The 235,881-nt window shown below is 34.9% G+C and overlaps 40 protein-coding genes, 1 long non-coding RNA gene, 1 other non-coding gene and 2 pseudogenes across 69 annotated transcripts; 21 read left to right on the top strand and 23 right to left on the bottom strand.

Annotated features, from left to right (window-relative positions):
• Positions 1-3,792: 3,792 nt before the first annotated feature.
• On the bottom strand, positions 3,793-8,163 carry LOC8282111 (uncharacterized protein At2g24330). Of its 2 annotated transcripts, none has more exons than XM_015724654.3 (6): positions 7,815-8,163; positions 7,222-7,543; positions 6,478-6,622; positions 5,902-6,011; positions 4,511-4,934; positions 3,793-4,309 (listed from the first exon to the last, which is right to left on the bottom strand). In XM_015724654.3, the coding sequence occupies exons 2-6, from the start codon at positions 7,468-7,470 to the stop codon at positions 4,041-4,043; spliced, it is 1,197 nt and encodes a 398-aa protein (XP_015580140.1). In that variant the 5' UTR covers positions 7,471-7,543; positions 7,815-8,163; the 3' UTR covers positions 3,793-4,040. The 2 variants fall into 2 exon arrangements, with proteins under 2 accessions (XP_015580140.1, XP_002528011.1); XM_002527965.4 differs by having other exon boundaries at positions 7,222-7,502; positions 7,815-8,162.
• Positions 8,164-12,564: 4,401 nt separating this feature from the next.
• Positions 12,565-24,918, top strand: LOC8282110 (protein arginine N-methyltransferase 1.5). Its single transcript, XM_002527964.4, has 23 exons — positions 12,565-12,987; positions 13,622-13,742; positions 15,720-15,829; positions 16,337-16,426; positions 16,527-16,592; positions 16,946-17,025; positions 17,118-17,193; positions 17,298-17,384; positions 17,751-17,835; positions 17,967-18,058; positions 18,205-18,240; positions 18,425-18,493; positions 19,519-19,581; positions 19,732-19,785; positions 19,857-19,931; positions 20,156-20,248; positions 20,373-20,476; positions 22,633-22,681; positions 22,762-22,848; positions 23,096-23,201; positions 23,665-23,752; positions 24,033-24,126; positions 24,314-24,918. Exons 1-23 carry the CDS (start codon positions 12,847-12,849, stop codon positions 24,395-24,397), a joined length of 1,950 nt encoding a protein of 649 aa, XP_002528010.3. The 5' UTR covers positions 12,565-12,846; the 3' UTR covers positions 24,398-24,918.
• Positions 24,919-25,426: 508 nt separating this feature from the next.
• LOC8282109 lies at positions 25,427-28,203 on the bottom strand. Its single transcript, XM_025158935.2, is given in 5 exon segments — positions 25,427-25,855; positions 26,322-26,863; positions 26,865-26,966; positions 27,431-27,648; positions 27,760-28,203. Coding segments are annotated over 4 exon segments (603 nt in total). The 5' UTR covers positions 27,850-28,203; the 3' UTR covers positions 25,427-25,855; positions 26,322-26,670.
• Positions 28,204-28,410: 207 nt separating this feature from the next.
• LOC8282107 (glucan endo-1,3-beta-glucosidase 5) lies at positions 28,411-31,853 on the top strand. Of its 2 annotated transcripts, XM_015724651.3 has the most exons (3): positions 28,411-29,090; positions 30,516-30,777; positions 30,934-31,853. In XM_015724651.3, the coding sequence occupies exons 1-3, from the start codon at positions 28,741-28,743 to the stop codon at positions 31,636-31,638; spliced, it is 1,317 nt and encodes a 438-aa protein (XP_015580137.2). In that variant the 5' UTR covers positions 28,411-28,740; the 3' UTR covers positions 31,639-31,853. The 2 variants fall into 2 exon arrangements, with proteins under 2 accessions (XP_015580137.2, XP_002528007.2); XM_002527961.4 differs by having other exon boundaries at positions 28,412-29,090; positions 30,516-31,853.
• A 4,758-nt stretch (positions 31,854-36,611) lies between these two features.
• On the top strand, positions 36,612-46,881 carry LOC8282106 (DDB1- and CUL4-associated factor homolog 1). Of its 3 annotated transcripts, none has more exons than XM_048372271.1 (14): positions 36,612-37,083; positions 38,071-38,152; positions 38,274-38,390; positions 38,493-38,668; positions 38,798-39,599; positions 39,731-39,828; positions 39,926-40,340; positions 40,442-41,044; positions 41,127-41,309; positions 41,428-41,964; positions 42,286-42,396; positions 43,865-43,983; positions 44,092-45,688; positions 46,084-46,881. In XM_048372271.1, exons 1-14 carry the CDS (start codon positions 36,833-36,835, stop codon positions 46,798-46,800), a joined length of 5,808 nt encoding a protein of 1,935 aa, XP_048228228.1. In that variant the 5' UTR covers positions 36,612-36,832; the 3' UTR covers positions 46,801-46,881. The 3 variants fall into 3 exon arrangements, with proteins under 3 accessions (XP_048228228.1, XP_048228227.1, XP_048228226.1); XM_048372270.1 differs by having other exon boundaries at positions 39,920-40,340; XM_048372269.1 differs by having other exon boundaries at positions 39,914-40,340.
• A 2,324-nt stretch (positions 46,882-49,205) lies between these two features.
• On the bottom strand, positions 49,206-55,542 carry LOC8282104 (RNA-binding protein 208). 3 transcript variants are annotated; one of them, XM_048371928.1, is made up of 13 exons: positions 55,391-55,542; positions 55,050-55,166; positions 54,911-54,972; positions 54,722-54,824; positions 54,547-54,623; positions 54,158-54,219; positions 53,958-54,045; positions 53,562-53,637; positions 52,403-52,433; positions 52,180-52,299; positions 51,480-51,565; positions 50,620-50,793; positions 49,206-49,756 (listed from the first exon to the last, which is right to left on the bottom strand). In XM_048371928.1, exons 2-13 carry the CDS (start codon positions 55,107-55,109, stop codon positions 49,442-49,444), a joined length of 1,254 nt encoding a protein of 417 aa, XP_048227885.1. In that variant the 5' UTR covers positions 55,110-55,166; positions 55,391-55,542; the 3' UTR covers positions 49,206-49,441. The 3 variants fall into 3 exon arrangements, with proteins under 3 accessions (XP_048227885.1, XP_048227886.1, XP_048227887.1); XM_048371929.1 differs by having other exon boundaries at positions 55,380-55,496; XM_048371930.1 differs by having other exon boundaries at positions 55,050-55,207; positions 55,391-55,484.
• Positions 55,543-59,118: 3,576 nt separating this feature from the next.
• Positions 59,119-71,959, bottom strand: LOC8282105 (DNA topoisomerase 1). 3 transcript variants are annotated; one of them, XM_048372058.1, is made up of 22 exons: positions 71,735-71,959; positions 71,203-71,640; positions 70,681-71,090; positions 69,769-70,408; positions 69,017-69,103; positions 68,531-68,577; positions 67,894-68,003; positions 67,672-67,772; positions 66,951-67,043; positions 66,762-66,845; positions 66,508-66,591; positions 64,931-64,999; positions 64,240-64,299; positions 63,906-63,977; positions 62,539-62,646; positions 62,377-62,453; positions 61,792-61,875; positions 60,948-61,056; positions 60,772-60,861; positions 60,354-60,419; positions 60,174-60,269; positions 59,119-59,640 (listed from the first exon to the last, which is right to left on the bottom strand). In XM_048372058.1, the coding sequence occupies exons 1-22, from the start codon at positions 71,807-71,809 to the stop codon at positions 59,518-59,520; spliced, it is 3,123 nt and encodes a 1,040-aa protein (XP_048228015.1). In that variant the 5' UTR covers positions 71,810-71,959; the 3' UTR covers positions 59,119-59,517. The 3 variants fall into 3 exon arrangements, with proteins under 3 accessions (XP_048228015.1, XP_048228016.1, XP_048228017.1); XM_048372059.1 differs by lacking the exons at positions 71,203-71,640; positions 71,735-71,959 and having other exon boundaries at positions 69,769-70,403; positions 70,681-71,048; XM_048372060.1 differs by lacking the exons at positions 71,203-71,640; positions 71,735-71,959 and having other exon boundaries at positions 69,769-70,382; positions 70,681-71,048.
• Positions 71,960-72,064: 105 nt separating this feature from the next.
• LOC8282103 (calcium homeostasis endoplasmic reticulum protein) lies at positions 72,065-75,823 on the top strand. The gene is made up of 4 exons (XM_002527958.4): positions 72,065-72,219; positions 72,524-73,505; positions 74,464-74,744; positions 74,915-75,823. The coding sequence occupies exons 2-4, from the start codon at positions 72,529-72,531 to the stop codon at positions 75,670-75,672; spliced, it is 2,016 nt and encodes a 671-aa protein (XP_002528004.2). The 5' UTR covers positions 72,065-72,219; positions 72,524-72,528; the 3' UTR covers positions 75,673-75,823.
• A 759-nt stretch (positions 75,824-76,582) lies between these two features.
• LOC8282102 (beta-amyrin 28-monooxygenase) lies at positions 76,583-79,823 on the top strand. Of its 2 annotated transcripts, none has more exons than XM_002527956.4 (3): positions 76,583-79,033; positions 79,128-79,315; positions 79,409-79,823. In XM_002527956.4, exons 1-3 carry the CDS (start codon positions 78,106-78,108, stop codon positions 79,706-79,708), a joined length of 1,416 nt encoding a protein of 471 aa, XP_002528002.1. In that variant the 5' UTR covers positions 76,583-78,105; the 3' UTR covers positions 79,709-79,823. The 2 variants fall into 2 exon arrangements, with proteins under 2 accessions (XP_002528002.1, XP_048228018.1); XM_048372061.1 differs by having other exon boundaries at positions 79,438-79,635.
• A 125-nt stretch (positions 79,824-79,948) lies between these two features.
• Positions 79,949-84,475, bottom strand: LOC8282101 (serine/threonine-protein kinase STY13). Of its 2 annotated transcripts, none has more exons than XM_002527955.4 (3): positions 84,333-84,469; positions 82,734-83,752; positions 79,949-80,625 (listed from the first exon to the last, which is right to left on the bottom strand). In XM_002527955.4, the coding sequence occupies exons 2-3, from the start codon at positions 83,648-83,650 to the stop codon at positions 80,286-80,288; spliced, it is 1,257 nt and encodes a 418-aa protein (XP_002528001.1). In that variant the 5' UTR covers positions 83,651-83,752; positions 84,333-84,469; the 3' UTR covers positions 79,949-80,285. The 2 variants fall into 2 exon arrangements, with proteins under 2 accessions (XP_002528001.1, XP_048228019.1); XM_048372062.1 differs by lacking the exon at positions 79,949-80,625 and adding an exon at positions 82,126-82,368 and having other exon boundaries at positions 84,333-84,475.
• Positions 84,476-84,805: 330 nt separating this feature from the next.
• Positions 84,806-89,968, bottom strand: LOC107261966 (annotated as a pseudogene).
• A 1,496-nt stretch (positions 89,969-91,464) lies between these two features.
• On the bottom strand, positions 91,465-96,516 carry LOC8282100 (serine/threonine-protein kinase STY13). 2 transcript variants are annotated; one of them, XM_015724662.3, is made up of 4 exons: positions 96,339-96,516; positions 95,802-95,895; positions 94,074-95,088; positions 91,465-92,131 (listed from the first exon to the last, which is right to left on the bottom strand). In XM_015724662.3, exons 3-4 carry the CDS (start codon positions 94,988-94,990, stop codon positions 91,792-91,794), a joined length of 1,257 nt encoding a protein of 418 aa, XP_015580148.1. In that variant the 5' UTR covers positions 94,991-95,088; positions 95,802-95,895; positions 96,339-96,516; the 3' UTR covers positions 91,465-91,791. The 2 variants fall into 2 exon arrangements, with proteins under 2 accessions (XP_015580148.1, XP_002528000.1); XM_002527954.4 differs by having other exon boundaries at positions 94,074-94,982.
• An 885-nt stretch (positions 96,517-97,401) lies between these two features.
• On the bottom strand, positions 97,402-99,938 carry LOC107261965 (probable nucleoredoxin 3). The gene is given in 4 exon segments (XM_025158931.2): positions 97,402-98,090; positions 98,093-98,158; positions 99,536-99,757; positions 99,917-99,938. Coding segments are annotated over 4 exon segments (594 nt in total). The 3' UTR covers positions 97,402-97,806.
• A 2,025-nt stretch (positions 99,939-101,963) lies between these two features.
• LOC8282099 (pollen receptor-like kinase 1) lies at positions 101,964-104,544 on the bottom strand. Its single transcript, XM_002527953.4, has 3 exons — positions 103,648-104,544; positions 102,791-103,354; positions 101,964-102,702 (listed from the first exon to the last, which is right to left on the bottom strand). The coding sequence occupies exons 1-3, from the start codon at positions 104,300-104,302 to the stop codon at positions 102,032-102,034; spliced, it is 1,890 nt and encodes a 629-aa protein (XP_002527999.3). The 5' UTR covers positions 104,303-104,544; the 3' UTR covers positions 101,964-102,031.
• Positions 104,545-105,224: 680 nt separating this feature from the next.
• Positions 105,225-107,060, top strand: LOC8282113. Its single transcript, XM_002527952.4, has 3 exons — positions 105,225-106,308; positions 106,450-106,702; positions 106,781-107,060. The coding sequence occupies exons 1-3, from the start codon at positions 105,388-105,390 to the stop codon at positions 106,915-106,917; spliced, it is 1,311 nt and encodes a 436-aa protein (XP_002527998.1). The 5' UTR covers positions 105,225-105,387; the 3' UTR covers positions 106,918-107,060.
• A 147-nt stretch (positions 107,061-107,207) lies between these two features.
• On the top strand, positions 107,208-107,280 carry TRNAR-ACG. The gene has a single exon. It is a non-coding gene; the product is annotated as a tRNA-Arg (tRNA).
• A 62-nt stretch (positions 107,281-107,342) lies between these two features.
• LOC8282097 (trihelix transcription factor ASR3) lies at positions 107,343-109,949 on the bottom strand. Its single transcript, XM_002527951.4, has 3 exons — positions 109,529-109,949; positions 108,777-109,341; positions 107,343-108,202 (listed from the first exon to the last, which is right to left on the bottom strand). The coding sequence occupies exons 2-3, from the start codon at positions 109,315-109,317 to the stop codon at positions 107,484-107,486; spliced, it is 1,260 nt and encodes a 419-aa protein (XP_002527997.2). The 5' UTR covers positions 109,318-109,341; positions 109,529-109,949; the 3' UTR covers positions 107,343-107,483.
• Positions 109,950-111,678: 1,729 nt separating this feature from the next.
• On the top strand, positions 111,679-114,397 carry LOC8282096 (gamma-glutamylcyclotransferase 2-1). Of its 2 annotated transcripts, none has more exons than XM_015724640.3 (9): positions 111,679-111,897; positions 112,325-112,439; positions 112,566-112,642; positions 112,833-112,889; positions 113,176-113,232; positions 113,367-113,407; positions 113,502-113,573; positions 113,681-113,760; positions 113,899-114,397. In XM_015724640.3, the coding sequence occupies exons 2-9, from the start codon at positions 112,331-112,333 to the stop codon at positions 114,075-114,077; spliced, it is 672 nt and encodes a 223-aa protein (XP_015580126.1). In that variant the 5' UTR covers positions 111,679-111,897; positions 112,325-112,330; the 3' UTR covers positions 114,078-114,397. The 2 variants fall into 2 exon arrangements, with proteins under 2 accessions (XP_015580126.1, XP_002527996.1); XM_002527950.4 differs by having other exon boundaries at positions 111,681-111,897; positions 112,314-112,439.
• A 1,456-nt stretch (positions 114,398-115,853) lies between these two features.
• LOC8282095 (proteasome subunit beta type-6) lies at positions 115,854-119,164 on the top strand. The gene is made up of 8 exons (XM_002527949.4): positions 115,854-116,124; positions 116,286-116,362; positions 116,440-116,495; positions 117,005-117,077; positions 117,269-117,380; positions 118,053-118,126; positions 118,551-118,625; positions 118,725-119,164. The coding sequence occupies exons 1-8, from the start codon at positions 116,028-116,030 to the stop codon at positions 118,854-118,856; spliced, it is 696 nt and encodes a 231-aa protein (XP_002527995.1). The 5' UTR covers positions 115,854-116,027; the 3' UTR covers positions 118,857-119,164.
• A 374-nt stretch (positions 119,165-119,538) lies between these two features.
• LOC8282094 (AIG2-like protein D) lies at positions 119,539-120,766 on the top strand. The gene is made up of 5 exons (XM_002527948.4): positions 119,539-119,867; positions 119,977-120,055; positions 120,139-120,231; positions 120,316-120,411; positions 120,519-120,766. The coding sequence occupies exons 1-5, from the start codon at positions 119,749-119,751 to the stop codon at positions 120,666-120,668; spliced, it is 537 nt and encodes a 178-aa protein (XP_002527994.2). The 5' UTR covers positions 119,539-119,748; the 3' UTR covers positions 120,669-120,766.
• LOC8282093 (L-arabinokinase-like) lies at positions 120,767-130,948 on the bottom strand. Its single transcript, XM_048371723.1, has 29 exons — positions 130,528-130,948; positions 130,134-130,241; positions 129,977-130,045; positions 129,797-129,880; positions 129,612-129,688; positions 129,182-129,248; positions 128,566-128,623; positions 128,379-128,446; positions 128,231-128,293; positions 128,003-128,056; positions 127,797-127,899; positions 127,611-127,720; positions 127,376-127,495; positions 127,215-127,271; positions 126,219-126,391; positions 125,970-126,138; positions 125,618-125,701; positions 125,293-125,418; positions 124,854-124,984; positions 124,695-124,776; positions 124,054-124,141; positions 123,435-123,478; positions 123,232-123,327; positions 123,060-123,136; positions 122,255-122,455; positions 121,792-121,957; positions 121,576-121,647; positions 121,246-121,449; positions 120,767-121,090 (listed from the first exon to the last, which is right to left on the bottom strand). The coding sequence occupies exons 1-29, from the start codon at positions 130,627-130,629 to the stop codon at positions 120,977-120,979; spliced, it is 2,967 nt and encodes a 988-aa protein (XP_048227680.1). The 5' UTR covers positions 130,630-130,948; the 3' UTR covers positions 120,767-120,976.
• Positions 130,949-131,649: 701 nt separating this feature from the next.
• On the bottom strand, positions 131,650-133,502 carry LOC125369437. 2 transcript variants are annotated; one of them, XM_048371725.1, is made up of 3 exons: positions 133,182-133,502; positions 132,695-132,929; positions 131,650-132,274 (listed from the first exon to the last, which is right to left on the bottom strand). In XM_048371725.1, the coding sequence occupies exons 1-3, from the start codon at positions 133,245-133,247 to the stop codon at positions 131,931-131,933; spliced, it is 645 nt and encodes a 214-aa protein (XP_048227682.1). In that variant the 5' UTR covers positions 133,248-133,502; the 3' UTR covers positions 131,650-131,930. The 2 variants fall into 2 exon arrangements, with proteins under 2 accessions (XP_048227682.1, XP_048227681.1); XM_048371724.1 differs by having other exon boundaries at positions 132,695-132,947; positions 133,182-133,497.
• A 72-nt stretch (positions 133,503-133,574) lies between these two features.
• Positions 133,575-136,931, top strand: LOC8282091 (putative RNA methyltransferase At5g10620). 2 transcript variants are annotated; one of them, XM_015724669.3, is made up of 9 exons: positions 133,575-133,710; positions 134,266-134,388; positions 134,464-134,495; positions 134,582-134,724; positions 134,839-134,905; positions 135,259-135,336; positions 135,461-135,606; positions 136,481-136,535; positions 136,637-136,931. In XM_015724669.3, exons 2-8 carry the CDS (start codon positions 134,331-134,333, stop codon positions 136,518-136,520), a joined length of 564 nt encoding a protein of 187 aa, XP_015580155.2. In that variant the 5' UTR covers positions 133,575-133,710; positions 134,266-134,330; the 3' UTR covers positions 136,521-136,535; positions 136,637-136,931. The 2 variants fall into 2 exon arrangements, with proteins under 2 accessions (XP_015580155.2, XP_015580154.2); XM_015724668.3 differs by having other exon boundaries at positions 133,576-133,710; positions 136,481-136,931.
• An 865-nt stretch (positions 136,932-137,796) lies between these two features.
• On the top strand, positions 137,797-138,681 carry LOC125369438. Its single transcript, XR_007215048.1, has 2 exons — positions 137,797-137,878; positions 138,488-138,681. It is a non-coding gene; the product is annotated as an uncharacterized LOC125369438 (long non-coding RNA).
• Positions 138,682-140,068: 1,387 nt separating this feature from the next.
• LOC8282089 (auxin-responsive protein SAUR72) lies at positions 140,069-141,118 on the bottom strand. Its single transcript, XM_015724647.3, has one exon. It carries the CDS (start codon positions 140,750-140,752, stop codon positions 140,258-140,260), a length of 495 nt encoding a protein of 164 aa, XP_015580133.2. The 5' UTR covers positions 140,753-141,118; the 3' UTR covers positions 140,069-140,257.
• A 4,275-nt stretch (positions 141,119-145,393) lies between these two features.
• LOC8282088 lies at positions 145,394-149,710 on the top strand. Of its 2 annotated transcripts, XR_007215202.1 has the most exons (3): positions 145,394-146,000; positions 146,848-147,479; positions 149,450-149,710. XR_007215202.1 is itself a non-coding variant. In XM_002527942.4 (2 exons), exons 1-2 carry the CDS (start codon positions 145,551-145,553, stop codon positions 147,382-147,384), a joined length of 987 nt encoding a protein of 328 aa, XP_002527988.2. In that variant the 5' UTR covers positions 145,394-145,550; the 3' UTR covers positions 147,385-147,582. The 2 variants fall into 2 exon arrangements, 1 of the variants encoding a protein (XP_002527988.2); XM_002527942.4 differs by lacking the exon at positions 149,450-149,710 and having other exon boundaries at positions 146,848-147,582.
• On the top strand, positions 149,055-151,731 carry LOC8282086 (basic leucine zipper 9). The gene is made up of 5 exons (XM_002527940.4): positions 149,055-149,387; positions 150,671-150,785; positions 150,865-151,054; positions 151,121-151,322; positions 151,408-151,731. The coding sequence occupies exons 1-5, from the start codon at positions 149,175-149,177 to the stop codon at positions 151,585-151,587; spliced, it is 900 nt and encodes a 299-aa protein (XP_002527986.2). The 5' UTR covers positions 149,055-149,174; the 3' UTR covers positions 151,588-151,731.
• LOC8282085 (calmodulin) lies at positions 151,663-152,831 on the bottom strand. The gene has a single exon (XM_002527939.4). It carries the CDS (start codon positions 152,312-152,314, stop codon positions 151,778-151,780), a length of 537 nt encoding a protein of 178 aa, XP_002527985.2. The 5' UTR covers positions 152,315-152,831; the 3' UTR covers positions 151,663-151,777.
• Positions 152,832-152,977: 146 nt separating this feature from the next.
• LOC8282084 lies at positions 152,978-161,679 on the bottom strand. 2 transcript variants are annotated; one of them, XM_025158929.2, is made up of 19 exons: positions 161,542-161,679; positions 159,883-159,983; positions 159,554-159,781; positions 159,148-159,234; positions 158,972-159,061; positions 158,759-158,885; positions 158,308-158,408; positions 157,568-157,736; positions 157,338-157,459; positions 156,898-157,026; positions 156,714-156,812; positions 156,566-156,623; positions 156,413-156,488; positions 156,198-156,327; positions 155,421-155,578; positions 154,833-154,905; positions 154,550-154,744; positions 154,182-154,275; positions 152,978-153,982 (listed from the first exon to the last, which is right to left on the bottom strand). In XM_025158929.2, exons 2-19 carry the CDS (start codon positions 159,955-159,957, stop codon positions 153,096-153,098), a joined length of 2,898 nt encoding a protein of 965 aa, XP_025014697.2. In that variant the 5' UTR covers positions 159,958-159,983; positions 161,542-161,679; the 3' UTR covers positions 152,978-153,095. The 2 variants fall into 2 exon arrangements, with proteins under 2 accessions (XP_025014697.2, XP_002527984.2); XM_002527938.4 differs by lacking the exon at positions 161,542-161,679 and adding an exon at positions 160,822-160,960.
• Positions 161,221-163,680, top strand: LOC8282082 (beta-amyrin 28-monooxygenase). Of its 3 annotated transcripts, none has more exons than XM_048372168.1 (5): positions 161,221-161,359; positions 161,925-162,114; positions 162,215-162,839; positions 162,992-163,179; positions 163,265-163,680. In XM_048372168.1, exons 3-5 carry the CDS (start codon positions 162,290-162,292, stop codon positions 163,571-163,573), a joined length of 1,047 nt encoding a protein of 348 aa, XP_048228125.1. In that variant the 5' UTR covers positions 161,221-161,359; positions 161,925-162,114; positions 162,215-162,289; the 3' UTR covers positions 163,574-163,680. The 3 variants fall into 3 exon arrangements, with proteins under 3 accessions (XP_048228125.1, XP_015580131.2, XP_002527982.2); XM_015724645.3 differs by having other exon boundaries at positions 161,223-161,359; positions 162,018-162,114; XM_002527936.4 differs by lacking the exon at positions 161,221-161,359 and having other exon boundaries at positions 161,894-162,839.
• Positions 163,681-168,792: 5,112 nt separating this feature from the next.
• LOC8282081 lies at positions 168,793-174,152 on the top strand. Of its 2 annotated transcripts, XR_003080328.2 has the most exons (16): positions 168,793-169,106; positions 169,717-169,844; positions 169,975-170,046; positions 170,129-170,242; positions 170,790-170,858; positions 170,957-171,013; positions 171,864-171,917; positions 172,004-172,054; positions 172,209-172,271; positions 172,578-172,742; positions 172,819-172,974; positions 173,143-173,223; positions 173,355-173,416; positions 173,533-173,653; positions 173,690-173,756; positions 173,852-174,152. XR_003080328.2 is itself a non-coding variant. In XM_002527935.4 (15 exons), the coding sequence occupies exons 1-14, from the start codon at positions 168,938-168,940 to the stop codon at positions 173,612-173,614; spliced, it is 1,323 nt and encodes a 440-aa protein (XP_002527981.2). In that variant the 5' UTR covers positions 168,794-168,937; the 3' UTR covers positions 173,615-173,625; positions 173,852-174,152. The 2 variants fall into 2 exon arrangements, 1 of the variants encoding a protein (XP_002527981.2); XM_002527935.4 differs by lacking the exon at positions 173,690-173,756 and having other exon boundaries at positions 168,794-169,106; positions 173,533-173,625.
• A 1,823-nt stretch (positions 174,153-175,975) lies between these two features.
• LOC8282080 (NAC domain-containing protein 92) lies at positions 175,976-178,856 on the bottom strand. 4 transcript variants are annotated; one of them, XM_025158938.2, is made up of 4 exons: positions 178,730-178,856; positions 178,128-178,332; positions 177,590-177,861; positions 175,976-176,823 (listed from the first exon to the last, which is right to left on the bottom strand). In XM_025158938.2, the coding sequence occupies exons 1-4, from the start codon at positions 178,730-178,732 to the stop codon at positions 176,278-176,280; spliced, it is 1,026 nt and encodes a 341-aa protein (XP_025014706.1). In that variant the 5' UTR covers positions 178,733-178,856; the 3' UTR covers positions 175,976-176,277. The 4 variants fall into 4 exon arrangements, with proteins under 4 accessions (XP_025014706.1, XP_025014707.1, XP_025014704.1 ...); XM_025158939.2 differs by having other exon boundaries at positions 178,819-178,840; XM_025158936.2 differs by lacking the exon at positions 178,730-178,856 and adding an exon at positions 178,592-178,705.
• A 4,181-nt stretch (positions 178,857-183,037) lies between these two features.
• Positions 183,038-187,656, bottom strand: LOC8282079 (RNA-binding KH domain-containing protein PEPPER). Its single transcript, XM_002527933.4, has 6 exons — positions 187,200-187,656; positions 186,430-186,688; positions 184,989-185,137; positions 184,627-184,911; positions 183,855-184,046; positions 183,038-183,367 (listed from the first exon to the last, which is right to left on the bottom strand). The coding sequence occupies exons 1-6, from the start codon at positions 187,416-187,418 to the stop codon at positions 183,170-183,172; spliced, it is 1,302 nt and encodes a 433-aa protein (XP_002527979.2). The 5' UTR covers positions 187,419-187,656; the 3' UTR covers positions 183,038-183,169.
• Positions 187,657-188,049: 393 nt separating this feature from the next.
• On the bottom strand, positions 188,050-192,079 carry LOC8282078 (pentatricopeptide repeat-containing protein At5g24830). Of its 4 annotated transcripts, none has more exons than XM_015724664.3 (7): positions 191,732-192,079; positions 191,494-191,642; positions 191,223-191,375; positions 189,450-191,007; positions 189,056-189,330; positions 188,797-188,918; positions 188,050-188,687 (listed from the first exon to the last, which is right to left on the bottom strand). In XM_015724664.3, exons 1-4 carry the CDS (start codon positions 191,738-191,740, stop codon positions 189,570-189,572), a joined length of 1,749 nt encoding a protein of 582 aa, XP_015580150.1. In that variant the 5' UTR covers positions 191,741-192,079; the 3' UTR covers positions 188,050-188,687; positions 188,797-188,918; positions 189,056-189,330; positions 189,450-189,569. The 4 variants fall into 4 exon arrangements, with proteins under 4 accessions (XP_015580150.1, XP_015580151.1, XP_015580152.1 ...); XM_015724665.3 differs by having other exon boundaries at positions 188,050-188,684; XM_015724666.3 differs by lacking the exon at positions 188,797-188,918.
• Positions 192,080-193,469: 1,390 nt separating this feature from the next.
• LOC8282077 lies at positions 193,470-196,880 on the top strand. Its single transcript, XM_002527931.4, has 7 exons — positions 193,470-193,582; positions 193,756-194,702; positions 195,208-195,268; positions 195,617-195,738; positions 196,103-196,193; positions 196,273-196,320; positions 196,607-196,880. The coding sequence occupies exons 2-7, from the start codon at positions 193,825-193,827 to the stop codon at positions 196,643-196,645; spliced, it is 1,239 nt and encodes a 412-aa protein (XP_002527977.2). The 5' UTR covers positions 193,470-193,582; positions 193,756-193,824; the 3' UTR covers positions 196,646-196,880.
• A 132-nt stretch (positions 196,881-197,012) lies between these two features.
• LOC8282076 (cryptochrome DASH, chloroplastic/mitochondrial) lies at positions 197,013-200,517 on the bottom strand. The gene is made up of 13 exons (XM_015724670.3): positions 200,051-200,517; positions 199,808-199,947; positions 199,515-199,733; positions 199,321-199,446; positions 199,174-199,248; positions 198,834-198,950; positions 198,693-198,739; positions 198,465-198,541; positions 198,232-198,307; positions 197,896-197,965; positions 197,682-197,805; positions 197,488-197,537; positions 197,013-197,407 (listed from the first exon to the last, which is right to left on the bottom strand). The coding sequence occupies exons 1-13, from the start codon at positions 200,466-200,468 to the stop codon at positions 197,189-197,191; spliced, it is 1,758 nt and encodes a 585-aa protein (XP_015580156.2). The 5' UTR covers positions 200,469-200,517; the 3' UTR covers positions 197,013-197,188.
• A 397-nt stretch (positions 200,518-200,914) lies between these two features.
• Positions 200,915-204,945, bottom strand: LOC8282075 (cryptochrome DASH, chloroplastic/mitochondrial). 2 transcript variants are annotated; one of them, XM_015724644.3, is made up of 13 exons: positions 204,317-204,945; positions 204,082-204,221; positions 203,781-203,990; positions 203,555-203,680; positions 203,355-203,429; positions 202,857-202,973; positions 202,716-202,762; positions 202,509-202,585; positions 202,306-202,381; positions 201,936-202,005; positions 201,673-201,796; positions 201,447-201,496; positions 200,915-201,332 (listed from the first exon to the last, which is right to left on the bottom strand). In XM_015724644.3, exons 1-13 carry the CDS (start codon positions 204,717-204,719, stop codon positions 201,108-201,110), a joined length of 1,740 nt encoding a protein of 579 aa, XP_015580130.2. In that variant the 5' UTR covers positions 204,720-204,945; the 3' UTR covers positions 200,915-201,107. The 2 variants fall into 2 exon arrangements, with proteins under 2 accessions (XP_015580130.2, XP_048227584.1); XM_048371627.1 differs by having other exon boundaries at positions 204,082-204,197.
• LOC8282074 lies at positions 204,914-206,477 on the top strand (annotated as a pseudogene).
• Positions 206,478-206,773: 296 nt separating this feature from the next.
• Positions 206,774-208,062, bottom strand: LOC8282073 (probable plastid-lipid-associated protein 8, chloroplastic). Its single transcript, XM_002527927.4, has 4 exons — positions 207,624-208,062; positions 207,426-207,549; positions 207,164-207,343; positions 206,774-207,067 (listed from the first exon to the last, which is right to left on the bottom strand). The coding sequence occupies exons 1-4, from the start codon at positions 208,041-208,043 to the stop codon at positions 206,877-206,879; spliced, it is 915 nt and encodes a 304-aa protein (XP_002527973.2). The 5' UTR covers positions 208,044-208,062; the 3' UTR covers positions 206,774-206,876.
• LOC8282072 (glycosyltransferase BC10) lies at positions 207,899-211,370 on the top strand. 2 transcript variants are annotated; one of them, XM_048371628.1, is made up of 11 exons: positions 207,899-208,010; positions 209,168-209,533; positions 209,636-209,734; positions 209,854-209,954; positions 210,050-210,121; positions 210,200-210,290; positions 210,431-210,511; positions 210,594-210,653; positions 210,772-210,894; positions 210,983-211,021; positions 211,105-211,370. In XM_048371628.1, exons 1-11 carry the CDS (start codon positions 207,999-208,001, stop codon positions 211,231-211,233), a joined length of 1,173 nt encoding a protein of 390 aa, XP_048227585.1. In that variant the 5' UTR covers positions 207,899-207,998; the 3' UTR covers positions 211,234-211,370. The 2 variants fall into 2 exon arrangements, with proteins under 2 accessions (XP_048227585.1, XP_002527972.3); XM_002527926.3 differs by lacking the exon at positions 207,899-208,010 and adding an exon at positions 208,726-209,005.
• A 1,043-nt stretch (positions 211,371-212,413) lies between these two features.
• On the top strand, positions 212,414-215,547 carry LOC8282071 (selenoprotein H). Its single transcript, XM_002527925.4, has 4 exons — positions 212,414-212,876; positions 213,850-213,946; positions 214,632-214,691; positions 215,209-215,547. Exons 1-4 carry the CDS (start codon positions 212,593-212,595, stop codon positions 215,287-215,289), a joined length of 522 nt encoding a protein of 173 aa, XP_002527971.1. The 5' UTR covers positions 212,414-212,592; the 3' UTR covers positions 215,290-215,547.
• Positions 215,548-216,066: 519 nt separating this feature from the next.
• LOC8282070 (fasciclin-like arabinogalactan protein 3) lies at positions 216,067-217,415 on the bottom strand. The gene has a single exon (XM_002527924.4). The coding sequence runs from the start codon at positions 217,280-217,282 to the stop codon at positions 216,335-216,337; it is 948 nt and encodes a 315-aa protein (XP_002527970.2). The 5' UTR covers positions 217,283-217,415; the 3' UTR covers positions 216,067-216,334.
• Positions 217,416-221,956: 4,541 nt separating this feature from the next.
• Positions 221,957-222,816, top strand: LOC8282069 (flowering-promoting factor 1). Its single transcript, XM_002527923.3, has one exon. The coding sequence runs from the start codon at positions 222,208-222,210 to the stop codon at positions 222,544-222,546; it is 339 nt and encodes a 112-aa protein (XP_002527969.1). The 5' UTR covers positions 221,957-222,207; the 3' UTR covers positions 222,547-222,816.
• Positions 222,817-228,407: 5,591 nt separating this feature from the next.
• LOC8282068 (transcription factor MYB1) lies at positions 228,408-229,985 on the bottom strand. Its single transcript, XM_002527922.4, has 3 exons — positions 229,504-229,985; positions 229,292-229,421; positions 228,408-229,166 (listed from the first exon to the last, which is right to left on the bottom strand). Exons 1-3 carry the CDS (start codon positions 229,634-229,636, stop codon positions 228,587-228,589), a joined length of 843 nt encoding a protein of 280 aa, XP_002527968.1. The 5' UTR covers positions 229,637-229,985; the 3' UTR covers positions 228,408-228,586.
• Between the last annotated feature and the right edge of the window lie 5,896 nt (positions 229,986-235,881).

Genomic DNA, 235,881 nt, shown 5'->3' with positions numbered 1-235,881 from the left:
GAAAAATCAAAAGTAAGGATCGTCGTATTTCCGTCATTTGAGTTATGTTCGGATCGTCGATGGGACTCAAGCGGTGGAGGCAAGTCGGCCAAGCGATCAGCGCCCTCGATAATTCTACGACTATTGATTTGGAATTCTTTGATTTAATTTATGCTTATTGATTTGTGTTGAGTATTAGATGATATTTGTGAGTCAAAATAATAGTTTGTTCGGTTTTTCTTAGTAGTCGTGATTTTGTGTGTGGTGAAGTTGGAAAATTGGTGAAGTCTTGGAGACCCGACTCCGTTATGTTAAATTGTTGGATATTTGAGTGTTTTCTAGCGGTCCTGGACCCGTTTTACGTGGGGAAATGTCTGCGGGATTTTCGGTAGAATTCTCCGAATCGGGATTCTTAGACAATCGATCCTGGGGTCAGACCTGGGATTGATCGATTGTTTGAATTTTGATAAATTATTTTCGTGATTAGATGATCATGCATTGGCTCGGCTCAACCGAGGCAGGAGGCGAGCTAGGAGGTCACCAAATCATGAGTTAAAGTCACTTAATCAATGCCCTTTATTGCTAAGTCGAATTTAATAGGCTATTTTAGAAATTTATGCTTAATATGATTATTAGTATTGCAATATAAATAATTTTACTTGATTATTAATTATTGAAATAATATAAATATTATTATTAGTAACATTATAATAATACGGATATTATTATTTTTTAAACCACGAATTACGTTGCACTCTAAATTTTAATCTTTATTTCGATATGTGTTGAATGATTTCATTAGACAATGATATTTATTAAATGTGATGATTGCGTTTTGGAAATGTGGCTTTCGTAGAACATGCCACCCGGTGGGTTACATCAGGACCGCATGCGCACCGGTAATGATCATGGACATAAGATTATTATGGATTTGTTTGCCTTGATCGAGCATTACTCTCTTGGCTGAGTTCGGTTGATTCACGGAGTTAAGGTCTCCGATCGAGCAATCTCTGGTAGCCGGCTTATTTGGAATTAAAGTGTTCGGTGGGTAAGGACCGATCGAGCTTGCTCTCTGGGCGTGACTGTTGGATTAAGAGAGCCGAAGGCTACTAGAATTTGGAGTTAGGGTTCTCACTGAGCCACTGTCCCGTAAAAATAAAAATATATTTTTATTTATTTATTTATTTTCTATTATGGTATGATGATATTATGATTTGTGTTTATGTTCAGGGTTTGATATATTGATTCGAATAACTAATATTTCGTGCAGTAGTCTTTAGATTATTTAATTTTAACTCCTCTCTCAAGGGCATTCATCATTTCACCATTTTAGATCCAGGTGTGTTAGTCTTCCCGCGACTCTTATCTAGTAACCCGACTCCTTCATCATCGGGTGGTGTATTTGATTTGGTACGTTAATATGTAAAATCTTAGATTCTCCGCAGTAATAATAGTAGATGTATCAGTTGTAATGCCTTGTAGTCTCAGGTCTAGCCTAATTCTTCTCGCAGACCGAATTAATTGTAAATTTAATGGTTACGAAATTGTAGAATTAATAGTATTAATTGAGATGAGATTTGTTTAAGTCAGTGAGTGTCAGGCTTACTACGGGATTTGGTGACCCTACGCCTACCCATTCTCTAGTGCCGGTCACAGGCCCACAGATGGGGCCGTGACACCTAAACCTTAAACCCCAAACCCTAACCCTAAACCCTAAACCCTAAACCCCTAAACCCCAAACCCTAAAACCCTAAAACTTTAAACCCTAAACCCTTTAAATCCTAAACCCTAAACCCCTAGCCCTAAGCCTTAAACCCTAAAACCTTTAAACCCTTAAACCCTAAACCCTTAAAACCTAAACCCTAAACCCAAAACCCGAAGACTACTAAACCGGAACCCCAAACCCAGGACCCAACCCCAAACCACATATCAAAACCTAACCATAAACCCCAACCCTTAAACCCCTAACCCTAAACCCCTAAACCCTAGAACCCATAACCCTAAAATCCCAAATCCCAAACCCCATAACCCTAAAATCCCAAACCCTATAACCCTAAACCCCATAACCCTAAACCCCATAACACTAAAATCCTAAATCCTAAATCCTAAACTCTATAAGAAACTCCTCAAGAAATGGAGAGCAAGGACAAATCATCTTTCTACTTAAAGGATTATGAATTTTAAAGGAGATTTTGTTTCTATTTTATGCCATATATTTCTATTTAATTGTAATGACCATTGGATTAAGTATATCAGGCTAGTTTCGTTGGTGTTTAATTTAGTCTTTTTACTTATGTATATACCTTATCATTTATTTATTCAATAAGTAATTTCTTTATCTTCATATCTTTATTAGTTTCAATTATTATTATTATTTGAACATCATATTAATTTAATAGTATTACTTGTTATGAAAGTATTTAGGTTGGATATAATAGAAAACACTATATTTATTTCAATCTATGTTGGCATAAAAAATTTTAGTTGCATAATTAGTTTGAGTGGCTAAAGAAAAAGGCACATGGCATCTCATTCATTAGATCTATGCTTAAAGTAAAATAAAGAAATTACTAAGAAATGTCTAGAATAAATACTATCATTGCATATTTATTTCATAGTTTTTTATATTTGTTTTATGAATATATTATTTTCTCAAAATACTTGCTTAGAGTGTTTAGATTTATTTTCAGCATTTTTATGTGATAGTTAGTCTTTACAACAACTGTTCTATAGTTTCTTGTGAGATCGACCTCGTGGTGAACTTATCCTTACTATCGAAATAATTTGTACACTTGTGAGTAGACATGTTCATGGGTCGGGCCTAGGGCACGAATTTTAATATCTGAGCCCAGTCCGAGCAGAATTTTTAAAAGGCAGTCCGGCTCGGCCAATTATTAAACCCTAAATAAGTCGGTATAGCGAGTCGGGTTCGAGCCCTGCGGCGGCCAGACAATTCAACACAAATATTCAAATTTAAACCCAATTTCAACCACAAATATTTAAAATTTAAACTCAATTTATTATTAATAACAATAAAATTATAAATAGAAATAATAGGTAGCTAAGTGGTATATAACACTTAATTACAAGTTGAAGGTCATAGGTTTGAGTCTAGGTATGACATTTCTTTTTTTCTAACTAAACTATACATCGGGCTAGGCTTGAGTTTTTATATAAATCCCAAGCCCGGCCCGAGAAGTACGGGCTTTTTGTGGGTTCGGGCCAGGCTTGTACATAAAAATTGTTGTCCAAATCCGGCCCGAAGAGTATGGGCCTGAGCGGGCCAGACGGATACCCAAGCCAATGAACAAGTCTACTTGTGAGTACATATTGATAGACATCAATTGAAAGATTATTCTTATAAAAAGAAGTGCTAGTAAATTTTGAATAATCTATTTATCAACTTTGTAATTCATTGATTATCTATATGGTTGTTAGTTTAATTATTGTTTTTATGGTTAAATATTAAAATCATTATCAACAATTTGTCACAAAGTCGTGAACAATTCATTTTAAACTTCTTTGAAAGAGGAGGTGGTGCTAGTGGTAGAAATGGAGGATGTTGTACTAATGATAAAATTTCCTTCTATAATTTGTTACAATGTCCTTTATATATTCTTTAGACATTAACACTTAGTAAGGTCTTTGTCCCTGGGTTGGCCTTATATGTGCTTTAGATTTTATTGAGATAAAGCGTAGGAATGCATTGTGAATGATGCTCAAAGGAAAATGAATTAAAAATAGTTGCATTGATACGGGCATGAAAAGACCCTGACTCGGGGTTCTTAGAAAAGTATAGAAAGCATAACCAGGTCAATCCGAAAAGAATTTTCACCTTATATGTGGCGTTAGCGTTTACAAAAAGAATTGTCAAAAAGAGTAAATAATTTCCACTATTACAATTGAGCCATGATCTATTTGTATATTGTAAAGTACAGAAAGAAATCACCCACCAAATCTCAAGCATTACACGAACACTCAAGCATACCTATTACAAATCCAACACATAGAAAGGCACCCGGACCTAACACACTAATGACAGGCTCACACTAGGTTATATATTAACTAGACAAATCCCCAGCTACTAGTCTTTCAGTTACTTCCCTAATCTCGGAATCAGCTGTAGCAGGGCTCTTGCTTGGGACAGTACTATCGCCCATTGGGTTGCTGGCATTGTTGACTACTACAGCATTTCCCCCGTCTTTTAAACCACCCAAAATGGGGGAATTAGAACCAGAACCTCGTTGTTCCAATTGTTTCGGCTGATTCAGGGCATGGCAGTGTGGACAGTAGTAAGTAATGTATGGAAAATCCTCCTTCCTAGCAAGCCCTGCAAAGAACAATATAAACCATAATATTCAGCAGCAACACAATGGCTAAAGTATTATGCCCACATCCACATATATGCATGCCTTGAAGATATGCACCATGAATTGATAGGATCCTTGATAAAAATTCTGCAACTTGTACATTACCTAATAGAAGGTTATATATTACTTGAAAATAGAACAATAGGCCATAGTCCACTTACCATTGTGCATTCGACAATTGCCACATATTAGTGCGTAGGATTGTGTAGGATCCTCACCCACAAGTAATGCCGCTAATCGAGCAATCCATCCCCCATCGTGCATAGTAGAAGCCTGTGGATTATGATGCTCAACAACAAGTTGATTATGCTCAGAAGTTTCAAGACCTTCGCTTTGTGGAGAACATATAATTTCTTCATTAGAATGATGTACTGGAGAACTCCCTGCACTACTGGATCTAGTTTGCACCTGCTTTCTATTTCGAAGCCCACTAGCTTGCGCATACTCAACATCATTACTCTTCCCTGTTGGAGTATTAAGCTTAGCTTCATCTCCCACATAAACTTTCAAGCCAGAGTCTGCACCCAACTTAGACGCAAGAACAGTTGCTGCAGCTGCCTTTGCAGCTGGATCAGGATCATATCTCTGTAGAAAATAGGATTAACCGAGCAAAAAACATTAATTCTCAATCATGGTCTTTACATTTAAAAAAACATGGCCCATAATGTTCAGGCCTCAAAGCACCATGCTTTCTAATATTTTGTTTTCTTTTTGGAAAAGCAAATGCGAGTTACCTTCTTCATTCACTCATGTATTATAAATAGACCAAGGACATATAGCCAATTTGGAAGGCTAAGATACAAGCTATTAGCCCAACACAGAAGGCTTTTAGTAGTGTCCTTTGCAGTCACTTCACAATCAGTATAATTTGCCTAATTTTAACAATGTTCCCACTTTTATTAGCATGGGAATACTATCATCCCAAAAATCGAAGAGCGATATTCTGCTCTCCATAACGGTTCACATTGTCCATTGGAAAACTACAATGTGTTTTTTTCTCTCAGCTGCATTATAATTTGCACCATCATTTACTTCTATTCAAATTACAGATTGATGAAATTGCATTTCTACAAAAACTTTTAGACAAAATGACCTGTGCCGTTCAAATAAATTCCCAAATTAACTGATTTAACCCTAGAATACCAGGACTTAATCTATGAAACTATATCATATTTGCCTCCACTGCATGTCAGCAACGTTCAAAAAGAAGTGTAACTCCAATTTTCCCAAAATAAAAATGAGAAAGCAATCAAAGGTTCCCAAAATAAAAATGAGAAAGCAATCAAAGGTACCATTTTACTCAGTTAAATCTCTAATTACCTATTATCAAACATTGCTCCTCCTAATCTCATACAATGTACCAAAACTATCTCAAATCACTTGCCAATTGAAAAACTAAAGAAAAATAAAATGATATCACATACAGGCAAACGCCTCAAGTATTCACCTCTGAGAGGAATCGCTCATTCTGCATGTGCACGCACAATACAATAAAAGGCCAACAGAGTTCTAAAGAAAACATAAATTACTGAACCAAACTTGCCACTGTTACCTGAATGAGTTGCTGTGTAGTATAGTAATTTGTCTTCTCTTTAAGTTCATCAATTTTGGCTTGCCGTTCAGCCCGGAGCCTTTCTAGAGTTTTCTGGTCTTTGCGATCACCTACATGACCATTATAACTAAATTGTAATAAATGCACCAAAATTCCAGCTGGGACTTTCCTATAGAGTTCAAATGATTAAATCACATTTGATGTGTCTAAGAAATCAAGATGACAGCAGGTAGATAAAAAAAGTTTTAGGTTCCCTCCCTTCAAATAAATATAATGACTGCCTGTCATTTCTATTTCAGTCCCCACTATTTGTTGGAACAAAACTTTGTTGCATATCATGGGCCTAGCACATCTAGCATATAACTTAAAAAGCTTCTTGTATTTCACAATTTTCGGGTTAAGATATTGCTGTTTGGCAATCGTTAGCTCATTACCTATGCATTTAATGATTTAAGACCCTGATCCATTAAACATGCTAGTACTGATATTTGCAAATAAGATAAGAAAATGAAGCTCTAAATGAACATTAAATAAAAAACTCTTCATAAATAAAAAAAATTATTTGGCGACACTTACACATCCTTGTAAAGCTTACAAATGCTGAATAAGCAATAGATGACAAAGCAGGCAAAAGAAACATTGGCAAAACTCGGAATGCCCTCATCTTCCAATTCAAATCCATTGATCTCGTTGTCATGATGGCATAACATACTGCAATTACCTGGCATTGAAGAACAGTGTATTAAGATGGGAAGACTGTAAGATAAGATTGCAAACAGAAATCCCATATTCCCATGAACAAGGCATAATCTCAACTTGAAAAAGTGTACTTCCCCCATGTTCATGTATGGATCTTCACGAGTGTTTTGATATAAATCTATTAGGCAGATGGTTTCAACAAATAAGTGATTTCAAAGACTCCCATAAAGAGAAGCCAGATCAATTAACTTCTAAGTCTCCAGAAGGTGGCTAAAAATTGTCTGATTAGAGCATTACTCTATGATCAGCGAGTAATACAAATGTCTGAAAAGTGGAAATTGAAACTAGTTTTACTTGGGTAAAACGGAAAGGGGGAAGAAAGAATGGTGGGGCAGAATATGAGGAACACTAAACGTAAGACATAGGAAACAAAATTAAACAAAGACAATTAAAGATTCAAGTGTACTGATATGAGTAAAGCGGAGGCCTAGCAAAGACAAGATCCAAAGCAAAGTGCAGTACACTACTGACATGAGGACAAGCAATCAAAAATAAATAAATAAACTAAACTTAATTAGAACTCTTGCAGTGGTAAAATAGAGGGAAAGGAAATAAGAAAACCTCAAAAATGACAGAGAAAATAATGAGATGCCTAGTCATCTTCCTCCAAGTAAGGGATCTCTTTTTCATTCTAGATAAAACAGCAGCTTCTTCCTTAGAAATGTTTTGCAGCCTCTTCTCAAAATCGTCACCATGAAGTCTAAAAATGCCGTTCCAGATTCGAGACATAAAACCCTTGCGCTTCTTTTTAACCACTACACTGGGCTGCTCATTCTTGTTATTCTCTGCTATGCCTTTATCCTCAGCCATTTTTATAAACTCGTCTTCTTCTTCTACTACTACTGAAGAACAGAACAGAAAAGGCAAGCCGACTGGTTTTCAACTGTACATATAGCATAAAGATTTTGTGTAGGAGAAATCTAGATTGTTAATTTATAATTTTAGATTACAATTTTTAAGCTGTTATCGGATTGATGGAAACAGGATCATCAGAATAATGAAATATTAGAACACCAAAAAAAAATCAGTAAATCATATAAAAAAATAGAAATAACAAAATAGTAGAAGAAGCGATTGAAAGGAAAATAAAACAAGATCCAATGACAAAAATGGAAACAGAAGAAGGAGAAGCTGATGAGGAGATCTAGATATACCCCCGAGAGGAGCGTCAATAAATCTAGGAAATCGGCCGGGTAGTAGCAGGAGCTCCTTTTTGCCTCTTTCGATAGAGAGATCTACTCACAATCAAATTCCGAGACTATGGAGTTGAGGAGGCGGAGGAGGAGGGAACGCGTAAACCGAGCGATGATGATTAATTCTCTGTTCTTCTTTTTATTTATTGCACGCACACGGAGGCACTCGCTCTCTCAATACAAAACTTCACTAAAACCATAACCAACCCATTTCCCCATTTTAATTTCTCATCATTCATCAGACTTGGACCCTACTCATTCCCCATTTTCACTGTTTCCTGTCCCTCAATTAATCTATCTCCGTGTACCGCGGTTAAGTTTTTCTTTTCTCTTAATTTCCATTTGTTTTAGCCCAAACGTCCAAATATGACCCTAAACTATTTCCTGCGCCCATATTGGACCATAATAAAAAAAATTCTCTCAAGTTTGAGCCTATTCTTTTGAGAGTGGTGCGATAAAAAATTTCATTTGATAAACATTAAAATTATATGATCTTCCAAAAGAAACTTTACATTGAGATGATTTTATATGAAGAACTATTCAAACAAAGTATATAGGTGTTAACTAGCCTCTGTCAATTGTTTTGTCAGGTCTTAATTAACATAATTTATTTATTAAGAGCCTTAAATCTTATAATACTCAACTTTAATATCAATAAAACACAATAAATCTATATCAAAGTTAGCTTCAAACTTTACCTCCCCATCCACATATGATAAAATAAGCTCAAATCCTTATCTTCTCCTATAAAGGTAAACCAAGTTAATTGTTTTCATGCTATAAAGATGTCAGTTGATAGTAAGATTAAGAGCAACTAAAAATTACAAAAATGTTTGAGAAAATGACAGTCAACCTCAACTAATTCTCACTAAGTATAGTAGCAAATAGTCAATTATGAGCAATGGTTATGTAATTAGTTTAAACTTTAAGCACATTTTAGTTTTATTCTCATTTGATTTTGTATGCTTTTGATATTAAGCTAAAAATTGATAGATCCATATTATATATATATATAATTAAGATATATTAGTAGTTTATTGATATGTTTTATATACATAATATGCAGGAATATATGTTTTTACCTCACTTTAATTTTATTGTTTAATTTTAGAAAATAATATCCAAAGAGGAGAATTTGAGCCAAAAATGCATAAATAGGCTTTAAATGGATTACGGCTGTAAAAAACTTAAAAATAAGACACGTGGACTACCAATAGCGTGGCCTAGCTGAATTTATCAAGGCCCATGAAAGAAAAATTAATTATTTGTGATGTAATTAATGGATAGTTGTCTTTTAAGTTGTTAATTTTGTTTACAACAATAGGAGATAACTATAGTAGATATGTTGAGAGAATGACTCTAAAGAAGAAAAAAAACTCTATAAGTATAGGTTAATTAAACAAGAGGGGGAGGCTCCTACTATTCTCTTTACATAAATTCCTACAGTTCATTGTCTTCTACATCTAGTTAGTATTTTTACATTATTTTTTCAAAAATTAAAAAATATTTTTTAAAGACGTGGACAGTGAGGATCAATCTTCTTCATTCCTTAAAGGGTCTTTGGATTTTGAGAGAGTTTTAAATTTATGTTCTTTGTATTTTATTTCTTTCTATTTAATTACAATGACCATTAGATTAAATATATTAGGCTAAGTTCCATAAGTGTTTAGTTTGACTTTTTATTTATGTATAGACTTTGTATATTATGAGTTTAATGAATGACTTCTTTATCTTCATATATGTATTAGTTTCATATATTATTATTGGTTGACCATCATATCAGTTTAATAGTAATATCTGTTATGAAAATTTTTAGGTTAAAAGTATTAGAAACATCATCTTTATTTTAATCTATATTGATATAAGAAATCTAGGTTGCATTGTTAGCTTGAGTGACTTAGGGAAAAGACATATCACCATATCATTCATTAGATTTGAACTTAAGGAAAATAAGGGGATTACCAAGTATAAGCTAGACTAAATGCTATTTTATCATATAGTTTACACTAATCATTTTGGTTACATATTTTTTTATAGTTATTTAATTTTTTTTATAAATCTTAAAATTATTTTCATAATATTGGCTTAAAATATTTAGATTTATTTTTAGTATTTTGTATGATAGTTGGTTTTTATAATATATGCTCTATAATTTCTTATGAGATTGGCCTTATGGTAAACTTGCCCGAACTATCATTTGATTCGTACACTTGTGAATATTAACTCAGATACATCAAAAACTAACAAAATAATAACGTTGTCTCTAAATTGCTTTATTTAAGCAATTAGTTATAAACAACATTTTTATTTTTAAAGTAAGTTAAGCTGATAAATATTGCGGATGGGCACTTTTGTTATTCATATAATTATCACTTTAATTTGGTTTTAAATTTATATAATTTTATTTTAAACATATACTTTGCTATGACTTATCATATGTCAAGTTGAATATTAATAGTCAAATGCAAATATTAACTCACTCCAACTTCATCCTCTCAATCTCAATTAATGCGTTTGTTTCATCCATGTTATTAAGCTCAAGCAATAGATTATGAAGCTCATATTGATTAAACTGGAGTTTATTCTCTAACAACTCAATCTTTGCATTATAGTTTCATCTAAATTCTTTTTTCTTTGTGAGAATTTTAATAAGCATTTTTCTCATCCTTCTAGTACAAGATTTATCCTTCTATTATAAGGTTTCTCCATCCTTTAGAAAAATTTACAGGCCCTTACTTAGTAAATCGAAATTTGAATATTAAGTAAGTTGAGAATGTCAAACGAAAAAATAAAAATCAAAGAATTAATATAATATAGAGTATCACAATATTCTGTGATGAATAATATAAAATTTACAACCTAAATTATTTGAATTCTAGGTTTGTAGCTCTTAGTGCTTTTAAAAATAATTTTCATTACTTATTTCTTTTGTACTTTTCTTGTCTCTTTATTTGGCTTGTTTTCTTTTTGTTGGCGTAAAAAATGGGAGAAATTTAAGCATTTTAATTGTTATGTACTTTTTTTTGAATAGTTTCAATGAATGAATAGCTTGTGGTTTCATGTTTTATGTTTTATTATTAATTCTTAAATATTTATTGCCATAAAGTATATGATTTAGGGAGAATCTCTTAATTATTTTACCTTTTTAAATAAGTTGTTTGTCATTATAAAAAGGAAGAGATTTGTTTAATTTTGAGGGTGACAAATAATTAAGAAATCTAACATATTTAATTAAAATGTTTATGTGTAAGAAAATCATTTATCTTTATAGGATAAGGCACATTCTCGCCTATGAATTATCTATTTCATAATCGTGAAACAAAGTTCTTATTCGTGAAAGTCTTACAACTCAAAAATAAAATTTACATAAGGTCTCTCGACTAACCCTCATGCCCATAAAGTCTGTCTAACTTGAAGATGTTAGAAAAACTATAAAAAAAATTTAAGACTAGTGTTCCCATCCATGAAGTTGAAAATTTATGAATATGTACAAAGCTTCATGAGCTGCATCTATAAAATTGTTGATACGATTATTTTCACATGAATTAGCATTCTAGTGTCTCTATTTCACTTAGAATTATATAAATATTATTTTTAATAGTTTTAAGGTAAGTATGAGCATTAACTTCGAGCCATCATTTATATTAATTCTCAACAACTTTAAATTATTTTTTAACTTTTTCTTATATTAAAGATTCAGGATTGGACTTGAATCTTTTAAGTGGTTGAGTAATTAATTCTTATATTCAAAGCTTAAAAAGGATTAGGTTAAATGTTTGAGTAAGGAATTGATAACTCTTGTAAATAAGACTGAAAATCTTAGATTGAGTTAACGTGTGACCTTTGAAAAAAATATTCGGTTTAGTTCTGAGCTTTGTTAAAAAAATCCAAATAGAGTTAAGTTGTAATTCTATTTAATAGTGAAATATTGAAAGGACTTAAGCAGTTTAATGATCAGTGTGATGATTGTGCTTTATTTTCTTTTATCTTGAGTTTGGTTTTCAGTTTTTGATTTTAACCAATTTTATCCCTCTTTTGGTTGCCTCTAGAATTATAAAATACATTGTTAATCTCTTGTGCTTATTTACCGTACCTGAAAGACTAATTTCTTTGTTTAGTATTTAACTAATTTTATGAATCTTTAAGTAAAACTCAAGATATGCTTGATATTGGTAATCTTTATCGTATTAAATTTTTATTACAATTTGAGAAATAAAAATATTATTAAATATCTCATAAAAACACAAACATGGCCAATCTAAACACAACAATAATAGATAGCCCAAAATAGCTTAACTCTAAGAACAAGTCATATTGTTACACCAATTGCAAGTTAGGAATTTGGTGTTCCTCTCACTATAAGTGAAGAACTTTTTATTTCATTTTATTAGATTTTCATAACATATTTAGTTAGCAAAATGTGTGAGAAAATAGAAAAATAATAAAGAAACTTTCTTTTTATTATTTTTCTGAAAATATAATAGGAGAAAACTTGAGAAAGGGTGTTTATTAGTTTTTTTTGTTAGCAAGAGTGTGGATCTTAGTACCTATTTCTATGAGAAGTTTAAGCTAATTAGTCCCACCGGTAATCATATGGAGTAATTAAGTCAAAAGGGTAAATTATCGGACTGCTTGCCGCCGAGAATAAGTTCAGGGGCCAAATTGCTAGTTAACCCCGTAGTTATAGCCTCTGAACTAGCCGAATAGGCACTTGTTTCTAGCCATTTGGGTTGGGCTGCCTGTAGATATTAGAAACTAGCAATCGGCTCATGAAAATGAAAACAAACCACCGCCAGTACTGAGCGCAAGACACTGATCATAAACCCTAAAAAAACCCTATACTACTACCGGTTTATCGAATTATATTTTATTTATTCTTTATCATAACATAAATATAAATATATATAAATATATAAGGCAGGATGTACTTACAAAGGCCCTAATACTAGCAGTAGAAGAAGAAGAAGAAGAAGAAGAAAGAAGAGCAAGGAAAATGCCTCTAGGGGAAAGGGCAGGATGGGAAAAGAGCGAATCTCGATACTGTGGAGTGGAAACCGAGTTTGACGAGAACATGCCGCAGCTTCTCTCTTTCAATCTTTCCACTGGCGGTTTCGATTTCGTTCTTGCTCCTCTGGTTGTCTTCTTAACTACATTTCGATTTCGTTCAAGTCATTAGCTACATTTCTGTTTTTGTTTCAACACTTTCTCTCTTGAACCATGTTTGTTTACATTTTATTAATAACCATTCTCAAAAAAAATTATTAAACAATATCATTTCCAATTTCTCGTTGCATTTCTTCTATGTTTTCATGGATTTGGTCTTCAAATTCTCTACTTTTTGGTTATAGAATCATTAGTTCTGTTTCAACTTTGGTGGCTAGTTAGCCATTCACATGTTAGCTTATGGCCATTATTATGTGAATGATAGTAGGCTCACCCACATAATATGTGGTGGCCTTTCATGATTACCTTTGCTGATAGGCTGCCAACGACATTTTTATATTGCTAATTGTGCTACAGCTTCTGTTTTGCGCAATTTGTACTATAGTAATTTCCTTTTGTGCCACTATGTTATCAACAGCCCTCCAGCTGTATCTTGGTGTTTTCTGCTAGGTTTTTGTGCCATAATTCCTTGCATAAAGTTTGATTACATTATGAAAAACAAATATTATTTTATATGACTTTCCATCATATCAAGATTTGAGCAAGGAACATTGCAGCATTCTTTTATATTGAAGCTGATGCGTATTTATAACTTCATGACACAGATGAATCCCACTTATAGACCGAGCTTGATGGAAAAAGATGATGGTGGTGGAATCCATGTTCTGCCATTTTCTGGGTCAGACTTAGTTTTGAGCCCCTCCCAATGGAGCAGTCATGTTGTGGGTATGAACTCTTATGGTCAGATTGGCCTTTAGCTCACATGTTTAATCGTTTCTCCTATCCGTTGAGTACGTACCAGAGTATATGATGCTTCTATTGACTAATACACAAAAGTTTGCTTTAGTGCTTACATTTGCTTCTAATTAGGTCAGTCAACATGTTATGATACGATGCCAAGATAATGTTACTTTGGTACCAAATTATTCTATTAGAAAATGAACCCATTATTCTGTTAGAAGATGAAGTTACTCTAACTGGGGAATTTTTGTTCCACAGAATTCCATTTAAGTTAGAAAAACAAGCTCTAGCACATTGCAATACAGCCTGCTATGATGTAAGGTAGTGAATGCTAGGAAATGAAGGGGCAATATGTCTCTAAGATGGGTGTTTTGGGAATGAGAAACTGAGAATGCTAAGATAGATGTGTGGGTATATAAGAAAGAATAGAATCTGAATGAGTGTATTAGGGAAAAGACAGGGATGGTTCCCATTGAGAAGGTGAGAGTTGAGAGGATGTCAATTGAGATGTGTCGGGGCATGTGAGCTGCAAAATTGTTAAAGCTTCTGTTAGAAAGGTCAAACATAGTAAGCTTGGTAGAGTGAAACAAGGAACAAGTAGATCCAAACCAACATAGAAAAAGTGGTAGAAGAAGACCTAGTGGTATCTTTTTGAAAATGTAGCCCAACATTGTTTGAAGCGAAGAAAAAGAGTTTCATATAGCCGATCCCTATTAACTTGGAATTAAAGCTTAGTTGAGTTGAGTTGAGAGTTTCATGTTGATATTATAACACTAAGTTTTCAGGGTTTCTCCTCCACGTTGCAGAAAAACAAGGACACATTTTTTTTAAGTGGTAAATGTTTGGCGGTAAATTTATACAACAAAGAGGTAAAAATAAATACACATACTCTTGAAGTGATCTTCAAGTCTGAAAAATCAGTTGTAACTTATGGATGTAGAACGACTGAGGAACTATAACAAACTGATGTAGAATCACTAAGGAACTACAACAAACACACGAATAAACTAAAGTACACAGCTAAAGAGAGGCACAAAGCTTAATATTTTTACTCATTGAAACCATAAAATAACCTCATAATAGCTATTTTACATGGGTTTAGAGAGAACCCAGAAATAATCCTCAGTATTAGGATTGAAAATTCTAGTCTAGGAAACCTCTAAACCTTAAATTACTAACCAAATACTAAATAAGATGATTGCTTCTAATGAGAATGGAATTCTTAAACAATACTAAATCCTAAACTTCCTAAATTGACAAGTACAAGAAAAACATGAATTTCATAACAAATAATTAAATCAAAATAATTCCTAAATTTGTAATTCTCTAACAGCATCACCTACATATCTCTGCCATTTTATTATGGCAGTTTGGTCTTTTTTTTTCATTTTTGAAAGTACTGTGGATTTATGATAATATGTATTAATTTTCAGCATCAGATGAACCTTTAGTATAGGTTGCCTAAGTCAGATTGATGGGCTGCTGGCCATGGTCATGTAATTTTTGTTTGCTGCTGCAGAATATCTCATTATTGTGCTGAATACCATTTAATTTGTTCGATTTAGTAGTTTGTATCTCACACATGAATGGTCATCAATTTAATGAACCTTTCTGATGGGATGCCTGAGTTAGATTGATGTATTTCTTCCATGGTCATATAACTAGTGCATTTACTGCTTTATAAGATCTCATTGTAATGCTGCATACCATTTATTGTTCAATCCAGCAGTTTATATACTGCACCTTACTGCCTTTTCATTTTATTGTGATGCGTATAAATTGAATTTATTGCGAATACTTTATGATTTGAGACAATTTGTGATTCATTCTTATGCCTGACCCCTTTATTTTCTCGCCTCTTGAGTGTTTAATCAAGTTAGATCTGCTTGCCTGTGGTCAATTTTTTAGCCATTGGTTTGCTTGGAAAGCACTTTTACCACATTGGTTATTATTGTTTTTCAGGAAAAATTAGTTCATGGATTGACTTGGACTCAGAAGATGAAACTGTTCGGATGGATTCTGAAACTACTCTGAAGCAAGAAATAGCATGGGCTAATCATCTTTCCTTACAGGTATTAATATCAGAATGAATTTACATTGGAACTTTTTGGATTGTGAAACCTGAAATTGCTCATTTGGTTAAAGCAACCTGCACAATTACTGTTTCATGTTTGCTAGAAGGGGTAAAGTAATAATGTGTTTCAATAAAGTTAAATGAGTTCCCATACAAAGTAATTTACCTTTGTGGAAGAAAAACAGGGAATGAATATATACAAAAGATAAGATGATCCCTTCTTTATTCATTATTGACCAATTCAAAACCAATGCTTTTCCAGCTTGTAAAGCTTGTCCTTCATACGAATTGAACGTGTAATAGGAACCCACTAGAATCCTCTTATTCCTACTTTTAGCCATCTAATAGAAAACTGAATTTTCAGATATCCATCTCTCCGTTATTTTTGGCCAATCTTAGTGGTTGTGATATGTTGCGGTATTATGATATATTCTCATGCTATAGGATCTTGCAGGGAAGTTGTTTAAAGAGTTAATGGTGTCAACTTTCTGATTTTCTGCTGCAGGCATGCCTTCTTCCTTGTCCTAAGGGTGCATCCTGTGCTAATTATGCAAGGTGTGTAAATCAGATTTTACAGGGGTTGAACAATATGCAGGTGCTTTTTCTAATCCAAGTATTTATTTTCTCTTTTCTTTTTGTTGGTTTAATATCAATCTTCCTCACTGTTGTCCATTTTTACTGCTTCACTATCACAGTTGTGGCTTAGGATTCCTTTGTTGAAGGCCGAAGAGGATTCTACAGATGTGAACTCTACTAATTTGGTGAGAAATTCGTATTTTCTTCTAATCTTTCATCAGTAAGAAGGATAATATAGTTGTATAAGTCAAAGCAGTAGGAAGCAAATTTAGTTCTCAAATGAAATAGAGGCTTCCCTCTATCTTCCTGTGAGATGGACATGGTACTAACCATAAATATTGGTCAATAAAGATCTCTTTGGGCATATGTGTTGCTCTAGAATGAGTAGCTTTGGGACTTGAAATCTTCAGATCACGGTAATTGGCTTTGTCTTTTCGTTGAATACCGTACAGCTTGTGGGAATTAGGATATGTGACAACTGAATTGGACATCTTTTTTGTCATATTTACCTTTTTCTGATGATTTGTTTTTGATGCAGATTGATTCCTGGGAACAATGGAATTCATTTCGCATGCTTTGTGAACACCACAGTCAGTTAGCTGTTGCACTTGATGTTTTGTGAGCAGAACTCTGATTCAAAATGTTTTTGTTGTTTAGTCAAATTGTACCTGCTAGTCTTTTAATTTTGATAATTATTGCTTGTTCTCTAGGAGTTCTTTACCATCGACGAACTCACTTGGCCTTTGGTTTGGAGAATCTGTTAGAGCAGCCATTTTAAATACTGATGTAAGCATATCCTGGGTTCAGTTGATATTCTTAATAAAATAAAGTAATTCCATCTTGCTTCTATACTTGCCTGGTTTTAAATGAACGCACTATCAATTTACTAGGCTTTTCTAACAAATGCACGGGGTTATCCTTGCCTCTCGAAGCGGCACCAGAAGCTCATTACTGGGTTCTTCAATCATTCAATACAGGTATGTGAATTCCTATCTTTGTCAATGCTATTATGCACGTAAAATTTTAGCATCTTTTGGTGTCTCTTGCACAAGTGGCTATGCATCCCAGAGGCGGTAACTTATGCTAAAAATTTAACCTAGGATACAGACTTTTTCCTGGAGAAAAAGGGCATTCCTATTTGGGAATTTTGTGCTATACTTGTCGTGTAGGCGCAACTTTCACTTTGAAACTTCCTAGGTTTCATCTTCAATACATTTCGATTTTATGTTGGATCTTCTATTATGATATATGGTACCACTAATTGTTTCAATCTTGTTTCAGTTCTAATTGTTAATTGCTGTGATGCAAATTACTAATCTAGATGCTTTGAAATATCTTGCCAGATTGTTATCTCTGGAAAATCTGTACATACTATCCCAAGGGCAAGCTCAGATTTAGCTGCCAATAATTTGGATAATAACACTGAAAGTGAGTACCTGCTAGTACTGCTGATACTTATGCTTAATCTTGGTTCTGATGTTCCATTGTGGCGTTCTATTTACTGAATGCATGTTATAGGTTCTTGCATGCTTGGGCTTAGTTCATCTTTGTGTTTGTAGCTGTGCAGAGACATCCTTTGAGGCCATACTTAGACTATGTCGGTTACCTTTTCCAAAGGATGGATCCCCTTCCTGAACAAGAGCGATTTGAGGTACTCTCTCTCTCCCTCTGTCACTCATGCGCGCCTGCTCACTCAAATGTGCACACCCAGCTTAAAGTGTTGTTTTACTTTTTTTTTTTTTTTTCCTTTTCTTTTTCCTACTATCGCCTTTTGAATCCTTTAATCTCTTATGCCAGCTTGGATACAGGGATTTTCTACAGTCTCCGTTGCAAGTAAGTTTGTGGCTTGCAATTTGTGATGAGATCTCTTGATTAAGGATTTTTCTTTTTCTTCTTTTCTGTGGTCTGTTGACAGACATCTAAAAGAAATTAAATCTTGCAATATTTCTGTCAATTTCTGCTAAATTCTCTCGCTCGTCGAATTATCAACAATCAAATTTGCTGTTGTTTCATTCAGCCACTAATGGATAATCTTGAGGCACAAACCTATGAGACATTTGAGAAAGATTCAGTGAAATACATCCAGGTATGAATATCTACAGATATAATGAAATCAGAATGGTGACTGCTGAGTTGTTTAGTAATGCATTTGACTGTGTTTTGGTTTCATATGCCTAATGACACAAGTGTGGGTGTAAATTAGTGCACTTCACAAATAACTTGTCAATGGTTTTGACAATTTTTTATTTAAAACATTAACAATGACCAATTTTAAATGAACAATCTGTTGAGCTCAGGTCAATTACTTTATATTTCTATGCTTGTCAAAATATTTTTTGTTCTCCAATTAATTGTTCAAACTGTTTATTTTCTTTCTTTTTATGATTATTAAAGTTAGTTGTCAGTAGTTATCATCTTCTAAACTCTGACAATTTGGCTATGTATATGGTTGAGATTTACTTAATGTTAATTTGCTGTCAGATTTTTGTGATGATTGGTCATGTGACTAGAATGAGTCATTTTAGAAGTGTGAATAGCACTGATATTTAGAGACTGTGAAAGGGGAAAAATGAAAGGAATAGAAAAAAGGAAGTTTTTCCACTGGAAATAGAGGCAGGATGGAAATCTTCAGCCCTCTATTTAATCCTTGTCTTCCTCTGATTTCAAAGAGATAAGAAGCCTTAAGTTTACTTGAAGCTAGAATTACTTCAATTAAAAAAAAAGGAACTTAGCTTTTGGGGTAGAATATGGCTCAGCTTCTATAGGTGAACCATAGTGAGTAAAAAGAACGAATGAACTGAGCACTTGGAAGTGAGCCAAGTATGTGCTAGGCTTTATGGGTACTGAACCAAGCCTGAATATATGAAAGCTCAGCTTCGCTTCACTTCATTTGGTTGGCTTACATAGTAATGGAGATGCCATGGGATCCATGAATATTTGCCTTTAACAAATTTTCGGCCATCTTACTTCTGTATCCTTACCATGCATATGAAACCAGTTATAATCTATGCAGGAAAATTCCTCTCTTTCTCTCTGTTGCTGTCTTTCTAGTTTAAAGAATTCCTGTTATGAATAATAATTGAGATAAGTGCTTGTATTGTATTTATCTAGTATCAAAGGGCAATCTGTAAAGCTCTGCTGGATAGGGTCCCTGATGAAGCAAGTGTTACCACTGTAAGCTACCAACCTATATTCCTTTCCAGGTCTTCTCGAGTTGCTTGTGTTTAGATTATGTTTCCATTAGTGCATCTCACATAGTGTTCCATAAATATGATGTGGTGAAATTGTTGAGCTCACTATATTTTTGTATGTAATTGTGGCAAGGTACTGATGGTAGTAGGAGCAGGACGGGGACCTCTTGTTAGGGCATCATTGCAGGTTTCTGACTAGACTTCTGCATCTCTTAACTTTTCTTTTCCTATTCAATGCTTCATTCTATTTGTCTATAGGCAGCTGAAGAAACAGGGCGGAAGGTGAAAGTCTATGCAGTGGAGAAAAATCCAAATGCAGTGGTTACACTTCATGTAAGTATTGCATTTCAGGTTGTGAGGAATAAAAATAATTTGCCCAAATGTAGGAAACGTTCTCATACTGATAGATTGAAGTATGGTGCAAATGAAAGACTTTATCAAGAAACAAACTGGCTTTTACATGATATTTTTGCACTTTAATCATTCTTTTCGTTCAAGTTCTTTTCGCTATTAAAACATTCATGAGCTCAGAGGTGCAATTGACTTTGCTGCAACAGAGTTTGGTTAAGCTGGAGGGTTGGGAAGGCATTGTTACCATAATTTCTTGTGATATGCGTTACTGGAATGCTCCTGAGAAAGCTGATATTTTGGTACTGTATATTTGTCTAGCTATTTAGTTTGATGTACTTCTGAATACCAGAAACTACCTGCTTATTGTCTTCTTTTTTTTTTTCTCCTTTTCTTTTCCTTTATTTTGGTTTTATTGGTCTTCAGATTAGTGAGTTGCTTGGTTCATTTGGCGACAATGAGCTGTCACCGGAGTGCCTTGATGGTGCCCAAAGGTTTTTGAAGCAAGATGGAATCTCAATACCATCATCGTATGTATAAACTTCTTTGTTTTCTAACTAATTTAAACTTATTCTTCCATCCCTTATGGATAACTATGGTGAATTATGTGTTGACACTTTTGGAGTATGTGCCTCTATGTGTGGAGAGGTTTGTTTCTACCATGTGCCATCTGATGACCTGTCTTTAGTGATTTCATGTGCCACCTGATGCCTGTATGAGAATAATGGAACTTTTTTCTGGTCATCCTAGAAGGCATGAGTTTCCATCTTTCCACTATTTAATCAATGGTCAGATGGTGCAGATTTGTCCTTGTGTATTCATGTTATTGGCTTAAGTGATCATTCTGTTATGGTCCTTCAACATCCACTCTTTCTGTTCTGGAACTTAGTGATTTCTGTCAAAGCCTACATTAGAAAATTATTGAGCCACCCAAGGGCATTACAAGCTGGTAAATCACGTGCTCTCTACTCCTTGGACTGGATAGTAAATAGTTATTAGAGAAAGATTGTTGCATCTGTTGCTTAACAGGAAAGGGATTATTCACTTGGGACCTAAGGTTAACGATCCTTAACCAGGAAGAGGGATGTTTGCTTAAAAAGAGGTCCTTGGCAGTTAGTATTTTTCATTTAATTGAAATGAAATTATCCTGTTTAGCAATGTTGATTCCTACTTTGGAATTTCTTCGTAGAACAACAATGACTTTTGATCTCTATCTGAAACTTTTTGCGAGAATAATTCTTCTGTCCTCTCTCTACTACTTCTACACTGATCAAGAGCACTGCTAACAGCAGCCTGAATAATATGGTATCTGTAAATCCCACATACATAAATCATTCAAAGGTCAGTCTCTTAAATGCTTAATGAATATCCAGCCCTTACTCCTTCAACTGACGTTCCAGTTGACTTTATTCCTTCAATTGATTTCCAATTCTGCCTTTTCTCTGCTCTTCAAAATTTCCAGCAACCTATCCTTTCAGCTCCATCCTATTTATAATGAACAAGTACAATACATATACGGCGAATTGATTCTAAACACCCTTTAAATCCTTAAGCCAAACGCTGTCCTAAAATCAGTTGGTTTCTTAGTTTTCCACCCATAGAAGAGCTAGCAGACAGACGGCTCAAACTGCTCCACAGCACTTGTTTGTCTCAACAGTCTTTATGCTTATATGCCCTTTTCATATAATGAGCAATTTGTGAAAAACTTTTTGCAATTTGAATGAGAATTCAGTTTGTCACTGTGAATATGTAGTGGTAGTACGGATGATTTCTTGATCAGTAGAGATCAGTAAATGGTGCCACCGATAAATGGCCTTTTATGAGCTTGATTTGACTAGTTTTTCCAATTCGGTAGTATATGGGGTTTTGCTGCTGAAATCCGCATAGGTTTATAACCTATTCTTGTGTCATCAACTGTAAGCTTGAATGTTTCTATTGATTTCTTGCAAAAATCAGTTATTATGTAAAGTAATTTCACCAAATGGTCTGATTTGGGATTCTGGATGCTAATGGTGGTCGAATGTGGGAACCGAAACCATTGAGTCAATTTATGAACTATGGTAAATAGAGTTAAAGAACTTAATATTTCAAATCAGCTATAGAGAGCATGGGAGAGTGGAGATCAGGAATAAAGACCAGCAAAGAGTTGGATCGTGAAAGACCAAAACTTAGGTTTACATCTGGATCATGACAAGTATAAGAACCACCATAATACTAAAGAAACAAGAAGAACTATCAATTTATTGAGATTTTAAAGTAGGGCTGAATTTAGAAAGATACAGGACGGGATTTCGGGGTGGCTTTTTTGAGTGGTTGTGTGTAGAATAGAAGATTTGAATTGTGTCGGTGGTGGGAGGTAAGTAAATGTAGAAATCCAGAAAATAAATTTAATCATGAACATGGCAGGAATGAGGCTTGAACTTGGAAGCCTGCCCTAAAAAACAGTTTACCACCTCATGTAACAGTTACAATACTAGAAGCTAACCAAGTTGTTTCTAAGTAAAATTTCATTTTATACCATATGTAGTAACTACCTGATATCTAAGGCAACTCTTCCGGACTTATTTTCTGATATTTGTTTATTGGTGGCTATTATATATCTTTGAGAGTTGATAATCAAAGTGGGCCCCTGGAAGATTTCTTTGGAGATCTAAATGAGTTTTAAAATGTAATGCTTCTTTTGCAGGTACACAAGTTTCATCCAGCCTGTGACAGCTTCAAAATTGTATAATGATGTGTGTCCCTTGTATTTATCATGTTGCCTTCTTTTTTCTTCTTGAAGCAGATTATTTGATGGCCTGTGGTTATGTTGCAGGTTAAATCACATAAGGATCTTGTGCACTTTGAGACTGCATATGTTGTCAAATTGCACAATGTAGCAAGGCTTGCTCCTTCTCAACCTGTAAGCCATCTGGTTTGTTAACACTGACCATGATTAGACCTAGGCTCATCAAATTAGTTAGCTTTCTCTTGCATAGCATGCTAGGTCTTAGGTATGAGCAGTCCTTGATTTTTAGGCTGTTTGTTGATGAGACCTGATATGATCATCTTCAATTAACACCTCAAATCATTTTATTATGCGTCAACCTTGATCAGACAATATTCTGGATCTGTTGGTTTTAGATTCTCATGCAACTTTCCCTGCATAGGTCTTTACATTTACTCATCCAAATTACAATACTAAGAAAAGCAATCAACGCTACAGAAAGCTGCAGTTTGAGATAGCAAATGACATTGGCTCAGCCATGGTGCATGGTATGTTGTAACAAAATATTATTCTTGTTCTCGATGAATAATACTAGTCTTTGGCTCCTTTGATTTTTTTTCGCTTTGCAACTTTGATAATAATCTCAAGTCCTCGAAGTTTTGGAAATAGTGCAAAAAAGGAATTTGCAAGAAGACCTGCTTTTTTTAAAAATTGAGGTCCAAAAAGTCATGTGCATTATAATTTGTTATTCAGGTGCTTTAGCAATGAGATAGACTATAGCATCTACTGTTCTGTTCCCTCTATAATTCAAATCTGAGCTCCTATCAATTTCCATGCTCAATAAATAAGAAACTAACTCCCAATGATTTGCTTGGTGTATCCATATATGTGATTCTTAATTGTCAGGACAAAAATGCTTATTTCCTAGTGATGGTAATCATCATTGTCAAATTTTTGGATGCTTGATTGCTACTGATGAAATTTTTTGTTCTACATTCTTTCCTATTGTAGGATTTGCTGGCTATTTTGATGCAAAGCTATACAAAGATGTACATCTTGGTATTGAACCATCAACAGCAACACCAAATATGTTCAGCTGGTATGATATTTCAACTGTGTCAGTTCTGCATGTTAATGGTTTTATGTGTTTATTGACAGCTGAGGTTATTATTTACAGGGTCATATTGGACCATTAAATTTTAGAAGCCTCTTTTATCATTTTAATAAGCACTGATTTATTCTTAGTCTGCTTGGCATGCTTTCTATCTTCCTTCATTGATTGCATGCTGCAGCCAAATTATTGTGTTGTCATAATATGATGTTCTTTCTTTAATGCCTAACGTTTCTGATTGTTCCTGTTTTGCTTTCTCTGCTCTTAGGTTTGCAATATTTTTCCCTCTAAGGACACCGATGTGCGTGCAGCCTGGTTCTCCTTTAGAAGTACATTTTTGGCGTTGTTGTGGTCCTTTAAAGGTAGGGTAAATTTAAATATGAAATACACAGTTTTTTTTATCAGATTAGAGAAGCAAGTGGAGATATCTGCCCAATCGTGCATTTTTAAGACCAGATTGATAATCGTGAATTTGATATACATGCAAGCTTTTGTGTGCATTCAAGCAGAAATAAATTATCCAAATCTAAGTGATTGGTTATGATGTAGGTCTGGTATGAGTGGTGTGTGACATCCCCCAGCTCATCAGCTGTCCACAACAGCAATGGACGATCGTATTGGGTCGGTCTGTAGTCTTTCCTCAATTCTTCGCATGTATCTGTCTTTAGCCTAACGAGTCGTTTGCAGCAACACCAAGCGTAGGGGGGAAAAAAGGTTTTAGGTGTTTGACCTGTGTCTTGAGTTGAGAGGAAGTAGAACATCGCAGACAATTATGCTGCCTTTACAGGCTTCAAGATGTGTTGGGTTCTTACAGTCGAGGTTATGTACAAGTTATGGCATTGAATTGTACCGGAAGATGAAAATGTTCAAATTGTCTTCTTAGCATCCAAATAGCATGCAGTACATAAGTTTCAGAAGAGAATTCAAAGTGGTTGTAGTCGATTGTTTGAGAATCGATCCAAATTTTGTTGCCATACAGCTTCAAAATGAAGACATGCAAAAGATATACAGCAGGTATCGGTCGCTTGAAAATTTTCAAATACCCCCCTCCCCAATTCTCTCATTCTCCCACCCATCTCCACTGCTAAATGTCTGAATCTCCATTTCTGCCTTGCGCATACAAAATTCGTATTGAATGTTTGATTTTTTTTTTTTACTTTTTTTTTTTTTAGCATTTGGTCTTATACATTTGCTTTTCACTGTTCATGTTAGATTCGTTATAAAGAAAAAGAAAGATTTTAGAGAGATCAATTTCTTAGAGAGTCCTTTGGTAATGAAAGTAGCGGATGTTAGAGAACCAACAACTACTACCAAAAAGGCAAAATCGGAAGTAGAATTGTTAATTAAGCCAGAAAGGTCAAATCTGGCAAAGGCGGAGGCTAGTTTGGGAACCAAATTGAGCTGCTCTCCAAGCTTATTGCACAATTATGGGCCTTCTGAATATTCAAGAAGCAAAATCAAGCTTTTTGTCCCAATTTATTGCTTGATCGTGGCATACTGAACATTCAAATGCCACGGGAAGATGTGAAACGAATGTTAGCATCACTCTCCCTTTTGGGATTGAGAAATATTCTTTAGCTACATATTTAATGATTTGAATCAATTTTTTAACAAGTTAAATTAATTTTATATTATTCTTCTTAATAATAAAAATAAAATATATTTAAACTAATTCAATAATAAATTTCTTCCCATATATAAAATAAAATTGTCTTGAAATGATAAATGGTAATTATTTTATTTATTTATTTATGCAACACCGGAGAATCTAAAGCCAAAGACATACACCAGGCCATCCCACTTATGCAGCGCCCTTGAGATGTGCGGATGCATCATCATATTCATCTGTTAGAACCTGACCATGCTCACCCTTGCAATCACTTTCCACCTCGTCAAAGTAGCCTTCTCGGGCATTATCGGCTGACACAAGGGAAAGTAGCCAGAAGAGTGCCGAATCAAGAGAAACAAATGCACCACCACCCAGCAGACGGGCAATTTGACTCGAGGTTACCTTGAAATTTGCGAGTCGACTGAATCTGCTCCGTGACTGTTGGCCATAACAGCAAAAATGCTGCTAATTCCCCAGTAAACCTGAGGGAGTGCACGCAAACTCATCAGGGAGGGATCGAGAAAGGTATAGATGGTTTTAAAGACCAACAAGTTGAAAAACAGCCATGGTATTTACAGCTCTTTTACTTGATCTGACCACTCAGGAAACAGGAAGAGAAAAAGAAGGTTACTGTTTTCTTTTTTCTTTTTTCTCCGGCAGCAGTCAGTATAAATTGGACCTCTTTTACTGGTATTTTGCTAATACTTGATTAGCGTGGCCCGAAACAAACCAAGTACTGATCTAGAGAAGTGTTTATGTGGGGGTTCAGGATGTTAGATTAAAATGAAAATTAAAATTTCACCTTGGCAATTATGTTATGGGGTGGGAATGATACACATTGGAATTCAAAATTAACCACAATGATTGCCGTAAACAGATAATAAACAATAATAGTAATAATAATAATAATAATAATGCGAAAGTAAAATGAGAAAAAAGTAGGCTTACAAGGAAATGCTGAAGAAGACGGAGAAAGTGGAACTTCAAAAGAGGGCAGAGTGAGGAACAGATTTGCCTTTATAAGGATAAAAGAGAGAGAGGGAGAGAGATAGCCAGCGACTGAAGATATAAAAGAAATGCAAAAGATAGATATCCCAAGACAACATTGGGATCAGAAGGATACTTGCAAACAACACCACTTTTTCCAGGAATAGGAATTCCAGCTGCAGGCTAAAAATAAAGCCAGCCCAATTAAAATAACAAAACCATCTGATTTTGATGGGATGGATTAGCGTGAATTGGAAGCAAATAGACACAGGAGAATCTAAAGCCAAAGACATACAACAGGCCATCCCACTTATGCAGCGCCCTTGAGATGTGCGGATGCATCATCATCATCATATTCATCTGTTAGAACCTGACCATGCTCACCCTTGCAATCACTTTCCACCTCGTCAAAGTAGCCTTCTCGGGCATTATCGGCTGACATAAGGGAAAGTAGCCAGAAGAGTGCCGAATCAAGAGAAACAAATGCACTACCACCCAGCAGACGGGCAATTTGACTAGAGATTACCTTGAAATTTGCGAGTCGACTGAATCTGCTCCGTGACTGTTGGCCATAACAGCAAAAATGCTGCTAATCCCCCAGTAAACCTGAGGGAGTGCACGCAAACTCATCAGGGAGGGATCGAGAAAGGTATAGATGGTTTTAAAGACCAACAAGAAGTTGAAAAACAGCCATGGTATTTACAGCTCTTTTACTTGATCTGACCACTCAGGAAACAGGAAGAGAAAAGGAAGGTTACTGTTTTCTTTTTCCTTTTTTCTCCGGCAGCAGTCAGTATAAATCGGACCTCTTTTACTGGTATTTTGCTAATACTTGATTAGCGTGGCCCGAAACAAACCAAGTACTGATCTAGAGAAGTGTTTATGTGGGGGTTCGGGATGTTAGATTAAAATGAAAATTAAGATTTCACCTTGGCAATTATGGGGTGGGAATGATACACATTGGAATTCAAAATTAACCACAATGATTGCCGTAAACAGATAATAAACAATAATAGTAATAATAATAATAATAATAATGCGAAAGTAAAATGAGAAAAAAGTAGGCTTACAAGGACATGCTGAAGAAGACGGAGAAAGTGGAACTTCAAAAGAGGGCAGAGTGAGGAACAGATTTGCCTTTATAAGGATAAAAGATAGAGAGAGAGATAGCCAGCGACTGAAGATATAAAAGAAATGCAAAAGATAGATATCCCAAGACAATAGTGGGATCAGAAGGATACTTGCAAACAACACCACTTTTTCCAGGAATAGGAATTCCAGCTGCAAGCTAAAAATAAAGCCAGCCCAATTAAAATAACAAAACCATCTGATTTTGATGGGATGGATTAGCGTGAATTGGAAGCAAATAGCTTAGCCTAATTCAACGATAGCTTCATACCCTTTTATTTTCTACGACTATCCCAAAAATAAAGGACAGTGCCCCCAGGGTGGCTACAATAAGAGACATTTGACGAACAGATACAGCCATATGACTTTTTGATGTCTGTGCCAGTTAGATCAATACATTAAGTAAAATCCATTACTGTTTGTTTGTTTTATGAAGTTGAGAAATTAGAGTGAAATTCAATAGAACAATGATTAAGGGAGAGGGGAACAGATAGGTAGTACACTTATTGAAGTAGAGATACTGTAAAGCAAAAAGCAAAGTGATGAGAGAGGAGAAGAAATGAAGAATTTAGAAAGGTTACCTTATAGGAAGAAGAAGAAGAAGAAGAAGAATCTGATAGTGAAATAAACCAAATTCTCTATCCTATTCTCTTAGAAAGAGAAGACGCAGAAAAAGTCTTTGCCCTGGTGTTTCTTCTACTAATAATTATTTTGGGGAATGGGGATGCATAAAACCGTAATTTATTCCCCAATAATTCCTTAAATATTGATATTAAAACTTTAGCCCATGACCATCTCAAGTGATTTATTGGGTCACCAAACTTTCCTACTGTATTGGCCCATTGGGTTTCAACTTATCTTCCATGCCGCCAATATCCCGAGTCGGAGCAGTTGTCAATTTCTTCGCGTCAGACGTGTAAAATACCAACTTTCTAAAAGTACAGTACAGCTCCTGACTTGTTGTCTCAGTTCTCATCATCTGCAAAGTCAGTGCTTCTCTGTTGGTTTCCGATTGCCTTTATGGTGTTTGATTATAATAGTTCCTCTTCTACTTACTATCTACTCTGTGTTTATATTTCCTTTTTCCTTCTTTTCTCTTCAATTATTGCTGGACTTCATCTTTCGTTTTGGCGTGAGCGAGAGTTCTAGCTGGATGGATTTTCTGCTTGCTTCGCTATTGTTGTAAAAGCAAACACCACCTTCTTATTTATTTCTGTCAGCAACTCTTTGCTTCCTTGCCAATTGAGAAGGTATGGCATCCATTCAAAGTTGGGGGCGTCTTGCGGGCCTTTTGTGGTTATGTATTCAAGTCTTGGCTTCAGTAAGAGTAACTGGGATTGGTGTAAACTGGGGAACACAGGCAACACACCTTTTGCCCCCTTCAACAGTGGTGAGAATGCTCAAGGACAATGGGTTTCAAAAGGTTAAGCTTTTTGATGCCCATTCTTTTACTTTGAGTGCTCTCGGTCATTCTGGGATTCAGGTCATGGTGGGCATTCCCAACGATATGCTTTATACCTTGGCTAATAATATGGAAGCAGCTGAGAATTGGGTTGCCATGAACATCTCCTCTTATATCTCCTCTGGCGGTGTAGACATCAGGTATTTCCTTTCTCCCTCTCTCTTATTATTGCCCCCTTCACAAATTAAATAAATTTTTGTTTCAAGAGACTTCCCTAATTTCATGGAAGGCTGCTACTATATAGATGTTTTATGGTGGACTAATAATTTTCAATCTTAGGTGCTCGATGTATAACTTAATTCTGAAAAAAACCTTAATTGTGGTTTGTTTATCGTCTTTCCAAGAAATACTATCAAGAGTTACAGATAAGTGAACTATAATGGCCGAGTGTGAAAGAAGAATGATAAGACTCCCCATCCGAACATAGATAACTAAGTCAACATTAGTAGAGCGGTTAGAATCATGTCGCAACCTTCAAACTTACAAGACATGGATTTTCGTTTGGGTCATATATACTAGTAGCATATAGATCTTCTCATCTTTAGCACCATATGTTCTGCTCTGAAATCCTTTGCTACTCCGACTGTCCACTTAAAACACAGTCTCAAATGTATACTCTGAATTATGATCGGTCCTTGTATTATGCATTTTGTGTTCCTTATTCTTAACCCTCTCTAGGATTTATTATTATTTTGACGAATTCTCGAAGTTTTAGTTTAAATTAATTATGCTTACTTTCATTAAAGACGCAGATTCCTTCCAGACAGTTCTGCATACTTGCACCTATACTTGGATTCTCTAGAAATGATCCTCTCCATTTTATAGGAATATTCTTACTATAATTGGAGCAACAATTTTCATATTATTTTCAGTCGAAACTTGTTGGTTCACAGATATTATCTTCCATCTAACAATCAAAAGGGAATGTAGAATTTGCTTACTAAACGCATAACTTTTCTCTTGTGACGGATGTGAATTGAACTTTATGCCAAGTTGGCAACAGGTCCTGATTGTCACATCCATGGTTCTGTCAACAAGAAGAACTTCAATTATGGAAATATAAATTAACAACAAACATAGTCAACAGCTAGGTGATAAATTGGTTGAAAACTAAAACCATATGAAAGGCTCATAGCCCATAAACCAGTTTTGAGAAAGCTTTCTTAATTGTCAAATCATGAATTTATTTATAGGGAATAGGATGAGGTTATTAGCTGTCCAATTTTTTCCGGCTTTTGAATCTTTAAAATGAAGTGTATTGTTGAAGAAATAGTACCCTATGAAGGGTTCAGTTGAAGGAATGGTAGCCTTTCTTATCCAAAATAATGTGAAAATCAAGTGCACGGTTGATGAATGAATAGCAGATAACCATGTGATATCAGATCTTTATATCATTACATTAGCAGAATGTTGATACTGGCTTGTAATAATCAAGGCACTGGTCTAATGTATCAGATAATACTTCTTTCTTTCCCACTATTAGAATACAGGAGTGCTTTGCCTTTTATACAGTCTATAATTTTAAGCATTTGACACATGGAATTCATTAAATAGTTGTTTATCAGGTATGTTGCAGTTGGAAATGAACCATTCTTATCAACATACAATGGAAGCTTTTTAGGGACAACACTTCCCGCGCTCCAAAATATCCAAGCCGCACTCGTAAAAGCAGGATTAAGCACCCAAGTGAAAGTTACTGTTCCTCTCAATGCTGATGTATACGAGAGTTCAACAAGTCTCCCATCTGGTGGGGATTTCCGATCAGACATCCATGACCTCATGCTGTCAATTGTCAAGTTCTTGAGTGACAATGGTGCTCCATTTACTGTGAATATCTATCCTTTCATAAGCCTTTATAAGGATCCGAACTTCCCTACTCCCTATGCATTTTTTGACAGCAATTCATCTACAATAAATGATGGTGGAATAATCTACAACAATGTGTTTGATGCCAATCATGATACACTTGTATATGCATTGCAGAGAAATGGATATGGAAACCTGTCCATCATTATCGGAGAAGTTGGGTGGCCTTCTGATGGAGACAAAAATGCCAACTTGAAATATGCCCAGGAGTTCAACCAAGGATTTATGAACCGTATCATTGCAGGGCAAGGGACCCCACAGAGACCTGGCCCCATGGATGCCTACTTATTTAGCCTCGTAGATGAAGATGCCAAAAGCATTCAACCAGGCAATTTTGAGCGCCACTGGGGATTATTTTACTTCGACGGACAGCCCAAGTATACACTGACGTTAGGGACACGAAGTTTGAATGGTTTGGTACCAGCAACTGGTGTACATTATCTATCTCAGCAATGGTGTGTTATGTCTCCATTGGCAAGCCTTGATGACCCAGAAGTTGCACCGAGTGTGAGTTATGCTTGTGCTAATGCAGACTGCACTGCCCTAGGATATGGGACTTCCTGTGGAAGTTTGGATGCACGTGGGAACATCTCTTATGCATTTAACAGCTACTATCAACAGAATAATCAGCTTGAGAGTGCCTGCAAGTTCCCAAATGTTTCAGTTGTCACGAATAAAGACCCATCCTCTGGAGATTGCAAATTTAGGATCATGATCCAAAGTACAGAAACAGTCCCCTCGGGAGCCGGAATTGGATTAAGGCTTCTCGCGCCGGCTCGTTGGGTAATATTGATGCTTGTTTTCCCATTTACACTCGTCTGAACTTTTGGCTTCTGTATATTGTTTCATTTATTCTCTCGATTGTTTTTTATTGGCGTGTACAGTTCCATTGAATGCAAGTATAGATCAATTATGATGTTGTACTTGTACTCAAAAGGAATTTTATTTTTTCTAAAAACAAAATAGTTGAATCACAAGAGCTGTAGTTTTCACATTTGTGTTGCTGTTTATATGAATAACTAGGAAATTTGTTTTATATAGATTTGGTGTCTTTATTTATATACTGACACATATTTATTAGTTTTAATCTGAGTATGTATTAATCATCCAACATCAAAATATAAAATAATAATAATATGTGTTATTTTTTTATTTATAATAGTATATATATAGATAATAATTTTTATAACTATAGCAGCATGTGTCACCACATTTACTGAAGACTAAATAATAAGATAAAACACTCTCACCAGAAAGATACATTCTACTTGTATCTAGTAGCGTATCCCGCATTTATAAAATATAAAAATAATAAAAAGGCATGTAGTGGAGAGGACTAACCACCCAAAATTAGTTATGGTTGGACCTGTTTCTAATAAAGTTTAAGTCCTTGTATTGATAGAAGTTATATTTGAAGTGCAAAATTGAAAATTTGAGATTAAGTTCTTTTTCAGGCTATAGATATGTAAATCATTATTTAACTAAAAGGTATTTTCAAACATATAATATCTTTTGATTTGGTTTAAATATTTATAGGTTATCTTGTAATGCTCATATTAGCTCTAAAATATTTTGACATTTGCTGCTATGAATTGTAAGATTTCTTCTTCATTAGCTAATTGTTGTTATTACGAAGTATCATCATTTACTAGCATTAAGCAATCGGATAAAATCAATTCAAAAGGTAAAAGCATTTGGATAAATTTTAGGTTTATGCTTTCACAGATTGTGTTTATGTCTCTGCTTGCAAGGAACTTTTGATGATATTGTGGATTGGACCCATGGGTGGATAGCTTTGGGACCTATGTAAAGAGAAAGTATGTAACTTCTATGGTTGAAGTGTGAAAATTATTGTGACTTACAGCTTTATCTGCAATACATCAAACATCTTAAGAAGTTCATCTCAAAACATTGGAAGGTCACATCTAGAAATGGTTATAATCCAATCAAAGATCAATAGTGATTCCCTATAAGAACATAGACTTTAGAGGAACATGTTGACTAAGTATACAATAGAAAGACAGAATTAGACAAAAAGTTAAAACAAAGAGAAAAGCCTATATTAAGCATAAAACTCAAAATCAAGATTAATAGGACAGAGAAATCAAGAAGAAGTGAGAAGCATGACGAGAAAAAGAATAGTAACACACAAGGAACAACAATAATAACTAAGCTGGTTAGCTTATTCTTTTCCATTTTTGCTAGCCTCCCACCCACAATTATTTAAGATGTGCCTCAAACTCAAGGAGCACGACACTCAAGTCTCTGCACCTTACAGCCTTAAAAGCAAGTAACTTTCACTAAAACGTGTGCCTCAAAGCAAGCATTAAGATGTAAAAAAAGGTGCACCTCAATGACGTTAGACCTAAATTTTATTCTTCATTTGTAATTAAAATTGTGCCATTAATCACAAGTCAAGCCTCTAGTATTAGACCTTATTGCTTTGAGATATTCAAAAGAAAATATAAAATAAGAATTTGTACAAGTCAAACAACATATTTTCAAAAGAGAGCTAATACTATTCTAGTTTTAAAGATAAAGAGGAGATAACATAGAGAGAATTGAAAGCAACCATGAGATATTTGAGAAATTTAATAAAAGAGAATGTGAAGAAAAGGATGACCATATTGAGCTTAATTTTGACTACTAGTAGTGTGCATGTACGTTTATCTCTAATTCATCGGGAAATTATATTATATGGATTTAGAAATACACTAATTAAGTTGATATATATTCATGTATTTTATTATGGATCTTTTAAAAATATTGATCTCTCATTTATAATTTTGTGCATATTTATTTATAAATCGTATCAGCTTTTATTGTGTAAATATAATACTCGTAATCTTTAAATTTTAATTTTCATCTATTTTGAGGGGTATTTTGATAAATAAATATTTTTAGTGTTAAATTGAGCATTTAATGAAATATTTTAATGATCGAGTAATATAAGTACCATATAAATTAATATTATTTAATAAATTATATTATATTGATTTTTGAAGAATCTTAGATATAGTTTTGAAGAATCTCACCGGAGCCGAAGCTTTCCGACCTCGATCTAGTGGCTTCCGGTGGGATTTCGATAAAGATATTTACATATCTAGACTTCACACATCTCAAGTTTCGCATAGGCGCCTCCGGATTTGAAATTTGGCACTGTTGACTATACTGGCTTTCGGACCCCGGTGTTTCTTGTACGCACAAAATTTTAGATTTTTTAACTGGGTAAAATTTATTTGGACCTTAAAAATTATCTAAAGATTATTAGAAATTAATAAATTAATTAATTAATTGTTAATTATAAATTATGAATTAATTTAATTTAATTAATTGATAGTTAATTATAAATATTATGAATTAATTAGGGTGATTAATTGTTATTCGATTTTGTCATAATTACGGTTGTGAATAATTAAATTAGATACTAGAAAATTTATTGCGGGTTAGTTATGGAATAAATATTAATGTCGAATTATCTATTATTAATTGTGATATGTGGTCTGTTGTGGAATCGGAAAATTGATGCAGTTATGGGTGACCTAACTCCTAATAAGTATGTAACGAATATTTTTTAACATATGCCTAATGTCGAGAAGGTCGTCGACGGAAGCCCAAGTCACCAATATACAATATCGCCCTAGTGGATGGCATTCCTAGTGCATTGCCTCTTTATTAATGAAAAAGAGAGCACATACCTAGACCCATAAAAGAGCATACTCACGAGAAGTGCTTGTTGACAAGCTTTCTTTAGTAAGTTTTGGACCCGTTTTACAGGGATAAATGTCTATATTTTAGGAAAGGTTCTGCCGAATTTTTGGTAGAATTTTCAAATCGGTTTAAGCAGTCTAATCTAGGAGTTAGGCCTAGGATAAATTATAAAATATTTTATTAACTTAATTATCTTAATTATTTTTGTGAATAGATAATCTGTCGGTTCAGCCAACCCCATCCGAGGTGTAGGAGCAATTAGTGGAAATTCGATAGAACTGTGAGTTAAAGTCATATAATCAATTATTTTTGTGTAATGTCTAAATTAAATGCATTGGTAATTGATTAATAATAATTATTATTTTATAAATTTTATTTTCATTATTATCGATACCATTATTAATATTATTACCATTACTATTGCTATCATATTTACTATTATTTTAATATTGTTATTACTATTACATTTGATTTTCATGTTTGATATACTCGAGGCTATTAAATTTTAATTCTTAATATGTTATTGAATAATTTATGTTTACTTATAATTATATTATTAATGATGTTATGCGTGTAACATCGGGATGAGGCGACAATAGAACATGCCACTTGATAGGTTGCACCAGGACCACGTGCGCATCAGCATTAATCAGAAACAGGTAATAAAAAGTTATTTTTGGATTTTGCCCTAGAGTATAACTCACTGAGCTGTAAAAGTTTGACTGTCGGAGGAAGGTCCCTGGTCGAGTGTTGCTCTCTGTATACTGGCTTATTAGGGAATCAAGTGTCCAGGCTGGATTTAAGGACCATGGTTGAACTTTGCTTTCTAGGTGCCAGGCCTATTGGAATAAGAGAGTTGAAAGGCTGCTAGTATTAAAGTTAAAATTCTGTTGAGGCACTTGTCCCATAAATATTTAAATTGTATTTTTTCTAAATCATGGTATGATATATGTTTTAATATAATATGTTTGCGGAGACTGTATTTGTTATATGATTATATAATTTTAACTCACTCTCGATGCTTACAGTCTCAATTTTAAATTTTTCAGGTGACAGTTAGGTTCTTTTTCGTCTTTCGCTTGACAACCCGACTTACTTCTCCTTCGGACTTATTGTAATTAATTTCTATTTTTTTATTTTAAATTAATTAAAATTCTAAATTTTTCGCAGTAATGTACCTAGCATATTATGTTTGAATTTGATCTGTAACAAGTTATGAATGTTGCTAGCATCCAATTGGAGATTTGTGAATGACATGTTGGGCTGTTTTAATAGTATAAATCTTTTACCTGTAATTAAAATAACGAGATTTCAATATTTATCAATGTCATCAAACAAACAAAATATAATTTTATTTCACTTTTATCTTACAATTAGAGCATCCGAAAAATCTTTTCCCTGAATTTTCATTAATCTAGAATGTCCGTCTAGGTGCTTTTAACCTTCATTCCTCTTAACTATACATTTGCAAAACTTTGGTTGTACTTCATAGTAGTGCTCCATTTTTTTTTTCTATGTGAACTTGTGGAGGACAATGAAGAAGAACCCATTGCTGTATTTCCACCTTTTTATCTTATAGAAATTTGTTTAATTAAAAACTTATATTTTCTCCTTTCTTAATTTTAATTTTGATTTCTAAAATTTCTTTGAAAAATTTGAACGAAGTTAGGAGAAATTAATAACTATTGCACATAAATACTATATAAATTGCGAGTGTTATGTTAGGAATTGAAAGAACATAAACAAGGTATCTTTTACACCAAAAATATAGATTATTGGCTTAAATACTGTGCCTAGAAATATTAAATATATAAATAATAAAGCCTCCCTGGAAATGTTAAAGAGGCTTATGAGCTCCTTATTCCTATTATTTATATTTAGTTATCAGTAGTTAATATTAAAAAAATTTAACACGTAAATGGAAGATTCCGGCGCGGGCCAAGTTGATAAAAACGGGTGAAAGGTGTATGTAGAAAAAGACTGGGTTAGGGTTAGAAGTGTCGGGTCGGATCCGTCTTGAAGTTTCTGCTGCGCTCCATTTAAACAGAAGGATGTATATTTTGTGGAATATATATATATATATATATATAAAGGCAAGTGCAAACACGCGAAGCCCTTTTGTTTTTCACTTGTCCAGTTTCCCCCCCAAACCGCAAGCGGAGCTCTAAGCCTAAGGGTTCCTGTGAATCAAATTGATCATTCATAAGATTGGATATATATATATACATATATATACACTTGTTTTTGTATATTCGCCTTCATTTAACAGATATAAACTAAATAAATAAATAGGTTTTACAATAAAATGGAGGCCTCCATGGACGAGTCATCAATTCAAGGACAAGCTGGCGGTGGCGGTGGCGGTGGTCCTCTGACAGTGGATACTGAATCGCAATCGCAGCACGACAGGGTACAGGAAGACGGAACCGTCAATGAAGAAGAAGAATTAATGGACAAGGCTCAGAAATTGATGGATAGGATCACTTCTTCCCCTGATAACCCTAACCCTACCGTCCTCCACGCCCTTTCCTCTCTCCTGGAAGCCCAGGAATCTCTGTAATCACTTTTTCTTTCTTTAATTAGTTCTCTACATTTTTCATTTTTCATTGTATTTCTCATGCATCCATTTCATTTCAATTACTCGCCCTTTCTCTCATGTTAGTGAGGCAGTAGTGGAGAGCCTAGAGATTTCCAATGCACATGGCGGAGTCTCCTTTCATTTTATTAATTTCATTTTGCACATTTCTCATCTCTGTGACTAACTGGAAGTGAAAAACTGCTCTCCTCTTTTTTGTTTTTTTTTTTTTTTATAAATATTTTTGCTTCGGTGGTTTTGGCTGCTATTTGTGTTATATCTTGCCCTTAACATCATTTCTGGAGTTGCATGAATCTGTCTATCCTCTAATACACTCTTATAGGACATGTTGCTTCACAAAATTGCAGCAACTTTAAATTCACTTCTTTCATGTGATGTTGATTCCACTGGCTCTACTCAATGCAAAGCAGTGGCCTTGGGTACACACGTCCTCTTTTTACATTAAGATGTATCTTTGCCCTTCATCTTATCGCTTCTGCTTTACGGTATTCAAGCACTATGAAGATCCTAGTTGATTTTTGGTTCAGTTCGTTGGTTGCTTAATTTAACCATAATTTGAATTCAAGCTGGCTGCAGTAGGCTCTATGGTTCATTCTTTCCCTTCTTAATAATAGTATGTAGGGCCTAAATCTTTCTAAAGATGTTTGTGGTAGGGAATTACTTTAAATACCTCAATTGGCTCAATTTTTTTTTCCAAATTCTTCCACTGTTTCCTACAATTTTGGGGGTGTTCATATGTGCTTCAGAGTGGATTCTTCATGCAGATTGCTATATTATGAAGGTCTCAATCTGATTACTTAAAATTTGATGATATCGAACAGTAAACAGTGCATTAGTTGCATTTGGTCGAATATGCTTTTTGTTCTGGTTGTTTAGTCTTATGGCATGCTGTTGGTATTCATTCATATGTAATATGCTTAATAAGAGTGTACCTATAATGTATGCAGATACATGGAAAAAAATGGCTATTCATCTTTTAATAATAGTCGTGCTTCTCACAACATTGGACGGCTCGGGAACCTAGTGCGGGTAACTGAATTTGGCTTTTTGTATTTTGAGCTGTACTTATGAGTTATTGCATACTTATGTTTCTGCTTTGTCTAGTGGTAATGACGTTCATCCTTTAGATTTCTCCTTTCTTCTTTTGCAGGAGAATGATGAATTTTTTGATTTAATATCTACAAAGTTTCTATCTGAAACTAGATATTCAACCTCTGTTCAAGCAGCTGCTGCAAGGCTTTTGATGAGCTGTTCACTAACTTGGATTGTATGTATTTATTTCCCTTTCTTCAGTTTAACTGATTCAATAGGGTTATCTTTAGAATTCAGGGGTCATTTATTTGTTTCATAATCTGTAAACTGGCTACAGTATCCGCATGTTTTTGAAGAACCTGTCATAGAAAACATAAAAAACTGGGTGATGGATGAGACTGCTAGATCTGGGGAAGAGCGTCATTGGAAGCATGATACGGGGAAAAAGGAGGCCTCAGATTCTGAAATGTTGAAATGCTATTCAACTGGACTTCTTGCAGTATGTTTGGCAGGGTATGCTTTTTCAACTAAAATTCTTTTAATCTTTTCTTGAGACATTTGTATGCATAGTTTGTTTGAAACAGAGCTGATGCTTTCCTTCCTCCCTCCCCCCTCTTCCCTTTTTCTAATGGCTGAGCTCAGTGGTGGTCAAGTAGTTGAGGACGTGTTGACATCTGGATTGTCTGCAAAGCTTATGCGCTTTCTTCGTATTCGTGTCCTTGCAGAGACAAGCACAAACCAGAAAGATGCTACTTTTTTAATGGAAAGTAAGAACTTGTCAGCTGCTACTTGTATTAGAGGTAGAGAAGAAGGTAGGGGTAGGGTAAGGCAGGTTCTGGAAGCAACTCATGTAGATAACCTGAGGATAAATGATGAGAGGACTTTGGATGATCCAATTGGTGGAGAACCACCTGATAGGTTAGTCGAAGGGGTCGATGTAGTAGATGAAGATGGTGGGGATAGATGGAATAGTCGAGACCCACGTGATGGTAAAATAAAATTTGGAGATCTTGATGACAGTGGGAAAGATGACTCATCAAGACGTAGGCCCTCCCGTGGATTGGCAAGACCCAGAGGGAAGGGAAGAGCTAGTGAAGCTGCTTCTGAAAATGAGCAGGGTTTGACATCTCCGGGATCTGGTAGTCGATCGGGGCAGGGACGGATTTTTAGGGATAGGAATTTGATAAAAAGTTTAGATTTGAGAAGAGGACAGGAGGCAAGAAAGTATCCAGGAAATTTAAATCCTGATGGTTTTATCGTGGAAAGAGAGGATACTGATGATTGCTTTCAGGAATGCAAAATTGGAACCAAAGACATTTCTGATCTGGTCAAGAAGGCAGTTAGAGCTGCTGAAGCAGAAGCTACTGCTGCAAATGCACCCGCTGAAGCCATCAAAGCAGCTGGTGATGCTGCTGCTGAAGTTGTCAAGAGTGCAGCCTTGGAGGTGTGCAGCATTTTGTTTTATGTCTTATATAATAATCATAATAATTGCTGAACTTAAAATTGTATGGAATGCTGCAATTGCTCTTTATATAATGTGCAACATATTAATTAGTCTCAGCTTTGGATGCTCAGGAATTTAAATCTTCCAACAGCGAAGAAGCTGCAGTTTTGGCTGCTGCAAGAGCTGCATCGACTGTTATTGATGCTGCTAATGCAGTTGAAGTTTCTCGGTTGGTTGCTTCATATTGATATTATTGTATCTTTTTAGCATGTCTATTGTTTGATTAATGCATTGCTAACTCGCCTGTGGGCTAGTGACAGGAACAGATGCAGTAATGATGACTCGGTGACTTCTGGCGGTACAGAAACAGAAGCTACTGAGGATGCTGAAGAATACTTCGTTCCTGATTCTGAATCACTTGCACAGATTAGGGAAAAATTCTGCATCCAGTGCCTTGAGATATTAGGGGAATATGTGGAAGTTCTGGGGCCTGTCCTGCATGAAAAGGGAGTAGATGTTTGTCTTGCATTATTGCAACGCAGTTCTAAACTTACGGAGGTATCAAAGGCAGCGACCCTCTTGCCTGATGTGATGAAGCTCATCTGTGCATTGGCTGCACACCGTAAATTTGCTGCATTATTTGTTGATAGGAGTGGCATGCAGAAATTACTAGCCGTCCCTACGGTTGAACAAACTTTTTTTGGCCTATCTTCATGCTTATTTACTATAGGTTCTCTTCAGGTAACGAGTATTTACATTTTTTCTACATTAGGAAATTGCTTTTGCTCATAAGACTATGGCTTTCATATAATATTACTCTCCTTTCCTTAATATTATTATAGGGAATAATGGAGCGTGTATGCGCACTTCCTTCAGATGTTGTCTACCAAGTGGTTGAATTAGCTATTCAACTTCTTGAGTGCCCTCAGGACCAAGCCCGGAAAAATGCAGCCTTGTTTTTTGGTGCGGCATTTGTCTTCAGAGCTGTTATTGATGCTTTTGATGCTCAAGATGGTTTACAGAAGTTGTTGGGCCTTTTAAATGATGCTGCCGCAGTTAGATCCGGGGTTAATTCAGGTGCATTGAACCTGTCTGGTGCATCAGCTCTACGTAATGATCGTTCACCACCAGAAGTCTTGACATCATCAGAGAAGCAAATAGCTTATCACACCTGTGTTGCTTTGAGACAATATTTCCGAGCACATCTTCTTTTGCTCTTGGATACCATCCGTCCCTACAAAAACAATCGAAGTGTGGCTCGGAATATTCCAAGTGTAAGGGCTGCATACAAGCCACTTGACCTTAGTAATGAGGCTGTGGATGCAGTTTTTTTGCAGTTACAGAAGGATAGAAAACTGGGTTCTGCATTTGTGAGGACTCGTTTTCCTGCAGTTGACAAGTTTTTACTTTTTAATGGGCATATTACTATGTTAGAATTATGTCAGGTTAGTGTATTTACTTCCCTCGTCATTTTCTTTTGTTTCTGTGGCCTGCTTGCAGTTTTATAATCAATATTGTTGTTTGTAGGCTCCACCTGTCGAACGCTATTTGCATGACCTGCTTCAGTATGCATTGGGCGTCCTGCATATTGTTACATTGGTAAATGACAGCCGCAAAATGATAGTAAATGCCACATTAAGCAATAATCGTGTTGGTATAGCTGTCATTCTGGATGCAGCAAATATTTCTGGTAACTATGTTGACCATGAGGTAATCACTTTTTTGCATAAAATGTGTTTTCTTCATTAACACACTCCCATTAGGTTGACTATTAGAATTATTGTTTGTGTATCTCATACTTTGGAGTTATTGTTTTAAATATTTTCAGATCATACAGCCAGCATTGAATGTGTTGATCAATCTTGTTTGTCCACCTCCTTCAATTAGCAATAAACCGCCGCTTCTTGCACAAGGTCAGCAGACTGCATCTGGTCAATTCACAAATGCTTCTGCTATGGATGGTAGTAACAAAAATACAGAACGTAGCCTGAGTGATCTAAGGGAACGGAGCGGGGAGTCAAGTGTTGCTGATCGAGGCATTGTTGCAGCTTCTGCTACTCGATCCATTAGTAGCACTTCACAGACACCTGTTCCTACAGCAGCTTCAGGATTGGTTGGAGATCGAAGAATATTTTTGGGTACCGGAGCTGGTTGTGCTGGCCTTGCTGCGCAAATGGAACAAGGATATCGTCAAGCAAGGGAAGCTGTTCGTGCCAACAATGGTATAAAGGTTCTTCTCCATCTTCTACAACCACGCATATATTCACCTCCTGCTGCTCTCGACTGTATTCGTGCTCTTGCTTGTCGGGTACTGCTTGGTTTAGCCAGGGATGATACAATTGCGCACATATTGACCAAACTTCAGGTGAAACTGAGCTGCATACATTTGCATTTCTTCTCTTACCCAGAGCTATGATTATTAGGATTAAGCCCGTATTGGTTTTCTTTGGTGTTACTGCAGCTTCTTTTAATATACTGTATGGTGGTTTATTTTTTCCCTGAATATAGACAGAATTATCCAGTTCATTATCATCTCTTTATGTTCCATATACACGACTTTTGACTTTCATGTTATTTTATTTGTATGCTGTTGATGCCTTTGTTTAGACAAGACAAACATTGTCTGGAATTGTAGGATTCTCAAAATATTCATTAGTTTGTGATGCCAGTTCATTTTTATATTTAGGTTGGGAAAAAGTTGTCGGAGCTAATTCGAGACTCTGGTAGTCAGATGCCTGGAACTGATCAAGGCAGGTGGCAAGCTGAACTTGCCCAGGTGGCAATAGAACTAATTGCGGTAACCATACTTATCTCCACCATGCTTGGACTATATTATGAGTCACTTTTTTTGGTTAGCCTCCTTTTATAGACGCGGGGACACAGGATGTGTCAATGAATGGGCCATTGATTCTTTATTTGTGCTTATTCAATATTTTTATGAAAGAGTAGTTGGTTAAACAGCCTTTAGATGGATTATAGACATTTAAAAACTTGAAGTATTAGAAATGGCCTTAATGTTATCTTTGGATCCTTAATCTGTAAAAGAACCATGTAAAACATACAAGCTGAAGAAATTAGAAATATTTAGAAAAACAAAAAGTTATTTAACATGTTTTTCAAATTCTAAATATATCAATATTTATGATAAGTTTTAAAACCTGGTCATATAAGGAAAAAACCCTGATATTGAGACTATTTTATATCCATTCAATTACAACACGGGTTGAATTTGGATCTCTACTTAATATTTGATAAGAATACAATGAACATAAAGATAAATAAACATTAATGACCTAAAAAATCTAAACCTCGTTTTCTTAAAAAGAAATTCTGGAAAACCTTTATTTTGACAATTTTAGCTTGGTTACAGAGATTAATTGCAATTTTATCAAATTCAAAAACTATTTTTGGTAAGCTGAAAATAAATTGCTTTTTCTAGCTTCAACATTCCTATGTCTATTATATCAACTTAATTTAGTCAATGTAGCACATGGCATAGTGCCTTAGCAGTTGCAATGATAATTCTGTGCGCATCTTAAAATTATAGATTTTGACTGGAGCTTTCGTCATCAATCTTTCTATAGAGGACTGAGCTGTTACAATTACCTTCTTTTCCAGTGAAATTGGTGGATAAAAATGAAGAGGTGATCCTTTTGGAGTTTGATCATAATAAATTGTGTCTGGATTGCCCCTATTGAATTACCTAATTTAGCTAAGCCCAGAGTTTCGCTTTTGAAGTAATGCTATAGTTTACTGGGAGATCAATCATTTCAGCCTTGAATTTTAATTTACTACACATGATCTGGGTCATTTAACTCTACCGTGGTGCTCATATATTAGCAACAATGATAAGCCTGGGAGGTGGCTTTCTATAGATTCTAAATTCTTATTCTCCTGATAAGAATGAAAGCCTCATATTTGAAAATATATTTGGTGACCTAAAGAATTTTCCTCTTGCTTATCAACCAGGACATTATGTGCCTCTGCTGGCTTTGCTATAGCACTTAAAGAAGTGAACAAAATGGTTGGTTGGTATTCTGAATAGAGTTATTACGACTATTTCTCTGGCAAAACAGTGTCTGCCTTGTGTTTTTTACCCGTTTTCTTTTGGTTGCATTGGAACAACTTGCTAACCAAAATTTATGCTGGCTCAATGTTATGAGCTGGCAAAACACTTTGTTACTTCTTTTCTTCACTCCTTTTACATCTGGTATAATCTGTAGATTTCTGCGACATTCATTTTGAATCATTTACACATGTTGCAGATTGTCACAAATTCAGGGCGTGCAAGTACGTTAGCTGCTACTGATGCTGCTACCCCTACTCTGAGGCGCATAGAAAGAGCTGCAATTGCTGCTGCAACACCTATCACTTATCATTCTAGGTACCTACTAAATTGTCAAACTATACTTCTATGAATCAGTAGTTTCTTCTTTTTTTTCCGCAATTAAATTTGTATTAATATTGCATTTCCATGTATGGGAAACCTCAGGGAACTTCTGCTCCTCATGCATGAACACCTTCAGGCTTCTGGTTTGGCTGCAACTGCTGCTACACTGCTGAAAGAGGCCCAATTGACACCTTTGCCATCACTGGCAGCTGCATCTTCCCTCATGCATCAAACTACCACACAAGAAACTCCTTCAACACAGCTCCAGTGGCCCTCTGGTCGAACCCCTTGTGGGTTTATGTGCAAGAAATCCAAAGCAATTGCACGTGATGAGGATTCCTGCTTGAGGTGCGAATCAGCTTTGTCTTCAAAGAAGAAACCTCTTGTTTTCTCACCAACTTTCAATTCACAGTCAAGAATTCAGTCTCTAACCCTTGATTCCAATCAATCCTCATTTAAAAAAGCCTCAAGTGGTCCAAAACAATCTGCTGCTGCCGGAAATTTATCAGAGGCACTACCAGAAGCCTTGCCAAAAAATAATCCTGACACAGAATCTTTATGTAAAACTCCAATTGTACTGCCAATGAAACGGAAGTTATCTGATCTGAAAGATGTTGGTTTGGCATCATCTGGGAAGCGAGTCAACACTGGTGAGCATGGACTTCGTTCTCCAGTTTGTTTGACACCAAATGCTGTGCGTAAGAACAGTTTACTTGGTGATACTGTTGGATATTGTACACCAATTTCCAATTTGAGGGATTTACATGGCCGATCAACACCAAGTAGTTTGGTAGATTATCTAGATGACAACCAATACGGTAATTGCACCCAGCCTGGACTGCTAAATGATCACCAACCCAGCAACTCAGAGCGGTTAACTCTTGACTCTCTTGTTGTTCAGTACTTGAAGCATCAGCATCGCCAGTGCCCAGCTCCTATAACCACTCTTCCGCCACTCTCTCTCTTACACCCGCACGTTTGTCCTGAACCGAAAAGGAGTATTGATGCCCCATCAAATGTAACAGCTAGGCTTGGGACACGTGAATTCAGAAGTATATATGGTGGGGTCCATGGAAATCGCCGAGATCGCCAATTTGTATATAGTCGATTCAGGCTGTTGAGAACTTGCAGAGATGACGCTGATGCACTTTTGACATGCATAACTTTTCTTGGGGATTCCTCTCATCTTGGAGTTGGCAGTCATACAGGAGAGCTTAAAATTTTTGATTCCAATAGCAATAGTGTGCTTGAGAGTTGCACAAGCCACCAGTCTCCTTTGACATTTATTCAATCATATATATATGGTGAAACACAATTGCTGCTCTCTTCAAGTTCCCAGGATGTCCGCTTGTGGGATGCTTCCTCAATCTCAGGTGGACCTGTGCATTCACTTGACGGGTGCAAGGCTGCAAGGTTTAGCAATTCTGGAAATGTATTTGCCACCTTAACGGTTGAGCCAGCACGACGTGAAATTCTCCTTTATGATGTCCAAACCTGTCAAGTGGAATCAACTCTGTCAGATACAGTTTCGAGTTTTACAGGCCGTGGCCATGTTTATTCCCTTATACACTTTAGCCCTTCAGATACAATGTTGCTCTGGAATGGAGTTCTGTGGGATAGGCGGCAGTCTGGTCCCGTTCACCGGTTTGATCAGTTTACTGATTATGGTGGTGGGGGTTTTCATCCTGCTGGGAATGAGGTAGGCTAATTCGTGTTTACTATTTTCTCATCAGATCTTTGGTTTTTGTATGGTAAACTTTGTTTGAATCTTTAATTAATGAAATTAACTTCTAATAACAAATCGCTTAATGAAGGTTGTGACATGGTCTTTGGGAATTTGTATGAATTGTGGATGGCAGATTTTTGTTTTGGTATTGTTATATTTTCATGTAGAAATTGGTGGTCTTATATATATTTTTTGGATCTTTCTGAAATGCGCCTAATTGCTTTTAGCTAGCACCAATTCTTCATGTCTTACGCACAGGGTGCTCTTCCAAATATATAAAAGCTTATAAGTTCTTCCAACAAAGTCTTGCTCGTCATCTCTTTTTTTCTTTTTTTTCTTTTTAATTAAGAGCTGTCTTTGTTGAATAGGTGATTATAAACTCTGAGGTCTGGGATCTTCGGAAGTTTAGGCTCCTTCGAAGTGTACCGTCATTGGACCAAACAGCAATAACATTTAATGCACGTGGTGATGTCATTTATGCAATCCTGAGGAGAAATCTTGACGATGTAATGTCAGCTGTGCATACCCGTCGTGTAAAGCACCCTTTGTTTGCTGCGTTTCACACTGTAGATGCCATCAATTATTCGGAAATTGCCACTATACCAGTAGACCGCTGCGTCCTTGATTTCGCATCAGAGGCAACTGATTCTTTTGTTGGTTTGATTACAATGGATGACCAAGAAGAGATGTATTCATCTGCTAGGATATATGAGATTGGTCGGCGAAGGCCAACAGATGATGACTCTGATCCTGATGATGCTGACAGTGAGGAAGATGAGGAAGATGATGATGATGATGATGAAGATGGTGATGTGGATCCCATTCTGGGTGCAGACCTGGATGGGGATGGTGAGAGTGATGCTGATGATATGAGCAATGATGATGATGATGATAGTGCGAGCGATCTCGATGATGAAGAGGATGATGGGGATTTTATGATGGATGGTATGGACTTTGATGGGGGAGGAGCAGGGATACTGGAAATTGTGACTGAGGGTGATGAAGAGGATGATGACAGTCAGTTGGTTGAATCTTACAGCAGTGGCGAGGAGGATGACTTTGTCAGTAATGGTTTTAACTATTAAATGTTTTATTTCCGAGTCTTCAAGTCGCTACTAAGTCTAGATGATGTAATTATTATTATTATTATTATTATTTTTCTCTTACCTTTGAATGCAATTATAATTAGTTTTGCCTTTTTGGTTTGAGAGAGAGAGAGAGAGAGAGAGAGAGAGAGAGAGAGAGAGAGAGAGCCATTTTAAGTTGGAAGCTCTTTTTTTTTTTTTTTTTTTTTTCGAGTTTTTATTTTGTTTTGTTATCATGTTGCAAATATTATGAAGAAATGGAGATCACAGGACACTGACTCATGGCTTTTCGGGGAATGACTTGAGTTTTAGCAAGTGAAACTAACATGTAAAAGAATGACGGCTCAACAGAAACCTAATTCTCCTACTTTTGACAATTTATGGCAAAGTAGGAAAGGTATGTGATGTGCCGCATTTCGATTAGTAGCTCGCTGTTGAACCATCTAATCTTAATAATATAATGCCCACGGAGCTATAAAAAATTATGGAGTTATTTAATTTCAATTAGCTATTTATTTTTTATAATTCAGGTTATTAAATATTTTTTTAATTTAAATAAAATATTAAAAAATTATTAATTAGTGTAAATATATATTTTATAAGTGAATAATTTAAAGTGCGTGTTTAATGAACTTAATACTAATAATAAATAAATATACACTTTATAAGTAATGAATATACCATTTATGTGCAAATAAATCAGTATTCATAAGTTAAAAATTAAAATGTTCATTATCTATAAACTACAAGTTTATCAAATATATATTTGAGTTTGATTTAATATAGTACACACATTAATATCTATAGAAGAATTATTTAGTTTTAATTAGCTATTTTCTTCCCTATAATTAAGTTTATTATATACTTTCTTAATCTAAATAAAATACTAAAATAAACGTTAGTTAATATGAATATATACTTTATAAATAATAAATCTAAAATTTATGTTTAATAATAAATGAACATACATTTTATAAGTAATAAATATACCGTTTGTGCATAAAACAAATTAGTATTTATAATTCAAAAAATAACAGATTTATTACCTATAAACTACAAGTTCATCAAACGTACACTTGAGGTTCATTTAATATAGTATACGCATTAATATTATAAAAAAATCATTTAGTCTCTATTACCTATTTCTTTCATATAATTAAGTTTATTAAATACTTTCTTAATCTAAATAAAATACTAAAAAACTACTAATTAGTATGGAACGATGGGAGTAACTATTAATAAAATTTTAAATAAAAAATTAATATTTAATAAAAAATAAAGTTATTTAAAATTTAATACTTAATAAAGTTATTAATTTACTAAATATTAAATATCATTATTCTGAATTTTATAATTAATTAGTTTATAACATGACTATTTTATTATTCAAAAGACTAAAAAAAGAAAAGAAGTTATATGCAATTAAAGAAACATCCAAACAAAGTCCTGAAAAATAAAAATTATGCACATGTAAGATGACTTAAGTTTACAATGGTGTGTGAGCCTAGGTCCATGATATAATTTACCAATTTTGTGTGTATTGTTCCCCATTTCGGGTTATTATATACTTAAATGAAAATGTTGTAAAGATAAGGGTTTCTTTTTTTTTTTTTTTTTGAGAATGATCTTAGAATTTCATTGACTTATCAATGTACAATTTTATAAGTCTTAATTGAATCGGTAGAATTGTATCTTGTAGTATAATATTGTATTTGCATGTAATTGAAAACCTCAGGAAACTTCTGCTCATGCATGAACACCTTTGCCATCACTAGCAGCTGCATCTTCCCACATGCATCAAACTACCACGTAAGAACCTTCTTCAACACAGCTTTAGTGACCCTCTGGTCGAACCCCTTTGTGGGTTTGTGCAAGAACTTAAAAGTCAAGTGCCTTATGTTCATACTGTTATTAAGCAGATTATTCTTTTGAAATTTAGTAATTTTTTAGTTAGTTGGTAGAGGTAGTGATGTGATTTTCAGATTTTATGCGTTACGTAGAGGCTCTGGTTATCTGAGTCGGAGCAATGCAATCTCTATCGTTTACTGACCCGAAAAAGAAAAAGAAAGAAAAGGCCCATCCCATTCGTCCAGGGAACGTGCATTTCTCAAATAATGGAAATTCTAGTCAAGCATTAGTTTTACGCGGCACACACCTAAGAATATCGAATTCCCCTCGTATGCCACCGGGCCTGATGACCATGGGATTGTTTTTGATTAATCAGTAACGGCATAATGTAAACCAAAGGGCTTCTTAGTTTTGGGAATCGGCATATCTTAATACTCTTTACAGAAGGTTGGGCTTTTATCCACATTCAATAACTTAGATTTACATTCGGAAGAAAAGAAAAGAAAAACACTCGGATGTAAGCATATCATTTGACACCAAAAATGAAGAAAGGAAAATCAATCAAACAAAAAGGCCTCATTTAGCTTCAGAGAAAAAAAATGAATCATGAAATGCTCATCACATATAACATCATACAACATTTCCAGAACTCGCTGCATTGAGATGAGCTCACATCTTGAAGAATCCATAATTACGAAAAGAAAAAGGGAAAAAAACAAAACAAAAAAGAGGTCCCAGAATAAGAAAAAGTAACCATGGTACCAGGGAAAAATCAGTTAGAATGGACATGGCATCATCGATAATACATGAGCTGCTGACCTGAAGAATTATTAGGATATCCATCATAGAGAGCCTGGGAACCACCAGAGTTCAATCCCATGGAAGCAGCAGCTAGACCATGCTGTCCAGTCAGCTGTACAAGAGCTTGACCTGACAAGCCAGATGCAGCAGCTTGGCTCAAGGCAAGTTGACGCTGATAGACCAATAAATCTGTTGCAGAATAGCCATGGTTCATGCCTGAAGATGGAAGGACCTGATATGGTTGAATTGGAGGTGGCAATGGATTTGAAGCTGTCCCAGGTGGTGTTGGCTTGCTACCCCACGAACACTGCATAAAGTATACAAGTGCAAGCAAATTAAAAGGTCGCAAAAAGCTTTCAGAACTGCAATATCTATGTTGTAAATGTAATCAAAGATACAAATTATGAATAGTATAACCCAATAGCTAAGCTGGCAGTTGGTTGTAACTGAACTAAGGGAAGAGCAGTTAGTTATCAAAGAAAGGATTTGATTGGCTAATCAAATGCCTATGTGGCAATTAAAGATTCTTGTATAGATAATAGCAGATATATTGTAATCAGATTCCTTCAGTCAATTATTCAATAAGTTGTTCCTTTGCAGGTCAGCTCTCTCTACTATCTTATTTTCTCTTGATCTACTTTCTCTATTTCCATTTTTTCTCTTATTAATTCCTATTCTTAATTTCTCTTCCCGCCAACACTGATTGATCTTCAATCTGAAGACTAGATCGTGCTCCAGTTACCCTAATGCATGTTGGAAAATTTCCAAAATAACAAACAAAGGCACTAGAGAGTTAGAGGTCAGCTTCTGGTAAGGTGAAAGGTGTTCATTATGCAAGATCTGGGACCATGACTTACATGATAGGCATGTAACCTAGAAGCTACCACCATAGCATCAATGTGAAAGGGTCCGGCATGCACAGAGGTATCTCTGCCAGTCTTGATTAGGCACAGTAATGTATGTGGTGGCAGTTGAGTGGGGCTATGGTGGTATTACAAAAATATTAGACAGTACAGTTATTAGGTGGGGTGTGTATTGGGGCTATGGTGGTCGGGTTAAATTAGAACTGCATATATGGGATACCATGGCCTTGCACTGCACAGCGTCCTTTAGAGAAGCATGATATATAGAGGCTATCTCATTCTAGGAAATTAGGAATTATAATCCGACCTTCATTGGTTTTCCATGAACAATCTTCCCATTAGCCATCTGAATGGCAGAGGCTGCTTCTTCATGAGTAGTGTATCTTACAAATCCAAAACCTTTATCTCTCTGAACGCGCACCTCTTCAATTATCCCAGCCCCAAGAGTGTGAAATTGACAATGGAGCTCAGATTGAGTCACCTTATTGCACAAACCAAATTATCAGAAAAGAAAAAGAAAATCAGAACATAATATCAGGATGCAGTCATATGAAATGCAATGAAATTACAAGAAATCACAGTAACTATATAAACAACAACATGAAAACAATGTGGGAAATTTACTGAAAGATTTGGTATCACAAGTCAAAAAGGTGATTGACAAAACCTATCAGAACGAAAAGAAGTCCCTAAACAAACAGAACTAGCGGGCCTCGTGAAAAATTATGACAGTGTAGCATGCAATGAAGGAAAATTCCCATCCGAGCTCTCAAGAATGTTTCTGGACTAATCTGCAGCTTAGCCTCCTAATGTTTAGGCAAAGTACACGAGCACAAACTCTCTCATAGTTCACCAGTTATGGCATTTGGTCACATGAAAACTAGGACAGCATTTCTCAAGTAAAGAACAAATTGCATTTTATGAAAAACATAAGGAGAAAACTTATCATTGATTCTTTGCCCTAAGGCACTTCATTTACCATCTGAAAGTATCCAAGAACTGATATCATGACCTTACAGTCTAATAAGAAGCTCGTATTAATCTGGGAAATAATATATGGAAACTGATGTTCTCTCGTATGGCATAAGTTATGGAAAAGACAACCTATCTATGTGCAAAATTCTGCTATATTCATATCAATGCCTTTGTTTGCCATCCTTTCATTACCTCATGGCAAAGATTACCAACATAAACAGTGGTGTATGCAGGATTATTTTCAGGAGCATCCTCATTAGCATTTTCCTGACCTCCTTCTGCACAACGAAAAAGGATGATTAAATTCTGTCATCCAATTTTCCAACAGGTTCCTTGCGGTCTATCTATCTGTTCAACCAGCCAAGTTTATAACATAAATGGTAGAAATAAAGCCCAGAAATATTAAATAAATTGAAGATTTATCGTAGCTTGGTGTAAAGCACAAATGAAGGATACATTACAGAAAACTAAATGGTTTATAGAACCCAAGAAAGGCTTATTCAGAATGCTCAGAATATATGAATCCTCCATTATAGGTATACAATTTAACCAGGTACTAGCAGGAGAGCGCCTTCAGAGATCGGCTAATCAGATACTAGCAGGGTATTCGCACCTTCTGAAATCAGCAAGGTCAACCATCTGACCAAGGAAACTTGTTTCTGTGTACTCAATATACTTGGATAAGATCACCCAAGAATTGATGTTAAGATGGATAGCACAAGTATCATGTTCCCACAATATCAAGAGTGCTTCCATGAATCTACATACTCTTGTGGAAGCAGTGGCACAAACGCCAGAGTGGGTCAACATGAATATCTAAGCAGGCAATCTCTGTGACTGCAGATTTTGAGCAGCATGAGACATATATATCGAAGAAGAAGATTCATGCTACCTGAAGATCCACTGGTAAGTATAACTGCATTTTGGTTGTCGCCAATTTGCTTGTCTTCATTGGACGCAGAACCTTTAGTAGCCCAGTTGCATCTTATTTGCCTATTCCCAAGCCATTTACCTACAATTCAGGATGCAACACATATCAAGCATTCTTTGATGATGCCTTCCAGACAATGTGGACTAATGAAACCAAGCAAAAAAAGAAGTTATTAAAAGCTAACCGCTCAAATCATTGATAGCACTCTGTGCTTCCTGCAGAAACAGTATCATAAGGCGCTAATATTAGTCTGTTACTTTAGAACATTCTTATCAAGAAACAAGAAATTACCTAAGCCTCCAATTGCGTAAAAAAACTGGACATCCAATTTATTTTAGTTCAAAAGTTATTTGAATAAAACTCCGTACTGCTCTTTCATAAAATTAGCAAAATAAGGAAATTCACAGAAATCCATGGTTTACAATATTCAAGAAACCAGAACAGGATCTCGGAGATGCTTACATTAGTTGGAGGCAAACACTGATATGCATAAAGTTATCTTGTTCTAGAGTTGGGCAGAAAAAAGAAAACTGAAAAAGTGAGAAACCAAAACCATGGTTTGCTTTTTGTTCTATTCTGTAAAACCTGGTAAAGTAACCAAACTGAAACACATATATGATATAGATACTAATAGATATACATTAGCAGATTTAATAAATGAAAAAAATGTTATTCTAAGTTTCTAATACACTTCACTTTACATTTTTCAACCGTGCATCCTTTTGGACTTTAATATAACTTTTTAATGTACAATAACAATACAATTGCAATGGAGATATAATTGTTTATATGTATCTTTTGATAGTAATGGCTGTTAGGAAAATAAATTTTGCAAATGGACCATTAATAAAGGCCGTATTATCGAGACATGAGTTGAATTTAATTATCATGGACTGAAATTTCCCCCATAAAAAACCTACAAAAGCTAATGAAACAACCAATAAAAAACCATCAGAAGATTTAAACAATTAAGTGACAACCAATAAAATTTAGGTCCAAAAAACATGCCCTCCTAACCTCTTCCATCCACAACTTTCATGTAACAAGTTCATAAGAAATCCAAGTGGGCAAAGCAAAACACTAACTTGAGAATCACATATAGATTGACGGCAGAAACAAGGGAGGAACAAAATGCCATGGAATAATCAGCCAGCCGTTGCAAGTTCATAACTCAATATTATCATGCGAGGAAACTAAAATAGCTATCTCTGTTGAGAAAATGACTGTGCACCTAAGTTCCTCTTTATTTGGGGCCTGACTTCAATCATCTTATTGGGCTTCATTGAATACAAAAAGTAAAAGGGCTCTAATGAGTTGCCACTAATGATGAGATAAGTAATTACCCGCTGATTGCGGAAAGAAACAAAGCCATATCCTTTCGAGCGGCCAGTTTTGTGATCCCACATAACCCTTGCATCACTGCAAATTACAACATCGTAGAGAAAGAAACAGGGTCTTATTTTAATTTCTTATGTTTGTAAAACTGCATCAAGAGGTTCATGAATCATGCACAAAAACTAGACCAATAATCAAAAAACAGAGCTAAGTGCTCAATCCACACAAGAAGAGAGCATGAGACATGAGTAGCATAATAAAAATAGTATTAGTTACTTTCCTTGGCAAGTATCGGTCTTGACCTTGTCAACAACATTAAAATTTTCACAAATCCCCCATGTATCTCACAAAAATGAGCAATTTTGTTTGAAATATAGCAATTACAAAATATCCAAGGAACTTACGAGCAGCTATTATAGACTGAAAAACATGCAAATAAAGTTGCATCAGTAACCTCAGGGCTCAAATCACCAACAAAAATATGGAAATGCCCTGAGAAGACAAATGGATGAGCCCATCAAAACCACCATAAAAAAATGCAAGGAAAAAACAAAAAGCAAAGCCCAGCAAGAAAGGAAAAAAAGGAAAAGGAGATAAAAATAACCTGATGTATCCTCCCTTTGGCTATTTGCATACGCCCAATTCACCTTAAGCGCCTGACCATAACTGGAAGAGCATGTTAAAACATGATTAAAAGAAGAAAAATGAATCATAAATTACATTCCCTAACTCAAGAGGGAGGGGGAGACAAAAGAAGATGATATAAAAGAAATAATGGTACTAAAAGAACAAGCAGGGATTATGTTGAAGAATTGGTGATACACATGATTAAACTTTTCTTTTCTAAAAAAAGAAAGAGAAAAAGAAAAGAAGTAGAGGCTTATTGCTTTTGAGCTTTCAGAAATCTAAATTTCTAAATGGGTAAGAAGTCAAAGGTTAATGATGCAAACATTGAGGTAACAAATTAATAATAATAAGAAAAGGTTAACATACAGTTGTCGCCCATGGAGTGTCATGATTGCGACGGCTGCACATGATCGATCATGGTAGTCGACGAAACCATATGATGACTGGAGAAAGGAGGGGAATGATATTTAGGGAAAAAAGAAAAGAAATGAAATGAGAGGGGGGCATTGGAGGGGATAGTAAAATAAAGAAAGAAGAAAACCTTATCCTTTCTGATGAGCTTGCAACCTGCAAGAGGACCAGCAGTCTGGAAAACTTCAGCAAGGAGTTTCTCAGTGACATTGACATGAATATTACCTACATAACTAAAAAGAAAAGAAAGAAACGGAGGGATCAGATTAAAAGATGAGATAAAAGAATGGGATGGTGGAAGGAAGAAGGAGGTGCTTACACACTGCGGCATGCAGAGGAATCAAAACCAGGAGGCAAATTTCCACTAGGTATTGGCTCCATCTGAAAAATGGAAAAGGGAAACAAAAGTTGAAGTTGAAGATTTTCTAATTGTAGGATTGAATTTAAGTAATAGGAACCTGAGACATGGCAGCAGCGAGTACGCCTGGATGGTACATGTGATGATGCTGTTGGAGCATTTAGATTAGTTTTAGGGGTTCTTCTTCTCGTCTTTATCCTTGTCGCATCGGTTTCTCCTTTATACACACATCAACAACAACATCGTCAACAACATCAACTGCAATAATCAAACACATATTATCATAGATCGCTGCTCTTTTCCAATCCAAATATATAAAATCAAATATGTATCATTTCTCCCAAAAAAAAATAAAGCTGTATATATTAATATATTAAAGAATAAACTTCGAAATAACAAATCTGATAATTTGAGAGAATATGATCGCTACAATTAGAATACCAGCCCAGCTCTCTCTCTCTCTGCCTGCAAAATGCAATTAGAACGGAAGCACACTCCTCTATCTATCTTTCTTTATTTTGTTTCTTATTTTTATTTATTTTTTAAAATTTCATCATATATCACTCAAAAAAAAAAAAGAAAAACAAAATACAATTCTTTTTCTTTGATTAGTTTTACTGTTGGTTGCTTTTAGTTAATTAATGAATCTTATTTTATGTTTCACAAACTGACATTTATATGTTTATACATACCAAGTTTTTCCTCATGCATTCTTCGTAAATTCATCATTATTTATTTAAATAAAAATAAAATAATTCAAAAAATAAAATTAATATTCTAAATTTTTATTAATAAATTCATCTAACTATAACTTATCAATCTCATAAAAAATATATTCAGTTCAGCTTAATATATTGTTAATTATTTTTTATTTTTTTTATTTGGACATTATATATTATATATTAAGAATATAAGCTAAATTATATCATATAGCAATATATACTTGAGCCATTTAATATGTGCCGTGGTATTGACACTTTTTTTTTAATTTAAAATAAATACTGAATAACTCTTTCTAAGTATTTTATTTTTTTTATTTTTTTTTAATTATATTTAATTTTTTATATGATTTTATGAACAATAAAGTAATCATGTCCAAACTAGTTAATTATAACTTTCACAATAAGAGTTTTATATTTAATATTTGGTATATTAGTAATTTTATTAAGCATTAATTTTTACAATTGACTTTATTTCGTATTAAATGTAAATTATCTTATTATTTAAAATTTAATTTTTTTTAATAATAGTTAATAGATTTTAATTTATTATTATTTACTATAAAAAAAAATAATAAACAAATATTAATTGCTTATATATCATTTATTTTAATATTTGTCGTTTTTAGCAATACATCTATTTTTCAAGTTATCAATGTATTACTATATTATATGAATCTCAAATATATATTTAATAAACTTATAGTTTATTAATGATGAACTGGTTATAGTATAACCTATACTAATTTATTTTTTATAAAGGCGGCAATATTCATTACTTATAAATATATATTAATCTATTATTAGTGTCAGGTTCATTAAATATAAATTTTAGGTTCATTACTTATAAAATGTATATTCATATATTAATAGTTTAAATTCATTATGTATAAAGTGTAAATTTATTTATTATTAGTGTCCTATTTATAGAACTTAACTTTTAGGTGCATTACCTACAAAGTGTATATTCATTTATTATTAGTGTCAGGTTCATTAAATATAAACTTCATATTCATTACTTATAAAGTTCAAATTCATTAAACATAAACTTCAAATTCATTACTTATAAAGTGTAAATTCATTTATTATTAGTATCAGATATATTAAACATAACTTTTAGGTTTATTACCTATAAAATGTATATTCATATATTATTAATGTCAAATTCATTAAATATAAATTGTATATTTATTAATTTTTACTGATTAACTTATCTTAACATATGAATATAGTTTTATTTAATTTATAAATTTCTAGACTATATAATCTATGAACTTCAAATATACATATGATAAACCTTTTAAATTATAATAATTTAAATGTTGATGTTTGGAATTAAATTAAAAAAGGACAAAAAAAGATAAAAATAAGATTATTTGTATTTCTTAGAAATATAAATTATTTCTCTCTATATATTTTTTAATTATGTTGTTTAATTTTTTTTTAATTTTAATATATAGTATTTTCTGCATAAAAATACTAGCATATTATTAAAAAAATGTATTTAATGTAAAATGCTGAAACATAGTAAAAGAATTATTTTAGAGTATAATAACTTATGTGTCTTGTGATGAATTTAAATTTGTAGTCTTAGTTTAATTGGACATTTTATCATATTACAATCCTAACTTTATAACTACAAAGGTCCAGAATATATCAATCTTTTGTGTAGTGCATGATTCGTTAACAATCCAATAAATAAAAAAAATATTATATACTAATATTTACCCTCGCCCTGTTTATATAGAGCTACAAGAATGTATAGATCTGGCTCATTAATAATGAGAAGACATTGAGATTATCAATTGATTAAGTATATTGTTTTAATTGATTTATTTATTATAATAAAGTTAGACTTATAATTAATTAATTATTAATATTTTAATTAATTAATTAATTATTAATTAACTAAACAATCAATAAGGTTATTTAAAAAATATATTTAAATATTAAAAAATTAAAATTTTTCAAATATATTTTCTTTCAATAAATATTTTTCATGTAACACGTTGAAGGAGCTAATGTGATCTCAATGTCTCTCATCCAAAGAGCATAAAAAATAAGAAAAAAATAGCACACATTTTAAAAAAAAAATATAAAATTAAGCATTTTAATTTTAACATGTTATCTAAGTTTAACTATTTTAAATATTTTTAAATTATTATCACTATTTGGGATAACAATAAATAAATATTTTTCTAGATAAAGAATATTCTTTTTACATATATATATATATATATATATATATATAATATTATGAGATTTAATTTTCTCTTGATATATATATCATTATTTTAAGAATTTTTATTTTTATTTTAACACATTCTATTATTTAATTTTTTTATTTTGATATATGTATTTATTTTTCATACATGAGATTTAAGTTTATCTATAATTTTATATTTTTTTATTAATTTATTCATTTATAAATTATATTTCTAAGTAAATAATAATTTTTATTTTAAAAAATAATATTTTAACTATATTTTTAAATTATATTAATTAATAAATTAATTTTCTAATTAGACAATGATATGATCTAAAAAATTAATATTTAAAAAAAATTATATTACTAATAATTTAATTTCTAATTATACAATAATCATTAATTTTCAAAAATAATAATATTAATTATGTTTACAATATTGAAATATATATATATAAATTACTAAAATAAAAAAAATAAAAAAAGACATCTAAGAAGTGACTTATGAAGCATTATTTTTAAGAATATTTAATTTGTTATTAATTCTTAAAATAGTATACATTAAAATATCTATTACTATAACTAGTTATTTATTCGTACATTCCAAGATCGTTTTTATTATTTAATATATTAATTATAACATAAAAATTAATTTTAAAATGTGATTAATGTTTTTAGTAATTGGAAATTATTATTTAATTAAAAGTGATTTATGAAGTATTATTTTTATAACTAAAGTTAATATTTAACTAAGAATATATTAATATAGTATATCAAATATGATATTAATCTAAAAAATAAAGATTATAAACTAACACAACACTATTTGTTAAAAACAAATTTATATATCAGCACTTTTAGAAATTGAAAATTTCAGTATTTGGATATATAATCTACTTTTCATATTAATAAATTATTTATTGACTTAAAATATGAAAAACAATTTAAAAAGGAACATTTCTATCATAAAAGAAATAAAAAATGAAATTCTCCAAAAAAAGAGTATCAAAATGGAAAGAAGTTGAACGAATACAGACCGTTCATTCAGATTTAGGACTCCATAAAATTATTTTCCAGGAAATTGTTTTAATTAATCTTTTCCAGAATTCAGACCCTTCTATTTTTATAACAATATTGTCACTAATCCTATTCATTTTGTTTAAATATACTAAACAATAGAATTAGAGAGTTTATTTCCACAAACACAATGTTGCTAATACTTTGATTTTCACATCACGACCACCTAATATAATACTGACCCTTTTTCATTCAATTCCATTAATCAAATACCACTATACAAACTTCCCTCAAAATTATAATGAATTGGCCCTCTTTTATATCCCACCCCAAAAAAAATAAATTAAAATTACAAAAAATTAAGTAAGTTATAATACTTTCCCTTAACAAAACAAAACAAGAAAAAAGGAAAAAGGAAAATTGCTTACTGCCATACTCGTTCTACATAACATTTTCTCTAAATAAATAACAAATTAAGAAAAAAGAAGAAGAAGAAGATGACTCCACTCCATGCTCGTATAAGAGCTGAGACTGATCTTGCAATTGCAAGCAAATGGTTTTGTGCTCTTTTAAGCCTTGAACTGATGATTAGTATCACAACAGCTGCCATTTTATGCAATACCAGGCTACATTGCCTCAACGACTTCCTCAACCTTTGGTTTCCTCTTCGGTCGTCCGCTTCGCCTTACATCATCCCCAGATAAAAGCTCCAAAGCTTTCTCCAAGCTGACATTGTCTGGCTTCATATTCTGCATATATGTTTCAAGTAACAAGTAACCAAATTGGAGCTACCATTGTATTTGTTCCTACAAAATTCATCAAGAATGAAGAGAAGGGAACCATAAGGGCCTATTCTCTGGCCCCATAGCCAAAGAGGCTTGCAACCGAGAGTCAAATATTTCAGGCCTCCTACTCCTTTGCCACAGATGCGCTCTCAAGTGTTTCACTGTCATTAGAGGACCTTTTAATTGGCACTACAGCAAGGTAATGGTGGTTCTAATGTCCATTATGAAGAGAAGACTAACAGAAAGACGTACCGTTGCTAGTTTGTAATGATTCTCATTTAACAATTCACACCAACTTTGCACTACAATTGTTATGTATTAATCCCCCTACCATTTCCCAGAAAAGCACTGGCATATGCAACTTGGCCGGTGCTCCCTGGTTTTTCCTCCAACAAGTTCATCATATATTACTAACAATGACTTCAACCAATCATTTCATGAGGAATGGGTTTTCTTGAGTGATGATTTAAAGCAGAAGCAAAAGCAGCTCGGCGTACCTTGGGAACTGAAGCAATTGTTCGTCGATGTCTAACAGCAAATCCTACCTTTGCAAGCTTTAATATTATAGGATGCCCATCCTTTGGATGGTTACCCTAACAAGAAGTTGAACAAAATTAAGCCTCTGGATACTTGAAGTGCAGAAAGAAAGCATATTGTAGTTAGATTGGCAGGCATACCAAAGTCACAGGGTAACGCAGCAACTCCAGAGCATCTTCCAGTGTAATATTGTCCACATCCTTTATCTGACCAAAAGAACAACATCCAGTATATTATGTTCACTTATTAAACTTGAAGGCCTGGCATCAAGCATATTTCCAAAGCCATGCCAAAATCAGAGGCATATATTACATACAAAGAGGCATACATCATAAAATCCATGCATTTTTACGAAATCCTTTAATCATGAAAATGTTCATGAAATGTCAATGACAGGAAATTGCTTTCGGCGGACGATATCTCTAAAGTGGCATGCCTCAGACAGCAATATGGCAAATGATATCTCCAAACTTACCACAAGAGAAACCTAAAGATGAACAGAAACAAAAACAAGAACTTCTCCAACATGGCTATAGAAAGAGAGAAGATTTTATGTACATGAGAAACAGAGGCTCTTTTTGGTGTGTAACCCTTCCTGTCTTCACCAAGCTGTAAATAGAATCCATAAGGACCGTTCTTCAAAAGAACCTGAATGGAAATTTTATTGTTCAATAAAAATATTTTATTTCAAAGAAAAATAATAACAAATACATAGTCCTAGGTTCCAAGCAAACCTTTTCAGTGGAAACAGGATGAACGCCAAGAAGCTTTGGTTCCTCCACAGAGTTGTTTTGAGGAGTTTCTTCATCTTCATCATCACCGTATAATGTCTTAGCAATATACCTGATATAGATCTAAAAATGTCAACCATTGGCAGCCATTTAAAGAAAAGTATGATTTATTAAGGCTCAACGAAAGGCAACGCCATAACCAGCCTCGTGGGAACATTGCTCTTTACAAAGGGAAAGTAAATTGTGTCTCATGATTTTCATCTTTCACAAACTATAGATATTATTGACGAGAAAAATGACAATGCCATCTCTTTGTATTTGATAGTATTCTAGGCTCTGTATATCATCTTCAACAATCATGAATAAATGCATTCGGCTTTGCTTGGCAAGCTTTTTCCCCAGTTATCACATATAGTTATCAAAAGAATACAGAAAGTTTGTCGTGATACATACATAATCATAATCTCATCAACAGAACACCAGACCTATTTCTCTGTTTTGTCATGTTATTTCCATCTGGCTTACATATGCACTCCCAATATGCAATTTTAATAGGTTCAGTAGTTTGATGCCATGAAAGATCATGACTAATGATGGAACTATAATAAAACTTTTCTTTTTGGAAAAGAAAAAAAAATGCACTTTATAAACAAATTTTGAAAAAATTGAAATCAAATTTTCCATCTGGTGGGAAGATTTGTCTCTCAGCCATCTCCCTGGCTTTTACCACTAATTACCTTGTACATACCAAAAGGAAAAAGCTTCTTTTTAAGACACATGCATGTCAAGATATAAATGCAAAAGGGACAACTAATATTAGATTAATATCATGCTGTTTCATACTCACTTGCACTTTGGGTGTTGATCACAGCCTATAAAATAGCCTGCACCATACCTACTTACTTTGAAGATCAAGGTGCCCTCTAGACAACTGAAACAAGTTTAATAAAAAAAGAAATTAGAATACAGGACAAAAATAGAACAGAAAAGACAAAGAAAGTCTAAAATAAAAATGGAACAAAGAGATTCTGGTAGATGATTTTGCTGCCATAAAAGTGCAACCATACACAAGTTTTATAACCTATGATCTGTCACTTCATGCAAGAATTTTGAATTCTAACACTTTTGACAAAATGTTTTTCTGCACTCTTCACTTTAATCATAGTTCTATATATATATATATATAGAAGATTTGAATTAAGCGTAAGAGAACAGAACATTCACCCATCTGTAAGGAACTAGTGAAGTTTTAGGAGCTCCATTTTGAACTACAATTCAATCAGAGCTTCAAAAACTAATGTTTTGCAAAATCTAGAGAAGCGCACAGTTTTAGAAATTAGCATCATCCTTGATAAAAGAGCCATTCTGTTTTCTTCACAAGTTTATTGCGTGCTAAACTTGTTAGAAGCATACTGGAATAACTGTATACTACCTGGGGCATGTCCTGCTATCATCAGGGAGGGAACCAAACAAAAAATCACCAAATGTTTTTTCCAGCATTTTCTCCACCTGTAAGTAAATTGATACAAAAAATAACCAAAACTGAATTCTCGAGGGAGAACATCCTTCAACCTTGAATAAAATTAAACCACACCTGATGAATATGTACACTTTCAGCATGACTGCAATATGAGCTAAATCGTGTCCAATAGTCTCTAAGAAGGCCTTTCCATTCCGTTAAGCCAGCAGAAACATTATCAAGCTGTAGGTAAAAAAAAAAAAAAAATTAATAGGAGCCCTGTTGAAAAAAAAAAGAAACCTAAGCAAATTTAGATTTGTTTTTTTAAAAAGCAATTCAAGTGTAAGAGAAATTATTTGCCCTTTAAAATCCTCCTACAGGTATAGCCCAATTCCTAATTGTGACCCAAGCTTTTTCACGGTGAAAAAGAACCTCTTTGGAGGCACTATTTTCTCATCTGCGTTGTTGTATAGTTTGGCAAGAGAAATTGTAGTATGATGTTATTAAAGAATATAGAGTTGAAGCTTTTAAATGACTTCCCAATGAGAGGATGTTATTGTTTCTTATTTGCTGATGATGTTACTATCAAAATGCCTTGAGACACTGTAGTTTAAGGTAGTTAAGAGCCCATCTCATAGAAAATGAGTGGATTGGTAGAGACCTGCTCCTTTTTGGTATGAGTAATGCGGTGTGCAGTTGTTCGTTAAGGGACTATTCCTGAAGTTCTATCCGTTGGCACCTTTCAAGCACTGTCAGCAATTATCTTTGGACAGCTTGAATTAGGAATTTTTAGAAGGAATTCTCAGGATTGGGAAATAGAGCTGTATTCTTTCTAGTTTCTTTTACCTCTGCATATAGAAAGGCAGATAATAGGAAGATCAAGTTAGATGGAGATCAACGTGTTTGAAGTGCAGTCTAGTAAGGGCTTGAGGTGAAGACACATTTTAAAGCCATTGAAAAGAGGCTTCAGATGATGTTGTAAAAAAACTTCCCCCAAAAAGTGCATGCAAACAATTACCCTTCTCAACAGTTGATTTTTTTCCCCTTTTTCATTTGGAGAGATTATTTGGAAAGCTTGCAAATAACCAATCTCCAACAGAGGAAATTATGATTAGCAGCTTTCTTTGTTAAGGAATGCTGAACAATTGAATTATTATGAATTCTGCAAAATCATCCATTCGTTCATTGATGTATCCTGGGTTGGGGCAATGTTGGTTAATGAGAAGCATGGGATTGCAGGACATGTAAAGTGCCTTAACCACCACAGATACAAGCATGGTTCCCATTAAAGAAAGAAAACACACCGTATAACAAAAAGAATAATATTCACCAATGAGCTTTAGCCCAATAGTATAGTTGTTTCTAGGTCTGTAGGTTACTAGGATGAACCTGAGTCAGGGCCCAATTAAAAAGATAAGAAATAGTAGGTTGCATCACTTTTCAAACAACAACAGCGTCGCGAACAAGACAAACAAACTTTTAAAAGCCAGTTAAAGAATCACCTCAGTCTCCATGTCAGCAGTAAAGCTGTAGTCTGTGACCTCAGTAAAATGCTGAGAGAGAAATGCTGACACCTAAGATCATCCAAAACAGATGTTAAAAGAGGTTGCTTCACATTATTTTCTCTGATAGTGTGAAGTGCCAGAAAATATTAAGATTATGTACAACTGGAGTTGGTTCACCAGCAACGATACAATCATACTTCAAAGAAGCAGGTGCAAAAGATGCCTCAAAGAATCACAAATGGGAGGCACATTTGTAAACATGGTGGTTATTGAAAGTTTTGGTACTCGAAAGAATGGGAATCCAGAGTAGTTAAGAAAACTCAGAACATACCATGCGGCCACGAAATTCTGGATTTAGCACACGGTTTTTTACTGTCACGTAGTTCCTGTCCTGACAAATGAAACATGGAATAAAAGGTCACATCAAATACCAAAAGTAAAAAAGAAAACAGCAATAAGACTAAGGGCAATGCCCAACATATCACAATTGCTACTTTCTTGTTTTACTAAAAACATAATCAAGTTACTGATAATAAATCGAAGTTCCTGATTTGTATATAGATCTTTATTAGCCATCTAACAATCACTAGTTAGGCCAAGAAAAATGTTGGCTTCATGGTGTCAAACTTTATGAGTCATAGACCCTTGTTCAACTATCATTTAACCAAAGATAATAACTTGAAAATCCTTAGGCTATCTCCAATTCTTATCTGCCACAAATCCCAAAACTCATATTAAAACATTGGTGTGTTCACGATTCATGAAGTTCATTTCTAGTATTTGTCTTTCTGCTGTACCTGATTACCTTGACTTGCAGCTTTTAAACTCTGAAGTTCACCATCCATATCTTTTCTAGTCTAAGTCATAAAATGACCAATAGGGATTGAGACTTGTCTCCTATCCTTGGTTGACAATATCTTGTAGTTTGGAGCCATTGTAATGTCACAAGCAGCACATCGCGAGTTTCTATGCATAGTAATTGAGATCAAGGGATGAAAGTGACTCTTTTCTCACTCAGTTACCTGTAAGACTTTTAAAGTGCTTGCATAAGTGGAAGGTCTTCCAATGCCAAGTTCCTCTAGCTTCTTAACCTGTTGTAAAATCATAAAGAGGACTGAGAAGAAAAAGTGCTCAAGCAACATATCAGAATTTACTTGCGTGCCAGACACATATGGGAAAATGAGTTCTGTTGATTCACTAGCAATTTTTATAAATTTTTGAGACCATGCCTAATTATTGAACCGGAGAAGCTAGAGGGTTGAGGATCAAGATTCAATTGAGGTTCAACCGGATTAAATTAACATTTATTAAATATTATATAAAATATATTAAAAAAACTAATTGTTGGTAATTAAAATTGCAAATATATTACCTAATGTTAAATTTAATATATTGTATTAAAATTTTAATACACTTACTTAATGTTTTAATACAAAATAATTTTTAGAATCTAATTGAAGTTTTAAAAATTATAATAATTTTTCTAAAAATAGATTAAAATATCTTAAATAACAAAATAAACTCTAGCTTGCAATAAATTTATCAATGCTAAGAAATAAACAGTAACTAACACATTTTAGCTAATTTTCTATAATTAATATTTTAAAATTTTATAGATAAAATTGACATAGAAAATAAAAATTCTGAATTTTATTTGTCAAATATTACTTACTTTACTGAAAAGTTAGTTAAATTAATTAATAAGTTATAGAAGAAATGAGTTTTAACTTGCATAATATAAATAACTTTTGTAACATAATAACATATACATTAAGCTGGACGAATGGTTAAAGCATGTTAAAAAAATGCTTCAACACCTGGGATTAGGTGACGTGGCAGGCAGCCCCAGCCATTTTGGACCATGATCAGAACGACCGGTTCACAGGTTAACCAGCTAGTTCAGCCAAAAACCCCCAGTTTCAACATATTGCGGGTTTAGCGTCAGATCAAACTAGCTCTTGGTCCAGTTCCCAGATATCCCAGTCTTGGTTTAATAACTATATGTACGTGTGCTCCACTTTAACACCTCCACCCCACCCCACCAATATGTTTACATGCACGTATTCCAGTAGAGATAGTATGACAATTTACCCATAACACTGTTCAAGTTAATTTATTTGTACAAGCATAACATACAAGATCAAGGCTAGCTGACACAATTGTGGAGTCCACTAGAGAATAAATAGGTATTTAATTTTCATTAAGATGCCTATACATAAGGCATGAAAACAATAATTATTATAGACATAAATATACTGTATAAAAAAGTGATTCAAGGGGGCAAAACTTTCTTGGACAAATAGGACAATTAGTTCCGTGAATTGACAAAGAACTATATTTTGATATTTTTATTTATTTATAATATAAATTGAATAAAAATTTAAACAGGTATAACTGACACAACACAATCATATCTGTTAAACTTAACTTCAATAAAATTTACATTCCTCAGCCTTAAACAAACTTTTTCCACAATATTCAACTTGTTTTAGTGAAGGGACCAAGAGAATTGAACATATGGACCCATCATTCATAGGAAGAAAGAGAGGACAATTTGTGCAAAAGCTTCTGGAATAGAGAATCGAAGACAATTTTGTACCAATGTTCCTTCAGAGTAGCGCGGTGGAGGCTGTGTGAAATGCTGCTTGAGTTTTACTTCACTAAGATTGAAAGGGTCTCCTGGCTATAATAATTGCAAGTTAATAGAAAAGAGGAGCTACTTTATAAAATTAGAAAAGAATCTGAAATATGTTGCTAGTTTAACATCATAGTAAATGGAATTAGTAAAAAAAATTGCAGTGCTGTCTATTTTCTTTCTTGCAAAGAAGAAATTTGACATGCAATATTCTCTACCTTCAGTGACTTGAGAATTCCAAAAGCTTCATTATGATCATTTACTTCACTTTCCTTATTTTTTATTGCTCCAGCTTCTTTATCCTATAAACCAACATAATCATGTAAATGTCAAAGCACACTGGTTTCTTGCAAATTAGATAAAATTAGAGTATTAAGGAGAACAAGAAATCAAAAATATCAGTTTACCTCATAGACTATCTGGTACCCGAGAAACCCAACTCCTGAGCATGCAGATCTCAGAGTAATTGACCCATTAGCATTCCCAATGTCAACTTGTATCTGGTTAGATCAAGAGTGTCAGGAAAAATGTATATGAAAGCAATTCTGCATTCTAACACATTATCAAAATATGAAAATGAACATTGGCAACAAAAGAACGTGGCATTTGTTCATTAGCTGCACACATTCTCGCCTCCAACCCTTCAAATAGAAAGGCGCCGCAAAACAAACACACCAAGTCCATTTCAATTGTGCCCAAAGTGAACGCGCAGGCCAATAGTATCTCAAATTTATTGCATTTTCTATATACAGAATACATATCTGCATCATTGTTGCTTGTGTAACATTTAGAAGTAACATATATCCGAAAAAAACAGTTGTTCATGATATTAGTTGCTCTGGACCAATATTAGTTCATTAACTCTACATTGAAGATCTCACTGATACCATCACAAGTAGCAACAAAAGAGGGAAATGCTATAGCCTTTTTTCTTAGTGCTTTGCTAAATAAAACACTTTCTCTTATAACCTCATGAACTTGCAATGATATCACCACTGAAAGCACATATTTGTAATAAAAAGAAGTTAACAGTAAGAGATTTCTTTCATGAAGCTACTCATTCCAGTTAGGCAGAGTCAGAGGGTAAATATTTTAATCAAGAGTATCCTAAAGAAATTACATTCTAACCTGCTCAATAGTAGCAGGTTCCATTTGGCATGCTACTGTTCTTGACCAGATAAGAGTGTACAACTTCAAGGAATCTTCATCAAGTACATTAGCAAGCATTGCTACAGTCATTAAGAAAGTCCCATAGTTATTTGAATATGCCAGTTGTAGCAAAAAGAGTCAAATTTGCATTGCAAGAAGAATGGCGTATGCATCATGTTACTCGCGAAATTTGTGATTTACATGGTAACATCCGAACATTAGTGGGTCGGACTGCTTCATGAGCCTCTTGAGCATTCTTGACCTTCTTAAAATATTTTCGTGGGCTATCAGATGCAAAATCTTGACCATACCTGTAAGGAAGTATTCTTTGTAAATAACCACAATGAACAAAGCATTATACTACAACCAGAAAAGGACAGGTGGGGAGCACTTCATAAGCATTAACGACAAAGAGAATATGGTAATAACACAAAGCACCTCATAAGAGCTCTCCTCCCCACTCTGAAATATATAGAAAATGGCAATAACTCTGAGATTAAGAAGAATGAATAACATGCAGAAAAGGGCGCACCCAAGAGAAATGAGAGAAACTAATAATTCAACATAACACCAAAAATCTTGCATCATAGGGCTTTGTAAAATCAATAGAAGTGAAGCACCACATATGAGTCAAACCTTCTCAAAAAAGTTTCACCTATTGTCACCTCTGTGTTGATTGGTTATCAAAGATATAAGTTGATTTTGAGAAACTTTGCCAACAAACCAATTAGGTATCATTGAAACAAAGACTCGCATTAAGAGACATTTCCAAGGAGAAAGATGATTTAAAACACCATACAAGTTAAAAGACGAACATGGAAGAAACCTATTCAGTCACCTTTCAATCACCAATGAATGTATTTCCTTAACAGCTTCGCCAGAGATCTGAGAACAAAACCCAAAAAGGATGTTAAAAATCTCAAACAAACCACTGTACATGTTGAACACCTAATTGTCATTTTTTTATGAACATAAAGAAAAGGTTTTCCAGTGCATAAATACTCCCATATAAACATACTCTGAAATGCAGAGCTGATTGATATATTTGTCATAGCAACCCAAAAAAACCAATTTTACGTACAGGCTACTATCCCTCCTAGACCAGTCTTCCTTTATTTCTAAAACATTAAAACCAAATCAAACCCTTCTCTATTACTACTTACAATTCCAAACTATCATTATCTCCTTGCTACAGCCTTCTCATGGTCCAGTAAATCAAGCATTGAAGAGCCATATACTCCTTTAAATTCTATAACTAATATTTAAACAAGACACCTCATCAAATGAGGATTAACAGGAACATTCATACAGCAATTATACTTACATGTAGCCCATCTGTTCTAATATATGTGATTAAACCCGTTGTCTTTCCATCTGATAACTGAACCCCTTCATAAAGTTTTTGTGCAAGCTGCATCCATGAGATTACTGTTAATTAAAAATGGCAATAAATACTGAACCATAGAAAAAACCAACATAAAACAACACAGAAAAGGAGTTCCAAATTTCACTATGAGGTCAAGCTACTTGCTAGAATGGGATTAACGGCGATAGTAAGTGGCCTAAGCATTAACATTATTGCCTATAAGTCATTTCACAGCAAGCTGTTGGCACAGACGAGATCTTTACTCACATACGCACCCACCCCAAAATTCTATTAACATGGGCTAATGGTTAGAGACTGCAATTATGCACATAGACCAATGATAATCTGGTGTGCGGACACCTCATGGATTTGTGGAAGACGGAAATGATGGCCTGAAGCAGCTCCAAAGGCTCACATAAGTGCAACCGTAAGCGCTTACTAGAAACATTTTGCTATCTAATCCTGATAACAGTATGCTATGCCATAGCAATTGTAACGGATAAAAGAATTATAATCTGGGCCATCAGCATGTAATTAAAAGCACCGGAGGGAATTCTCATCATGAGACACTGAGTGAGCTACAAGAAGTTGTAAATTATCAAGTATTTAACGAAAGTAACTGAATCATATTACATGAAAACTGTTCACAAAATTCAAAATTAAGAAAGAAGAAAGAAGAAAACAAAGGAAACAGTTAAGTGCCATCAAACCTTCATTGTGTACATTGAAGAAAAATGTAATTTGTTTGCTGCATCCTGCTGAAGAGTTGATGTTATATAAGGTGTGGGAGGGTTTCTCCTCATTTTGCTTTCTTTAGCACCAGCAACAAGAAAACTTGCCACATTTATCTTCCGTTCAATATCCCTTGCCTCTGTGTGAGATCTAACTGAAAGCTGATTCAACTTGTTAAAGTCAAAATGTGTCAAGCGGGCATTCACTGAAGAACCTGTCTCCTTTATGTACAATTCCACGTCAATAGTCCAATATTCTTGTGGTGTAAATTCGTCAATTTCCATTTCCCTGTCACATATAAGAGATAATGCAGCAGATTGGACACGTCCAGCTGACTGGCAACCTGGTAATTTCCTCCATAACAATGGTGAAATGTTGAATCCAATTAAATAATCAAGAGCACGACGTGCAAGATAAGCATGAACCAAGTTTAAATCAATTTCTCTTGGAGCTTGCAAAGCATTTTTTATGGACTGTTCAGTTATTTCATGGAAGACAACTCTTGCCACGGTAACCCCTTGATGTAAGGCATCCTGTTGTTGCAACATCTCAATAATATGCCAAGCAATTGCCTCTCCTTCACGATCAGGATCTGATGCAAGTACAAGATTTTCTGCTCTGAGAAACAAGGCAAAAGAGTGAAAGAATTCAGAAGCAATAAAACAGAAGTAGAGAGAAGTCGCGGCAAGAACTGCAAGAGGTGACATAGGTTCAAAATTTCATTTCTGTAACTCGACTATGATGATTGGAATGCCAACCAAGAGTTCACTCACCTTGAAAGTTACATATTAAAGTGTCATGAAGTGAGCAAGCACTTTATCAGAAGACCCCCAGAAAGACAAAAACACTGTTAATGATCGATTAATATTAGTAAAGAAAGTATACTATACCCGTTGAGTGCAACTTTAATGGTCTTGAGATGAGTCCAGGCAGGAGAAGGAACCTCCCATACCATACTAAAGTCATCATCAGGGCGCACAGAACCAGACCTTGCAGCCAAGTCCCTGACATGACCATAGCTAGGTAAAACTTCAAACATAGGACCGAGGTAGCCCTGAATAACCTTTGCCTTGGTAACAGACTCGACCACCACAACAGATTTGGCGGTAGGAGGATATAGCGGCTTCAGTGACCCTTGTCTGAAAGGTTTGCTTTTGTGCATTGGTTTATGTTGTTGTTGTTTGTCTGGTGAAACCTTAACTGTTTTGATAGCTTTAGGCTTTCCAGTAGGTTTTCTGGTTTTCTTGTTGGGCTGGGGTTTGGTTGAAGCAGAAGCATCAAGCAATTCCTTGGGTTTGGTCTGGAAAAAAAATTGGAACGTCATTTAAAAGTAGAAATTGAGCAAAGAGAAAAAGAAAAAAGAAGGAGAGGGAGAGAGACAGATTGATGGAAAAATAAATTAAGGTGCTAACCTTGGTCTTAGTGGAACTGGAAGTCTTAGCTTGAGCTGCTTCTTCGACGGAGGTAGAAGATTGTTGCTTTTTCGAGTTGGTTTTGGAGTGCTTCTTATGTCTAGTAGTAGTAGGAGTAGGTTTGGAGTTAGGGGTGGTAACAGGAGCAGTTGAATCCAGGTTGACATCTCCAGAAGACTGTTCAGTGGGATTGGCATCATTATCTTTGTTGTTAAGATGAGCAGTGAAGGGCTTAGTTCTCTTCCAATATTTGGAAAAGCCAGCAGAACGTTGATTGACAGAAGAAAAATGACGGTGTGAAGTTAAAAATAAATGAGGAGGAGTTAAAGAGGAGAGAAAAAGAGGGGGACTTGTTTGTGGAAGCATAGAAGGGTTGATGGATGAAACTCTTCTGGAAAAAGGATGATTGTGAAGAGACAGAGCCACCCTGCACTGCAACTGAAACACAAGATAAAAGACCATAAATTTTTTCAATTGAAAGCAAAAGAGGAATTCAGAAAGCAACAACATTAAAGAAAAGAAAAAAAAAAACCTTGGCCGCCGCCATGAAGGGAGGAAGACGGAAGAAGGAGGATGGAGAAGTCCAAACTAATAAAAACCCAGTCATAGCCTCTCCTTCATTTGTCTCTTTTGTTTTGTTTTTATGGTTTATTAGCGAACATGCTATTAGTCTTGCTATGCAGACAGCGGAGTGGGTGCAGCTGACACAAGAGGAGGAAGAGGAAGAGGGAGAGAGGGTTTAGGGGAGGATTTTTGCTTGCTGCTTGAAGTTTGAAGGATTATGTGATGTGGGCTACTAGAAAAGCCCATTCCAAGCCCAACTTTCAAACATAACTTCTCAAATTTAATTTAAAAAAAAAAGTAACCCAGCCCGCCTGAGCAGCTCAGGGAGACGGTATACATTACATTACCCTGGCAGACAGTCGGAAGCATAGAGCGAAGAGCCAAAGGCCAATTGACTCGCACTCATCTGCTGCCTGCTGCTCTGCTCTTCAACAACATTGGATAACTTTAGAGGTATTATAACTTGTACTACCTTTTTCTCTCAGTTTTAAATTTTCGCCGAATCTTCTTCTTCTTCTTCTTCTTCTTAATAGCTATCAATTAAGTTTAGGGCTTTTCAGTTACTTAAATAATCCTCTCTATATCAATTGATTTTTTTTTTTTTATTGCAAACGGGCAACTTGAGTTTGATAATTATCTTGATGTGTTTTGTATAATCATTCTACTTTATATATACATATATAATTAATTCATGTCGGGTTAGCATAATCATCTTATGATGTGAAGCGATTGACAAAACGTTGTATTCTCAATTTAGGTTTGATGGACCGACAAGCTCATGACTATGCAGCTTCTGCTATGGCATATGCCCAGCAGCAGCAGCAGCAACGACAAACTCCTAATATGCAACCCCAGCAGCAACAGTTTGGATTTCACCCTCAACAACATCAGCAGTTTCCTCCACCTCCATTTATGCCTCCCCATCATTCCCTGCAACAATTTCCTTACCCCCACAATTTGTCTCACCCTCCTCCCCATCCTCATCTTTTACACCAACAACAGCAACAACAACATCCCCCCCCTCCTTTCCCACCACATTTGCCCCCTCACCTTTACCCTCCTCCTTTGCATGGCCCTTACGATGCTCCTCCTCCTCCTCCTCCTTCTGATCCTGAACTCCAAAAGCGAATTGACAAACTTGTTGAGTATGCTACCAAGAATGGCCCCGAATTTGAAGTCCTGATTCGTGAAAAGCAACAGGACAACCCTGCTTATAGTTTCCTCTTCGGGGGTGAGGGCCATAACTACTATCGTTACAAGCTTTGGTTATCTACACATCCCTCTGCTGCTGGATCCTTTACCCCTCCTTTCCCATCTTCTACCTTGCCCATGTTGCATCCTCCCCAAAACCCCATCATTGCCTCTGCTGTTCCCCCTTCCCCCTCAATGCTCCCTGCTCCTCCAATACACCAATCTCCTTTTCCTCCTTTTTATGATCCACACCATCACCACTCTCATCCCTTTGCCCTTCATGGACGACTAGATTTTGATCACTCTTCCAACTCCTTCAAATGTCTTTCTGCTCCACTTCCCCCTGATGTTGCCATGGAGCTTAGCAATGTGCTTAACAGTCTCAATGGCACCAAAGAGTCCATCAAAGGTGCCAAGACTTGGTTCATGCAGCGATATCCATTTGCACCAGCGCTGGCTGAGGCATTAAGGGACAGGCTTTTTGCTGTAGATGATTCTGAGAGGCAACTGCATGTTATTTATCTTGCTAATGATATTCTTTTTGACAGGTATATTACTGGGCTATACTCTGTGTCTAACAACTGTGTAGTTAGCTCCATGGTTTGTTCATCATATTTATCTCCCATTTTCTTCTCTTAATTTATAGCACAGATTTTTTCTTCTCACAACCTTTCATCATTTTCATGATAGATTCAGTTAGTGTTCCATTTTCTTTCTTTTATGTGTGAATATTTGCTTACTATAAGATATTAAATTGTATTTGTATGTACTTTCCAATATAATATTACATCAAATTTAAGGAGAAGTTTCCTTCCATTTTCTTCTCTAAATAATATCCAAATTCCAAAATCAGTAACATCACTGTAATGAATAAAGTTCCAAAGCTTATATGGATTACTTCTTTATCCCTGGTTGTTGGCATGCTAGGTTTTAGCTGTCTAATTTGCTAATGATTTTATGTCTGTCTTGTGCAATCCATATTGCAAGTTACTAGGTGTGCAGTAATTCCTAGTGATACTTGTCAATTAGATGAAGGGTGAGACAATAACTATTTTTTTTGTTGATTTTCGAGTTTTTTCCATTTCTACATTATCCTATTGTCTGGATTGTATATTATCACTTTTCTTTTTGCTTGACTGTTTCTAGCAGACACAGTCCCTGAGAATCAATGAGAAGTAAAATAGTTGTTACTTTCATTCTTCTGACCTCTAAATTTATATTCTGGGAAACAGTTCTTCAAAGTGGTTTGTTTGACGAACCTGTTTAATTTATTTTTTGTATTTTTCTGGCTTCTTTAACGAACCTGCTCGGTTAGTATCAACATGGAATTGAAGGAAGAATAAAATTTTCTATTTTCCTAGTCAAGAGTGCTTGGTTCTTACTGTAAGCACCCTTTATGTTTCCTTTTCTGCTCAGTTGCATTTGGCTTCTGGTCTTTACATTTGTTTGTCTCACAATCTTCGAGTTTAGACCTGTTCTTGACCTCCTGGCTATTCTACACTGCAGTTTGCAGAGAAGGGTCAACCCCCATGAGCTTGATAATGAAGCCCTTGCATTTAAACCAGTTCTGGGGTCCATGCTTGCGAGAGTCTATCACAACCCCCAAAATAAAGATGAGAATCAGCCTCGATTGCAGAAAATTTTGCAGTTCTGGGCTTCCAAGGAGGTTTATGATCAAGATACTATTTATGCACTTGAGAGTGAGATGGTTGGTGGACCGCCAGCAAATTCTTTTTCAGGGCCTCCAAAAGAATTGTCTACTGCTTCAGATTCCTTGGCTACTGCAGGTAGCTTCTTCCCTCACTAACCCAATCACCCAAAAGATATGCCAGTAGCTTTTGCAAGCCAATAGTTGTACCAAGTGCAACTCTGGCATGAGATTTAATTTTGGATATTTGAACTCTGGATTAAACATGTGTCTTTGGATACTTTAAAAATGAAGTTTCCTTTCCTGCAGGTTTTGCTCAGCAACCAACAAACCATACTGCTCCCCAATGGCAGGCTGATAGGCAAAGTTTACTAGATCAGGAGCATCCTGATAAACAAATGCCCCTTGCCATGCCACCATCTCTAGGAAACCAGCAGTTTATGCCAAGCTCAGTTCATGGAGGTGCTGTTCCAGGGTCAATGCCAGTAAATTCTTCTGTTCAACCTGCCAATCAACCACCTGCACCACATTCATTACAAGCTCCTCCTGCTAATGTTGGCGAAAAATTGCCTCCATATCCTTTGTTCCCACCTGGTCTTATCCCTGGAATGGTAAAAAAGATGCAAATTGGCAGTGGGGTGCCCTATTCTCCTTTGAGTCCTTTGGACATCCCTACAGTTATACCTCCATCCAATGTATCCCCATCAGCAGTTTTAGAAAGAGTGTCAAAGTTCTTTAAAGAGATTGGCGAGGTTAACCCAATTGAGGGATCAGTGAACTCTAATTTGGAAGATGAGGATGATGAGTATGAGAGAGATCCTCCCATTCGTAAAGGAGGGGCTTGCATCCCTCCGCCCCCAAACTTACAGGTTGACCCAGAGACTGGGACTTATGCTGATGGAAGTGTGGAGCGGAAACCAGGATCCACTAGCTCAGGAAGACTGGGGCTTGGGGCAACAGCTGATCCTAATGAGGCTAGTCAATATGATGATGTGTACACATCTTATAGGAAACAGCGAAGCACCACTTACCACTCATCCATGAGTGCTAGAGCTGCTACAAGGTAAAATTTCCCTATAGTCTCACCAAATGAGTTGTCAAGTGTACCAGAGTACTTTTTACCCATCTTTCATTGAACTTTTGTGCAATGGATCAAAGGGTGCTCTAATCATTGTAACCAGATATTGGGGAGTAAAAAGCTCGAGATAATTAGCATCATTCCTAGTTATCCTCTGACTATCATATTTTTAGTAAAGTTGACTCTGCAGCAAGACTTTGATCAAATGGAAAAAGTTGTTGCAACTAACAAAGCAATGTACAGGTGAAATATTATGTTGTACCTGTTGGTAAATGCATTTGTACAATCTAGGGCAAGGGATGTTACTTACAGATTTTCCCCTTAATCGATCAAGTAGGTTGTGAGTTACAGACCTCACGGTAACATTCTCAGTGTGTTAATCATTCTATGGTGAGAGTAATGCATGGAGAGATTTATGGGAGATTTTGGGGGCTATTTGATTCTTAGCACAATTGGTACCTCTGGTCAACTTGAGGGTAATCTGTATCCAAACTCTGCCTGGACGATGGATCTAAAGGCCTCTCTCAGATGGTTCAATTAGAGTTTTCTCATTAAGATAGTCAAGCACAGTATTTTTCTAGAATGTGTTACAGGTACTTCTTCTAGAGATATCTGTTTTCAACTAGTTTTCACGAGTTATTCATGAAGTCGGTTTTGTAAAGCTCTCATGATGTCGGTTGTAAAATCTTGATAACCTCTCTCTTTTGAGGGTATGATCGGACCTATCACTTATCATTACTTTGTACTGTTATAATAAATTTCTTTACTGCTGTTCCTATCAGTTATCATTAGAATGTGTAAGATACTACTGCTAGTAAGGAGTAGGCATCTAATGCAACTAAAGGATAGTAGAAGACTAACTCTTGGTGGGACTGAACACCACTACTAATAGAAGCAGTCGACACAAATTTAGCATAAGAGAATTAATAGGTAATCAAGCAATTGCCTTAATAGAAGCCCAAGTAGTATTGTCAAGCATGCTTAGGGTTTCCTGCATTAGTTGGGATTTTAGTTACAGGAATGGTGATGAATTTATTCAATTTCTTATCCTAATAACTGACTGACTGACTGACTAGCACCTGCTGCCTAATGATGCTTTGCTTGTTGCTAAAATGATCAAATTGCAATACATCTTTATCATCACTGACACTGATATAATGTCAAACTCAACATAGTTATTTATTTGGCAGCAGGCAAGATGTTCATTTGCATTGCATGTTGTCTAGCGCTTAAAACATTAGATCATAGATTTGACTCAATTGAATTCACAATCAGATATCCAATTAGCATGGTTCTTTTTCAGGATGGATTTATGAGAATTATTTGTGCTACGGATTTCCGCCAATACCAACATGTTATTGTACTAAATTCTAGCTCTCACTACTTTACCTGACCAACTTTTCTACTTATCATGCTACAAAAAGATTCAAGATTCTTGGTTTGATGGAATATGTAAAATTTTATGGAATCAAATTCATCTTATTAGCAGGTAACATATTATATATGTTTATATAATTAGCCTATATTCATCATTTTCTTACCGAATCATAACTCAAAATCTAGTTTAGCCCACTTTTCTTATTAAAAATAAAATGTTATATATTTAGAAACAATAGGACTTGCTGATGTAGAAAATAAGTAAAAGCTGACTTGTTTGTTTGTGACCTCCTATAGTATATTATTTGGCAAGTGCGTAGATGCACTATGTGCACTCTAAAATTGGCCATTGCCCATTTAATAGAGATCTTAAAAGTATATTTCAGCTGTATGCCTTATGATTATCATCAGGGGTAGACTCACTAGATACCCCCTATTTGCAACCTAACAAAACTTTGTGAAAATATCTTGAAATTCCCTCTTTTTTATCATCAGATATATTTAAAATTTACCTGACAAGCAAAGTTCTCCAACTTGTCTATATATACATATACTTGCTTGTCATAAGGGCTTAGAAAAATCTGCCAAGTCCTAGATTCCTCCATTTTTATTTATGTTTGGAGGGGCCACAAGCTGAATTAAACTAATTAAATATCATGCAATTTGGATGCAAAACTACACAGTACGAATTGCTAAATTTGCTGTTTTTATAAATGAATTGTCGTGTTTGAATATGTAAGAGGCAGTTTCGTAGAGATAGATTGTGTTAAATTCTAGGTAGGGAAGTATTAACAAAAGTAGTAAGTATAAAATAGTGGTATTATGGGTCAATTTGTGGAATAATTAAGGCATGAATGCATCCAAGCCGGCTTTAGTTTGTCACTCTTAATAGGAGTATATGGATTGGATGCCACTCCTTAAACTTTTTGAGTACACATTGTTTGCTTTGGTAAAATACTAGTTTTATTTAAACCAGCTGCACTAACCATAAATTCCACCAAACAAACTCCTATTGCTCGCTCGAGTTAAACTAGAAAATCCGGACATGTTTCCCTTTGCCGTCCTCCTCATCGCTCTTTCAATCTCATACCTCATCTTCAAACACAAGTCCAACGCCTCCAGCAGGAAGAATCTCCCACCTGGCAATACCGGTTGGCCTCTCATCGGCGAAAGCATAGAGTTCCTAAGCACCGGGCGAAAGGGTCACCCGGAGAAGTTCATATTTGACCGAATGGAGAAGTTCTCGAGCAAGGTGTTCAAGACCTCATTGCTTCTGGAGCCGGCAGCAGTGTTTTGTGGGGCAGCAGGGAACAAGTTCTTGTTCTCCAATGAGAATAAACTAGTCACTGCATGGTGGCCTAACTCTGTTAATAAAATCTTCCCATCCTCTCTCCAAACCTCTTCACAGGAGGAATCCAAGAGAATGAGAAAGCTTCTTCCTCAATTTCTGAAGCCAGAAGCTCTTCAAAGATATATAAGTATCATGGATGTTATTGCACAAAGACATTTCGCATTCGGATGGAACAACAAACAACAAGTGACAGTTTTCCCTCTAGCTAAGATGTATACTTTCTGGTTAGCCTGTCGGTTGTTTCTAAGCATGGAAGACCGGGAAGAAGTCGAAAAGTTTGCAAAGCCATTCGATGTATTGGCATCAGGTATTATATCGATACCTATTGATTTTCCAGGGACGCCATTTAACCGAGGGATCAAAGCATCAAATGAGGTAAGAAGGGAGCTGATAAAGATGATCGAACAGAGGAAGATTGATCTAGCCGAGAATAAGGCATCCCCAACACAGGATATATTGTCTCACATGCTAACCACAGCAGACGAGTACATGAATGAAATGGATATAGCTGATAAGATTCTTGGTTTGCTTATTGGAGGCCACGACACAGCCAGTGCTGCCATAACGTTTGTTGTCAAGTATCTTGCGGAGATGCCTCAAGTCTACAATAAGGTGTTAGAGGGTAAATATATATTTATTTTTTATAAATTACATTTTCATTTATATATATGGTTTGGATAGTCATTTCAGACGAGCGTAATTAATGATAATGGCAGAACAAATGGAGATTGCGAAAGCAAAAGCAGCTGGAGAGCTGTTGAACTGGGAAGACATCCAAAAGATGAGATATTCATGGAACGTAGCATGTGAAGTGATGAGACTTGCTCCTCCGCTACAAGGAGCCTTTAGAGAGGCCATGACAGACTTCACCTATGCAGGTTTCACTATTCCTAAAGGATGGAAGGTAGGTTTACTTATTCTGCATACTAAATTAATTAATGGGCGTGCATGCACGCATGCATGTATATATGATTGATTTTTCTGAATTGATGATCAGTTGTACTGGGGTGCTAACTCTACACACAGAAACCCCGAGTGTTTCCCAGAACCAGAAAAGTTCGACCCCTCAAGGTTTGAAGGCAAGGGACCTGCCCCTTACACATTCGTTCCTTTTGGAGGCGGACCCAGAATGTGCCCTGGAAAAGAATATGCTAGATTGGAGATCCTCGTTTTCATGCACAACATTGTCAAAAAGTTCAGATGGGAGAAGCTGCTTCCTGAAGAGAAGATTATTGTTGATCCTCTCCCGATTCCCGCTAAAGGCCTTCCCCTTCGTCTTCATCCCCACACCTCCTAGCTCCTAATTCTATTTCTTTCTTGCTTTTCCCTGCTATGCTTTAGTTGCTCTTTTCAATTATTAACTGAAATTGTACCAGTGGCATTAAAATGTAATCTTTCCTTTTTTCCGGACAGCTGGACATCTCAAATCTGAAAATGCATTGTAATATTTATATTTCTTTAAAAAAAAAAAAAACAAACATATTTGCCACTGCAAATACAAGAACGCAATTTTAAGCTCCAATCTGCAGACCGTCTCTGATATGAAACAACCTGCCTGCATTTCTTAAATGAAGCAACAAGAACAATCAACAACATTGTAAATTGCAGGCCCCATATATATTAGCTACAGAAATAAGATATTTAAATGCTCCCGCAACTGCTAGAACTAGGAAACAACCTTCAGCATTGCTACACATTACAATTGACAACCCAAAAGCCAGAAACCAGCAGTCTAAATGGTTAACTTCTCCCTATCTTAAAAAACGTAGGTAACAAAAGAAAAACTGATACATACACAAACACACAAGTCTTACTGCCCTCAGTTTATATTTTTCAGGTTTCTTTCGTATCATCTTTCACTCTTATATTCTGAATCAGTCAACTGTCATGGGTTGGGTCATACAACATCTGAAGCGTGCCTTGCGCACAGTAGTCATGATTTCAGTCTCAGCATTCTCAAGCATCCTGACAATATCACTGAAAGGAGGGCGCACTTCAGGATTGGTGTCCCAGCATCTAGTCATGATCTCACTTAGTACAGGCAGACAGTCATTTGGGATGACTGGCCTTACTCCCTTGTTCACCACAGCAAATGCAGCCTGCACTGCTGTCATGTTCTGAAAGGGAAGCATACCTGTTATCAGCTCCCAAAGCACAATTCCAAAGCTATAAACATCCACCTTTTGTGTATACGGTCTATGCTGAATCATCTCTCTGCATGAATGGACAAGGCAAAATTGAAACAGCATTGTCACACCACAATCCACACCTACTAAAAGGACCATTGACTACTACTGAAACCAATCAAGTGACCAAACTTACCAAATGCAAACATTGATTAGAGAACAAACTTCACTAAATCAAAGCAGCAGTTAGCATAGCAGAAAGGGAACAGGCAAGCATATACCACTTTACAAATAGACTCTTTATCTGCCAATTTTGGCTATTTCTTTTAATTCCAGAAGCTGATGCAATCCAAACAGATATCAAAAGGACATTATGACATAGACGAAAAGGTTCCGGCTAAATCTTCATATTGACAGGAGAAAGCAAATTGGCTCCAACAATGTTATGCTGACACGTTTGCAAGGCCTCAATCCACCACTCAAACACAATTCTGTGAGACATGGTCTTGAAGTTTCTATAATTGCCTTTCTGGTTCGAGGGTTCTCCAACAGAAATTGGAAAAATATGAAAAAAGTTTGAGGCTAATTCTAGCAGGTTCCAGCCCAGCAAAAGTAAATTGTTAAAAAGGAATACATCGTGTACATGCTTGATCACCCCTCACTGAAAGGCAAACCCAATCACCTACATTCCTGATTTAAGTTAAGGTTCCAACTTTCTAAAGATTAATTAATTTAAATTCCTAATAGCTAAATTCTACAACTCGATACCTAGTAAATTTTCATAGTACATTAGTGAAGAATAGAACCCTTATAAAGTTAAATGAAAAAACAAGGAGGCATGGCTAAGGTTCTCCTTCTTCCTTGGGAATGTTTGAACAAGCACAAGGCCTGAGCAAAATAAGTTCTCAATTAACCAACCAATGCAAGTGATGAACAGAATATTGCAACAAGAGAGAAAATTAATCATGTCATATTATTTTTCTGTTACAGTGTAAATGCTAAATTATTCATTTTCAGGCATAAAGAGTTTTTTGGCTTTAAAGGTCAGCATCTGTATTTTCTCAAGACCTAACAAAAAAGAAAAAAAATAAAAAAGATATCTTCACCTTTCTGCTTGCACAAATTAATAATGAGTATAGTTTCAACTTTATCCTATTAATTGAAATTGGAAAGATACAAATACTTTAGTACTATTCAAAAAATAAAAATCATATTTTAACTTATCTTTTCCCTTACCCTTTCCCATCTCCTCTCATATTTTAAATTTTCTTTTCTTTGGTTATAAGGATCTCTTATGACTTATGATAAACTTTTTACACCATAAAAAAATACTAAAAGACCAGAGAGAGATGTAAATAGGAAGTTCTCCCATCACAACATGGCATAGTATGATATCTTACAGCTATTAAATTCACGTCTAGATGTCAAGGAATTTCATCTCTCTGCTAGAACAGGTTGCTTTACTCACTATAAAAGAGAGGAGGCCTTAATAGTGGTGCTCCAACACTCTAGAATTCTTAAAGCAATCTTCCATAATTTTCCATCTCTTTTTCCAAAATAACATAGATTTTAAGATTACTATCATTCGTCAAACAAGAAAATAAAATTTTTACTAATGCAAAGTACAAGAGAGTGCTTTAATTCTAATTTCTCATACACAGAATTAAGATCTAGAATATTAGGATAGCAACATTAAATCTCAGTCCCAATTTCGCCCCAGTTTGGGATGAAACAAGTGAACAATTAGCCACTTTTGCATATTCTCCTCCCCAGAATAGCTTTCTCTCTTTGTATATTCTCCGCCCCAGAATAGCTTTCTCTCTTTGTACCCCTTCAAAATTACAAAGTTAAGGAGAATCCACAAGCTCCACATACAAGCAAGTTATACACAAGAACATAAACAAGTTACTTGCCCACATATTTCTCTTTTAGACTCTTTTTACTTGACCGACAATTGCAAACAACGATACGGACAACCAATAATGGTTGGAAAATCTATAAGTTACTACTTTCATACTGAGACTCATTTATGAGACAGAAAAAGGAAAGACGAGGGTGTAACAACCACCTTAAGCAATTAAATGGACAAAAATTAAAAGGCCACAACAGAAGAATAAGAACTAACATTAGATCGAGACCAAAAAGAACTTCAAGAAAAAAATGAAGTCAAAATGCATGAAAGGGTTAGAGACTTACGGGGCCATCCATCGGTATGTCCCTGTTTCTGGTGTCATTCCCTCAGTCTGTACCTCAATTCGTGCAACACCAAAATCTGCAATTTTTATTGACTTATCAGCAAAAATAAGAAGGTTATCCGACTTTAAATCTCGATGTATACAACCAAGTCCATGAACATATGCCATTCCCCTTGCAACATCTAATGCCTGCTTAACTGCCAATTTCAACGGCACTGCCCGATTCTGCCTCTTTGCTAGAAACTGCCGAACAGACCCTCCCTTGGCATATTCTGTCACAATACACCAGACCATGGGCTTGCGGCATGCACCAATAAAGCGAACAATGTTGGGGTGCTTTAGTGTTGCCAGCATCATGACTTCCTGCTGAAACTGCTGCTCCATTACTTGTGCCTTCTCAGGGCTATTCTCTGGCCTCTCCAATATCTTTATTGCAACATCCTCTCCATTATAAGTTCCCCGATACAACTTTCCAAAAGCGCCTTGGGCAAAAGCTGTGCCCATACTGAGTTTTCTCAAATCAATAGTCCATTCATCATAGTTCGCCAATCCCACAGTTGGATACCTAGAATCCATCAACGCTTGTGCTAATGCATCATCATTAAGGGGATGGGTGACCTTCCCTGGACGGAAAACACTCTGCCCAACAGAAACGCTGTAGTTGTGGTGGTTAACAGGTTTTAAACCTGGGTGGCTCAAGATGTGAGTAAGAGAATCGCTGGAACCCACACTACTATTGTCGACTGACATGGAGACAGAGCCACCAGCATTGCTGGTCTGTAAACTGTCAATGGACATGTTTGTACCCTCACCAAGTTTTTGGTAGAAGCTTTGAGTGAAATCATAGTAATTGTTTTCATTGTCGTTATTAATATTTGCTCCTGTAAATTTAGGGCCTTCTACCATCTTCCCAATCATGAATGGAACTTGTAAAACGAAGATCACAGAGAGACTATAATCGTCCTTATCCGAAACTCAGCAAAGTCATTTGGAGGCTTCAAAGTCTGAAAAAGGAGTGCCCTAAAAAAACCAATATGTAAGAGAACTTTGTAAGTCATAGTTAACCTAAAATCATGTAAACCAAAAGATTCATAAAAAAAATAAAAAGCAAAGCCCTTTGAGAACTCCACAAACTAATACAAGAATCTTCAAATTAAGCTTTCATTGCTAGTTCAATTAAGTAAAGCTCCCTTTTATTTTAAATTTTTCTTTTTAGAAAAAATATTATTGTTTGGAACAAAGCTCTTACTAACATAAAAAGAAAGAAAGAAAAAGGAAAAACTGAATTGTATAAATATTGGGATTGATATTTTACTCAGAAAAATCCAAATAGAAAAACAAGAAAGGTAGGCAAGTGTAGAAAAATGAAAGCTGCCTATATATAAATACAAATATCAGGATAAAAGTATAAAATCCTAAGAAAACAAAAGATTATAGATCAGGGAGTTAGAGTCAAAATTAGGGCGATCAAAATCACAAAAGAGTAAAAGAATATGGCGGAAAGGCTAATCAGGTAGAGCTTAATAAATGAAAATTTTGATAAAAGAAAAAGGATGAAATTTCATCCAAATCGAAGACAAAATCGAAATGAAATGCATACCTGATTATAAACAGAACCGGTAAATAAAAAGGAAAAGAAAGAAGAAGAAGGGAAGAAAGATATAATCTGAAATCGAAGGTAGAAGAAGAAGGAACAATCCAAAGAAGAAGAAGAAGAAGAAGATGGGGAAGCAGTCTTTGTTTCTCATTTTACTTTCCAAAGCCTCGTTTTTATTGTGACCGTTGCTAGTCATTACTCGCGACTGTCTTTACTCGCTCTACTTACACTACACGTGTTCTTTTCGTTGTTTCTTTTCTTTTCTTATTGTTCTCGTCAAAGTCATATGTCCTGTAATATTGCGCGTATGTCTGCCTCTCTTTTTTTTTTATTTTTTTGTCCATTTATGTTTCCCCACCCCAACTCTTTTTCAATTTTCTCAAATATTTTATTTACACCAAAAATAAATGTTAAAACTTTTTAAAACACAGTAATCAAATACACAACTCTCACTCTCATTTTCCATATTCACAATCTAATGCCAAATACTTACCACTTCATGTATACGTTAGCTACTGAATAAAAAGAGAAGTTTAATGCTTCCTCCCCCCCGGATTGCAAACCAAGTTTCAAAAAATATGCTACTCTCACAACCCAAAATACAAAATCCAGTCTCTTCCAACCTTGGAAAATGCTACATACACTAACATGTTCATTCTTCGTACATCTTTCAGCTATCATCTACTTCCACTCGTATCTGTGGACTGTCATGGGACGAGTCATGCAACATCTGAACCGGCAGTCATTATCTCAGTTTCAGCATTCCTGAACATCAGGGTTGGCCTCCCAGCAGCGGCTCATGATCTCATCTCACTGCACGCAGACAATCATTTGGGATGACTGGCCTTGCGCCCCTGTTCCCCACAGCAAATGCAGCCCGAACTGCTGTCATGTTCTGGAAGGAAGCAAACCTGTTATCAGCTCCCGAAGCTATACATATCCACCTTTTCTATATAGGGCCTGTGTTTGAATCATCTCTCTACATGAATGTGCAGCACAAACATGAAATAGAATACTGTCCACACCTTCAAAATAGACTACCAACTACTGCTCAAATTCAGAAAACTGCTGATTACCAAAGGCAAAAATAGAACAGAGATAAAACCTCAACAGAAGTTGAAACACATGGCAAACCGGAAATGGATCAAGAAAGCATAGAGTACCAGTTTTTGGAAATACACCAGTTAGTTTAAAATATATCTGTTGATACCAAAGCTCATTGAAACCACAGCAAGATTCAAGGTACAAAATGGATATTCCTGTCTGCTGATAATAATTCTATAAAGCTTCATAATCAAAGTTTTAGACTGAACGATGGGAGAAAATGGCCAACAATGTACAACCCGCACTATCAGAAATTACCTAATTCTAAGACACCAGGAAGACTGTTTTGCCTAGTCTATATAACATAAACAAGTTTGTAATACTAGTAACAGACCTATTTCACTTTCCGGCTAGGAAAATTCCACTAAAGGACAGCCGGATAAGATATCGCCAGCCAAAAGCACTTGCAATCGCAGACATCTTGTCCATAATTAGTCATAACCCAGATGAATGTTCTTCTATTTAAGTCCCACGCTCTACGCGTTAGGTTTAGTTACAAGCATTTCAGAGATATATCACACAATGAATGAGTTATTTATTACTCTAGTTTTATGAGGCAAGGTTTTGATGCACCTATGATTGCCTATATACAGGACTCTCCATTAACAAATTGGAAAAACCTAGGAAGTTCCTCTCCTCCAGTAGCTAATCTACAATTGGCAGGTTTTGGGTCTCGCATTGAGTAAATTTTGTAAACTGGCACAGGTCCAGGTGCACATAAATATATCATTAAAACAAGGGGTAATTACTGTTTCCCCCTTGAAGTTTGCCATATTACACTGATCAATTCCTTACTTTTCAATCCCGTATGTAGTTTGTAACAATTACTAATTCCCCTTTCTATTAGTTTTTCCGTCAGCTTTTGCTGCTATGTTTAAAATAAAATGATAAAAATGTCCTCAAATTGACTAAAGTAAAAAAAAAAAAAAAAAAAGGATGATTACTAAGTCCCCCTTGAGGAAAATTACTCCTTTACTTTTTACTAAAAGCCCCATATGGTTATGATTATATACTAATTTCCCCTTTAGTTAGTTTTTCTGTTAGTTTTTGGCTGTTAAATTGAAGTGAAAAGCAAATTCATTTAGGTGGGTATTTCAGATTTCTTATTAAAATAGTATATTTAAATACCAACCTATTTCAGAGTTTTTTTTTTTTTTTGCTTCAGCTTATATGTTATATAAAAATAAATACAATTATAAATTTACATATATAATAATTTTACTAATTACTATAAAAGTTTATACTTTTAACCATATTAATATAACAATTGCTAATTTACACTATTTTAGTTATTTCTATAAATTCAATAGTTCAATTAAGATTATAAACATTAATGAATACAGTTTAAGTAGTTTATTTCGTCCACAAAAAAAGTTAAGTAGTTTATTGAAGAATGTTCGTTACAACAATTTCATTTGAAGAAATTGCGTTATAAATTGAAAATATAAGTATTAAAATAAAATAAAAAATATTATCCCAGCAGGTCGAAACTAATGAATAAATTAAGTAAAGGGGAATTAGCATATCATTAGTACAATATTGAAAAAAAGGAGGGATTGACTAGTGTAATATAGCAAACCTCAGAAAGGTAAAAGGTAATTATGCCTTTACTTCTTATTTTAGTCAATTAGAGAGATTTATATATTATTACAAACTGTAATATTAAAAAGACAAAAAAGAACTAGTGTAATATGAGGAACCTCAAAGGGAACAGGGACTATCTTAAGAATAACTTTCCAAAACAAAACGTACACCAGTCTTCCTAAAAGGAAAATTTGGTTAACTTTCTGCATTCGATTATGAACCGATTTTGAAAATTTAACTAATTAAAACTTTTGTTGGCTAAACACACAAGTGTACATCTGCCATAATCTAAATAGTCCAAAAGTGAGGCAAACTAAAAGCACGAAGAAGGTATCATAAGGCATTGCTAAAATTCTCTTCCTTCCTTGCCTCGAAGTATAAGGCCTGAGCCAAAGAGGTTTGTTTTTAATTGACAAAACCAGTAAAAGTGAATAACACCATAACACAACAATAGATAATCGACAATAACATTTTCCTTTATCACAACAGAAAGAGATAGAAATGGCATAATAAGATGAACTGACGAAGAAAGTTCTCAACATAAAAGAGCAAGAAGTAGAAAGGTCAAACAAATAGCAAAAGACTAGAAATATCACAGAAAGGTTGAGCTCTGAGAATCAAATGGTAAAGAGAAAGTTTCAGTACAATATTTTACATATTTTCTGGAATCTTACTAAAGAGATCAGACTGGTTTACTTAATACAACATGCAGATAACCCATTTTGCACTCATTGCCTTATTTATTATTTCCTTCTGAGTTTCTACGTTTCTTTTAAGCCTTCGCGTACTGATTTTACTCATCAGAACTCATAAAAGACATGCTTCATCATGCTTGCAAATCAGTGCATGTAATTCAGAGCCCCCAAGTTATAATTCAAAGAACCAAATTCCTATAGCCAGAAAAACCAATTCCACCTCCCACACCCCACTACCAAATCTCACCCTAAAACAACAGCCAATGAATCTGCTAAATTTGCAGGCATTAGTTAGTTACAAATAACATTAATAGGGGTCATGAAGTTTAACCTAGGATAAAGCTTACGGATACAAATGAAAGGTAGAGTCCCTTATATACTATAAAAGACCAGATATACATGCCAATGGACAAGTTTTCCACCTAGGAATGGAAAAGTTACTTCTTAAGATATTTCATCCTTTGCTAGAGCAGGCCCTTATACAATCTGATAGAGGAGGTTTCAACAATGAGTTGTAACTTTCAAGTATTCTTGATACAATCATCCAAATGCACTTTTTCCATCACTCAATATATGGTTTCATAACTCGTACCATTCCCGCAAAGAGAATTAAAATATTACTAATTTTATATTCAGGAACAAAAAGATGGGAGGCTGAAATTGGAGGCAAGGAAAAAAAAAGGAAACTAAATTGTGGCGATGCCAACTATTAGAGCTCCTTTTGGTTGGATAGAAGAAAATATTGGCAAACTTACAATGATGTCCTTTATATATTTCATATACAAATTATAACATTAGTGTCAGATGGATAAGCTTACTTATTTTCACCCCCATCTCACCCAGGTTTGACAAAAGTTATGGTGGGTCAAGATCGAAAACTCTATTCGGTTCTCTTCTCCTATTTCTATCCTTTCCCCAGAAAAAGCACATGCACCACTTGTTAATATTCTCATGCCCAAATTCTCTCTCTCTCTCTCTCTCTCTCTCTCTCTATACTGCTTCAAAATAACAAGAGATCAAGGGACATGGACAAGTTTCAAATATAAGCAAGGTATACATAAGAAAACCAAAATGTTACTCCTCCACATCTTTCTCATGCGAATTCCCTTTATTTATGTGACAATTGCAAACAATATGGACAACCAAATTTCCTAAAGAATTTATTACTAGTCCCTTGCATGCAGAGATAGATTTATGAAACAGCAAAAAATGAAATGAGAATAAAATACTTATGAATCACCTTAGGAAACTAGAGGCATATTTAAAAGGTTTTCTGGCAATTAAAGATTATAGATTAATGAAAATGGAAGAAAGCTAAATGCATAAAAGGGTCAAGAGACTTACGGAGCCATCCAACAGTATGTCCCTGTTTCTGGTGTCATTCCCTCAGTCTGCACCTCAACCCTTGCGACACCAAAATCTGCAACTTTTATTGACTTATCAGAAGAAATCAGAAGGTTATCTGACTTCAGGTCCTTGTCTATAGACCTAGCCCATGAACATATGTCATTCCCCTTGAAACATCCCATGCCTGCTTAACTGCCAATTTCAATGGCACAGCCTGATTCTGCCTCCTTATTAGACACTGCCATACAGACCCTCCCTTTGCATACACTGTCACAATATACCAAACTATGGACCTACGGCATGCACTGACAAAATGCACAATGTTAGGGTGCTTTAATGTTGCAAGCATCATGACTTCCTACTGAAACTGCTACTCCATCACCTGTGCTTTCACTGGGCTATTTTCTGGCCTCTCCAATATCTTTATTGCAACATTCCCCCCATTATATGTTCCTCTATACAACTTATCGGCCGCAGCTTAGACAAAGGCTGTGCCCATTATGAGTTTTCTTAAATCAATTGTCCGTTCCTAGTAATTCTCAAATCCCTCAGTTGGAAACCAGCTATCCATCAAGATTGTGCTAATGCATCCTCATTTAGCACATGGGTCATCTTTTTTGGATGAAAGACACTGTGCCACACTGAGACACTCTAGTTGTGATGACGACTAACGGGTTTCAAACCTGGGTGGGTTAGAGAATTGTTGGACACACTACTATTTTCCACTGACATTGACACAGATCCATTGGCATTGCTAGTCTGTAAATTGTCAATGGACATAGTTGTTCCCTCACTCTCACCGAGTTTTTGGTAAAACTCTTGTGTGAAATCATAGTAATTGTTGCCGTTAACATTATTTACTTGTATGAGTCCTGTAAATTGGCCCTTCCACCAGTTTCCTAACTTGAATTAAATGCGTCAAATAAATCACAGAAACACAATTATTCTTATCCAGAAATCCTCAATCCTGGTTGGCGGTGCCAAGTCCATGTGCCCTAAAAACCAACACGAATGAGAAATTTGTAAGTCATAATGAATGTGGAAATGACAGTGGATAATCATAAACTCTCCACGTGCCGGCAGTTACACTGACTATGACACTCTGACTTCATGTAAGTCAATACACTTAATCTTAGAATCTCAATGCTGAGGATCTTAGAGGGTGAAACAAGACGACAATGAAGATTATTAAGAAGCAGCCAACTACAGAACGCATATCAGCACAAATGAAGGATAACGATGGTCAAAAGGAAGAAACTATTAACAAAGGCACTGGTTTGGCATTTACAGGAACTTGTTAGGATATATCAAACATTTTGCCATATCGTTGAAAAGGCCGGGTAATATGAATATAAAAATTCTATAACTAACAGAAGCATTTTGTAGCTGCCCTATAAGTAGTGTTAAAATAGGAGGCGAACTAAGAAAGATAAGAACTAAGTATTGATTCTATAATGAGGTGCCACCCATGCAATTATAACAAACTAAAGAGATGGAATTGTAGGGATCCAAGAAGCGTTGGATGCATTTGAAGCCACAGTTGGGTCATCATCAGGATCATAAATCCTTTGAGAAACACAGAAAGTAGCACACAAGTACAATTGATAAATGATATTTTAATTCTCAATGCATGCCAATTCAATGTAAGAAGCTCATACTTGGTAATTAATATCCATAAACTACAAGTGGTTAGCCTCTCAACAATAAATGGAACAATTAAGGAGAAGAAAAGGCAGAGATAAACATGTTAACATGAAAGCCCAAAATCCAGAAAAAGAAATCAATCTTACATAGATATAGATTAGGTTTTTTGCAATGGTAAAAGAGTCAAAGTAGGCGATCATATTCACAACGTAATGAATCAAAAGCACACCTCGCAAACAGCGGAGAAAAAGAAAAGTAAAAGCAACAAAATCGATTCCTATACAAAATCGATATGAAATGCTCTGATCCTTTTTTTCAAAAAAAAAAAAAAAAAGAGAAAAAATTGATTATTTGCAATCGAAGGTTAGAAAGTAAGAAGAAGAAGAAGAAAAGAACAAACGAAAGAATTGAATAAAGACGAAGATTGACGGAAGCGTTCTTATTGCGACTGTTGCAAGTGCTTCCCTCTCTCGTTACAATCTACACATTTGTTCAGTAATTCTTTTTTAGGCTTTCTCTTCCGTCCAACAATAATAATGCGATGAACTATCTCTAATCCTTCTTTTCTTTCTTTCCATTTTTCCTTCTCAAAGTTTAGTTTTCTTTCACTACTTGCCTGACCATTTTTCCATCTTAGATATTAATTTATCAGTTACCATATAAGATTCAGACCTAAATGATAATACATCAATAAAATTGGGCATCTAATGGGCACCAAAAGCAAGTAAGTAGCCTTTGAGCAAATATCAGATAACCTCCAATTTTTCAAATTTTTTGTAAATTGTAATTTGTAATATGAAACAAGAACACTCCACAACTTTGTAAGCGGCAGATCCCATATATTTGCTACAGATTGTATGAAATATAAAATGTTAACCACTACAACTAACCAAACCACCCTTCCCTCCACCCCCACATTCAATTGCTACTCCATTACAAATTCACTACCAACGTCTCCATGGTTAACTTCTCCCTATCTTCAAATAATACCCAAATTAAAAATTACATGCTTATACTTTCATATTACTTCAGTTTTATATTCTTCAGGCTTCTCTCTCTTTTTCACACTATTATATTCTGGATCCAGATCAGTCAACTGTCATGGGTTGGCTAATGCAACATCGGAAACGTGCCTTGCGCACAGTATTCATAATCTCAGATTCAGCATTCTCAAGCATCCTGACAATCTCAGTGAATGGGGGACGGACTTCAGGATTTGTGTCCCAGCACCGAGTCATGATCTCACTCAGCACAGGTAGACAGTCGTGTGGGATGACCGGCCTTACACCTTTGTTAACCACAGCAAATGCAGCCTGCACTGCTGACATGTTCTGGAAGGGAAGCAACCCTGTTATCAGCTCCCAAAGTACAATCCCAAAGCTATATACATCCACCTTCTGCGTATAAGGTCTATGTTGAATCATCTCCCTGCCACCACAAACCGCAACATTAAACACAAAATACAACAGCAACTTACAGCCAAGATTTCCAAAGGCAGCCATACAACAGAGAAGAAACTTCAACAATACGAAATAGAAACGAGTGAACCAACAGCATCCCTCTGCAAATTGACCTGTTATCTCCTCTTGATCCCGTCTTACCCACAATAAACCATTTGCAAGACACAGGATTACAAACAAGAAACAATTAGTTCTAAGAAACCAGGAACTTTCCTAATTAATTGTTGGCCCTGACATATATTCCTATTTACAAGTTCCATTGAACAGCTACCAGAGAACTCTGCAACATTTTAAACAGATTTTTGAATTCAAACTTTAAGAAAAATAAAAATCATAGGACACATTCCTTATGTCACCTATAACTAACTTCAATTCCTTCATTCCATATTTAGAAAATAGTCCACCAGACGTTGCAGGACCTAGAGACAATGAAATTTCAGGACAACTAGGGTGACAATAAAAAATGCTTAATTCTTTATTTTCAGGTACTAGGAGTTTATGCTGTATAGGCTACTGAAAGTCTTCTATAATTGCAATCCCTGGTTTGTGTTTTTCCAAGGGAAAAAACAGGCCAAATCAACTTAAATATTTGCAAGTAACATAAGGCGTTAATACGTGAATTAATGTAAAATTCAAAGAGCAGCATTGCCATAACTCAGAAACTATTTTTCAATGAGGTCAAATTTGTATTCATCAATCAAAATGGGAAACACGATTATTATAATAACTAAATAGAGTACACACTCCAAGGGAATCGAAAAGAAGAAAAACTTTAAAAGTAAAATAGAGATTGAGAGAGCATAAAAGAACGGAAATCTTTTAATATGCAATGAATGATCTCAAACCATGTCGCCTGAACATGTTCATAGCACTTCCATACATCGATAACTTATTTCTTTAAAATCTCTTTAGCTCACAAGAAAACCACTATCAAGCAATGACCACTCCACCACAAATGTACCTCCTCCCAAAGAAAGTCGAAGCCGAGAAATCCGTTAAATTTGCAATCATTTTTTACAGCATTAAAGAGGTAAGGAAGGTTAACCTAGGATAAGGCTTAGGAAATCAATTGAAAGACAAAGTCCCTTATTAAGTTTTTATAACATAAACACATAAAAGACTGGATATGCTTGTTAAAGCTACTTATTAAGGTTTTTATTCCTCTGTTAGAGCAAGTCCCAATACTCAAGTTTGAGAGAAAGGTTGTAATAATGAGCTGTAACATTCCGTCCAAAACACTTCCATCCTCATTTCCCAACAATCAATTGGAAAGTGCCATACTCTAAGAGGGTAAGAAAAATCTTTGACTTAATACTTGGGAACAAAAAGATGAGAGGACAACAAGAAAATGAAAAATAGAGGAAAAGAAAATTAATTTCACTTATTATGTATGCATTCAAGAAGAATATGGGAGGAAATAAAACAGAACAACTATTTGCAAGGAAGGAATCTCCTCCTTTCATATTCCTTCCCTCTACTTCCATCTCTCTTCCAAACAAGTAAAAGTTGCTCATATTTCAAAACAACGTTTTTTCCATCTCTTTGCAACCTCACAAATTGCAAAGAGTTGAGAAAGAAGCATAAGCCCCAAACAAATAAAAAAATGTATACATAAGTGCACAGACAGGTCAGTACCCAGCATCTTTCTCATTTGAATTGCCATTAGTTGTATGAGAATTCCAAACAATGGTGTATAAAAAAAGAATTTCATGAAGACTAAATAACTACCACCTTTCATTCTAAGACACATTTATGAACCACTAAAAGGGAACAATATGTGTGGAAATATTTATAAATCATGCTAGGAATTAGAGGGGAAAATTTAAAAGGCTACACCAAAAATATGAACACTAATAATAGATTAACATAAAAGAAAGGAGCCTAAATGCTAAAAATATCTGGAGACTTACGGAGCCATCCAACGGTATGTCCCTGTTTCCGGTGTCATTCCCTCAGTCTGCACCTCAATCCGTGCAACACCAAAATCTGCAATTTTTATTGACTTATCAGCAGAAATCAGAAGGTTATCTGACTTCAAATCCCGGTGTATAAACCCAAGACCATGAACATAAGCCATTCCCCTTGCAACATCCAATGCCTGCTTAACTGCCAATTTCAATGGCACTGCCCGATTCTGTCTCCTTGTCAAAGCCTGCCTTACTGACCCTCCCTTGGCATACTCTGTCACAATACACCAAACCATGGGCTTGCGGCATGCCCCAATAAAGCGCACAATGTTGGGATGCTTCAAAGTTGCAAGCATCATGACTTCCTGCTGAAACTGCTGCTCCATCACCTGTGCCTTCTCATGGCAATTCTCTGGCCTCTCCAATATCTTTATTGCAACATCCTCGCCATTATATGCTCCTCTATACAACTTTCCAAAAGCACCTTGGGCAAATGCTGTTCCCATATTGAGTTTTCTCAAATCAATTGTCCAATCATCATAATTATCCAATCCCTCAGTTTGATACCGACTATCCATCAATGCTTGTGCTAATGCATCCTCATTTAGGGCATGGGTCACCTTCCTCGGACGAAACACACTCTGTCCCACTGAGACACTGTAGTTGTGGTGGCTGACAGGTTTTAAACCTGGGTGGCTTAAGATGTGGGTAAGAGAATCACTGGACCCCACACTACTATTATCCACTGACATCGACACGGACCCACCAGCGTTGCTAGTTTGTAAACTGTCAATGGACATGTTTGTTCCCTCACCGAGTTTTTGGTAGAAGCCTTGTGTGAAATCATAGTAGTTGACATTGTCATCACTTCCGCCTACAAGTCCTGTAAATTTTGGCCCTTCCACCATTTTCCTGATCATGAATGGATCTCCTCAAAATAAAATCAGAGAGACGCAATTATTCTTATCCAAAATTCCTCAAAGCTCATCTAGAGGTGCCAACTAATACAGTGCATGCCCTAAAATCAAATATATATGAGAACTTTGTAAGTCATTATTAACATGATACGATAGTGAAAAATAATCAATGCTCCCTGAGGAAACTGGTCCAATGACTCATTTATTAGAGCAAAATCCATGACTCTTTTCACTTCATATAAGCCAATACACCTGATCCTAAATTTTCAACTCTGGATACCTTACGGAGCAACAACATGACAAATGAGGATTAGGATCACCAGTCATAAATTAAGACAATCAGGAACCAGCCAACTTGGGAACACTACTCGCGCAAACATGTGGTACAAATGGTCAAAATGAAAATAACTGTAACAAAGGCACAGGACTGAATATACCAGCTTGGCATTTAAGGAAACTAATTATCATGTGAAGGAATTCATGAAAAATCATGTAGCTTGTAGCACGTTTTTGTTTCTCTCAAAATGCGTCGTTTTATTAAGTTGTAATAAATGAATTCTATGAACTATGAGCTTTCCAAACATGAGAGCTGATTAATAGGATTCAATTAAATTGATTCTTCCAATTTTAGACTTTCCAAACACTACAGTTGAGATGGATCATGCATTAATAAACGACCAGCGAACTTAATATTTGCAGGGCATATCAGCTGAAATATTTATAATAAGGAATGAAATAACTGCGAAACGGATTTAAAAAGAAAGTGATAATATAAGGAGCCCAAATAAGAAACACAATAGCTTTGACCCCATACTTTGTAATTAATAACAAATTATGGAGATGAAATTATTGGAATCCACAAAGCTCCGGATGCATTTGAAGCTACAGTTTGATCAACATCTTCGGGGCTGTAACAGGAAACAAGCATCACAATTAGAAACCCTTAGAAGAACGCACAAACTAAAATATAAATATAAAAAAGGTAGAAATTAAACTGTCAGTGACAGTTGAATAAAATAAATCTCTTAGTTATTAACAGAAACTAAAGTGTAGTAATATTTGGAATTGGCGGCTTTCTAAAAAGAAATATCAGAATAGATAAAATAAAATAAAATACAGAAGCGTATAAAAATTAAGATCATCCAACACAAGAAGGAAACAGAGAGCAGCAAATATTACTAGCATACTGCAGAGCCTAAAATCCAAGAAAACACGAGTTTATAGTTATAGATCAGGTAGACAGGTCAAAGTAGAGTATCAAAATCACAAAAAGAAAATCGATGGATTTAAATGCACAAGGAACAGCGCAAATTTGTAAAAAAAGAAGAGAGGGAAAAGAAAAAGGATTTACCTGATTATAGAATAGATACAAAATTATTGGAAAGTATAAACTGAACCAAACCCAAAGATCACGAAGCAATCCGCTGAAGACCAAGAGCAAAGACCAGAGAGAAGCAGTCTTTGTTTTTCATTTTTTTTCCAAAGCCTCGTTTTTTATTCTGACCGTTCCAACGCTCACTCGCGACTACGCATGTTAGTCTTCACTCGCTTTACATATATTCTGTTTCATTTTTATTTTTATTTTTCTTACAAAAATGTTTTTCATACAAAATTTTATTACTGTTTTCTTTTTTTTTTATTATTACCAACATCCTTCCTATTATGCGATAATCCTCAGTAGGCTTTGCAATTTTATTAATTTTATATATTATTATAATAAATTATTAATTATTTTATCCAGTATCGTTATTATTTTATTGATAAAATAATATTAAGTTAAAATAAATTATTATTTAAATATTTATTAAATTATAATATTTTTATAGTTATAAAATTTCTTACAGGAAATTAATTAGTTTATAGAAAGAATTTCAATAATTTCAACTTGAGATATAGAATAAGAAAAAAAAAAAAAGGGTTAGCTTAGAAATGAGTTGCTGAATATTCATTTGTTTTTTGTATAACGCTAAAATTGAATTTCTTAATAAAGAGAAACAATGTTAGAAGTGAAAAATAGATGATTTTAATTGTTGTGTTTTAAAGAGAGAGATAATACCTTATATGCCTGTGTAATGAAAATGGGAATCACTTTGATCTTGTTTACTATAAATTTAATTTAACAAGTTATCTATTCATATTCATATATTGTGTTGTTTTTATTTTCAAAAATATATTTATATGTAAAAATTTTAAGAAATATTAAACTGGATATATTTAATGACAACTTAATGAAAAATATAGATAATTAGTAATTTTTGTAGGATAAAAGAGAAGAAGTTTTGAGGAGGATGTGATGGGCGTCCATCTCTTCAACAATTTTAGATCCCAAAATGGAATTGGCACTGTAAAGCCGACACACATTCATATTCAGATAGCATTGCTGTTCTGATGATACTATTGTACGGACCGGTAAGTAGCCTCTCCTAAAATTAGCAAAATCAAATACGAGTTTTTGGCTAATTCATTACAGAGAGAAGTTGATAAGGAAAAAAAACAATCCAGGTCCATGATGCTGGAAATAAGAAAGCTTTTGCATACATTTGATTTTGAGCTCATCACTGCAATTCCAAAATGTGTGAAGATCTTCTTGAGCTTACATAAGATATATTTGAATCAGTCTGCGAGAAAACCAACCATAACAATATATGATCAAATCAACGCTTGTGTTGATAGCAGTGAACAATGGCACAACTCATCAATCTACTACCTCTACAAAGACATAGCAATGTTAGATGCATGTTTTCTTCGGCAACTGCTCTCAATCTGTTTAGCTCACATTCCCAAGATCCGACCTCTCTTTCTGCCTCTACTCTGAGCACTTAAGCGCAAAGGATCCAGCATCTCCTCAAAAGTATGGCTGCTTCTATCTCTGCAACCCTCCATTCCGGGAATGGGAATCCCTTGGCGCCATACACTGGAATCATGCCCTTTCCATATGTGCTTATAGTCCTCCCGTCCTCTCCAATTATCACCAGAGCTGGAATCCGTTTTATGTTGAGCATCCTACACAAGTCCTGTCCTCATACGGGATAGCCACCCATGTTCATATTGAATTCTTTAACATCTTTATCTTTGGACACCAATATAATTACCAAACATCCGTCTCAGTCGTTTTCAGCTCATTGTAAGCTTTTGTAAGTTGGGCGGTGAAGGCACGACTAGGAGAGCACTCTATAAGTTATACAGTGTTACATCACGAATCCGTCCAATTCGTTATTTAATTTAACAATTTTAATTTTTTAAAAATTTAAAATACAAGTACAATATTAAACATAAATTGCATCATATACCGTATTGAACTAATTTTTTCGATTTTGTACTATTTTTTATACTAATATTTAAAAAAATACAATTTTAAATTTTACCTTTAATTAAATATATTAAAAAAATACGATTGACATCTAAATAAGAATTGGAATTAAGTAGAATTACAATCACATTATTGAATAATTTATTTTACAATTTTAGTCCACTTTCAAATATAGTAATTTAATATCAAATATAAACTATTAAAATATTTGTTATTGCTGGCATAATAATATTTTGCAGATGACTAACATTAAAATAAAAAATTATAAATTTTATATAGCACTAAAATATAAGTCCAATTTTAGGTGTGAGAGATGCGGCTGGCTTAAAATTTGTAAATCGAGAGCTAAATGTGAGAGAATAGACATATAAATTGAGATTTGAGACATGCAGTTGGCTGTTGCAGTAGATAATATTAGTAAAAAAGAAATTAACACTTAAGTATATAGTAAATTAATAATATAGTATACACTGTACAACAAATATTTTATATATTATAGGTATTTTATAAAATATAAACTATATTGTAGTATAGTTAATATTTTACATGTATTATTTATATAATATATATAATTATTAATAAATATATGTAAAAAATTCGAATCTATAATTTAGTCCGGATCAGTATAAAACGGCTCAATTCTGATACGGTTATGACTAAAGAACCAATACCATACTGTAATAATAAAATATTTTCGAATCAATTCAATTCGGTTATAAAATTTTTTAATTATTTCAGTCTTAATACATTTCAATATGGTTATTAAGTTCATACGGGAATCACCAATATCTATTCTTAACCCTATCAGTATATACTATGCCAACAAGTTTAGAAACTAATATCTGAAAGACATAGTTTTTTTTAGTCCATATATATATATACATATACATACAAACATCAAGTAATAAAGGATCAAACAAAACAGAATCACCTTTCTAGCATCTTTGGATACAACATAGTTTCATTCTTCATGTGCCAAAAGTTATAGTTTTCCTCTCTTTTATAATAATGCTACTTTTTATTTAATTAAATGGGAAGAATTTTGAAATTAAGACACATGCTACCCAAGCCGAAAGGCTCACCCAATACACCCTAAATAATGCCTAAGCATCTAAATTCCAAACCTCATAAATATAATTGAAATATTTGACACATATTATATAAGTTATTGGACACAACTTAATCACTATTATCAATATAAAATCAAAACTAAGATCCTTCCAATTACTATAGCAGACTAAGGAAAGACACGAAACAACAGGTCTTGCAGTAAATATTGACCTTCTTGGATGCGTTATAAAGGCCGAGAAAATAAAAATGAGCATAGCCATAGTCTTCAATCAACCCGATGGGATCTTCTTCAATAGATATTCCATCTGAATCCAATGATACATATGATGGGATGCGACTGACATAGTAAACGTTGCTCAATGGCCTTTGTAGTTCCACATCAAACGAAACTGCAAATAATATTGTGTGTGGAGATGGGAGTTTAGAAGAAAAATTTCAAAAGGAGCGAAAGAGGGATAAGGAAGGAAGAATTGTATGTATTATAAAGAAAGATAAAGGGAACATACAATACAAATTGTATATTCTGCAGAAGAGTGGTACATGCATACATGTATCTGTCAGTTGTTGCATCTACAGTGGTACATCCTTGTTATCCAACGTAGGGTATTGATACGATCTCGCCTAAATATATCACCCCGCGAGAATAAGAGCTCGTCTGATTATGATTCAAACCGGTCTTTGATAAAGATCAGTTAATTAAACAATAGATATTCACTCCATCTTAATCTATTTTCTTATGTATTTGAGGTAGGGATCTTACAAACGTTGTAGTTATTCATTAGGCTATGGATTCTTTTTATGGTAAGTTTAGAGATCTTTGGAGAGAAGATTTCCCATGAAAAAGCTCTAGACGATTTTTAAAAAAACCTCAAAGAAGATCCCTATCAAAGAAGATTTTCATCAGAAGAGATTTTCATAAAAATGGATCTCCATAGAGATCATCGAAAAACTTTTAAGAAATATTTACTCACAATATGGATTCTTTTTATGGTAAGTTTAGAGATCTTTCGAGAGAAGATTTCCCATGAAAAAGCTCTAGACGATTTTTAAAAAAACCTCAAAGAAGATCCCTATCAAGGAAGATTTTCATAAGAAGAGATTTTCATAAAAATGGATCTCCAAAGAGATCATCGAAAAACTTTTAAGAAATATTTACTCACAATAATCCTAAAAGGATCTACATCATTACCCATCCGAATCTTTAACTCAGAACTTATGGGAGAGGCATCTGCGATGCATACTCGCCTAAAGATATCGCATAGAAAAGCTACAAAATTGGAGAGAGAGTTATAAAATTGTCCGAAGAGCTATAGGATCATACAAAGTACTATAAGATCACCCGAAAAGCTATGAGATCTCCCATATACCATAACTCATTGATCTCCATCAGTTATCATAATCAAGCACCACGTTCTTCACTTTTTGAAAAATAGGAGATCATGTCCCCACTATTCAAAGTGTTGATCAGTAACTCTTCCGTACAGATCTCTCCAGTGTAGATCTTTTGTACATATCTCTCCAATATAGATCTTCCATACAGATCTTTCCAATATATACCTCTTGTGTAGTTCTCTGCAATATAGATCTCCCGTGTAGATCTCCGCAATATAGATCTCCATCATCAGCTCTATCATATAGATTTCCATAATCATTTCAGCTCATCAAGCAATATAAGTCTAAACATCATTGGTGCGATGTACAACTAAGCCTTAGCTCCAAAAGATGTTCACACTCCGAGTCTTTAATTTGAAATTAAGGGGGGACATGTGATACGATCTCGCCTAAATAGATCAACCCGTAAGAACAAGAGCTCGCCTGATTATGATTCCAACCGATCATTGATAAAGATCAATTAATTAAGAGATAGATATTCACTCCAACGCAACCTATTTTCTTGTGTATTCGGGGTAGGACTTTTATCTATGTTGTAGTTATTCATTAGGTTATGGATTCTTTTTGTGGTAAGCTTTATCTCCTACAACGAAGGAGATGTATTGTAAGTGAACTACTCTACTATAAGGTCTATAAATATAAGGTAATACACAACAAGAAGGGGAGAATGGAATTATAACCTTCTAAATACTTATATTCTTTTGCCTTTACCAAATATTAACTTGACCGTCGGAGTGGTATTCTAGGTACTATGCCTAGGGAATCCTGACTTGTCGTTTTGCAAATGTAGCATCAGAAACAGTTCATCTATAGAGATCGGTATATATATTAAAATTTCTAGTTTGTATCAGGTATTATTCATTTTCCACAAATTGATATCATTATGGATTTAACTTTCATGATCTTGATTTGCCATATCACAAAAGGTTTTGATGGCTTTGATATTTTTTAACCATGTAATTTCACGAAAGCAGCTTTTGAGACATCATTGTCCTTTTTTTTTTCGCCCCATTTTAAGAAAAGTAATAAGGAACAAACTAAGACATGGAATATGAAATTTAAGTAATTTCTATAATTTAATTCCTGAAGAGTTAGACAGAAGATTTAAGAAATTATAATTTAGTTGATGATAGATTAATTGGTAAGGAAGGGTATTCTACATAAGCATTAAGCAGATATGCAGGCAAAAGTAAACAATTGAAATCGAAAGAAAAGGGAGGATGAGATTGACGATGATAAAAATAGATACAATGGCAGTAGCATAGGATCACTCAGGCATTGATGGAAAAAGAGAAATCATCATCAGTCATAGCTCTGGAAGAATAAATGTCGGCTTCACTTGCATTCGAGCTAAACTCATCACACTCCCTCTCTCTTTCCTTCAACTCCTCGATCCTATCAACTGCCTCTCTCAAATCCCACCTCCTCTCCACTTTCCATTCACAGCAGCACATCCCTATCTTCAGCAGCTTTAGCATCTCACCTTCCCCATTCTTTGTCCCGCTCATCTCCACATCAAACACCTCCCCCGTCCACTCTTCTCTAACTACTGAATTCACCCATCTCGCCAAATCTCCTTTGCTGCTCCCTTGTCTTTCATAATTAGCTGGGAACTTGCCCGTTAACATTTCAAGAATTAGTATTCCTAGGCTCCACACATCAGTCTTTCTTATAGTGCGAGCATACTGGGTGAATTCAGGGGACTTGTAGGCTGCCATGTGTTGCTGTGCATGACCTTTGTTCACAAGGGGAGCCAGCGCGTAGTCTGTCAACAGAGGCTCGAATGTATGGTCTACTAGTACGTTTGATGATTTGAGGTGACCGTGTGGCAGTGTTAGGCTTGGCAACTCTTTGTGTAGGTACGCCAATCCTCTTGCTACTCCTTTTATTATCTTTAGACGAGTTGGCCAGTCTAGCTTTTTTCCTCCCGAACTATGCTTACCTGAACATCTTATTAAAAGTTTACTTTGCATACATAATCAACGAAGCATGTAAAGATAGAAAGCAATATGTAAATATTGTAAATATACCATGAAGATGTGTAGCCAAGCTTCCATTTTCGACATAGTCTGAAATTAAAAGTTTTTCATCGTTTCTATAATAGAATGCTACAAGAGGGAGCAAGTTACGGTGCGACAGGGTTCCAAGCCTTGTGATGTGGTCATAGAATTCAGATTTTGGAGCATCGCTCATTTCCCTAAACCTCTTCACAACCATAGCAGATCCGTCTGCAATCACTGCCTTATAAGATGGCCCAAAATCACTGCTCCCCAAGATCTCAGCAGAGGCCCTGAGAAGGCCTTGCAACTCGAATCTCTCCCTATCGTTCCTTACGAATTCCAACTTTCCCTTGTTGCCATCAGGGGACTCCTTTGGGGCCATAATGGCAAATTGGGCGTGGGCTTCAGTACCTTGAACTTGGAGCTGCTTTAGACTCAGTTGGGGGGTTTTGGTTCGGCCACGGCGAAAATAGGCGAATGCGAGGATGGCAGCCAATGCAACCACAGAGGCCACTACTACCACTATGATTATCAGAGTCTTGTTCTTGGACGACTTGCATGACGGCAGCGGCTTTCCACAAAGCCCATCGTTCCCTGATTCATACAAACTTACTTTCGTTCAATTAACGGACCTTCTACATATAATATTATTTTACATGCAACTTAAAACTGATTGTATACAAGAAATCATTTCTTAACGTACAAATTTATATTATAAAGAAAATAGTACATCTAATCTAGGCATGGCAATTAAAAGTTTATTTGTTAGACCAGGTCAACCAAATTACCTAGGTATTATAATCTAATCCATTGAATATATAAATATATATAATTAATTAAAACTTTTGAATCGAAGTGGATGAAAATGAAACAAAAGATAAATTAACCTGCAAAAAGGCTTGGACTGATATCGGCAAGGGAAGCCGGAATATGACCCGTAAGGTGGTTATTAGAGACGTTAAAGAAAGAGAAGTGGCGCTGAAAGTCGGGGATTTGGCCATCAAACTGATTGTCCTCAAGACTGAGTCTCACAAGCTTTGTCAATGGAACAAGCGAGGAAGGGATTGGGCCACTGAAAACGTTATGTCCCAGATGAAGTTGCGCCAAGGAATTCATCCCATAAAAAGCATCGTCCGGAATTACACCCGAGAATTCGTTGAACGACAAATACAGCGTCTTCAAGGATCTGAGTTTATTGAGGTGATCAGGAAAAGGTCCCTGGAAGCTGTTGTTCTTGAAGCTTAAAGCCCTCAGCTGTGGCAACAATGCCAGGGAGTCGAAGTCTATCTTGCCAGAGAGGCCCATGTTCTCAAGAATCAACCTATAGATGTACCCATCGTCGTTGCAATCCACGCCAACCCAAATTGAAGTATTGGCGCGGCATGGAGTGGATGTTTCCTTCCAGTCATAAAGCAGAGAGGGATTAGAGAGAGAATTCTTGAAGGTGAGGAGGGCGGCTGCATCATCAGCGTCAGCGAAAAACCCCACAATAATATGAGATAGCATGAGAATAATACATGCTACTACCCTGCAAGCCATCATGGAATGGAAGATGATGAAGCATATATCGGCTACTTAATTGCTAACATTTAACATTTAACATTTAACTAGGAGGAGATGGAGAGGACGAGTAATTAATATACGTAGTAGAAAATGATTATGAATTGGAGTTAGAGGAGACAAATAATTCCACTCAACAATGAGCTGTTAATTGAGGAACGAGGCCGGCTTTCCTTTGTAAGAGTACTAATATTATGCAGAGCAGGTGAAGTAACTGAATTGTCTCAAATTTTTGTGAGTGTTGGCTCATTAAAAATGCTTTGTCTTTTCACAATAATAATAAATTCATTCATTAAGATGGGATATTCGTTCTTCCTTTGTCTTAATTACATTGATAGGAATGATGTTTTTATTGTTGGTTCAGCCGTCGGTGTGTTGTAATTGTAATTAACAACACCACCACCCCACTATGGGATTTCATCGAGTTTTACAATCAATCAATTACTACTATAGTTTGGAGTCCGGCCTCCCCCTTTGGGGCTCGAGCACTGTATTCTATCAATCAGCCCACTTTTATAGTAGTCGCCAATTATCACACTGCTACTGTCTCTGTCTGGGATCCAATCCACGTATCAAAATTGGACCCCCGATTCATCCCCATCCCATCTACTATCGGCTATCACATTCACATGTATGTATAATGTATATGAGATGTTAAAAAGGTGGTCTATTCTTTGCTTATGTTGAAATTAATCTAAAGCCTCTACCTCTAGTACAAGGCAGACAGCCACTCACGGGATGAAGCTTGATTTTCTGCTTTCACTATTTCTTTCTTTTATGGTCGGAAAGAAAATCTGCCCAAAGATAAAACCTTACACATATATAAAGTATTGTTTTGATATTGGTTTAAGAAAAGGCATAATAGGCTAAGCTTACACTCCCAAGCAATTTGATACCTACCACCTTTTCTAGTTGCTTTGCTTTCTTCATAACCATAAAATTAGTTCGTTAATGTTTCACAGGCAGCTTGCCCTCCATCCATCGCCATCGCCATCGCCATCGCTTCCCTATTTATTACCTTCCTGCTTCCAGTGCAATGCGATTATCATTCCTCAACTCTTTCAACCATGAACCCCTCCCCCACTTGTGCTGACACTCCCCATCCATCTAATCTAAACAACCAACCAGATCATCTGCAGCAGTCTGCCGTCCCCTTATTGCTTCACCCATCCTACGCACGATCAAAATCCTTACTCTTTGATGAACTGCGCCACTTTCGCATCTGCCTCAAATGGTGCGCCCTTGACCACTCCTCTTGCCTTGGCAAATTCATTTCCTACTCCACTTTCATATTCTTCGCTATTATTCTCCCCATTCTCAGCTCCCTCTCTGTAAAACTCCCTCCCTCAGCTGCACTCCGTGACCCTATATCTTTCAACACCCTTGTCCAGTTACCCGAGTCAGGCTTAGCTCTAATAGCTTTCTTCACTCTGTCACGTTTTTTTAGTACGTACGGTCTCCGCCAGCTCTTGTTCCTGGATGGCCTACAGGATGATTCTTTGTTTGTTCGACGTGGCTACTCCAGGGAGCTCGATAAGGCTTTTCGGTACCTAGCCTGCATATTGCTGCCATCTTTCTTTGTGGAACTTGCTCATAAAATCATATTCTTCTCCACCGTCGAAATAACACTGCCTTACATCAGTCTAGGCGTTCCCTTAAATTCTGTGATGTTTCTCTTGGTGCTGGCATCCTGGGTTTATAGGACAGGTGTGTTCTTGTTGGTGTGCGTTCTGTTTCGGCTGACTTGTGAGCTGCAGATACTTAGATTTGAAGGGCTTCATAAGTTGTTCGAGGGATGTGAATCGGATGCCGGTGCCATCTTCAAGGAGCATTTTAGAATTAAGAAACAGTTGTCTGGCACCAGCCACAGATATCGATTCTTCATAATTGCTTGCTCGGTTACCATTACCATTACTCAACTAGGGGCATTACTGCTGGTTCTGGCTTTCAAATCAGAAAAAAACTTCTTCAATTCTGGGGACATTGTGGTAAGTCAGAAGAGTAGAGTGCCAATTGACAACTTGTTTTGTGGGAGAATGTTAGGATAAGTTACTAGTACAAACCTGGTAACTATTATTATTATTATTATTATTATTATTATTATATTATTGTCATTGTGGGGAATGCAGATTTGTTCAGTGGTTCAGCTGAGTGGCTTCTTCTTATGCTTACTGGGAGCAGCGAGAATCACGCATAGAGCTCAAGGCATTGTATCTATAGCAACTAGATGGCATATGATGGTAACATCTGCATCTTCCAGATCAGAGCAAGGCAAATGCCTTGTCCGGGAGACTGATGACTCTATACAAACCGATGACGCTGATCCACCAGATATTTTCATCACACAGGATGCTTCCTCTTTCCAAACAAGGCAGGCTTTTAGTAAGTGAAAACAAGCATTGTATGAGTAGATTTAAGCTGTCGAGAATAATCTGTTAACTGCATGTTTTGATTGCGCAGTTGCATATCTGCAACACAACCATGGGGGAATCACGCTCTTCGGATTCGCACTTGATCGGGGATTGCTGCACACGCTCTTTGCATTTGAGTTCTCTTTGGTGCTGTGGATTTTGAGCAAAGTGGTGGTTCTATCTTGAGCACCGTGGTTCCATACATAAATAAAAGTCAGTACAAAAACTTTCAATAATTCTTGGTAATAATCTTACATGTTTTTCCTTTTCTTTGTAATTTCTTTCAACCTCTCTTATTGCCTAGACACACAGTCTAGATTAAGATTTTATTCCCAAGACTCGACTATTTCACGCTCCTCAAATGGCACAGCTGCAAATCTATTCTCGTGCTTTCCCTTCAGACACAGGAAAATTTCCAAGCTGTTCTCTGCTCTTCACTGGATGATAATGGCGTCGTTAGAAACCGTCAACAAATCGACTCCATGGCCCAATGGATAAGGCGCTGGTCTACGGAACCAGAGATTCTGGGTTCGATCCCCAGTGGAGTCGGAGACCCTTTTTTTTTTCTTATTTAAAAAATAAAATGACATTTACAGAATGACTAACCTGAGAGAGGAGGAATCACAGATTTATTTTTACATCATAACCCAAATTCAAACACTCAGTTCCACAAATTCTAATTAACCAAAGATAGCTACTGAAGTACAACATCACACCAGCACGCACACGAAAATTTAAAAAGCACTCATCCGCTAGTCACATTCTTGAACAAGATAAGGAAATTGGTTAAGGATGTTTACAATTTCTCCAAGGCATGCAATAAGCTTGTCCCCTTGACGTCTTATAACATCAGTTGGGCAGTTCTCGCTCTGAGGAAGATTTCCTTGAACTATATCATGGATCAGTTCTGCATTCGCACGCAGCTTCTCCACCATCATCATTTCCTCAGCGCCACTGGTCTTCTTTTTCCTTGTGCGAATAATTTTAGACTTTTCCACCACAAGACTATCTCGAGATTTAGAATCACCGGCCCCAAATTCAACTACTTCCGGAAGACTGCCTTGAACTACACCACGGATCGATTCTGCATTTCCATGCAACTTCTCCACTATCAGTTGCTCCTTTTCTTCTGTACCAGTTATCTTCTTTTTCCACATGCTGATATTTTTAGGCTCTTCTTCCACAAGACTCTCCTGAGGTTTCTCTTCGACATGGCTTTTCTCAGGATTTCCAAATCGGCAGGACTCCTGAGACTGCTCTTCCATAAGATTGTCTTGAGGTTCTTCTCCTCTGTCAACTGTCTGGGGCTGATCCTTATCATAGCGCATCTGAAGATTTTCTTCCTTGCGACTTTGCTGAGGTTCCTCTTCAGCATGCAATATCTGAGCCTGTTCCTTTGTGCAGCAATTCTGAGAAGTTTCTTCCGGCTGAATTTTCAGAGACATTGACCGTCGCCTGTGTCTTTTGGAACCTAATAGCAATATAGCGTGAAAAGATTACTATAAAGCAGCTTTAGTGCTCTGCTCTACTTGACAGGTTCAAGCACAATCATCAAAAGAGCAAAATTTCAAACAAACTACTCAATATGGAGGATCAAATGGTTTAATCAATTTGCACGCTTATGCTGTGCAGAGTTGTTAACAAATCTTCCTATCATCCACTACCCAAGCTTTTTGGTGAAAGACAGTCTTCAATGTAAGTAATTGTGAAAGCTTCTCCTGGTCTTATCAACATAGCATCTGCATGGTTAGGACTATTTTCTCACAATTAACGAGGTGTATTAAGAATTCTGCATGCATTTAGATGTGAAGAAATTTGCTACTGTCTCTACAGGAGGACTATAATTTGAAGGGGTAGAGGCGCATTCAGCCAGAATATCAGCTTGATATAGTACGAAAGAGAATTAATTACCATAGCAGCAGCACCCTAATACTTAAATTGAGAATCAAAGCATCATTTGTTCGTGATAAAGTTGTTAGTAGCTAAAAGAGACATAAAAAACAGAAACAGTAGAGGTTTCAAGAGTGCCAGCAAAAAATATATACCTAGTTTAGCAATGACATCAAGCAAGTCAGCGTCAGCTTCAGGATCAGTATCAGGATCGGTATCAGGGTGGTCCTTCTGGGCCCTAACATAATGGTCGATAGCTCTGAATAGTTCATAATCAAAATTGTGGGGAAGTCCGCATCGATCCCTGGTAGGAGGATCCAAAAGCCAATAGGAAGATTCAGAAGAGGATTTAGAATCCCATTGTTTAATGCGGTTGTAGTCAGCAAGCAAAGAGCTCCACTTGCTCCGGCACTGATTCAAAGTGCGAGAGACGTCCAACACGGAACAGTTCTGGACAATAATGTTCCATTTCTGATGGGTGGACAAAGCTTTTAAACAATCGCCTTCAACAGCAGCAATCTCGTTCACGAGAATCAGTGATTCCTTAGTGGTCCAGTCGGGAGCTACCTGAGAACGTGTGCGCGGTGGACTCGGCGCTTTATAACTGTTGGCGTTGCTGCTCTCTTCCGCACTCTTCTTTGGCTTTGGGCCTCTTCTTTTCGCCGTTTTTGGAATTTCGCTAATTTCTCCTTCCATCTCTAGCTTTCCAACAACCTCTACCTGTATTTACACCCATTCAATTACAGATACACTTTCACTCAACCCTAAACATAAGAACTCAGATGATGATGATGATGATTATTATTATTATTATTATTATTATGGGCATTAAATCGCATGATAATAAAAATGAATAAATAAATAAATAAACAATACAATATAGCTTAGATTATGAGAAATACCATACCAGGTGGGCAGATGACAAACAGTGATCGCCATTTCTGCTGCTGCGATTTCTTCGTGACAGTTAGGCTTGAATTCGGTTACTCTGGTGCTAATGGTTCCTTGCGGATTGGATTTTCATCCTTCATTTCGTTAAGATGAACCCAGCCCGAGGAGCAGTTTGAGATGGACCCATTTTACATGGCCGGTGGACCAATTTGGTTTAACCAACAGAAATATCCATATTGATATTATCACCTGCAAAACCAATTTCACATCACTCTCGCCGTTCACCACTAATACTGATGGTACCCGCGTGTCTTTAAAAGCTTCAGTTTTACTATTGATTAATGTATTCATTTTTGTACCAAAGATAAATCAAAATAATGCACTTCCACAGGACAATGTTTTTTTATGAAAATTCTCGCCTCCCAAAGAAGACAAGAAAGGAATCATAACATAAACGCAGGGGTTATGATATCCAAACGTTAATTATTTGCAAATTGATGAGTAAAATATCCATATCTCGACTCTTTGACACTCAAAGGGGTTATATTATATTAATTGTTTGACATAGAACAGTCATTACCAATTACTAAGCTGAATGTTAAAATCACAAGTACAATTGTAAATATATGGAATGCTGTCCAGATACATTGAACCTGAGGCCTTTTATTTTATTGGTTTGTTGACCCACTCGGAAAACGATACTTACTGTTACCAGTTGTCATTCTCTACTATTTCTTGTCCAGGTTCATTGTATCTTCCCACTCCCCCCTATTCTTCCCTATACTATTAAATTCATCCTTTTTCTTTTTCTTTTTATCTCTCCTCTTTTATTACTTTTAAATTAAATGACTAATTATTTTACCCTCTCAATTTTATCACCTTTTTTTCTAATTCACAGTAGCATTCTTTCATTTTATGACATCATCTATTATCTTATTTTAACTTTTTTTTTTTATTCAAAATATCAAATACCTTATTGAATAGACCAACTTAACATCTCTAAATCTTAACACTAATGGATTTCTCCAATCTTTTTCCAAAAAACTTATAATTGTCTAACCATTTAATATAAATATGTTTTTCTTATATTAATAGATTTTGTTTGTAGTACTCTACCATAAGTTTATATTTTAATTATGGATAATTAATTAATAGTACTTTAAATAATTTATCAATTTTATAGATTTTTTACTAATTTAGATTGTTATATATAATTTAATTATTAATATAAATTAAAATTATATAGGTAAATATCATAGTCGTCACATCACTAATTAAATTTTAATTTTTTTATGTAAATTAATATATTTTGTTAATCGATAATAATATTTTATATAATAATATTTAATTGTATTAATAAATTATTAAAATTAAAAATATCAATCTTTTAAATTTATATAATACCATGCATTTATAATACTTTATATCAATATTAATATTTCTAACGGTAAATAATTACATACTAAACTAATATATTAATCTTTTCAAATGATTCTTTTATTTTAAAATTTTAAAAATTAAAAAAAATTAAAAAATAAAATTTTTATATGTTTATGCAAAATAAACAAAAAAATTAAATAAAATTTATATTAAACTAGATAATTTTTTTATATATTCACATTTTAATATTAACTATATTATTTGAAATAACTAAATAGAAGGACCACTTATTTGAGCAAGTTAACATTTTATCTTATCTTCAAATTGAGGTGGTAGAAAAGCTATTGGTTTATTAATATAGTGATATACGAAATTATTAATTATATATGATATTTTAAATTAAAAAAGTACTTAATTTTGATTGGTTGTAAAGATGTTAAAAATTTTAAAATTAATGATAAATTATGATAAAAGTGAGAATGAAAAGAAAAAGAGAAATGATAAGATGCTTATTTAATTTTGAAATATACCCAAAAATTTAAAAAAAGAAGGTCTGCATTACATATTTATATTGAGTGAAGAAAAGTTTTAGAAATGAAAAGTTGATTGAGTGAGGTAATTAAGTAAATACTAATGCAAGGTTTTGAAATTGATTTTCAGGGAACGGAAAAGAAAACAAAAACTATCCAAAGATGCAATACATGTGAACATAATATATTATAAAATATTTTTTAAATTAAAAGAGAAAAGAAGAGGGATTGCGGTGGCAGTGGCACAGGGCAACTCGTTTGAGTCGGTATTATCATTCCCTGGTAATAAATAGGGGCAGACCTCGTGAATTCCCTCGAAACGACGGGGGGAGAGAGAGAGAGAGAGAGAGATTCCCGAAATCTAAAAGAGCATAAACCCTCTCTCTTTCTGCTGATCGTTTAGTTTTTCTTTTCAATTTCCCTCTTTCTTTACTCTCTTCTCTGCAGCCCGTCTACCTCCTCCCCCGATCTTCTTGTAAGACCCTCTTTTCTCTTTTTCTTAACAAAAAATTAATAATTTATTAATTGTATTATTTTCTTCTATGATTTTCTGCCATTTTAACAATGTCGGTTCTTTCTTTTTCCCTTTTTTAATTCAGTCCAAAGCATCTATCATTCTAGAGTTTGCCTGCGTTTGTTCAATCCATAATTGTCCTGCCGTTATTACTCATTTTATGTTAAACTATTGTTTTATATTTGTATGCATCTAAAACATTGAGGTCGACTGCCATTCATACGGATAATAGCTTCAACAATGTCAAATTTACTATCAACATTACCACGCTGATTTTGCACATTCACTGATATCTGAGCGCTATGCCCATTCGAAATTCTTTTCACCTTTTTTCTTCTGATTTTCTTCTTCGATCTTTTTCTTGTATGAAATTGAAGTCATTCCTCAGGAGGAGATGGTCTTCTGGGTTTTTGGCTATGGTTCACTGGTGTGGAACCCCGGATTTCAGTATGACGACAAAATCATAGGCTTCGTCAAGGATTGCAGGCGTGTATTTGATCTTGGTATGCTTTCTCATTACTCCTACTCCTACTCCCTTAACTCAATCGCCAATTATGTATGTTCTCTGCTGTTACTTCACACCTTAAAACTTGATTTTACTCGTTATTTCACACCTGTCTCTTTTCCAGCGTGCATTGATCACAGAGGTACACCTGATCGTCCTGCAAGGACTTGCACTTTGGAATTTGTTGAAGGGGCCGTTTGCGTAAGTATTTCCTCTTCTTCTTCCTAATGTCTTTTACCTAACTTTAGTAGTGATAAAAAAATGTGGAAACATTTAGTTTATCGGTAATTTATGGATTCAGTGACCTATTATTGTTTTATCCATATCCTTTCTTTATTCCGTATTCAATTAACCTTTTTTTTTTGGCCCCCTTTTTTTTCCACCCTTACAGTGGGGTGCTGCTTATTGTGTTCGTGGAGGACCTGAAAGGGAAAGACTGGCAATAGAGGTATATCTTTTGTTGGCTTATAGATGTTTTTATCTTGTTAGATGACAAGTGGTGGTAATTAGCAATGTTATGGAGAAATAAAGTAGGTGTGGCAGTTCGGCATAAATATGTACATTTTGCTAATCTGGACAAGTGCAAGCAATACATTGCTTTTATACAATGATCAACTTGTTATTCCGAAGTTGCTGAATGGACCCAGATTTATCATCTCTTACACATTGCGTTTTCTATGTTGAGTTGCAATTTACTTGAATGCAGACTAATGTTCTATTTTCCTATTCTCTAGTATTTGGAGCGGAGAGAATGCGAATATGACAAGAAATCCCTTGTAGACTTTTACAAGGTACGTGGAAGGTTTCTCTTTCTCAAGTCCCATACCTCAAACTGTCAATTTGGATGTGTATGTTTCCAAATTGTATGGTTGTCCTTTCATGTCTTTTGTATTCTTATTCTACTCTTGCGTTTTCCTTGATCTAGGAAGGGGAAACTTCACAGCCTGCTTTAACAGGAGTGATAGTGTAAGTTAATTGTTTGGCATCTATTAGCCCAAATCATTATTCAATTACAGTAGATAATGACTTGTATGGTGCTTGATTTCTTCTTTGGATGCAGTTTCACTTCTACTCCCGATAAAATATCAAACAAGTACTATTTGGGGCCTGCCCCCTTGGAGGAAATGGCTAGGTATATTGCATGGCCTGTTACAATTTCCTTTTATCAACCCTATTGTTTTACTCATCTGAAGAGTTGTCATTAACAATCACTCGTGTATATTCTCAACTACTATTCAGGCAAATTGCAACAGCATATGGACCTTGTGGGAACAATAGGGATTACCTGTTCCTGCTAGAGAAGGCCTTGTTTAATATTGGTAAGATTCATTTTCTTGCAAACCCCGAAAATGGAGCAGGAGTCATGAATGGAAGTAGTAATTTTATTTTGAAAAGTTATGATTTATTCCAAATGCATGATTTCTGAAGTTTGGGAATATCTATACCTATGTAAACAGGTCACGAGGATGACATGGTGATCGAGCTGGCAAATGAAGTGAGGAAGGTACTAGGAATTGTAGGAAAAGGGATTCCCAAGGAGAAGAAGCTGGCAGGTCCATCCCATATTGCACTCAAATCCAATATGCCAGCCCTTCAACTGCGTCTACTTCCAGAAGCTGTTGCTCTGGATTCGTAAAATCGACATGAAACATGAAACTGAGCTCCGCTAACTTGATTAACACTCCTGGAAAGTTTCCGTTGGCCTCTCTTTCCCACTATTAGAATTTCTTTTTTCTATTTTTTGTTTGGTTTTTAGCCCCTTTCTCTAGGCTTCGTTTAAGATGAGTTTGAATGGTGCCAAAAAATTGGCATCTTTATGGAACAGATAGCAGATTGAAATACTTAATTGTTGCTTAGCCAAAAGGTAGATGCTAATGTTACTTACAGGCTAACAGCTCCAACAATCTTTAATGTTAACAGCCACGAGGCAATCATCACTCTTCGTGGTTTCTTTCATATCAGAGTTGCACGCACTTATTTTTGTTTTGTCTGAACGTGTGAAATCCCAGCTCAGGGAAATGCTTAGTCCTCATTTTTATTTTTCTTCTGAATGCGCAAGTGCATAGAGATTACCCTCTCTGGCCATTTGCTTTGAAAAATATATGCTTTAAATGAAAAAAAAAATTAATTTAATATTTTACACGATTAAATTTATGTGTGGAATTAGTTATAGTTAAACTAAATTTTAATAAAATATATAGAATTTTTAAATAAATTCTATATTAGTAAGTTAATATTTTTAGTAATATAAAAATATTTTTTTAATTTTATTATTTTAATTTTTTTTTTTTTATATATTTTTAAAATAAAATGAACTTTTTTATATATTTCAAACTGCATAGAGCATATACGTAAGTTTGCTTGTAAACTGATATGATGGACCAAACTAGTAAATCATGGTACATTTTTACAACTTTCTTTAAAAAGGAAAATGATTCGGTTTAATTTTATCATTTCATTTAAAAATAATATAAATAAGATAAAAATAATAAAATTGAAAAATATATTTTTAAAAATATTACAATTTTACTTATTTTAATTATAATTAACTCTATATCATTTTAAATATATAAAATTTTAAATTAATTTTAATTTCTTGTAAACTTAAATATATAAAATTTTAAATTATTTTTCACTTCATTCAAAATATATAAATTTTACAATAACTTGAGACTTGCAATAATTTTAGATTTCAGATAAATTTATGAATTCTAACCGACTGCAATTTATCAATCACATTAATAGCAAAATTATAAATTTAAAATATTATTATTTTTAACCTAATAAAACATCTCGATATAAAAATTATTAAAATTTACTAAATTAATAAAAATATAAATTATTAAATTAAATATATAAGATATAGGTAATTTATTGATTAGTATAACAATTGAATTTATTTAAATATTATTAAAATATAATGTAAGTGGCCTTTTTTCTACATTTTTTTAAAGTAATTATTATTTAGTATCTAAAAATTACTAGAGTTTAATTTATTTCAAATGTATTCTCTAAAATAAATAATACTTGTTCAATAAAGTTTAATCATTTACTTTATCAAATAGTATATTTATGATATATTAATAATGAGAGTATTATTTTGATTTAATGTAGATATACTTTTTATTTTAATAAGATATTTAATATACAATATCTAGATTAGATTATGAACTAAAAATGCCTCCACCTTATTTCTATAAAGCACGTTCGATCCTTTTTATTTTATTTTATAAATAATAGTAATAAAAACTATATAGTATATAATAATATTTATGTAATTAAGGTGTTTATTTATTATTATATTATTTAAATAATTAATTTTATAATATGATAATTATATCTTTAATTAATTAATTAATATTTAATAGTACATATGTAAATTTAAAGGGAATGGGATGATTAATATATTATTATTATTATCAAAGTGAGGGGAGGAATAGGCTTGAGGAGAAAGTCAGGTTGGCAAGCATCAAATAAAACCCTCGATCTCTTACACTCTTGGCTTTTCGTTCACTAATTTGCAAATTCAAACCTCTCTCTCTTTTCTTCTCTTTTAAAAATTACGTTGTTGAAATCTCAACTAGCAATGGATCTGAAGGCTCCTCACTCGATGGGTACTACTATCATCGGCGTCACCTATAACGGCGGCGTCGTTCTCGGTGCCGATTCTCGCACAAGCACCGGTACTTCTATTTGCTTTCCGTTATGAAGCTTCAATCGATTAATTATATCTATCTAAGTTTTTATGTTCTTTATTTTTCTTTTTTATAAAAAAAGAGGAGAGCAGTAGGGATTATTGAGATTTGACAAATTTTGATAATAAATTATGTGTGTATATTATCAGGAATGTATGTGGCTAACAGGGCATCTGACAAAATTACTCAGCTCACTGATAATGTCTACGTTTGCCGTTCTGGATCGGTATTATCTTCTTCTTTCTCACTCTCTATCTCTTTCGTCATGTATTGCAAGTAAATTGAAGCTGTTTGTTTTCGCAGGCTGCAGATTCCCAAATTGTATCCGACTATGTGCGTTACTTTCTTCATCAGCACACGTTAGTCTCTTTTCTTATAATATTTTTGCCCGCTCTTCACTCATTAGCTTTTCCTTCCTACTTCGTTGTTTCTGATATTGTCTGTCCACTTTATTTTCTGATTTCTTTTGCTCATGTATTCCTAACCACGAGGATTAGTGTGATCACATTTTTTTCTTGCTAAGTTTGTTGCCCCGTGACCTGTGTGCTTCACAGTTTTTTTATTTTGAAAGAATATAAGCACTGCACAATCTGTTGCTGCTTGACATGGTGTTTATTGTTGGTAATTTGAATGCCTTATTGCTTAAAGTTACTGGTGACTGCTAGAATCTATATAACAACCTGAATGCTGCCTTTTTCATGATTGCTTTCTTTCTGTTGTGATGATTCCTCTTGCTTATACATTTGTAAATTTATTTGTTTATTCAAATTTTCTTCTTTTTTATACTATATAACAAGTTCTTAGGATGTTATTTGATGCCAGTTATTTTGTATGTTTGAATCTTCTCAATCATCAATTATATCTACAGAATACAGCTGGGGCAGCCTGCAACGGTCAAAGTTGCTGCAAATCTTGTCAGGCTAATTTCTTACAACAATAAGGTTAGTGTTTCCTATTTGCATTTGCTTTACTTATTATTCCTTCTTGTTGAGCTTTGTAACTAAAGATGGAGATAATGAGAATCTAAAATTGCAGCTTATATTTGTTTGAATATGTATTCTCACTTTGGATGACCCACAAAAATTTTAGTTCTCATGCTTAGGCTTGACTTTTGGTTCTCTCAACTCTACAGAATATGCTAGAAACAGGCTTGATCGTTGGTGGATGGGATAAGTATGATGGTGGCAAAATTTATGGAATTCCTCTTGGTGGAACTATAATAGAGCAGCCTTTTGCTATAGGAGGTATTTATTCTTCGTCTACTCTGTATCAGGAAGATGCGCGTTAGTTTGATGACTTAGGCTGCTTAAATTATTATGACCAGCACGTTTCAGTTGAGATGATTTGTTATCACTTTGGTACTTTCTCTTGGCTTGTGAAGGTATGCAATCATTTGATAGTTTTTGTGATCTTTCACATCTCTTAAAGAGTTGTGCTTTCATGGGATGTTAGAATTTGAAGGAAAGAGGATAAAAATGAAGCTGTTAGATTATCTTTATCTGGAGGAGGTGTTTAGTTTAGGAGTTCTTTAAATTTAGTATAGTAATCCTCCATGGTATAAGCTTGAGTAGTAATATGTCAAGCTGCTGCTATGCTCTAATATTAGATTTAGCCAATTCCTTCTTTTTTTTCTTTTTCATTTTCCATGACCTTAGACATGCACAAATATACATGCTAAGTGCAAAACCTGGATATTGTGCCAAACCGGAAAGGAAAAACACATGCATGTGTTAACGCGCTCGGACTCTTAATACTAATTAAATTTAAATGGGTTTTTACGAGTGGCCTTTACACTTGTTAGGATACTTAAGTTCGATCCTCGTCGCCTTCTGCTCTCATGGTCTTTGCACTTGTTCTTTCTTAACAATATTCTCCTTACACTGTAAGAACAGCTAAGATAATGATGGGTTTTGCAGGATCTGGCTCTAGTTACTTGTATGGATTCTTCGATCAAGCATGGAAAGAAGGAATGACCAAGGATGAAGCTGAGGTATGTAGTTTGGAGATGAATGCAAATTATTTTTTAAAAAAGAAAGTTTGTCAATACCTTGCAATTGATTTTGGTGAAAGATCCTGGATGATCGATTGGAGTTGATCCTGGTTATGACTTGTGAAGCAGGACCTGTTCACAACTTTGTAGTTTGTGTCAATACTAAGGCTAAGCTTAAGAATGTATTAGCTGCTCTATTTTCATGAGAATTATACAACTTTGTAGTTTGTGTCAATACTAAGGCTAAGCTTCAGAATGTATTAGCTGCTCTATTTTCATGAGAATTATGGCTTTGGAGGGAGAAAGATGAGCTACAGTGTTCCTTATTTGTATTGAATGTTGGTTGCTTTGCCAACTGATAAAGAATATAATTTTGTTTGTGTATAAGCTTTAATAGTAACAGGAAGCTTGTGCCTTGTTGCAGCAATTGGTGGTAAAGGCAGTTTCTCTGGCCATGGCAAGAGATGGTGCCAGCGGTGGTGTTGTTCGCACTGTCATTGTAAGATCTATCGGATGTAGCGACTAAGAAATCTAGTAAAGATTTTGTTTTCTGGCTTTATAGTATTAACCCAAAATTGCTGCGATGTCTGTTTTGCAGATCAATTCTGAGGGAGTAACGAGGAACTTCTATCCGGGTGATTCACTTCCACTATGGCATGAAGAGTTGGAGCCTCAAAATTCATTGTTGGATATACTAAATGCATCTAGTCCTGAGCCAATGAACATATGATGAGAAGTGATGTTGCAGCGGAAGATGGTCGCCCATGTTTCTTTCTTTCTTTTTTTTTTTTTTTTTTTTTCGAAAGCGTTCTCATCTCATCAGTAGGCGCCCTCCTACTGCACACTTGATGGTCTTGTCTGGGCACCGAACGTCTGGAATAGGGATTTTAATGGGATATGAAAAGAGCGTTTTTAGTAGTGTAATTCATGCTTTCTATTGTAACTTCAGTTGAATGTGAATTGGTTCCGGTACTTTTGGATCTGTTATAAATTAAATTAGCTATCGGCTTCTGTTTGCCGGGATGCTCAAATCTTCAATTGAGGTATAAATAGTTTTCTTAAAAGATTTTTTAGATCGATAATTTTAAAGTTTTTATTTTTATATATATAATTTTGATTTGATGCAAAGGCATGAATTCTGTGCTTTTTATTTCTAAACCGTTTTAATTATTCTAATCATGTAAACATAACCAGAATCTGATGAGGAGAGGAAGGTTCTTCTTCTTGACCATTTGTCTTGTTTTGATGGTTGTTTTCACTTTAAATTCACATAAATTCATTATTACTACTGCCATAAAAATTCTGCATTATCTTTTTATTATTATTCTTAAATCTCCTGCGAGCCCCTCTCTCTAAATCCATTGCAAATCTCCTCATTATTTCCATCTTAAGTCCAAAAAATTACTTAAATTCAATTAAAACTCTTGAATTATTACTATCAGATTAGTTTTTTGAGATTTTAAGTTCATTTTGTTGATGATTCACAAAGAAATAAATTAATAATAAACATATATATATTAAGATTACGTGTAGTCTAGTAACAGTATATAATTATCCCTTTTGTTGAAAGATCAGTAAGATTATTAGTCGGATAAATATTAAGAGAGAAGAGAAGAGAGACGATGAGTTGCAGCAGTGAATTACACAGAGTGTTCGTGTATGGAAGCCTTCTAGAAGAGGACATCGTTAGAGTCCTTTTGAAACGCGTCCCAAGATCCTCCCCTGCCGTCCTCCACGGCTTGTCCGTTTCCATTTTCTTTTTCTTTAATTTTTCTATATTCATTTCTCTTTCTGATGAATTGATTTTGTTTCCTAGTAATAAATGTTATGATTTCGATGATTTTTGGCAGTCATAGGTTTAGCATTAAAGGCCGTGTTTATCCTGCCATTCTACCTGTCTCTAACAATAGCAGCCATGTCGCCGGCAAGGTCCTTTTTTTCTTTTTCTTTCTCTTCGTCTGTGATTCAATTTATGTTTGAATATCTGATAAAAATGAATGCGAGAATGCTAGGTTCTGTTTGGCATCAGTGATCCTGAGCTACGGATTTTAGATATATTCGAGGATGTCGAATATCAAAGGACAACTGTTGACGTTTCCTTGATGGTATGTATGTTCAACCCATGCACGCCTTTTTTTCTTTAAATTTGAGAGGATTGATTCTAATTTGTTTGTGAAAAATCAATTAAGGATGGGGGAAGAAGCTCCTCTCAGATATTACAAGCACATACTTATGTTTGGGAAAACAAAACTGATCCCGACTTGTTTGGAGAGTGGGATTTTGAGGTATTCCATTTCCATTCATTTTCTGTTTTTTTGGCAAAAAAAGAAGAAAAATATAGATATATGAAACTAATTGTGGGCATATGGTTTTCCGCTGCGTTTGCAAAAAGGAATGGAAAAAAGCACACATGAATGATTTTCTGAAGATGAGTATTGGGTTTATGGAAGAGTTGGAGCTGCCTGAATCAAAGCCTAGAGTTGCCACTTACCAAGCCTTCTTTCACCAGAATGAGGATCTCAACAATTCCCTCCACCCTTAGATGCTCTCCCTCATTCTCTCCATTTGGATACTCTAATGCTTCTTTTCCATTGCATTATTACTTTAAATAAATAATACTCTGATATTTATTTGTGCTGATTTACCAGACTTTTTATTAGAACATTTTCTATTTCAAGATATTTATCACACAATTTCCTGAGTCATGTATGTTATTTATTCAGCCTACTAATAACTAGTAGGCAGTTCAAGCTAACTTCAGAAAATACAATCATAGAGTTGCTATTTTATTATTATTAAATAACTAACAATCTATTTCTTTTTGGTTTCCTACAAAATAAATTTTTATTCTTAAAAGGAGATGCGACGGCGGATTCTCAGATATCCAAATTTTGCTGCTCCCGGAGATGAGCCCTCAAAAATAAATGGCAGATATCCAGTTCCACCTTTGTACCTCTGCTGAATCTGCGTGTTCACACAGACAAATAGATGTAGTAAAGGCAGTAAGTAGGTATTACACCGTGTAATTAAAATCTGACGAAACATAAATCCCAACCCAACCGCTAACATTCAGATATCCAAAAGACCACAAATGTATGTAGCCATAACATTCTAATTACCTCAAAAATTTGTTGGCTGCTACGTAGACAATTCCTACCAACTACACACACTGTTCCACCAGACCCCCCGCCAGTTATTTTTGCTCCATACAATGTCCCATCTTCAGATTTTGAGGTTTTACTGTGTTGCATTTCTTGTACCAATCGCACAAGCCTGTCTGTCCCATCAGAGCCTAGTCCACAAGCACTGTAGCTGTAGTGACACTGCCAAATCATGTCCTCAATTAATCAGGCGTTACTTCTTTGCATAGCTCCATATCATTCTCCACCGTATGAGCATTTACCATTCGAGTTAGAATAAAAAAAAAAAAAAGAGTTTAAGAAAAATACCTGATATAACAGTTCTCCAAGAGCTGTAAGCTGCTCATCTGAAGTTGCAGAAGAGAGTAATGCTTTGAAGGCCTAACATCAAGTAAGTCAGAACATTTTAGCAGATAAATATATATATTATCTGTTGATGACTTCTTTAAGTTTATCCCATTTCTTTCAAATATCTGAACGTAAAATTATGAAAAACAATAGATTATATGAACAAATAATACTGACCTTGACCCGGAAGTTTTCATAGATTGGATGTTTCGCAGGTGCTCTCACCCCATACGTGCGCTTCGGATCAATTACCGTGACAGGGTCGTTGTGATCAGCGTACTTCTCCAAAAATGCCTCACCAAGAATTGATTCAGGAAGTATCTTCGTATAAAGAGCTTCATACCTGTGAAATGAGATTATACATAAAAGCAAAAGGCATCAGAAATTAATTTAATGAAAAAAATGATTTTTTTAAAAGTCTCAGGAGGTAAGGGTAGAAACAGCATTAGACAATTAGTAAATGTGCTCTTATACGATATTTTACCCAATCAGGAGTAACCACCAGTAAGTTGATTTGCTCTCAGATTACTCATATTTAAAACAAAAACAAACAGCAGATTGGCAAAGAATCTGTATTTGCCAAAATATCCCACACCTTGCTCTGTGATATGCCATAATTCCTAAAAAGAGTGAGCCTTACCTGTGTGGGGACAAGTTGCACAAGTAATCTAATAAAGCTTCAGCTTTAAGTAGTTCAACTCCATCATCCTCCAATTCATCAATGATCAATCCATTATCACCAGGCAATGACCTAGACAACACAGCAGATGCTGTGGACTTTATCATCTTTCGACCCATGAAGGCGCCTATCCTCACCGATCCATAGTCCGTGCCACCAACACTGCCAAAGCAGAACGACCATAACTTAAAAATGCTAAAATCAGCGATGTAAACAACATGTAACAACTATTTGCGTGATTTAAATATGAGACTGTGAATGAGCAAAGGACCACTGAGGACAACATTCCAGAAAAAGCAGGTTTGAGGTTCATAGTGGCAGAATAAACCCCGTATGCAACTAACATACCATAGCCACAAAATCCAACAGAACATCGAAAAGGGGCTGGTGGTGGCAAGGGCATGGTGTCATTAAGGCGGTGTTTGAAAAATGGAAAAGAGGAGGAATTTGTATTATGCCCATCTGATAAAGAAAAGTTAAATTTCCTCTTTATTTTTTACATAGTCATTTTGTGGGCCCTATACATATCCCTCCTACTTTCCATACTTAATAACAAATATAACCTAAGAAAAAAAAAACATGAAAATAGAAAAAGGACATTGAACCTCTGACTAAAAATAAGTGTTCAATAAGAACAAGAAGATATTAAATCATGCAATATTATTAGTAAGAGGAAAGAGGACTTGATAAAGGAATATTGATTTTTGTAATAGGAAAGCATAAATCAAAGGAAAAATAGATATAAGAAATTAAAATATCACTAAACCTGTGGCGTATCCCTGAATCAATTCCCCAAAACCGAATATGGGTGGGAATTTCTACAAGACCAATTACCTCAGCAGGCTGCATAAATAAAAAGCCAGAACATTGGCATTATTACTAAAACCCTCTAAAGCACCATTCATAGAGAAATGGTAAGTAGCTCTAGTGTTATGTACCTGGCAAACCATTGCAAGAAGTTTGTTGGCTTCCCCGCATACAGAAGTCATCTGGTCCATGACGCCACATGGAGCTCCAACAATGTGATTTTCTACCTATATAACAGTTTAAAAGAATTAAATGATCAATATAACTTTCATAACTTCTACAGGAAATGCTGCTGATGAAAAGTATCAATTAGAAGGCTTTGTGAATATCAAACCTTTTGGCAGAGTAAAGCCATTTCTCTTGGACCGATGTTTAGTCCTGCCAAACAGCACAGACAGTAGTTGAAGTGAATAATTTCTTAAGAAACCAAATGGGTACAAATTCATGAATTCCCAAGCACCCATAAAAGAAGTCAACATAGTAGCTTTATCCAAAAGCAAGCTTCTGGTGAAATTAGAACTTTACTGAAAATTCGAGGTAGTATCATTGCAAAGGTTCGGTATCACAAACACAAACCGTGAACCGTACAAATCACTGGGCACCAATAATTATCACACTTATCTAGAAAATTGGACTCTAGAAAAAACAATGTAGATCAATTTAAAATATCCAATTTCTGGAAAGCTTCCTAATGTGGCGAAAAATTTACAGTGAGCACCTTGTCACTGAAAAGAAAATAAATTTGATTAGACTTCCAATTTAGATCAGTATGTAAGGAAATAGTAGAAGACATTTGTATTCCTTGTCTTAGCAAACACTTAGCAATAGATTTTGTCATATTAGTCTTCTGTTGTAAAAGTTGAATGCACTCTCCATCTGATGGTGGCTACTAAGATAGCTACAGTATTAGAACATGAAGATAATGATACTTGTTACTATAAAAAGATAATCACCATGAGCAGTAGCTATAGCAGACATGCTAGCAACCTCCACAGACGCAGAAGAAGATACACCTTTCCCTTCTGGAACTGCAGAAGAAACCTGTATATTTGTACACTAAGATTTAATTTAAAGTACTTAACCTTGTTGCCAATAAATTTTGGATGTATGAAGAATGCCAACCTGTGATAATGCATTTGACATGCTTTTATGTCTTCAAGTCGCATTATGTTTATCTACTGAGTCGGTTAACCAATAAAAAAGGGTAACCATGAAATATCCTATTTTGGATGAATACCCATGCCAAGATTTTTCCATAATTTGACAGATATTCATTACATCTTACCATAACCAGGACAGTTATAAAATTCAATGTAATGAAGTTGCTCGTCCAAATCTCTATAAATTCAAGCCAATGCAGTTATGATCATAAGATAATATCTTAGTTCATAGGTCACAGGCTATCATATTTTTTATCATCACCAGAATTTAATTTTCCATGCAGACAATTGTCTGCTAAATTTTACAGTTCCTTTTTAATCAATAGCACCACTCCCAAGACAAAATCCGTTACAGAGAAAGAAAAGGGAAATTAGCCTACTAAGAATCAGATAATCATGAACATATTCCAAAGAAGAACGGATATTGATTATACCAGCATGCTGATGCTATCCTCAAAGTGTAAACCTAGCTCTGTCATCAGAACAAGTATGGTCCCTGCAACATAAGCAGCCCACCTAGAGAAGAAACCACGTGAGTACAACATAAAGTAGTTGTTGCAAAAAGAAATAAATAAGGAAGACCAGTAACCTACTTTTGTGACGGGTCTTGGGCAAAATATTTCCTAGCTTTCTCATATGACATTGGTTTGTCCCCATCCATAAAATCAGCTAGATCCATGTCAAAAGTTGGGCCACGATTGCTCAACTCTGAACCATAAGATACCTAAGGAAACCAAGCACAATGGTAAATAAACATTAATATGCATGTAATGGTAGAATGCAAGACCAACAAAGATAATACATGCCCTTGAAATTGAGTCAAATCTTGAAGAAAACAAAATTATAAGTAAATAAATTTCACTCATCAAGCTTAATTGCTTAAAGTGGAAAGAGATGCTTTTGGATCATAGGTATCATACCAATTGGCGAAGTGTGAATATCTTGTCTTAAACATGAAAACTCAAGGGGTGGATGGGTGAGAACTGCTGTAAGTGGAAAGAAAGTAACCAGAATTAAGCTGTCAGTACTCACAATTTGCAGAACAGGAGTGGGTCCTTGTCCTTTTGAACTTTGCCGAGCCTGGGCGTGTTTCCAGAGCCTGTGTTTACTTGGATGATTCCTTTGAACAGCAGCATGACAAGCTTCTCTTATAGGCATCTATGAGAAAGACAATAGAGGGATACACCACCCACATTGGCCAAGGGGGGGTATTGGGGGTGGGGACAAGTCAATAAAGCCTCTTTGAAAGAGAAGGAGAGTATTAGTCAGCTCAATGACATTACATATGATGTGAAAGCAGTCAATGGGTTCTCTAAGAAATAATCTAAAGGCAGACAAAGAAGTAGGAAAATCTAACCTGCAAGACAAGACTTCCTGAATAGTCAGCAATCCCACCCATTACATCCAGCCTTCCAGGTGCTCTTGCTACAAAGATATCTTCCTGTCGAAAAATTTCGTAGCACAAAGAAGCCAATACAAAACTTGAGTCAGCCAAACAAATGCCAGTTGTTGAATAAAAAAAAAAAAAAAGTATCATCAAACACAAACCAATTAGAAAGAATTGTTTTAGTTTTCTAAGTCAAAACAGAAAGAATTTCTGTTGATGGTAAGACAATCAAACATTTTGCATGAAATGCAACTAATTCCCAGGCTTCAGAATTAATTGAAGAGACTAAATAAATTAACATCCAATTGGGACTTTAATATACCTCCCAATTAAAGAGTCCTGCAGCAGCCTTACGCTCCCGCATCTGGCGTTTCTCAGTATTCTTTTCAGATTCATATACAGAATTTAGCTCTGCTAAACTCTTTAAGAAACTCATAGTATCTGAAAGACCTTGAAGATCTCCATGAAGAATGTCAAAATCTTCAGTGCATCTAGAAAAGTTATATAAGGTGTTAATAATAGCAACAAATGCAGCTGAATCTATCATAAACCTAAAAATGGTAAAACTCACATGCTTGTTGGTGGTCCATTCAGACAAGTTTGGGCAACTGGTGACCCGGTAGACTTACTTAATTCATTTTCAGCATTTGCATACCATTCTGGAATGCTGATATCTCGTCCAGGAGCCCTTTGTAATTGATATCCAAGAATGATAGCATCACGCAATCTCCTTGCCCCACTTAACTACATTTTAGTTTTGAAAAAGAAACAAATGCACAGACTAGTTATTTAAAGCAATAAAATTATGACACCTGAAACTTTGTTGCAGCGAGAAAAACTTTACCATGTTTAAGAAACTATGCATAAATTCTTAATATATGTTACCAAAAATATTCTGGGTTTTTTACCAGATATTATTATAATATGAAGCACCCATCTTTCTATATAAATACATTTGGTATAGGACCTAATGACATGATAAGGCAGATTATATACTTTCAAAGCAATCATAAGAAGAAGGGAAGACAGGAACGGATAGATCTTTGAGTTGACAAGAAAGAAAATGATGAACTACAGCTTTCCAAATGGCTCAATCCTACATTATAAGATCCTCTAGCATACACTTAACAGGAATTCCCACTTATTATAAGTTGTAATCGCGTTCTTAAATTTCGATACAGTTTTGTTAATGGCTGCTGAACTATCAACAAAAAGGTTCAGTGATTGAGATATAGTGCAACAATTGCAGACAAGTAGTTCATTACTCAGCATAATATCTCTAACATAAACACATTATCTCACACAATAAATAGTATAAATATATCAGTATAGGCCCATCTATCCATGATGCAGATATACTGGGAAGCTTGCACACAATAGAAATAGGAAATCAAATGCACACAATAGGAATAGGAAATAAAACCTTTTACATGTCTCTTCAACACACTGTCATAGAAATTGAGAATAAACTGGCCTTTGCTTCAAGAAACTAATCAAAACTAGCATCCATATGCAGACATAAAACTCTGTTTGCCTTTTCATTTAAATTCAGAAAAAAATTAGTCACCTTATCTGATGCATAGTTTTTCCCAATAGCCGTCTCCTGTAAAATATGTGCTGCCACCTTCATGCAAAATAATAGACACCAACCTCAGAAAAGAGTACAAATTAGAATAAATAATTCAACAAATAAAAGTTTGGTGAATCATGGCCAAGAAAAGAAGATACCTCACCACCATTGCTGCCTCCCTCATAGCACGGTTTCAAACTAATTGCACGTTCAAGGTAAGGTTTCCAATGACCTACGAGCAAATCTCTCCTAATCATCTCAACACCACTTTGATAATACTGTTTCAAAAACAGGATCCCGATAATATCAAAAGTCAAAACTATGTCAACAGAAAGAGATAAATGAACAGAAAAGAGAGAAGACATGATAGCACAAGCAAGCAAATAATTCGACCTCAAGCATATTTCTCAGAAAGGGCTCCTCATTGAAATAATCTCTTCGTACAAATACAAAGGGTAACTTGTATGCCAGTGCTTCACTGACAGTACCATATCCAATCTTTCCTGGAATAACAGATATCCTATTAACTCAACATCCTAACCATTCAACCTGGTAAGATACAGAAAATCTAATGCATACCAAGCATACAGTCCGATGCAGCAATAAGATCAGGTGTATAAGCATCTTTTGCAAGCTTTATGAAATTCGGTGGAAGCTCCTGGCTATCAGAAGCACCGCAAACCTGAATCAATAAACAATAGTTGCCATTAAAAAATGGTAATTGTACAAAATGAAAGCACGTTTGGCTCAGTATGAGCATGTAGAAATGATGCTAGGAAAGTTACCAGGCATAACCAACCAGAAGGTAAGTACTCTTCCTTCAACTTCCAGCCAGCTGGCTGCATGAGATAGAAAAAGGTTTGGAGTTAAAAAAAAGAATGAACCAAACTTGCTCCACTTACCTACATGAGGTTGTCATAAGGAGAAAAAACTACAGTAGAAATAATGATCACATAAAAGACAATATATCGAGAAAATGTACACAAACATTTCAAAGTTAAGAAAAGGTTTACCTGTCCACCAAAATTAAGGATAACTAGCTTGATATCATCACTGATACCAAGTTCCTTTCTTACCTACAATATGAAATATAAAATAACTACATTAATACACTAATAATATATCAGATAAATAATACCTTCTAAGTGCTCCAATTCAAACCTCATTCCGGGACTTGTGCAACCTCCTCACAACAAGTGGCACATCAATAACATCGCGGAAAGCAGGCACTGCAAATAGAAATTATTAAATCAAAAATTGAGTCCATAAATATTTGAAGCACCAAATGTGAAACTGAAAAGAGATTAAAATAAATCCTTTTCTTCAGGATGTGAAGGAACCAACATACTTGGGCAATATCCCGGGAGGCGAATTAGGAACTCACAATGAGAATAATCCTCTGCTATCTGTGCCAATTTTCAACAGCATTATCAATTTTAGCATAATTGCAAATTGTCTCACTCGGGAAATAACCAACCAAACCAAAGGCAGACGTAAGCTTCAAAAGCTAGTAATTCTTGCCTCATCTATAAACTTTTTGGATGATAGACAAAATTTAGAAACATTATAACTATTTGGTTCATGACATGATACCCCAATCCCAGATACTGGTCAATGATGCATGCCTAAAATTCCAAGGAAAACAGTATCTATATGAACTGTGGGTGTGAGAGAGTAACTAAGCCCGTCTTCATATCAATGTATATAAAATTTTAGGCAGATTGGTACAAACGGCATGAAGAGATGCGCAAGGCATGCCATTAGTTCTAGCCCCCTACCATTAAATAAAGTAGCCTGTGATGTTGCCTAAGGTACAGGTACTTGCTAAGATGGGAAAACTTGTCATCCTCGCTGATAATGGTACATAGAACTATGGCCAGATCAAATCAAATCAAACGACAGATAATAGAAAAAGAGAGACACCTCCAGAGAAGAGTAATATAAATTGGATAATCAATAGTCACCTGCCAAACTATTGACCGATGATGATATCCAGCAGCCATAACATATTCTGCATAAATAAAGTCCCAACTGCAGCAATAAACAAGACAAAGACAAAAGAGGTCCACTTAAATTTTTGTTTGTTTAATTAGTTGTCTAGGAAAACTTGAAGCAAGAGACATGAAAAGATTTAAAAACACATTATTTCATAGCATTCAATAAAAGAACTAGAGAAAAGCATGTTTGCACAATTTTGTTTCCAAATTGATGAACTGTTTGTAAAAACCAAAGTCTTTGGAAAAAACTAAACTGATAATGAGGGATCCTCTGTATGTTTTGGGAGTCTTGAGAGTAAAACTCATATGCAATGAGTTAGGACTTGAAGACAAAAATAATAGAGACGATGAAGCTGTACTGGTTTAAGAATAAGAAAGGTGGTGATGATAAAAAAACCTGAAGTTGGTGACACAAACAGATCGAATTCCAGCATCAGCTGCTGCACGACATGCAACTGGAACTACGTCTGACACCTGATTTTGTATGACCATATATCAGTATAAACAGTATATCTGAATTTGTGCATCTCCATCATTTGAGGCTAAAGTGGAATAGAAGTAGACACAAAGGCAAATAAATACCACTAAGTCGGCTTTGATGGAGTTCAGCCACTCAATTTCTGTTGCCAAAATAGACTCCCGAGGTTTAACAGCTGTTTCTGAATACTAGACACCCAAAAAAGGAAAAGAAAAAGAAACAAGACAGAGTTGTGTGCTTAGGAAAGGAGGACCATGAAAAGGAAGCAATGTATGGTTATATACCTTTTCTAGTGAAGCAAGGCGATCCACAGTCAAGGCATCTGCCTGAACAGCTCCACAGTCCAATAGCACCTAAGAATCGGTTTGAAAAAAAATAAGTCTTTGTGTAAGGCGAGACTCAGTTAAGAAAAGGTAGCGAATCAAATTAGATTGCAGTTACCTTACGGATGAAGAGTCGAGGTGACTGTATCTCGGAAGTGAACACAAAGTCGGGTGCTCCGGTGACGACGTGCACATCATGCCCAGCCAGAATCAAGTTCCTCGCAACCTATTGTGTTTAGATAACAATTGAGTCATCATCATCCTCAAATGATTTATTTTTTTTAGCAATCAAGCATAAACGATTATTCAGAGCACAGTGAGAAATGAGTAATATTATGAATTCATCAATTCGCCATTACATATAATCACAAGCCAAACGCATTACAGTTAGAAGTAATTGAAATCAGTTTTATTTACTGTGATCGCGGCAAGCTTCCAAAATCAAATGTATAAATCTTTCAGAGAGCAATAACAATAATAATAAGAAGAAGAAGAAGAAAGAAAGAGAGAACCTCGACGACGCGAGTGGCATGACCAAAACCATGGCCAGTGACGTAGTAAGCGAAGACCAGGTGCTTGCTGGAGGGTGAAACTCCATTGGACTCTATTCTCATTTTTCTTTTTTCTTTTTTATTTAATTATTTTAGTTTTGGGTCTCTTCAATCAGTAATACGTTATAAAGAAAAGCAGTGTTGTTGTTTAAAGTATCCAATTAGAAAGAGAAAGTAGAGATACTGAATCAAAATTGAGCAGAAGAATTTCGATGAAGATGAATTCAGAATAATTCGGACAGTTAGGCGGCCAAAAGGAGATGAGTTGGCGGGTATGGTTATATATTAATTACATCCATAATTGCTAATATGGGAGGCACGTAAAGTTTTATAATTTTGATAATTAAGACAAAAATTATAATCTTTTTCAAAAGAGACGACTTAACATAGATGGATGGGTTCAAATTCAAAAGATAAAACGAAAAGATACATTTCATTTCAAATTTGATTAAAATATAAATAGTGAATTTTTGGAAATTATCATATATACTATTTGTTTAAATGAATTACATTTAATGCCCCTGAAATTTCGGTGTTATCTACTTTTCGAGGGGTTTTTGATAAGTACAACTAGCGTGTGGTGATGGCACACCCAATTCAATTATGTGCGTTGACAAAATATGAAAAGAGAAAAGCAGTCAACATCAATTTCTTTGATTCCCAAATTTAAAATAAATTAAATTATAAATGATTTCTGCAGCTTCCTGAATTAAAAGGAGAAATCTGTTATTGTTATCTGGGGAGTGATTGATTCTTTTACTTCTCTTCTCTTATTACTAAACTGTTTTATTTACGTTATCTCAGAAATTTAAAAAGCAAAAAAGATCAAAACGGAATAACCGCCTCGCTTCGTCATCTCGATTTTATGTTTTATTGTCCTGCCACCTCGCCCAATTTGCCACTCCTCCTAACTTCAAGCTGGTTATTCAAGTCATAATCAGGAAAATGCGGGAGGACAAATTGGTGATCTTGATATATATGTATATTCTGAATCATGCCTTGTTTGTTTGATGGATTGACGATCCCAAATACTGCCCTAGCAAGCTAACATTCCATTGGAATCCGGCAAAGGACTCGATAAAGTCTAGTAATATATGAACCATGAAGCATTTCCAAAGAAAGTGATTACAATGCGCTCCTCAACTATTACATCTATCTGCAATATTTCACATAAAAAGTTGCAATTCATACTATTGATTCCTTGTTTTCTTTTTCTTCTTTTTTAACAAGGAACTATCGATGCTTTTACTATCTCTTAATATACCCCTTTCAGCAACTTCCTATTCTTTGCCATCTGCCTATCAATTATAATTTTCCTTATAACCACTTTCCTATTCACTATCAAGTTAAAAGTACTGGTTTAGCTACCAAGAAATGGTCGTATTTGTGTTTCCAATTTGTTGCGGTTCCATACAATGTTGGTTCCAGTGTTTCCTTGCTTCAACTCCTCCCAGTATCCCCCCAAACTCAAAAGCTTCCCCACCAGTGCTACTAGCATTGGCTTCATCCGTGTCCATTTCTTCTTCCCCTCCCGCTGTTTCTGACAAACCCCTTGCTTGTCCTTCTGCTGCAGAAGTCACAGGCAACCGAGATGCAAGCCAAGGAACCACAGCCAAGCTATCGTCTGATTCTTCTCTACGTCTGTTTGAGATTACTTCAGCCTCCATTCGATTTGCAGTCTCCGAATTCCTTGGCCAAAAGATATGATCTGTCAGAACACGCAAGGCAACAATCTGGTTATGGAATTCATTGCATCTTGACCAACAACAGTTGGTTTACACTTACAAATAACCATCAAGCCAATGTTGTTTAAATCTAGTATTATGATCGATAAATGTGATTGTCACCGTTAGCTACACATATTAGTAAAGAAAAATAACAACAAAATCTCTGTAATCAAGGATTTGTATAAAATGGAATACCACAGAACATTAACGACAGTCTAACTCTTAAACACAAGGATAGCATTAAGATGACTTTTGCTCAACCAAAATGTATTTGTTAGATTAACAAGAAAGCAGATAGCGAGGAATACATGTGAAATACACAACACAACACGAGGAGAGAATTCCAGTTGCTATCAAAAAATGAAATGGCAACAGTAGGAGATGGAGACTGTGAAATTGACCTCTTATTCCTGGGATGAAATCAGAATTTAAAATGATAGGGAATGCAAACAAATTAGGAGAGTTGAGAAAAGGAGCGTAATGCTGATGATAGGGTACAATGGCCTTGTCTTGTGAGTCTGAATGATCAGTCAAAGGCGGTGGATCTATTGTCGAAGCATTTGTTTGAAGCATACAATTAGTTGTAAACTCTGTGTCCGATGATAATCCTTCATCATCTACCTCAATTGGGTCCTCCTGGACTAATTCACCATACTTTTAGGTGTGCAATTTAGAAACAAAAAACAAAAGGCCAGAATCAGATATAAATAAACAGATAGCTAATTGGTATTTGGTATTTTACTGACAGATGAACAACTGAATCCAAAATTGAATGAATCATGCAATATATTTAATTATGCTGAGGACATGATGAATACAGAAATATAAATAGAGAATAACAAATAATAGTTACAAAAAAAAAAAAAAAAAAAAGAAGAAAAAGCATACCAGTCTCCTGGATTTTCTTGAAGAGAAATTAAGGAGGTGAATCTCTTCAAAATCCTTTCGCTTCATTGAGATTGAGTTTTATTCATTTATTTATTTATTTATTGTAATGGTGGATTGATGTTAGCCTCGTCGACTCAAACTAAAAGCTGTGGTTTATTAATTAAACTAATTGCGATTTCCAAAACTCTATTCCTGTTTTCTCAAAGGAGGAAGAATCTTTAACTCATTGCTCGCGCTCTCGCTGGTCTGGAAGTTTCCATTGTTTCTGTTCTCGACTCGACTCGCTTCACTTAAAGACTCGTTTCAAGCTTCAGTTAATCGCTTTCTTCCTAAATCTTGGGGTTGGGTTGAGTTGGATATCATCAGTTAGGTTAAATTTGGACCTTTTATCCACATGGGCCTTTTTGTCAGTTAAACAGGCCCAACAAAATATACGGCATATCGGTGTTTCTGCTAGTGCCGTGACTTGTCGTCCTCTTCTTTTAACTGAATAGCGATAGAAGTATTGAGTTTGGGTTCTTAATATCTGGTATCTTTTCTTCCTCCTCTCTCTTTTTTTTATTATTTTAAAAGTCCTGTTAATTTAAGATAATCTAAGCTCAAATTCGAGTTTGCTTAAACATGTACACATGCAATTGCAATTCATCATCTTCACCTGGAATTTCCAATTGCAAAAGGCTATACGTCTGTTGCTGAATTTTTATATGGATGGATTTCATTAGTCATGGCAAGATTTGAAATTTATGTCTGTCTGACATCTTTGTATATGAACTTGAATTTGTAACTCTACTCATCATAATGCAAATGTGACATTTGGAATAGTACAGTTTTTTTATTTTTCTTTTTCTGAAACTGTTGCACAATCTGGCGTGCTTTTCTCTTACTCATTACTCCTATTCCACTACTTAAGTATGTCGTATGTAGAATATGCGTCAATTTAAATGCATGTAGTTTCTTTGCCCTTTTTTTTTTTTTAATATGGATTTTGTGAATCGAATATATATATATATTACATCCTATTGAATTTTCATTCTGCATAACTAGGTAATTTTAGTTAACATTGTCGGTTCTTTTCTTTTTTTAGGAAAGCGGTCGGAATAGATATCTAAAGCTCTGGCACACCTTGTGATTCGACTGTCATTTTAAGAGATGCCAATCTCAACCTGCACCAATTACTCTTCTTCCGCTCCTCCAGCTCCACGTTCAGGTATGCTCGCAGAAATAATCTCGTAAGAATAATTTTCGTAGTGTTTACAATGCATTTTCGTTTGAAAATTTTCAGGCTGGCAATGTAAATACTCTGGTCAAGCAGTGGTAAAATAAAACCATTAATTTCCCTTTCCTATAAAAATCAATTTTCAAATTCTCAAGAAATCAGTCTTATTTCGCATGTTGGATAGAGAACGCTGCCCATAAGGATAATCACTGTTGGAAAAAAGCGATCTCCCGGGGTACAATTATTAGTAGATGAGTATATCGGCAAGCTCAAACACTATTGCTCTGTTGATGATATACAACTCCGCTCTAATCCTAGAAATGCACGGTATCTTCCTTATTGGCTTTAGCATAATTTGGAACCCATTATTTCCAATATTGTTTTTGATATTTTGGGACTCAGTAAACTGTTCGTGTTCTAATCTTTGAATCTTTCATCCAGTGATGTGAGGGCTCAAGTTGATGATGAAGACATGGCAGCCATGAACCTTATGAAGTCTGATGATTGGGTATAGTCTCTTTATAACATTTGCATGTCTATTTATTTGTTTGAGTAGAGCTATTTTTGTCTTATATTATACTACAGAAGCACACTGTATGTCATTAAATGGTCTCAAAGTTGAAATTGGATATTGACTCCATCTTTTCTTTATAATATGCTCATTGGCTTTACTTCTGCTACTTTTCTATTCACCATAGTGGTGGTGCTTGAAAACACTTCAGTTGCGGGAAATAGAGAAATTTAATCTATGGGATATTAATCTCCAAATGTAATTGCAAATATATTTTTTCACTCCTGACAGTTTTTTTATCATTTATCATTTACCTTAGTTTATTTATCATTTACGTAGCTTTCTTATAGGTCGTGATGTTGGATGAACATGGACTAGATATTCGGTCTGAACAGATGGCTGAGTTGGTTGCAGAAGCAGGGAATACTGTGTGAACCTACTTCTCATTCTCATTCTGTTCATCTTGATTTCCATTTGTTAGTTTTTCTAATTTGAACTGCATTTTATCAGTCAAAGTATACCAAAACGCTACAGTTTTGCCTTTTTCTGTAGGGAGCTTCAAGGTTATCATTTTGTATCGGTGGTCCTTATGGTCATGGACAACGAATCCGAACACGGGCTAATAAATCAATCAGATTATCTTCTATGGTTTTGAATCATCAGATTGCATTGGTTGTCCTTGTTGAACAACTATATAGGTAAGCCTTTGTTGGTGTGCAAGCATGCTAGATTCTATAGCAATAGCATGTATTAATGATTATCCACGCTAATTGGGTAGCTTCATGTCTGAAAGATGAACATGCCTTATTGGAATGTTATAGCTTTGCAACTCTTATGTCTATAGCAACAAACTGCTTGCTTGAGAACAAAGATGACAATAACAAGCAATCTCTTGTATGTGGTCATCTCAAAGTTCAGTATGTAGTGTGTTGAGGACTCTTTATCAATTTGAGGAGCTGGATTTTTAATTTTGATAGGCTACATGCTGAAGATATTTTGTTTAACCTTGATGTGGGAACTGTCTTTCTGGCATAAAAGTTTTAAAGTTTAAAGGGAATATGTTCAATAATCGTTATCTTGACAGTGGTGTCTCACCCTGGCCTGTTCCATGCACACTGTCTCTAACTGTATCGAATATTGACCACTAACAACTCCTGAAGTTTTACAACCGAAGGTCTTAGTTTGCATCTTCTTTTCAAATACCTAGCTTAGAAACTTTGGATAAAGCTCTCTGTACTGACCATCAATTCAACTAGCTGTTGTAGCATTTTCAGATATTAAGAACTGGATGGATTTCTTATGTTCGTGAGAAAAAATATATTTTGCTATGTTGCTCTGGCAAGAATGCTGGACAACTTGCATCTTGAGATGCAGTGTTCAGTAGACCTGTATTAGTGGAGGTTGATTCGTGGTATAGTACATATGTGTTTCTGTCTTTCTCTGGGACATTTGAAGCTAATTCTCTTCTTTTGAAGGTTGAGAGCCAAGTTGTATGTTTGCTATTTGATAATTGTTATTTTGTTGTTCGTGGTCATAAATAGAGTAATGGGTGCATTATTGTTTGATTTTCAGGTCATGGACTATTCTGAAAGGACAAAATTATCATCATTAATTGATGCTGTCTGTGGTAATGTTATTTTGAATTGTGGCATATGGGCAGTAGGAGTTAATGCCCTAGAATTATACCATCAATTTACCCAGCTTCCTTTAATATCATTTGTTTGCAAGGCATTATTGAGGAGGAGGTAGGGAAGAAACTCTCAAGTAGAAACTTGTTGCCTGGACCAAAAGGTGCTTGAAGACAAATTGAGAAGTGTGATAATACATGATTCCGGGATCATCAAAATGCACAGCCAATGCTCATGATATAATTTTGACGAATTGCAGTGCTTGTGCCAATGCTATAATTTCATGAGGCTCAGATTCATAATTCTGAATGCAGAATGTTTTTTCTTCCATATCTTTTTTTTTATGTAAATTCGAAGCTGTTTTGCTGTCGTTACTTGCCTGCCTCTTTTCCATACACAATAACTGTACACCACTGGAAGTAATTAACTACGCGAAACTCCACATTTCCAAGAACTAAATGCAGCTCACGCATGGAAGGCTGTGAAGGGGCTTCAAAAACAAATTAACAATAATATCGATATCGCCTCAAAATTTTATGATTTGGGCCAATAATTTCAAGATAAACAAGAACACCTAAAGTTGGAAACTGATTGTAGAGGAAATTATTTTAGCACCAACAATTAACAGCAATCAATTTAAGATTATTGAAATTATGTGAAAACGAAAGAGGAAATACAGTCTTTATAAGAATCAATTTTGCCCTGGTTTGGTTACTGTGGTGTGGGGTGGTAGTTTAGTAAATAGGCGGGAAAAAGAGGTGCAATATCCTAGGCGGGTGATATAATCGGATAAGGGGCGGAGGGGGGAGTTGAAGATTGGAAGTTGGAAGTAAGTAGGAATGGGAATGTTGATTGTTATGCAACTAAATCCACCCAATCTCAATAATTACTCCCCAATTATCTCGCCCACATCGCTGCTATGCCGGAGAAACACCGGGCATTTCTTTAAGCCTTTGAATTGCGCTCCTCTGGATCAGCAGCAGAGCATCATGTGTGAACCTTGCAATGGAAAAGGCTGGCTACTTTGTGATTTCTGTAATGGTCAAAAGACCAATGTGAGAGCTGATAATAAGCGCATCTACCGCCGCTGTCCATCTTGCAGAGCTGTATGTAACTCTTTTCATTTTCTATTTCCATCTCTCCCATCAACCCAACTAATTTGTCGTCATGATGATGCAGATTGGTTATGTATTGTGCTCAAATTGCAAAGTTTTCAAATGCGTTACTTTTCCTAGTTATATTGACGGTGACGACTGAATCCATATTGTTGTTAATGGGATCGTACGCATGGAGCACTTTTCCTCAGGCTCAGAGTTTTATTCTTCTCAGCTGCTAGTTTAAGGTTTCTGTCCTTTCCATTTTATTATTTTCTCTACAACACCTGTGTAACGTAAATTTCGCAGTAAGAGTAAAAACCTGCTGTGTGTTTTCCTTTCTTACAAGTAACTACGGAATTCATGAGTTTGGTAGCTAGTTTATTCAATGATTATTCTTCACTGCAAATATATTGGTTGAGTTGGATTCTTTCTTTTGTTTAAAAGAAAAGAACAAAACAAAACAAAACAAATCTTCTTTTATAATAAGCATGTGGGGGCCTTGACTAGGAGGCCAAGACCAATTTTGTATGTGTTTATGAAACTTTTAGCATCTTCTCGGCTGGCAGTTGTGGTGGTGGTTGTTAAGTTTGCAAGGAACGGAAAGAATTGATCTTTCACTCATGATTTTAAAGTGGTCTTACCTTTAAACTTATTCTCTTGTTTTTCTTATATAGAAACTAGACTTCACAGAATATGTTTGCCTTTCGGTACCTCAAGGTTTCATTTTTATGTATTTATTCATTAAATAAATGGAACAATTAGATGTGAGGATCCATTACTTGCATTTCTTTCCTGAATCCCCTGATATGTTGTTGGGAAGTAAGATTTACGGGCCTTACATTTTGAACTTGTAGATATGTGCTGCAGCCCTAAGGAATGCATTTATCACTTCAGTAAGCTTCTGTTGAGAATAAGAGGAATGTAAGTCAACGACTTATTGTACCTAATGACAACCATTTCTTATGATTTTTTTGTATTTGATGGATTAGCATTGCGCATCATTTGATTGCGCCAAAGCTTGATAATCAAATCCTCTGTTTCTATTTAATCTCATTTAGTTGATAGTTGTTGAATATTCTATTTCATAATACAACTAAGCACACATACCTACACAGTTCCCTTGGATTTATATAATTTTGATTCATTTTTCTTTTTATCATGATTAATTACGGGAGGTCCAATATATATAAAAGAAATTAGCATCTGAGCCATGATATATATGTAGATGGAGGTTATGCATATTCATCATATTAAAGTTTAGTTAATAATATTTGACTATATTATTCAATCATTTATCTCTTCTTCAATATACACGGTTTACGATTGAATTTAGAGAGACATCTACAGTATATGAGAAACCACAATGCCAAGTTATTTGTCAGTTTGGTGTTACTTTGAAATATTGGTTTACTGTTAGAACAATCGAAAGCTAAATCATACTATTGCTATGATGATTAATTTTAGACTAGTGAGAATCTGTAGCCACATCATGATTCCTTTTGAGTAAATAGCATTATAACTTGTTATCGTACTTGAGTATTGGGGTGGGGAATTGCTGATGAAATTTGAAGCCTCACCAGCTGCAATCATTCCTCTATATTACTTCTTCTTTCTTTCCGGCTTTGAAAAATGAGCAACTTATTTACAGTTTGTGTTAATCCATATATATATATATATATACATACACACACAATCATAAGGATGCATCATGTGGGTCTCCTGTTTTATTGGATCTTACAATGGCATTATGAGTAAACGCCTCTGTTCTTTCTTTTCTTTTGTAAAATGTACTTTTAAGCATGAATAACGGTGTGCATGTGAATTGAGTAATAAGGGTGTGGAAATACTCTTATCATATTCTATATTTTAAGTGAATCTGTGTGCAGACTGCTGTAATTTAGTGCTCTTATGCATTACGATATTTTCATTACATACTTTTCCGTAGTCAGTCACGTGTTTATCGATATTTCCGTAGTCAAACAGGTATTATACTGTACTTGCTTGTGATGAGCACAACGTTTTGATAGTCTGGCTGTTTTGTTTCTAAAATGGAATATGGTATTCTGATGAAGGCATTGACAATAGGCATAGCAAGTGGGTGTAAAACGCTATGCAATCTGTACAAGTGTATCTATGCAAATAACAATACCGATCGAATCCTGGATGTCGCTCTTCTGCAGAGTTCTGTTAATTCCGTCCAATGCAGATGGGCATTTTATTACTCTGATCAACTTCTTACACCTCTTGCACACAAGCATCTATAATGGCATTGCAGGCATACACATGCAGCAGCTGTTGCATGGTTGGACTCTCCTGAATGAGTATTAGTATTACTATGGCTTTATGGACCTGAGGACATCTAGCTATAAACTGATATTTATCGTTTGAGCATCACCTCAAACATGAACAGGGAAATAACGTAGAAGCCCCACATATAAATAAAGAAGGGGATCTTGAAATTGGTTAGTAACTTAAAGTTCTTCTCTAATTCTCAAATATATCTCTTACAATTCTGAAAACTTATTACAGCTCTCATCTCTCACATACATGGCCTCATCCAGAAGAAAGAAAAAAAGAAACAAGAGCAAGATAAAATGGAATGAGGTGAAGACAAAAATGGATGGCTATCTGCACATAGGGCTTTGAGGATGGTGAGATGGAGTTTGATGGCTTTTGGATGAGCAATGTCCAAGAGTAAACTCCTGCACGGAATAAACATCTTTCTTGTCTTCCACCACTTTCAAGATACTCTCAAAGACAGCAACTTCACAAGGAATTCTTAGGACGCCTGTCTGTTGAAACCCAAATTCCTCTTCTGCTTCTCTTAATAATAAGTGAAATGCAGGATGCCCCAAATACTCTGTTGGTATTATGAATCTCTTGAGCTCTTCTCCAACGCAAACGGCCAGGGAGCCTTTTGGAACGGCATTGCTTGATGTCTCACGAGCAGAGTTCTCTGATAAAGAAAGCGTCCTTTTTAGAAACTTGATGCTTTTACTGCCATTGCTGGTGGTGGCGGTAGCTTTGGATGAAGATGAAGTTGCCATTTTCCTCCACTTCTTGAGGATTTGTTGAAGCCTAACAATTTCCCTGATCTTGTTAGATTTCTTGGAATCCATGGAGTTCTTTCTCTCTCCTAGAAGCAGAAAGGACCCTTTTAGCTTTCTTTGTGAGCTCTTTTAGGTCCAGTGCAATGCTTTGAACTTATAGGAGCTGAGAGGCCTCGGGTTTCTTGATTTGTTTTTTGCCTTTCAACCCAAGGATTAGGATATAATATAAAACTAAGGATAATCTCGAAAAGAAGGTAAGGACTGTGCAATGTGGGTATTTTTTAAAAAAGAAAAAGAAAAAAAGGGAAGTGAAGATTCTTGAGTTCCTCACGTACCTGTCTGTCTCTATGTACGAAAACATTAAAAAGGCTTGGCAGTGAGATTCCAAAGAAATAAGGAAGGATGGTTAAAATATTAGAGAGAAGCTTTAGCTTTAGTTTCCAATGCAAACCCAAACCCAAACCCACAGTCAAAAGGGAGCTGCCTCGTACCATTCACTTGTACTGTTCAAAAGTATTACAATAATGAACTGTTCTGTTTGTGGCTGTGAATGCGGCATTTAAAACTTCGATACCAGTGAATCGCCCATGTGAGTTGTGACTCTGAAAATGATCTTTCCCTTTCATCCCACAATTTTGCTTTCATTTTTTTTATTTATTCTTCCATATTTCTTTTTAATCCTTAATACATAATAATATTTATCTTCTCTCAATTTGGTTAAAGATAAATCACTCTGAAACTAATTAATTCATCCACTAATCAAAGATCATAAGGAAACAAGCTCAGTATTTGCATGCATGTGCATTGTTGAACACAGAGAGGTTCCTCAATCATATCCCACTAAGTGCATGCATGAGCTCTTCCCCTAACATACATAATTATCAGCTAACCAATGATTAGCGGAATTACGAAAAAGAGTATGAACTGCCCATCGTGATTCCCACTCCTATAAATTAACTTACAATTTAATTATAGATCAGTGACTAGAAAACAAACAAATAAAAATGTGACTTGAATTATACTTTAAACATGTACATGATTGATTGGTTGTCAATAATATACAAATAAGTTCTCTTGAAATTTGCATCTTTCATCACCAAAAATAAAATAAAAAAGAGGAGTAACCTCATCCTGAATACTGCTCATAAGTGGGTTGCATGTGGAGAGGAATTGCCTTGTCTGTCAATTACTAGTCACCATGGATTATGATTAGTTTATTAAAAGGGTCAACCACAACTTATTATATTCATCCATCAACTAATATTACTTCCAAAAATACAAATATACATATGTCGGACTGACATACTGGAAATCATAAAGTTTCTCAATTTCACTAACTCATGTACTATGAATGACTATCATCAAATATTTGACCCCTAGACTGGTACCGCCGTCTACAGTCCTTATCACTGAAAGCTGAGAATTAGGGTTTGAACAATTTGAGGCAGCAAAAAGATAAAAGAGTATATATAGAGTCTCTGTACTCTAGTATATAATAGCAACTCTTTACGTCTAATTTCATTCCTGATTGCCCTTTGAAATCCAAAGCTAATATGTGATGTTATTTATTCCAAATATGAAAAGAGTAGTACAGTAGCACAGATGAAATCTCTTTTAACTTAACTAAAAGCGTATAGATGAGATGATAAGGGTTTTTTCTAGCTTAACTAAAATTTCGAGTTACAACTTTAAATATACAGTTATGTTAAAACTCTTGAGATGATGTTTTGCTACACGTAGAAGTCCTACTCAGCACGCTCTAAATTATTTCTGTATAAATATATAAATATATCTATATAAAAAATAACATTCATATATTATATGTCTTCTCTCTCCGTACCGCTAATATAATCAAAACATATGATGGTTTGGTTTTTTGGCCCAATCCAACCCCCGCCCCCAAGTACGCAAGTCCATTTCCCACATTTCAACTTTAACTTAATTATGCTCATAGTCATATTAATCCTTTACTGTTATTTAATTAATTGGGCTAACAGAATTTGGGCTGGAGTGGAGTGGAGGAGGCACCACGACCCGAATTAGAAACAATTCCACCAAACAAAATGGTATATATGTATGTATAGTTTTGAGAGCCTCAACAGGATAGCCCATTATACATGCGCAGAACTGAAGAGACACTCTTCCATCAATAAAATCAGAATTATGTACTACACTATTACTAGCCAGAATGTGGGGACTGCTGATAAAAAAACACAGCCTGGGACTGGGAGTAAAGGTGCCCATTTCTTCTATTCTATTCAAGGGAAGGAAATACCAAATGGATGATGTTCTAATGCTTGCTAATCACATGGCTTCATACATGTTCCTCCTTCCGCTCATAGCTTGGTTCTTTTCTATATGTTTTAGGAGGTCCTTCCAAATGTAGATTTGCTACTTTCCCAAGATGTACAGCCATATTCATTATCTGTTTAATGCAACTTTCATTATTTTCCTTTAAAGCAAAAAATACAAGGAGAGTAGCATAGCATAATGAAACTACACTCTTGTACCTCCCTTAGAAAAATACATATATGGATGTGTTTTTGATATCTGACTCGACCGAACTCTAATAGGACGGATTTGAATAATAACAAATGAGTTTGGGACGGGTTTAAAATTTAATTTTACTACTCGTATCGAGTTCGAATTTAAATCCGTAGGTACCCGTTATCTGAATCTGAATATATTAAAATTATTATATTATATTATATTTTTATTAAAATATTATTTTAATTTATATTAAATTTATGTATGGATTGCATTCATATAATGAATATTTAATTTGATTAGTCTATATATCGTATTTTTATTTATATTAATATATTTAGAATTTATTTATTATAAATGAGTTCGGTAGACGAATACCCATTTAATTATTTGAATATTTATATAAACAGATAGAGTATTTTATTATTCATTTAAATATCAATAAATATATTTAGTGATAATTTAATTTAAATGGATTTTAATCGGACTCGAATAGTATGCGGGTTTTTTTTATTCGAGTTTAAAACAGATTCGGGTAATAAAAATAATTTTTTAATACATGTATTTTAATCGAATTCGAGTTCGGATATTTTTAAATTTCGAATACCCATCCCTAAACGTAGGTTTGTCCCATCATTACGTGAATGTGAATCCACAGACTCACTAACTGTTTAGAATGGAACTCTTTATGTAGAATGATTTTAATTGAAGTCTAGAAACTAGTAATTAAGAAGCTCGTAAATGATGTCTAATCGCTCACAAATTATAATGTAAAATGGGTATTTTTGACATGTAAAAGATAATTAGTTTCCCTTTAGGCAAGCAATCATATTGAAGTACTAAGCACTTAAGAAAAAAGAAAACAAGTGTTATTATAGGTGATCATCTTCTTTCTGTCTCTATTGGTCTTATGTGGATTTCACGAGCACTAAATACAAATGCACTGTCTGCCACCCACTCCTTAATCTGGTTTTGCTCTTCTTAGATTAATATATATATATATATATATATATATATATATATATATATATATATATATATATATATAAAATATCTCAAACCTACGAAGACATATATGTATATATAGTTCAATATCGAGATGGACCAACTAATTTATTATTATCTTTCTTATATCTCTTATTACATGTCAATATAATGTTATATTAGGCATGCATGCATGCATATATATGCATTTCCCACTCAAGCGAGTAAGGGTGCATGCGTATAAATGGAGAATGATCCACTCCTATTCCTATATATTGCAATCCCCACTCACACCAATAGCTTGATTAATTAGGTACGCACGTAATTAACTTTATCATGCATTCCATCATACCAATAGCTTGAATTCTTTTAGTTTTAAGCTTCTTTCTCTCGACATTGCCATAACCATAAAGTATGTGTTAAAAATCTTAATTAGCTTTCTCCACTAAATGAAAAAAGACGAATTTTGCATATATGAACTCACCCATTATGGACGCATGTCACTCGCATACATATATGAATCCAATTAAAAGGAGAGAGACCTAATGTTAATTGGAACATCCAAAAGATTGCTAAGGCTCTTTTGAATTTCTGTCGGCAAAAGTGTCCTAATAAATAAGGCAATGCAAAGGCAATAATTGAAAGCAAATCCATTACTAGTGTGTGTGTGTGTGTATATATAAAACAGGTTGATGGGTAAAAACAGGATTAGTTTAAGTGAGGATGGTAAGATTAACAGAGAAATGGCTGTACGACTATTTGAAGGGTTGCAAATGTTTAAATTGGTCCCTTTGCAGGCATGAATTGAATATGGGCAATTAAGCAGAGTGGCCTCCAGAGTAAGCATGAACACATAGAGCACCAGTTTAAGAAGAGAAGCAGTGAAAAGGGTGAGTCAATATACATTTAGAAACATGCAATAAGGGCTTAATTAGGTTTCATATTAAATAAAATATAATACGGCTGCAGCTAACAATACCTTAAGCAATGTGCAAGTGTGCAAAAATGGAGAATGAGGCTAAGAAACGGTTACCAGAATAAGTGGAGATACACGTGATTTGCACTGTCTGGATCAATGATCACGACAGAGGCGTGTGCTTGTGTTTGACCACTTATTTCCTTTCTCACTTCCATCCGTGCTTATCAAGATACTAATCTCATTTTCTCTTTATTGTTACTTTCATATTATTAATCACTTATAATTCAATACAGATGCCGTAATCTAATCTGAACAAAAAATAAAAACTTGAAAACTATTCTGAGTGTCCGACGCCAAACTCATTCACAAATCACATAAATTTTACAAGCAGAGACTTCAAGAAAAACGAGAGAAGAAGAAGATCAGGAATAGTTATATAAAAATTAGGGTCAGGGTCATGGTCATTATTGTTAATTAATGCAATTTATTTATTGTACAAAAGCAAGCAATAGAAAAGAAACAAAGAAAGAGGAAAAAAAGGCAGGAGGTATCCTTTTTGTTGTAGTTGAATGGCACATTGAAACAAGTCCACATGCATTCCTTGCGCGCGTATATAATATAGATGCCAACACATTAGGCATCGAGCCAGAGCAAGCATTTATTAGGTATATTTCGGCACCCTTTCTTCTGTATACATATTTACAAACGACAAACCATTGCCTTTGCCTTTGCCTTTCAATATATACATTACAACCATCCATGGAGTGGAGGAAATGTTATATGGATGTGGTACTGGTGCCGCTTGGATTTATGATAACAATGGCCTATCATGCTTGGTTATGGCATAAGGTTCGCACCCAACCCCTCTCCACCATCATTGGTACTAACGCCACCGGCAGGCGTTTCTGGGTTTCTGCCATGATGAAGGTAATTCCCCTATATGCTCTCTCTTTTCAATTCTCTCTGCTTTCCACTTTCACTGCACTTGTTTCTCTCATCACTCTGCTTGCTTTCTATACATGTTCCGTTTTTTGCTTCAAAACACCTTGCTGCTGCCAATTTCTACATTCTGCTTTGCTCATCATCATCATCATCATATCCCTTATCTCAATTGTGCCATTGAGTATCTTATTGGAACGAAGCAAACGAATATCCTCATTTATTATTCCTATATTTCAATTCTAAAAATGAAATATCACGTGGCCATGCAAAGTTTTCGATTAACTTTCATTTTCACTGACAAGGTTCACCACTGCCCACATAGAATTCATATGCTCTTCCCTTTCGAGTGTTCTGATATGGCCATCGATATGCAAAACTTGATTGCAAAACTATCTTCTTTTTTCCTAAATAAAAAAGAAAAGAAAAGGAAATTACCTTACTTGCAGCGATTGCCTTCTCTTTGTTGCATTATATGATCAATTATGGAGGCATACATAAAAAGCAAGCCTCCTACTCTACAGCGGGGTTAATTTTGTTTTGTAATGGAAAATGTGTAGATAGTTAGTTGGTTCGGGACAAATGTTTCAACAAACCTTTATTATATGACAAGCAACCGACTTCATATGTCCATAACTCCCTTCCATCTTCTTCCTCAAATCTTGCAAACTTTCTTTTTCTTGCCATGAAAATAGCTCTCCACCGCATGTGCTAGCTTTTATACTCTCAGACGAAACGGCACTATTATTTTCATAGGCTTCCAATCCAAATACGCATGAAAGAGGTTAGATGATAATACGTCATGTCAAATTTATTGTTTTTCTTTTTGGTGCAGGACAATGACAAGAAGAACATCTTGGCCGTCCAAACACTTAGAAACCTAATCATGGGATCAACCCTAATGGCCACTACATCAATCCTTCTCTCCGCTGGGCTGGCAGCCATAATAAGTAGCACATATAGCGTGAAGAAGCCGCTAAACGATGCCGTATACGGGGCGCACGGTGAATTCATGGTGGCACTAAAATATGTAACGCTCTTGAGCATATTCCTCTTCTCATTTTTTTGCCATTCGCTTTCCATAAGGTTTGTGAATCAGGTAAACTTGCTCATCAACACACCCCCTGATCCAATGTCTATTGTGACTCCTGATTATGTTAGCGAGCTGTTAGAGAAGGGTTTTATTCTAAACACAGTAGGGAACAGGCTCTTCTACGCAGCAATGCCTCTTCTGCTTTGGATATTTGGACCGGTGCTAGTCTTCCTGTGCTGCGTTACAATGGTGCCTGTGCTTTACAACCTAGACTTCGTATTTGCCAATGGCACTGCGAAGGGAAAGGTCGGCGTCAATGGAGAAAGGGAATTTGTCTAAATTATTATGATTTTTCTTCTTTTGTTTTTTTTTTTTTTTTTTATGATCGATAGATGTAATGTATTTTAATTACGTGTACGTCATTGTATTTACATATATATATCCATGGGCAACTTATTCGTAGATGATAATTAAAGGATGAGGTATGCATAAACGAAGAGATTGGGAGGTTGAATAATATGGCTGATTATGAATCAACTCTCTCTCCCATCATATCCACTTTATTTCTGCCATACTCTATACTTGAATGTGCTTTCTCCTCTGTTCCATTAATTAAGAAAAAGAGAAATGAAAAAGTTTGATGGGTTAAAGCCCAAACTGTTGCAGTGGACTTGGATCACTCTCAAGTCTCAACTTAATGCACTTGCACTTTTTGATTTGTGTGGTTATTGTTTTTATGAATCGACTTCATAATCATAATAGAAGTTGATGGGTGGGTTGGACTTGGACAGACGCTTCTTTCCTTTGTAATTGTCCAAAATCACACATATATGTCGACAACCGGCTCACTTCTTCTTTCATGTATCATCCTCTATAATCTCTATTTTTTGGTATAGTGACGTGGCGGCCTAACTGTATAGATTTTTCTTTTTATGTGCCGAGCGCGCTTTTCGGTTAGTAATTAATTCATTAAATAGGTAGTTTAGTCCGGTCCAAGTGACTAACTACTGCCCAATGGGTTTATGGCTTTTGGAACCACAGCCAAGCCATTATATGATAATGATAGGGAGTTCCTTCCTTTACTAATTATTGGGTGCCTTTTTCTAGTATGCACTCCCTGTAATTTATTTACAGTCTTGATTATTAAAAAATTTATTACCTATTATTTGTTAAAATATAAATACGGATCCGGATGCAATCTGTAAAAGTAACAGATTATGGTACTAGACCTCGTGACTGTGAAACCACTCTCACACTCAAATTAACATTTTGAGAAGGTCAACGTAAGATGTTTAAATAAGATGAAACTGACATTAACTTTCTCATGATGTTTGTTACCTATACACGTAATAGTGACCCAAGTAGAGTAATTTGCTTACTGCGTTCACTGAACTACAATAACCAAGAATCCACTTTCGAGTTTGAAGGAAGTAAAATTATGTTCGAGTAGATTTCCAGCACCCGAAACCTTTCCTACAATATGTCCAATCTATAAATTAGCAACAAAGGCGAGCCCATACTCGCGTAGGGCTAGGGGCGATCTCCTTAGGCGAGTTTCCATCAGTCTAAAATAAAGGAATTGTCTCGCAAGTATAAAATGTCAAAGAACTCTTTGCTCGGGAGGTACCTTAACAAGGAAGGAAAGGGAAGGCTAAAGTTGAGAGGACCAAGAAAGTAAAGAAACAGACTGCCAATGACATGCCTGCTTTGTCTAAAGTAAGCAAAAGTTAGGAAAAGAAGCAAAGCAAAATAGTAGTCGTCTGCGTTGGTAATAATAATATAACATGTAAAGAAATAAAAAGAGAAACTGGAAAAAGTAAGTGGAGGCATCACATCTAATCTAATCTAATCAGCAAATTTGTCCAAAGGGTCGGTGGCAGTCCAAATCAGCTTTAAATTAATCATCTGTACATGATAACCCTGTCCCTGTAACTTATTTACCAAAATCTATATCTTTCTTTTTTAGCAGACATGAATATGCAATTATGTTAGAACATTAAGGATATTATCATAATTTTACAACAGTGAGAGACGTATTGCTTTGCTTCTGCTGTATATATTAATCCAACACTCGGCTCAATTCCCTCCCCCTTCCCTTTCTGTCTTCTTCGTCTGTGGTAATATAATAAATGAAGGAAACAGCAGGCGATGATATGAGGAAGCGAAGTGAATCAGAACTTGCCCTTCAAGACCTTATAAAGAAGACTGCTGAGGATACCAAAGGTGAAACCCAATTAAGGGATTCTTCTGATAACCCTAATCCTTTTCTCGGACAGCTTGATGATTGTCCTTTTCTGGACTTCTCTTCTCCTGATCTTTGTTTCCCCTTCAGAACTCATCGGGTAATTTTATTCTTCTCTTTTTCCTTCCATATCCAAACACACACACACACACACACACACACATATATATATATATATCTGTACATATTAAAATGAGAAAGCGACTATTATTATTATGTTTAAGCATTGAGTAATGAAGATCGACAAACATGCTGAGGTCTGTGCCTCCAAATTCCAATAATGTTTGGTAGCATTTGTCTACATTATTGGCTTGTTTACTTAATCTTTATTTCATATTCAGCGTCTAATGAATTACTTTTACCTCTAAAATATGTAATTATTAAAATCTTTTTTAGTATTATGTAATATAATATTACTAGCTTACTATAAAATTTGTTATAAATACGATAAATGATTTTATATTAATGTATAAAGATATTAAAAATATTAATACTTTATTTTTCATTTTGTTGGTAAAATAATAAAAAGTTATTCTATTTTACTTCCATTGTTTAATTCTGAATTAATTCATAAAAGAAATAAAAATAATAATCTTATCTTACATTTTATAAAATTCAAATTAAGTTAGCATTAATTAAAATTAAAATAATAATAATAGTAATAATTAAACAATGATAAAAGGATTAATTTAATTTATTCATTTAGGTAAAATAGAGCTATTAATGCAGAATTTTAAATTAGACTTTTTAATCTCTAAAAAATGACCAGCAATTGTTCAAAATATACCAAACCCCTTTAAAAAAACAAACCCTCTTTTTACCATAGCAAGCGAGTAAATTTTCACTAAATCTTTGGATAATATATGATTGATATTAATATTTGTTTTTCTGCTATCAATACTTTTTTTTTTTTTTCAATTTGGATATCTACCATTTTTTTTTATAATTTTTGATTGACGGGAGAGCCAATAGACTACGGAGTGTACTCGAATTCGAAACCTCCCAGGGATATAAAAGAAAAATACAAATACTCTTTACTATTTAAGCTAGACATAAAAAGTGAAATATTTTTAATTGATTTATCATAAAAATACTAATTTACTAATATTCTAAGTAAGCACGTGGAATTTATTTTTTCATTTTCTCTAAAATGTATACATCGCGTGAGTTGACATTGTTAATATATCAAATTAATTAAAAAAAAATTATTTCAGATGGTCATATCAACAATAGGCGCAAAGTAAAGTGATAGATACTTTAAATTAAAACAGAAATAAAAATATTGTTATAAAAAAAAAAGTTAAAATATTAATACTAATTAAAAATGAGGTCTATAATATTATTATTATTAAAAAGTATATTGAGAAATGGGGAGCAGTGCAGATACAAGAGATGATGGATAGTTTGTCAAATTGTGGATTGGGAGAATCGCTTTTGTGGTCTCAGACAACTGCGAAGACGGAGCAATCCAGAATTGAGGCCCAATCTTCAGTTTGTGGTACCTCACATCTCATCTATGGCTTATTACTTGTTTACGCCAGAATACAAAGTTAACATCTAACATTTGCATGGAACAGTGAGCAGTCCGATATCACCAAATAATAATAATATGAATATGAATACGAATACGAATACGAATAACAAAGCAGAAGCTAAAAGTGTAAGAACAAGAATATCCACAAGTACTTCTGAGCAAACAGATGATGAAGACGAAGCCGGTCCTTGTGAACAGAGCACCAACCCTGTTGATATAAGACGCATTAGGAGGTAAGTTAATATCTGTTTTAATTTAATTTAAATGTGATGAGTGAATTAGTATAATTGGTTTTGCAGGATGGTTTCAAATAGGGAGTCAGCCAGACGATCAAGAAAAAGAAAACAAGCTCATCTGCAAGACATTGAATCCCAAGTTTATCAACTCAGCGGTGAGAATTCATCTCTTTACAAGCAGCTCTCATTTGCTACTCAACAATTTCGGGATGCTGATACCAACAATCGTGTCCTTAAATCTGACGTCGAAGCTTTAAGAGCTAAGGTATTGATTATGTATTGGTGTATGTTTATATGCGCCTTCTCTTTCTTATAGCTTATTATAGAGTCTGAGTGGATGGATGCTGCAGGTGAAGTTGGCGGAGGATATGGTGACTCGAGGCGGCTCTTTAAGTTGCAGTATGAATATTCAGCTGCTCCAATCCATTAACAATCTCCCCAATGTATCCCCAACCATCACTATAAACGCTCCTCCTCCTCTTGATTCTACCAGCGATGCTGTTAGCTCTTTAACTGACCTTTGGCCTTAGATTACCATCCTTCTTCTTCTTCTTATGTTATTGTTATTATTATTTTTAATATTCTTACTTGCTTGTTTTTGGACATGCTGATGATCCCTCAGGAGTTTCATTATATCAAATGATTATAGATCAACATAACAATTCACATTTTCATCATTGCTATTATTGTTACTATTAGTAAAAAAGAAATAAGAAATTATTAAGGCCTCGTCGTCATCATCATCATCATCGACTCGAACTCTGTAAAATCAACCTTTCCATCCATGTTCAAATCAACAACCTTCAACATCTTCTCAATATCAGTGATGTCCCAGCCCTTGTCCAGGCCCAGGCATTGCAGCACCCTTTTCACCTCCGCTGCCTCTATATATCCATTCCCATCCTCATCAAATATTTTGAAGGCTTCATGCAGCAGCTGCTGTCGCTCCGGCGCCTGATCCAATCCACTAAGAACCTCTTCCGCCGCCACTTCATTTGCTGTGAATGTCTCTTCTTCTTCTTGGCCATACCCCAGACCGAGCTTCTCCACAACTTGGCGTGCTTTCTCCTTCTTTATCTTGCCATTATTCTCCATATCAAACACAGCCGTCAAGGCCCTGATCATGAATTCATCAACTTGATGATGAGGTACTGCACTTGGTTCAAGGCAATTAGGTGTTGACCTCGATCTTGCTGCTCCTAATGCTTGCACGAGGTCACCAGCCAATCTGCAGCACACTCCTGCTATCCCAATCATTTTTAATTTTTCAAAATGCTATATCCTGTTCTAACAGTAGGCGAACTGTTTGTTTGCCTTCCCCACTGCCCTCTGCTTCTTATATATACTCACGAACTCGTCTAATGCTAATAATAAACATATAAAAGAACCTTCATGCCAAATTCATTATTGTTATTGCAATTATTATTGCTTCCAGCTGATCAGATCTGATGAATTAATTTCCTATATTATTACATTAAAAGAGAGCTTAAAATTATTTTAACCAAAAGCCAAGCATGAAACCGCGTTTTTGTAGTTGTAGGTTGATTGAATTAAATTAATAATACTCTCCTCTCCTCTCTGTCTGATTCCCTAATTAATTCAACATCTCACGTGCCTCTGCAACTGCATATTCCTCATTTCTTTTCTTCTCTGCTCTCCTCCTCCACTACCATCTTTCCTTTTTTCTTTTGAGAATACTTTTTTATTATTTATACTTGCATGGTTCATAGTTGTATCGTATCTCCTCGCCCATGGCTCTACCCTTAATTAGTTATTCACATCTAACTTTCCAATTTTTCAAATTACTGTAGCTTTCACCCCCAATCGACAAGCTTGCTGCATTTTCCACCCCATTCTCTTTGTGTTTTGCTTACACAAACCCCATCACCAGCGATATCAACTGCACCAACCCAAAACAGCTCTATTCACTTTTCACCTTTTGATTAATTTAAAACTAATCGTGTATAACATCATTATTACATCTTTAAATATGCAACTGAGATCCTATGCAAATTACAATACAGGTTACAACCGCTACTTAGTTAATCAATGGTTTTCCTATATTTAGCTCTAAATCGGGTCCTCTTTCACCAGAAATTGACAACTCTTCCGGCAATGGGACATTCACCTCTGAACAAACAAGCTCAGCGATTTTTCTAGTCACAAAACCGACTGACAATTTGTTCACAGTCACTGCAATAGCAAACCTGTTTTTGATATCGCAAAACCCTGTGGATCCCCCCATTCCTGAATGTCCAAAGCCAATTAAAGATCCATCATTTGAACTATTCCTCCTAAATCCTAGTCCAAATTTTCCATTTGGAACCGCCAAGTTCTCATACTCGCCTACTCCCAAAAATGCATCGTGAATTCTAGGATCAGTAAAAATCCTTGTAACATTATCTCTTTTGTTACCATCACCGCCTGCAAAGCTGTCAGCAGCACTAGCACTGCTGCTGCCATCAGTAGCAAGCCTGGTGTAACCATCATTACCATTATTACCCTCCTCCAAATCTTTATTATGGTTCCTTGAATAATCACTGGATCTCTTCTTTGAAGTTGTAGTCACTTCCTTGCGTTTACCTTTTTGCTTTTTAGGGGTTTTCTCGGAAGAAAATTTGGGAATGTGGGGGTGGCTACCGAGGGCTGGCTTGGTGAAAGAGGAATGCGGTGGTGGAGTCAGGCCTCCATCAGCAAGGGCTGCATAGTACCGCGCAAGAGCACGGGCTGAGCAATGTCCGTTGGCAGCGGGTATGGTTGCACGGCGCACAATCAGCATGTTAAATAAAGCAGGCACAGTAGTTAATAGTTGGGTAATGTTGCTTGGCTGGAAGGTGGATGGCAGGTCAGGACGACTTCTCATCTCTACAAGTTTGCTGAGATCATTCATATCTACCATCAGGGTTGCCAGTCGAGATTCCACACCTGGAGGAGAACCAAAAGACGCATATGGAGTCAATTATCGAGGCCAGTCAAATGTGACATTAGGCTTATATAAGCTAGAGCACTACGGTTTTTATTTATTGAGCACAGGTAAGTAGATCAAAGCAAAGCAAAGTCTTCGCACAAGCTTGGGAAGCATCTGCATAGCTTGAGCATTAATGCAGACATATTTGACACGTACCAGGAGGAATTCCTACATATAGCTCGCCTTCAATTTTGAGGGGCCGAATAATTGCTTCTTCAAGGATCTCCTGAAATCTCTTACCGGAGGCATGCTGTTTCAATTAGGAACAATATTAAAACAGACAACAGGTAGACTCCTTGTCAAAGCATTGCTGAGGTTATTAGTCCCGAGGAACATATCAAAATCTAACATTCTAATCACATTATCCATACCCAATGAAGAGCCTTACCACCAAATCCGTGCTTATTAATTTAATTTCTCCTTTTCTATCTTTATTTGTTGTCTCTGGCATTTTTTAACTTGCAAATGTAGTGACATTTGACCTTGAAACTCTCAGTATCCAATACATAAGAACGAGAGAATACCTCAATTATTCCACCACACAGCCAACCAAAAGACAGATAGTGATATAACTGCTCCTTGCCAGGCTCTGTCTCAGGTACTGAAAGACAAATCTGATTCAGGCATTCATCCCAGTTACATAGTTGCATAGGATTTTCTTCTCTAAGGTTGGACAATGCATTGTGCAAGCCAGATGTATGGTTAAGCACATGATAAACCTATTGGAGAGCACAAATAAGCAACATATAACAAATAACAAACTTCATGAGGTCGTTGGGTAAGAGATATTAGAACAAAACTCCACACCTTTATAAGATCTTTTCCACTAGTTCCAAATTGTGGCCAGATATTAGCAACACTATCATCGAGCTTGACTTTTCTGCAAGACAACATGCAGCAATGTGTAAGGTAGCTACAGAATATTTATACTTCAAGAACTTCCAAGACCTCCACATGGTAAAATCCCATATAATTTGCAAAATATGCAAAACATTTTAAATCGCTCCTAACCATCTAATCAAGTATATCTCACTGGTGCAACGACTCGATTTCATACCCTGTGCTGAAATTCCACAATTAGAACTCTCATTCTCAAATTCATATATGCTGAATTTGATGCTCGTGCATGAATTGACAAGGACTTTTAGAGTCAGAGACAATAAAATTCATGTTTACATCTGTTTCTTCTGAATAGTTACCAGCACATGCAGACTAATTAAATATCTTGCAGCAGGAGCTTAGTGATATTGAACTAGAAGTACAAGTTTGTTTATAAGTTTGTTGGGAAGAAATTATATGAACAAAAAATATGCATCTCTGTGAATCTTTTCCCCAATAGTCTGGTAAAATTTAAAGTATCAAAATAACTCTGTGGTAACAAAAATTATTACATACCCATTGTCAACGAGCCAATGTAACATTCCTGCTGTGATTCCCTTTGTCACAGAAAAAACAGGAAAAAGGCTATCAGGCTGAACTGGGCGAGGATCATATCTTCCAAGGACTCCTGCAGCAGTATCAATAATGACCTCTCCATCTTTGTAGGCACACACCTTAAGACATCATTGTTTGAAATTTATCAAGATTTAACTGAAGCCAATGTTAATCTTTGTCATGTCAAAGAATCATATATTAGACCTTATTTAACTGTTACTTTGTCAATTATAAATGATATATTTAATCAGAAAGGCAGAAAAATAATCAACAAGTACTTGTATTTAATGTGTTAAGCTCTACTGAGAATATTTTGAAGATAGATTACCCCATCGGACAGGACCAATGAAACCTGTATGTTCCTGATCCTAATATGATCAACCGTTTGTCCTAGCTTCAATGAGCATAATTTGCACCTAACAAGGTTACAAAAACCCTTTCTACCCCAAGCAAGCCCCCTAAAACAGATTCAGGCCTGTTCTCTAATATTTAAACCCTTCTTAACTCTCATTATCCACATTGCTTCTCAATTTCTTACAAGGAAACCCTTTTTCTCCAATTTTGGCTCTCTTTGGCAATACTTGTTTTTAATGAAATAAGGAAAACTAGCAATACTGAGAATGAAATGAAGAGAATTTCAATAAGAAATTACAATTAAATTTGTAGTCATGCTACACAATCATAAAGTGGCAATTTAGATAAACATTCTGTCATACAAATAGACATAATAGCGCAGACCTGGATTCCAAGTATTTTGTCTTCATTCCCAAGCTCAATTAAAAGCTGCCTCAACTTTGTCTCTACATCTGAATGAACAGGTGTATTGTGGATCCATTGTGCATTTACTGTCGGTCCCTTATTGATGTTTCTGAATATTGAATAAATAGTTCAAACAGAAAGAAATAGCCAGAAAACCATAAAAAAAATTGATATAATGATTAGCATAGACTCACCCTTGCAGAGCAAATTCTGCAAATGGTCTCATGATCTCTTGATATATGATGCGGACGTCCATCGTTGATGAAAGCCCTAAATCCATGAATCACATAAGTAAAGAAAGGCACACTTCTGTGTATAGACTAACAAAAAGGGATTTCTGTACAAACCTCTCAAAAGATTGAGGACCCTTGAAAATATTACAATGTCTCCAGGAAATGCATCAACCTAAAAGGATTGCTTGTTATTAAATCTGAATGTTGTTAACATACAAGATCATGAAATATATAGGTAGAAGGATGAGATGCTAGGACTCACTGGATTAAAGCGTTTAACTTCTTTTTGGCTGAGCTTCATCTTTTCCTGTATTACCTTCATGTTTTTTGATCTTTGCTCGGCCAAAGATTTCATGTTTTCCTTAATAGGATTATTGTTAGTTTTATGTGATAGGACTAGTTGAAATTCATTAGAAGAATGTGAGAAGCAGGCAGAGAGTACTTACAAAAGCTTCATTCGCTGGCGTTGAAGTACGAAAGAAAACATTTGTTACTTCCATAGCCTGCTCCGGAAGGTCCAGACGCAGCTTGAGCCCCATTTCTGCAAAGGCTGACAAAAGGGCTACATGGTCCCCCTGTAACATATAAATTCAAAAATTACTTCACAAAAGAACAAAAAAAGAATTAGAAAGTAAAAACTTTATCTAGTGATAATTTAAAAAAAATAAAGAATTATCTTCAGTTACAAGTTCACAACTACCAACATTGAATATGGAAAACCTGAAGTTGGCTGAGGTCATAGGGTCAAAAAGGAGAGTGAAAACACAACTTATATACGAGACAGGATTGCATTAGCAATTGGATGCACTTACAAAAAAATAGTCTAATTCTCTACAATTCTACTTTTTAACCATGAACACAATTAATAAAGAAAAACTTTACAAACCTCAACAGATGCTAGAAACATTTTGGCCAGTGCTTGTTTTATAGAAGAAGATATTTTCTTTGTAAGTCCAAAATCAAGTAAAACTGGCCGATGTTGAGGATCCTTACTCACCAGGAAATTTCCTGCAATATTCAAAAAAGTAAAATGATTTAACAATAGTGTAGCATGTTAAGTTATCATTTGTAAAGAGAACTCTAGAAAAGCAAAACGTAAAGATATCAATATAATACCAGGATGAGGGTCGCCGTTAAAAAATCCATCAATATATATTTGATAAGCATAGGCTCGTGTTATTTCTTCAACAACCTTTTGTTTGTCAACACCATAAGCTTCAAGAGATTCAAGATCATTCAAACGAATTCCATCCATGTACTCTAAAATTAGGACTTTTTCACTTGACTGTCATTAGAACAAATAAAATCAAATGAAATTAATATAAGAAAATAATACAAAAATTTGGTTAGAGCAACAATTAGTAGCAAGCTATATTTTAAAACCCGGCCTGACACAATCAATTCAATAGGAAAAATTGAACATGCGCCTTGACCGGTTTGGTAAACTTCAAACCTAGAATTTGTCAAACATGGCCAAAACCCATAAATCTAGTCAGAATCGGAAATATCTAGTCAAAATCGGAAATGTTCAACTTAGCAAACCCTTTCCTTTATCCAGTCATCATATAGTACATAGATCCTTGACCCGAAGTCCATTCCATTTACTAAGCGACAGTGTAAAGTAATGAATACTAAGACTTTATGGACACATTCTTGAATATTTAATTTTTTTATTTCATATCATGCACATGATAAAGGGTTCTGATACCCGCTTCCTCCTCCCCATCCCTTGAACTTTCAAATCTTGGATGGGAGAATGATATATTCTTTGGAATTGCATTACATCCAAATGCTTCCAGCTTTTCAGGTAACATTTTCACTTAAGCAAGCACATTTGTCATAAAAGTGAAAGCTACCTGAATAACCTCTGGTATTAAAACATCCACTTGATTGGCATGCCTGCTATCCTTATTTTTATTTCTGCAACCAAGATTACTAGACACAATTCTGGTATTCTCTGCAGGTACAAAGAAATCTATCAATGGAAAAAAATAAATCAAGAAAGAGTATGCTAAAAAGTCAAGATAAACATAAACATGTTGATCAGAAAACCGAGAGAAGAAATTTGGGTAGGAAATCAATATCAGGTTCTTAACTCCTTGATGTTTGCTAAATAGGGTAACTTCTATAAAGTGTAGGATGAAAATCTCAGGTCTGCAAAAATGCAACATAAGTGGTTGAAGTTCCAATCCACAGATCTTGACATGCAAGAAAGTTACTAACTCTTACACCATTGCCAACCATCACTCTGCAACATTTGTGACTAAATTACCTCAACACAATTATCACCAAAGAATTAACACATACCAGCTTCAATATTGAAGTCAAGTTCTTTTGGAGCTTCTTTGCACCACTCATCTATCATGGGATTAAAGTCATATTGTGGTTCTGCCCATGCTATCCAGTCAACAATTGACTTGGCATTCTTTAAGTCCTACAAAACAATGGCACGAAGAAAGACCTTATAACGATTGCAACTTTACTCTTCATGAGATTCGTAAGGACAGAAGAGTGCCCAACCTCTAATATAATTGTTTTTATGCCCTCATGTTGAACTTTAACAACCACCTCCTGCCCATTTATCAATGTTGCACGATGGACTTGTGCAATCTATAAAAAAAGCACAACAAGGGATCAGTCCAGAATGTACTCTTGCCATACCTCTTAAGGATTATTCATTCTATGTGCAAGCTTACTGATGCTGTTGCCAAAGGAGTTCTGTCAAAATATGAGAAAAGATCATCCAAGGATTTCCCCAATTCTTTCTGTATAGTCTGGCAAACCTGCAGAAAGAAAATAATAACTTAGTAAACCAAGTGCCTTTGGTATATAAAAAAACAAAAAAACAAAACAATGCCAAATTCTTTATTTGCAAATGTTTGTAAAAGCAAATTAAGTTCTTCAATATGTTATGCTTAAAATATTTTAAACTTTAGTTGCTTTATCACCTAACTTGGCTCATTTTCAGATAAAAGCTGTTTCAAAGTCTGTCTTATAAGTGAACATGCAACCAACTAAACTGCAGTACATTATCATCTATACAAAACACAAGTTAAACCAGAAAAATATGAGACTCTCACTATTTGTTAAATAAAGACTAACCTCTTGCAAGGGACGAGGAGGAAGAGAGTCCTGTAACTTCTTGAGAAGAGATATATATGCATGAGGAAGCACATCAGCACGTGTGGATAAGTACTGGCCAAGTTTTACCCACAAACCTTCCAACTCTATTATCAAGTTGAGGACACGCTTAGCATTGCGCTCATGTGCCTTCTCCCACAAAGCAGTTTTTTTGGATTTGATGGTCCATTTATCTCTTTGCTGTATAGCCTTCAGTACAAATAAAAATGAAGAAAAGAGGGGAGTTAATTGGCTTATAATTCAAAAGTACCATGTAAAGAAACAAGTAGGTAGCAATTAAGAAACAATACCTTATAATCAAGATAGATCATTATGGCCACTGCGAATACTCTCACCCGCCTTTTGTAAATGTTTCCCCATCCCATAGTATAACAAGAGGAGCCAAGAACAACTGTGTTTACAGATATTAAATGAAAATAAAACAGGAACGGTAGAGGGGAAAAAATCAGATTGTGCTTGCATGAGCTAAAGAAACTAATATAATCATTATAAGGATATAATAGTTGATGCAGGTATCCTTAATGTAAGGAATTATAATTAAATCAAGAAAGTTATCGGAAAACAAACTAAAAACAAATATCATGAGAAATATTAAGTTCTTGACTATGATCAGAATAATGTAAGGGAAGCTGCATAATATTTTATTAATTTTATTTTACAGTAGCATCGGATAGAAGGTAAACAATCACTGTGTTAGAGGCCAAAGCAGAAAGCTATGTCTTATTCGCATGTTGATTTACAATCGACAATCTCTGCAAGAACAAAATGCTAACTGAGATTGGAAGCCAAGTTTTCTGATAGAAAGTTGGAGAGTTGCGGCGAGAAGCTGCGAACACCTGTATTACTTAGTCCAATTTCTCAATAAAAATTTGGGGAGTTCCCAGGTAATAGTATGAAAAAAGAAAAGTGGTGTTCTTGTTTGGTTAAAAACAGAATCAGAAGAGACAAGAGTTAAAAGGAGATAAAAGAAGATTTCATTGGATTCTAAATATTAACAGTTAGAAGCAGCTGATTTTGAAGAAAGCAAAAAATGCACATCCGTTTCTTCACTGTATTTTGCAACAGAGAAAAAGAAGAATTGAAACAAAAATCAAATATAAAGCAGAACTGAAATTGAAACTGCAGGAATCGATTATGGAATTGACACACACATATTCAATTGTAAAAGAATTAGAAAACAAAATCTAACAGTAACAATTGTGATTACAGAATTTGTAAGGTAACTTTACCGAAAAGTCGAAGCCTTTGAAACGGAAGAGAGGAAAAGAAACAAAAATGGTGAAAATATCGAAAGGGTCGCACATAAAAAGTGTCGTTTGTGAATCTTGTTTAATTGGACTGGTAATCTCCACCTGCTCCTCCTAGAAATTTTGACAATTTGAGGAATCACGTGGCAACTGCTTAGATAGGTCAGTTTGTAACCGACAAGTCACTCTAGTGTTAGGCGTGGAATGGGAGAAAGGAACGAGGGTTGGGAAAGAGAGAGAGATAGAGAATCTGAGCCGTGGAAACTTATTAAGAGAAAAGTAAGATATTCGAACGTGGAATCGGTGAAAGGAAGAAGGGTCTCTGCTTTAGGAATCAGGAGAGAGAGGCAGAGGCAGCAATTCTTTGAGCTTTCCAAAATTGTCCGAACTCTTTAAACCAAGCGGTCACCTTCCTTGCATCTTCCCGTTCCCGCGACTCCACCAACCGCAGCCGTCTGTTTCCTTTCATTAAACTCAAATTCAAAATTAACTGTGCTGTTAACAGTTAGACAACTCAGAGGTTGCTTATCAATTCTTGTTACGTAATAAGTCTGTTGAAAGATACATCCTTAGAGCTGCTATCTTAGCTTTTCAGTGATCATACTTTTCAGAAGCTATCCAGCTACCTACCTACGCATTGGACGCCTTACACAATCAGCAACAAATCTATAAATGATTTTGAATCATTAGAAATTTACAAACCTTTTTCATTTGCTGTCTGCTACTTTCAGTTCATTGAGATTGGAATCTATAATTCAGTGGTTTTTGCCTCTCGAACAATCTTAGATACCGTTTTATTGGTTATAGTTACTTGTAGTACATAATTGAACTGAATAGATAGATACAGGGATAGCCGGCTTTGCATATCCTTGTCCTTGGCTTCTTTTTTTCTTTTTTTAGTTTACTTGATATTCTTATGATCGTTTGTTTTTGATTGATTCTTACATTTGTCTTTGAATTCTCATGGCGATGGATCCATTCCCCCCGCACGCACACACATATATATACACCTTCTGCTCTCTTCTTTTTCTTCATTCATCTGAACACAAAGAAGATGGAACTTATTCATTCTGTGTTTATTTCAGCTATTTTCTCAATCGCCCTTGTGCTGTACTTTCTAAATTACAAGTCTAAACCCAGAAAAGATAGGGCAGAATCACTAATCCCCACTCCACCAGGTACCACTGGATGGCCCCTCATCGGCGAAACTTTAGAATATCTGTCCACTACCAAGGCAGGTATCCCTGAGAAATTCATCAATGATAGAAGGAAAAGGTACTCCTCCAAGCTCTTCAAGACCTCTTTGCTTGGCCAACCTACCGTCCTTTTGTGCAATGCTGACGGTAACAAATTTATTTTCTCCAATGAAAACAAGCTCGTCACCTCCTGGTGGCCTAGCTCTGTCGATAAATTCTTTGATACTCAAAATGCATCCAAGACTGAGGAGTCCATGAAGATGCGCAAATTTGTGACCCCAGTTTTGAAGCCAGACACTCTCCGCAAGTATGTCCATATTGTTGATGCTATAACAAGGCAACATCTTCGGGATCATTGGGGTGGCAAACAAGTGGTTGAGGTTTACCCTTTCGCTAAGGATCTCACCTTCGTCCTAGCGTGCCGTTTGCTTTTAGGAATTGATGATGAGGAAGCCATTTCACAGCTTCAGAAGCCATTTGCCCACTTTTCAGCAGGGCTTCTGTCATTGCCACTTGATCTTCCAGGGACCAATTTTAGGCGTGCTATTAAAGCAGCAAAGCAGCTCCGCAATGAGTTCGAAGTTATGATTAAGCGCTGGAAGACTGATACTTCACAATCACAAGGCATATTGTCCCAACATTTAGTAGAAATCAATGAGGAGGGTCAATCTACAAGTGAATCCGAAATGGCAACCAGGATTTTAGCTTTGATAAGTGCTTCTTATGACAATGTAAGCACTGCAATGACCTTTGTCATCAAGTATCTAGCAGAGATGCCCAATGTGTACGATGCAGTCTTAAGAGGTACCTAATTAATCCTTCTTATCATAATTAACAAAATGTGCTTTGTATATTTATGTATCTAATTATGAGGATTCAGGACCAAATATTAACTCACATTTGCAATTAATAATTTTAACGATTTAAAATGTATTAATTTTCACGAATTAATACAGAGCAAATGGGGATTGCAAAAGCAAAAGAAGCAGAAGTGGGATTGAATTGGGATGACATACAAAAGATGAGGTACTCATGGAATGTGGCAAGTGAAGTGCTAAGACTCCATCCACCAGCTAATGGAGCATTTAGAGAGGTCATCCATAACTTCATGTACGCTGGATATCTAATTCCTAAGGGCTGGAAGGTATGTTGTGCAACATGACAATTAATTTATCAAGACACGTAAATGGTCAGACCCGCTGAATGTTGATTTTTGACCCTTCAAACAGCTGCATTGGAATGCATTTGCTACGCATAAAAGTGCAGAATACTTCCCGGAGCCAGAAAAGTTTGAGCCATCGAGGTTTGAAGGAAATGGGATAGTACCTTACTCATATGTTCCATTTGGAGGAGGAGCTCATATGTGTCCTGGGAAAGAATATGCCCGAATTGCAATGCTAGTTTTGATGCATAATGTGGTTACAAATTTCAAGTTGGAGAAGGTGTTTCCTAATGAGAAAGTTATAGGCCTTCCTGTCTTAAGGCCAGCCAAAGGCCTTCCACTGCGCCTTCATCCTCAGCATTCTTTAAGTACATAATTTATTTTAGAGGACCTCCATAATCTACCTGGATTAATTTCAATTCTAATCCAATGTTTTTAGTTTATTTTTGATAAATAATCTATTAAGCAATTAGCTGTTCCACACTTCCACTTGTTCGAAGTTCAAACCAGCCATGAAATACTTTACTAAGATAGTAATGGGATAATCAGTATAATCTTGGTTAATGTTGAAAAACAACAATACATATATGCAATAAGAAGAAGAAGAAGAAAAGCAAAGAGATGAAATGTGGCTAAATATATCAGCAAGCCAAGCATGCATATCCTAATCCGATAGAGTTGATTGGCATTGGGCTAGAATTTTCCTAAATGGTATATCGTCTGGGAAAGTGAGAAGCGGCGGCCTGTAGCATATACAAAATGACGTGAAAACCTTGTGTTTCTTTTATGCATAAAGACATATATAAAGATCGTAAAGCAGATTTGCGGATGCTTTGAGAAAGATTAACAAAACACATCATCATTGATGCCTTGTTCAAGTCCAACAAAAACATCCCCCTCGATCCATCCAATTCCTTTTTCTTTTGACAGCTATTCCCCATCACTCTTGCAACAGCTTCATGTAAACTTACCGACTGTCCTATTACATTGCAACCCACAACCTTAAGTCTGGATCGGCATCAGCCATATTTAATTACTAACTCAATATTAGTTCCCCACTACTGCTAATTGGCATAGCTTCTGTGCATGTTGCTCCAAATTCTGTACAATGATTAGAGGGATTGAAAATTTAAGGGGTCTTGCATTCTCTTCAGAGACCAAATCTATTGCAAGATTATATTCCCTTCCCAGGTACCACTCCCCTTTGAAAGAAAAGGTGGAACACCATTCTACCCAGTGGGATCCACACTGCCAATCCAATTGAGTAATGGTTTGGATGGATATGGCAATTTGACATGAATTTGACGGTGCCTTTAGGCCCTCTCTGCCCTTTGGCTGGCACTACGGTCGCTTTCTTTTTTAGGATTGTATGCCTGCCTGCTCCCAATTCTCAGAATATATGTGCTTTCTTCGCCTCATCAATCCCCTTACTTACTTCTTTGGCTATAAATACACACTAGTTTTGCAAGCCATAACACACCACACAGCTTGGGGCTGGCCTTGCATGAAGAGGTAGAGAGTGTAATTCAGCCAAGGATGACTTGCCGGCACAGCCTATATATGTCTTCTACTCACAGCTGCTAGCTACCGGCAAGTTGTTCTTGGCTACATTGTACTCTTTTCTTCTCATGTCAGACCTAGCTACACTTTCTACTGAACATTGAGCGCCGGTTGTTGGAAGCGTAATCATACCAAAGCACTAGGGTACGCGTTCCTTCTTTTACTATATACTTCAAATTTATCAAACTTCTTTCTCTGCATACATATCCTTGGCGCAATTAATGTTTGGTCAAATTACAATCATTGTTTTCTGCTTGTTGTATGAAATCAATTAGAAGAAAAATGGAAAATCACTCTCTCTCTCTCTCTCTCTCTCTCTCTCTCTCTCTCTATATATATATATATATATATATATATACTCTTATAGTATCACGAAAAAAAAAAAAAAATTGTAGTAGTCTAGCTTTGTATATTATATGTTTTGATGCGGAACTATATATATATGTGTGTTTGTGTGTGTGTGTGTGGAGTTGCTTGCATATATTCTTGTTTTGCCACACAAAAAGAGAAAAGAAAGATAATTAAAAAGCAAAAAGGAGGAGCACAGTGGCCGATCATGACCGGGAAGAGCCGCTAAGTTACATAGGACAAAGGGAAAAGAGAAAAAGTGATTCATGCAATGCCAGCAGCACTTTTACGTAGTTTTCATGTGGCTGTCAATTTTTTTGGTTGTGTTTCTTTAGCTATAAGCCTTAAAATAGAATTACTATTACCACTAAAGAGAAAACCAACTGTAAAAAAGCACACTTGCTACGACTATATATATATATATATATAGAAATTAAGACGAAAAATCAGCAATAATATGGGGAATTCATTCAGAAATACATACATATGCATGTATACTTGAGTTTGATGTGATGTTGCTGAGAAGCAAGAAAACATATGGGGCCATCTTTAGTTCGAAAAAGTTTTGTAAATGCGGCTTCCACGTTTCTGCATTACTACTTCCAGACCTTCACACTGCTTACACAATCTTAATCAGAGCCTTAAAAAGAAAATGGCTTAGTCCCGACTCAGCTCGTCAATTTGGTACCATTTTCTTTTCTGCTTACTGTTTCGACACGATCAGATTCTGAACTCATGCATCATAGGCAAATGGATTCTAGCTGTATAAAATTAAACAAGAGACAGGAAAAGGTGTGGTCTCCACTTGAATTCCTGTCCCCATATTCCATTCAAGTGTCCAGCCGTTGGACCGGATATTACTGTTAAGCAGACCTGGCAATTGGCACTTGCAGCATTGATTTAGTGCAAAATGCATTATATATATATATATATATATATATTTCTTACTTAATCCATGACAAAATGGATTCAGCAGTAGTAATTACTCTAAAGGGCAGTTGGCAATTGGTTAGTTACCTTAGCTTTTATAGATTGAATTCGATAACCATGTCATCCAACTGTCACAAAAATATTTTAAAGCTGTCACGAAATACCCTTTGCTATAAAGAAAATTGTCACCTATAACTATGGGTAGCTAAAAGTCAATATCAATGGTGATACCAATAGTTTGTCACCGTTTTACTTTTATACTTAAATAAATGGACCCTTTCAGTGGCATCTGCCACTCGCAGAAACTAAATTGATACATGACCACATGATTGATCGATGATGGCTCCCAAAACAGAAAATATAAATATAAAAGAAACAACTAAATGACTATAAATTGATGGACAAAGGTCAAGAGAAAGAATAAGAAAATGGGTATTATATGAAATAGTCTTAAAAACAAAGAATTTGAATTTTGGATGTTATATGTGTGTGTGTGTATATATATATATATATATGTGGGAGTAAAAGAGAGAATGTGGTGTTATGATATAAACGATTGGCGAATTGAGCATACAGAGAACGGAAGTTGAAACAAAATGTGAGCAGTCCGAATGGTTTTGGTATCTGAAAAAGCATTACTGTATTGTTCTTTGGTTAGGCAGAATTATGAATAGCACCAGAATCGGGCAGACCAGCAAGTTCAATTATTACTTCCACACGTCACACATATGTATGTATGTTTCCATTATATGACTTTTGAATTACGTCGTAACTCTCAGTACAAATCTGAAAGCAATAATTGCGTTATGGAACAAAACAAATACCACTCTCTCTCTCTCTCTCTCCCATTCAGAAACTGCCCTTCATCCAGATTCCGTTCAGGCAGCCCCGTCAAAATCCTAATGTTTCTCTTTTATCATCCATATATATTTATAGATATTTTGATATCAATAGAAAGTGGGAGGTAAAATGTGTTGCCTTAATTAATTAATGCCATTCCTTATCTTTTCCAATTGTAAGTCACGTTGCTTTTGCGCCTTCAATTCGCAAGTTGCCTTGCTTTACCTAATTCACTTGTAAATTGAATGTTTTGGATAGAGAAAGTAAAAACTGAATTAATTATCTGAAGTCATGATATAACCAAACTCCCTCCCTGCATCAATAATAGATAATAGATGCATACATGTCTCCTCAGTTCACTATATGCCCGCAATCAAAGTAATTTTGCATTCTCACTAATAACTTTCAAAATTAAACCTAACTTATACATACCTATCTAAGCATGGATTCTCTAAACTAGTCGTCAGATTGCCTACTAATTCTAATACCTATCTATAGATGGATCGCCTTTTCAGTTAATAAACATGCATTCATGTCGCTCGAAAAAGTATGACACGGTGCCCCATTATGCCTATTTCTGAAACCACTCATCATGCCCGGCTTCATCTGCAAGACTAACTTAAGAATTAGAGTGATTTTCTATATACCAAACCTTGAATTCCTAACTGTATCACAATCAATCCATATGATAAAAAAATAAATAATAATAATTCATGAAAAAATCCAAAAAGTACTTCTTAAGAAAAAAGAGGAAGCATCCCTTTTACTTTAGAATTTGCAATTTTTCTTTTTTTAATATTTCTGGTTCACATTAATACTCTATTAATGTATTACATAGTCTGTTATTACATTGTAGAAATTAACAATATTAGTTAGTTTGATATTAATTTGTAAAAGAAATATTATATATGGCGGACTCAAAATGTGATTACAAAAACTACAAAGTTGGAAATCGTTTAACAAAAATGAATAAAATAAAATAAAAATAAACAAAGACTAATTCGGGGGCATTGGGCCCTATTTTGTAACTTTTCTTTTCGACATGAAAACTCTACCAACCAGTCCAAACACAAACGATTGATACAGAGCCCAATAAAATTATTTTGTTATCCTTTCCTTTTCTTCCTAAATATATTTATATTTTTACAAGAATCACAATTTTATATAACTAAATTAAAATATCTCGGTTTGGCCGAAATTTCTTTCTTTTTAATTCTCATTTCAAATTTTTTAGATTTTATATTTATATTTTTACCTGAATTATAAAAAATTATAGATATTTATAAATTCTCAATCAAAACAAGCTTTAAATATAATTTGATAAACTCTAAAAAAAAAAAAAAAGAGTAAATAAATTTGATTAAAATATTAAAAGTTTAGAATATCTTTATAAAAGCTATGTGTTTACGCCGGTTGATAAATGAATGAAAAAGATAAAAGGGAATCTACCGTCGGCACCACACTCCTTTTCCTTTTTGTTCATTTATTTTGTTTTCCTTCTTCTTCTTCTTCTTCTTCTTGTCACCTACACCACAATAATATTTTTATTATTTGAAAAATTACGAAATTATTTTATCCTCCTTAAAAAGAAATACTTTTCTAAAATTATCTCTTAATTATTAAAATTCTGTATAATTAGTAGAAATATTAACCCATATAAATGTTATCGTACACAGCAAATTTTCATATATACTTTGAAATGAACTAAAAACTTCATAAAAATATTTTATATATATATATTTTATTAACTAACATATAAATTGAAAAATCATGAGACGCGATCTCCCCTTTGGACTTCCGTAATAAGTGATCGTAAACCAACACGTGTCTTTTATCCCTGCACTTGTTTTAAAAAAAAAGATTTCTAACCCAACATATTTAAAACATAAATAAAAATCTTGGGTCCCGATCGCGTTTTGATTTTCTTTTTATACAATAATTTATAACACGTCTGTAGACAGTAAGTAGGTGGTGGTGATGGTAGAGAGAGCAGAGGATTAAACAGATTTTATTATATGTTTGTGTTTCTCCCTTCTCTGAGTCTCAGGGGCAGCTTTTGAGTATGATGGCTAACCTCGCGATTTTCTCTTTCTTTCTTGCCCTAATTTTCTCCGCCGTTCGAGCGGATATTTCCCTCGAATCCGATGATCAACTCATTTCATCACACGCCGTTCATTCTTCCGCTTTCAAGATCCAACTCGACCAGCTTAACTCTAAGATCCATGCCCTCGGTTCGTTATTATTATTTTTTTTTTCTTTTTAAATCAGAACATTTGTTTTCTCCTATTCAATTAGTTGCAAGCTTTGAATGTTCTACTTTTAAGGTCATTCTTAGCATACAAACTGCTGCTTTACTTTGTTGCTCCTTTTTTTATTCCTCTGTTAATCTTGCAACATTGCAGTAACCGCCTTTTTTTTTCTTTTAAAATATATATATATATATTTTTGTTCGCCTTCATTTCTTCAAAAATTTCAGTAGCTAATCCTAGAGAATAGAAACCGTAATTTGTCTTCGTTTCTTCGTTCTTATTATGATATTATATTAATTAGGTAACCAATCGAATTCTTTGGGATATTCGCTAATAATGTTTTCATTTGTAATGGATTACCAAAATTGTTCCACAATATTACTGTTCTACTCCTGTAACTTCAATTCTTGTAACTCCTAACTGTAAATCTTACAATATCCTTCTGTCCTCTTATCGCATTGTCACCGACTTAGGAAAGAAATGTGAATATATTTACTTTATATTTCTGACTTGTAACATTTTATTTCCAATTATGGATTGCTTGCTTATGTTGGGGTTTTTCTTTTTGCCTTTTGCTTGTTGGAATATGAAGAATCCCAGATTGACGAGAGAACACGAGAATTGAAGAACAAGGATGCGATAATATCCCAGAACGATAAAATTATTAAAGATAATTCAGATAGTATTTTGTCCTTGCAGACCGAAATATCTTCTCTTCAGGTACACATTCGATTTGTTCCACACTAAAATCAAACATCCAAACACAAGAGTGATTCCCTAATGTTTCATTACTTTTAACTATTAGAACCGGTTACATGCTATATCAACATTTACTTTTTCTGTTTAATAGAAAAAGGAGAAAATAGATGCAGCGGAGCAGGTTGGAAAGGCTCATGCACGGGCAGGCGAACTAGAAAAGCAGGTTCTAATAATTCTACATGTATGAACTGCTTATTTTGATAGAATTGTTCGGTGATTTATACATGCTACTACTATCAATGCAGGTTGAAAATATTAAAAAGGAAGTAGAAACACAAAACAGGGAGAAAGAGGCCCTGGAAGCACGAGCAAATGAAGCTGAAAAGAAGATTGCTGAACTACACTTGAAGTTAGAAAATGTAAGTTACTGGTTCAGCAGGGTTTTATTAGATTCTGAAGTTTTGGTCAGCAATTTGTGCTTTGCTGCTTTCATAAAATCTTTTTATCAATACTTCTTGATATCTCCTGAGACAACAATCATATCAGGAGTGCATTTTTACTTTTGATTCTGAAGCAGGATCAAAGGTAAGGAAAGCCTGTTAGTTATAGGGTTTATGGGCAAGCCTATTAGTTATAAGGTTTATGGGCAAGGATAGATGTATTGAGTTCAAGCACACACTAATATAAAAAAAAAACTGTAGGAAACTGACTATTATCTCTCTTTGAGGCTGATGTTCAAAAAAATAAGTAATAATATGGGTCTGCTTAACTATAGCACCTGAGTTCAATTCAACTAAGCCTTCGTGGAAACTGAGTTTTCTGAACGGATCATTTGTGTCAAACTTAGTTCATTTTTTGTTTATATTAATCAGTTCACTTTTAGTGAACAAACAAACTCTCATGTTCTGTGTACTTCATTTGTTGGGATGGTATGCAATGATGTATATATTGTGCCTTTTAATACAGCTTCAAAATATTAATGATGAACAGAAGAGCAAACTTCGCAAGACAGAGCGTGCTCTTAAAGTTGCTGAGGTACTAAGTTATTTGTGAAGTTTCTGTTGCATCTATTGTATGATGATGTTTCTTTATATGCACTTTATCCCTCTTTTTTTTTTCTTTCCTTTTGGTAGGAAGAGCTGATGAAGGCAAAGTTTGAAGCTACTTCAAAAACTAAGGAACTAATGGAGGTAATAATTTGATATGTTTCTTTCTTGTGCTATTCATCTTTTCTGTGTTTAGTGTCCTCTTTGTACATGTTACAATTTTCAAAAGAAAACCTATATCAATAATCAAATTAATGTGGTTTTATCTCTTCATTGGTTTTAAATATGTCTATTCATTCTTATGGAGCAATAACTGTTTTTAGGGTTTGATGTCGTCTTCTAGTTGCAAAACTTGGGAGGACAGGAACTGTTTGTTCATGAATGCTTTATTTAAGATTGTTTACAAATTTTGGTTTAAATAACAGCCTCCTTAGACTAGCAAAAAAACACCTTTTGACGAGTGGGGGAATATTATTATTGGTAATAGTGATAGCAAGCGTTATGGCCAATTGATTATGAGCTTCTGAATGTTTTAGTCTGGTTTGTCATGGTGCACTGTTCTGGATCTGGATATTTGTTTTGTGAAAGAAGAGGATGGCATTAGATGTAGCGGAGCAATTTATTATTGCTTGATGCTATAAATTATTTTCTTTATGGTGGTTAAGAACTGACATATGTGATTCTATCTTAGCCATCCTGAAACTGAAAATCCCATATCCTAGGCTTTTTGGGATCATATTCACCCATGCATAGGAGTATACAACTTTTGAATTATTTGCATCCTATTGGTGATTGTGGAAGCCTCTTAAGGAACTGCATCTGGTGCAAGTAGAACCAAGTGAAAAATGCTTTGATAACATTCTGTTACTCATTTTGTATAGTTTAGGTTTTACATCCATTCTGTCACTTCAGATTGCCATAATCTCATATAGAACATTACATATGGACCAGAATTTGGCATCTATCCTAATAAATAGCTCTGACGTGTACTCAGGTTCATGGTGCATGGCTTCCGCCTTGGCTAGCTGTAGAATTAGTTCGAATTCAGGTACATTGATGCAAATTGATTATATTCAACACAAGTATCTTCATATATGGTGTGGTGAAATTGAATTGTTTCAATCATTATTGTAGACACATTGGAATGAGCATGGAAGGCCAGCCATGGAATTGGTGATCCAAAAGGTATTATCTTCTGGTTTCAACATGGGTTCAATTTTTTTTTTCCTTAATGTTATTTGGTAATTTTTAAAGTACCATATTGAATTCTAGGCCAAAAATGTTTGTATCTTCCAGAATATAGTTTTATCACTAAGCACGATGTTGAAATTTGTTTCAGGCCCTGGATAAAAAAGCCCACGCCGAAAAGTGGGCCAAACCACATCTGGATACAGTTAAAACTGTAAGCTCTCTTTCCTTGTTCTCCAAGCATCTACTTTATGATTTTTCTTTAATGTAGCGAGTAGAGTCTGCAATTTGGGATGAGGATTTTGGTTTTTATTGTCATGGACTATATGTCTGAAGCTCAACTTTTGCTACGAGATCTGAAGTTTGGCTTAAAAAAATAAAGTACCAGCAGGTCTGAGGTTCTTACTATGGTTAAATGAACTTTTTGCTTAATGTCTGTAACGGAGCATTGGTTAATTGCTTAAGCAACTGAAGAAACTGGGGTGTTTGTACTTATTGTTATTTGTCCTGTTGCTTGAAGAAATGGGTCCCAGCTGTGAAGGAACAATGGTTGCTGATAGTAACTCATGTTGAACCACATGTACAATCATTGACTACAAAAACAATTGAAGCTTATGAAGCCTCAAAGACTGCAATAACTCCTCATGTCAGCAGAGTACAAGAAGTCGTTGATCCCTACTTTCAGGTGTATATTCTTCCATTTAGAATGTTGTTCTATACTGTTGTCTTAAGCTGCACTAAAATACATAATGTGATTTCAGGAAGCTAAGAAGTTTAGTAAGCCATATATTGATCAGGTCGCCACTGTTACAAAACCCCATGTGGATAAAGTTAGAGTGGCTTTGAAGCCCTATATGAAGCAGGCAGTTCATGCTTATGGAAAATTTTTAGAGTCTGCATCCACGTACCACCATCAGGTATCAATGTAATGCTGAGGCATTACTGTTATGTGGTGTTCAATTACATAATTGTTATTGAGAGCGTTTTGGATAATAATATGGAACTGATGACTTGATTGCATCTATTTTTATACTTTACTTCCTTTTAATCATTAATTGTATAAACGGTTATCATGCTTTCTCCAGGTGCAAGGCACTGTGCAAGAAACTCTGAACAAGCATGAGCTAACAAGACCTCTTGCAACTAAGGAGTTGATCTGGTTCATGGTATGGATTGGTGGATTGGTGGTCATGTGCATCATGAGTTTGTTTAATTGTTATCAACAAAACCAACTTGTAAACTGTATGCTACCCAGCATGAACAACTAACTAGCAATGCTTTTCTTTCAATATTGTAGGCCTCTGCTCTGTTGGCCTTACCTATCATCCTGTTGTCCAGAATTTGTTCGGCAATTTTCTGGTTAGTTCCTTAATTAATTAATTAATTAGTCAATCTTTTATGTCATAATAGGTTTTTCATTTACATTCTTAAGCAAATTCCGTTTATAATTCTTTGTTGTTACCTGAATTTTGCAGCAAAAAGGCGAAGAAACCAATTCGACATGCCAACACCAACCATGCTCGTCGTAAGGCTAAAAGGGGGCATCCTGACAAGTAGAGCATGACGAGGTTGATTATTGACATTTTCTTTAGTGAAATATTTGCTGTATGCTATATTACTTTGCTATTGGAACATGCCCAGGCCCTAGGATGCATGCTTCCACACCTCGGGGTTTTCTGGGTTGCCACGTTCTACTACTGTACTAAATCACATATTTCATTTTATCTTTCCCCCATGTGCTTGCTTATAGCTAAGATTTGATCAAGTCCAACAATTTATATCTCTATCTTGCAGATGGAGCACTATCCTTTGCACAAGTTCCTCGGGTCTAAAAAGTTAAATCCTATTCAAGAAACCTGATGGTGTTATTGGACCTCCTGCATACTTCTTTTCCAGTCATTGTAAAAAATGTTTTTTTAGAACCTTTTTTCACACCACAGAAATGAGACATCTTGAGAATTTCAGATGTAGTATGGGTCAAGGCTGTTAATGTTGTTAGATTTGTAATTTATTGTTCTTTTTTGTTCATTATTTGTAGTTGAGAGTTCCTCGAATATTTGTTCGTTAAAATTGCATTGCTGTGCATCTTTTGCTATAGGCTTTTTGGTTTTACATTTGTGCTTACCGGATGGTTTTGAAACTCTTTCCCCTCTTTTTAATCTCAGTATGGGTGGTATTTCTACTCCCGTAGGATTTCGATGTTGAAGCTGAGCTTTGGGCAATCCCTATTGTCCTCGGTGATTTGGAGTATATAAACTAATTTATTGGTCGGGACGCTGTCAAATAAACAGGAAAAGGAGAGGGGAGTGAGGCCATTTTGTTGGCTTTCCAAGTTGCAAAATGATTTCTGATAGCGAAATGCATGGGCGGGCTTAAGGTGCTCTCAGAATTTCTTGGTATATGAACCGAATAAAACCCATGTGTTTCCCTAACAAGGAGTGATGGGTAGGTCTGAGCATGAATTTCGATGATTTCAGTCCGAATCGAATAACTGTACCGAAAAATATTAGATCAGAATTGAAATAACTGAAATTTTTTATAGATAAATTAAATTGTTTTGAATTTTTTTACTATTATAGTACAGTACTGATTCTTTAGTAAAAACTGTACTAAAACTGATCTGTATTGTATTGATTTGAATCAAATCGTAGAATTGAATCTTTTACATATATTTATTAATAATTATTTATATTATATAAATATCTATTAAAAATAATTATAATATTATAAAATATTTTATATTCTATAAAAAATTATTTTATATTTATCATTTTATATAATTTAAGTAATTATTATCGAAATAAGAAAAAAATATTACATATTAAAAGTAACTATAATGTTATAATACAATTTATACTCTATAAAAAAAAAAGTTATATATTAATATCCTATAGTATACTGATACTGATATACATTATTCTAATACTAAATTTATAATTTATTATCTACTAACTTAATTCTAATATCTTTTTTTACCATATACTACAAACCTACACCTAATAATTTGAACACACCTCTTCCTATTTAGAACATACTGTCGCACCTCTTAATTTTCAATTCAGAAACACAAAACCCCTAAGGTAAATTTTTGGATAGAAAATCAAAAGGAATAGGGAATAAATTGGCTTGCATAGACATCTTCCTCTTTAGCACCATACATAATTGGCTCGCAGAAAGGCAGAACCAAGAATTGGTTCGCGCAAACGTCTTCCGCTTTAGCGCTCTCTCTTCCCATAACTGTGCCGCCATTGATCAGTCTCGGATATTTTTTTTTTCTTTTTTACTTTTTTACTTTTATTTTTGTTGGGTAGATTGTTGGTGTAACTGCGAAAAATATTTTATTTTAATGATTCCCATCTGCAAAATACTTTTATGCTAGCAGTAACATATATTTTAATAGTTTATATTTGAATATTGAATGAAATATTATATTTATAAGTGACTGAATTGTAAAATATGTTCAAAAATGTGATTGTAATTCTAATTCAGATTTTCATACTACTTTCTTTAGGTTGATAATCATATTTTCTTTAAATATATTTGATTAAAGATCAGATTAAAGTTATATTTTTAAAATTTTTTAGAACCGAAAATAGCACTGAACCGAACTGTACGGACCCTTTTATGTTTGGTATGGTACTGGTACCTTCAACTTTAAAAGAATCGGAGTTTGGTATGGTACTGGTAATTTATAGATAACCGAATTAAACCAATCCATGTTCAGTGCTAGACGGGGGGCGGGGGTGTTGTGTATGAATTGCATTCCTGAAAGTAGAAATAGCCTTCCTGAATGCAATCAATTATAGTGTTCGAAATAGAATCTAAATATAGAGAAATCCAAAGGAAACTATAATAATAACAATAATCTATCTGAAATTTTGTCTCCTGTTTTAATGCATTAAAGAATATGCTTGCCTCTTTCAAGAAAAAGAAAGTGGGATCTGTCTTTTCTTTTCCCAACAATTTATAGATGACAGAAAGTGTTCAACTCTGATCAAAGCCAATTTTGAAAGACAAGGAAAAAAAATTTTAAACGCTGAAATTCAGGGATCTGAATCCCTAACATGAAAGATCAGTCTAGCACCTGGGTATTTTACCCGTGGGAAACCTAACACAGTGCATTAGAACTAATTTAAAAGTTCTTGGAACTAGACGTACTTATGTATATATTAGTTCTACATTAAGAAGCTTGTCTATTTGCTCAACTGAATCAGTTGTCCTCAATAAGAAGGCCAGTAATTATCTAAATCCATGCAATGTTCGACGCCCATAAATCTGCTGCTTGGGGCATTTGCATTATTCATTTCTGCACCGTAGCCAGCAGCCTCCGCTGCAAAAGAAGTATTACTAGTCATCATGGAAGATGCAACATCCTGTTGGTTCATAGCAGGAGGAGGGTTGGGCTGCATTGGTCTAAAAATGGGTTGTGTAGCAGCCCCTCCAAGATTCAAGTTTAACCCTGATATTGTAAAGCATCCAGCTCCTGCTCCAACTGGGTAGTTCATCTGGGATTGAAGTGGTAGATTTACACTAGTACTTGATCCTCCAGCTCTGAAAGCCCTTGTAAGTTCTGCAAGTTCTGCTTGACTCATGTAGTTTCTTCCAACTGGGAACTGATAGTTCTCTGCTGCCTGCATCATTTGTGCTGGTATACTGCTTGGTCCCATATCAAGGCTGTAAGGATTCACTGCCCTTGATTGGTTGGGTGGGTACTTTTTAGCTCCTGCGCTTTTCTGGAACACTCTGCAAACCACCCACTCATCCTGCTGGATTTATATAGTAGATGAGGTCAGACTGTACGCCCACCGTATTAAAATAATGCATCCTACTATATGTGTTAGAAGCTAAGCCACACTACACTCGCACGAACACGCACAAAAGAAAAAACAAAGGAAGTAGGAAGAAGATGAGTCTTGACACATTCAGCTTTGCTTGTAGAAGTATTCATACTACTTAAAAAGATAACTTTGTATATAGGTTTAATAAATCTGAATGAAACTTATAGATAGTAGCACCATGATACACATAACTTAACCAATAAAACTTAGTCAATTAGAACTCAAGTTTAATATCTAGATTAAAAAAATATTACTTTAAATTTAGAGGAAATTCACTATATTGTATAGCACAAGTTGTTCAGTAATGATATGCTCTCATAATAATTAGATCATTAAATTCATCACCTCATTGTTTTCGGCAGTGGCTTGCTTTACGAAAGCCAGTTTCACCAATCTAATAAATATTTCTTATCTCAGTAAATAAGGTATCAGTTGTATAATTAATACATTGGCTGATCCTCTTAAATCAATAAGAGCTGCATGTGCATATAAACTTCTGTAAGAGATTGCGGTTACCAAAAAATTTCTCAACAAACATGATGCAAATTTAATTCTAGTAATTTATAGAAGATTTACTTAGCTTCAATACAATCTGATCTATACATGCGAATAACAGGTTGTCGTTTATATTCCATTAGTTCGCAAACAAACACAAGGAAGAAATATACATGGTGTTTCAGTGAGGCAGTATTACCTTGCTAGTTCTGAAGGCAGATTTAGAGTGAATACGATATTCATGCATGACCCAGTTGGTTTTCTCTCCCCTGGGTGCTCTTCCTCTATAGAAAACCAACGTCTTCTTCATCCCAACTAACTCTGAAGTAACACTGTTGAAGATCTCCTTGTCTTTTCCTGTGGTCTTCCAGTAGCCAGTGTTGGTAGCTCTATTTGTTCTCACTCCAGTAGGGTATTTCCGGTCTCGAAGACTGAAGAAGTACCACTCTTTTTCTCCCATTTTTGCCTTCCCTGTTTGAGGAGGGTAAAAAAACCAAAAGAAAAGGGAACAAACAAACAAAGAAAATTGAAACAACCGAAAAGTTGTAGTCAAATTAGATGAGTAACTTTGGAATCATATATGGATGTCGAAAGGGAAAATGGCATACACTACACTAAGAAAATTATCACGAACTCTAAAACCATCCAAGGTACGAACTGACGATGAAAGACAAGCTAACGACCATGGATCAAGCATATCCTGAAGTCCGAAACTATATATCTATATATAAGTATACCTGGAAGGTCCCAAGGCTCGGACTTGTTGAGATCAACATCAGCAATGGCTCTGCCAGTGAAATTAGCATCCGATATCTTGTTTATAAGATAGTAAGTTATGAGTTCCTCATCTGTGGGGTGAAACCGAAACCCTGGTGGCAAACTTCCATCCTTTGCATCTTCTTCCATAGCTTTCTTCTTCTGGCTTTTCTCACCCGTATTCTTCTGTATTAGAAACAAACGGAATGAATGAATTGCGCATAAGAATTTACAAAACCCTAATAAAACATGAAACAAAATGCGAAAACTATATGTATGTTTGCATATTGGTCTACTTAGGGCTTGCTTGATTTTGTCAAACAAAACCCTAGCTAGAGGGATCAAATATCTTCCTAAGAAGCACGAATGATAAGGACGAGCCAATTAGAAATTAATCTTTAGGATCTAATATTTTTGAACAGGAGTAGCTATGTAGCTAGCTTACTTGCATGGAAAAAGATTAAAATTCTCGAATTAGGTTGTGGTGTTTGTTATATCATTCATTTGATAAACAAAGAAAAAGGTAACTTGAAGGGATATAGAGAATGAACGTGCAAGAGTTCATGAAACATTTCTTACTTACCATGCACAAGAAATCTGGAATTTAATTAAGCTTGTGATAAGAGAAGAAAGGGAGAAAAAAATAAGAGGTTATGTCTCTCAAGATCTCACCTAATATGGATCTTCTCATACAAGGTACTGAGGTCACTTCCTACACATATATTTATTTATATATGTTTTTATAATAACATATATGGATACTCTTTGAAGTAATCCTTTGTTTAGGATCCATTTGTGCACGGCTGCCCATCTGCTGTGAAATGGCCATTTTAGCCTCGTCTTGTCTAGGGTTTCAACTTTTAGTTTTCACTCGTATATTTATCTTTTCCCTGGTTCAACGTACGAGTTTGTGTATATGTTTATAGCAGAATACGTCTTTTGCTTTTTAATTTTCTACTTTTTGTTCTTTCAAATTTAATCATCAAACATAGATAGTTTGAAGAATGATAGAGCATTTAAGAATCTAATTAGTGGTATTTGTATGTGGGAATACTAAGTAAACAAAATAAAGGGCAGTGTGAGAGGGTACCAGTTATGAAGAAGAAGAAGATAATAATTAATAGTATTCATTGATAGAAAATTTAATGAAAAGGAACCATTTGGACATGCAAATAAGACAAAAAGGTTTAAATACAACAATCTTCACTGCTGCACGTAAACTGCTCTTTACACTCACACTAACATATGCCACTTTCCCCTAAAAAGAAAAAAAAAAGCATATTGCCACTTGATTGTGGGCCCTTAAGCCATCTGACCAATATCTTCATGCCACATCTGCAGACCTCAACAGACGGTCGAGGAAGGAGTCAAAACCACAGACACGTCGAGGAAGGATCCAAGAAGGTTTTCTCTGTGGCAGTGGCACCAACCAATGACCAGGTCCCCTGCTCCTGCTGGATTGATCGTATTCCTTTTCTTCTCGCAGCTGTATGTATGTATCTGCCCAACGTATATATGTTAATAATGCTGGTTCGTCGATCGATCTTCCTGCACTTATACACTTTTTTGTTAGAAGGAACCTTCACCAGCCCATAGCCTATAGCTTAACCAGCAAAAAGAAAAGAAAGAAATCCTTATTTATGCTTCTCTTATAAATATTCGGAAGAAATTCTGAAACTATATTTTTATATTTACCCCTTATTTTCTTCAACTAATATATTACTGGAATTTGTGTGGCCTTCCTTTCTAACTTCCTTCTTTATTCTTTCTGTTACAAACTTCTCGTTCCACATCCACCATCTTTGTTTTAGTATATTCTTGTTCCACTAATATTATTATTATTATTACATATATAGCGATGCTTGTGATTTCCACCAGAAATAAGTAATATTTATCCAACTATAAGACCTATTTCTCAAGTAATATCTGTCTATCAATTAAATCAAAAACATTTTAGACCCTTTTTTTAACATCAAGATCAGTGTTCTCATATATACATGTTGAGATTTCCTGAAAATATCTTCACAAACAATGAAGTGTGGCCTGATTTAAGAATTGCATCTGAAATGTGACTGTCTGCTACACAATAACTTTAAGAGAAAGTATGTTAAATAACTAATTCTATCCTTAGGCACAAGATCAGTAACTTAACGTGTTAAATAAGTAGGGTTTAGGGTTATGTGTCATGAAATCTTTTGTTAGAATTGTAACTTGTGCATTTCCGTATTTCAGCCATCTCATCTGAAGGTGGGTTAGTTATGATTTTGCCAAGATTGAGAGGCTTGACTTTGAATTATTGAGAAGTGAGAAGTTAATCAATTAAAATGGTAGACATCTATATATCACCATCTTTTCTTTTGTTTACTTATCAAACACTTCATGTATATAATTTCATTAGGGTCTCGATCACGTCTACCTGTTGCCCTAATCCCCCAAAAAACACAAACAGCTAATTTTTCAGTTAATTAGAAAGAAAAAAAACGCGATTGCATAATAATCGTGATGACTGATTAAAATTAAAACAAGGTCGAATATAATTTAATATTAAAATAATAGCAATAGAAGGAACTTGAGTTGCAGAAAACATATGAGCTTTCTTTGGATTATTACTTGTATAAGAATAGCTTTTTCAAGAGGATATAGCATTAAAACGTATGTTCTGAGGGAGTCAATTCAATGCAATATTTATATATATATATATATATAAAACACTAAAATTAATGAAGCGGAATTCAGTTAATAATAATAAAAAAACTTTTAATTTCAATCTAATTTAAAGCACAGAATAAAGTAAATTATTCAATATTGACAAATTTTCCTTTTAAGGAGCAAAATTTAAAGGTAAAAATTGTTTTTTTATTAATTAATTTCATTTTACAATTTAAATTATTTTTATGATTATATGGGAAAATGAAGCCGCGCTTGTGATGGAGTAGAAAAGGCACAATCAGGTTATCTCCTGCTTAAACGTATGAGGTTTCTTGAGAAGAATGCGGTACCCAAAAGCAATTGCTCTGCAATGTCTCAATTAGTCTTTTTCTATAATGTCATATATTTTCTTTTCACTGATATATTAATTACTGAAAGCATTTTGCATGGTTTTAGGTCAAAACTATTCATATAGATGAAAATAATTAGAGATCCGACTTAATTAGCACCATAAATATAAATATAAATTAACTTTGGCTCCGATGGATTCATGCTAGGAATCAATTAAGTCAGTCAGGTAAGAGTTCTAAATCATTTTGTTATTGTGAAAGTATAAAATAAGGTTTCGTATGGATTCATGCAAATAATAGGGAAAAAATTAAGACGATCATTCGATCACTCCACACAGACGACTAAAAAAGACGTGTTTGATATCTTGTTCAAATTTCAAAATAATTCCTGCAGGATGACTGTGTTAGGGTTAATGGAGAAGTGGTTGACAGGCATTTGTCAAGAAGACTCTCTAGAAATAATGAAAACCCTAATCGATCAAGTTGAAGATTCATGACTGGCATGCTACTTGTCAAACACTTCAAAATATAATAAAGGACCGCTGCTGTTCAAACTCATCGTTACGTCCTTAACAGTGTGTTATTTGCCAAAACTACTGTGATTTAAACAACCTTTGTATTTGTTGTTTGGGTAAGTTAGCAAGAAAAAGAAGCAGAGGAGAGAAGTTGTGGGATAATTTTATTTCTAAAAGGGGTGCAAAATATTCAAAAAGTAGTTGAACGTCAATATATATATATATATATATATATATATATATATACAACTCCTTTAATTGTTTCATTTATTACTAATTCTACAACTCAATTACTGTCTGTATAAGAAAGTTACAATAGTATTATATTATTTACCCAATAGTGTGTAGATGAGAATCTTTGAATATGCATATACATTAAAAGCCAACACTCTCTAAATATATATATATATATATATATATACCCTAATTGAAATAAGATAATTCTCCATGATTTCTAATTCTAGAAGTACATATTCACATAAGTCACAATTGTGGATGCTGACAGATTAGCATTAATGTGGTGATGGTGTCATGATTTGGTACGGAGGAATGGAAATGCTAAGGTGGTGTGGAACAGTCAGGTACAAAACTCAGAATCCTTAGTTGAAACTTCCTTAACCAACGGCACTTCCTTCTCCTCATGCAATGCCAATAATGCAGGATCAATGGACAAAGCCTTTTTTCATGGAATGTTGAGGCTTAAGCAATATTCCAGAATCAAAAGGGCATTGGGTGTTTTTAGAACAACTGAAGTCTTTCCAGGTTCTGTCTCGCCTCAACTTATGGGAATAAGGGAAGCGTTACGGTGTCATCTGATGCACAGATTATGATATAATGCGATGACATGTTAGCCTGTTAGTGTTAATTAAAGACTGTCTTTTTATTATTAACAGTCAGTCTCCATAAATGTTAAGTGTGCTTTTGCCAAAAGATCTGCGAAACAGACGGCTCACATCACATGTTAGCAAGGGCGTCTGATTTGAATTCTTTATGAAGCTCATTTCCTTTTCCAAAAGTCATACTATTATTGCATTATTTCTAGGAAATTTCTACAGCTTAATTACTGTCTACAACTTAATTATTTTGTCCGTAAGTCCGTTGCAAGTTATGGCGTATGCTTTTCGACAAACAAACGCCCAATTTGAACTCTGGCCTATTAGTTGAAAAAGTTCAATTTTGGGAGCCAAATTGACCCTTTGCCCATGCTTTTCTATCTTTGCATAGTTTTAGAGAAGCCTTTGAATGGCCATGTAACACCATTATTACAACCACCTTTCGATCCTCTGAATTAAACAAGGCAGCCTGGACCAATATATTTTGTTCCATAAAACAGATTCATCCCAATCTGTCCTCAATCTCCACCATTTCTTCAGTACGTTATTCAAAGTCAATTAAGTCACAATATTTATTTATATCTATCAACTATCAAGAAATGAAATGACCAAAATTCCGATAATCATCAAAACATGTGTCCTACATTACAAGGGGCTTGGCTTTCCACACAGACATTCAAAATCTGTAACTGCTATAACCTCCTAGGCCAGGGGATCCATACCCTCCTAAATTAGAGGATCCATAACCTCCTATATGAGAAGCAAAAGATGATGAAGGGTAGCTACTCTCTGCTACTTGTGTATACGAACTGTATCCCGTGTCCATCTTCCCATAAATACCTGGTGTTGATTCCTTTTGGTTGCTAATGAACTCCTACAAACAAGAATGCTTAACACTTTACTCAAAGCTGTCATACAATCACAACCAATCCGTTGCATTTTCTATGTTATGAAAGAAGGCTTCAAGGCAAAACAGAATATAGACAATTCATCCTCATGAAAAAAAAAGGCAACTATATATCCAAAGGGTGAAATCACCAAATCTTATAAGATATTATAATAATTCATAAAGTAGGGTGAACCTATTTCCACTATCCTAATTGACAGGGCCAAAAGCATATTACCCTTTGTGACCCTAGCAATTAGGGTTGTGAAAATAGCATATTACCCTTTTTCTTTTCTCTTTTATCTTTTCCTGGAGAACATAGGAAGCTAGATTCAAATAAAAGATCAGCCAAAAAGCCTGTCATGAATTTAATTTAGGTGCTCACATGCATATTCAAATTGCCACAATCTGGCAAATTGTCGGAAAAAAAATAAAAATAAACTAAAACAAACAGATGAAGAATAATCGCAATTACCTGAATAAGCTGTTGTGCCATCTGAACCTGAGAGGCGGTGCCTTTAATTTCTACAGTGATCTCATCAGGTGTTCTACTCTCTTGTATAGTAAGGATCGCTCCACTAGTACGACGAATGTAGGCAATATTTGATCCTCCGACCCCAATGATGTCCTCGGCATAGGAGAGAGGTACTTGCATTGTTTGTGTCATCTGAATGAATTAATTTATCAAGATCAATCACAAACATGACAAAGCATGTATGATATTTGAACATGTAATCCTAAACTCCGCTTACATATATTCCCCTGATTCTGGTACCAATATCTATGAATATTCTAAAAGATCTTTAATGATATAGGGAGATGAAACTGATGCAGAATGAAAACTTCTCTATGAACTTGTTGCATATAGTCTAACATCTCTTCCAATGAAAGTGAAAGGGAGCTAATCCCATTCCCATAGTCAATTTCCTCCATCTAATCAAGTCAAAACTTGCAATCTAGGGCTTCTTTCACTGCGAAAGAAAAGGCAAAAAGGATAACTGAAAAACCTAATAAAACGAAACAAGATTCACCTCCTCAGACATGGTATTGCAACAGGCATACAATCTCTAGTCATTTTCCTGACTGCAAGTCCTTTGAGAAAGGATCCTGAAATCTTCTAATACATTTGATGGGCCTTTCTCGATAAAAGCATATATGGAAGAAAGTCCTATAGCCATTCAGTCACCTTGACGTAACCAAAAACTTCAAATCATGTTTAATAACAATTACTGGCTGATTAAACAAACCTGAGTAACTATAGGTGCAGCGGCACGACCAAGTCCTGTTGGACGTAATCCGCCAAGTGAAGAATCTTGCCCAAAGAGTAACAATCCAGATTGCGGGATTTTTTGGTCAAGGTGTGATTCACGATCATAAATTGAAGGATCACGCTTCAAGGACAGGGAGTATTCAGAACCAATTCCAACCTGAGGAGCAGGAGCTGAATGGAGAGCAGTGAGTGAAGGGATTGAAGGCTGAGTTTTATCAGCCCTAGCATCAGCAGATCGGTCCTGGGATATTATCGCATTGTGCTGCAACAAACTAATAATTAACTCATGATTTCACTCTATCAAGCCAAGAACTTTCTGATTCTAACATTCAAACTTACAGTTTTCTCAAATATAGGAACAACAGTATGATCGACCAAGAACTTCCTCAGCTGCCCTATTACCCCTTCTAATGCTTTCAAAACTTTTGAAGCTTCACCGTGTATCTCAACAATTCTCTCATCTGAAGTAGCGTATGAAGGTGCTTCCTCTACAAGAAAAACATAGGCCATTATGCTTTGTGCCATTAGCCTAATTACTAATTAATCCTGAATTTTGCACTTTTTAACCTTTTTATCCAATTTTCTCAACATTTGAAATCAAATACATAAGATTTCAAATTTTCCAAGATTTCACAGTGAGACTGCTGATGTGGCAAGTTACTATTGATGAGTCGGAAAAAATGGTGAGTCATCAAAAAACTTAGTGACTCAGCAAGAAGCACCAAAGGATGCATTTTGTGCCAAAAGACATTGATTTATGAACAGAAAAAGGTGTACAAACTAGAAAGAATAAGACAATCTTCTACTTCTTCAACTTCTTATTCATATACTAGGGATGTTTGCAGAGATGGTCCTTGTGTTTTGCTTACATCATGGAGGGCCATTCACTCTCACATGCCAATGACAGAAGCACTGCATATCCACCAATAGACCCAATGACATTCGATATAATCCTTAGTGGAACCAGCTTATCAGAATCAATCAGCGTTGCTGCAGCTAGCGCTTCTAGAAAATTTGTATTCCACATCAACAAAAAAAAACTTCTATGGCTCTCACTTGCCCTTTGTCAATGCCAGACCTTACCTCTTTCTTAATTCCAATTATACCTCTATGCCGCTGCTGTCAAACTCCAACTATGTCGTTGTTAATCTCTTAACCGCAACCTCTCAATTCAAACATAGAGATTTCCTCATTTTATAGTAATAAACTTTTAATACAAAATTACAATAAGTTTAGCCTCAATATATCACAACCTATGGGCTTTGTACTGTGCTGATAAATCAATTGATCTCATGTAAAAATTAAGAGCGAGTGAATATGTTGAGTTTAAGAATATAAATGCGAGTTTGTTGAGGATGAGAAGTTATGGAATGTTCCAAATTCTAAGGATGCTATATTTAAAGATAACATGGAGAAAAATAGGTAAATCGGACTCTTTAAGCTTCGAACAATGGAAAAATGACACGTTTTGGCACAAAGCACATTGTTTGTGTCCTTCCTCAGTCAGCAAGTCTTTTCTTGGCACAAGCAAATTGCTGCATCAACACTTGCCACAAAATTTGAAAAAAAAAAAAAAAATTTGTCATATAGTGTTTCTGAAAAAAATTTGAAATCCTATGTATTTGGTTGCAAATTTTGAAATAAATGGATAAAAAGGTTAAGAAGTGCAAAGTTTTTGTAATTAAGCCTGTGCAATTTTCAGAAGGAAAAAGAAAAAGGAATCAATAAGCAGTAAAACCCAATTGCTTAGCAAAAAAGATGGCAACTGCTAGAGGCACACCTTCTGCTAAAACACGGACAGTAGCAGCAGTGCTTTCCTGTATTGATTTGATAGTAGATCCCTGCTTTCCAATTAAATTAATTGCTTGTGAAGACGCAACTAGTAACTTTACTGAAGAAAATGCAGCACCAGCAACAGCTGAACCCATTGCATCAGCCTCACCAGCAGATAGACCACTAACACGTTTGAACACTCTTAACACTGCATCCATTGCAGGAGACAGTGCGGCTTCTGGCTCCTCTTTTCCAGATATCAAAACCTAAAGGCAAACATGCTAAAATTACAACAGTTTGATAATTGCTTATGGTTTAGCAGAAAATATGAATTCGTTGCAATACAGACATGCAAGGGAAACAATTACAAGAAAATAAATATTTTATTTAGAGGTCAAGGGAGCATGATATATGCATGCAAAACTCTTTTATTTTTTTTAAGCAAGTTGAGCTGGAGCTGAAGTTTGAGAGCACTGAAAAGAGGGCTTTAATTTGGTCTTGAAGAAAGCTCCGACAGTGTGTCATGGTGGATACTGATAGTAACGCTAAGACAGGAATCGATACAGCTAAAAAATAGACCCCATGAGGAAGGTGTTAGTTAGCTTAAGCTAAGAACATTAAGAATGTTATGGAATTCGAAAAAGTTCGAATTGCTAATATGGGCAAAGTGTCGGAAATTAGGGTTTATGGTAAACATGTCGAGAAATCAGAAACTGCAAATTAAACTTTAAAATTCCATGTGAAAAAGAAAGGAGAGAGAGAGAGAGAGAGACTAACGATGCGATCAGAGATAGAGGGAGGGCCATCAAGGATGCGAATGCGGGCGCGAGTTTCAACGCACATCTTTTTGATGAGTTCTCCTTTACGACCAATAATGCTTCCTACTTTGGCCACCGGGACAATTAGCCTGTAGACGTTGTCTCCTGGCCATCCTGGCCACTTTCCCTCTGTTTGGGTTTGCCCTTCACCTCCTTCCTGTTCTGCTGCTACAGACATCTTACTTTGTAATTGTAATTGTAATTGTAATAACAGCTGCTAACTGCCTTGGCTGGTTCGCTGCTGCTGCTCCTGCTCTCTGGTCTCTCCTTTACTTTCCTTTTGTTTGATGCACACACATCATCCCTCCCTTGTCAACTACTACAACTCTACGGTCACAACGTCCCGTATATACCACTACATCTATTCTTTGGTACACTTATTATTATTATTCTTTTTTTTTTTAAAAAAAGAAATTCGTTGTTTTTTGTTTCCCAAAGATAACTCCTTCATTTCCAAAAAAGAAACAAATTACAACGACAATTGGGGTACAGAATCTGAGCTAGAAAGCTCATTCGAAAGGGCATGCTTACCTAAAATTTGTATTTTCTATTTTGCTGTAACAATTTATAACTGTAACCTTAATTAAATTGTGCAAATATATATAAAATTATGTAAATCTCCTCTCTATGTCAACTATCTAGAACCAAGCTCTATTTATTAATATATGATTAGTTTATATTCATTTTTAATATTAGAAGAATAAAACAGATTTAGATGGACCTTTGTTTTTACTTCGTAAAAATTAACTTGAAAAAAAATCTCTATCTCTAACTCGAAACCTCCGAGTCCAAAAGTATTGAGTTATAAATTATAATTAAATTGGATTTCTTTTTTCCATTTATACTTCTTTTTTCAACATTTAAAAATTAATGGATCCTCCTTTTACAAGAGTTGCCCGTGATGATTTCCATCCAATACTATTATGGGAAAAAAGAAAAAGACTTTACTCTCAGATAAATCTACTGCCTAAAAATGCCCCTGGGTATGAAATACACATTAACAATGCAATGCTTGATTTCTCATCCAATATCTGAATAAGGCTCGAAGCAATTGCATATCGTTACTTCCACAGCAGTACACTTTTCAAATAACGCACATCATTACTTGCACTGCACACCAGTTTGTTGTTTCACGTTCGTTTTTATGCACAGAGTTGATTGCTACAGCAATTGCCAATTCATCCAAATTACATAATTAGATAACTCCCCAAAATGGCTCACCATTTCTTCAGCAATGCCCAATCTAAAAACTGGAGCACACATACTTTTCCTCCACAAACATAAGCATGGGCACTGCAGAGAAGCTGCAGTGCCCGAATCCTCGAGACTCTTCTCCAATATTAGACCTTCGAAAGGGTACACTAGTTTCAGTAGACAATTCTTTTGGATATGGCGTCGCGAAAATATCATGCTAATGATCCCCACATCTTGTTGCATCACAACCCTGCTGTGTAAGACCGCAAAATTACAACAAGATAAATTCAATTGTTTACTACAATCGTCTGTACAATGGGATGAACAAGTTAAACTGGTGAGAACATCACTTAAATCCTCACCTTCTGATAAAACCAAAACCAAGGGTCATTCATAACTTCGAAAAGTAGACTGCTAGACTTCAAAAATTATTAAGATGCATGCTCAAGGTGCTATACTGCTACAGTTCTTGTGAAGCTTTCTCCTTGCATTATAAATGATAGAAGTCATTGAATAAAGTTCTTTCAAACATTTATTGTTTCCAACCAAGAGCATTGATTTAAGGAACACAAATTAATAAAATTCCCAAAAGGCTTGAAAATATATAACTCAATTAAGTACCTCATGGCTCATGCTTCTCAGAAGCAGCAGGGTGATACTTGAAGTAGGGTGTAGTTTGCTTGTTGGCGAATGTAATCTGCAGCTGCTTGCAGTACAAAGTCTTCATTCTTGTTGAGCTCCAAACAGTGCTACTGAGCTTCAACAAATATGATAAACCCAAAGCTCTGTTCCTTGCTAATGTTAACAGCAAGTTGAATGTGCTACACAATATCCCAGATTTCCAAAAGCCCACAATTTAACAGGTAGTGATACGATGAGTTGCATTGTATAGAGAACTGTATGGAAAAGAGAATTGTGGTTGCAATAAAAGTATTTTACGTTCCAATAATCTCTAAGAAAGACAATTATCCCCCAAAAAAAAAACTTCTTATGAAATATCAAATGAGAAGCATACCTCCACACAGAGCATGTGCAAAATTCAAAGTTCCTCATAGACAGAAGTGCTAGTTGTCAGTCAATTTTAAGAACTATGACTAGCAAACGAAATGCTGCTCTGGCACTGCACAAAAGTGACTTAAAGAAAGACTCCTCTGCTTTTGGTCAGCCACTTCTGATAGAGGTCAAATGCCACATCAGTCTCCCCCATTCTGCAATACTTCTTGATAAGTAGCTGAAAAGGAACATGATCAACCGTAAGGCCAGTATTCTGTAACTTGGCAAAAAGTTCCTTTGCCTCCTTCATGTTACCCCTCATACAAAGACCCCTAATGAGCTCAGTGTAGGTTATTATATCTGGTTCATGTCCACTTCTCAGCATTTCATAATACAACTGAACTGCAATTGAAATTCTCCCTGCATTACAAGCTGTACCAATCAAAAGATTATATGTAATCACATCAGGGAAAAGCCCATGACAAAGCATCATCTTTTTTAGAGAATATGCATCAACAATATTTCCAGTTTTTACTTGTGCATGAATCAGCGCATTGTAGGTAAACACATTTGGTACAACACCAAATGACAACATTTGATCTCTAATGGAAAATGCATTAGCAGAATCTCCACATCTCGCAAAACCATCAATTATAAGGTTCCACACATGAGCCTCAGGTACCATCGACTTCTCTAACATACAATGAAGATGCTCATTGGCCTTAAGAACATCCCCCCGTGTACATAGGCCCTGAATCACAATTTTGTATGATATCTGATCAGGGGCAACTCCCATTCTCAACATTACATCATGGATGTAACAAGCCTCGTAGAGCTTTCCTGCTTTGCAAAGACCAGATATGAGAGTGTTATATGTAAAGATATCCGGTAGCAATCCTCTTTTGAGCATATCGCAGGAGTAGCTATATGCAAGTTTCATGTTTCGAGTCAAACAGAATCCATGGATAAGAACATTATATGCGACAGAGTCCATTAAAGTGTTGTTTTGGGACATGGCATACCAAATTCCAAGGGCCTGAACCATATCCCCATTCTTGATACAGCCATCCATAAGTATAGTTGAAGTAATTAAATTTACTCTTGCTTTTTCATTATCATCTAATAGCTCTCCAAGAAGTTTCTTGGCATCCTCCAAAAGGCCTCTCTTGCAAAGAGCATGCACGAGTATGTTTAAAGTAACCCTATTCGGCTTGACACCACTGTCAGACATACTAGAAAAAAGATAGAGAGCTTTGTCAACATTATTTAGAAGACAATAACCCTTTATAAAAGTGTTAAAAGTGGCACAATTAGGAGAGGGGCCTATTTCTAACATCTCCTTGATAAGGCAATCAGCCTTCTGCAAATCCCCAGAATTGCACAGTCCATTTACCAAAAAATTGTGTGTGAGAATATCGGGAACAAAACCTTTATGTAACAGTTTTCTCCTAAGCCATAGAGCAGCTCCCAACTTGCCCGCCAAACATAAATCCCTAACTAGAGATGCATGTCCAGCATAACTAACATCCACAGATCGCCCTGCAAGGCCTACCTTCACGGATGATATGCCTATGCTTTCCCTGCAAAACTTAAAGCCAAAAACAACAGAATGTCATATAAATGAGGACTCGCATATAACAATATATCAAACAAACAGGATGGAAATTGTTAAGAAACTAGACTGTAAATTTGCAGTAACCACATTTCTGAGTAGCAATATTACTAGGATATGCTTTTACTCAATGTATATAAAGAGAAATATCCTTCCTAATTTCAATTAAGTAAAAAAGCCGACCTCATTGATTTCAAGCGTTCCAAACTACCCTTAAGCATAGCATCCAAAACATTGAAAACCACTTGCGGATCGTCTTCATCATTGAGATTCTTGTTATCTCTTCTTAAGCGGCAACGATTACTAAGAGTTTTCACCATATCGTCAAAAAAATAACTGCAGAAAGAAAAATTAATAAAAATGTATAATCCATGATTTCAATACCAAATCTCAATGAAAACGAACTATTTTCTAACTTGTAAGAGAAAAGGAAAGACGAAATAGACTGAGATACCTTGCATTTGGATCTATAATAGATTCACGGCAGAAAATGTTGGCAAATATCTGAGCAGTATGGTGCTTGATGGTGTCCATAGCTCGGTCCAATAATCGAAGAAGAAATATATGTGATGATGCGGATGATTCTCCACATGATATTAACAGCTAAAATCAACAATAACAAAAATCAGTCAGGAACAAATAAAACCATGTAATCAGTGGGAACAAAGAAAAAAATACAGTGGTTAACTCACAGCAGCCATTTTGTATTTCCGCAATTCAATCAATCTCTTCAAGTCACTGTCTCGTTCACAGTAACCAAAGCCATCAATCCATCTATAATTTGGAGAAGCGATTCAACTCTGTCTCTCTCCCTCTCTTCGCCTCCCTCCGTCGCTGCTCTTCGTTTGATGAGATGGACACCCTAACCTAGCCCGACATCTTCGGGCCTTAGCCCATTAAACAACCGGTAACAACTCCACCTCGCTAAATAATGCTATCGTGGTAAAATATTGCTGCCAGTGATAACAGAACTGAATTGAAATCGAATTTGTCAAATTATATCTTTTCTACAATAAAAAATTATAATAACCCTTTCGCGAGATGTTTGCTCATCTTTGAAATATATATTTCATTGATAATTTTATTAGATTGACCAAAAAAAAACCAACAATATCACTTCCTGAAAAAATAATTATTTTTATAAAGTGAAAAATTCAAATTGGCTCAATTTTTCAAAAAATATCTAATTGTGAAAGGAAAATATATTAATAAAAAAATATAATGATAAATACAAAATTATTTCATTTATCACGACCGATTAACTATATCTATAAATATCTTTTTCATCTTTAAACTTTAATATTTTAATTTAATATTTTTATGTATTTTATTAAATCTATCAAAGTTCATTTAGACATATATTTTTTATGATATTAATATATATGTGTTTTATTTTTTACCAGAATATAATCCAATTTTAACTAAAATTATCTTATCTATCCTTACTTTTGGCCATTTTCATAAATATCTTTTCAATTAAATTTAGACAAACTCGATAAGGCTTGAATTTAATAGAATAGCTAATATAAAAAGGCCAATTGGAATCAAGAGTTTATTAAAATAAGTACTAAAAATCTTTAAAACTAATTATATAAATTACATGCGTAGCTTGAGCTGTGGTGTGAACCAAATATTTTGAATGAATTTTTAAATAACTTATGAGCTAACTTAATTTATTTATATTTATGCGTTTATTATCAATTTTAACAATAATATTAATATTTTAAAAATTAATTTAAATAGATTTTAACTTAAGGTTAGTTATTTTACTTATGATATTTGTAAACATATTTCTATGATAGGTGTTTAATCTAATAAAAATTAAAAATCCTACTCATGACAATATAATTATGAGCAAGGTTGTATCTAGAAAGATTAGGTTGGTTTCTTTTCAAGGAAAAATAATAGCATAAATGAGCATTATATAAAAAGAATTTTCAAATAAATTAATAATAAGGGAGCAAAGCAAATTAAAATAAATAAAATAAAGCATATGGTTAAAGAAATAAATAAGTTTTGATTCATACAATTAATCATTATGCAAATGATAAAATTCATATAGTCACAGCTATTAATAAACTCTAATAGTCAAAATAAATTTTTTGATTGGTTCTCTAATCAATAAATAACCATAAACAAATTATTAGGATTTAATCTACCGTTAGAGATACAAAATTCTAATAAACAAACACATAAGCTCAGTTCATTTAAACTAGACATAACTTGAAAAATTGTCTATAATCAATTTATGCTAATTGGCACAAATATTAAATCAAATAGATACATACAAATCTGATAATCTAATTAGCAAATATATTATTTCATCAATCAAACAACAGCCCTAGAAAATTTTCGATTTTAATAATAGAAAATATGTTATGGCGCGTAGCTGAATTAAGTTTTTGGAGGGAAATAGAGGCGCCCGAATTTTTAATAATTGAACAAATATTTTCATGCGCGGGTTGAGATTACATTACATTTACGTGCAAATTGCAAAGGCTTTTTTGCTGTTTCAAATCCAAAATACCAATCTCCAGATTTTGGTAATTCCCAATTCCTATTTTTCTTTCTCCCTTATGTACCAAATAATTTAATTTCTTTTCCTTATTATTGCTCCCCTGAGTACTGGTGTATTCTAATTTTCTTTTGGCAATCCAACATTTGGAGCCGTCTGCTATATGAAACCGTTTTGCTGACTTTGTCCTGTGTTTCTCAGATGGCAGTAGAGGTGGACTTCTGAACGTGTTTGTGTTTAGGTTAGAATGGCAACCGGCTTGTGGTAAATATGTTAACGAAGAATTTGGTCCCGGGTAGAGTTGAAGCAGCTCTCCCTTTTGCCTCCAATCACGGGAATGAAGATAATCTATTGTGCGATTGGGTGATTCGCTCGCAGCACGAGCCTGGATCTAATGGGATTTGCAAGCGAAGAAAACTCCAGGAAAAGTATGTTGCAGTTGAGGATGAGACACCCATTGATACACTCAGAAGCGGTCTTGTAAAGACTAATAGTGACCATACAGTTGATGAGTCAGGTAGTGGTGTTCCAGCCCCTACAGTATCTGTTCAAAAACATAAAGAAGTCATTAGCAGCATCGATGAGTCTGCTCGCTCTCACTTGCCGTCAGCAAGCCTCGATAAAAAAGTTACATTAAACTTGCAAGAGAGGGTCGGTAATTCTGAGCTGGTGGTTTTAGGTGAACATTTCTCAGAAAGAGATCTATGCATTTCTGTACTCACGAGTCATGGCCTGCTTGTAGGAGATTGCCCTATCAGCAGTGGTGCTCCCGCTGAAGTTGCAGGGATTAGCAAGGATAGAACCATTTTCCAGTACTGCGATCTATGTGGTATTTTAGATGATACCTTAAACATGCTGCTTTGTGATCATTGTGAAGGGGCATTTCATGTATCTTGCTGCAATTCCAAGACTAAGATGTTGCCCATCGATGACTGGTTTTGTCAATTTTGTGCCAACTTACATGACAGAGTTTCATTGGAGGCCTCTTTTCTCAGATCACAAAAAATCAGCTGGGGCAATGGACTTGCTTATTTTAAATCGGGTCGAATAGCATCCATGTTGAAGTACCCTGACACATATACTTCTCGCGTCAGAGTTGGCGATTCTTTCCAAGCAGCAGTTCCTCAGTGGTCTGATCAAACTTCCAAGTATGTTTTATCTGTATTTCTCAATTCCGATTTATTGTTTATTTATATTTCCTATGTATCTTTTCTTTTTCTGTTAAACAACGCATACTTCACTGGATATTTACACCTAGTGCGCTGCATCTTCTTAATATTATAATTAAACTTACTGGTAGGAGTATTGTGATGAAACGATTAAGAAGGATTTGTGGAAAAGCTTTATATCTACGCGGGCAGTTGATTGGGCTGTTTTATCGAGGGACAAACTAAATTTTGTTGAATTTTGGAGTGTTAGGTAGAGGAGCCATTGTGTGAGTAGTATACTCCCTAATATTACAAGGAACCACAAAATGTACTGGTTAATTGTTGAAGTTGGCCATCAGTAGAGATTGCCACTTACAAGAATTTTCTAAGCACAAATGTTTCCATGTTAGTTCGTGGCTGCTAAATCCTTACTTAGTTTTCTTACATGGAGAAATGAGTGGGCATATCTTTTATCTGATTGTTCTCTAAATTTATGTTTCTGCAGGGATTTTGATTGCATTGGTGAGCCATTGAAAATGGATCCATCAGAAACAATGGGCTTGCATGTAAGGGATCTTTCAAACATGATAGATTAGGGCTTTCTTTTCTCAACCTAATATAGATTTCTCGAAGAGTATGACAACGAATAATAGTTAAGAATGCATTTACTTTATCGCTTAATAATTCTTGAAGGGGGCTTCAAAAGAATAATCACATGATGCAATCTTTCTGCATTTGCAAAGGTCAGTTATACAGAACTTTTTGACTTTGTACTCAATGCACTCGGTAATGTGTTCCTTGTCTTCTCAGATGGGTGTGCTTTGGGGATGCATTGGGTAGGTGGGTGTGGGGGTATTTAGACTTCTCATCAAAAGTTTACTGAGCCCCACTGTGAAAAATGATAATTTTCTCAGGGATCTTCTATAGATAAGCATCTGAAGCTCAACTCTTTGAGTAATTGGCTCCAATGTCAAGAAGTCCTCTATGATGAAACAGGAGAACCTATTGAAGGAACCAAATGTCGGAAGTGGCGTAGGTAAAACTTTAAAGTGTACTTTGGGGCACCGCTGGAGGCTAAATATGTGTAACTTGGTATTATTTTGTTGTTGGTTAAACATTTCTTGTCAAACGGAATCGTGCTAGAGACTGCTGATTCGGTGGTAGAATTATTTTGTATATGTTAAAGTTGAAATTTATTCCTCTAAATGAACCATATATCATGTAATATCAACTGATAAACATCAGTACGTAATTTTGTCTTTATGTGGCAACTCCCTGCAATGTGTACGTCGTAATTTTCATGTCCAATTGTTTTTCCTTTTATTTACCCAATGAATGTCTATGAGTACTTTTTTGGTTATTAAATATGTTAAGCTTACACTATAGTGATGATGTTACAGGGCACCTCTTTCTGAAGTTCAAACTGATGAATGGGATTGTTCTTGCTCTGTCACCTGGGACCCTTTCCATTCAGACTGTGCTGTACCCCAGGTGAATTCTTGCTTTCATTGATTACTGGTTGCATTTTAATTGATGGTATTTGATATAGTTTTTTATACTATATGTGTAGGAGTTGGAAACAGGTGAAGTTCTACGGCAACTAAAGTATATAAATCAGGTATGCGCTTGTTTTGTAATTCATATTAAATTTTTGCAATATGTTACGGAAACAATAATTTTTTATTTCTTGGGGCCTCTTAATATTGGGCTAAAACATTATGTCTTGCTTTGTTATTTGTTGTGAGAGCATAGAACCTGGAAACAGAAACTCTTGGATCATTTCGCTGTAGTTTGGAAATGTAGACCTCATAACTTAGTTGTTACCAGATTCTTTTCTTCCCCCCCTCCCCTTTTTCGTTTATTGCTGCATCTGCCATAAAGTCATTGCTCAAATTGCCTTGCAGCTGAGATCTCGCCAAGCTGTTAACAAGCTGAACTCTTAGAAAATGGTGGTGATCGTGATATACATTGAAATTTATATCATGCCTTGGGCAATTGAGGCGCTAAACATCCATCAAGTGAACAACTAGCTTGCCCTCTGCCTTGTCAGCACACCTTTTATACCGGAAACAAAGTTTCCTCTCTGCTTCGTTTTCACTTGTCAGTTTGAATGGCGAGCTGTCAAAGAGCAATCAATTTTTTTTTTTTAACTTAAAGCGTGTAATTCTTATATATTCTTGTATACCATAGGCATATTCCCTGGCCCAATATATTATTATAATTTTTTTGGTTTGTCAAATTTAGTGTGTGCGGCTGAATATGTAACTAGAGATATGATGAGATGTACTGCTCCTTTTAAGGAGTTGCACATAGTACTGAATTTGTTGTTTTATTTCAATATGATATTAAATTATAAAGCCCAGGAACGTTAATCTCAGCACATACAAATCTCAATTATCAGTTATTCATGATATGGTTTGTTGGGTCATGGACGAGACTACTATAAATTTTGCAGGCAACTAGGTTTGTGATGAAAATTTTCCTATCTATCTACTGAATCCTTTAGCCTGTCTGCCAGGATAATTAGTTTGCCTTGTGGAAAAGGCTCTCTCCTGATCGTAGTGCTTCTTAGGGTTACCATATTTGAGAGGTACAATTCGCTCAACATATGACATTCCAGGAAAGTGCCTCTTATCTTTCTGAAGTTTTCTCAGCTCTGGCAACCAATACGCTACGTACTCCCCTTCAGGATCAAAGCTTTGTGCCTATGAATTACAAATGTGTAAATGGCGCATAACACTTATGAAAGTAAACTCAACAAAATTGCAAGTGGAAAGTGCCTTACTTGCTTTGGGATGCTGAAATAGCGATCTTCCCTATTGTCATTTCCAATTCCTTCACAAAGGAGCAGAAAATGAGTGGTCATTTCACAGAAACAAACTTCTTTTAGCAAAGGCTAGATTTTGACAGTTCCCATTTTTGCCTAAAAAATGGATAAATGGTCATTATTAAAGAATGTGTAGAGAAAAATGCTTTTACCTGCACCATATGTCCAATTTCCGTAATTGGAACAGGGGTCATAATCCAAGAGGCATGTTTCAAACCATTCAGCTCCCATGCGCCAGTCAACTCCCATATCCCGAACCAGAAATGAACATACAATCTGTAATAATTACAACCACCAAATCAAGCTTCACCTTGAATGCCTGTTTATCATTATGCAAGTGCCCACGTTCAAACAAAACAAGCTTACCATTCGTCCTCTGTTTGACATAAATCCAGTTGCAGACAGTTCCTTCATGTTGGCATCAATGAGAGGGTACCTAATAATTTAAGCAGAGAAACCTTGAAAACTACTTCAGAAAAATTAGCATGACTTTCCTTGTAGTCCATGGCATTTGAATTAACCACTTCCACTTGCAAAGAAAAAGAAAAGATAGACGGAAATGATCTAGTCCGACAACTATAAGCTATTAATAAAAGTTCTAAAACAATTTAAAGCTTCCCATCATGGTGGCTAAAATGCTCCTAAAAGGGCAAGAGATTATGAAGCTAACAAGAAAGATGATTCTTTAACCAAACAACATACCCTGTACGGCCATCTCTCCAAGATTCAAACAATCTCTGGTCCTGACTCCATCTTTGCGCCACATTCCGTGGGCCACCTACAAACAGAAATTGAATGGCAACTTAATGAGTACCGCACACTAGGATTCTTAACAGTATACGCAGTAGCTAAATGATTTTCCAACTCAACAAGGCTTAAAGGATTTGACGTTCAACAGTACTTGAACTGGAGGGATAATAAAGAAGAACTTGTACCTAAATGGAAAATGGAATTTCCACATTTGATTGAGAAAAACCTGAAATGATCCCTCCAAAGCAATACAAACAAGACCCTGAAATAGCAAACTCAAATTGAGATAAAGACATGATAATACCAACAAAGAGACAGGCTAGTCACTTCAATTACATCAAACTAGAAATTCCCAATAAAATTAATGAAGAACAGTGTCTAGGAACTTGTGCAAGTGAGAAAGATAGAGATACCGGTATGTGGAATCATTTGCTAGCCTCTCTCTTTCATATCTCTTCACCTAAAGCAATTAACAAACAAATTCTATGAATAATTTTGATCATTCACTGTTTTATGAAACGTTATAATAAACTGCCACGCAAAAGAGATTAGACCTCTTCGTATATAAAACGAGGAGAGAGGCTTCCTTGAGCTAGCCATGGAGAGAATTTCGTTGAGTAATCAAGTCCTAATAACCCATTTCTAGTCTCTTTATATGTCTTCGCCAAATCCTGTTTGCATTTTGTATGAGAGAATGAATTACATAGAATTATCAAGAACAGGCAAATTAACTGCCTTGATAAGTTATATCATAAAGATTAAGTTATTATCGCCAATCTTGAAGCTGTCAGTAGATTAATATGACCAGAATGTAATAGGTTTTCAATTATGTCAACTGTTCCTCGCTACTCTAACCGAACAACAATGTAAATTTAACAAGCAAATTCCACTCGCCTTCTTCCACAAGTACTCGTACACCCTGCTGATTGCAGCACTTTCACCTCCCAAAAACCTCATTCCTCTGTTAACCTGTAGAACGGGACCGAAATATTCAATTTATAGTTGGACAATTTTAAACTGATATATAAGGAAATACCTTGCCTTCTGTTCTTCAAGTCCAAGCTGATGAATCGATGGAACACATCCCCAATCCTCAACAGTAGGCGGTGGAGCAAGAGATTTCGGAATTTTAATACAGCTCCGGACAGCACATTTTGGTTCAACAATCTGTAACATAAGGCTTAGAAGCTTGCATTTATAAAAAAAGACAGCATAAAAAAAGGAATGATGCGTGCCTTGCGAAAATCAAAAAAATCATCGGGTAAACTGGTGATATTGAAAGGGAGGTCATCTATATGGTACATAGTACTACCCCAAATAAGTTGTAGCTTGGGAGTAGTGTTTGCAGAGGCCTTGCTGTCGGGAGGAGGAGACAACTTTACTCGGTGCAGTGCTTTATTCATTAATTTCTCAACATGTACCTCCTCACTGCATGTTTCTTTATGCGCATATACCTGAACAAATTCATTTAGTTATAAATCCTTGATAGAGTAGTATACTAACAGACACACTATGGAAAAGACATAACTGTGTGAGCAGCGAAAGCTTGAGCAAGAGAAGGGAGAACTTCCTCAGGTTTCCCATGTCGTATTAGGAGGTTGAGCCCCCTTTTCATCAAATTCTTCTTCAAGTCAGCCAAACACTCTATGATGAACTGGGCTCTCAATGCTGCTCAAAGCACAAGAATTTTATATGACCAATTACAAATTTACAGTACAGTAAGAACAGAGAGAAAGAAAAAAGAAAAGAAGAAGCGACCACATATACGTACCTCCCGTTTTGGGGAAGCCAAAATAATGAGTGGTTTGAAAAAGTCGAGGATCCACACAATACACAGGCAGAACAGCCTCAGAAGAAAGCCAAGCCTTGAACAAAACCTCATTGTCCAAGATTCTTAAATCGTTTCTGAACCAAACAATGGCAGTACCTTTACCGTGTCTGGTAGCCATAGTTGTAGAGTATCTTTCAAAGGCATTGGATGCAATACGGTCGAATGCATCTGTGTCTAGATCGGGAACTTGGACTATCTGGGCACAAGAAGAAGAAGAAGAAGAAGAAGAAGAAGAACGAGAATTCACGCGGATCATAGACATCTTTAAAGAATTAGGGTATAAGAAAGTTGAAATGGGTATGAGTGGATTGTTTATAATTGGTTTCTTGAAAAGAAGAGAAGAGCAGAGAATGGCCATGTGTAGAGTGAAAGCTTTTGCTTTTTTATAGAGGGTAGCGGCAAATAAGGGAAGTATGGAGATGGAGAGACTTGGACAGTTTGAAGGATGACACGTGGGAATAAGATGTCTGGTTGTGACGTGGCTACTTATTAGCCTTTAGAAAATGCCACCTGATTTGGGTATCTCTCTCTGCAGACCCACAACAGAAGAGATCACCACTCCGTTTCCCTAATCAGTGATTACGACAAACCTATCAAAAAGCACATTTTTTTTCTTACTAAAACTGGATAATGAAGTTTTTTTGTCTGAACAGGAATACATTTGGATTAAAACAAACAGCAATCATTCCCTCCAAATTTTTAAATAACATTAATTAAATCTAATTTTATACTATTTCTTTTTTAAAATTTTTGGTGTGCATGCAAATTGCCATTGTAATTTATTAAAAAATAAATAGTGCAATAGGAAAAAAGACAGGGTATGCAGTAATTACCCCTTACTATCACATATATCCTTTATGTTTAACATTACAATCTATAATCTACTGTTTGGAATCTTAGAAGTTATGGAGAACAGGTCAGTTGAAATTAAGCTGAGATTGTTAAAAATATGCATATATACGGTCCATCTCCTTCTTGAAATCCTGGAAAGTACCCCTTATCTCTTGGACTTGAATCCTTTTGTCTGTCTGGCATTATAATTACTCTGCCTTGGAGCAAAGCCCCTGTCTTGACCCTCATGCTTCTTAGGGTTCCCATATTTGAGAGGTACAATTTGCTCAATATATGATTTTCCAGGAAAGTGCCTTCTATCTTTCTCAAGTTTTTGCAGCTGTGGCAACCAGTACGCCACATACTCCCCTTCAGGATCATAAATCTGTGCCTGGAAATTACAAATGCATCTTAGGAAACAATACCACATAATAGTGACATAGCCAGCTCAATAAATTTCCCGTCAGACATTAGCTGCAGATAATCATCTTAGTTAATCTCTTACTTGCTTAGGGATGCTGAAATAACGATCTTCCCTAGGGTCATTCCCAACTCCTTCATAAGAGAATAGAGGATGAGTAATCCACAGAGATAAACAACTGCTAAGTCCAGATTTTTAAAAATTCCAAACAAAGGCTCATATGTTATTTTACTAATATTGGTAGTCCTTTACCCAAATATAGATAAATGTCGCAGAAGAAAGCAACAGCATATGCAGAAGAGTGCCTTACCTGCACCATAGGTCCAATTCCCATAATTGGAACATGGGTCATAATCCAAGAGACATGTCTCGAACCATTCGGCTCCCATACGCCAGTCAACACCCATATCTCGAACAAGGAATGAACATACAATCTGTGGAAATAAGGATATTGCTTAACTTCTTTTTGCAAGAAAACCAGAAAATGATCTGGAGATTTAAATTGAAATCACTGACAAGCACCTACATCTAAATAAATGTGCATGTCATGTCAAAATATAATAATCAGAATACCTGTCGTCCTCGATTTGACATAAATCCAGTGGTTGAAAGTTCCTTCATGTTGGCATCTATGAGAGGGTACCTAAAAAATTTGCACCAGTAATGCAAGTAAATAAGCATTGCACTCTTACTACGCATTGGTAAGTGCTAAGAAGCAAAAAGCTAAACTATGCTTGTTCTCTGAGCATTTAAACAAACCATTTTAATCCATGTAACGGAAACACTGAAAATATACCAACAAGCAACAAAAGGATGGAAATGATCTTGCTTGCACAACTAGCGCAAGAAAGTTTCAAAGGAAACGAAAATCCATAATAGAACGTTAGAGATTGAATATAAGACAGTTGATACTTTAGAAACGATCCAGGGCCAAACAACATACCCTGTACAGCCATCTTTCCAAGATTCAAACAGTTTCTGGTCTTGACTCCAACTACGCTCAACTTTCCTCACGCCACCTACAAACAGAAATTGACATGAACTCCATCGATGAAAAACAATGGACTATGGAAAAGGCAGGTTTTTGGCTTAAGTGGTATTCGATTGTTGTTTTTAATTGATAGGGCAGTAAAGGAGAAATTTTACCTAAATGGAAAAGGGAATTTCCATATTTGACCGAGAGAAATCTGAAGTAATCCCTCCAAATTAATTCAAACAAGACCCTGAATTCAGGTAAAGACATCAAAATACTGATTGAAAGAAAGGCTAGGAATCAATTTATATCAAACTGGAAAACAGTGTCTTTGCAAGTGCCCACATGCATGTCAAAGAAAGGGGGAGAGAGATACAAACCAGTATGTGGAATCATTTGCTTGCCTTTCATTTTCATATCTCTTTACCTAAAGCAATTGACACAAAACCTTGCCGTGAATCAATTTGATCATTCACTGTTTACCGAAGATATAACCAAAGCAAAAGGGATTAGTAGGCAACATCTTCATATATGAAACGAGGGGAAAGGCTTCCTGAAGCCAGCCATGGGGAAAATTTTGTTGAATAATCAGGTCCCAACATCCCATTTCTTGTCTCTTTATATATCTTCAGCAAATCCTGTTTGCGGAACATGAGAATACAAAGATAATCACATTATTTTGATGTTATCAGGCTCACTATCACAAACTCCATGCATAATATAGAAGAAAATATATCTAAAATAGAAAAATATACAAATCAATAATCATCAATTTAACAAACCCTCATTTCCTTAAGAACATGTTCTTTTGTACATCTAATTCTCAAGAAACAGCAGATTTATCAGTTTAAAATGTACATTCATGAAAATGTTGTTATTACCATCAACCTCAATTCTACTGATTTAATTGCTGCAGTCCACATCTCAACACAACAGATTTTCAACTATGTCAACTGTATTTTTGTCATTCTAAAAAGGTATGTATTAAATAGTAAGTATAATGGGCGATTCCCACTTGCCTTCTTCCAGAAGTACTCATACACCCTGCTCAACGCAGCAGTTTCACCTCCCAGAAACCTCATTCCTTTGCTAACCTGCACTAACAGGAGAAAGGGATCAAAAAGACTTTAATCAAAGTAAGAAAATATATCATATATCTGCTTATATTATAGGAGGGTTGAAAAACATTTTCTAAGAACACATGAAACATAAATCTTGCCTTCTGGGGCTGAAGGCCAAGCTGATCAAGTGATGGAACGCATCCCCAATCATCAACAGGAGGTGATGGTGCAAGAGTCACAGGAATTTTAAGACAACCTCGGATGACGCATTTTGCTTCAACAGACTGTGGAATGTGGTTTATGTTACTGACACACATGCAGCTCCAACAAAGAAAACTTGCAAGAACCAATATCAACAGTTCAAAATAGAAAAAAGGATCATGCCTTACGGAATTGAGTATAAACATCAGGTATATTGTTGGCATTGAAAGGGAGGTCATCTATATGATACATAGTAGAACCCCAAACAAGCTGTAGCTTAGGCTGGCTGGTGAATTTGTCTGGAGAAGGTGGTAAATTTACCCGCTGCAATGCTTTACTGACTAACCTCTCAACAATTAGCTCTTCACTGCATGTTTCTTTTTGCGCATATACCTGAGTAGATAGATATACTATTTAGTATATCTTCAGTGAGTACTATAATTAAAGTGGTGTGGATCGTGATAAGGATGAGAAAACCATTAACTGTGTGAGCTGAAAAAGCACGAGCAAGAGAAGGAAGGATATCCTCAGGTTTGCCATGTCTAATAAAGAGGTTGAGTCCCCTCTTCATCAAATTATTCTTCAAGTCGGCCAGGCACTCTATCAAAAATTGGGCTCTTAATGCTGGTGGTCAGGCACAACAAGAATTAAAAGGGAATTTCCTAATCTTAATCAAAGTAGAACAATTTTTTTTTTAAGAAAAAGAAGAATAATAATACCTCCAGTTTTAGGGAAGGCAAAGTGGTGAGTAGTATGGAAAAGTCGAGGATCCACACAATAAACAGGCAAAAGGGAGTCAGAGGAAAGCCAAGCCTGGAGCAAAGACTCATTGTCTAATATTCTTAAATCGTTCCTGAACCAAACAATGCAAATCCCTTTACCTTTCCTCTTAAGGGACTTTGAAGAGTAATTCTGGAAGGTCTGATCTGCAATGCGCTTTATTTCATCAGAATGTAAGTCTGCGGGAACTTGGAAGCTCAGAGAAGACGAAGAAGAAGAAGAAGACGACGAAGTGTGATTCATGATAGAAAGCTTTGAGCGGGTAGTTTGAATTGGATAAGCGAGCGTTGATGGATTCTGCATTAGTTTCTTCAAACAAAGAGAAGACGAGACAATGGCCATTGCAGACGCGATGGTGCTCCTCAAACTTATGATGTTTTGGAGAGCTGACACGTGGTAATATGCTTTTCTTTTTTTTGCTCGTGACGTGGCTTCTTATTAGCCTATCACCACACCAGTTCCGGGCAATAAGTACAAGTGTCGATTAAACGACATGTCGTCTCGTCTCTTATTTTATTTTAGTTTATTTTTTTTGAATTATTAATTGATGGACTTGTTCTAGAGAAATCGGTTCTAGAAACTCCTGCAGTTTCGTTGTGTTATTTCTTCTCTGCGGAGAAGGTTTAGGAATTGGTGATGGGAGACAATGTCGGAATATGAGAACGTGGTTGGAGGGAGGCTGAGGCTGAAGGGGAATCCACTGCAGCTGAAAGCCATTTCTAAGAAGAAGAAAAACAAACACAAAAGCCATTCCACAACAACAGGTTCTTTCTTCTCCATATTTCCCGATTTTATTTTTTTTCTTCATTTTGTTTATGTCTATTGTTCTTTTAGCATATCAAGTGCAATTTATGAAACTAAATTACGAATGGAGCTTACTGTCGAAGAGTATATGTAGTGGAACCTTTAGTTTGACAAATCAATATTGGGAATCATAAGAGTAGTTCTGTGCCGGTTGGGTGCTTCTCTCATTAGATTCAACCTCACTCGCTGAACTATTTAAGCCAGCTCGAATATTACCTTCAAGAGCTTTTCAGTAGCAATTTTGTCTAGGTAACTGCCGGAGAATAATTGTTATCGTTGGGATGAGATTTCTGAATCAACTTTTGTCCTCAATTGCGAGCGGGAAGTAGGTTGTTTGATTGTTATAGGATCCTGTTCAATTGTTCTCCTGTGTGATTCACAGCCTGCTATATTATATCTGTATTCACCTAAGCAGATGATGTATTGAACATTCACTAGTGACTCTGAGTATTGCAAACTGAGTGATTAAGATTTGCTGTTTGTTTTCTTTAAATGATAGATCATTTACTTGCGAGGAATTTGAGGACTACGTGGGTGCATTAGTGTGTGAGAGAGGGAGGGAGGGACTGTAGAATCTTCACATTTTTGTGCATATATTATGCTATGAATTTTGAGATCTCTTCTCTAACATTTGATGATTAATTTTGATCAATCTCGCATGCGTACATGAATGCGAATTCCCCAGATTCTTTTGACTAACATGTTACTCTTCATTTTGGATGCTGTCAGGTGGAAATAATGCAGCATCAACTGATCACGCCGAGGATATGAATGAGACAAACGTAGATGATGAAAAAGCTCAGGCTGCTAAGTATGATAACCATCTTACGCCAGCTGAGAGGCGGTATCTTCAGCAAATTGAGAAAATTTAACTCCAAAGGATAACTAAGATGGCCAGAAAATCACACCGCGATCGGATTCATGAATTCAACCAGTATCTGGCTAATCTAACTGAGCATTATGACATTCCTAAAGTGGGGCCTGGTTAGCTTGTTTCTGTTAATTGTAACTCAAATTCAACTTCATTTTCACGATTTTAGACACTCTGTCGTGTTTTTAGTTCTGAAAATGAAGTCCTTGGTTATGACTCTTTGAGAATCTGTATCCTTAATCCTCCTAGCCCGTTGTTCTAATTTCCTTGATAGTTCAGCAAGTCTATTTGGTTCGATCTCAAGTCAATTGTCAGCTTTTGAAAACATTTTATCATTGATTCTGCAGTCTTGGGGCCATTGGCAGAGTGTGTAACAAATTGAAGTTGAACTTCTAATGTTTTAAGGTTGGTCTAGTCTTAAGTCATATATGATTCTAGTGTTCTTAACTTGCATTTGTATGTGTATTGGTATGTATGCGTGTTATACTGGTGTCAATTGTCTTCTTGTTTCTTTTCATGTCCATGTCCAAGTTATGTCTTGATTAGTACAAAGTAACTCTGCCTAGATATTTTAAAAAATGATGCTTTGACGTATTGTTAAACTAACCATTTTCACTTGGATGAAAACTCAACATTAGGATTTAGCATCTTATTGCTAAGGTAAGGAGAAGTACGACCAAAAAAAGAAAGAAAAATTGTTCTCGCATGTAAGCATATGATATGATGAAACAAAGAACAAGGAGTGGCATTCCAGATTTCATTGGACCCAGCAGTGTAAAGCACAGAGACAAAGGTGATCTGTGTGGGTTGAAGATTTTGATAATCTAAATGCGTCTTTGAAAAACAAACAAAGAACCTCTAGAGCCCTTCCCCAACCTGATCTTGTCATCGATGTAAGTTATCTGCAGCTTCACCTCACTTTGACCACCGTACTGCAACTCTAGTGCTCCTACCTTCAGCTGAGGTGCCTCGAATATAACCTGAATCCAGCTTTCATCTAAAACCCTCAACTGACCTGTTTTATATTCGTAATAAATATGTGGGTTTTAATTAATCGGGCAACAAATAAAATGCTAAAACCGCAAGATATTAAAGATTGGCATATATGTACCTTTGAGAGAGACCTCCCCATTGAGGAAGCCAAAAAGAGAAAAGGAGACCTTGTTCCTTACTGTATCAGGAGCTTCAACTGCCTGAATCATTTCTTTTGTTTTAAAGAAAAGACGGCCGAATGCACTCCTGTACCCACCCCCTGGGGAAGTCGGTCTCGAACAGTACACCACATCCCATTCTAAACCAAAATTAAGCACCCTTCGTCATCACCCACTCCTTAATTTAACTTAATCATCAGTATTTGGAGTACAATTATTTACCTCCAAAGATGAGAGGGCATTTGACCGGTTCTGCAACACAATAGCTCTGCAATTGCTGTGCAACTTCCGACACCTCTTCATGCTCTTCTTTAGTTAGAGTAACTCCTCCATCTGTTTGCGTTACCTGTTAATTTCTTTTGGTTTTCGTGAGAACAGAATTCCAGAAAACAATTAATTTCATTTAAATTAAGATCATACCTTGGAAATAATTGAAGCGACGAGATCATCAGGTCGCCCTGTTCGCACTTCCGAACTCGAAATTGAAACCGAACACAAGATTCGCGGACTTTTCTTCTGGCTACAGTAATAATACCGTCGAGCCGGAAGTGGAGCATGATTCGCCAAGATTACGGGTTTCGGTCGAGAAATAAGCGCTTTGGGGTCGTACGGTTCCCGGCCTCTAATTGAGGAGAACAAAGCTATGGAAGAAGAAGCAGCCATTGAAGCTGCAGCCTCTGTTGAGATTGTAAGATTACAAGATATTATTGCAACAATTTCCCTATTGGAAAGTTGGAACTGGAGGAGTTGCTTTTGCTTGTCCGGAACACTTCGCTTTAGTTGTGCCACGTTGGCATGGAAATCGAGGTATGGGACCACGTAAGTTATCTTTATTGGCATCTACGACGCCACGTAGCCCGATCCCATTTTCTGTATTATCCACTTGCTCTTTTTAATTTTATTTTAAATGGTAATAATAATAATAATTAATAAAAGCTAACTAGGGATGTCGGTTTGGGAGACTGAAATTATATCAATTGTTATTTTCTTTAAAATTTTAAATAGGATTCTGAATTTCATTTTAATTCAATCCATTTGTCGATTTTCATTATCGTTGCTTTAATAGTCAGAATAAAGTAATAATATTTATAGTAATCCCAAGAAGTATTAATTAAAGCAATAAATGGGAATGGTAAATTTAAAGGGCCTCGGTTCTCCATTTTAATTTATTTTTATTTCACTTGAGTGTCTAATGAAATTACTTAAATTAAAAAATATAATATATGAAAATATAATGAAAAGAGAGAAACTCTAATTCATGAAGTGAATGATCCCCTTGATGAATCTGAATAAAAGGAATACAGTTAATTGAAAATGTTTATAAGAGTACAATTAGAAATCTGTTTTACAGTTGCAGGAACAGAAGGGAATATTTTATAAAAAGAAAAATAAATGAGGAGGCAATTGTGCATAATTTAGATTATAAATTAATTTCATTTATGGTCAATAAATAAGGAAAAAGATGTTTGAATTTGATTGTCCAAGGAAAATGAAACAGTATTAAAATGCGCATATGTAAGAACAATTAGGCCATCCATATATATAATTGGAAAGAGTAAGTCAAAGGTAGAAAAATCGTTCCTAACAACATAACAGAAAATGGGCAAGCTTTCATTTTTTGTAAATTACAATTTTTTAAAAAGAAGAAGAAGAAGAGTCACAAAATAAGGAGAGAGCTAACACGTACTGACTATAACTAGTTAACAAGTTGTTGATTGTCATTGTAATTGAATCTTCAAATTCTATGATTTATTCATGAATCTCTTATACATCAGCTGAATTTCGATCCTTTTGCTGAACAGGTTCGTGTTTTCTCTCCCTTCTTCTTATTTATTTAACACATCAATCTGCTCTTATTATATTCTGTTCTCTGATCTTTTTCCTTTAGAATTTGAAGATTGTTTTGTTGTTTGAGAAGTCCGTGCGAGTTAATGAAATAATTAGAGATTAAATTTTTTATACAGGGCAGCATCATGAGAGACACTATGGTAATGCCGGGCTACAGACAGAGGACGCATCTGAAGAACAAGAAGCCAATATGGGTAATTCTAACGGTGTTTCTGGTGAGCATTTTTTTGATAGGTGCCTCTGTGTTCAGACCAAGAAGCTCCGCAGCCTGTTATTTCTTTCCTTCAAGCACCTGTAACTTTTACCAAAAGCCTCAGTTTGTTCCGTCCAGAGAATTAAGTGATGATGAGACCGTAGCTCAGGTTGTAATTCGTGAAATTCTCAAGATGCCTCATATCCAATCTAATAACCCCAAAATCGCTTTTATGTTTCTGACTCCTGGCTCTTTACCATTCGAGAGACTCTGGGAAAAGTTCTTTTACGTAAGCCCTTTCTTAAATTACTTGATCTTTCTGTCTCCAGGATACAAATTAGTCAGGCTCCAAAGTTCGCTATTTTTCAACTTTTAATTTGCAAACTGACAGGGGCATGAGGATAGATTCTCGGTGTATGTACATGCTTCTAGAGAAAAACCTCTTCATGTCAGTCGTTATTTTGTTGGTCGAGATATTCGCAGTGACAAGGTACAATATCATATGCTTCACTTGATATTATATTAAATGGAACAATGCCCTCCGCATGTCCAACCTTCTTTTACTGTCAAAACATAACAACTATTGCCATTGTACAAATAACTTGGTAGGTGGAATGGGGAAAAATTTCCATGGTTGAAGCAGAGAAGAGGCTACTGGCTCATGCACTTTTAGATCCTGATAACCAACAATTCGTCCTGCTCTCTGATAGGTAACTCAAATGTGCAAAAGTATTCTCTACAAACGTTGACTGTCATGAAAATCATGTCTCTGATTTCTCTTTTTTGTTTGTTTGTTTGTTTTCAGCTGTGTGCCACTGCATGCATTTGACTATGTATATAATTACTTGATGTTCACAAATATTAGCTATATTGACAGGTAAGCTTGTTATTCTGGTTTAAATTAAGAGGCTTAACCACGATACTTATTCTGATCGAGTCTCGTTTATGCATATAGTTTCGAGGACCTTGGTCCTGATGGAAGTGGACGATATTCAGAGCGTATGCTTCCTGAGGTTGAAAAAAAGGATTTTCGAAAAGGTTCACAGGTGTGTATAAAATAGACACATTATTATTATGAGAATTGGTTGAATCCTCTGGCATTAGATGTAAAGACAAAGGAATAAGATTTTCTTGTATTAGCAAGGAAAACAAATATAAAAGCCGATTAATATTAGCGTTTCTGCAGTGGTTCACCATGAAGCGGCAGCATGCTATCATCATCATGTCAGACTTCCTGTATTACACAAAATTTAGGCTCTACTGCAAGGTAACGTTAATCTTGTATTGTATGCATACCCTTTAGCTGATTCTGCCCAATTTAATTGAAATTGTATTCTTGAGTTTCGCAGCCCAACATGGACGGACGCAATTGCTACGCAGACGAGCATTATTTGCCAACCCTTTTTCACGTTAGTCCACCAAATTAGACCGTATTAAATCTTATTGTATTCGCGAAATGGATTCTTTTCTGGGTCCTTGAATGATTTCGTGACTGACATTAATTTTTAATCCTTGTGTCTTCAAAAGATGATCGATCCTGACGGCATTGCTAAGTGGTCAGTAACACACGTCGACTGGTCTGAAAGAAAGTGGCATCCTAAAGCATATAGGGCCCGCGATGTTACTTACGAACTCCTTAAAAACATTACGGTATTTTAATGCTATAATCTTAGTATATTTGTTCTGATTATATAACCAGCAGAATAGAAACTTGATGGAATTGTGTTATCATTTGCAGTCTACAGACGTGGCCTTGCATCTTACGAGTGATGAAAAGGTATATAAATAGACTTAAAGAGTTGGTTGTTGCAATACTTGATATGTGTTTGTCCTGAAAACATAATTGAATTGCAAGTGCAGAAGGCAGTGGTGACAGGACCCTGTTTGTGGAATGGAATGAGGCGACCCTGCTACTTATTTGCTAGAAAGTTCTACCCAGAAACTCTTGATAAATTATTGTTCCTTTTCTCTAATTATACGACCATTTAGGATTCTTCTGCACATACAATACAGTATTCTTTTAGATTTGTTTGCTCGTAATTGATTTATAGAATTAGAATGTAAGACCGGATACCGTTACACATTTTGTTTGCTTCATGCGATCATGAAATTAGAGTTCTTAATCCTGTTTAGACTAAACATAATTGATTCTTTTTCTCGCTTTTATTTCCATATATGTCTTATGCCATCGGATCACAATAATAGAATATTTATAGTCTTGACCTTTCAAATGACTTGGTCACATTAATCATTGCAATTTTATTTGAAGGGAAATCAAATATTACAATAAACACACAAAAAAGACAAATAAAAAAGATAGTATCTAAATAATGTCTGTGTGTTTCAGTAAAATTTCCATTGAATTAAAGGGTAGTTGCAATTTGACCCACGATGTTTGCAATCATTTGATTTCTAAATTTAATAATCATAATTGATATTTTTCAATATAACACTTAATAAATTATCAAAATTTATAATTATCCTAAGAGATGCTAACTATTTATTCTTAGTAACTATATTAAAATTTGAATTATAGAACAATAAATGTTCTAAAAATAAAATATTTTTTAATACTTCTCATAAAAAATTTCTGTAAATAAATTTGATTCTAAAGTCTGGCAAAAAAATTTTATATTTCGACAATATGTATATTTTTTACATTTCTAGAAACTTAAATTTGAAATAATTTACTATTTTTAGTATTAATTATTTATCTATTTATAAAAATATATAATATTATTTTTTAATTGTGACTGAATTTAAGTTTGAAAAATTCAAATCCCCTTAATTAAAACCTACAAGTAATTATATAATATAATAATGTCTGATAAAGAAAAAATGGTAATATTATAATAGCACATAATGATAATGAATTAGAAGTGTATTTAAAATTATTATTAAAAAAAGAACATGTATAAAGTAATTATGAAATATATAATCTTTAAACTTCAACTGTTAAAACATCCAGTAGCAGAAGACGCATCCCATAGTTGTGGGAGTGAATATAGATAATACTTGACCTTTCGATTATTGGCCTATCGGTTTATGCATCGCACATACTGCGCCCTAGACTAAAATCATCGCACGTGCCACCATCTCAGCCTTTCAATCTGTAATCCACATCTTTTCAATAACGTACAGTCACATCCCTTCGCTCATCCACCATCACACACTAAATCAACACCGTCCGCTCGAAATCCACTCAACCAAAAGCGCGGGAAAACGAACTGGATGCCCGTCACGTACAGAAACGCCTGTGTCACAGACAAGAGAAAAAAAAAAAAATTAGAGAAAGAAAGAAGAGGGAGAGAGAGAGCAAGAGAGAGAAAGTAATCATCTGTACGGACTATGGCTCCCAGGAAGCGAAAGTCTGAAGCAGCAGATGATGCTACGGCGGCGGTGACGACGAAAAGAGTGACTCGGAGCTCTGCTCGGCTAGCGAAGTCAAGGCCGGCCGCGCCAGCTGCCGAGTTGCCGAAGAAGAAAAAGGGGAAAGTAGCAGCAGCAGACCACAAGAAGGCTGAAAAGAAAGAGGAGTCTGTGAAGAAGACGGAGGAGGCTGATAACGTTGAAGAGCAGGAACAAGAAACTGCTGACGGTGAGAATAAGAAGACCATTGTGATTGAACACTGGTAAGCTCTTTCCTTTCTCTTTTCCGGTTTCGTCGGTTTTGGTTCACGAGAAAGTTAGAAGTTAATATTTGATTTGAGAGTGTTTTGCTTTAGTTTCTACTCCTCATTACAGCTGAAACTCTGGGTAAGTATATAAGAGTGGAGTTAGGGTTTTTTATTGTTGAAAAAAAATTAGGACTTGGTGGTTGTTGTTCGCTTCTGATTTCTGCGTTTGTTGTAAGTGAAGGACATGAGAGAAAAGTTCAAGATCTAGGGACCTCTTTCTTTCTTTTCTTTTCTTTCCTGAGGAAAGACTCCATGACAAATTGGCTGATGAGAGCACCGTTAAAAGGAAAGCCATGGGGCAAATTGCTGGTACAAAAAATGTCTTCTTTTATCCCTTGTTTGTTTTCAGAGAAAACTTGATTTTTCCTGTCACCTCGTGTTATACCCTGTATTTCTTTCCTCTAAAATCCCCCATCCAGTATCAAGCTAGATTGTGACGATGCTTGGCTTTTGATACTTTCTTGCTAGTTTTATTTATGTTCATTACCATTTTTCACATTATAATGATGCAATAACTATTTCAATAATTGATATTTTTGAAAAGAAAAGAAAAAAATTTTTAAACTGGTGATTTCCTACACAGGGAAAGCCTCTTCAATCTCTGAAGAATGACTGATATCAAGGCTTTTCTATTTCTTCAATAATATCACTATTTTTTTGGTGATTTATATCGTCTTTAACAATTTAAGGACATGAATGAAGATACTCTGTTTCTGGTTAAGGTTTGGTTCCATGGGATTGAGTTTAGTTATATACCATGTCTTTGCAAAGAGGTTTATGATTAAATCTGTTATGTTCATTATATTCAACTGTTTTGATAATGAGGGTCATTACTACACGAATTGTGCGTCTGGTTTTTGCTACACGTGCCTGGTTAATGTTGTTTTTCGTCATATATTAGATCTAACCAATTTGGTGCTTATTGTAGCACACAGTGCAGGTCATTTAAGACAAGCGCTACTCAGGTGAAGAATGGTTTAGAAGCTGCTCTTCCTAGTGTCATTGTTCTTCTTAATCCTGATAAGGTATATTTGCTAACGTTATTAGCTTCACTTGCTGGCTTTTTAATAATTGAATCTGTTATTCAGCCTTTTGTTTTTATGGGAAAGCCATAGATATAATTCACTGCCTCAGTTGCTTGAAGTCGCCAACATAGGAAAAGATTTATATATACTGAAATCATTGGAAAATGCCATTTCATTTAATTGCTGCAAAGTTGACTTTTGGTGCTTACTTTCGATGGGCTGACTTCATGTATTGACCTTATTTTGAATTTTTCTCTGGATATTTATCATAAAACCTACGGTCTGGATGTCTTTACTAACTCATTGATCGTATCTTCCATGACATTGTTTGGATGTTGAGCTCTTTATGATACAATTGTAAAATGTGCCATCATTGAAGCTTTATTATGAATGTTGCTTGAGATCGACTCTGGCAAAACTATATATAGATTTCAACGAATAAAAAGATGCCTGGCCACTGATATCTTTTGTGAATATATATCTTCTGAAAAGAGACATAGATATATTTGCAAAAACGCTATTTCATTGTCTTTGGCTGAAGTGTTTTTGCCAGTGTATGTCTGTGAATACTTGTTTTGCATGTGATAAGCCTCCTTACTTTGTGTAAGAAATATCTGCTTAATTATGTGCAAGTTACTTTGGTATAGATGTTTCTTTTAAGTTGATACCTAATTTCTTTCAACAGCCTAGAAAGGGTTGCTTTGAAATACGGAAGGAAGGTGGAGAGAAGTTCATCACTCTTCTGGTAAAGCTTACACCAGTATTATCCATTTGCAGACCATTTGTTTTATTTTGTTCCACATAGTATTCTTTTCAATCTTAAACCTGCACAAGTATGTTTTCTGTCAGGTATTAATAAATTTAGCCTGCATGATTGGTTTGGGATGCACATGATACTTAGCATTTGTATCTACTGTTTCACCGTGAAATTGTTTATGATTTGTTGTCAGCCTTTTTATCTCTGTGCAGTGAAGTTAATGTTGTAGTTAAAGATCTTAGGGTTGAATATAAATGGTCAGATAATATTATTGATGACTTGAAGTTGCAAATGATTTGACAAAAATTCTGATGATAATGCTACTTAACTTAAAAGCACCAGTATTCTCCTGTTGCTTGGGTTGTTACCTCAACATTAATTTATTTATTGTGGCAGATGCCAAATTCTTGCAACTCTGCGTGTAGCATCATATATATTGCCTAAATATTACCAAAACTAGATTGTCGCTGCTGTAGTCTAAGTTTTGCTTTTTAAACTTTTGCAGGGCATGAAACGACCGTTTAAGCCAATGAAGGATCTTGATATGAAAAAAGTCATCTCAGATATAATTGACAAGATCAAATGATGATGCAACCCCTGCTGGTTTATTTTGGTTGCAGAAAGTCTTTTTGTGTGGAGTTGGAAGTTAACCAAGCTAACATGATTCTGAAATGGAAATATTTGAACTGATATCTGTTGATTTTACAAACAATGCTTCTATTGTTTTTGTGATGCAAGGCCGTCATCCCTATGAACAGCTCCTTTGGATATTCAGCATAGCCCCTTAATGTTGTTACGCATTGCAATTGATATGACATGACCTCCCTATGAATTTTTGAGCGTATTTCTTAATTGTTTTTTTTTATATTTCTCAACTTGTTACTGTCATCAATATAAATTTTAAGTGAAGTGATTTTGGGATAATGCTAAAGCTCATGTAACCTATCAGGTTGTCTCTGGAACAGATATTCAAGCTTGTCTGCTACCATCTGAAAGCAAAATCATCAGATTTAGTCACTCTGTGATTTTTGAAGTGCCACCCATGAGGTTTTCTTCTTTAAATGATTTTGCTATTTGTGGATGATAACTTTTGCTCTATGATATCATATTCTTGTTGCTTTTTGGTGTCTTGAAAATCTAACTTGGCAGTGAAAGTTGAAAGGCTGCCAGAGATAGGCTTCTGGTGGTGATTTTATCAGTCAAGCAATGTCCTGCATGCTCAATGCAAAACAAGTTTACCAGAATACTGAAGCAGAAAGGAAAACGTTTCGTGTATACCAATTTGACGCTTGGTAGCACTTTTTGATCCTCAATGAATTGCACTGAGATTGTGTTTACTTTCAATCGAAAGCATCAAGTAAAATGATAAATGAATGGCCTAGGAAGGTTCGATTTAAGGTTTCTAGATGCAATATAGAATTACATTGGCATGTTGAATTGGATAAAACGAATGAAGTCCTGACAAATTTGAATCCCTAAGTTTGGCAGTTTTTAAATCAGGCAAAACAAAGTATGCCCGTATTAAAAACAAAAGAATGAGGATCTTACATAGAGTTGAAGTAGAAAAGGGATGATTACAGATAGAAAAGGATTTACATCACTCATTTTCCAGAAAAGATTTTGTGAAAAGCTTAGAAACCCATCATGCATGCCACCAATCCCATGGCAACCGCAACAACACCGTCTACATGCAAACGTGAGGAACCTGAGTGAGCAGGTGCAGCAGCCGGTGTCTCATCAGCAGGCGTTGAGTTAGGCTGTGGAGGAGAGCTAAGGGGTGCATCAGCGTTAGGTGCTTCTGCAGCAGGAGTAGGTGCCTCGGTTGGTGCATCATCAGCAGCTGGTTCCTCAGCGGCAGGTGCAGGCGCCTCGGCGGGAGTCTTAGCTGATGTTGGAGCAGGAGCAGGAGCAGATGCTGTCTTTGGAGCAGGAGGCGGTGGAGGAGCCATGTTCTCGATCCCTGGAGCCTCAATAACACCGCCTACTTGAAGCACCGAAATGTTGTAAGGCTGTGAAGCCACTGATCCTTCAAGAGATACAGTTAGAGGAGCACCCTTCACCGCAGACCCAAACACGATTCCATTAGGAGTCTTTGTAACATTTAAGAAACCTTGTTGATCGTTTGCACTTCCAGTTGTCTGATACAGAGTTGTAAGAATGCTGCTCTGTTTTTTAATATTTTCAAGCTTCTTTTGATCATAGTAATCAAGAATGACATGGGCACTCAATATCCTCTTGACAATGTCAACTGGTTTGCCAGAAACACCACCGATAGCACCGTTACTGACGGCAAGGACGGTGATGGTTTGGCGGCTGTTGATTTGTTGGGCGAGGCCAGTTTGAGTAAGGAGACTGTTGAAGGTGCTAAAGTCGGGGTAGTTAGAAAGAATCCTGGTGATGTTGAAAGCCGTAGAGGTTGAAGAGAAGATGCAAAAGAGAGCAAGGAAGAGTAAAGAAGGGGTCTTGGACTCCATTTTTCTTTGTTCTTTTAACAAAAAATTAATGGTGATTCCGATTGACCCCTTGGGAGTTATTGGATGCCCTGCTTCATCCAGGAATATCGAGGTCTTCTTATACATGTTAGAATGAATGATATGAGAAATGGGTTCTTGAAAACTGGAGGTTCGGAGTGAAACTCTCTTGTCCACGTTACAGTTCTATAACAGGTTTCACTATATTTGGAGGAGTGGTTATTATTTCAGCTCTGTGAAATGTGAAAGTTTTGTGTTAAAAATAAACATCTCGTCTATTTAAATCGGTGACCGCCTGTTAAACATGATATAGCCAAATCATGGTTGTTATTCTTTTTGTTTGTTCTGAATATTTCAGTTGTTGCTGTTTGTATATAGCAATTATTTAGTTTCATAACTAATCCTAACAGCTCGAATTCTAGGATCAAACATGACCCATCAATAGCAATAGTGACATTCTGTTATCCAGCCAGCTTCTTTATCGGGATGAAATAGTGACGACATTTTCAGAAGACTGTAGGCCACTCTAATTTTAAGTATCGACTGAGGCTAGAGGTGTAGGAAGAAGGAAGAACTTCATATCCATCTTCTTCTGATTAATAATCCAAGTACTTCACCTCTTGAACGTTTGATCTTATATTAGTTAAAAAAGAAAAACACATGGATATATGGCTAAAACAGCTGGTAGAATTGATTTTCTTTGCTAAGTAATGAATTAAGTTAACATGGTTCTCCCGTACATCTCAAAGAAATCAAAAGTAATCAACTTGATTCTTCCATTTACTTACATGGTGGAAAAGAATTCATATTAATTTATTTCCACAGCAGATTGAGACATCTAAATATAATATTATTATAAATGAGAAATGACATCTCTGAATAGACGTTTATTAGAACTATATTAAAAAAGAAAAGGAATATGTGGTTTCTAGTGATTCAGAAATGAAGTAAACTATATTAATGATAAGAAAAATCCAGTTGAAAAAGATGAATAATAAAAATGAGTTAGTTATATATAAGGAATAAATCCAAGGTTCTCATCCTACTGTGATTTAAATAACTCTTTAAATGGGAATATGGCATATTAACCAAATATGAGATTGCTTGGAAAAACAGAACTATAAACCTAGCTACATTATTCAATTCCTGGGTTTTATTAACAATTCAGTTTAATTGATAAAAAGAAACCTAGCGACATATTTATATTGTATATATACATTTTATTCTCATTCCTTTGAGCTTTTGCAATATTCCTTAAAGCCAGGATCATACTTTGTTGCTAATTCAAGTTATACCTCATCCAATACCCTTTAATTAACTTTAACCTTATTCCCTTAATCTTACTTTATCACACTAATAATAATAATAATTATATGCTGTCTGCTTTAATTATTAGCTAATGCTGCTTTTGCTTATAATTCCTTTTAGATTACTTTTGTATATAACTAATTAAAATGTTTTTGGGTACATATACCTCAAAACATAGAGATCAGCTTTTCTTTTAAGAGTGGGGGTATCCAACAAAACCATAAATTAAATTAATTAATAGAAATGTACATATACCACAAACCAAAAGAACCAATGGATCTGATTTTCCTTATTAATATGTCATTTGGTACATATCTTAGGTCAGCTACCACCAACAAGCAGAATCCGAATCTCCATTAGCTTAAATAACGCTTTACCACAACTAAACCATGCATCTTAAACATAAAATACGCCACGCGTTGCCGTCGCTAAAAGCTCATCCGCCGCCTTTGTAACGTGTAATCATAGCTGTTAAGTAGATGAACTCTGTTTAATTTAGACGTATTTTTACTCTTATAAATGACTAAATACATGTTTTTCACCACTCAGATTAGTGTTATGATTGATCATTTTTAACAAATCCAAGAGGAGCTTTACACATTTAAGAACTGATGTTTAGAATCAACAGTGGATCCCAATAGTAGTCTGAATAACCTGAGGATGCAAACGAACTTTGCCATCGTAGTGATTTTAATTAAGCAAGCTAGCAAACGTTAGGAATGATCCTGGGCATGAGATGAGAAAACAGGTAGGGAACATAACAATCAGCTTTGGGTTGATTCTCAAAAATGAGTTAAAAGGTAAGTGTTTCAGATAAGGTTTGTTGTGTACAAGATAAACGTGGTAAATTTTGTCCCCACAAAACCCCTTAAAGCATGGAAGAAACACAAATAGAAAAGCAAATGAAAATTCTTGCTCATCATCTGATTTTGTCTTCCAAAATTCAAACAGCAGACATGTGACATATTGCTACCTTTATCCTTCGAGGATAAACTGCTGTGAAATTTGTTGCCAACTGCCAACTGAGATATTATATTTGCAACAGAAGCTGAATTCTGATAAAGATAGCACTCTAGTTAACATATATATGCTGTCTTTATCATAATTCAGCTTCTATAGTATTTCTAGTGCTGCAACTATACATTAATTTACCTTAGCTGGAACTTAATGTGAATGTCATGGTATATTGTATTGGTTTACACTTATATGTTCGCAAAATTAGAATTTATCTATATTTCTCTTGAAGAATAGAATCGTAATTCTTTTTATTAAAAAAATTTCCGCCTTTAAATGAAATTGATTGTCTCGTACAAATCCCAAAAATTAGAATTACGTAAAGTATGGAATGACATGTGTAGGACTATGAATCAAACGGAGAATAATCTGAAAACAAAAAAAAGAAACAAGAATAATATAGATTGGCACCACTTGAGGATTTAGTAAATCAGAAAAATAACAAGGATGTAATGAAGGGTCTGTATCACTGTGATCTGATGGTAGGGGTAAAGAGGAACAAGTGATGCTTTCTTCTTGAGGCTTTCATTCCTGAAGGCATTGCAAAGTAACTTCCATTTCCTTCAATTTTATAAACATACACACAGACTTCATTCTCTGAAAAGTTTTTGGGACCATAATCTTACTCTATTTCCTTCATTTGTCTTTCAATTTCATCCTTTACACCTTACTTTTTTTCTCTATCATTTACATTTTAATATACTTCATCTGTCCTTAAAAGATAGTTCATTTTTAATTTATACAGATTGCAAAATATGTAATTTTCGATAATATTTTGTTAGTAAAATAAATAGTTTATCATTGAAATTTTAATTTAAAATTTATCTTCACTTTTATCATCCATTATTATTGTATTAATTATATCTAATAATATTGATTTGGAGCTTAGCAATTCCTAATGCGGTTGTTTGATGGTCATATGGCAGTAAAAGAATTGATGCTCCTGTGAGGTCCAACAAGCAAATAAGGACGTTTATGTGTGTATATATATATATCAATAGTACAATTAATGAGCTTAAAATTGCTTAATTACTTGATAAATTTACATATGATTCTGAACTTAATATATAATAAACAGTCACTATCTATTTAAGCATGCATAAAAAGGTTTGTCAATCATTAAATACGATGAATACGTAATTTTTGTTTTGTTTTGGTTTTGGTTTTGAAATCGAAAATAAACTGTAGTTTAAGATAGAAAGTAAGGCATGCAGGCATCATATTAATCATAGACGAGAAATATCCAAATGACGAGAGAGGATGAGCATGGGAATGATAGATTTGACAAGACTGAGGGAAGAGGGTCCTCTTCCTGGACCATTTGAGCCCATGTGATCTCATGTGGGCATTGTTAGAAATCCCAATATATACATAGTTTTGTTTCATCATTTTTCTTTTTATTTGGTTTGACAATGGCATTCCAAAATCAGTGCGGTGGTCCTCTGACCCAAGTATTATACCTTATATTACTTTTTAATAGACTTTCTTTTCTTTCCCTCTTCCACCAATAATTTTTGGAGAAGAAGAAAAAGGCATATTTATATATAATATAAAGAGTTTAATACTCACTTTTGACCATTATTAACCTTTTCTAATTTATATCCACAAGGAAGATTAACTTTTTATTTGACTTTACCATTAGATATTGTCTAAATTATTAAGGATTAAACTTATAAACTAACTACGAGCAATAGATGATTGAACAATAATTCTGTCCATACAACAAGCGAGATGTTTCCACCTAAGGAATTGTTGAAAGGAAAACCTTTAATCTTTTTTGCGGATGTAATATTCTTTTCCTTCATGTAATTATGAAAACTAAGTTAATGGCAGAAATTTGAATTGAATTAAGAAATGAGAGACGGAATGGTTTATGTTTAGAAATAAATTAAGGGTATGCTCCAAAAAGAAATTGGCTGATGAGATTAGCTTATTTCCACAGACGTCAGTTCATATAGGACTGAGAATTTTATGTTATAATAATGAAGAATATTTGGAGGCTGACATCCTGTTTTATTCTTGTAACTGAAGCTTGAGCTCAAATTAGAAAGGCAAGAATAAAGAAAGAAAAGGGTTTTAAATGTTAAGGAACAGCCAATGATGAGTAAGCAACAAAAGAAATTAAAAGAAGCAATGCATGCAGCTATCAGTTGCCTAACCCACCAACAAAAAAGAAATTTTTGCTAATCTTTACCACTCACTTCACGTGGATATCTCGTGATGTGAATGCTAACATCTTTTAATCCCTTTGACTTTTAAAAAACAGAATGTCTTTGTAATATTTGTTCGCGATTCCCTCAAGCGAAAATCCATAGATTCTTTACATTCTTAAAGATAAAACGAAAGAAAAGAGAGATTCTTCTCCCTCCCACCATAACCCAACCCTACAGATGGTACCTGTGCCCTAAATCACCCCCTATAAGCATCCCTGTACCCTCTTATTTAAACCATTTTGGACCCACTGTATCTAGATTCTGTACCTTAACCCCAACATCCTTATAATTACTCTTCCTTTCAACCCCACCCAGTATTTTCTCTTGTTTTCTTCTGATCCTATTCCGCACTATATATACCCCCCCGTTCCCTGCTTCACTTCTCATCAGCCCACTTCTACTCTTCTTCCTCCTCGCAGACCTTTCCCTAAAACCCTAAATTCACACTAACACTTCCTCTAATAATTTAAACCAAACTACTAGTTCCGCATATAAAGAATGTCGGGGGTTTGGGTTTTCAAACATAATGGAGTGTTTATCTTGGAGAATCCTGGAGCTGAAGCATCTGAAGGAAGACAAGGAGGTTCTTCAAGGAGAAAGGTTCTAGTGCACTTGCCATCTGGTCAAGTTGTAACTTCTTACTCTTCCCTTGAGCAAATACTCAGAAACTTAGGTTGGGAGAGGTATTATGGAGGTGATCCTGATCTCTTCCAATTCCACAAACACTCTTCCATCGACCTAATATCTCTTCCAAGGGATTTCTCCAAGTTCACTTCTGTTTACATGTACGATATTGTCGTCAAAAACCCCAACATCTTCCATGTCCGTGATATGTAAGCTACCCGGCCCTATGCATTTCTGCATCTGCATATCATAATGCGTGGACTGCTCTTTTCTTTTTCCTTTTTGTTTTCTTTCTTTCGGGGCATTGTCAGCAAAATTGGTTCTAGAATTGTGTGTTATCTTCCTTAATATATGTAGGATTAACTCCACTGCTAGCTAGCGAGCTAGGTTCAGAACTTTTCCTTGTTTACAATAAATAGCAATAAAAGTGGAACCTGAAGATTGTACTGTTTATGGTTTTCTTAATTTATTGTATTCGTGTAATGCTTTTTATGCTTAAATCTTTAAGCTGTTGAACTGCTTTTGTTTCGCGAAAGAACTCATGGAGTTTCATATCAGTTTTATATGCGTTTCCATTTAACGGGAATTCTTTCTTTGTCATCCTTTTTATATATTCTGCGAAAAGAATGATTATAGAACCTGTTTCGATCTATAACTTCTGCTGCGCCATGCATGTCGCCTTCGAACAGAAAATGCTGTCTGTATCTAGCAAAGAGACAATAGCATCTGAGTATGTTGGTTTGGCATGGCTTAATTGGTGAGTATATGGCTATTAAGATTCATGACAGAGAAAGGGGGTAATTTACACCTTTTTGGGCTATGGCCCCAATTGATGACAACCTCTTCACGACTTACAAATCATGCATTTTTGCCTCCATCTAGTAGACCATGATTTTCTTTTCTTGCTTTTTTAGTTAGTATTTACAACCCTATAGAATATGGACATCAGTTCCCAAAACAAAAGAGACAAAGAAATCAGCAAACTAGTCTTCTGTGGAGTTTATAATTTTGACAACTTTTTTTTTGTTTTTGTTAACAACGAGATACATATATATATATATATATATATATTTTAGAAGAGATGAATATGTGATTATTGATTTTAATGGACTATGGACTATGGACTTGTAATAATTATGGAGAGTTGTGATTTTATATAAACATAATTACTTGTATGGTCTCCTCATCGGATTTTGTGGAAGCATTACTTTTCTGAGGCTATGAAATTTTTATGACGGTTTATTTTCCTTCAGGGAGATGTATTTGTTCCCCAAAATTGGCTGAACTTACTCCAGTTAAAATTGAGTTTTTTCACAGGGCTTGTATGTAAGATTGCATCAGTATTATAAATTTTCTTTTCAAGTTTGGCTGGGTTGCTATCGATGGGAATTGGTGTGCCTTTTGCAATAGATTTAGTGAAGATGCTAATCATTTGTTCATCCATTGTGCTTTTCCTTGGAGAGTCATTTCCTTAATTGGAGGGTATTAATTTTAGTCTTTGCATTCTCTTTTAAAAAATGTATCAATGGCATTATAGTGTTAGTGCGAATACGCAAAGAACAAATTGGCTTAGTATATGATTTGGTGTCTTCGGTTCCATGGTGATGATGCAATACGAGGCTTTGTTCTGGAGATCCTGGTCACAGTCTAATACTCCAAGAAAATCAGTGACATGTAAAAATTGTATAGACCATTGTTGAGAGATTGGGCTGTAATGATGAATTAATTAAAAGGATGAGTCTGAAGTAGCAAATGATGTTTGTGATGGATAGGGATAAGAAAAGCAATGATATGTATAGAGAGAGAGAGAGAGAGAGAGAGTACTGATGTTCCTAATAAAAAAGAAAGAAAATGTGGGGCTTTTGAAAGGGAAAAGATGGAATCTGTCATGCAATCATATATGTACTTTGGAAAGAAAGGGTCAGGTCTGATTGGGTGATGAAGAGATGAGATGATGCTTCTAAATGTGAAGGTCCCCCAAGAAGTGAGGACTTATGGGCTCTCACGTGAACTGCTCCATCGCTTCTTGTGCTACGTGTCCACCTGGGATTCGCCTACAGGGTGTGTGGTTCTGCACGTGGTACCATCATTTTTACGGTCTTTTCAATTGCTTTCTTTCAAGGTTATTATCACACCCTATACCTATACTTATACTTATAGATATGTGACCACATTTGCTACCAACAATTCACTCTGCAAATCAACTGTCTGCCTGTACGTACCGGTTTTCTTATCTCACACTAATTAAGTAATTAGTGTTCCATAATATCATATCCCTATGGCCCCATCTGCTATCGTTTCACACACGTTATATTTAGCTTTAATGTTCTCTACTCCTCATGTTTTTCTCTTTTTGCCAAAAAAAACCCACTTTCTCAGACTGCAAGTTCTAAAATCATATTAAAGCATCCAGTTCTTGTTAATTATCATTGGTATATATATATATATGTGTGAAACCAATCTTGTTAGGCCCCAAAGGAATGACTGATTGGTTTTTTTTTTTTTTTTACTTCTTTTATAACTAGAAAAGGAGAAAAAAAACAGCTATGTATAATCACATGCACTTTTTTTTACTACAAAATATTCGTAAAGCCGTAGCCAATTTAAATCAGATTAAGCCCGTCACACAACACTAATTTGGAAATCAAACAGAAAGATCCAATCAAATCAAGGCTCTTGGATACATCAATGATTGGAAGTATAGCCGTCTTGTTTAATTATAATTTAAATTTGGTGGATCGGCAGTTGTATAATATAAGATTGGCCCATCAAAAAGAAAACCCATTTAAGCTTAAAGGAAGAGAAAACCGTAAAATTTATAAAAGCATAATACCTTGCATAAATGCGCCTAAAATTATAATCCAGGTCCAATAAATTTTGAAAACTTTCAATTGGGCATATAAATTAGACACGCATAAAAAAATAAAAATATATCTCTAGAATCTTAGATTATATATATATATATATATTAAGAAAAAGAATTACATAATAAGCAGCCAACCGAGGTAGTAACGACTAAGAATCTGATGGCGCTTTCACCGTATAATATATTATTAAATTCAATTTCAGGCATATGATACAAACATGATTTTATTAAATAATTACAACATTGTCAATATATTTAAAAAAGAAAAAAAAAAGATTTTCTTGCCACTGAAAAAATAGAAGAAAGTTTTGGTTTGTTGTTAAATGCAAAGAGATGATTAAGTTTAAAGTACCTTTTGAGTTTTTCTAAAGGGATAATGTCCAATTTGGCCACTGTACTTATCATTGAAGTTCAATTTGCCCATTTTTTAACTTTAGGGTCAGTTTAGTGCAAAATTCTACATTTTTTATTCAATTAACCCCTAATTTCAGTTTTACAGTCTCTTTTAAAAAATAAAAAAAATATTTTACAATATTTTATTAGATTTATATATTAAGTCTTTATTATATATTTTTGAGTTCTGAATTTATTAGTTGAGAAGAAAAATCTTAGATAAAAAAGAATGCTGAAATTTTTTCATCAAAAAGTTGTTTTTGATTCAAGTGTTTTTTTAAATCTAAGCTTTTGAGAGCAACCACATTTGGCACAGCTGAAAGAAGCAAGTTTCATATATGAAAGAAAAGAAAGAGAAGGAGAGCTACAGCATTGAAGCCAAAGCCAAAAGGATGAGAACTTTCTAATGGGCTTCAATTATTTTTGGGCCATTATAAGTAACATAGATGTCCAAAATTTATGGTTGTTGGGTTATGTTTTCAATCTCAATCCAATGCATTGAAAATGACAGGAGAGCATTATAAGATCTCATGGGCTTGGAATCACCATTCAAGGTTGGAGTCACCAATTACTCCTGAAATTATTGTAATCGATTGAGCATCAACTTGTGGCAACACTTCATCTTTGTCTTTTATAATTGCTATTGTTGAACTTTTTCAAAACAAAAATTTGGCCGGCATACTTGTAAAAGGGGAAAATAACAGAAAAAAAAAAAAAGAATAATTGGAACAAGGAGAGTAGCGGGTAGGGGAAGAGAAAGGGTGGAATTCTACTTATTTTGATTTTTATTTTTCACTTAATTAATTATTATTGTTTTATTTTTTTAATTAAAATTTTAAACTCCTAAATACTCTTAACTAATGGGATAAGGAGAAAAAATTTCTGAAAAAAATAAAAGGAAGAAAAAATAAGTTATTTTATCTAATAAAAATAGGACCGTCTTCTTGACTAGACGTGTGTTGTATAAATTAATAAAAATGGAGTGATTTGAGCTAAAAGCATAAAATCTTATGTTAAATTAGCCCTTAAAAGTTTAAAAGAGCCAAATTGAGTATTAGTAATAACTTCAGTGGCAAAATCGGATTTTTATTCCTTTTCCAAAAACAAACCTTTTGTGTCTTTGTGCTATGAAATTAGCATATCTTTCCATCCTCGCTCGCACCTATATTGTCTTTTAACTATTATATGTCCATTAATGGATTTTAAAATAAAAAGCTACATAATATCTTTCTTAACCTTTTATTTTATCACCTTTAATTAGTACTATAAAGACTTTAGCTCTCCATAAACAAAAAAAAAGATACATCAGTTTTGTGACAATTTTATATATATTTGAACTATTAGTTAACTAACATAAAGACAAGACTCCTTCTTCACTCTTTTATATCTGTGTATCAAATATAGACTAATAGGTCATAAAATGTGACATCATATACGAAATGGAATAATAATCCCTAAAAAAATAGAATAACTATGCTTATTCTTATACAATTTTATTTCCACCCTTTAATTTTTGGACTTTAAACTATTTCTGAACAAATGATAACTATATACATACACATATGATAGTATAATAAGTTGATTATGGCAGTTGGTGGGTTAGTAGTTGGCAATAGTAATGGTGATGGTGATGTATAATAGAAGATGATGTTTAATGAATTTAAGATGGACAATTAAGAAAATATATATATTAGTCCTTAAAGTATGGAAAAACACAGTACAAGTATTTTACAAAATTTAAGAATAATAATTTCATGTAATAATTATCCTTCGTCTAAACTGATCCAAATCAAATTATTACATAAAATGGTTATCTTATTACTTAAGTATTTCATGAATCTAAACTAGAGTAATAAAAAAGGGGAATAGAGAGACATGGCATCCTTTCATAATCCACGCTAGAGTAACGAGAAAAGCAACAACCTTCAACGTAATTTGTGAGTTGTAACCATCCACCGCAAATCAGATTGAGGGTATTATCAGCCATTTCGGCCTCTGATATGCTTGGGGATTATTATTTTCTTTTCCTCTCTAGTTGCAAAGAAAAAAATACTCAAGGACATCTAGTTTAGATTTGATTTCCCAAAGACTAACAATTTAAAGTCTCCATGATCTTTATAAAGAGGCCACACTTTAGTTTAGTTAAGAGTATGCTTGTTGATCTTGTATTTTTGCCTTAATGGGCTTTATACCTGTTGTTAAAAGAGGACAACTACCACTAAACATTGTCTTTGTGAGAAGTGTTAACTTCCTATTGCTGGCTCCAGAAGAAGATTGTAAAATTGATGAAATAATTTACTCTTAAAAAGATATTCGGTGTCTATTTCCAAGTCATGTGGAGACTGCACTCCATAATTTAGCATCCAGAACCCTTAAAGTGAGTGAACCCATCAGGCCTAAGATCCCTCCTTTGTAGCATCCATATCACCTCCGGGATAACATCTATATTAAGCTTGACATAAAACACTTTCTGGAAGCCTAGATTTCCTTTCCTTTTTTGTTAGTCATTAAATTTGTATTGACTTTTTGGGGGAAAGGGAAGTTAGTTGAAACTTGTAACTACTCAAATTAGCGCTGGGTTAATTGCTTGATTCGCGACTAACTTGTATTTTATTTTTTTAATTCTAAATATTAATATGAAAGTTGGAGCACCATTCCGTCCTATTATCTATGTAATTTCAATTGTATTTGGCTTTTTAGCACGTGATGATTAAAATTATAGAAACAATAAACGTCGCTATCTTGGCAGATGGCATATTCAATGAGAATATATGAGGAAAAATTAAAAGAGTAAGAAATTTGCATGCCAAGAAAATTGTGAAAAATTAAAGTGAAATATGTTAACCTGAAGAATTGTTTTTATACAAGCATGGTTGGGATTCACTCCCATATAAAGGGTCATCTTATTAAGAAGGAAGAATGATGAAACTGCGCACACATATATCATCAAGCTGTAGGAGCAGACAAGTAGTAGTATTAGTATTAGTATATACTCTAGGCCATCCCGGACCAGTCCACTCCCGAATCAAGAAAAGAAACCAGCGACATCATAGCTGATGAATCCAAGTCATCGGTTTGTACGGATTCGTCTCTATCCCAGTTCTCCTCTGGAAACCGATCTGATACATCACTCTTCAGCATTCCATTTATATTGACATCACTATCTCCTTCTCTGGCACTGTTAATTGCATAGTCGGTATCCTTGGCGGGGAGGCCGGAATCAAGAATCTGACAGAGATCTTCCACATCAAAATCCAATAGGAAGTCGGATGAAATGTCATCCCCGGATGCCCATGATGGTGATAGGTCACTCGATTGATCAGTTCCATAGATCCCAGTATTAACTTCAGGTTCATGCAGTGCTGTGGCACCAACCCCATTAGTGCAAGTCAGGTCAATACTTCGACTAGGGCATGGTACGGCCTCATCGCAAGGTTTCACTGCCACCGGGTTCTTATCAAGTTTAGGGAGGGTTAGTTGCATTTCCTGTGCTTTCTTGGATAAATTGGAGTTCCAATAATTCTTTATTTCATTATCTGTTCGCCCTGGAAGTCTCCCAGCTATTAGAGACCATCTGCGTGCAGATAATGAGAAAGAAAATCAGTTAAAAAAAACTTAAGTATATAAGAGTTCCTTTTTGGAACACGTGTTTGATTTGAAGAAGAAAACAGAGAAAGTGATTGTTTATGCGTACAAAACCTGTTGCCTAAGAGCTTGTGGAGCCTGATAATGAGTAGTTCTTCGTCATCTGAGATGTTTCCTCTCTTAATATCAGGTCTCAAGTAATTCAACCAGCGAAGCCTGCAGCTCTTTCCACATCTCTTTAAACCTGCATAGACTTATAAAATTGAATTTCGGCCGAAAAGAGCACAGGACTGTAACAGTAAGCAATTGACTCGAGTAAAACAGACCTGTTTTCTTGGCAACATTGCTCCATTTACCTTCACCGTGGACGGAAATATAATCAGTGAGCAATTTGTCTTCGGCAGCAGTCCATGCTCCTCTGTTTAGACCATCCTTGGAAGAGCGAGGTGTTCTTCCCATATCGGTGTCTCTGTCTTTCGTTCCGAGTGTGTGCTGTACTGAAAGAAGAGAGAGTTAGCTAGCTGTAATATTGAAGAAAAGTGTCACCTCGCTGCCATTCTATGCTGTCCAAGTGACTCATTCTTTATAGCCGTGTTGGTTCATCATCGACCAAGAATATTTCTTTCGTTCAAAAACTCAAAACTAATTTAGGAACGTGAGGCTTTGAAAGACCACGTGACACTTGAGTTTTTAAGGTTTTTTTTTTTTTTTTGCTCTCAACTGTTCAGTTCAACCTTCAATGTTTTATAATTACAAGGCATTAACTATTTCTACAGTGTCGCTCAAAAGGATTTGGTTGGCACCTACCTATCCATCTCTTTTGCAATTTTAGCTTACATAAGCTTGTAAATACCTTAATTTAGTTTTATTATATTGCCTGCTCTTTTAAATTTCTTGCACACAACGTAGCAAAACCTATCTCTGTGGAAAAAGTAAAAAGAGCTGTATAATTGAGGGAACCAATCTTCATAACGGTCAAGAAACACACAGTGAAATTTTGAATGAGTGAGCTTGAGAGCTGTACAATGTAAATCAAGAACACAAGATAAAATAATTGATTATCAAAATAATTAAGTTGAGAATTGAGACCAAATGCAGATGGGTTGGGTTTTACGTTTTGGGTAACGATTTTGTGGAGTTTATTATTGAGTTGTCACGCCCCACATCTTTGGAGCTTGCCTCCAAAATCAATAAATTTTTGGCTTAAAAGAAAAAGAAAATGGGACCATGTCAATATACTGGAAATAGTCATATGCACGTGTATTAAAACCCAAATTAATTGAGAAATAACAAACACCACAATAACGGACATCCAATTTCCATTATTCAATCAATTAAAGGAAATTCCCCCCAAAATAAATACTCTGATTATGCAAAGACTTTAAAGGGTGTTTTCCTAGTAATATTAATTCAGTTTTGAAAATCACATACTAATTAATAAATATTTCCATTTTGTGAAGCATCGATTTTGAATTGGTAATGTTGAAAGATGCATGAAAAGCTTCTGAGAATGTGTGGTATAAAATGTAACTGTTTTGGACGGCAGATAGTCCCCAGCAAATCAATAAACACGATGAATCCCTTTGTTGTTTTCAATATAAGATTCATTTTATTATTCTCATAGAAAAACAAAATTGTCACATGCTATCATAAAAAACAATGGCGTGCATGGAACATATGTGTAAGTACATAACAAGAGTATTCATCCATGGATCTGTCTGTATCTGCCCTTCTTATTCTTAGGGTTGAAAGTTTGTTCATAAGGCGGCCACTCCCAACCATAATTTTCATTTACTATATAGTCAATTCCAAATATTAAATATTGAATTTCATAATCATACTATTACTTTTACAAAGAAATGCAAATCAAAGCTAATGTAATGGCCCTACTTTTCAAGTTTTGCTTACGATAGGACCATTCCTCACTTCAAAGGATAAAACAAGCAAATCAAGTGGTGCAATTCGGTTTGTAAATCTTGACATTGCATGTGAAATGTAAATAATTTCCTCTGTATTGAAATTCAGCGCATAACCTCGATTTCTGATCCTAATATTTATGTAAATATTAATATAATTTATATGTCAAAATTACCATACCTATATATCAAACATGAGAATCTTTTTTAGGAGGCATAGATCCAATACAAATGCATAACACACTAAACAAAGCATATCTAAACCTAAGAAAGACAGGGATTCAATATCATGTGCCATACAAAGGAGAAACACTATTTGCTACAAAGAGAAGATACCATTTCATACTACTTTTAACTCTTTCTTAAATATATTATATTTTGATAGTATTTATAGAAAAAGGCAATTTAATCTCTTCTACTTATTAGAGATGCTTATGACAATCAAAATCTAAAAATGCGACAGTTTTGTGAGGAGAAAGAAAGTCTAATAAAAGCAAATGGCTCCGACAAAGGTTGTGATTTATTAAATCCTGAGATTTGGCGTTTGTAGTAAGAAGTGCTTTTGAAACATAAGTAACTCCAAGTTTATTAATAAACCTTTATTGATGACGTATGCAATGCATTGCTCCCAACCATAATAATGAGGACACCCGTGTGTTACTTTCTGTTATTGAAACGCAGCCCTGAACAGAATATTTAACATTAAGTCTCTATATTATAACTGATACCAGTACACAAATATTATAATAATTAATACACAGTTTTTTTAATAGAATAATAATATTAATTAATTAATTTTAATTTTTAATTTTTAATAAATTTTAAATATTAAAATATAATAATATCAATTACATTTATATATTAATTTATATAATATTAAAAGTAATTAGTAAATAATTTTATATCATGTATTAGTAAAATTTTAAAAATATTAAAAAATAATTAATTTGCTATTATTTTTTAAAATTTTATAAATTAATATTAAATATTATTATTAAATTGTATTTATCAATTTAATTTTTAATTTTATAATCATATAATAAATAAAAATAGTCAAAGCATAAATAAACGACTAATTTTATCGAAATTCATTATCATTATCATGGAGGTAGAAATTAAGTTTTGTTTAGCTGTGAAATATTACAACTGCGTTTTAAGAGATTATTCCTACAAAACAGAAAATCGTAATTTCATGTTTGTTTGTCAAACTTTTCTGTTCTTCAATTTCATGAAATACTATTTGAGTCGGTTGTTTTTTAACCCTGCAATTCATTGATTTGTCAACTAACTCATCAGTTTACTAAGCCATAAATTGCACAATTGTGGTTATTATTTCAATTATAAATAAAAATAAAAAAAACTATATTTATAAGAAAAATTAATTAATTTTCTGATATTTTATAATTATTTACATATTTTACAAAATAATAACAATTTAAAATGTTAGTAAATGTCTTATTTAATAAAGTTTCTAATATCTTAAGATTTTATAAATAAAATAAATAAAAATTAACTCAAAATATTTATTTATCAATAAAATAATACAAATTTTATTGATTTACTATTTTCAAAATTAAAAATTATTAGTTAATATATTAATATTATATATATATATATATATATATATTAATATGCTAATATTAAAATTATATTTATTTAAATTAATAAAAAAATTATAAAATTACACAATAGCTAAAATCATGTGTATAAAATAATCAAAACATTCCTATGTATTAAAATAACCCAACCCATGTCAGAATTTATATGTTAGATCAAGTTGTTTTCCTTTTAATGAAACCAATTAAGTTTTTTTTCTTCTGAAAAGAATAAACAGGATCATGTTTTACTATACACATATTTTAATCATTTAAGCTAATTTTTATAACTGTTTTTCTTTCAGATATTTAGACTTAATATAATTATTTACATTATTTCATTGAAATAATAAATGTATTTTTAGACTAATGCATTCCATATATATAGAAGAAAATAAACCTTATTTCTTCAGAAAAAAAAAAAAAAAAAAACCTCAGAAATTTCTTAGTTATTTTGAACTTGCCGCCTCTAAAAATGATCCTTCCCCAGGAATGTTGTTCTGAATTTCTTGATATATCCAAGTAATCAGAATAGAAGGTACATTTATACAGCATGCAAAAAAAAAAAAAAAGGTTACAAAATAAATTATAAGTAAATAAATTGACTTCCTCTTTTTTTTTTTTTTTCTTTTGTCTTATTAAGTTACATAAGAAAAAAAATAAATTTATACACAAAGAAATTGGCTTTACTGTTGCTACCTAAATATGGCAACTGAATGAAAAATGGACCAAAGATTTTGAATTTTGATGAGAAATTAAGCAGACCCTTAAATATGACATTTCAACAGTGTTTACTATTAGTCACAATCGTCATTAATCCTACCACTACTTGAAGCAGGTCTTCTACCTTGGACCATCATAAATTTTGGCACTACTCAACATAACTCCTAGTGAGATGGACGGTGGAGATCATGATATAAGAACAACGAATTTAAATTATTAAGTGAAGTTTCAGTAGTATATAAATGTTAGCATCTCTAGCACACAACAGGTCCACTAAATTTAAAACCTATAGTTTTTAATCATTTAATTCAAAATGTTTCATCCCAGTCCCTTTAAAGACCTTCTAAATGAAGTTAAGATATTATAGATAATGCACTTATATCATATGAGTTGCATAAACTTATAATTGTAGAGATGTATCTCTTACTTACCATCTGCCCTTCTTTACTGCTGTCTTCTCCACAACTAACCTTCGGCCAAGAGGCTACCCAATGCTTGAAAGTTTGTTGTTGCTTCATCCAACTTGTAACCATAGAAACTCCTATTTAATCATCATATTTTACATGCTTTTCTTTCTTTTTCTTTTTTTTTTTATTTGTATCATATCATAATATATATAAAAATGCAAAAAGAAAAATAAAGGATAAATTAATTTTTTAATTATATAATAAACTTTAATTCTAAAAAATTAATAATATCAATTATATTGATAGTATAATTTATATAATACTAAAAATTAATAAATAGTTTTAAAAATAGTTTTTATATTATTATACTTTTAAAATTTTAAAAATTAAAGACATTTAAATATAATTAATTCTCTATTTTTAAGATATTATAAATTAATATCAAATATTAAAAAAATTGATTAAATTGTATTATCAACTTAATTTTTAAATAATAATAACGATTAAGTAATGCATTAGTACACGACTAGTTGTATATAACAAAAAAATTATGTCAAAAAATAAACACACATAAAAAAATTGTAAGGAATATAAACTAATGTTAGATACAATAATCGCCATGCTTCACAAAGGCTAAACCAGTGTTTCAAAAAGACACTTACCTCATTTTCAAATTTCTATGTTATATTCACTATGTTATCGCCTGCCTATTAATATATCTATGATCTCTTTCTTCACCCGAAAGACAATGTAGCAGACACAGACAAATGTGCAAGAAAGGCATGGCATAATATGAAAATAATAAGATTGTTAAAGAATAAATAAGTTTCTGTTTTCCTGCTGTCTTATTGATCTGGGTTTCGAAAACGGGAACCCTAGAATTGGCCATATTGACCCGCATTCAGTGAGCAGAAATCGAAAGCAAAAAGCTTCGCTTTTGATACGAAACCAATTAGAAAGAAGACAAATATCAGGCAAAAAGTCTTTCATCCTCAAATATGAGTTTAAAATAATGTTTCCCGTAGTCAAAATCCTCATAAAATAACTTGTACTATTTGCAGGTCTTCTGAGATGGTATCATCACTCCACGCTAGTGATCGTGATTTATGAACAACGAATTTAAACCGTTTATCTAAGTTGTTGGCGAGAGTTTTCAATAAACATATGCTTTGACGTCCTCTTAATTTTCAGTAATTTGACATTTTTATGTAATATGAGACAGACTTATACTTCTTGATTGGAAGAGATAAACAATAATTTGCATTTCTAACTTCTCATCATAAAAAATAATTGATTTTCACTAATAATATATACAAAATCTTGCATGTTTCAAGTACCAGTGGACATCTGACACGTATTTTATTGTATGTTTCAATTCTTGATTTAATTATCGTTGTATACAGTTAAAATATATTTAAAATTTTATTTTATTTTAAAAAAATAAAATAAAATTGAAAAAAAAATAATTCATTCATATAAAATTTATTCAAAAATTTTATTCATTTTGTTAGAATTTAATTAATTACTGTCAATTCTATAAATTTATAAATTTAATCATGTAAAATTTTAAATTAACTTTCATTTCAATCAAAATACAAACTTTATATTCATAAATAAATTTTATTAGCTTTATAAATTTCAATAAAATATAATATATATATATATATATATATATAAATTAAAAATAATAATTTATGCAACGTCTTTAAATCGATCATGCCAAATGACAATAATTATACTCCTAATTAGCACAAAAGGTAATGTGATTTTTTTAGTAATATTTTAGTACTTACTTTAGGATCCTGAGAATTACATTGTTAATAATTTATATTTAAATTCACTGATACTAATAATAGTTTAGACAATTGAATTTCAAATAAAAATTTTAAAAAAAATTATACCAGATATTTTGAATTATTTGTACTTCGGATCAGAAAAATCGAAGAGTTGAGTGAATAAAAACCCCAAATTCAATTAAAGCAAAATCAATTTTGTCAGATAAATGTAATCTTGTCAAATCATTTAAAACTAGTCAAAAAAAAATAATAATTCAAATGCTTATT

Source organism: Ricinus communis, chromosome 3 (genome assembly GCF_019578655.1).
Source record: "Ricinus communis isolate WT05 ecotype wild-type chromosome 3, ASM1957865v1, whole genome shotgun sequence".
NCBI classification, from domain to species: domain Eukaryota; kingdom Viridiplantae; phylum Streptophyta; class Magnoliopsida; order Malpighiales; family Euphorbiaceae; genus Ricinus; species Ricinus communis.
Note: the sequence above shows the minus strand (reverse complement) of the source record. Positions and strands in the feature narration are given on the sequence as shown.

Bases quoted from the DNA above. Each gene is read 5' to 3' on its own strand.
- LOC125369437 (XM_048371724.1), bottom strand. From the start codon at position 133,247: ATGAAGCGAAAGGATTTTGAAGAGATTCACCTCCTTAATTTCTCTTCA. The intron at 132,948-133,181 runs GTATGCTTTTTC...CACACCTAAAAG, and splicing joins CAAGAAAATCCAGGAGACTG to TATGGTGAATTAGTCCAGGA. The intron at 132,275-132,694 runs GTCAATTTCACA...GTGTTCTGACAG, and splicing joins TTTCATCCCAGGAATAAGAG to ATCATATCTTTTGGCCAAGG.
- LOC8282111 (XM_015724654.3), bottom strand. From the start codon at position 7,470: ATGGCTGAGGATAAAGGCATAGCAGAGAATAACAAGAATGAGCAGCCC. The intron at 6,623-7,221 runs GTTTTCTTATTT...CTTCAATGCCAG, and splicing joins TTTTCTCTGTCATTTTTGAG to GTAATTGCAGTATGTTATGC. The intron at 4,935-5,901 runs GTAACAGTGGCA...TATTTTCTACAG, and splicing joins CTACACAGCAACTCATTCAG to AGATATGATCCTGATCCAGC.
- LOC8282077 (XM_002527931.4), top strand. From the start codon at position 193,825: ATGTTAACGAAGAATTTGGTCCCGGGTAGAGTTGAAGCAGCTCTCCCT. The intron at 194,703-195,207 runs GTATGTTTTATC...ATGTTTCTGCAG, and splicing joins TGGTCTGATCAAACTTCCAA to GGATTTTGATTGCATTGGTG. The intron at 196,194-196,272 runs GTGAATTCTTGC...CTATATGTGTAG, and splicing joins CAGACTGTGCTGTACCCCAG to GAGTTGGAAACAGGTGAAGT.
- LOC8282088 (XM_002527942.4), top strand. From the start codon at position 145,551: ATGCAATTTATTTATTGTACAAAAGCAAGCAATAGAAAAGAAACAAAG. The intron at 146,001-146,847 runs GTAATTCCCCTA...TTTTTGGTGCAG, and splicing joins GGGTTTCTGCCATGATGAAG to GACAATGACAAGAAGAACAT.
- LOC8282084 (XM_025158929.2), bottom strand. From the start codon at position 159,957: ATGGGATGGGGAAACATTTACAAAAGGCGGGTGAGAGTATTCGCAGTG. The intron at 157,027-157,337 runs GTTTGTAAAGTT...TATATGTTACAG, and splicing joins TGTTTCTAGCATCTGTTGAG to GGGGACCATGTAGCCCTTTT. The intron at 156,813-156,897 runs GTAAGTACTCTC...AATCCTATTAAG, and splicing joins CGCCAGCGAATGAAGCTTTT to GAAAACATGAAATCTTTGGC.
- LOC8282079 (XM_002527933.4), bottom strand. From the start codon at position 187,418: ATGTCTGTAGCAGCAGAACAGGAAGGAGGTGAAGGGCAAACCCAAACA. The intron at 185,138-186,429 runs GTGTGCCTCTAG...TTTTTCTTGTAG, and splicing joins TGTCCGTGTTTTAGCAGAAG to AGGAAGCACCTTCATACGCT. The intron at 184,912-184,988 runs GTAAGTTTGAAT...AGTTTGTTGCAG, and splicing joins TTCCTATATTTGAGAAAACT to CACAATGCGATAATATCCCA.
- LOC8282091 (XM_015724669.3), top strand. From the start codon at position 134,331: ATGCCAATCTCAACCTGCACCAATTACTCTTCTTCCGCTCCTCCAGCT. The intron at 134,389-134,463 runs GTATGCTCGCAG...GAAAATTTTCAG, and splicing joins TCCTCCAGCTCCACGTTCAG to GCTGGCAATGTAAATACTCT. The intron at 135,337-135,460 runs GTGTGAACCTAC...CTTTTTCTGTAG, and splicing joins TTGCAGAAGCAGGGAATACT to GGAGCTTCAAGGTTATCATT.
- LOC8282081 (XM_002527935.4), top strand. From the start codon at position 168,938: ATGATGGCTAACCTCGCGATTTTCTCTTTCTTTCTTGCCCTAATTTTC. The intron at 170,243-170,789 runs GTAAGTTACTGG...CTTTTAATACAG, and splicing joins TACACTTGAAGTTAGAAAAT to CTTCAAAATATTAATGATGA. The intron at 173,224-173,354 runs GTATGGATTGGT...TCAATATTGTAG, and splicing joins AGGAGTTGATCTGGTTCATG to GCCTCTGCTCTGTTGGCCTT.
- LOC8282068 (XM_002527922.4), bottom strand. From the start codon at position 229,636: ATGGGAAGAACACCTCGCTCTTCCAAGGATGGTCTAAACAGAGGAGCA. The intron at 229,422-229,503 runs GTCTGTTTTACT...AAGTCTATGCAG, and splicing joins CAATGTTGCCAAGAAAACAG to GTTTAAAGAGATGTGGAAAG. The intron at 229,167-229,291 runs GTTTTGTACGCA...ATCTGCACGCAG, and splicing joins CACAAGCTCTTAGGCAACAG to ATGGTCTCTAATAGCTGGGA.
- LOC8282107 (XM_002527961.4), top strand. From the start codon at position 28,741: ATGGCATCCATTCAAAGTTGGGGGCGTCTTGCGGGCCTTTTGTGGTTA. The intron at 29,091-30,515 runs GTATTTCCTTTC...GTTGTTTATCAG, and splicing joins TCTGGCGGTGTAGACATCAG to GTATGTTGCAGTTGGAAATG.
- LOC8282093 (XM_048371723.1), bottom strand. From the start codon at position 130,629: ATGAGAATAGAGTCCAATGGAGTTTCACCCTCCAGCAAGCACCTGGTC. The intron at 122,456-123,059 runs GTTTAGTGATAT...CTGCTTTGGCAG, and splicing joins GATTCAGGGATACGCCACAG to TGTTGGTGGCACGGACTATG. The intron at 121,091-121,245 runs GTAATTAGAATG...GTGAACACGCAG, and splicing joins GCAGCCAACAAATTTTTGAG to ATTCAGCAGAGGTACAAAGG.
- LOC8282101 (XM_002527955.4), bottom strand. From the start codon at position 83,650: ATGATTGGGAAGATGGTAGAAGGCCCTAAATTTACAGGAGCAAATATT. The intron at 80,626-82,733 runs GTAAGTCTCTAA...CCATTCATGCAG, and splicing joins ACATACCGATGGATGGCCCC to AGAGATGATTCAGCATAGAC.
- LOC8282103 (XM_002527958.4), top strand. From the start codon at position 72,529: ATGGACCGACAAGCTCATGACTATGCAGCTTCTGCTATGGCATATGCC. The intron at 73,506-74,463 runs GTATATTACTGG...TCTACACTGCAG, and splicing joins AATGATATTCTTTTTGACAG to TTTGCAGAGAAGGGTCAACC. The intron at 74,745-74,914 runs GTAGCTTCTTCC...CCTTTCCTGCAG, and splicing joins AGATTCCTTGGCTACTGCAG to GTTTTGCTCAGCAACCAACA.
- LOC8282085 (XM_002527939.4), bottom strand. From the start codon at position 152,314: ATGATTGGGATAGCAGGAGTGTGCTGCAGATTGGCTGGTGACCTCGTG.
- LOC8282082 (XM_002527936.4), top strand. From the start codon at position 161,894: ATGGAACTTATTCATTCTGTGTTTATTTCAGCTATTTTCTCAATCGCC. The intron at 162,840-162,991 runs GTACCTAATTAA...GAATTAATACAG, and splicing joins GTACGATGCAGTCTTAAGAG to AGCAAATGGGGATTGCAAAA. The intron at 163,180-163,264 runs GTATGTTGTGCA...CCCTTCAAACAG, and splicing joins TAATTCCTAAGGGCTGGAAG to CTGCATTGGAATGCATTTGC.
- LOC8282080 (XM_025158936.2), bottom strand. The intron at 177,862-178,127 runs GTATACTTATAT...CTCCTCAAACAG, and splicing joins CGAGCCTTGGGACCTTCCAG to GGAAGGCAAAAATGGGAGAA. The intron at 176,824-177,589 runs GTAATACTGCCT...ATATAAATCCAG, and splicing joins CTGCCTTCAGAACTAGCAAG to CAGGATGAGTGGGTGGTTTG.
- LOC8282075 (XM_015724644.3), bottom strand. From the start codon at position 204,719: ATGGCCATTGTCTCGTCTTCTCTTTGTTTGAAGAAACTAATGCAGAAT. The intron at 202,763-202,856 runs GTTGCCTACTAA...CAATTGCTTTAG, and splicing joins CTCGTTTCATATATGAAGAT to GTAAAGAGATATGAAAATGA. The intron at 201,333-201,446 runs GTAAGAGATTAA...TGTAATTTCCAG, and splicing joins ATTTCAGCATCCCTAAGCAA to GCACAGATTTATGATCCTGA.
- LOC8282113 (XM_002527952.4), top strand. From the start codon at position 105,388: ATGAACCCCTCCCCCACTTGTGCTGACACTCCCCATCCATCTAATCTA. The intron at 106,309-106,449 runs GTAAGTCAGAAG...TGGGGAATGCAG, and splicing joins TCAATTCTGGGGACATTGTG to ATTTGTTCAGTGGTTCAGCT. The intron at 106,703-106,780 runs GTAAGTGAAAAC...TTGATTGCGCAG, and splicing joins CCAAACAAGGCAGGCTTTTA to TTGCATATCTGCAACACAAC.
- LOC8282104 (XM_048371928.1), bottom strand. From the start codon at position 55,109: ATGCTCCAACAGCATCATCACATGTACCATCCAGGCGTACTCGCTGCT. The intron at 52,300-52,402 runs GTTAGCTTTTAA...CCTGAATTGTAG, and splicing joins TGCTATCAATGATTTGAGCG to GTAAATGGCTTGGGAATAGG. The intron at 50,794-51,479 runs GTAATGAAAGGA...TTGTGCAATAAG, and splicing joins TTGGTAATCTTTGCCATGAG to GTGACTCAATCTGAGCTCCA.
- LOC8282076 (XM_015724670.3), bottom strand. From the start codon at position 200,468: ATGGCCATTCTCTGCTCTTCTCTTCTTTTCAAGAAACCAATTATAAAC. The intron at 197,806-197,895 runs GTAAGCTTGTTT...TAATTATTACAG, and splicing joins TGTCAAACAGAGGACGAATG to ATTGTATGTTCATTTCTGGT. The intron at 197,408-197,487 runs GTAAGGCACTTT...TGTAATTCATAG, and splicing joins ATTTCAGCATCCCAAAGCAA to GCACAAAGCTTTGATCCTGA.
- LOC8282069 (XM_002527923.3), top strand. From the start codon at position 222,208: ATGTCGGGGGTTTGGGTTTTCAAACATAATGGAGTGTTTATCTTGGAG.
- LOC8282105 (XM_048372058.1), bottom strand. From the start codon at position 71,809: ATGACTGGGTTTTTATTAGTTTGGACTTCTCCATCCTCCTTCTTCCGT. The intron at 61,876-62,376 runs GTAGTATACAGT...AACTTGTTTCAG, and splicing joins GATAGCAGGACATGCCCCAG to TTGTCTAGAGGGCACCTTGA. The intron at 60,420-60,771 runs GTACATAAAATC...TCTTTTGGTCAG, and splicing joins AAAGAGCCTCTGTTTCTCAT to ATAAAGGATGTGGACAATAT.
- LOC8282102 (XM_002527956.4), top strand. From the start codon at position 78,106: ATGTTTCCCTTTGCCGTCCTCCTCATCGCTCTTTCAATCTCATACCTC. The intron at 79,034-79,127 runs GTAAATATATAT...TGATAATGGCAG, and splicing joins CTACAATAAGGTGTTAGAGG to AACAAATGGAGATTGCGAAA. The intron at 79,316-79,408 runs GTAGGTTTACTT...ATTGATGATCAG, and splicing joins CTATTCCTAAAGGATGGAAG to TTGTACTGGGGTGCTAACTC.
- LOC8282097 (XM_002527951.4), bottom strand. From the start codon at position 109,317: ATGGAAGGAGAAATTAGCGAAATTCCAAAAACGGCGAAAAGAAGAGGC. The intron at 108,203-108,776 runs GTATATATTTTT...TATTGCTATTAG, and splicing joins TGATGTCATTGCTAAACTAG to GTTCCAAAAGACACAGGCGA.
- LOC8282110 (XM_002527964.4), top strand. From the start codon at position 12,847: ATGCCTCTAGGGGAAAGGGCAGGATGGGAAAAGAGCGAATCTCGATAC. The intron at 17,836-17,966 runs GTGAGTACCTGC...TTGTGTTTGTAG, and splicing joins TTTGGATAATAACACTGAAA to CTGTGCAGAGACATCCTTTG. The intron at 18,241-18,424 runs GTAAGTTTGTGG...TGTTTCATTCAG, and splicing joins TTCTACAGTCTCCGTTGCAA to CCACTAATGGATAATCTTGA.
- LOC8282073 (XM_002527927.4), bottom strand. From the start codon at position 208,043: ATGCCAATAAAGATAACTTACGTGGTCCCATACCTCGATTTCCATGCC. The intron at 207,550-207,623 runs GTATGATCTTAA...AGAAATTAACAG, and splicing joins TCGCTTCAATTATTTCCAAG to GTAACGCAAACAGATGGAGG. The intron at 207,344-207,425 runs GTAAATAATTGT...ATTTTGGTTTAG, and splicing joins ATGCCCTCTCATCTTTGGAG to AATGGGATGTGGTGTACTGT.
- LOC8282106 (XM_048372269.1), top strand. From the start codon at position 36,833: ATGGAGGCCTCCATGGACGAGTCATCAATTCAAGGACAAGCTGGCGGT. The intron at 41,310-41,427 runs GTAATCACTTTT...AAATATTTTCAG, and splicing joins GTAACTATGTTGACCATGAG to ATCATACAGCCAGCATTGAA. The intron at 42,397-43,864 runs GTAACCATACTT...CACATGTTGCAG, and splicing joins TGGCAATAGAACTAATTGCG to ATTGTCACAAATTCAGGGCG.
- LOC8282086 (XM_002527940.4), top strand. From the start codon at position 149,175: ATGAAGGAAACAGCAGGCGATGATATGAGGAAGCGAAGTGAATCAGAA. The intron at 149,388-150,670 runs GTAATTTTATTC...GGAGCAGTGCAG, and splicing joins TCCCCTTCAGAACTCATCGG to ATACAAGAGATGATGGATAG. The intron at 151,323-151,407 runs GTATTGATTATG...TGGATGCTGCAG, and splicing joins TCGAAGCTTTAAGAGCTAAG to GTGAAGTTGGCGGAGGATAT.
- LOC8282100 (XM_015724662.3), bottom strand. From the start codon at position 94,990: ATGATCAGGAAAATGGTGGAAGGGCCAAAATTTACAGGACTTGTAGGC. The intron at 92,132-94,073 runs GTAAGTCTCCAG...TTGTGGTGGCAG, and splicing joins ACATACCGTTGGATGGCTCC to GGAGATGATTCAACATAGAC.
- LOC8282096 (XM_015724640.3), top strand. From the start codon at position 112,331: ATGGTCTTCTGGGTTTTTGGCTATGGTTCACTGGTGTGGAACCCCGGA. The intron at 112,440-112,565 runs GTATGCTTTCTC...TCTCTTTTCCAG, and splicing joins CAGGCGTGTATTTGATCTTG to CGTGCATTGATCACAGAGGT. The intron at 113,761-113,898 runs GTAAGATTCATT...CTATGTAAACAG, and splicing joins GAAGGCCTTGTTTAATATTG to GTCACGAGGATGACATGGTG.
- LOC8282078 (XM_015724664.3), bottom strand. The intron at 191,376-191,493 runs GTATCTCAGTCT...TTCTTTCTGCAG, and splicing joins ATTATAGATCCAAATGCAAG to TTATTTTTTTGACGATATGG. The intron at 191,008-191,222 runs GTCGGCTTTTTT...TAAGTTTTGCAG, and splicing joins GAACGCTTGAAATCAATGAG to GGAAAGCATAGGCATATCAT.
- LOC8282095 (XM_002527949.4), top strand. From the start codon at position 116,028: ATGGATCTGAAGGCTCCTCACTCGATGGGTACTACTATCATCGGCGTC. The intron at 117,381-118,052 runs GTATTTATTCTT...TGGGTTTTGCAG, and splicing joins GCAGCCTTTTGCTATAGGAG to GATCTGGCTCTAGTTACTTG. The intron at 118,127-118,550 runs GTATGTAGTTTG...GCCTTGTTGCAG, and splicing joins TGACCAAGGATGAAGCTGAG to CAATTGGTGGTAAAGGCAGT.
- LOC8282070 (XM_002527924.4), bottom strand. From the start codon at position 217,282: ATGTATAAGAAGACCTCGATATTCCTGGATGAAGCAGGGCATCCAATA.
- LOC8282072 (XM_048371628.1), top strand. The intron at 209,534-209,635 runs GTAAGCCCTTTC...GCAAACTGACAG, and splicing joins TCTGGGAAAAGTTCTTTTAC to GGGCATGAGGATAGATTCTC. The intron at 211,022-211,104 runs GTATATAAATAG...TTGCAAGTGCAG, and splicing joins ATCTTACGAGTGATGAAAAG to AAGGCAGTGGTGACAGGACC.
- LOC8282094 (XM_002527948.4), top strand. From the start codon at position 119,749: ATGAGTTGCAGCAGTGAATTACACAGAGTGTTCGTGTATGGAAGCCTT. The intron at 120,056-120,138 runs GTCCTTTTTTTC...CGAGAATGCTAG, and splicing joins GCAGCCATGTCGCCGGCAAG to GTTCTGTTTGGCATCAGTGA. The intron at 120,412-120,518 runs GTATTCCATTTC...GTTTGCAAAAAG, and splicing joins TTGGAGAGTGGGATTTTGAG to GAATGGAAAAAAGCACACAT.
- LOC8282071 (XM_002527925.4), top strand. From the start codon at position 212,593: ATGGCTCCCAGGAAGCGAAAGTCTGAAGCAGCAGATGATGCTACGGCG. The intron at 212,877-213,849 runs GTAAGCTCTTTC...TGCTTATTGTAG, and splicing joins ACCATTGTGATTGAACACTG to CACACAGTGCAGGTCATTTA. The intron at 214,692-215,208 runs GTAAAGCTTACA...AAACTTTTGCAG, and splicing joins AGAAGTTCATCACTCTTCTG to GGCATGAAACGACCGTTTAA.
- LOC8282099 (XM_002527953.4), bottom strand. From the start codon at position 104,302: ATGATGGCTTGCAGGGTAGTAGCATGTATTATTCTCATGCTATCTCAT. The intron at 103,355-103,647 runs GTTAATTTATCT...TGTATGAATCAG, and splicing joins CAGTCCAAGCCTTTTTGCAG to GGAACGATGGGCTTTGTGGA. The intron at 102,703-102,790 runs GTATATTTACAA...TAAGATGTTCAG, and splicing joins CTTGGCTACACATCTTCATG to GTAAGCATAGTTCGGGAGGA.
- LOC8282089 (XM_015724647.3), bottom strand. From the start codon at position 140,752: ATGGATTCCAAGAAATCTAACAAGATCAGGGAAATTGTTAGGCTTCAA.